The sequence below is a fragment of the Pristis pectinata genome, chromosome 5 (assembly GCF_009764475.1).
Source record: "Pristis pectinata isolate sPriPec2 chromosome 5, sPriPec2.1.pri, whole genome shotgun sequence".
Lineage (NCBI taxonomy): Eukaryota > Metazoa > Chordata > Chondrichthyes > Rhinopristiformes > Pristidae > Pristis > Pristis pectinata.
The window spans coordinates 55,791,044-56,059,739 of record NC_067409.1 but is presented as its reverse complement, the minus strand read 5'-3'; the positions used below and the strand labels follow the sequence as shown (position 1 = coordinate 56,059,739).

General features: G+C 39.5%; 2 protein-coding genes and 1 long non-coding RNA gene across 3 annotated transcripts; 1 reads left to right on the top strand and 2 right to left on the bottom strand.

Moving 5' to 3' along the window:
- Window positions 1–66,699: 66,699 nt before the first annotated feature.
- vps50 (VPS50 EARP/GARPII complex subunit) lies at window positions 66,700–194,600 on the bottom strand. Its single transcript, XM_052015828.1, has 28 exons — window positions 194,454–194,600; window positions 188,134–188,205; window positions 172,577–172,699; window positions 172,019–172,090; window positions 170,633–170,686; window positions 169,739–169,809; window positions 160,949–161,066; window positions 160,823–160,858; window positions 155,251–155,333; window positions 148,932–148,974; window positions 147,853–147,951; window positions 142,699–142,839; window positions 130,263–130,395; window positions 123,933–124,024; window positions 121,872–121,966; window positions 121,668–121,766; window positions 118,850–118,940; window positions 116,782–116,964; window positions 114,201–114,319; window positions 107,090–107,196; window positions 99,864–99,985; window positions 97,147–97,227; window positions 80,239–80,387; window positions 74,478–74,574; window positions 74,134–74,292; window positions 73,777–73,898; window positions 67,679–67,868; window positions 66,700–67,426 (listed from the first exon to the last, which is right to left on the bottom strand). The coding sequence occupies exons 1-28, from the start codon at window positions 194,484–194,486 to the stop codon at window positions 67,307–67,309; spliced, it is 2,904 nt and encodes a 967-aa protein (XP_051871788.1). The 5' UTR covers window positions 194,487–194,600; the 3' UTR covers window positions 66,700–67,306.
- Window positions 194,601–194,752: 152 nt separating this feature from the next.
- LOC127570890 (uncharacterized) lies at window positions 194,753–208,442 on the top strand. The gene is made up of 4 exons (XR_007956418.1): window positions 194,753–194,894; window positions 197,461–197,560; window positions 204,634–204,690; window positions 207,518–208,442. It is a non-coding gene; the product is annotated as an uncharacterized LOC127570890 (long non-coding RNA).
- Window positions 208,443–212,768: 4,326 nt separating this feature from the next.
- On the bottom strand, window positions 212,769–267,120 carry hepacam2 (HEPACAM family member 2). The gene is made up of 10 exons (XM_052016924.1): window positions 267,072–267,120; window positions 264,080–264,430; window positions 259,921–260,205; window positions 240,323–240,619; window positions 230,305–230,447; window positions 228,688–228,725; window positions 222,713–222,841; window positions 217,117–217,221; window positions 213,510–213,606; window positions 212,769–212,867 (listed from the first exon to the last, which is right to left on the bottom strand). Exons 1-10 carry the CDS (start codon window positions 267,118–267,120, stop codon window positions 212,769–212,771), a joined length of 1,593 nt encoding a protein of 530 aa, XP_051872884.1.
- Window positions 267,121–268,696: the final 1,576 nt, after the last annotated feature.

Genomic DNA, 268,696 nt, shown 5'->3' with positions numbered 1-268,696 from the left:
CATCGTAAGAACATTTGTGAAGGTTTTACCTGTTCAATATTTCTACTGAGATTGTGAATATGTTCTTGCAAAATGCTTAACAGTTTTACTAGAAATAATGAACAAAAAAGATCTTTTACACACTTATTTACCATATAAAATGCTCCCATGTTACTGGAAAAGTATTTGATGACAAGACATGCTATGGATCGGACAGTGCACAGGTGAGTAAAAATGTCATTTGACCACTAGTTTTTCCAGAACAAAAATGAGCAGTGAGCAATCTTGCCGAGATAATAACTGTATTCAAAACTTTATGCATGATAGATACTGAATATTTTTTGTCATGAACTTTACAGACCCAGCCAAAGAGTGCTTAGAAAGATGTGTTTTAATTCTCTTCCACGAGGAAAAGAGCTGAGATTTATAATGCATGATGCTTTTCTAAAGGATGAGCATATCCTCTTCTGAAGGGATGAATTGTTATTGTTCAGTGAAGAGACCCAACCTGTGCATAAAACTATTGCCGATGTATAAGTAAAAGCACTCTTGTGGTGGAATCAATGGATATATACCCATTTAAATATTTGACCATCATCAACAAATCTATTTAAAAAATACTGTGGCGAATAGGCACCTGAGGTGAATCCTCCAGTCACTGAGAGGCCCGAGACACTTGAGCCCCCATTTCATTTTCATTAAACTGGCTCTCTTCTGAAGCCTGCAGGTATGAAAAAGCAGGAAATCAGCCTGTTCCTTTAGACACCTAAAATAAAAGATTCCAAAGCAGATCATAACCCACTTGTTTGTGCCTCAGAATCCCAACTAGCCTCCTCTGTATGCCCTAGCATTTAGATTTGCACTTTAGAAGTACACTCTCACCTGAAATAGACAGGCTTTCTGTCTATCAATTAGATGTCTACAGTACCAGCATAAGAACAACCACAAATGACCCTGTTCTGATGAAAGGTCATCAACCCAAAATGATAGCTCTGTTTCTCTCTTCTCGGATGCTAACTGAGCTGTCAAGTATTTCTGGCAATTTTGTTTTTATTCCATAAACAACTTGATACATTTTAAGAACACTGCCAGTTTGTTTGTATCAGGAGACTGTAGCTAAAATGGACTATCACCAACTGCAACACCAACATTAAATTACATTTTCATTATTCAATCTAACACAAATTCCATTTGACTTTACTACAAATAGATGGCAGTGATTTTAACTACTTGTCCCCAGTGGAACTTGAGTGAAGCTGGAGGCAATCTGGGCCATTACAGTGGGCAGAGAACACTCACATTTCTGTCCTGCCTCGACCTAATTGACTGTAATGTTAATTGAGGGCAGCAAAGAAAGTCCCACCACATGTGATGCCCTCCTTAAGTGTATAGAACAGGTTCTGGTTACTGGGACCAGATCTGCTACTTAACCTGAGGCAGTGGTGGCTTCAGGGCAGATAAATCTTTTGTGTGCGTAACTATTAATTGTCAAAAAGCTCTAAAATAATTAATGAGCGTTATCAGGATTCCATTATACGCAGATTGTGTAGTTTCCTGAGGTTTACAGGTGGAAGAAATAACTAATTCTTGTCCAAAATAAGCAAAAACCAATAAAGGCAACCAAATCTGCATCATCGCAATACCTCCATGAGAACGACTGTGTTCTTATACTCCATTCATCACTATCAGTGTCTATTTGTACTAAAGAGGCATTTGAACAGTTTTATATATAAGGATTTAATGTACAGTCAATTGCTTAATCTAATGTTTAGTGTTCTGTTACATTGTGGACTGTAGAAAATATTACAAAAAAAAACTCTCTGTAAATATTTCACCCAGTATGTTTCTTACATTTATTCTTTAACACATCACTTAATCTCCAAAATGGTTTGCTTAAAGTTCACGTTCGAGAAATTATTCAGATGTCAAATGTTGACAACTTTGTTTTAAGTGCATTACTGACCAAACACAAGTTCTGGCTTCTAAAGTAGCTGTTATTTAAAATATATGTGAATACATTACAACATTAAAGCTGACTGAAAAGAATTGTTGTTACTTTGCATTCATTTAAAAAGATGGACAACTTTGTTCGCACAGTGCCAAGCCAACATGGAAGTGGAAGCATCTGCTGTGCCACAGAATGAGGGGAGACACAGGTTTTAACTTTACAGCATGATTGCAATACCTGTCAGGAAAGGTATTCATTCTAATTTGCCCTATTAAATTTGATTCAAAAGCTTTGGTGCCAGGCTACCAGCTTCGCAGCCTGAGAAAAGAAACAGTCTAAAATATTTTCTTCACCACTGAGAGAATTAAACTACGGCTATTTCAAAGCCTACGTCTAACTGTCAACTTACTTTTCTTGTTTAATACCCCTCCTTAATATAAAAGCAGCTGAAAAGTTCAGATCCATACAATGTTATATCGGATAAACCTGAGTCCGGATAACATGCCAACTAGAATGAAGCCATTCCAGGAAGTCAGTCTCACATACATGTTATTGTAATTATCAGATCTCATTCTAATCACTGGAATCATTATTCGCTTGAAAATTCATTTAAGTAATTATGTTTCCAGCACCACACCATCAACAGCTTCTATTTAAATACCATCTTCATCATAACAAGATGCCCTGAAGCATTTTTACATATATACAATCAAAGAAGAAATGGAAGTTGAACACATCTGTAGACAGTGAAATGCTTGGTCAGAGAAGGCTCTGGTAAGTGAAGCAGTGACCGTTAATTGTGGTGGAACTAAAATCAGGGACAGTTAAGGGACAAGAATGGAGCACAGATACCTCCAAGAGTACGAGGTTGTAGGAGACGTCAGGCAACAATTTTAAAATAGAGGAGTTGCATGTTTGTGATCATCAGCAAGCATAGCTGAAGAATGAATGAATTAACACACAGGCATCATTTGTATAGTCAAAGATCCTCTATGATCTTTTACAATGACAGGGGGGGTGCAAGGGATGAATGACCTACTCCTGTTTCTTTTCACGTTCTTCTATTCTCTATTCTTATACCTCCTCACTAAATAACAATATGGAAATCCTTGGACACTACTCTTCAGTGACTGAATTCTGTTTAAACTCTCAGCTTCCAGATTATCTAGTTTAGTATCCATTAGACTGTTATATACTTGTTAATAAATGTAATTAAATGAAGAAATGGGCCTAAATAATGAAAAGGTCAATTAACAACATTTCCCTCAATGTCTGCAAAACAAGAGCTGGTCATTAACTTCAGGAAAGGGGGCAGTGTACATGCACCTGTCTACATCAATGGTGCTGAGATCGAAAGGGTTGAGAGCTTCAAGTTCCTTGTAGCGAACATCACCAATAGCCTGTCCTGGTCCAACCACGTAGATGCCACGGCCAAGAAAGCTCACCAGCACCTCTACTCCCTCATGAGGCTAAAGAAATTTGGCATGTCCCCTTTGACACTCACCAACTTTTATCGATGCACCATAGAAAGCATCCTATCTGGATGCATCACAGCTTTGTATGGCAACTGCTCTGCCCAGAACCGCAAGAAACTGTAGAGAGTTGTGGACACAGCCCAGCACATCACAGAAACCAGCCTCCCCTCCATGGACTCTGTTTATACCTCTCGCTGCCTTGGTGAAGCAGCCAGCATAATCAAAGACCCCACCCACCCAGGTCATTCTCTCTTCTCCTTTCTCCCAGCAGGCAGAAGATACAGGAGCCTGAGGGCACTTACCATCAGGCTCAAGTACAGCTTCTATCCCACTGTGATAAGACTATTGAATGGTTTCCTTATACGATGAAATGGACTCTTGACCTCACAATCTACTTTGTTATGACCTTGCACTTTATTGTCTACTTGCAATGCACTTCCCTGTAGCTGTGACACTTTATTCTGTATTCTGTTATTGTTTTTACCCTGTACTACCTCAATGCACTGTGTAATGAATTGACCTGTACGATCGGTATGTAAGACAAGTTTTTCACTGTACCTCAGTACAAGTGACAATAATAAACCAATACCAATACCAAAAATAATGAAATAAAAACTCAGGATATAATCCATAAAATTGCTTTAAGGAGCAGGACATCCATTCAGGAAACTAACAAGGAAGCATGAATATTCTATAAACTGCTGAGGCAACTTAAGTAGATTTGGCCTCCATCAGGAATTTAAATAATGAATGCTTCCCATAACCTCACCTGGTCCAACGTTGCTGCTGGGGAGAGATTCAGACCTAGGTTGCTCCACACTGACATTCAATGGCCATACCCTGCAACTGCATGCGAATCCCACCTGTATTTCCTTACCTTCTATATCTTTTGCCATCTAATCTATGGTACTGGGAATCCCCATTCTAATCAGATGTGTGCTGCTCCTTGTTTGATTAGGATGGAGATCTGCCTGGCATAGGACAGAAGTGGATTCATCGGGCTCCACCACTACATTCTGCAGGGCCCCAGCAATCAGCATGTCCTGGAATTAAAGCAGTTCTGCATTAATCCAGGATCTACTTATCCAGGAATAGTTGGACACCAGGGGTTCCTCTCAGAATCTTCAGTTACATACTGCACGCTTTAGCCCATGATGCAGGAGCAGAACCACAGGACAAACAGCCTCTTACTAACAAGATGTAAGAGGTATGAATTTAAGTCAAATCAGATACAAGACAAAAAATAAAGTGAAAGAAAACAAAAGAGAAAAGAAGCAGAAAGTTATAGTTAGAAAGATCCTAAAATAAAGTTAATTTTGTTTTGAAACCTCTAATAATAATTCATTAGTTGCAGGAATGAAAATGCTTAGTTTATTCCATTAGTGTTTTTTGAAACGTATCCGGCAGAGATCAGACCTTTCATCTCACTATTTACTATCTGCAGGAATGAGTCTGCACAGCTTCAGTAGATCTTTTACTGGGCCACAGGCTCAGTGTCATTATAGAATCAAATATCTCTTCACCAAGAGTTCTTATGTTGTTGAGTACTTCCACTAAATTCCTGTGGAGAGTTTAATTTGCTTTAACATTGCAAGGACAGCAGTTTCTTGAAGTTCATTGGGATTTCCTACCCTTGCACTTTATTGTGTTTTTTGCACATACTCGTTAAACTCACTGCTATGTTCCAGGAAAATCTGGACTAATGCTGAATATCATAAATGTTGCTCATTTATTGCTCTGAATAGCCAGCAAGTCACAGCACCCTTAATGTGAGGGGTTTACAACAATTCTTGATGGTAGAGAACATTTGGATTATCAGTGGTATGATGTCCAGTTTTTGAGTAATCTCTGAGAGGCTAGTCTCTCGAAAATACTCCAGCAATCAGACCTTGAGTGACAATCAGTTAGTACTATTAACTAATATCCACAATTGTCAACACAAGCTAGAAAATGCCATTTCATTGTAAGCTTAATTAATATTTTGGTGACTGGGTGATTGATTGATGATCCAACATGCTCCCTATAAAATATAGTAAACAATATAGTTTATTGTTAAAGCTAAAATAGTAAACACGTAGCTTTTAATTTTGTTCTTATAAACTTCAGGAACTTTGCAATAATCAATCTTTCTTTCATCTTCAAGTTAGAAGTTGTTACAGTTCTCGACAATCTAAGAGTCTTCCTGATATATTAAACAAAAATATTGGGAAGTACTTTGATATATTAAACAAAAATATTGGGAAGTGCTCAAGTAACAAAAAATTCCAGTTAGTGTTTATCCAAGGTCATTTAGATAAGCTAAAGTCAAGAATACAGAACTGATTACTGGTCTTTCAGGATGTTCTGGGGCTGGATGTTTTGAGATTTTCCATTCATGAGTTAAGCAAAGTGTGTTATTATGTGTTATTATGTAGTTATAATTAAGAACTCCAGTTCCCAGTAGGAAATGCAAGGGGTCACATGGGTGAACAGGAAGTGGCTGTAAAATGTGAGGGAAAGCAAGCTGTCTGTTGTTAGTTAATAAAAAACGTTCAGATGTTAAACCCACGTGAAGTTTGTCTCTTGATGAAGAACAAACATAACATGGTGTCAGAAGTTGGTGTGAGGTCTGAACAGGGAGAATAGATGAATACTGTGTGCAATTGAGAAAGAGACTCAGTGAGTACGAAAGAAAAGCTGTAATAAGATGGAGAAAAATCTGACCGGTGTGGTGAGGGAGCACGTTGTTCCTGAAACTCAGCAGTCACGGGATTTGCCAAGAGAGATTCAGATGAGAGGCCGAGAGTTCCTGTTATGGATGAGCTAAGTCCTCCCATGCCTATGCAATTTACTGGCAATCAAACTGATAATTGGAGATGCTTCAAACAGTGATTCAACATATATTTAGATGCTAGTGGAGCGGAAGGGAACAATGAAAAATTGAACGTGTCTATCTTTCTGCATGTGATTGGTGAAGATGATCTATAACAGCTTTCAAATTGATGAGACAGCTTTTGAGTTGAGCACTTTGATGAAAAAAATTTGAGGAGTATTTTATCCCAAGTAAAAACATCACATTTGAGAGATATATTTTTTTCCCTTGTGACCAGAAACAAGAGGTTAGTTTTGACCAATACTTAACTGAGCTTCATACACTGAGTAAGTCTTGTGAATTTGGAGATTTGAGAAACTCACTAGTTAAAGACAGAATAGTTTATGGAGTTCCAGATAAAGTACTCAGAGAAAGACTGTTGTGTGAAAAAGATTTGACCCTGGAAAAGGTGGTAAATATGTGTAGGTCAGCAGAAACCACACGAGCACAAGCTGAGGAGCTGCACAGGGTAGATAAACAGAGCATGTTGTGAAAACAGAGAAGCAGCACACAAGGCATTTCCAAAAGCACAGCAGAGCAAAGAGGAAGGCTCAAACAGCAAATGCAGCAGACGTGGAGGTAGACACATTCCAAAGATGTGTCCTGCTTATGGGAAGTCCTGCAATAGCCATGGGAAGAAGAATCACTTTGCAAGGTGCTGCAAATCTGGGGCTAACAAGAGAAAGGTACACACAGTTGATGAGGAAATGGAGGAATTCTTTGTGGATTCTGTACACACTGTGGCTGCTGGTAAAACAGAATGGATTGTTCCAGTAACTGTGAATGAAACAGTAATTCCATTCAAGCTTGACACCAGAGCTCAGGTGAATCTGTTTTCCATGGATGATTATAAGACTCTCACAGTAAAGAGTAAAATTTACCCTGTGAAGTTAAAAGTGACAGCCTACACTGGAGAGAAAGTTCCAGTAAAAGGGGGCTGTATGGTGACCTTTAAGCACAAGGGGCAGCACTTAAAATCACAGCTACTGATTGTAGAAAAGAGAGTACAGCCAATATTAGGTCTGGGTGCATGTGAAAAGCTCAACCTAGTGCAAAAAGTTTTCATAGTAGCTTCACATACTAAAGATGACCAAACAACATTCATGGAAGAGTATGCAAATGTCTTTGAGGGGCTCGGATGCTTACCTGGTGTACACAAAATTCACATAGATGAGGCAGTGGCTCCTGTTGTCCATGCATGCAGGAACTTTCCATTTCAACTTAGACATAAACTTAAACAAGAACTAACACGCATGGAACGAATGAATGTCATACAGAAAATTGAAGAACCAACAGATTGGGTGAGTTCACTGGTCACTGTGCAAAAGAAAAATGGAGCAATGCCGATATGTCTAGACCTAAGAGATCTCAATAAAGCCATCAAGGGAGAGCATTTTAAATTGCCAACATGGGAGGAGATCACGTCTCGGTTTTCAGGTGCCAAATGGTTTAGCAAGCTTGACGCATCATCTGGGTTTTGGCAGATGAAGCTTGATGAGGCAAGTTCGAGACTATGTACTTCTAACACACCACAGGGAAGATATCGCTATCTTCGGCTGCCATATGGGATCCTGTCCGCACCAGGAGTCTACCATAAACCGTCCACATGATTTTTGAGGGCGTATCTGGTGTCGAGACCATGATGGATGACATCATCGTCTGGGGGTCCACTAAGGAGGAACATGATACTCGACTGAGACAAGTGCTTGATGTGACAAGGAATGTCAATTTGAAATTAAGTAAAGAGAAATGAGAGTTTGGTGTTAAGACACTGATCTTCATAGGAGACGTCATATCTGAAGAGGGAGTGAAGCCTGACCCAAGAAAGACATCAGCCATTGAAAACATGGAGAGGCCCCAAAACAGAGGAGGTGAGACGTTTCTTAGGGATGGTGACTTATCTGGCTAAGTTCATCCCTCGACTGTCAACAGTGTCAGCACCACTTAGGTCACTCCTTGAGCAACAAAATGAATGGATTTGGTCTCATGAAGACTGTTTCCAGACGTTGAAAAAATTCCTAACTGAAGAGCCCGTGCTGAAGTTTTATGATCCGGAAAGGTGTATCAGGATATCAGCTGATGCGTCCCAGCACGGCCTTGGATCAGTACTACTGCAGCAGCATGATGGCACATGGTAACCTGTGGCCTATGCACCAAGGGCTTTAACAAGTGTAGAAGCCAACTATGCACTGAAAGAGAAAGAGCTTCTCGCCGGTACATATGCATGTGAAAGGTTCCATCAGTACATCGATGGGCAAGCTATTGAAGTGGACACAGACCATAAACCATTGGTCTCAATTATGTCCAAACCACTGAATGACTGTCCCATGAGGATACAGCGCATGTTGATGAGGCTGCAGAAATATGATGTGAAGATGATCTACACACCGGGAAAATATATGTTTGTTGCTGATATGCTGCCTCGAGCAGTCGACAAGACAGAAAAGAGTGACCAACAGGTTAATGCAGATATACAGGCCTATGTTGACATGATTGTCACCTCTCTTCCAGTATCTCTGGATAGAACAGAGCAGATTAGGAAACCAGCAGAGGCAGATGAAACAATGAAAGTACTCAATGATGCAATACAGAAAGGATGGCCAGCAGCAAAGGATGACTGTCCAATGCGTATTTGGGATTATTGGGCATGCAGAGCTGAACTGTCAGTAGTGAAAGATATGGTCTTCAAAGGGAACAGGTTTGTGATTCCAATGTCACTACGCAAGGAGGTGCTCCAGAAGATACACGAAGGGCATCTTGGGGAGGAAAAATGTAAACGTAGAGCACGTGAAGTGATGTAATGGCCAAGAATGAACCAAGACATCAGCCGGACCACTGCTTCATGTGAAATATGCCTTACCTACAGACCAAAGCAGCAAGCAGAACCACTTACACCACAACCTGTACCAGACAGGCCGAATTTCAAAGTTGGAGTGGATTTGTTTGACTGTAATGGGAAGAGCCACATTGTTGTAACAGACTACTTTTCCAATTACCCAGAGGTTGCGACAGTGCAATCAATGTCCAGCAAACCAGTTATCACGTTCCTGAAAGCTGTGTTACTGAGGCATGGAGTTCCATGTGAAGTAGTATCAGACAATGGTCCACAATCTTCAAACTGTGAATTTGAATCCTTTGCCAATGTTTGGGGGTTTCGACATATAACCTCAAGCCCAAATCATCTAAAATCTAATGGCCTAGCAGAGAGTTCAGTTAAGGTGGTGAAGGGCCTCATGAAGAAACTGCAAGATGGATGAGAGGTTTTCCACAGAAGTCTAATGATTTACAGAAGTGTGCCACTGCAGAACAGCCTTTCACCAGCCCAAATGCTGATGGGTCGACGCATACGCACTAATCTTCCAATACATGAAAACCTGTTGACACCTGAAGGAGCACACAAGGTCAAACAGGCTAAAGAGGAAGGGAAAGAAAAACAGAAACAGAATCACGACAAGACAGCGAAAAGCCTACCAGTCCTGAAGTCCAGGGATCAAGTGCGAATCCGAGATCATGATTCTGGCACATGGTCCATGCAAGGAGTTGTGCAAGAGGAAGTAAATCCACATTCATACCAGATCCAGACAGAGCAATGGGATACCTCTGAGAAAGAACTGCATGGATCTACGACCACACGTTCCAGCCCATGGCTGTGATCTGTCCCCTGTCAGTACACCAAAGGGGCCAGCATATGGAGAAAATGAACATGTGGATCAGAGTTCCCAGGAAAACACAAACAGTGATGCAGCAAATGAAAGCAACACACCTGCAAAAACAAGTACCAGACCAAAAAGGACCATTAAACCACCTAAGAGACTGATTGAAAGCTGTTGAGTGGACAAGGGTTCTTGGCAGATTTATAAGGACAAAGTATTGTGTTTGTTTTTCCTTAAAGGGGGAAGATCTGTTATTATGTAGTTATAATAAAGAACTACATTTCCCAGTAGGCAATGCAAGGTGTCACATGAGGGAACAGGAAGTGGGTGTAGAAAGAGAGGAAAAGCAAGTTGTCTGTTGTGGTTAATAAAAAAAATGTTTAGATGTTAAACTCACGTGAAGTTTGTCTCTTGATGAAGAACAAACATAGCACAAAGTGCAAATGCTTCCTAGTCTCCATGTACAGACTGCAAAGCAAGGAGCTGGAAGGCAACTAATTGTAAGACCAACCAGGTGGAAAGGCCATGGTAAAGCTGTCTCAAGCCCTTGATTTCCCCATGCGGCTCTGCAACTGATGCTGATAGTTTAAGACAAGGTAACAAAAGCCTGTTTGTCACATCTCCAATGCTGCTGCTGATGGATGGCCCCAAAAGCATCACAAGTCAGGGAGATCACTGGTCTTTGTGTTACTAATGACTGTCATATTCTAAATGTACTCTCATTGTTTACTCCAAGATTTTTTAAAAAGTCAGTGCATGAAATGAAAGCAAAGTTGGGGAAGAATAGAATGTTGGTCAAATTTTACTGAGAATGGTATCTGACATAACAGTTTACTCTTATTTCACAATCAAACAGAATGTCATTAGATACGTCTAGTTTTCAAGCGCATAATTTAACCCCTTGTACTCAGAATGTCTCCAGGCATTTAATAGCAGTCCATTATCTACAGAGATCCACATCGATTCATCCGGAATATTTTCCTGAAGGATGACATTCTTAGTTGGTATCACCTTGTCTTTATAAGTGGAGAGGGGAGGAAAATAAAGCACTTTGACATTAAGATAATTGCAGTTTGAGATAAATTCATGTGGTAACAGTCATTTTCAAGGTCAGAATTAAAATTCATTGATAACTGATTTGAACCTCCCACAACTTGTGCCAGATATCACTGGGTCAGAATATTTACATAAATCTTCACAAGAAACTTCTTTCATATTCAATTTATCCCAATGGGGCTGTTAAGTTGACAACTGTCAATTAGGTATTACTCGGTTCGGCTCATAGGAATGTCAGGCAACGGGGGGGGGGGTTACTGGGAGGAAGATATGTCCAAAGCCACAGACAAGGTGGCAGAGGCATGCACTGTTTAAATGAAGTCTGGATTTACCCATGCTAAAAGCCTTTTGTGGGCCCACAAATGATCAGAAGATACTCAACTGATTTAGTCCTGAAAATGGCATTTGGTGCTATAAATTCCAATATGCATACTAAAAACAAGTAAATGCTGAGGGAACCAAACAATATGCCCCTTTCAAAAATGTCAACGTTGTCAAGGTTAATCATTTAGTTAATCAACCAACTTCAATTTGAGGAAGTGTTGCCACAATAAGTCCAATTACAGTAAGTTATGATCAACTCAATCACCTTTTAAAAAGAAATATTCCATTGTCCCATAAGTCAAGGGCAACTGAGGCATGAGTGATTTATGACAGGGCATTGCTAAAGGTTCCTTGCCACACTTCATCAACGATGCAGTGACCTGTTTCCACAGTGTTCAGTGAGCCACATCGTGAATTGCAATCCAGATATCACAGTAAATTATTACTTATTATTTGTTTGTCATTAAATACTGTGCCATGAAAATATCATTAAACCATAGTGATTATTAATAATTATCATATTTTATAAGATAAGATACCTTTATTAGTCACATGTACATCGAAACACACAGTGAAATACTTCTTTTTGCATAGAGTGTTCTGGGGACAGCCCGCAAGTGTCGCCACGCTTCTGGCGCCAACATAGCATGCCCACAACTTCCTAATAGTTAGCAATACTGCCAATAATTACCCTTTTATTACAGGTTTATTTAATAATATGTATTGTAATTTGGTTATTGATTAAGCTTTAACATTAATCAACTGGGCTCTATTTTGAAATGAGACTTTATAATGGAAGATAAACAAAGCTTTATATGCAGAGGCAAAGAGAATGTAGCTACTTTAAGTAGAACAGTTTAATTAGGAATGTATTACTTAATACATGCAAATAGTTTTTAATATAATTGCATATTACTTAAAAGTATATTAACAATACTCAGAAAATAATTCAAATGATGACACAGTAAGAAAATGCATTATGTAAAATCTAAATAATTGTAAATCATTGTGAGAATGTGTATTATTACCTCATCTGCTGTGCATTTGTGAAACAGACTACACTGTCATAAGACACACTGAACATTCACCAGCAGCTTGGATATAAGTCCTTTGTGGCATATTGCTTCAGTACAGGGCTCCTTTGAAGTGTTCTCCAGTTGAACTAGAGAACCACATTTCATATGTTAATAATAAAGCACAGAGACATTATTGCAAAATTCTCCATTAGTTCATGAGAACCTGCAGATGTCGCCCTTTTATTTTGTTTATATTATCAAAGAGATCTGTGTAGATTAAGATAGAGTTGACAACCAGCTGCATTGTTGTACAAACACTTAACAGGCGTGTAACCAGATGTTCAGTATGCTATTTTAACAAGAACGATTAAGCTAAATAAATACGTCTGCAAAATGTACCAGAAGAATTTTGTGCAAATGTGTTAAGTATTTGGACCACAATGATATGTAGTTGGCTCACCTTAAGTGTAGGTTCTGTTCCAAAATCTATGCCATTGTGGTATACCAAGGTTTACAGGGTGAGGGAAAGCATGTGTGTGTGAAGGCATGTTCCACAAAACAACACAGAGGTTAGAATTTCCAGGTGAAGTTCCAGTCCTGGGCACTTTTGTGGACACACTGCTCCCCTTTCCCACACGGCACCCCCACCATACCCCAATCACAAGAAATATATAGGTAACTCCATGCTCACTGACTGCCCCAGTTACTACCCCATCTCCAGTAACTCACCATGTCCCTTACATAGAAGAGCATTTTCAGCCACTCAGGTCTTCAACAGCCTCTCTGGAGTCCTCACATGAGACCCTGTCCAACCTTGGTTCAGCTGGTTGTAGGGGTATCAAAGGACAAACCACTTGGCTATTGCATATTATCACAAAGTAAGGAAATTCCCATGTTTCTGCCCAAGTCCACAAGAGCAGCAGTGGTACTTTGGAGCTGTACTGAATCCCCTTCTGTACTTATTGTCAGCGTTCAATGCTTCATCATTCTTTTGGCTTTGGATTCTTCTAACAGCCTTAGCCTTCTGTTGTCCATGGAAGATTCAAGCTATGAAACCAGTGGAAGGGAAGATACCAAGGATGACCTGTATCATGGGTGTTATGCAGAGAGGTGAGAAAATCCCATCCTTAAACAGAGTCAAATGTTATCATCCACTTTATTGATGCATATAGCTCAGCAGAATAGCAAACAAAGAAGCTGGCTGTTAATTTAAATCAGCAGAAAGAGAAATTGTGACAGACATTTTTTACATGTTAGATTTATTTCTATCTATAAAATGCACAAGTCTAATAATTAGATCCTGTTTTTTTTTCACTCTGCATGCATCAGGAATGCCAAGTGAGTCACTTCAGGTGCATTGTTGTTAATAACCACTTTGTGACAACTTGCTATTTGGGTGTAATTTCAATTTGGTTTGCTCAGTGCGACAATTTGTTCAGGTAAAAGCAGAGAGCTGATGGATTTCTTTTGAAGTTCACTGTAATGTTGGATGTATTTGTATGGTCAAACATTTGATGCAATTACTACCTTTGAAAGGCTATTGATCTCCTCTGACCATTGTTGGATCAATGGCCATTTTTCTGCTTACCTTCAAAGGATGTTAATTGATATATCCACAGCTTCTTTACTTCAGAGGTCAGGGTAGATTTGCTCAGCAGTAACAATTCAACATAAAATAGAGTGTGTGTGTGTCTGTGCACATGCGTGTGTTAAGACTCAATTCTATGTTAAGAGACAATAAAAATTTCTTTTTTTGACTTTCAAGAAGCATAGTGAAATTTGTGAATTAATACAAATCCTCTGTTTTGTACTGAGAGCTGTTCATTTATTTGTTTGATGGTAAGTCTATCTTTCGGTGTGTGTTTGATGGAATATATTTCTTCTCCATGTCAAAGGTAAGGTCAAAATCCAGTAAACTTGAGCTTAGTGAGAAGGGATCCTAGAACAACAAAGAATCTGCTGAAGGAACTCAGTGGGTTGAGCAGCATCTGCAGGGGGAAAGGAATTGTCAATGTTTCGGGTCAAAACCCTGCATCAGGACTGAGAGTGGAGAGGGGAGATAGCCGGTATAAAGAGGAGAGGGGGAATGGGGTGACTGGTGGACTGGGGAGGACTGTGGAGGGGTGAAAGATGACAGGCCAGTTGCGCCAGGTAGGCGAGGGGAGAAGGGGTGGTGTTGGATAGAGCGGGTGGATAATAGCTGGAGGCAGACAAAGAAAAAAAATGAGAAAAAGATGGGGGAGGGGAGGGTGAAGATGGGAGACAGCTGCTGGAGGGAGATAAGCAGGAACACAAAGAGCTACCAGAGCTGCAATCTGATAAGTAAAGGAAGTGATAATGGAAACCATTAGGGGAGAGGTGAATATTGTGTGTGTGTGTGTGTGTGTGTGTGTGTGTGTGTGTGTGTGTGTGTGTGTGTGTGTGTGTGTGTGTGTGTGTGTGTGTATGGAGGGGGAGGGGGACAAAGATGGGTGATGGGGGGCTGGGGGTTGGTGGGAAAGGGAATAAAAATGAGAGGACTGGAGGAGGATCAGAAGGAGAGGGAGAAGGGGTAAGAGGGAAAACCAACCAGAGGGGAGGGTTACCTAAAATTGGAAAACTTTATGTTCGTACCATTGGGTTGTAGACTACCCAGGTGGAATATGAGGTGTTGGTCCTTTAGGTTGAGTTGGGCCTCACCGTGGCAGTGGAGAAGGCCAAGGAGGGATAGGTCAGTGTGGGTTGTGAAGGTGAATTGAAATGGCAATATTCTGGGAGCTCAGGATGGCCATTGCGGATAGAGTGCAGGTGTTCTGCAGAACCATCTCCCAATATGCGCTTGTCTCACCAATGTAGAGGAGGTCACATTGGGAGCACCAAAAGGGTAGACGAGGTTGAAGGAGGTGCACGAGAATCTTTGCTTGGAAGGGCTGACTAGGTCCCTGGATGGTGGCAAGGGAGGACAAGTGTTACATAGAGTCATACAGCACAGAAACAGGCCCTTCAACCCAATTGGTCCATGCCGACCAAGATTCCCATATAAGTGTGTCCCATTTGCCCGTGTTTGGCCTATATCCCTCTTAACCTTATCTATCCATGTACCTGTCCGAATGTCCTTTAAACGTTGTTAATGTACCTGCCTCAACCACTTCCCTGATGTGATGAGATCTGTGACAGTGTGGGAGATGGTGACCTGGTGTATGTTGGTGGTGGTAATAGTTCTTACCTCAGCCACCAGTTTTGCTATATTTGACTACAAAACTAGTACAAAAATTCAAGTTTCGCTTACATGTGTGACAAGTGGCATTAAAATAAGATGATTTCTACAGCATCAAAAACAAAACCTAACCTGCGCATTGGCATAAATTGATAAACCATTTTTACAAGACTGATGTGGGGAAGCATTTCCTCGTACAATGTGTTCTGTAGGTGGAGTGGTCTTTCAGGCAGGCTGATGAAGGGATGTATCCCACAAGTGGATAGGGAAGTGAAGAAGGCATTTAGCTTGCTTGCCTTCCTAGCCAGGGTTATTGAGTATAAGAGTTGGGACCTCATTCTGCAGCTGCATAAGACATTGGTTAGGCCACACTTGCAAATATTGTGTACAATTTTGGTCACCACGCCATAGAAAGGATGTGGTAGTGCTTGAAAGAGTGCAGAAGTGATTCACTTGGATGTTGCCTGGAATGGAGGACTTTAGTTGTCAGGAGAGATTGGATAGACTGTAACTGTTTTCCCTGGAGTGCAGGAGGCTGAGAGGTGACCTTATAGAGGTTTGTAAAATCATGAGGGGTAGAGATAAGGGAGATAGTCGCAGTCTTTTTCCCAGGGTAGGGGAGTCTAAAATTAGGGGGCATAGGCTTAAGCTGAGAGGGGAAATATTAAATGGAGATCTGAGATGCAAGTTTTGACACCCAGAGGGTGGTGATTATATGGAACAAGGTGCCAGAGGAGGTGGTAGAGGCAGGTACCATCACTGCATTTAAACAGGTACATGGATAGAAAAGGAATAGAGTGATATTGGCCAAATGCAGGAAAATGGGATTAGTGTAGATAGACATCTCAGTCAGCATGGACAAGTTGGGCCAAAGGGCCTGACTCTATGCTGTATGACTCTATGATTATCTGGAATCATACAAGAAGCAATTAGTGCTTTGTATAATGTTATAAAACCTCTTTCACAAGCTCAGGGCTTCTTAAAATCTTAAACTCAGTCAAATAGTTCTATTATAATATTGGAAATAGGATAACAGCATAACTGGATTGCACAGAGAACAGTGTGTTAATGATCAGAAACCCATTTCAGTGATGTTGGTTGTGAATATGTATTGATCAAAGCTTGTTTGCTCTTCTTTAAAATGGCGCAATGTGGGTCATCTGAGAGAGTAGATGGGCTTACCATCTTTTCAATAGCTGCCGTCTCCAACATCACAGCACTCAGCATTCTGACTCAGAGCCAAGAGTGTTATCACTGAGCCGAGACTAACAAATATAGATACATAATTGTAAGGCAAATATTAAAACCCAGCTCAGAAATGGTGACATGTAAAGAAAAGCTTTCCCCTTGTGATGTTCAGGTTGTATCCGACAACATAATTATCATTGTTCATATACTAACTATCCAGGAAGCAAACATGCTGTCATTTATGTGTGGCAGTTTACAAGGAGAAGAAATACTCTTCAGAGTCTGAGATTAACTTCGGCGTGTTTTGTAACTCCATATAAAATCCCATTGACAGCAGAGAAGTGCCTCAAAACTTGGACATCTGCCTGCTGTCACATCTGCCACAAAGGGGCAGGCAACATCATAAACATGAGAGATCCAAAAGGAGGTCACCAAAGTCACTCACCAAAGGAATCCTGGATGCCATCAATGTCCAACCAGAGATTGTGGCTGCAAGGGCTGGTCAGGTGATGATTGAAGAGAGTATCCAAACATTAGCCCACTGCTGGAAGAATAATTCCATCACGGGAAACTGCTTGCTTGCATTTCTTCAAGTCTTGGCCGGTGTGCTAGAGCTAATAGCTCCGCCCTTGAAGGAAAATAGTTGGAATTCTTCCTGAAAAAATATCAGATCCAAAAATAGTTCCTTAGCGAAAATGTGTTATTAACAATGTTATGTTTCAACCAAAAAAGAAAGTTTGACACAGAGGGTGGGAAACCTCTGGTCAGTGACTCGCCACCTGACTTCACTTAGCTGTGTAATTTAGGCAGTTTTTTTACCACTTCTTCACTATACTTCAACAATGAACTTATTCAGTCCAGTGTTCTCTGCTTCAGCAAGATGTTCGATGATATCACTGATTCAGACTCACAATGGATGGACAATGAGCTGCATGATGGCAGAGAACAGTAGAAGTTTAGCAAATTTTCTGTTCAACACCCAGAAATCTCAGTTCCCTGGTCAGTGCTAAATCACTTGTGAATTTATTTCAGTTTTGGGCACTCTGATGCAGTAACCAGCTAACTACTGCTTCTTCCTGTGCTCCAATTAGTGGGCTGCCTAATGGTAATTATAGGGTGTTAGATAGTAAAACGTGCAAGACAATCCCTGTTGACAATGTGGAGTCCCCTACAGCATAAGAGGTTAAACCGTTATTGACCTTAATTGCCACATGTAATGTGCTGCAATATCAGTAAATGTGGCAGTGATGTGACCTGATTAATAAACAGTGTCCAAACCTGTGAAATGTGTCAGTGATTTGTATTCATTGAATCAGAAAACTTCTTTATCCTAACCAGTCGGTTACTTGGATCTACAGTGGCACATTTTGGGGTGGTGACAGTATATCAAAATTCTTAGCCACTACTTAGAAACAGGTTTTAATGTCGATACGAAAAGAACGTTTAGGGAGGTTGAATTGAGATCAAAGTAATTGTTGCATGTTAGTCTCGGCAAATAAACCATCCTTGCCTAAAGAAACTAGGAAACTAGTACACGCACCTGTCTACATCAATGGTGCTGAGGTCAAGAGGGTTGAGAGCTTCAAGTTCCTAGGAGTGAACATCACCAATGGCCTGTCCTGGTCCAACCACGTAGAGGCCACAGCCAAGAAAGCTCACCAGTGCCTCTACTTCCTCTGGAGGCTAAAGAAATTTGGCATGTCCCCTTTGACACTCACCAACTTTTATCGATGCACCATAGAAAGCATCCTATCTGGATGCATCATGGCTTGGTATGGCAATTTTGCTCTGCCCAGGACCGCAAGAAACTGCAGAGAGTTGTGGACACAGCGCAGCGTGTCACGGAAACCAGCCTCCCCTCCATGGACTCTGTCTTTACCCCTCGCTGCCTTGGTGACGCAGCCAGCATAATCAAAGACCCCACCCACCCGGGTAATTCTCTCTTCTCTCCTCCCCCATCAGGCAGAAGATACAGGAGCCTGAGGGCACATACCACCAGGCTCAAGGACAGTTTCTATCCCACAGTGATAAGATTATTGAACGGTTCCCTTATATGATGAGATAGACTATTGACCTCACAATCTACCTTGTTATGACCTTGCACTTTAATGCCTACTTGCAATGCACTTCTCTGTAGCTGTGACACTTTACTCTGTATTCTGTTATTGTTTTTACCCTGGACTACCTCAGTGTACTGTGTGGTCAATTGATCTATATGAATGGTATGCAAAACAGGTTTTTCACTGTACCTCAGTACAAGTGACAATAATAAACCAATACCAATACCAAAAATCAGAATAAAGTAAATACACAGGATATAATCCATAAAAATACTTAAAGAAGCAGGACATGCACTTCCCTGTAGCTGTGTCACTTTACTCTGTACTCTGTTATTGTTTTACCTGTACCACCTCAATGCACCCTGTACTAACTCAATGTAACTGTGTAATGAATTGATCTGTACGAATGGTATGCAAGACAAATTTTTCACTGTACGTTGGTACAAGTGACAATAATGAACCAATACCAATACCAATACCAAACTAGTAAATAATTGTGTCTCTCTGTTCTGAGCTGCTTCAAGGAATAATTCTTGGAAAAGAGGAAATGTGTTATGGGACATTTTAGAATCTTATTTTCATAGAATCAGAGAATGACAGTACAGGAGGAAGCCATTGATCCTATGCCAGCTTTCTGAAAGATCTATCCAATTAGCTGCTCTTTCTTTTCTCAGGCAGTTCATTGGGGTCAAGGATGATTTGCTACCACTCCAGTTTTGTAGGTTTTGATGTTGCTGGTGAGCTCTATGTGGGATCTATAGTCTCTGCCACAGGAGGAACAGGTGGAGCTTAATGGGACGCATTATATGTTGATTGGGTTATTGCATGCTCCTTCAGCTCCCTGCACTTGGCCTCCACATGCTTCTATTAAAGAGATTCAAAGTGCTCGCTGGCGATTTCCATAGTCTGTGGGGATCTTATATTTTTCTGAGGAAGGTTTTGAGAATGTCATGATGGGGCTCAGGGGAGAGTGCTTGCTTCAGGAGTCTGATATTGGGCATGTGGATGATGTGTTCCACCCATCAGAGCTGGTTGACTATTATCAGACCTTTGATGCTGGAGATGTTGGCCTGGGAGAAGACACTGACTTTGGATCACTTATGCTGCCAACAGATTTGGAGGATTTTGCAGAGGCAACATTGGTGGTTGTTCACTTGCCTGTGTGTCTGAGGCAAACAGGAAATCAAGGGTCTCTGCTACCTTCTAATGTTGTCACTGGATTTGAGGTCGACATTCCCTTCAGCAGGCAGCTGACTGCTATACTGGTGCACTGGAGGTGCTGGTTGATTTCATTATTGCTGTATCTCCTTGCTGAGAGAAGACTCCACATTGACCAGAGTCTCATTGTAAGTCTTGGGTGGAGTCCGTCAATGGATCATGGCCTGGAATCTTCAGGCACAGTCCACAGTCTCCCACCCTCAAGGCAAGTCTTTCATCTTTTTCATAGGGAGTCCCTCATTTTTTAATAGTTTCATTAAAAAAAACGTTCCAGATGCCACATTCAATGGCACGATGTTTTATCAGTCATTGATATCAAAAATTACAATACCATCGTTCATTCACTACAACAGAGAAAATTAGCTATAAAGAAACCTTGTTACTTCAAACAGCAGCTTCTAGTGCTGTGTTAAGAGCTCTTGCCATAGCAGAGCGCAGAGCAATGTTTGTACTTCTCAAGCACATTGCAATTAATGCACGGTTCCTGGGTTTTGAGATTTCAGTGTGCGCAGAAATGATTGCCCTACAGCCCTGCATGAAATTTACCTGACTCCATGCTCCTCTTAAAGTATAGAAGCATTTCTTGGCCTTTAATTCTCAAAAGCTGAGTGAAAAGACAGAAGGAAAAGGCAGTGAATTTGCATTTTATTTCACTTATGGCCAGCATTGATCAGGTTGATGAAACTGAGGTGTGTGGTGTGTTTGTAAATATGTCAAGTAATACAAGAATGTAGTGATGTGTATATTAAGCATCACATGTAATTGGTTTCTTGTAACTAAAGTTACACTGAGAAACTTATTCAAAGCTTCTGTGTCCTGTAGGTATTGCTGTATGTGGAAAGCATGAGAACCCCGACAGTCTCTACTGTTGGAAATACTACAATTGGCAAGTTAAAAAAGAAATGAGAAAAGAAAATCAACATTGTGTCTTTAAGAGCAGTGTTTTTACCTCATGGACAGAGGAAGAAAAGTGTGTCTACAGGGAAAATAGTTTAAAAATGTCAGAAAATGGACCCCGAGGGTTCAGTCTTCCAACTGCAGGTTGAGTGAATACATTTGGCTCAGGGCTTGGGCATCAGATCAAGGAGAGACAGAAAGACCTCCAAATGACTCTGTTTGCTTGCTAGAGAGAAGCATTTGATTTTTAAAGCACAGTAACCATTTCTAGACTATATCAAAGCAAAGGAGACAACGTAAGCTTGCAATTCGTAGAACAAGTGGAAAGTAAAAATGTAAGCACCCAGGAGGCTTAAGCAAAAGCAGGTTTTATGGGCAACCTTGGCGTGTATAACAAGGTGCTTCAAATACAGAAATGACTGGGATATTTTCACAGACAATAATATTCTTGAGCTGGAGGACAATGCTGAAAATACACATGCGTTAAATCCTGCAGTGAAGTACTGGAAGAGAGGAATGTCATTTATGTAATTTACTTCTAAATACATCACACACTCAGAAAGCTGTGGCTATCTCATCTGCAGAGGTGTTTGGAGGTTGAAAGCCATTTGTGATAGAGGAAAACTATAAGTTAGGCACAAACAATCAAAACCCTGGGAGAGAGAATTACGTTGGTCACATTACATAACTAATTAATTGTATTAAGTAATTAATTGCACGAGAAAAAAATAATTACATCCTCTCGCTCAAAGGCCAATCAATATGTTGTAAATTTGAAGACTTGCTAGATTGTGCTCTCAGAGACAGGTTCTGAATGGCCTAAGGGATGTAAAGGTCCATTCTAAACTGTTAAGCACAAAAAGCCTAGTGTTTAATTTGACATGTAGGATTGCAACTTCCATGGAATGGCAGCCAAGAATGGCAGGAAGTTCCATCCTGTGCCCGCCGCAGGTGTTATGGTAACCTACAATCAAGGGACAAAGTTTTTGTCAAAAAGAAAATACAAGCAGTGTTGTGACTTCAAGTCAGTGTTATAGAGGTAACCATTCCCCTTGCATTTATTCATTTACCGAGCCTAAGTGCCACTCTTGTCAGAAAAAAAATTATATGTAATAACAGCTTGTAAAATTAAGCACAAGACAGGAATGTCATCCCAAAGGCAACATCAACACAGATGGAATGAGTTTCTCAGAAGTATTCACAAAAAGGGAAGCTGCAAAACATTACAGCTGCTGCAGGTAACACAAATCTTACTTCATATAGTGTCTGCACTATAAGCAACACTGTAGACAACAGGACTTTCAGGTAACAGTACTGGTTGATGAAGGACATTAGAATTTGTTCCACCTTGGAGATGGACACATGTGACAAACAGTTCAGTTACCTCTTCTTAGGGAGGAACAAAGTCAGTTGTAAGACTTACTCAGGACAAATTTTATGAAATTTTGGCACAGATGTAATGTGTAGTATGTTACAAAGACCAGTGTCTCAAGTCACCCATACTTATGGTGGACTATAGTGAACACTGACGATAATAGCTGGTTACCACATGAATCACTGGATGTTGGCAGTGAAAGCACAATTTTCATGCTACAGATTAAAGAAGAAGCCACTGAGATATTTCAGCAAGATATATTAGGGAAGAAAATCTATGAAGACATTTTGAGAAGATGGAGTATCCTTTCTGAGTGCCCATGTAAAATCTGACAATAATTCCATAATCACAGATTTAAATTAGCAACCAAGCAGCAATGTTTAAAATGGGCACATCAAATATCCTGAAATTTCCAAGGGAAGCCACAGTTTAGGAAGAGGAAAGACATCTCAAACACACTAGGTATAGACTGCCTCATCATTAGAACAGAGAAAGACAAAGTGGGAGCTTGGCATGGAGTCCTTACAAGTAACAGAGTAGGAGGAGGTGTAATTGAAATAGCTGTGGGAGTCTTTGGGCTTATTATGGATATTAGTTGGTAAACTATCCCATGAGATGGAGATAGAGGTGACTCAAAAGGGAAGGCTAGAGTGAGAGCAGAATGGAAACTGGAAGCAAAATAAATGAAAGTTTTGAGTTCTGTATGAACATAGGAACCAGCATTAATAGGATCATCAATGTACCAGAGAAAGAGTTGTGGGAGGGGTGCCCGAGTAGAAATGAAGCAAAGACTGTTACATATATCCCACAAAAAGACAGCCATTGCTTCGGCCCATGTGTTCCAATACCTACACCTTTGACTTGGAAAGAGTGGAGTTGAAGGAGAAATTGTTCAATGCAAGAATGAGTTTGGCGAGGTAGGAGGCTGGTTGAGCTTCTGTTGCTTCTGTTCAAGGAAGAAGTGAAGAGTCCTGAGACCACCCTGGTGTGAGGTGGAGGTAGAGAGGGATTGGACATCCATGGTGGGACCAGGAAAGTGGAAACTCTCCAAGTGGCAGAGAACATCACAGGTGTCATAGATGTAAGTGGGAAGGTTTGGGACAAGGAGAGAAAAAAACAGAAGAAATAAATTTGGTAAGGCAAAAGCAAACTAAAACAATGGTTCTGCCTAGACAAGTCATAGAGCTATACAGCATGGATACAGGCCCTTCAGCCCAACCAGTCCATGCTGACCACGGTGTCCACTCAGCTAGTCCCAATTTCCTGCCTTCGGCCCATATCTCTCTAAGCCCCGCCCCTCCATGTACCTATCCAAGTGCTTCTTAAAATGATACGATTGTGCCTGCCTCAACCACTTCATCTGGCAGGCGCAGGAGATTGCAGATGCTGGAATATTGGTGGATATTAAGGAGGAGACGGAAACAAGCTCTGTGTGGCTGGAACTGTAGTGCAACGATCTCTCAAGGAATTGAAGTTAGTAACTGACTGAGAGACAACGACCTAACGTTTAGTGGTGGGGTCTTGGTCCAGCTGAAAATATGAGGAGGTGACTGAGTGCTGCTATTTGACATCAGTGAGGGAGAATTCAGTTTACTAAGCAACAACACCACCCTTGCTAGCAAGTGACAATGCTGGTGATGTTCCCTTGTGAATGGGGAGCTGCAACTCAGAGTGGGATGGGTTAAAGTCGATTAAGGCAGGGGAAATGTTGAGATAGTCAATGATGCATAAATAATCATGATGAATAGACCTAGAGAGAATAAGATTCCGGAAGGAGGGGTCCAATTGGATTGAAAACTCAGGAGATGGGAGAAAAGGTCTACAGTCTGGGTGGAGACTTCTGGCCAAAAAAATGGGCGTGGAGGCAAAGGAAAAATACTATGTTGGGCTTGGAATTCATTCAGAGAGTGAAACTAAGGCCTCTGCTGAGGGCTACTTGTTCAGAGTCAGAGAAGGGAAGGTCAGGGAGAATGGTGAAAACACAGTGAGTGGCAAGACTGGGGAGATGCACAAGGGAATGTAATTTTATAGAAAGGTATGATATTCCATTTACGTATCCTTTAGCTTTGTATTGTTATAAAGTGCTCTCATGATCCTAGTGCTGTTGGAGTACATTCTCATGAAGCTGAAATAACAGACTTACCTGTGCAGATGTGAGTCCCGCTAGTAATGGCACCTGCAGTCTCTGCCCCACCTAGAAAGGCTGCTAATGTCATTTGTGCCACGTGGACCTGCTCGCACTAAATCTTGCTTGCATCTGGACATTGAGTGATGCTTTTCCTTTAAAATTAGAGTCTCGTTGCAGCATGATTATGATTATGAAATACTTCGGCTCGTTCCACAGCTGTTTTCTCACTTGGTTCAGTTCTGATGAAAGGTCATCAATCTGAAACATTAATTATATTTCCCTCTCTAGAGAAGCTTCCTGACCTGCTGAGTATTTCCATCATATCTGGTTTTTATTTCAGTGCTTCAGCATCTGCAATTCTTTGCTTTTTAGATTGTGTTTCTCATCTCCTACTTGTTTTGTTTGTACAGTACTTACCATGAGCACTTCTGGGGGATGTAGAGAAATATGAGAGAGAGCACAGGGGGAGGTGAACCATTTGCTTTTCATTGTCCCTTCTTGAGGAGCCTTACTGCTGCATGTTGGGGGGGGGGGGGGGGGGCGGAGCGTTAAGGCTCCAGGAGGTGGGTAGGAGTTGCTGAACAAAGATAGCTTGTGTAACTACATTCATCAGAAGCAATTATTACAAGTTTATTTCTGCCCCAATACAACATTATTTCTACCCCAATACTTCATCAGTTGGCCCCCATTGTGCACCTTGACATGGTAAATTGCTGCAATATCCTAAAATGAACCTCTGTGAACTTCATTGATTGAAATGTTAACCATTTAGTGTAATTACTTACCCATTGAATGCCAGTCTGGTTAATGTGTTGTTATGTGCATTACGCTCAGCTGCTGACAGGCTGACTTGCTGACTAGCCACCATCGACTTTCCGCAGCTGTTTAAAGGGTTCATCAATCTGTAGGCCTGCAGAGATCGACCAATCCAAGCAAAGTGTATTTTGTATAGAGATTACAGTTGTTGAAGTAAAGTGCCACTCATCAGGAAATACAGAGAATTTGTATCAAGCCACTGACATTATGGGGTCAGGGAATTATTCATTTGTCTGTCATATTCAGAGCAGTTGGATTTGCACAGCAGAATGTGAGGAAATTTCTGGATTATGTGGGCTCTTCAGGTTGACTAATGGTGTATTATTTTGGTATTATTTTGAACAGTGATTGCTTGCTTTGCTCTGGGGACTACAATTTTGCAGGCTCATTATCTAAATGGCCTCTCTATTAAGGAGCTGTTTATATCCCGGGTGGCCAATGCCTGCCTCTGCCGTTCGACTGAAATATAAGGTTGTGGGCACTGAACAGGGATGCCCCCTGGCAGCCTTTCTCTCCTACTCCTCTCTCTCTGGTTACTCTCCAGGCTTTGCCTCATGACCCTCAGTCTCCAGATCTCTTTGTTTTTTTGTTCTGGCAAGGTTTTCAGTTGGCAAGGTTGTTTAGCAGCCCCAGACAGATGCAGGCAACAGATTTTAAACTTCAGGCATTTTCCATGACTATCCTGGAATTTTGACGGTTCTTGATGTCTCTGTGCTCACTGCTGTGGTTGGACAGTCCACTGCTGCGAGTTGCCAAGGAAGCAGATAGTAGCCCTTTCCCCCAGGATCTATCCCTCTGTGCAATACCATACACTGAATGTGTCCATTACTGTGTACTGCCTCAGGATGACAGCATCGTATATACTTCCCAGAAAAATTTGGCTTTCATGAGGAAATTCTCCTAGTGGTCCACAAACACCTGCACTTTGAAGGAAAGGAAATCTTCCCTGTTCGTAAAAGGATTCAGGTTGTTAGGGGAACCAAAGGTTTTAGATTTATTTCTGAGAAATTTTACAACTATGTACCTTAACCACTCTATTACAAAAGCATACTTTGAGATTATGTATGACCTGGTACTAAAACATCAGAAAAGTGCTTAATGATAATTATGTTTAATTGACAATTGAATATTATGAATCTTAATAGATTGATTTCCCAGCTCACTGTAACCTGCACAGGATCTGGAAGCAATAATATGCTTCTTGCTGTTGTGCATAGCTGAAAGAATTCTAATCTTGGCAAATGAAAGGGAGTGATTCTTTTTCTCACTGTTTAGTAATGGTTAGAGAGAAAAATGTATCACAGACCACATCTCTGCAGAAGGAAATAACATATTCCTTTATCTTTATTTAGCATAAACCAGGATATTGCCTTAGATTTAATTAATGTGAAAGTATTACTCATTTCCTTCTCTAGTTCGGGGAGCCAAAGCAACTTACTGACTTAATTTAAATTGCAAAATAGATCACTCTCTCTCTTAAGGTATCGGTAGATGTTGCAAATCCTCATTTGAGGCCAGTTCATGGTAGAAATTGCCAGGTGCACTGCTGTGACTTTGTAACATACACGATGAACAGAAGGAAAATCTCCCCTATTAATTTGTTTTAGGATTCACAAAGATTTTTTTCCTTCTTTATAAAGCCTGACTTTGACAGTAATATATGAATTGATAATGTTACAGCTGAGTAAATCGAGGGATACCAGTTGTCTGACTGATGACTGCAGATATTCCCAGACCTAGGACGTGTCATTCATGGACAGCTGTCTGTCCTGTGGACTAGTCACGCTTGTTAAGCTTCAGCAGTCACTCAAGCAGCGACAGGCTTTCCTGGGATCTGTAGGGCAAAGGGTTGTGCTGAGCATTTAGTTGAAAATGGTGATATCTTTGTGAACCTGAAAATACTGAAATGGAGCAATTTCTTGTTTGGGACATGAGAAATATCCTTCACAAAAATAACTCACCCAGCAAGCTCACCAAGAAATAAAACCATCTCAAGGCTTCTGTGTAACCAGAAGAATATGGGTCCAGAATATGAAGAGCTTCCACTGTAAAACATCAAAAGAAATTTCTAGGTTGGGTAATCTTTAACTTGTCATTCCCTTACTGTTTCCCCATTAAATACTTTAACAAAAACATATCACATAGAGCATTACCGGGTGATGATCAACCCCTTTAATGAACAGAATGCATGGGCAAACCATAGCTGGGAAAAAAAGACAAGCAACAACTTAAAACTAAAACTAATGTAACACTGATATCCTGCAATAATGCAATAACTCCTTGTCAGCTACCTAGCTGCATGATGCCTGTCATTTGCTGTTACACTTGAACGGACTGTGGCAAGTCATTTTATGTGTCGTTTAAATTTTCAGCCTCAAAGCTTCTCTTTTGAGCATCTTATTAAAGGAATACACGAAGTTGGCTCGGGGCTCTGAATCTACAGGCTTTCAAGTTCCTTTGACACTGCCCTGGACATAGTTGGCCATCCAGGACAGGGAAGCTGGAAGTACCTCATATGTCCAATGAAATCACCGTCCTGCCAATGCCAAGATTTACTTACAACTAGTTCATTGCCACACAAATATTATAGGATCAGATGCTGCTTAGCCCACTCTAAACCTACTACAATCCTTCAACACAGGCACAGAACTTTTATTGAAGGAACTTGTTAAAAAATACCATGAAGTAATCATTAAGATTAGTCAAGTATTTGTGCTCAAATATATCAAGTGAATCATAGGATTCATTTTATCTTCTTCTGTGTGGCCAACTAATAATAGCAGGAGGTGGCAAGAAGAGCTGAAGGATAAATCTGTCAAATATAGGCCAGTCAGAGTTGGGAAAATGTTTACAAATAATAATCTGGAAGAACACGAACAGCTCCTTGGTTGAGTATGGACAATAAAAGGTGAGCCAGTACAAATTCATTATGACCAAATCAAACTCATGTTCTGTTGAAAGGTTAATTTTTCCCTCTTTCCCTCTTGAGCATTTCTATCATTTTCAGTTATAATTTCAGGTGTCCAGCACTTGCAGTCTTTTGCTTTTATATCATGTTTGACTTTCATGATTGAATTTTATGGATGAAGTAACAGAGAAGATCAATGTGGGCAGTCCAGTTAATGTTCTGTACATGGTTCATTATGTGACTAAAATTACCACCACAAGATCTGAAAGGCGCCTCTTTAACATAGGATGCATAGCATCCAGACCAGTGGATTTATCCACTTTAAGTATAGCTAGCCTTTCCAGTACCTCTTTATTAATTTTATTCCTTTTCAGAATCTTAACCTTTGCTGAGTGTTCAGTGGCATCTTCTTCCCAGGTGAACACTGACATAAAGTATTCATTTTGTACCTCTGCCACGCCTTCTGCCTTAATGAATAAATTTCCTGAATGTTCACTTAAATATTTTAACTGAAGACTGGCATGCTTGACAGGCAAAACCTTTAAGGTCTTCTCAGTACTGTGTCAAAATACTAGCTTAATGCCAATGCTCATGTCCTGGGCTGATTCTTAAATCTACTGCCCAACTTAAATGTAAAAATAGTACCACTATAAAGGTGCCTAGATAACATTAGCCACTGACATTTACTGCGAAAACATCTTATAGGCCATCATTAAACAGGCTTTAAATGGGGACATGTACAGTAATTTAAAAGTGACCATTGTTGGAGGAGCACATTAAATGGACATGTGGTATATATTTGAGCATGCATGTGCATCCTTAATAGGCTTGGTGATATAGGAGGCACTGTGCCACAGTTGGCAACCTCCCTAGCCATCCCCTTGGTTTTAAAAAAAAAGTTTATAAACTTCTAGCAAGACCCTATTTTTCCAAACTGGCAAATATTTTGCTTACAACATTCAATTCAAATATGACTGTTATCCGTGATGACTAAATCTATTTAGAGCTTGGAAAGCACTTTAGTATTGCCAATGTTACAACACTGTGCCATGAATGATTAATCTTCAGCTATGATTGCATGACTTAATTTAAACCTTATTTAGTATGCCAAGCTCAGTCTATTGGTACTGCTTCCATTTAATCAAAATCCAAAAATCTAGCTGCTGTTGCTGAGAATTTAAATTTATATCCCCTGTTGTTTTCTGTCCATATTAATAGCTTACAAGCCACCTGTTATTATGAAAAAAATGTCATGTGTGACTGGTGATAGAATAGTTCTATCCTATGTGTGACCTTCTGTTGGTGAATTATTCATGAAACCATCCACACTTCCAATAACTACTGGAAATGAGTTGCCATTGGGATTCATAAAAAAAATCATGTGAATTGATTTTAAAACATTATTAAAGAGGCTGGGTCAAGGTTGAATAGAGATTCCATTGGGTTACAATATAATGGCCAAAAGAAAGGAGCATTTAAAAGGGTGAAATCTGAATGTCTTAAATTACTAAGTCAAGGTGTGGCAAGATTGCCAAGATGCCTGATTCTTTCCAACAGCTGGACCGAAATGGGAAAGTTTACCCAGGATTCCCACTTCTAACATTAATTACATGATCCCTGGACAAGCTTGCAGGCACCAGGTTAAGATTGGCTGTAAACAAATGGCAAGTAAAATACTCTCCAAACATACATGTTATGGTACCAGTCCCTTTCATATTGGAATCCTGATATCATTCAAGAAACACTTTCAAATTCCTGAAGTAAGTCTGAGATGTTGGAAGATGGTGTAATCAAGCTCGCTTTATTTGGACAGCTTACTGATTTTGTTCACGAGGTTCATTTTCCTGCTGGAGCCATGGTTTTCCTCTTTCCAACCATGTTTGCTATTCAAGTCAATGCTGAGTTGTGGTAACTTTAATCTAACACCACTCTGAGTGGATGAAGTAGACAAGGTAATTGGACTGTAATGAAGTGTATTTACTTATTGATTCTGCTCAATATTGGTAAGTACAGACAACTATTTTGTAACTAACACAATAAAGCTGGAAATTTTCCTGTGATTCAAGTGATTTAACTGAACAGATATCTGTAAAAAGCCAAGTAACTTCTTAACCAGAGAAAACACGAGCTCAACTAAAAGAGAGCAAATGATCTTTTGCAGATTTGAGTTATTGAGCTATCTTTTCCTCTGAATTTATTATCAATTGCTAGGGAAGTCAATCTGCTCTCCCAATAGATGTATCATCGGGGGGGTGGGGGGGGGAAGAGGTGGTAGGGGTTGGTGTTGGGGGCAGGGTGAAACCACCCTTCATCAAAATGAAGGCATGTTGAGCCAGGATCTGCATTAGCAAGTCTTCTTGCTGCTGGCATCCTTAGACGTGTTCTTGCACCCATCAGCTGGAAAATGTCGGAAGTGCGAACTGATAACAGCACAATGGGAAATCTGGTGCCTGGGGGATAACTCCTACACATCCTTAACTCATGGAAGTCCTTAACTCCTACATATCTTCAAACAAATTTTTTTGGGTTGTTGGAATAAAGAGTGGCTGAATTTAATGCTAAATCGGGAACAGAAAGGAATAGAGAAAAAGAACGATTAAGTTAAGAAAAAGTGAGAGAGAAAAGAGACGAAAAGGAAGGGAAAATAGTTTCAACATTTGATATTTTAAAATTTCCAACCATGCTTTACTTGTCAAAGGAATGAGATGCCAAAATTTCTGTCGTTCTTTTTCTGGACCAGAGACGTTGGTGGGCGGTCATTAAGATTCTCAATTCACTTTACTCTGTTCATTACCAGACTTAATTTCCTGTGATTTTTTTTGAGTGATTATACATTCAAAAGGAATCATGTGCGGAGTAAGAATTTATCAATCTGTTCTGCCACCTTCAAAGACATGTACACATATGCCCTTCACCTCTTCCTGATCCTGTGCTGGTTTTAGCATTCTGCCCATTGTATCATATTGCCTCATCTCATGGTTGCTACTAAAAAGTATCATTTCACATATCTGGGAGTCTGCTCATTTCACCAGCCCCTCAGAAACACAGAGAATGCTGGAGGCATTCAGCAGACCAAGCAGCGTCATTCAGAAGAAAAAAGTCATTGTTTCTTTCACTAGAAAGGGAGAAGTGAGAAAACAAGCCATTTTAAATAGCAGACCGAGGAATAGAGGTAACATCCAGGTCCAGCAAGTTGCAGGTCCTTCTTGGGTTATGAATGCCCGATTTATGGACACCCTGCACATACGAACAAGCATTTGCAATACCTGTGTAATGGATGCAAGTGGAATTGCCGGCTGCTCCGAGGCTGCAGGCATCTTCTGCCAGGTGGGAACGGGGCAGTTCCGAATGCCTTCTCTCCCCACTACCACGCTCCCTCCCTACCCCCCTAGCCGCAATAACTGGGGCTGGATTGAGTCAAGTGGAGCTGGCAGCACTGAGTGGCCTCACTCACTCAACTGAGTCAGTCTGGCGGCTGCTTTTCCCGCACCTGCTCACTCTCCCGTCACAGCTGTTTCCGTGATCCTCTCCCACAGGCTGTCTTTGTTCAGTTCCGGCTTATGAACAGCTTAGTTTGAAAACAATTCTCAGGGACAAACCCTGTCAAAACCTGAGGACTTCCTGTATCGCTAGACTGAGACATTAACTAAGGGGGTCCTGAAATCTCTGTGTGATATTTTATTGCACATACAGTTGGCTTTTTCTATTGTGCTGCTCATTTATGTTCTGTGATTGTTCCTGCTTATAAATTTACTAGTAATTTTACCTTCAACACAATTACATGCAAAATTTAACTTCTCTAAATAGTGGGAATGGAACAGGAGAGCAATTAAAATGAAAGCAAGCTGGTTATAACAATAGCTCTGACAGGTAATGCTATTGAAGACCTTTTGAAGGTTGTATTTTGCCTTAATCAAATTTGCCCATCTTAAAAAAAAACATTCCTAAGTGGGACAGGAGGAGCAAGAATCCACCCCTGACCCCTGCCAGCTTCCCATCAGCCTTTGTGTTACTAATCAATTTTGCAAGAAAAGCAGCTGATTGTACCAGGGACCAACTGAACTTCTGGTGCATCATACCATGATAAAGGAGTGAAGTGATAAGCTCTGTAATGCAAGTTGAATTTATAAAAAGCAAGGTCCCTAATGAGAGTTGGATCGAAGCCCAAATTGGAACAGTTAGCTTCAGAATGCAGATCAGCAACTGTAATGTCCAAAGAGATCTTCAAATTCATCTGTGTGTCAGTTCTATTTCTCATACTACTAATCCTTCCAGCCCCTCAGCTACCAGAATGTGCACAGAATCTAACTGACAGATTCTGAAAGAGCTAATTTGGAAACTGCCTGATCTTTTGTCTGTTCAACTCTAACTTCTAAATGAGGTTCTACATTGCCAAATATTATCACCATTCATCTTGGCCCATTATGCTGTGGGCATGCTCTGACTGCCAATAATTTATTATTTTATAAAACAGCACTGTTTTGATTCCAAAAGAATGGCAGCATTTTAAACCATTATACCTGGTGTCATTGAATTTGTTCCAGTTATACTTATTTAATACAGGTTCCAGTGTTTGTTTCTTGCAGATTACTGGTGTGTAAACTGGGAGATAGTGTATGTGTGCAGCTGGTAAGTATTGCAACAAATAAACTCAAGGAGTCACAGTGCAAAGCAGCGAAGTGGCACAGTTAGCAGAGCTGCTACTTCACGCTCCAACAACCCAGGTTCAATCCTGACCTCCGGTGCTGTCTGTGTGGAGTTTGCATGTTCTCCCTGTGACTATGTGGGTTTTTTCCCACATCCCGGAGATGAGCTGGTTGCTATAAATTTCATGTAATGCATCTGGATAGGATGGTCTCTATGATGCATCAATAAAAATTAGTGAGGGCCCATGGGGACATGCTGAATTTCCTTAACCTTCTGAGGAAGTAGAGGCACTGGTGTGCTTTCTTGGCCATAGCTGCCACTATAAATTTCTTCCAGTATGCAAGTGAATGGTAAAATCTAGGAGGAGTTGATGGGAATGTGGGAGTATAAAAAGTAGGATCAATGAAGGAATAGTGCTTAATGGATGCTGTCTGTATCAATGGTGCTGAGGTGGAGATGGTTGAGATGTTCAAGTTCCTTGGTGTAAATATCATCAACAATTTGTCCTGGTCCAACCATGTTAACTCTATGGCCAAGAAAGCACACCAGTGCCTCTACTTCCTCAGAAGGCTAAGGAAATTCGGCATGTCCCCATTGACCCTCACCAATTTTTATGGATGCACCATAGAGAGCATCCTATCCAGATGCGTTACAGTTTGGTATGGAACTGCTCTGCCCAAGACCGCAAGAAACTAAAGTTGTGATCACAGCCCAGTCTATCATAAAAACCAGCCTTCCCTCCATTGACTTGGCCTACAAATCCTGATGGCTTGGGAAAACAGCCAACATAAAGACCCCTCCCATCCTGGTTATTCTCTCTTCTGCCCCCCTCCATCAGGTAGAAGACACAAAAGCTTGAAAACACAAACCACCGGGCTCAAGGACAGCTTCTATCCTGCTGTTATAAGGTTCTTGAATAGACCTCTTGTACGATAAAGATGAACTCTTGATCTCTAAATCTACCTCATCATGGCCCTTGAACCTTGTTTCTCTACCTGCACTCCACTTCCTCTGTAATTGTAATACTACATTCTACGTTCTGTTACTGCTTTTCCCTTTGTACTATCTTGATGTACCTATGTTTGGAACAATCTGTCTGGATGGCAAGCAAAACAAAGTTTTTCACTGTATCTCAATACATGTGACAATAATAAACCAAGGTTGGCATAGACTTGGTGGGCCAAATGCCCTGTTTTTGTGCTGTATCTCTCCATGCCACAAAAAAGCTTCAGAGCATGTGCTAACACTATTGTAGGAGACCGACAACAACCATGTGGTCTTACATCACATGTAGAACTATTACATTTCATCACATGCACACATTACACATTTACATATAACCAGGATGGTGGTAACAAAAAAATGAAGGAGACACCATTTTTCACTGCTCCATGTTAGGTGCAACAACCAACTGACCTATGGTTGGACAGACCAGATGACTGGTCACAGCAGTCCTGCTTCATCATTAATACTCTTATCGGTGTCAAATCCTTACAGTATTTTGCCTTACATTGCTTCTATCTGAAAAAAAACATTCTCTATAAACCTAAATATTGATGACAGTTTTGTATAGACAAGGTACAAGATAAGAATTAATTTTCTAAGAAGCAAACAACTACTAATCAGGCCCAAATTATTGGATCAACCTTCCAATCACATGCTTAGTTGAATGCTAAGTTTTCTATCTCTATTTATCTGTTGACCTAAGTTTACTATCAGTCACCACCAACGACTGGTAACTTTGGAGCAGGCAACAATGAGCTCTACTAAATTCTCCCATTTGCCTCTTTGCCTCCATTTCCTCTTTAAGCCGCAGTAATGTTCAGTGTTTCTTTCATTTTTATAAGTATGGGCACTGCTGGCAAGGATTTAATGCCCGTCCCCAACTGCCCTTAGGAAGGTAGTGCTATCCTACTAGTGAAGATACTCCAACAATACTGCTGGGTAAGGAGTTCCAGGATTTAGAAACAAAGACCATGAAGGGCCAGCAATATATTTCCAAATCAACCATTTTGCAACTTGGAAGAGTGCCTGCAGTCGTTGGTGTTCCCAAGCCATCATTATGGTAGAGGTTGTGGGTTTGGCAGATCCTGTCAGAGCAGCCTCGGTGAGTTACTGCAGGGCCAGTTTTATAGAACTGCAGTTAATGCACATTAGTAGTGGAGTGAGTGAATGTTTAAGGTATGGATGGAAAATGTCTTTTCTGTGAAGGAGAATGTGGTGGAGAAACAAAATAAGAAAAAATTACAATAAAGAGGAAACATTTAGAAGTCTGACAGTGCTCAGAATAGAAAGGTCAGCCAGTCCAGTCTCGGTTCTGAGGCAAGTAAGGGTGGAAATTGTGGAGGCTCTGAGCACAGCCTTCCATCCTATAATAGCTATAGGGATGGAGACAGAGGACTAGAGAATGCCAAATTTTACTCTTTTTTCAAAAAGGGGAGAAGCAATAACTCAGCAACTGCAGCCCAGACAGCCAGTGATGGGAAAAATCTCAGAGAAAATAATCAGGGACAAAATTAACTGATGTGCAAAAATATAGATTAATAAATGAAAAACAGCACAATATGTTCAGAGCAAGTTTTATAAGTGATTAGGTTCTTTGGGGAAGTATTGGAAACAAATGGGTGCAGCGTGGCTGATCTGCAATATGGTCTTTCAAAAGGCCTTTACATCACTATATAATGGAAAATTTGAAGCCCATGGAAATAAAGTGGCTGTGGCTCAGTGGATACAAATTGACTAAAGGACATTTGCAAGAAGTATTGCTGAATGATTGCTTTCAGACTGGAGATAAGCTTGAAGAGTTCTTCCCAGAGATAAGCATTTGGACCAATGCTCATTTTAAAATAAATTAATGACTTTCATCACAACTTGAAGATGATATTGAGGTCAAGGATTAAAAATTAAGGCAGGGAAACTGGTTGGGGGGAAAATGATCAAAAGGGGAGATCTGTGATGGTGAACAACAGGAAAGCTTAAAAGTCTAAAAAGCTTAATGGGATGAGCAAAGATGCAAAAGAATGGTAAATTGGTTTATTATTGTCACATGTATCGAGGTGCAGTGAAAAACTTTGCCATCCATAAGGGTCATTTCGTCCCATCAGTAAATTGAGGTAGTACCAGGAAAAACAATAACAGAATGTAAAATAAAGTGTTACAGTTACAAAGAAAGTGCAGTGCAGGCTGACAGTAAGGGACAAGGCCATGACAAGGTAGATGGTGAGGTCAAGACTCCATTTTATCATACAAGGAGACCATTCAATAGTCTTATAACAGCAGGCTAGAAGCTGTCCTTGAGCCTGGTGGTATGTGCTTTCAGGCTTTTGTATCTTCTGCCTAATGGAAGGGGCCCAATGGAAGGGGGGAAGAAGAGAGAAGGTCTGTGGTGGGTGGGTCTTTGATTATGTTGGCTGCTTTGCCAAGGAAGTGAGAATCTAGGGGTGGTGTTAACAGGAGACGTGGGATCATTACCTGATATTGTTGAACTTAGTGTTGATTCCAGAAGGCGGTAAAGTATCTCACTGAGAGATGAAGAGTTTAACTTCACTGGAACAATGCTGGAGTTCAAGGACACAGAGGACAGTGTGGGAGTGAAGCAGAATTAAATTGTCAAACAATCAGCAGCTCAGGTTCACACTTGCTGACTCAATGTTTAGCAAAGCGATTGCTTAATCTGCATTCAGTGTCCCCAGTGTTTCGGAGAATTCATCAGAGGTAATGTGTAATCTGTTGTGGAAAGAACATTAAAATGGCATGAATTTGGCATTCTCTACCCCAGAGAGCTGTGGAGGTACAGTCATCAAGAGTGGGAAACTATAATAAGGAGACTTGCGTCTCTGCAACAATTTTCACCAAGTAGAGAACGGTGTAATAGAAGAAGTAATAGAAGTCTTTTTGAAAGTAAGAAGAGTTTTTATAGAATAAGGAAAGATTAGTTTCTCCATATGGGAAGTCATTAATAAGAAGTTATCAATCTAGCATCATTGTTAAGGGTGACCTGATTAGAAGTTTCTTTCCAAAGAAATTGGCAGATACAGTATAATGTGGTAAAATGTGAGATTCCTTCTTCAGAAGAAAGAACAGAAAAGCAAATTAATATTTAAATGTAGGAAGACCGCAAAATGTAGTGGTACAAAGGGAATCTAAGGGTTTATAGTATATGAAGGCAAAATGATAGCTAGGCAGTGAAAATAATTAGGAAGGCTAATGGAATGCTGGCCTTTATTGCAAGGAGTACAGAATGTAAAAGTAGGGAAATTTTGATGCAATTTTGTTAGGCAATGGTAAGAATGCACTTGGAGTACAGTGTACAGTATTGATCTCCATATTTAAGACAGGATATGCTAGCAATGGAGATAGTGCAGAGAGTGTTCTCCTAGCTGATTCCTGAAATGAAGGGGTGGATAGTTTCAGAACAAGGGATCACCAATTTTATACAGAGGTGAGGAGGAATTTCTTGGGGTTGGGGATCTTTGGAATTTTCTACCCCAGAGAGCTGTGGAGCCACAGTCATTTAGTCTATTCAAGGTGGAGATTGACAGGCATTTGAACAACAAGGGAGTTGAAGAAAATGAGGAAAGTATTGGAGAGTGATGTTGAGCCCAAAATTAGTTTAACCATGATCTTATTGAATGGCTGAGCAGAGTTGAGGGGAAAACTCAGCTACTCCGGCTCCTGTTTCTTATGTTAAACATTTCCTGATACTTACCAATGCGATCAATAATTAATGATTTCTAGAAAAATGGTCAAGATCGTCAAGTTAATCAGCTGATGTGAAATATGTAAGGTTTAAGCCATTTGCGTATTTTGAAATTAATCCCAGCCCATTGTGCATGGTGAGCAAGGGCAGCATACAGTTATAATGGAGAAATTACAGCACTCACAACTCTGAAGTAGCCACTGACTGTCATTAAAACACTTTCACTTTTAAATAAAAATAGTTGGGAGCAGAATGGTCTTACATAGTGACCATGTTATGTAGATCATTCCGCAGGAGGTTCTGCAGCTAGAATAACTTTATCTGTGATATAGACAAAAACAAAATACATTGTATTTGTAAAATGTCTTTTACATTCTCAACATGTCCAAAGGTGCTTTAAAGCCACAATGTAAGGAGTGCAATGTCCCACAAACAGCAAAAAGGAGAAGTGACCAAGTAATCTAGTTTGAGAGTTGAAAGAGAAAATTTGGCCAGAAGAATTAAATCACCTTTCGGTGATTTATGGGTTCTACTAATGAGTGGTTCACACTGTACCTCCCCTATGCAGATCTATTAGATAGAAATGGATGCAGATAAAATTCCTCAGATGTTGTTCTATTTGCATTCAGGTATTCTTCATGATGCCTGCAATTCATCTGAAATACCTATCATGTTCAGAACCTGTGAGGTGTGACCGTGCCCAGCAAACTATATGTTCCCTGTCACCCAGTTTAGTGGTTTATCTTATGTGTGAAGTCTCTAGATTTCATTAAGAATGGCTTCTTAAGCTACATATTTAAGAGAGCAGCCAAAAGTCAAACACATTTGTTTGAGTACAGACCGGTCAGGGTGAGCAAGGAAACAGATTTCCTCTCCTGGTGCACATTATTGTGGTAAAGTTCTAAATATGGGATTCTCAATGCATTATATTAAGGGGAAGTTAATGGGTAAATTTTGCTGACCAGCCTCCCAACCAACAATTACCATCCACAGAGTTCCTAGTCTTTACAAACCTGGTCTGGATGTGAAGGCACAATTCCATAGGCCAGAAATTTGCCTGAATCCAATAGTCTGGATATCAGTAGCACCTCAGCAATACCATATGGAGACCCTACTGCAGAGACAATGGATTGGCCTCAGTCTGGAGCGATGTGTCTAATTCTGGGCATGACTCTTTCAGAATAACAATAAATCCTTAATGAGGACAAGGAGGGGATGGACTTGAATTCTACCAAGGCTATAAAACTTCACAGAAAGGCAATGGATACTTGGGCCATTCTTAGGACAGAGGAGGTTGAGGGGAAATGTGATAATCAAAAACCAGGAAGGATTTTGATAGGTATACAAGAAGTAACTTCTATCAGCAAGGTTTTATACCAGAGCGTATAACTTAAAGGTAGGTGAAAAAAAGAACCAAAGGCAACATGAGGAATAAAAGTTCAAGCACTCAATCGTTATGATCTGGAATGAACTATTTGGTAGGGTGGTGGAAGCTGATTCAATAAAAACATTTCAAAAGGGAGTTGGATAAAGACTTGAAAGGGGAAACATTGCAGGGTTATTAGGTGAGAACAGGGGAGTGGACTCTTTTGAAGAGCCAACACATGCATAGTGGGCTAAATAATCTCCTCTTGTGATGTATCATTCTATGATTCTAGAGTATGCTGAATAGAAGCTCTCATTATGTGAGAAATCAACCATCTCTGATCCTGCCAAAATATCCTTCATACTCTGACCAACAGCAACAATGGCAACAGTTAAGCCTAGAATATCCCAACAAATTAAAATCACTCTCTGCAAATTAAGATAAATATCAGAATGCTAAACACGCCAATTTGACATGAAATAACTTTTTCCTAAGTTAATGAATTATGGATATGTGACAATGAGGAATTTAAGTATCTAGTTTCAGGACTCCGCTCCAAAGCTATTAAAGAGATCTGTTATTCTAATCTGTAAAACATCTTCATGCAACCAGGTTTCAAACTTCAAAAAATGCTTTTAATGTGTGATATTTGAAACTGCGAACACTTATCATATGGATTAACAAAAGCCAAACAGGATAATAACTTAGATTCCAAGAGACCATAAAAGTGCTCAAGAACTTCATTCTTTCCAACTTCCTGAATATTACATTACAGAGGGAATGACGATCCAGTGCCAACTAATGCAGTTCTTTTTTTCATTCTTATATTTGGAATATTGCATGGAAATGAGCTAATATTTCTTTTAAAACAATAATGGCTCACCACTTTTTAAATTAGCTTTAGTTCCTCCTTTTTATTAATGAAGGTGGTGAATTAGATGAAGGAAATACCTGTCAAAAATCATGTGCTTTGGTTTTGAAGTCAAGGACTGGAATTCTAAACTAATAAAACTAATAAAAAATAAGTAAAGAATGCTAAACTAACAAAACCACATACTTAATCCAGCATGTGAAGCTGAGTAGCTGATTATATTTATAACAAAGGACAACATGTGTGTCAGGGCAGTTAACCTGGATCAGTGCCTGCATTCATCTATGTTCATATGTGATGAATGGGCATATGTGAAATAAAGTCTTACATATTTTCTTCAAGTGATTGTACACCATAGTTGGTTTGTTTGGACTGTGGGAACCAAATATGTAATGAGTCCAATTTTAGATATTACTTTAAGTCATTTTGGCTGATCTTCTGAAATATAACTTATTGTAACCTGTTGTAAAGTAGCTTATTTTATTATTTAATTGTGCTGAATTGTTTGGTAACATTTATTTGATTGTACAACTTAACCCTGAGAAGTTAGAACCAATGGTATCACAAAACTTCCAAATTGGCTAAATCGATGTTTCCAATGGAGGCTGCATCAATTCATTCCATTGCCATTTTCTACAATAGAACAATGTAGTAACTTGTTGTAAGGTACTTTATTTTATGTATTTCATGGTGCTGAATAGTTTGGTAACATTTATTTGATTGTACAACTTAACCCTTGTCTTGTCTAACCAATTTCAGGTTGGAGAAGCAGGGTTTAACTACTCAAAAGTAATAAGAAAAATATCTTTCTTCAGTAAAGCATTATAAGGGATTTTTTTTTCATCTTTTACAGAAGAAACAGTACTTTCAGGTTAGCAAGGGCTTTGCTGAGACCATGGAAAAGCTGGTGAGAGAATATGGATTAGATGAGTCTCTAAATATTATCCATCTCAAAAGGTGCCCCATGAAACTCTATTCCTCAGCTGGTTAGAGTTGCTATCGTTACATCATTTTCTGTTTATTGGACCAAGGATTCAGCATCAGCCGTATTACTGATAGGGTGCCCAGCCCTATCCACCAACAGAGCTTTCTTCATTGCAAACTTAGGAAGCACATAACAAACTTCCACAATTCATCAGCTGTCCTTTATCACCCAGCAGTCTGCTTCACCTTGTTACACTGGACTGACATCATGGTTGCTCCCAACATATTGTTAATTCAAGGGGAAGATGTTGTGCCTATGGTCATTTGGAGACTGAAGCCTTGTAATTATATGAAGGCTTACAGTAGGCAATGAAGCATCTATTGTGCAACCTTCAGATATTAGCTTGTTAAGTGATCTTATAAAAAGCTGCTTTTCAAGTGTTAGTATGGAAGGGAATGCAACACTAAAAGGAACAATACCTTCAATAAGTTCCAAGTGATGCCAAAGTTCTGTGTAATCAATCTAGGTTCAGTCTCAATCCTGAGTGCACTTCCACTCACACATTCATGTCCTGGCTAACTTTGCTTTTTAAACAATGGTATGATTTCTCGAGGTGGACAGGAAAACCGAAGTCAAGGAAGTTAGGATGGATGGCGGCACCCAACATAACTCCATCAGATGTCTACCACTGGAGTACTGACAACACATGAAGAGACACAGCAGAAGTTAGAGCGAGCAATTCTGCCTTGCAGATATCAATCCTGTCAGAAAGTTCTAAGCTCATAAAGGTGCAATTGAAGAGATATGCCTTTCCCAACCAAAAAATTCAAAGAGCAATATTATTTTCTATTGTCAAAAGAAATGTCCAGTTTTGAATTTATACACAGAAAGTGAACACAATAGTTGCTATGTGAGTTACAAATTACACGCTGAGGAAATGATTTCCTCTGTGCATTGAAATACTAACCTGTTCTATAAAGATTTGATTACAGCTGGTGCTCAGATGAGAGTCTTTCCCAAGAGATAGATACAAGTAATTGATTAGAGCAGAGCACAAGAGAGCTTCTAGTGGATTTTCTTACTATGCACAAAGGATCTGCATTTCCATATAATTTTAAAAGGTTATTTAGTGATTTTTTTTCTCTCAAGCAGCAGCAAATGGATAGCATGCAATAGACAGAGCTAAGCAATCCCACAGCCAACAGATCAGATCAAAGCTCTGTAGTTCTCCCACATTTAGTCATGAATAGTCATGAAAAACTAAACAGCTAACTGGAGGAGGAAGAGTCAAAAATATACTGTATCCTCAATGAAGTTAGGGCCCAATGTGTGACAGCCAAAGACTTGGTTGGCACTGTAAATAACTCTAAACATCCATTCTCTTCATCACTAATGCATAAGGCTGCAGTGTGTACCATCTACAAAATGCCTTGCAGCTTCTCACCTCAGCAACACCAGCGGTACCTTCCAAACCCAGGATCACTACCATTAAGAATGACCAGACAAAAGTGCATGGGAACACCATCACCTGCAAATTTCCTTCCAATTCCCAGACCATTCTGACTTTGAAATATATTGTTGGTCCTTTATCCTGACTGGGTCTAAAACCAGAAATTCCCTACCCAACAACATTATGGGAGTGCTTTTACCAGAAGGTCTGCAGCATTTCAAGGCAGCAGCTCACCATCTTTTCAAAGCATTTGGGGATGGGTAATAAATGTTGGCCTCACCAGTGAAGCTCAGATCCCTCCCTCAAAACAAAATAATCAAGAAAGAATAAATGAAAACAGCAAGTAGTTCAGAGGAAGAAACACAGGAGACTGTAGATGTTGGAATCTAGAGCAAAAAACAAATTGCTGGTGGAATTGTGGGTCAGGCAGCATCTGTGGGGGGAAATGGACAGCGGACATTTTGGGTTGAGACCCTTCATCTGGACTGAATGTCGACATTTTGGGTTGATATTCTTCATCTGGAGTCTTAAGAAACAACCAACGTAGATTTTTTTTTCCAATTCGTAGTATCTGATAATGCAGCAAAATATAACATATAATTGTGGAAGTAAGAATCAAAATCAGAATCAGCTTTATTATCACTGACTAATATGTCATGAAATCTGTTGGTTTGCAGCAGCAGTAGAATGCAAAGACATAAAAATGACTATAAATTACAAAATAAATAAATAGTGCAAAAAGAAAGAATAATGAAGTAGTGTTCATGGGATTATGGACTGTTCAGAAATCTAATGGTAGAGGGGAAGAAGCTGTTTCTAAATCATTGAGCGTCGGTCTTCGGGCTCCTGTACCTCCTCCCTGATAGTGGAAACGAGAAGAGGGCATGTCCCAGATGGTGAGGGTGCTTAGTGATGGATGCTGCCTTCTTGAGGCACCACCTCTTGAAGATGTCTTTTATGGTGGGGAGGGTTGAGGTTGTGATGGGGCTGTCTGAGTCTACAACCCTCTGCAGCCTCTTACAATCCTGTACATTGGATCCTCCATACCAGGCTGTCATGCAACCAGTCAGAATGTTCTCCACCATCTTTGGTGATGTACTGAATCTCCTCAAACTCCTAACAAAGTAAAGCCACTGGTGTGCCTTCTTTGTGATTGTATCAATGTGTTGAGCCTGGGATAGATCCTCCGAGATTTTGACACCCAGGAACTTGAAGCTGCTCACCCTTTCCACTGCTGCCCCCTCAATGAGGACTGGTGTGTGTTCTCCCGACTTCCCCTTCCTGAGGTCCACAATCAATTCCTTGGTCCTCCTGATGTTGAGTGCGAGGTTGTTGTTACAAAACTACTCAACCAGCCGAACTATCTCACTCCTCTACACCTCCTCATCGCCATCTGAGATTTTACCAACAACCACGGTGTCATCTGTGAATTTATAGATGGCATTCGAGCTGTGCTTAGCCACATGGTCATGAGTGTTAGAGAGAGCAGAGCAGTGGGCTAAGCACATATCCTTGAGATGCACCTGTGTTGACTGTCAGTGAGGAGGAGATGTTACTACCGATCCACACTGACCGTGGTCTCCCGATAAGGAAGTTGAGGATCCAGTTGCAGAGGGAGGTACAGAGGCCCAGGTTTTAAAGCTTCTTGATTAGTACTGAGGGGATGATGGTGTTGAACGCCGAGCTGTAATCAATGAACAGCAGCCTGACGTATGTTTTGCTGTTGTCTAGGTGCTCCAAAGCAGAGTAAAGATCCACTGAGATTGCATCTGCTGTAGACCTGTTATGGTGGTAGGCAAATTGTAGCAAGTCTAGGTCCATCTCAGGCAGGAGTTAATTCTGGCCATAACCAACCTCTCAAAGCACTTCATCACAGTAGATGTGAGTGCTACAGGGCAACAGTCGTTGAGGCAGCTCACCCTGCTCTTCTTGGGCACCTGTATGATTGCTGCCCTTTTGAAGCAAGTGGGAACCTCAGACCACAGCAGTGAGAGGTTGAAGATGTCCTTTAACACTCCAGAAGTTGACATGTGATTATCCTGTAATTGTTGTCTTGACAGCTGTGGTTTGCACCCTATCATAATTAAGAAGCTAATGATATTAAAGTCATAATTTTAATATGGGAGGTGAGATCATTGAAGATCTATCTGGAAAAGTGATCCACTAGAATTACTTGCGCCTGGAAAGTTTGCTTCAGAGGTGCCAAGTACGATTCACGAGTGTAGAATTTTTGTAGATGAAAATACTTAGACACTAAGTATATGTTTGGTTAGGTTTATTATTCTTCATGTACAGCTCTCTCTGTGACTACTTACTTGATTGCATAATTTGACATCTGTAAATAGTTAATCAATGGCATAATTTTATGCAAAAAGCTGATGGTTTATACATATTTAAGGGAAAGTGGCATAGTATATATGGGTTAATGTTCCTTTAAGAACATTAAGTATGACTTTTGACACATTCTTGTGCCTGATTCTGCTTAAATAGGAGTTGGCTACCTTCAATACAGAATGTTTTATTGGTAGCTCTACTCTTATGGTTTATTTTATTAAGCACAGCATTAAAGCGCTTACAGACTCAATACATAATATCAAGAAATGTTTGAGAGCCTTTTACCAAAACTTTAGCCATTGTTCCAGTTCAGTTACAATGCTAATATCTCCTTGGCACTATGGATAATTGCCCAGGTATGTCCTGTTTACAAAAAGGCAAAGGAAATCCAATTTAGTTAGTTACAGTCTAATTAGTACACTCTCAGTCATAATCAAAGTGATGGAGGGTCTATAGAGCTATCGAGTGGCACTTGTCAATAATCTGTTCATCAGTGCACAACCTGGGTGTCACCAGAACCATTTGGTTAATCACAGCCATGATCATGGACCAAAGAGGTGAATTCCATAGGCAAGGTGTGAATAATTGTCTTGGACATCAAAGCAGTATTTGACCATATATGGAAACAAGGTACCCTGGTAAAACTGAAGTCAGTAGGTATCAAGGGGAAAACACACTAATGGCTGGAATCATACTTCGCCAAAGGATGATAGTTGTGGCTATTAGACGTCAATTATCCCAACCTCTGGACATCATAGCAGGAGGTCCTTAGGGCTGTGCCCATGGCCCAACTGTCTTCATCTACTCCACCAATGACCTTCCCGCCTAATGTCCTAAGTGGATAATGATTGCACAATGTTCAGTTCCATTCATAACTCCTCAGCACTTAGACTTACTATATTTTTTAAACATCTATTATTTTTACTGATTCGAATTTGCAGGATTATACAAAATCGGGTGTGTATAGCAGACAATTTATCAATAACAGTATATGATTGAAAGATTTGTATAATCACCTGACAAAGTAAAAAGGTGAGACAAATCCCACCAGTTTTAAATAAGTGAATTCCTCTGGTCGTCATGTTAGGTTTATAATGAATAATGAAAAAACACAAAAAGAAAATTGCCCAGCTTTCTGCAGGTTAAAATTTTGTTTGGCGGTTAATTTATCAAGGAATCTCAGGTACTAACAATTAAAATATATTTTTATTGATCTCCGAGTGTGTGAAATTGATATTTAGCTTTGTTTACCAATAAAACAATTGCATCCTGCCAAGCCTACCCTTAGATGGCATTTATTCCAAGAGGCATGTCGTCACAGCTCCAGTGACCAAGGTTCAATCCTGACCACAGGTGCTATCTGTGCAAAGTTTGCACATTCCCCTATGACAGATGGGTTTCCTCCAAGTGTTTCATATTCCTCCCATATCCCAAAGATGTGTGGTCAGTAAGTTAACTGGTCACTGTAAATTGCAGCTAATTTGAGGGGAGATGATGTGTGGAGAATAGGTTATAGGGCAAATTAGTTGGGGAATGGGATTCCTCAGTAAACCAGCCTACATTCAATGAGCTGAATGGCCTCCTTCTATGTCATAAAAAATATGGAAAGCTTATCAGTATGGCCACCAATATAGTGATCAAGTTAATCATGTAGCTATTAACACGTAGCCTGAGATTCCTGTTGCATTTCACTTTAAGAACACAGAACACTACAGCACAGTACAGGCCCTTTGGCCCACAATGTTGTGCTGACATTTTATCCTGCTCTAATATCTACCTAACCCTTCCCTCCCACATAGCCCCCTATTTTTCTATCATTCATGTGTCTATCTAAGAGTCTCTTAAATGTCCCTAATGTATCTGCCCGCACAACCTCTGCAGGCAGTGTGTTCCACGCACCCACCACTCTCTGTGTAAAAAAACTTGCCCCTGACATCCCCCTTATAACTTCCTCCAATCACCTTAAAATTATGTCCCCTCGTGTTAGCCGTTGTCGTCCTGGGAAAAAGCTTTAATTCCCATCCCACCCCAACTCGAACCCATTTTGTCTGTGGGTTCCCACATTGTTCCAAAGAGGTGCAATGTAAGCTTGAGGAATGGCACCTTTACTTCCATCTTAGTATTGAATTCAACGATTTCAATTAATTCACTTTTTTCTGTTTGCATCAAAACCGATCAGTTCTGCTGTAAATTCATCCATCTGTAACTTTAACTCAGTTTTTCCCCTCTTCATAGACTCTGTGTAATATGCTGGGCATTTCCAACATTCTCCTTTTGGTTTCACGTTCAGTAACAGTTCTGACCTGCATTTCAAAGCTTTAACATGCCCCTTTGTTTTCTCTCTCTTGCACTGTTTTCATTAATCTACCAACCTATTAATTCCATGCACATTTAAATTACTGGGCCACTTTGATGTCTCCCTAACAGAGATATTCCCTTTATCCTATCCATCCCTCCCCATCCTCTCCACTGCAACTTAAATGACTGTTTTCTCCCTTTTTCCCCAGTGCTGACAAATGTTCTTCTACCTGAAGCACTTCACTTTCTTCAGATGCTGATTGACCTGCTGAGTGTTTGTTCTTTTTAATCATGCCTAGCCAATTACAAATATGATACAAGGTGATCTGAATAAATATTCAAACTGACCAATGAAGCTAATAGAGATTTAGATCAACAAAGAAGGAATCCAAAAATAATTACTTAAGTTATATACAACATTACATTTTAAGATCATGTAGATTTTCATTGAAGAGCTATCATGTCCTAAGTTAAACAGCAATGTGGCAAAAAGCTCATCACTCAGCCAGCTTGATATGTGGAACTCCTACAACTTCTTATACATACACATAAACCTTCAACAGACAATCAACACTTGTGGCTCTGAGCCAACATCACAGTCATTATGAATGTTTCATTTCCCAGATGTCTTCCTATAGCTTTGAATCCCCCAATGCATTTGTTCAGATACTTTAGTACTGAATAACTGAAAACAAAAGCAGAGAAGAGTTAAGTGATGTATAATGATAATGGTCATAAAAATATAAACTAAGAAAATCACATTCTGTTCTCTTCTGCAATCTTATTTTATAGTACAGAGTCACAATTTCAATGATTAATTAAGTCTTTCAGTGTCCTGGCTATGTGCTGCTGTTGTATCCTATTGCCTCACAGACAGGATGCACATTTTTAAAAGCTAGTAATTAGGTTTGGTTTGGTCTGGTCTAAAACTGCTCCCTTTCTAATTTTTCAACACGGTTTATTACAGATTAGCTAATGTTCTCAGGAGTATTATGCTTGAAGTACATTCTACAAAAAGATTGTAAACAACTGAGAGAAGACAGGCAAGCTTCCAACCCATAAAAAGTAGACCACAGCACATGCTGTTATTTGTAAATGGGAAAAAAAGTATTAAATAAATCATCTACTGTTATCAGCATCAACTGAAATGAGACTAATTTATCCAGATACACTATAAAATCATTTTCACTCAGATGTCACATTGTTTTGTGTGAGATCATTCTGCTGAAATATTATCTGTTTCTTTCACCATAAATGCTGCCGGCCTTGTGGGATATTTCTAACTGGATTTATTTCAGCAACATTTATTAATAGCCCTAACAGAGCAAAACATCCCAAGGCATTTCTTTGGAGGTGAAAGACAAGAGTCTCACTCTCACTCTGACCATAGGTTTTCTACACTGTCCCAACTGTATTCAATGTAAGCTTAAGGAACAACACTTCATCTTCCATATGGGTATGTTGCAGCCCTCAGGACTCAATACCAACTTTAAAAAATTCAGGTAAGCCATTTGTTTTACTCTTTTCACAGATGTATCTGGAGATTTCACGAGATCTGCACTGCACCTTCTCTGTAGCTGTTACACTTTATTCTGCATTCTGTTATTGTTTTAACTTGTACTAACTTGATGCACTGTGTAATGAATTGATCTGTGTGAATGGTATTCAAGACAAGTTTTTCACTGTAGCTTGGTACATGTGACAATAATAAAACAATTCCAATTTGTTCCTTTCATTTTTCTCCACTAACTGGCGATTTTTAAAGTATTGGTTACCTTGATAACTTTGGTCAATCCCAGTCAAAAGTGTTCTTTTTGATCTCTTCACCCAATTCATTTCCTGCAAAGTAAAAACACACTTCTCTCACTTTTCAGTTCTAATGAAAGGTCATTGAACTGAACTGTTAACTGTTTCTTTCTTCACAGACACTGCCTGACTTCCTGAGTTACTTCAGCATTTTCTATTTCAGATTTCAAACATTTGCAATTCTTTTTGCTCCAATTGCTCAGCATTGAGTACATTGGAATAGTCAATTCTAGAAATAATAAAGGCCTGAATAACAGTTTCAACAGCAAATTAGAGGCAGGGGCCAGTGTGGTGTGGGCCACAGATCATCTCAGCATCAGCTATGTCACCTTGGTTGCAAACAATCTGGTTCACCTTCAGACAGCTGATAGTGATGAAGTCAGTGTCCAAAAATAGTCTGAAGTAAGGACTGAAAATTTGGGCTTCCCAGTATTTAGTTGAAAAAACATTATTGCTCATCCAAAACCAGACAATTTACAGGCAGTAGAAGTCAGTGAATTTGGAATTTTCACCATTTTGAATGTCCGGAATCCAATGTATTTTGTCCCCTAGATATCTCTGGTGTTCCACCAAGAAGAGATGATCTTTTTTATCTTCTACTAGATGAGTTTCATTAATAATACAGCAACAAAAATAAAGTTAATTATAATTACATAAAAACTGACACATAGGCACTTTGGTGAGCAATAGATTTAGAGTCATAGAGTCAGAGTTATACAGCATAGAAGCAGGGCCTTTGACCCACCTTACCTATGTCGACCAAATTGCCCAACTGAGCTAGTCCCATTTGCCTGTATTTGGCCCATATCCCTCTTGAACCAATAGTTAGATGTTGGGGCAGATGACCGATCACATGGGTTTTGAAAGCAGAAACAGAAGTTAGGAAATGCAAGGGGTTTAGGGTTAGGATTCTAGGACTGAGGGAATTACTGGATGAGTGCTCTGCCCCCCAACAGAAGCAGGAGGATGCCTGGTAGACCAAGGTCAGCAGAATAAAGAGTGTGTATTCCCAAAGAAGTCAGATGAACTGCAGAATAGACTGAGCCAGGATTATAAGGGAATAGCTCACAGTGATTGGAATGTTACTTGTGCAAGATTTGTTATAATATACGACATGACCAGAGAGCTCAAGAAATTAAAATTTTTGTTTGGAGGTTGTGATTAGAATTTTGAAGAAATTAAACTTTGAAGATACAAAGGAAAGAATGAAGGTGCCAGTGAAGGTGGACTAATACAGATTAATGTGTAGCAAAGACTTCTGAAATGATAGCTGTTGTTTCATATGTACACAAAGGCATTGTAATACAAAAATCAACTTCTTAAAATAATGAAAATAAGTACTTAAATAACTCCAAGAAAAGATTGCTTAATATTTTAGAAAATAAAATGTGTGATAAATCTAACCTTATGCTTGCAAAGTTTTTTATTTACAAATACTCATTTGTCCTAATCTATCTTGTCTGTGTAACCACTTACACACGCTTATTAAACAAGTACATTTTTAAAGAGCTCAATTAAATGTGCTTTTCCAGTGTAAACACTCTCAGTTATTACTTCTGGGCTACAAATCATCCCTGTATCCCATCTTCAAGTCCATTCCAGGGACATGAGAGAACCAAAACTGAATTCTGTGTTCTAACTGCAGCCAAACAAATGGTTTGCACAAGGGCATGTTTTATAACTTAACTTTATGTTGAAATGTCCTCAATCTATTTATCTTTGCAGTAGCTTATCAAAACTAGCTGTACTTGCAAAGACTCATACATCATAACTCCAAAATGCCTTTTCTGCTCAAAACACTTAAATCCCATACTAAGTGTGGCATAAACAAGATTGGGATTCACCTTATTCTCATACATGACATGCTGTTTATTTGCATTATATGTAGAACCTTGTCAAGAGTCCAAATACACAGCATTAAATGGATCATCTTCATAAGGCTACCTAGTTACTTCAATAAAAATTCAACCAAGTTGACGCAATGTGACTTTGTTTTCCACAGGCCATGCTGCATGCAAGTTTCCAGTGATGGTTACTCTGAATTTGCAACACATTTCTACTTTTGTTAAAAACGCTTATCTTGCTGATAAGCTACTTGTTTAGCATCAGAGCACTAGAGGAGCATTAAAAGTCTTTTAAAACAATTCAGCTCATGAGAAATCATTGATCCTGAAGTAAATTTAAACATCCCATATTTTTAATATGTCTCCTGATCAGGAATTCTTGTAACAATATGTACAAAGAACAAATCAATAAACCTGTCATATGGAGGAAGATGAATCTCCCACGGAATTTTCTAGGCTATGTGCAGCTTCTCTTCTGAGGCAAACATTATTCATGGTAATTCCTTCTGAAGGGTGTACATACATTTGATGTTTGTAAGACTATTGACAATTCTGGGAACAGTATATGAGAATTACGAAAATCAATAAGAGGAGGAATGAGAATTGATTTGTTAAACTTCTCATCAACAGCATTAGAATAGCAAGAACGAGCCAAATGTTTATTTGCTGAGAGGAATTCCTGGCAACATCAAGGAGGATTAGTGGATTCAATGGATTTCAACTTACTTTGTACCCAAGTTAATGCGAGCATGTCCTACTTGCAGGATGTCTTAGTTTGTGAAGTTAGCTCGGGATTTTCTGCCTCAGCTGTATCTTGTCCATAGACAAAAGCTATCCAATGTTACCATTTGCCATTAATGACCTCTTTACATTCAGAAGGAAAAATAGAATGTTATTTTTGTACAGATGAAACAGGTAAAGTATTAAAGCATCTTGTTTAAAAACAATTGAAGTCATCCCTCTCTGAGAAGCTGGCTGGATTGGCAAAATATAACAAAATGCACCAAAGTCAGCATTTGAAATCTTTAATATGGATGACTAGAGTGTTTCTTAGAATGTAATTTTTTAAGAAACTTTTTTTTTTACTTAACTTGTGGTTGAACTTCAAGGAAGGTACATTAGGAGAGTCATTGAGAATCTATGCCCATGGATTGAAATATTGTTGAATGGGTGCAGAAAATAACCAAAAAGGGTATTGGAATGCTGGTTATGAGTACAGATAACACAGAGCTAATCAAAGCACCTCCAATACAGGACTGGGTTTTATACTTCAGGAAGGATATATTAGACTTGGAGGGACTGCAGAGTAAAACTACCTGTGTTCCAAGGATAAAATACAGACAGACTGCACAAGCTAAAGTTTAATTCTCTATAAGATTGAATTGAAACATACAAGATGTTAAGAGGAACTGGTAAGATTGAGAGGAATGTTTGTGTTGGTTGGCAAAGCTTGGACTATAACATAAGATTTAAGAAATAAGATCATGAGTACACCATATTGTAGCTTGAGCCTGCTTCCCCATTTAATAAGATCACGGCTGATCCGGACGTGGCCTCAACACCACTTTGATTTCTGATCCCATAACCCTCAACTTCCCAATAGTCCAAAGTTCTGATCATCTTGACCTTGAACATGCAATAATTCGGTATTCACAATTCTCTGGAGTAGAGATCTAAAAAAACTTACATCCTGAGGAGAAGAAATTCCTCATCTCAGTCTTAAATGGGTGACCACTTATTTTGAAACTATACCCTCTGGTCCTCGATTCTCTCAAAAGTGAAAATAACTGTATTGCACCTACCCTGTCAAGCCACTTGTAAACTTTCCTGTTTCAGTAAAAAGTGTTCTTCTTAACTTCAGAGATTATACACTCTATTTATTGAATGTTTCCTTTAGATATCTCTTCCATCCCAGGAATTAATCCAGTGAAACTACTTTGCAATGCCTCCAAATATATATTTCCTTAAATAAGGAAGCCAAAACTATATGCTGTGCTCAAGGTGTGATCTCCCTAAAGTCCTGTACAGTTGCAGCAAGACTTCCTCCCTCTGACAATAATAGCCAACATTTCCTGGGAAGGCTTTTACATGGAGGATGGCACAAATTCAGAACAAATGGCAATTGATGCTGGGTTAATTTTAGGTATAAAGTTGATGCATTTTTGTCAGCCATGGTTATAAAGAGTTAATATATTTGGTTAGAGATCAGCATTCTCCCATGGAATGGTGAAACAGGTCCAAAGAACTGATTACCCTACTCCTGTCTCTAACTTGCAGCTAGAGATCAGCTAGAGACTGTCAAGGTTTGGATACTTTGGAGTAATTAGTTCTCATGAATAGTGAATTTTATTAAGTTAATAATAAATGACACAGCAATGTCAGTTAACTGAAGAAATGTACATGTGGAAAAAAAGCAAAGTGTTTTGAGTAAACCCCAAGGCCAATTTCAGGATACCGAAACCATAATTAAAAAAATGTAGCTGTTGAGTGTCACATAAAATGAATCTTTAAACTGAAATTACTTATTATAGCAGCACCTATGGGAACAACAGATTGGAAGCAGCTTACAATTAATTATTAATTAAATGCCTGTCCCACATTCTGAATGTGCAAAAGGGCAATTGCAGAAACCTTCATTAGGTGCTTCATGTTGCATTTGGTCTACTGAGCAAATAGCCACACAACATCTATTGTAACAGGTTGGCATCTCTGGCACAATCTTGATTTCCAAGTCTCAACACAATACTATATTGCAAATAGTGACTCACTAATTTCAATTAAATATTAAAAAATATGCATTAATATCACATAGTATATTCCAACATTTGGTCTGTACTAATGCACTTTCAATGTATCATAATTTGCTAAGGGATTTATTTGATGTTGAGTTCCTTTAGTATCTCAACACAGACATTGAACAGAAGCTTCCTGTGATGTTCTCGAAAGTAAATCACATACTTAAACCCAGTTCAGGCAACACTGTGGAAGTTTCCTAGAAAGTGTCTAGGCTTAAGCATGCCTAGCTTCATCAATGAGTTGTTGTCCATTATAAAGGTCAGAACTGGGAATATTTGCATAATGCTCAATTTCATTCACAATTCCTGGGAAAATAAACCATATCAAATCCATATGCAGAAGGCCTGGGCATCATTCACTCTTATGTGGTAGGTTATATTTGTCAGACAAGTGCCATGCAATGACCATCTGCAATAAGAGAATTTAGATATATTTCCTTGTCATTTAAGGACATTACAATGAATCTGGCAGTATCAAATATCTTCAGGGTCACACTCATCAGAAACTTAAATGGCCAAACCATATAACTACCATGGCCACAGGGGCACATCAGAGGCTAGGTATCCTGTGACAAGTGACTCTTCTCCTGACATCCCAAAATATCTCCATCATTTAAAAGCTATAAGGCAGGTGTGTGAATATTCTTCACTTGCTTGGATGACTCTAGTACCAGCAACACTCAAGACTTAATATTATCGGGGCAAATCAGACTACATAATGGGTAGTTTGCACATTCATTCCCTCCGTCACTAGAAAGGGCAACTGCAATATGTGACATCTGCAAGATGCATTGTGACAATTTGCATCTTCAGCAGCAGCTTGGACAAGGATGGGCAGTGCTTAGGAATTCTATGATTCACAGCTCCCCTCCAAGTTTCACACCCTCCTTATTAGGAAATATTCAACACCCCTTCATCAACTCTAAGTCAAAATGCTAGAACTCCTTACCTCAAGGCACTTTGACTGAACCTCCATCGCCCAACCTGCAAGATTTCCTGGTGGCAATTTGTCATCACCTTCCCAAATGAAGAATATTCGGTGAATGTTGCCTTGCTAGAGATGGACAATTCCCACAACTGAATATAACAATAGGCAGGAGGGTAGGTCTTAAGCTTAATCGACACTGCAGGTCTGCAAAAGGTGTGTGGTTTCTGGAAAAGCACAGGGCAGGTGTGTGCAGATGATAGGCAGGGTCGAGCACAATCTTCCCCTTAAGATCCACTTAGCCCATTCATTGCAACTTTCTTACATACCGTACTGCATAAGCAATAATGACATGTCACTTTTGCAGGTTACATGCTTGGCTTAAATGGATTAAGTTCTTTGCACCTTTTCTGCAGGATAGGACAACATTTTGCAGTACTTAAACAGACTTTAGTTGTGTAAATATATTAACAGCATTGTCCCTTTCAAAAGGCAGACCACGTTTCATTTTGGACCAGGCCACACAGAAACAAAAAACTGTTTTCATCACAATGGTTCAATAACCTCAACAAGTTTATTTTTCAGTCTCTGGAGAGCAACCACAACTGTTTAGCATATTAACCAGGCTTCATCTGGAATCCTATTCTCAAAACTCATGAAAATACACTTATTTTTGAAAATAAGCAATTCTAGTATTGTAAATTCTTTTTCAAAAATTCTTGAAAATGACAGCTTGGAGTAGATCATTCCATTGGAGATGAAGTATTAATAAAATCCAAAGCAACAGTCTAAGCCCACTTGGAGCTTTTAGTTATATAACTATGACTGTTTGAGTGCTGGCACAATGGACTCCAGAGCAAAGAGGATGTCCACATTCCATCATTACTGCACAGTGAAGGGATATTAATTATTGAGCAGTCTAAAATAAGCTTTTTATTTAGAGGCCCCTCTCCCAACTGCCCATCAAAGGCAAACATATTCCACAGCATTATGAATATATAAATTATATTTTAATACCTCATCTATACCCTACACATTCAGTTGACACCCCAAAGTGTTGACACAGGCAGACAAGGTGATGAAGGCGACGTGTGGCATACTTGCTTTCATTGGATGGGGCGTCGAGTACAAGAGTAGGGATGTCACATTACAGCTGTGTAAGACTTTGGTGAGACCACACTTGGAGTATTGTGTGCAGTTTTGGTTGCCATACTACTGGAAGGATATGATTATATTAGAGAGCGTGCAGAAGAGATTCACAAGAATATTGCCAGGACTGGAGAGCTCAAGTTATGGGGGGACATTGTATAAGGCTGGGACTATTTTCCTTGGGAGCAAAGGAGGCTGAGGGGTGACCTTATAGAGGTTTATATATCAATGTTATATGTTAATGATCTGGATGAAGGAACTGATGGCATTGTGGCCAAGGTTGCAGAAGATACAAAGGTAGGTGGAGGGACAGGTAGGGAGTCTGTAGAAGGACATGGACAGGTTAGGAGCGAAGTAGCAGAGGATGGAATACAGCATAGGAAGGTGTGGGGTTATGCACTTTGATAGGAATAATAAAGATGTACACCATTTTCTAAATGGGGAGAGAATTCAGAAATCGGAGATGCAAAGGGACTTGGGCAGCCTAGTTCAGGATTCCCTTAAGGTTAACTTGCAGGTTGAGTCGCTAGTAAGGAAGGCAAATGCAATGTTAGAATTCATTTCGAGAGGACAAGAATATAAGGACAAGCTGAGGCTTCATAAGGTGTTGGTCAGACCACTTTTGGAATATTGAGAGCAATTTTGGGCCCCATATCTAACGAAAGATGTGCTGGCCCTGGAGAGGGTCCAGAGGAGGTTCACAAGAATGACCCCAGGAATGAAAGGCTTAACGTATGAGGAGTGTTTGATGGCACTGGGTCTGTACTCAATGGAGTTCAGAAGGATAAGGAAGAAATCTATAGAATACTGAAAGGCCTAGATAGAGTGGACACGGAGAGGACTTTTCCATTAGTAGGAGAGTCTAGGATCCGAGAGCACGGTCTCAAAATAAAGTGATGTCCCTTTAGAACTGAGATGAGGAGGGTTATGGGGAGAAGGCAGGAGAATGGACATGAAAAAAAAATCAGCTAGGACTGAATAGTGGAGCAGACCCGATGGGTTGAATGAACTAACTTTGCTCCTATATCTTATGAGTGGCATAGATGAGGTGGACTTTTCCCCAGGATAGGGGAGTCAAAAACTCGAGGGCATAGGTTTAAGATGAGAGTGGAAAGATTTAAAGGGGACCTATGAGGCAAATTTTTCCTACACACACTGTGGTGGGTATACAGAATGAGGTGCCAGAGGAAGTGGTAGGGGTGGGTACAATTACAACATTTAAAATACATTTGGACAAGTTCATGGATAGGAAAGGTTTAGAGAGATATGGGCCAAATGCAGGCAAATGGGACTAGTTCAGGAAGACACCTTGGTCAGCATGGATGAGTTGGGCCGAAGGGCCTATTCCTGTGCTGTATAACTCTATGACTATCACTACCACCCACATGATGCAGCATACAGTGTGTACAAAATGCTTTGCAGTTACTTGTTAAGGCCTCTTCAACAGTACTTCCCCAACCTGGAACCATTATCACCTAGGCGGTGAAGGGCAGCAAGTACATTACCATAACAGCATGTCCCCTGTTGAGTAAGACACCATATTGATAGGTTGGGAATTCCAGGAGTTTCCAAAGAGCACTGTAAGTGAAACTACATCACAACGACAACAGTGATTCAAGGTGGCTGCCCATCAGCATTTGCTTCATTTGAATGAATATTGGGACATATTTTACATGAGATTACTTGAGTATTAATACAATTTAAACAGATTAATTCCAACAGTCAGCACAATGGATGGAATTTTGAATGTGAGGAAAATGAAAACCCATGCAGAAGCTCGTAGCAACAAATGAAATTCTTGTAGCTGGAAAAATACGAGTAAAAATCACCCTGCTTAAAGGATGTAGTTAACTCGGTCCTTGAAATGATCCATATGCCTAAACAAATGGACACGACAGATTTACTTCATTTGAAAGTCACAGGAAAAACTCTGCAGCAGCTTTGGGATCTCAAGATGATCTGCATTGACTGTTTTGACATGATCAAATGACCAGATCAATGCAAAACAAAAATCATTGAAAATTAGAGAATATTTCCAACACAAATCTTTCACCAATTGTGTCTGTGCTAATCAAAGACAACTACCCAGTCTAATCCCATCCTTCCATTACTTAATTTGTTGCCCTGCAGGTAATAGTTGTTCAAGCATTGAACCAGATATTTATACATGCTACTACAGTTTTTGCTTCTACCACCCTTTTAAGCAGCCAGCACCAGACCCCAAACACTCTTCCAAATATTTTTCCTCATCTCCTCTTTAACTTTTCTACTGAATATCTGAAATCTACAGCCCTGTTTTTTGACTCCTCAGCTAAAAGAAATAGTACCCTCATATCAGATAAGGCAGCCCTAAACAACTGAAACTTTATCTTGGGAAAAACCCTGGAACAAAATTGAAAACAAAGTTACAAGTGTACAGGGCCATCCTCATCACCACTTTCTATATGCATGATTTGTAGAGGAATCCAAGATAAATTCAATCTCCAACCTCTTTTGTTCAACATAAGCATCAAATGGTAGGAGAAAATGAGGTGTCAAGGTCAAATGCACAAGGCTACATTCATAAAAATATATCTACATTGGCCAGAATACCCTACTAAAATGGAGTTTTACAAGAGAGGAGCACATTGAATCTTTTCAGGTTAACTTTTTAATGAAACACATCCAAAACGAAGTTCATTAACCTATTCACTACTTTCTCCTAGGCCCATTCTAATATAAGAGTGCAGAATGCCAAAAGACCACGGACACAATGGAAATTTGATAGGAAGCAAGATGCATAAACTAATTTCAAGCAAGGGAAAGACTAATATTGTGAAAATCTGCAGCTAGTTGGATGCAACCAGTGATACATTGCAATCAAAGCCCGAAAAGTGTACTGAAGAGTAAAAGTAGAAAGAAAAATCATCAGCATACTGATTCCACGTGTGCTGCTTCATTTAATGAAACATGCTCGAGTGCTTTACTGTTTTTCCATTCTTTACATTAATAACTCATGTCATAAAATTTACTTTCTTTTGAACAAAAAATATTTTCAAACATATTACCTACCTTTAGCAGATATAGCATAAATGTTTCTGGAGTGAAGGTGATTTGGAATTCATATCAGCAGGAGCATGAATTCAGTACTGCTGTATCTGAAACATCATCATTCCACTGTCCCCACCAACCCCAGTACTTGTACTTCTTTCCAGGGTACTGGTCACTCTGGATTTAACTCGTACAACTTATACAACTAAGTACAACTAAGGCTGATAGTTGAGAGAATATTGCTGCAATAATAAACAAATCAGGAACAAATTTACAAAGCAAAATATTTGTAGAAAAAAATGTATTTCAAAAGGAATTTCATTGCTTGGTTGGTTACTGTGGAAGTAAACAAAATTAACATTCCAAATTAAAATATTAAATTAATTATTTTCAAGTGAAATCAGTGACGCTTAATATTGGTATGGCATCGTGCTTCTGGCGGTGTGTTATACTTCTGTTTGAAAGCAAATCTGAAGAATCCAACTCCTTAGAGGATGCAGAGCACAATGGTAACAGGGATGAGTGATAACAGTTACTGTATGTGGAAAGATCAGAAAAGATTAATGCTTTCTTTGGATCAGAGAAAGTAAGGGGAGATATTCTAGTTAATTCAGAAAGTTAATAGGTTTTTATATGGGAGTCACTTTTCCCATTGACAGGTTGCTAATCAGAGATGTAGATTTAAAGGAATTGGCAGTAGAACCAGAGTTGGAGGGTTTTGTTTTGACAAGTTATCATGACTTGAAGTTCACTGCCTGAAAGTATGGCATAGACAAATTCAATGGCAGCTCTTTAATAAAATTGGATAAATATTAAATAGGGAAAATTGAAGGGTCATGGAAAATCAACTAATGAGATTACATGGAATATTCTACCAAAAAGCCAACATGAACACGGAGGGGGGAATAGCTTCCTTTTATGTTAAATGATTCAACCAGTTTGATTTCTAACTGTCAATTGTACTTTATTCAATGTTGGTTTCACAATAACACACAGCATTTAATATTATTGACTATTGCATTTAGCCATGCAAAGTACTGATGAAATGAACATTTGTTGTTACTAATTGACCACCTTAAAAAGTACTTCTTAACCAGTTTGCAAATGCAGCTTGCTTTTCTATAGGTAATAGGTTTACATGAGGAATTGAACAAGAACTATCCAAAGGAATTTTCATAAATGCTGACTCAATTTTTCTGTTGATTATTGCTCATGTTCAGACATCATTTTAATTTCTGGTATCAACTATTCCTTTCTTCTTACCACTGCAAAAAACAACGTTCTTGTTTACACTACTGTTAAAAAAAAAGGAATCAAATTAGGCCTTTGTACTCCCTATAGTGGACATATTATAGAGACAGTGCATGATAAACACTTCATTTTGAAGTCTGTTGGTTACATATCTCAGTCATTTATCTGCACTTTAATTAGAATGAAATATAAATGGAGTCATTAATAATACAACATGGATACAGGCCATTTGGCCCAATCAGTCCTTGCTGACCACAGTGCCCACCCAGCTAGTCCCAATTTCCTGCATTCGGCCCGTATCCCTCCAAGGCCCGTCCCCTCCATATACCTATCCAAGTGCTTCTTAAATGATACTATTCTACCTGCCTCAACCACTTCTTCTGGCAGCTTGTTCCGTGTACTCACCACTCTCTGTATGTAAAAGTTGCCCCTCAGGTTCCTTTTAAATCTTTCCCCTCACCCTAAATCGATGCCCCCTAGTTTTGGACTCCCCTACCCTGGGGAAAAGACTGCTACCAGCCACCTTATCTATGCCTCTCACAATTTTTAATACTTCTATAAAGTCACCCCTCATTTTCCTACATTTCAAGGATTAAGCCAAGCCTAGCCAACCTCTCCCTATAACTCAGGCCCTCTAGTCCTGGCAACATCCTCGTAAATCTTTTCTGCACTCTTTCTAGTTTAACCACATCTTTCCTATAACAGGGTGACCAAAACTCTGCACAGTACTCCAAGTGCGACCTCACCAGTGACTTGTACAGCTGCAACATAATGTCCCAACTCCTATGCTCACTGCCCTGACTGATAAACTAACATGACAGGGGGATGGGAATCCATGCAGAAAGACAGAGGGAGGCAATGTAAAGAGCAAAAGTTAGAAAAAAAGTGGAGTAAAGAAAAGTCAAATGCAAAGGACACAAAGGTTACTGGATTCTAAAAGGATAACGAGTGTATGGGCACTTTATCTGAATGCCCGTAGTATTCAAAACAAGGTCAGTGAACTTGTGGCACAAATCGGTACAAAGGGGTATGATTTAGTGGCCATTACAGACACGTGACTGCAGGGTGGAGATGAGTGGGAATTAAATATCCAAGGGTATTAGGTAATACGGAAGGATTGGCAGGAAGGTAGGGGAGGTGGGGTAGCGCTCTTAATTAAGAATGAGATCAGGGCGATAGTGAGAGACCATACAAGATCTGAGGAACAAAATGTTGAGTCCATCTGGGTCGAGATTAGGAACAGTAAAGGGAATAAAAATCACTGGTGGGAGTTGTCTATAGGCCACTGAATAGTAACATTACAGTGGCACAGGCAATAAACCAAGAAATATCTGATGCATGCAAGAATGGAATGGCAGTTGTCATGGGGGACTTTAACTTCCACATAGATTGGGCGAATCAAGTTGGTCAAGGCAGGCTTGAGGGGGACTTCAAAGAATGCATTGTGATGGCTTTCTTGAACAGCATGTTAATGAACCTACAAGGGAAAATCCCCAAACTTACTGATCAAGCCTTGTACATTCGCATCCAAATCATTTATATAAATGACGAAGAACAAGGGTCCCAACACCAACCCATGTGGCACACTAATCACCAGCCTCCATTCTGAGAAACTTTCAACCACCACCCTCTGCTTCTTACCTCCGAGCCAATTTTGAATCCACTTAACTAGCTCTTCCTGGATTCCATGGGACTTAACCTTCCAGACCAGCCTACCATGCAGGACCTTGTCGAAGACCTTGCTGAAGTCCAAATAGACAACATCCACTACCCTACCCTCATCTACCTTTTTGGTTATCTCTTCAAAAAACTCAAAGTTTCGTCAAGCATGACTTTCCATGCACAAAGCTATGCTGACTCCCCCTGATCAGACTCTATCTTAAATCTCTTAAAGTTTCATTTCTCCCTCATTTCTTCAGATCATTTATTTAAAAAGTGAATTACCAAAACCTATAACGCTGCTTACTAAATAAGGTTGATAGGAGTAAGAGAGATGAAGTACATAAAGAGACTATGATGAGCCTTACCAAGCCTTCCAATTTGGTTAAGATCTGTTAACTCAGAAGAGATTGTGGATTAAGTTTTGGGCCCTCCTGCTTTCTGTGGTTTATCCGAGTCACTGTTTCAGCATAATGAAGAGGACAAGAAGTCATACTTCCAGCTTAGAATGAACAGCAAGGGATCGCATGCAAACTTTACCTTAGTGTTTTGATAAAATAGGGAGAGAAGCAAACAATGAGTTGATATTTTTGATTGCTAACACCCACCCACCCCCTGCCCCCCCACAATTTCTATACAGATCTATTTTGCCTTTAAAGTGGCCTTAATTAAAAAGTTGTAAATTATTTAACTGGACCTTTACTTAAATAGATGAAGCTGAAAGCTAATCCAGGAAAGATATGCACACAAAGATGCGAGTTTAATAAATACAACTGAACCTTCATCCTGATTGAGTATTCTTAACAAAATGTTTTAGATTTGCTGTTAATACCAATCATTGTGTCGATCTTCTAGCTGCAACCTGCTAGGATCACAGATTGGAGAGAAATCAATTTATGGAACAAAAACAAAGACCATGGCTGTGTGAAAATTTAAATTCCCAATTCATCATTGATGGAATGGAATCATCTTAATCCTGTAATTATAAGTCATTGCAAATTAGTTTATATCCCATAGATCTGAATTAATCATTTTAAGAAAACACATATACCCCTGTTACTTGACTAAAATCTGACAATTCACCCCAGCTATTCAGATTTTAGACCAATATTTGAATAGCAATTAGAGGTTGGACAGAATTTTTCTTATGCAGTGTGGTTAGTCCTCTCAACTGGTCTTAATTAAGATTGTAAATGGAATTAAATCAATATAGCAAAGGAGTAAACTATTACAACCTAAGTAATCTTAAAGGAGGTTAACTCTCCAGATAGATATCATTTACACAAATGGGAAAGGTTCTTCAAAAATGAACACTTTTTCTACCAGTCAGAGAGAGTATGCCTCATTAAGTTTGCATGGTGGACTCTTGGAATCGAAAATCAACCATCACTGTCAATAAATAGACACCAACAATGGCAGCTCCTCTAGAGTTGATGAAGGATAAATTCTGAGCAGGATGTCCCACAGAGCATGGTAGTTATTAGCCTGTGAGCAGTTTGGAGAAAAAGGCTGCTATTTGGACAGCACAATCTCTCCATTTAAAATATAGCACTGATTCCCAGGTCTGTCTACTTCTGAACTGTGTTCCTATAAATATTGATATGGTGCAGCAGCTATTACTAAAGGCCCTGAAACCCCTACTGAAGCTGAAGCATCCATGCTGGTCTCTCCTGATCAGCATTGGACTTGTCTTCCACAGGGGACAAAGAACTACTTGGGAATAAATCTAATTGCCTAGATGGTACTCTTCATGGATGGGGAATTATTTTGTACAGAAATGAAATAATGAAATAGAATATATGGTATATAAATGAGAAACCTGATGTGAACAGAACAGATGGAAGCCTAAAATTATGGTGTAGGCCTTAACCTTTAGTTCTTTAAGCAATAACATACAAAAATTTCCAGATAACTCAAGTTGCTTCAGGGGAAGGCTTAAATTCAAATTGCAAACTTTTAAAGCAATTGTTCTCATTCATTCCTGCCAATGCACTCAGGCATGGGAACTACAGAATGTGTTTGGTAAAATGCAAAACAGATAATCAAAAAGAAAAATAGAGTGGAATTTTCAGGCTGAAGCCTCCAGTTATGTAAATACTAGTATAGTTGGTGGGTGCAGTGCAATCTTTCTGTGACATGGGCTCTTAACTTAAGATGGCTCATGTCAAGCTGTTAAGTTTCTTGCAGTACTACAGCCACGTCTTGTGTTCAGGAAGCCTGGCTGTTACTGCTTTGGTATTCACTTTCCATACCCACTGCCTCTGTGGCCTCCCTTCCTCACTGTGGGGCATGGCAACACCACTTCTAATGGTGTTCTTTGGTGCTATATCTGAGAAAGCATGTACTCTCTTCCTTGGCCTCTGAACTATCTTGAAACATTGCATAGTCATTGCACTCCAACCTTTGGAAGTGGGCAGATGAAGGCTCTATACACAGCTTCAGTTAGCATTTTAGTGCCAAGGACACACTTTTAAAGATGCAGTTTTAAAATGTGTGCTTCATTAGAAAGCTAGCATTTATTCCCCTTCCTACTTTACCCTTGAGATGGTGATCATGAGCTACCTTCCTGAAGAGCTGCAGTCCTTCTGGTCAAGCTATTCCCAAGTGTTTGTTGGGTAGGAAGGCCTAGTATTATGACCAAATGTTTCCAAGTGGCCATTTTAATACGTCAAGCAAAGTTCTAGCCTCTGTTATCAGCAATTTACCCCACAATTGCAAGCTAAAACCATACTTTCAATTTTTTTTTTGCACAGTGCATCCTAACCCTTCCCCCATAATGTCCCTTCAGGTTTTAAATAGTAGTTATATTAGATAATTCAAAAAAAATTACACGCTACCATTGATAGTAAGATTACGTCCCTTAGCATTCACAAAATGCTCTTGCATCCTAAAATGATTTGCAACATCCAAGGGGATTGATTTACTTTACTGACAGGAAGCAAGCCATTAATGCCCTACCACCTACACAAATAACAGGAGACCCCATTTGGAAAATCATAGCAGAAAATTTCGGCAAAAGCACGGTCAGACCCAAGACTGTCCTATGAACATTTTATCTAATTTGTACTCATGTATACAACTAAGCTGTTTAACAAGATACTTCACTGATATACAGTAATTCCATTGACATCACAACATTGCCTAAGGTGGTTCACACTAAAGTTAACAAATAAAATTGGCCACCAAACCCAAAATATTTCCCCCATAATAACCCTTCAGATTTTAAGTAATAGTTATAATTAGATAATTCAAAAAAATTACATGCTACAGTTGATAATAAGATTACATGCTCTGGCATTCACAAAAGGCTTTTCTTTTGCATCCTAAAATGATTTGCAACATCCAGGGGATGCTGACATCCAGGGCAAAATGACAAAAAAGCTTAATCAACAAGCTATATTTTAAGAAGAATCTTAAAGGGAATTCGGAGTTCAGGACCAAAGGAGTTTAATTCATTCCCACTAATATAACTTCAAAATTATAATACAAAAAACTGCTGGAGGAATTCAGAGACACAAGAGACTGTAGATGCTGGAGTCTGGAGCAACAAATCTGCTGGAGAAACCCAATGGGTCAAGCAGCGTCTGTGAAAGAAAAGGAATTGTTGATGGTTGGGGTTAAGACCTTGCATCAGGACTGAGAGTAGAGAGGGAAGATAGCTTATAATAAAAGAGAAAACGGGGAGGATTGAGACAGGGGCTGGTAGGTAATAGGTGTTTCAACAAAGGGAGAAGGACGATGGACAGAAGGAGCCAGGTGAGGCGAGTGGAAGACAGAGGCAGATGAGTGATGGGTGGTAGCAGACAGGGAAAGGGGAAAAAAAAAGCAGCAATGGAGCCAGATTGGGGAGGGGGGTGCAAGGTGGAGACAGAGGCTGGAGGGTGATAAGCGGTGACACAAAGTACTAGAACCTGATAAGAAGGTGATAATAGGAACCATTCAGGGACGGCAAATGGAAGCAGATGGGGGAAGGGAAATGGTAGGTGGATGGAACCAATTGTGTCTTCAAAATTATAATGGTGGTCATTTACTTTGATTAATTTAACAATGCTTAAAACATTTCTGCCCTGGGGTAACTAATTTTAAATTTGCCATGCTCATGGAACTAGTATGAACATTTAACAGACAGATCTGAATTTTGCAGGGCGGTCCTTCTGTCCAGAAACCCATTGCCCCTGATCACATGCACTTTCCCAAAGCAGATGTGCAGGGTTGATCTCGTTGGCCCTCTGTAACCTCAAGTCAGGCAGTGAGATCTGAATAGAGCCTGGGCCTCGGGCAGTGTAGCACAGAGGCGCCAGTATCTAGATGGGCTTTGGCAGAAGGCTGTGGGCAAAGCTATATCTACTGTCAGATTGCAACAACTTTTAAATGCTGTTCATATTCAGAGAAATTGAAAACTATTAAAATTGAATTAAAAAATTATGCAACATAATTAATTGAAAAAACACAAAAATACTTGTTCATAGCACACATTAAAATTATTAAACCATAGCAAAATAATTGAATGAAAATACCTTCCCCTCCTTATCAGCAGCTCTACAATCCACATCAAATTCTTCACCTCTGTCCCACACTAGTGGGAGTTGGGGTGATAAAAGGCAGATTCTGAGAAGCGATTTCCCAGTATGATGTTGAAGAAAGCCAGCAGTACTGAGCTAAACATTGGGCACCATGTAGAGAGCAGCAATGGAGCACAGTGACAGAGTCAGGCATCCAAATTAAGTAACAAACAAGTCCTAGACTTTCAATCTCAGAACTTAGGTCCAGGATATACATCAGTCAGCATGGATAAATACCAGCAGTTCCCTTCAAAATCAGTAGTCATAATCAACAAGATTCAGCCCTAAATGTTCTGAGTCATAGAGAGATACAGCACGGAAACAGGTCCTTTAGTCCAATGAGTTAGTGTGTGACCATCAACCACCCATTTACACCAATCCTATATTAATCCCATTTTTATTCTCCCCACATACTCAACAACCTCCCCCAGATCCTATCAGTCACTTACACACAAGAGGCAAATTACAATGTCCAATTAAGCTACCAACTATCTCACCTTTGGGATGTGGAAGGAAACTGGAGCACTCAAAAACCCTTGTGGACTCGGAGAATGTGTAAACTCTACACAGGAGGTCATGATTAAACCCGGGCTTCTAGCACTGAGACAGCAGCTCTACCAGCTGTGCCATTGTTGGAATTTCTTGGACAATGGATGAACACACAATAAGTAGTATGCAGTTAAATCATTTGAGTAAATGGCGAGCATAAGCTTTAGCAGAACTTTTACTGATTGCATCATCCTAATCTAAGCACCATATCAGTACATGGTACAAGTGTAAATTGAACAACAACTTATTTGTTGAAGGTAACTATGCAATAGTGTATTCCACAATGGCTTTATTGAAGAGGTCTGCTTTGTTTTACTTGAACCAGATGGATTTGCAGCATTTACTGCAAAATGAAAACTGTTCTTAAAATTAAATGCTGCTTCACAGACACAAGATACCTGCACAGCTATATGCCTGATAAGGCACTGATATAATGAGAGACAAGAATTCTCTAATTTTAGATTGTTTATTCGGTTACCAAACCATGATCAATTCCATTTCAACAAGAAACAAATTATTTTTTTTAAATTTTAGAACCGGAACAAATTGATGAGAATATACAGATTGTATTTTGTTACTTTACTTGCTGTAGCTCTACATGAAGCATAAACATCCTTCAGTTATCCATATTTACCCTTTACATACAGAAAAGTAGTTGCAAAATCAGTTTCAGTAGTTCATACCTTAACACTAATTAATATACAGTTTCATTGTGTTACAATATATAATCATTACATCCCATATTCTAATAGATAAAAATTTAAGGTTCCCCCACCAAATAATAACCATAACATTGAAAATAGCTTTCATATAGGCTCTAAAGACAGCATTACTGGGAATAATGTGTTGACTTACCAAGACCGGAACAAAAGCTGAACAATAACATACATTTGTCACTAGAACAGCATTTTCCAGTTCAGTTTTTTTTTGATCAGAAAACATGTAACATGCATCATAAATGCGTGTAACAGAAGAGAGCCATGATGTATTATTTTGGAGTGGAAATACTTATCCCTTTGCCATCCAGGACAACAACAATGCACAAACATTGATAAAGGCTATCTCTTAAGCCTATCTGGTTCGTCGATGGCTGCTATCAGCTTCTGCCGTGCTTTTTTATTGATGTGGGAGCCCAGACATACATTCACAAGGTTGGTTAACTGCTTCGTTGAATATTCCTGACAAAAGAAAGCACAAGGTGTTTGGAAAAAAAAATTACTCAGCTTTACAAAACAATTTCATGGAAGTCAAACGGAAAATGTGCTAACATGAAAGTTCAGCTGGCTGATATTTGAAATTTTAACAGATATATAAACATTTTGCAGGATGTGCAGTTACAATAAAAGATAATACTTGGCAGTTGTAAAAATATTTTTAGAGATATTCAAAAAGGTTTAAGCCTTTCCTCTGCAAACACCCACAACTCTTACCCTGTGTTCTTTGATCCACCTCTCCATATCATTTTCAGTCAGATAATAGGCTTTAATGTAGGTTTCCACAAACTCCTTATCAGGAATTGGTCTGATGTCAGTTAGTTTCTCTAGCTTCATTAAAAACTGCTGGAAATCCAACTGCATCAAGGCCCGTCCCTCATTACTGCATTTCTTCACATTAGCATAACTGTAGTAAAAAGAGATGGTCAACTCAGTAAACATGACAAATTAAAGATAACCAGTGAAAAGTATGTGAAATGTTAAGAAAAATCCAATTTCTTACAGCAAAGCATTCCAGAATGCAAGTATTTAAAAATCATGTAACAAAGAACTCTTCCAACAACTCTCAGAAAAAACGATATACAATTAAAGTCATATATAGGTCATCATAAAGGTTTAATTTGATGGAAATTTGGTGTTAAATATTAAGGATTGTTGATCATTATTTGTCAAACCTCTTCAGGAACTCATCTAGTGCATTTAACCTTCATCAAGGACTTTTGTCAACCCATATCTAATCCCACTATTTAAAGGAGAGAGAGAGAAAACAGGGATCTATAGACCAGTTGGTCTGACATAAGCAGATGGGTAAATCCAAGAGAGTGGTGACAGAGAACTAGGAAAATAAAAAAATAGCATTGGCCAGAGCCAACATGGATTCATGAAAAGGAAATCAGAATCAGAGCATGGAAACAGGCCCTTCGGCCCAATTCATCCATGCCGACTGTAATGCCCAGTGAGCTAGTCCCATCTGCCTGCGTTTGGCCCATAGCCCTCTAAACCTCTCCTATCCATGTACTTATCTAGGTGGATTTTAAATGTTGCTAATGTGCCTGCTTCAACCACTATTTCTGGCAGCTCATTCCAAATATGCGCCACCCTTTGTGTGAAAAAGTCGCCCCTGATGTCCCTTTTAAATCTCTCACCTCTGATCTTAAATCTATGTCCTCTTGTTTTTAGCACCCCCTCCCTGGGAAAAAGATAGTGTGTTTTCACTGTGTCTCTGCCCTTCATGATCTTAGATATCTCTATCAGATCATCCCTCAATCTTCTATGCTCCAGGGAATAAAATCCTAGTCTATGCAAACTCTACTTGTAACTCAGGCCCCCCAAGTCCAGGCAACATCCTGATAAATCTTTTCTGCACTCTTTATAATTTAATAACATCTTTCCTATAATAGTGTGACCAAAATTGTACACAATACTCCAAGTGCGGCCTCACCAACGTCTTATACAACTGCAACACAACTTCCCAACTCTTATACTCAGTGCCCTTGACTGATGAAGGCCAGCGTGCCAAACGCCTTCTTCACCCTGTCTACCTGTGATGCTGCTTTTAACGAACTATGCACTTGTGCTCCTAGGTCCCTCTGTTCTACACTCCCCAGAGCCCTAACATTCACTGTACAAGTCCTACCCTGGTTTGATCTCCCAAAATGCAAAATCACATTTATCTGGATTGAAAGCTATTTGCTAATCCTCAGACTACATACCCAGCTGATCAAGATTCCCCTGTAATTTTTTTTATAACCATCTACACCGTCTACCACACCACCTATTTTAGTATCATCCACAAACTTACTAACCATGCCTTGTACATTCACATCCAAATCTTTTATATAAGTTACAAACAATAAAAGGTCCCAGCACCAATGCCTGTGATATACCACTAGACACAGGCCTCCAGTCTGAGAAAGAACCCTCGATCATCACCCTCTGCTTCCTACCATTGAGCCAATTATGAATCCAATCTGCCATCTCTCCCTAGATCCCATGTGATTTAAACTTACAGACAAGCCTCCTATGACAGACCTTGTCAAAGGCCTTGCTGAAGTCCATGTAGACAACATCCACTGCCCTACCCTCATCTACCCTCTTGGTTACTTTCTTGAAGAACTCCAAGAGATTTATCAGACACGTCTTTCCATACACAAAACTGTGCTGACTGTCCCGAATCAGACCCTGTCTGCCTACATGTTGATGGATCCCTCAGAATCCCCTCTAGCAATTTACCCACCACCGATGTCAGACTCACTGGCCTGTAGTTTCCTGGTTTGTGTTTGCTACCCTTTTTAAACAAAGGTACCACATTAGCCACTCTCCAGTGGATAGAGATGAAGCAAAAATCTCTGCAAGGGCCTCTGCAATTTCTTCACTAGCTTCCCACTAGGTCCAAGAATGTACTAGATCAGGGTCTGGGGATTTATCCACCTTAATGCACTAAGGCCTCCAGTACCTCCTCCCTGCTAATTCATATGTGGCCCAAAACATCACCACTCATTTCCCTCATTAAAAATCTTACTCATTTCCTTTGGTTCCACACACAGTCAGCCATGCTGATCTTTAAGGAGACCTATTCTCTCCTTAGCCACCCTTTTACTCTTAATATACCTGTAGAATCTCTTGGGTTTTTGCTTCACCTTGCCTGCCAGATCTTTCTTGTATCTTCTTTTTGCCCTCCTAATTTCCCTCTTAGTGCATTCCTACACTTCTTGTAGTTAAGAGATTCTCAAGTTTCCAATTGCTAATGCGCAGTGTATGCCTCCCTCTTTTTCTTAACCAGAGCCTCAATATCTCTCGTCAACCAGGGTTCCCAAAACCTGCCAGTCTTGCACTTCACCCAAACAGGAACATGCAGGTCCTGAGTCTTGACATCACACTTTTAAAGGCCTCCCACTTGGCAGATGCTCCTTTCCCTGCAAACAATCTCACCCAATCAACCTGCCTAATGGCTCCAAAATTTGCTCTGCCCAGTTCAGGACCTTAACCTGCAAACCGATCATATACTTCTCCATAACTACTTTAAACCTAATAGAATTATGGTCACTGGGCCCAAAGTGCTCACCGACAGACACTTCTGCCACTTGCCCTACCTCATTTCCCAGGAGGAGATCCAGCGTTGCACCCTCTCTAGTAGTTCCCTCTATGTATTGATAAAGAAAGCTTCCATGGACACATTTCACAAGTTCCACTCCGTCCAAGCCTTTTATACTTTGTTTGGCCCAGTCAATATTAAGGAAGTTAAAATCTCCCACTAATACTACCCTATTATGTTTACAACTTGCTGCAATCACTCTACATTTTTGCTCCTCCAATTCCTGTTGACTACTGGGGGGCCTATAATACAATCCCATCAGAGTGTCCATCCCCTTCTTGTTTCTAAGTCCTATCTACCCATATGGCCTCACTGGGTGATCTCCCAAGAATATCTTCTCTAAGGACGCTTGTTATGTCTTGTCATCAAGAGGGCAACTCCCCCTCCTTTCTTACCTGTACCTCTGTCACGCCTGTAGCATCTGTATCCTAGAACATTGAGCTACCAGTCCTATCCTTCCCTCAGCCATGTTTCTGTTATGGCTATGATATCCCAGTTCCCAGAGCCAATCCATGCCCTAAGTTCATCCACCTTACCTGTCAAGCCACTTGCATTGAAATAAATGTGGTTTAAACCAATGCTCTTTCCTCTCCCTTTACTGTGCTGCTGTCCATACTAACTACTAAATTTGCTCTCATTGGCTCCAGTATTATCTCCCATTTTCTCACCAGTCACTCCGCTGCTCAGGGCCCCAAGCCCCTTCCACTCTAGTTTAAACATTCCTGAGTAGCACTAGCAAATCTCCCAGCCAGGATATCTGTCCCCCTCCAGTTCAGGTGTAACCCATCTCTCTTGTAGAGGTCACCCCTACCATGTCTGAAAAGACTGAATTTTTAAAAGGTTGTAAATAGCAGAATAATCAAGGACAAATCAGGTGATGAGGAATATATGGAATTTCATAAGGCCTTGGATAAGGTGCCATTCAAAACATTACTATACAAAATTTAAGCACATAGTCTTGGGAGTAATATACTGATATGGAGTGAGGATAAATTGATGGGCAGAAAACAGATTAGAAACAAAACAAGTTATTTTCGGTTTGGGAGGCTGAGATTAGTTGGATTTTGCAGAGATTGGAATCCCAGCTGTTCGCAGTATATATTAATGATTTGGATGAGGACAAGAAATGTAATGTAATCAAATTTGTGATAAAACAAAGTTGGGAGGCGGCATGGGCCATGGAGGAGATTGTAGAGGTGCTTCAGGAGGACAGAAAGAGGTTAAAGTAAATGGCAGATGAAACAAAAGGTTTAAAAAAAAAGAGGTCATCCACTTTGGTAGAAAAATCAGGGGCACAGATTTAAAGTGCTTGGTAGAAAGGTTCGCGTCATAGGGCACAGAAAAAGGCCCTTTAGACTAACGTGTCCATGCCAAACATTAAATACTAATCTCATTCACCAGCCCTTGATCTGTAGCCAACTGTGCTTTGGTTCATCCAAATTTTGTTCGCTCAAATGAGTCTTAAAAGGTATGAGAGCACCCATCTCCACCACCTTCTCAGGCAGTGTGTTGAGAATTGCAAAAAAATTCTTCCTCAGATCCCCTCTAAACCTTTTACGTTTCACCTTAAGCTTAGGCCTTCTGGCCTTGGACGCCTCTACCATGGGAAAAATGTTCCTTACTACCTACCCTCTCTCTCATAATTTTGTATAACTCTATCAGGAACCCCTCAGCCTCCACTGCTCCAAAGAAAACAAACTGATCCTATCCAGTCTCTCCTCATAACTGTAACATCCCACCCCAGACACCATCTGGTGAATTTCCTCTGCACCCTCTCCTGTGCAATCATGTCCTTCCTATAAAGTGGCAACCAGACCCACACACAATATTCCAGCTGTGGCCTAACCAATGTTTTTTTTTAAAGTTGTACTAAGACCTCCCTGCTCTTATTGTCTATGCAAGCCTTCATCATCACCCAATCTACCTTTGTTGCCGCCTTCAGAAATCTTTGGACTTGTGCACCGAGGTCCCTTAGTTCCTTAATACTTGCTAGGGCCCTACCATTCATGGTATATTTCCCACAAGGCATGATCTCACACTTATCAGGATTAAATTCCTTCTGCCATTGTCCTGTCCAATTTACCAACTGATCAATATCACTGTCAGCTAAGACTACCCTATCTACACCAATACCAATTTTTGTGTCATCTGCAAACTCACTAATTGTACCTCCTACATTCACATCTAAGTTGTCGACGTATATAACAAACAGCAAGGATTCCAGCACTGATCCTGTGGTTCAATGCTGGTGATAGGTTTCCAATCACAAAAGCAAACCTCCATCGTCACCATCTGTCTCCTAATACCAAGTCAATCTTGGATCTAATTTGCCAACTTGCTTTGGATCCCATAGACTCCAACTGTCTGGACCTCGTCAAAGGGCTTACTGATCCATGTAAATCACATCATCCACATATTAAGTTATCTCCTGAAAAATCTCACTTAAATTAGACAGGATCTTTCACCAACAAATCCGTGCTCACTGTCCCTGCCTTTCCAAGGGTAGTTTAATCATGTTTCTTTGTAATGAAAGAGTCATGACCTACAGATCAAGTGTTGTAAGGTGGTATTTGACTAGGCAGCCCTTCTTTGACAAGCAGTGAGAAATGGGGCTCAATAATGCCCTACCACCACCCCCTTATGTATCACAAATGTTCTATGATTTAAAACACCATAGAAATTTCAATGGAGTAAATCATATGAAATATATTTCCATTGCTTACCACATTTGCCAGATGTGGCTCAGAAGGAATATTATAAGTTTAACTTGCACATTAGAACTCAAGCACATAATCTCAAACAATAGTTCAGAGCAATGCAGAGACAAATGCTTCACTGCAGCAGGTGCCAATATTAGAATACCAAGTCTCTACCTGCCCTCTTATCACTCAACCAACATTACAAACTGCTGTTGGCTATTTACCTTGCTACTGTTCATGGGACCTACTGTGGTTGAAAGGATTGCAGCATTGCCTCACCCGATGAAGGGTTTTGGACTTGAAATGTTAACTATTTCTCTTTCCACAGATGCTGTCTAGCCTGCTGAGCTTTTCCATCATTTTCTCACCAGAGAAATGGTGGAAATGATGGAAAACAGCTATGGATGCCATCCCTTTGAAGGTTCATTTGACCTCCCAAAACTATCAGGTGCTCAATTCAATTCTTGTAGAAACAGAAGACATTTTGTAATTCAGGAAATAATCAACTAAAATTAACTCACCCTTCCACTATAGTTCTGTTTGCCAGCCGGATACAATGCTCCCAAAGGACATTGGACACTTGGAATGGTATACGCACCCTTTTGGAAACTTCAGACAACTTTTTATGGAAATGTTCAAACTCCTACAGTAACATTTGTTAGAATCAAACACAAGGACATTCTAGTTCAATATATCTGAATATTAACATCTTGCACTTTCATAACACATTTGCTTCTCAGTTCCAAGGGATATAGCAGAGGAAAAAACCCTTTCTGCAAACAAACTCCAATATGCTGTGAAATTATTTTATTAACTTGATAACTATTTGATAGATTGTAATACATTGCATTTGTGACCATTTCCATTCTTGCAATTACCTTGAGAAGAGTATCAATGTACACATTGTGTTGTGACATAATTTCTTTAATATCCCATTTCACACTAGCCATAAGGTGCAACATCTGTTCATAATCGATCGCTTTAGCAGCCACAATCCAGTAAATTGGTTTGCGCAGCTCACTGGCAGTTGAAACAGTCTATTTGTTATCAGATAGGAAGAGAAAACACAGAAAGGATTAAACATCAACCATGAGAAAACAAAGCAAATCGACAACTAGAAGTAATTTTATTTTAGAAGCAGGTATTTAAAAATTAATCATTTAAATTCTTTTCTACATCATAACTATGGGAATGTATTACGTTTGAAAAATTCAGGTCTGACCTGTGAATAAAACTGCTGCAAAAAAGGCTTCTTGGCTGAAGGCATCATGGCATCAAGATGAGGTTGCAAACAATCAAATTGATCAGCCAGAAACACCCTGGAAAATACAGATATTTAAGACCATTTATCCTTTGGCAATTATTGTCAGCACTGTAAAAACATAGTCAATTCTCATCCAAAAGAATTTCAATAAACCAAAGAAGTGGAAAAGTCAGTTCTATCTGAGAATCCTGGAAAAGTATATCTATAAACCACAGCTTTATACTGTGAATTCATCTTTCCATTTGTTGCAAAGGAAACTGACCTTAAACAGAAGTTTGTAATCATTCTTGAAATGATTTTCACTTCACTTCACTTTTTGCATAACTACCACACATTGTCCTACAGATAGCCATTACTACTGTGTATCCAAAGTTTAATTGTTTCCTTAGTGTTTTTGGGGAGAATTTAAAACAAGATTGGCAGAGGGATGGATATCCAACAGCCTTTTTGGAAGGGACATAGTCAAAGATGGAGATTGGTAAGCGAGTTTGGGAAGTCTTGATTAAAAAGCAATAAAGGAGTTTGTCTGTCCTTAATGGAATATGCTTCGCTGCAGACCACTTTGATCACTTTTGTGCTACAATGGACTTTTTTTTTGTTCCAATTGTGTTCTTTCTTGTAAGAATTATGTATAATTTATGTTTATTTTGTGGATGCTGCTTATCTGATGCTATGTGCCTGTGATGCTGCTGCAAGTAAGTTTTTCATTGCACCTGTGCATACATGTACTTGTGCATATGACAATAAACTTGACTTTGAATTTGACAGAATCTATGCATTAACAGAAAGGGCAGAAAACAAGTATAATATTGTATACATGGCATGCTCAGCAAAAGCAAAAGGATGATTCTGTACTTAGTTCTAGGAAACAAAGCTGGGTAGATCGGAGGAGCTTTATTGGGAGAGTGGAAATAAAAAACAGAAAATGCTGGCAACACTGAGAGAAAAAAAAGCAGAGCTCGTGCTTCAATCCTTTCATCAGGCTTTTGCTGAAGTGTCATTGACCTGAAATGTTAACTGTTTGTGTCTCCACAGATGCTGCCTGATCTGCTGAGTATCCTGAGCAATCTGTTTTTAATTTGTATTCTCAGCATCTGGAACTTTTTGCTTTTTTAGTGAGAGCACACTTTGGTGGTAGGTCCCAAGATTTAATTAGATTTAGTATAATTCTAATTTCTTTCTTCGGCTGCCCTTCAGTATCAACAATGATTGACATCCATTCCTCAGAGTAAAGTCTGAGGTGGATAAATTAATCCTGTGGAGGATCATGCAGAGACTGGATAGGTGGTCCTTGGCAAGGTGAGGTGGGCAACTTGTTGTGATATTGTGTGGTTGCTTTGCTGTTCGCTTGGGCTTAGTGAGCTCCCAGTGTGGAAAATACAATGTGGTCAGCAACCCTCCCAGATGAATCTCCTTCATTTTGAAGGGTCATGGGCCAAGGATTCCTGTACGGGTCAGGATGTTACTTTTTTTAAAAAAAAAACAGAGGTTCTTGAAGCATTTCCTATATCTTTTAAGAAGCCTCTTGCTATAAACAGAGGCTACATTTGTTTTGGTGAATTCGATCAGGTATGTGGACAATGTGGCCCCAAGTAGAGGAGATAGCTGAGTGTGATCAGAGCCTGGATGCTCTGGGGATATTGGTCAAGGACAAGGTGCTGACACTGCTTCATTCCATCAAACTAATGGAGACTTTTGCTGATACAGCATTTGTCATACTTCTTCAGTACTTTTAGATGACAGGTGAAGGATCTATTAGTGGGTGAGCATTTGGGGGACAGTGACCATTGCTCCATAACCTTTAAAATTGTCATGGACAGGGACAGGTGCAGAGAGGACAAGAGGATTTTTAATTGGGGAAGGGTGAACTATGAGGCTATAAGGAGAGAACTTGGGAGTGTAAATTTGGGATGTCCTTTTTGAAGGAAATGTACCATGGAGATGTGGTCGATGTTCAGGGATCTTATGCAGGATGTTAAGGATAAATAGTCCCGGTGAGGCAGAGAAGGAATGGCAGGGTGAAGGAACCGTGGGTGACGAGAGAGGTGGAACGACTTGTTAGGGAGAAGAAGGTAGCATACATGAGGTATAAGCAGCAAGGTTCAGACAGGGCCCGTGAGGAATATAGGGTAGCGAGGAAGGAACTTAAGAAAGGGCTGAGGAGAGCTGAAAAGGCGTTGGCTAGTAGGGTTAAGGAAAATCCCAAGGCCTTTTTCAATTACGTGAAGGGTAGGAGGATGGCTAGGGTAAAGGTAGGTCCAATTAAGGACGAAGGTGGGAGAATTGCCTGGAAGCGGCGGAAGTGGGAGAAGTTCTCAATGAGTACTTCTCTTCGGTATTCACCAGGGAGAGGGGTCTTGATGACGCGGAAGGGAGTGCTGGTAGGGGTAATGTTCTCGAGGTTGTAGATATCAAGAGAGAGGATGTGTTGAAGTTGTTAAATAATATTAAGACAGATAAATCTCTGGGGCCTGACGGGATTTTCCCAGGCTGCTTCGAGAGGCTAGGGAGGAGATTGTTGAACCGCTGGTAAGGATCTTTGAGTCCTCGTTGTCCACGGGGATGGTGCCAGAGGATTGGAGGGTTGTGAATGTTGTCCCCTTGTTCAAAAAAAGGTAATAGGGATAGGCCAGGGAATTATAGACCGGTGAGTCTCACGTCTGTGGTGGGTAAGCTGTTAGAAAGGATTCTAAGGGATAGGATTTATGAACACCTAGAGAATCATGGACTGATTAGGGACAGCCAGCATGGCTTTGTGAAGGGAAGATCTTGCCTCACAAGCCTGATAGAGTTCTTTGAGGAGGTGACCAGGAAGATTGATGAGGGCAGTGCGGTGGATGTGGTTTACATGGATTTTAGTAAGGCGTTTGATAAGGTTCCTCATGGTAGGCTTTTTCAGAAGGTCAGAGGCCAAGGGATCCAAGGAAGCTTGGCTGTGTGGATTAGGAATTGGCTTGCATGTAGAAAGCAGAGGGTTGTGGTGGAAGGAGTGCCCTCGGATTGGAAGGCGGTGACTAGTGGTGTCCCGCAGGGATCGGTTCTGGGACCTCTACTTTTTGTGATATTTATAGATGACTTAGATGAGGGGGTGGAGGGCTGGGTTAGTAAGTTTGCAGACGACACTAAGATCGGCGGTGTTGTGGATAGTGTGGAGGGCTGTCAGAGCTTACAGAGAGATATTGATAGGATGCAGAGCTGGGCTGACAAGTGGCAGATGGAGTTCAATCCGGAGAAGTGTGAGGTGGTACACTTTGGAAGGACAAACTCCAGGGCAGAGTACTGGGTGAATGTCAAGGTACTTGGCAGTGTGGAGGAGCAGAGGGATCTGGGGGTTCATATTCACAGTTCATTGAAAGTTGCCTCACAGGTGGAAAGAACAGTTAAGAAGGCCAATGGGATGTTGGCTTTCATAAATCACGGGATTGAGTTTAAGAGCCGCGAGGTGATGATGCAGCTTTACAAAACTCTAGTTAGGCCACACTTAGAGTACTGCGTTCAGTTCTGGTCGCCTCATTATAGGAAGGATGTGGAGGCGTTGGAGAGGGTGCAGAGGAGATTTACCAGGATGCTGCCTGGATTAGAGAGTATTGAATATGAGGAGAGGCTTAAGGTGCTAGGGCTTTATTCACTGGAAGGGAGGAGGATGAGAGGAGACATGATAGACGTATATAAAATATCGAGAGGAATAGATAGAGTAGACAGTTAGCGCCTCCTTCCCAGGGCACCAATGCTCAAGGCGAGAGGGCATGGCTTTAAGGTTACGGGTGGGAGGTTCAGGGGAGATGTCAGGGGGAGGTTTTTCACCCAGAGAGTGGTTGGTGCATGGAATGCACTGCCTGGGGTGGTGGTGGAGGCAGATACATTGGACAGGTTCAAGAGCTTGTTGGATAGGCATATGGAGGAGTGTGGGATGGGGGGATATGCGGGAGGAAGGGGTTAGGTAGTGTAAGGGTGGTTTGATGGATGGCACAACATGGTGGGCCGAAGGGCCTGTTTTGTGCTGTATGGTTCTATGGTTCCATGGTACTTAGATTTCCCATGATGCCAAAACATACACTAAGCATACATCACCAATGCCCAACAGATCATTAAGCTTGGTAGCATGTCAAAAGCTTGGCATAGTTACAAAAAACAAAAATACCTGGACTAAAAATTCTCTATTTAGATCAGTTTACTAGGTTTACACATAATTTAGTTGAAAAAGCTACATGAATATAATTCAGTGTGAGAGCAGGCAGAAGCAGCTAAAGGTGGTACAAGATGAGGTTCAGACCAATTTTTTTTTGTACTAAGAAAAAGGATGCAACTCAAATTCAGATCCCAACTGGGTGCAGAGGTTCATACACGGTAAGATAACATAAAAATGACTTTACTGTGAGCACAATATCATAAAAGGCTGAGAGGAGGATAAAAGTGAAGAGATAAAATTAGAAAAGAAAATTGGAAATGCAAAGAGAAAATAAGGAAAATAAATCTGACAAATTTGACAAATAAATCTGAAGAAAACCCAAAGATGTTGCATGACTACATATAAAAAAAATAAAGAGAAAATCAAGAAATGATAGGAGACTGGCATACATTGGGATTGGAAAACATAGGCTTGGTTCTAAATGAATGCAATTTGGCTGTCTTCACAGGCAGACACCATAATGTAGTAGTAAGAATGGAGATTTTATTTTACTTGCTGAGGCAATAAAATGCAGGAAGTTTCAACAAGAACTGTACCCAACACTAACTAGGCTACTACAAGGCTACCATGTACATTTCTGGTCACCACACTACAAGAAACACACACAACATGCTGGAGGAACTCAGCAGGTCAGGCAGCATCTATGGAGGGAAATAAACAGTCGACGTTTCAGGTCGAGACCCTGATGAAGAAAGATGTGATAAGCACAAGAGAAGCTGCACAGCCTTGAGATGTTCCCAGGGATGGGGAAGTTTGCTTATGAAGAAAAATTAGATAAGCCGGGGCTTTTTTGGAAGTGGACATTGAAGAAACTTTTATTTAGGAGCTAGAAAAGGAAAAATCACAGCAAATAAGTCACTAACTATTGGATATAGATTTGAAGTAATAGGTAAAAGAATTAATGCTTGGAACTCTCCGATTAAAACAGTTGATGAGGCAGAAACTCTCATCATATTTACTTAGTACCTGGATAAGCATTTACAAAACTATGAAGAGCTGGAAAGGGGCATAATTTTAATTGTTCTTTTTATAGCAGTCGATATATGAATGGGTTTCTCCTGTGAATGGAACCTATGTTATTCTATGTCAGTTATAGTAAAATTAGATGTTCACCAATACTTCAAAATTAAACCTGTTAATTCATCTCATTTTGTGCTTAATTACAAAAATCCCATAAGTATTATTTTTCATTACTTCTTAAAAATTGAAGAGTTATGAATAAAGAAGCACCTTCCTAAATAATTACATTTCTGCCACAAGGTATTGCTGCATCAGTTTCAGAAACAACTTTTAACATGAATTTCACAGCTGCTTGAAAAGAAGGAATACTATTTGGGAAATGAATAGGAGAGGAATTAAATTGTGTGAATAAAACATGAAAATTCAATTATCTGTGAGAAATATATGACATTCGATGAAAAATAACTTGGATATAATTTGAATTTCCAGATATTATTCAGCTTTTCACTGAAAATATTCAAATAAGAATGATAACTTTAATCCTTCAGCAAATTATGACAAGTAACTTACAAAGATTCTGTAGCCACCACCCTTTCTGCAAGACCATATAATGTTTCAGTAGAATTTAAAACGACAAGGTGACTGAGGTGTGGGCTTGGAACCTTTTCTTTTCTCTCCTCCGTAGCTATCAAGGAGCCAGAAGTTTCAGATGGTGCCTCCTATAAAAAAAATAAAATGCACAATTGCTGATACAGTTATATTTATATAATGACCCTCACACAAAAATGATGAATCAAAGATCTGAATAAGCAAACAAGTTGGTTACTTCAAACCTGCTCTGCCATTCATCAATCAAGGCTGACCTTCTACCTCAGCAGCATTTACCTGCAACACCTCCAAATTCTTTGATACCCTTTATATCCAGATATCTATCAATCTTTGTTTTAAATGAACTCAGCAAAGGAGCCTCCACTGTCCTCCATGGCCACCAACTCCAAAGCTTACCACCCTCTGACTGAAGATATTTCTCCTTAACCCAGTTCTAAAGTCTGCCCCTTATTTGGAGATCGTAACCCCAGTGTTCAGCCTGTCAAGCCCTGTAAGAATTTTTGCAAGTTTCAATGTGATCTTCTCTCGTTCTTCTAAACTTGAGAATACAATCCTAGCCTACTCATTCTCTCCTCATACAGTATATCTGCCATCTATGGAACCAGTATAGTAAATCTTTGCTGCAGGCCCTCTATAGTAGCTACTTCCTTTCTTGAGTAAGGAGACCTAAACTGTATGCTAAATTCCAGGTGCAGTTTCACCAAGGCCCTATAAACTGCAGGAAGGCTTCCTTACTCCTGTATTCAAATCCTCTAGTAATAAAGTCAAAATGTTACACTGCATATTGGCTTTCAGTGACATCAATATCACCTAATCTCTCACCATTCAAGAAATATTCTGCCTCTGTTTTTGCTTCATGTTTTCCCACATTATATTCCATTTGCCCTGTTCTCACCCACTCACTCAGCTTATATGCATCTCCTTGAAACCTTTTTATACGCTCTTCCCTCCTCACAATTCCACCTAGTTTTGTATCATTAGCAAACTTGGAAATATTATACTTGGTCTTCTCAGCCAAGTGAGAGATTGTGAACAGCAGGGGGCCAAATGCCGATCCCTGCAGTACCCTAATTACAATCTGCCTTCTGTTTGATAACCAGTTTTCAATCCATTTCGGTTTATTTCCCCCCTAATTTTATGTGCTCCAACCTTGTTGACTAACCTGTATAAGACTTTATTAAAAACCTCCTGAAAATCTAAATGCATCCAAACCCACTGGTTCCCCTATTTGTCACATGCTCAACAAATTCCTGCAAGTAAGTCAAACCTACTTTTCTTTCTGTAAATCCGTGGCGACTCTGCTCAATTATTCAAGGTATTTTGTTAATTTATCCTTAATTTTAAATTTCAGCATTTTCCCTTCTAATGACATTTTTTCTGTCCTTAGTTATACAGGCATATACTCATACAGCACAGAAACAGGCCCTTCAGCCCAACTGGTCCATGCTGACCAAGATGCCCCATTGAAGCTGGTCCCATTTGCCAGCGTTTGGCTCATAACCTTCTAAACCTTTCCAATCCACATACCTGTCCAACTGTCTTTTAAAGGTTATTATTGAACCTGCCTCAACCACTTCCTCTGACAGCTCATTCCACATAGATACCACCCTTTCTGTAAAAAAGTTGCCCCTGAAGATCCTCTTAAATCTTTTGCTTCTCACCTTAAATCTATGCCCTCTAGTTCTTGATACACCAACTCTGGGAAAAAGATTGAGTGAATTCACCCTATGTATGCCACTGATGATATTATATACCTCTATAAGATCACCTCTCCTACGCTCCGAATAAAAGTCCCAGCACGTCAAGCCTCTCCCTATAACTCAGTTTCTCAAATCCTGGCAGCATCCTTGTAAATCTTTTCTGCACTCTTTCCAGTTTAATAACATCTTTCAGAGTGACCATAATTAAACACAATACTTCAAGTGCGGCCTGTACGACTGCACCATGACCTCCCAACTTTTATACTCAATGCCCTGACTTGAGGCCAGTTTGTCAAAACCTTTTTTCACCACCCTGTCTACTTGCGACTCCACTTTCAGTGAAACATGTCCATGTACTCCAAATTCCCAGGTTTTTCTTTGCTGCCCTTCTTAAATATAGACAAAACATTTGATACCCTCCAGTCTACTGGCACCTCACACATAGCTAACGATGATGCAAATATCTCCACCAAGGCTCCTGCAATTTTTTCTCAAGCCTCCCACAGTGTTTTTGGATATATCTGGTCAGGCCCTGGAGATTTGTCTACCTTCATACCTTTTAAGGCATCCAACACCTCTTCTACTGTAATGCAGACTATCCCCAAAACCTCCCCATTTACTTTTCCTAGTTCCGAAATCTTCACATCTTCTCCACGGTAAAAACAGAAGAGAAATATCTGTTGAGGACCTTGCCCATCTCCTATGGCTCCACACATTGGTGTCCCCTTTGGTCTTTGAGGGGCCCTATTGTCTCTCTAGTTAGTTTTTTTCCCTAAATACATCATAGGTCTTTGGCCTTTGATAAGTCCTTCTGTTCTTAAATACCAGGATCACATGTGGTATCCTCCAATCCACAGGAACAATTCTAGAATCTACAGAATTTTAGATGATAACCAGAGCACTCACCACCTCTAAAGCAACCTCGTAAAACTCTGGGATGTAGATAATCAGTCCTTCTTTCAAGCTCAAGAATTTCTACAGCACTACTTCTTTCTTACAAAAACTATTGCCTTCAGTTTCATTAGACATTTTCATTAGACCCTTGGTTCTCTAATATTTCCAAGTCCATCTAAGTGCTTAAAGGTCGACAATGATCTCTTTGTGCACTGTAGGAGGGTTGGATTTAGATTCCTGAACCTTGGAAAACAGTTCTGGGAGATGAAATCAATACGAACTAAATGTGGAATACCTCAATATTATAATGAGGAGTTTTTTTTATTATTGTAATATATGAACTAGCTGAGCAAAGGGATGGGAACTTTAAGAGCAGATTCATAAGGGAGAAAAGGAAAGCTAGAAATAGAACATAGAACAATTACAGCACAATCCAGGCCCTTCGACCCACAAAGCTGTGCTATACCCTGTTGAAATGAAGAATAAAAAATAAGTACACAGGAGTAGGCCATCTGGCTCCCAGCTGATTGCATCTTCAACTCCAGTTTCCTGCCTGTTCTTAGAACACTCAATTCTCCTAAATTCCAATAATCTATCACAATCTTGTGTCACATTCAAAGCTCTCTGGGGTACAGTGTTCCAAAGATTCACTACCCTCAAGGAAGGAATTTCTCTTCATCTCCATCTTATCAGATAACCTCTTCATTCGGTCTAGTGATCCTTCTCTAAACTTTTTCTAATTCATAAATGGGGAGGTCTGGTCTGACTAACGTCCGGCATAGTTCTAGCAAGACTACATTTGAACTTTATACCCTTGCAATAACCTGCCTAGTATACCATTGGAAGTGTACTGCAGCCCTTTAAACTGTTAAATGGAAAATAGAGCAAATTAAGAGGTAAATTTCTGAGAAGTAAAAAAAATAAGAACAATTATGAATTTTAACTACCCATTGTTAAATAAATCAATTTAATTGCTTAGAGGACATGGAATTCTTAAAATACATCAGGAGCAGCAACATCAACTGGAGGGGGCTGGGGTAGCAGAGACTTTGTTTCAGGGCATGATGGGGTCATCAATGCTTTTTGGTGGTTGTGAGCATACCACTTTTACTAAACTAAGATGTGACCTGGTAAAAAGTATGCCATGAACAGATTAGTGGGAGGCATGAAAGGAAAAGAGGATTCAGACAAATGATATCACAATAGATAAAGAGTGGGACTTCTAAATCTTGATTTCTCTGGATACCAAGTACCCACAATAGATGGGAGTTGGAAAGTGGCATTAGCCTGGATAGTATTTTCAGCCAGCACACACAATAGGTTGAATGGCCTCCTTCTGTGTTACAGATGTCTGTGACTTTCATTTTTTTGCTTCATATAAAATAAATACCAATAAAATGAACCCTAGCTAGAAGCTGGGAATTATCCTTTGTTTGGTGATGACCATGCCAGGGGTTATTTAACATTTTTAGAAAGCTTAGAGGTCAGAAGCTATTACTTCCCTATTGTGTTCTTTAACTATATTGCAACAATATACGAAAATATTTCTAAATCACTGCATTCCAAAATAAGTAGAACCAGGTGTATGCAATTATTAAGTACAAAGTGCACAACACAACTTGTACTATTTTAAGAATATTCTTGTTTCCTTTGTGGCCATTCTAAAACTGACAATGACTTAATGGGGAATAAACATCACCTGTCTACCACATCTACTTCTAGTTATACAACTTGTCTAAACAAAAAAGGAGGTCTCGACAAGAACAGCACTCTTCTTTGACAGCAATGTTCACTTACTGGTGCAAACCTGTCAAAACAAATTCTGAACAATTTAGGCAGAGTGCATATGGAAGAAGTTAGAGTGAAAAACTTCTCAACTGAAACTGCTACTGAATTCTACACACATGTAGCACCTATATGTTTTAAAGATATTCAACTGTACATTAGTCTATAGCAAAAATAACCAAATTATTTTATCACACTTTTATTAAGCATTTGGAAGTGGAACAAAGAATGGATGGAAGAGGCTTTCCTTCATTGCATAGCACTGTCAAAGTACTGCTGGAATTATTTTCTTGATGTTTTATTAATGGTTTTCAAAATTATTTACAGAAAATTGAGGGAACAAAATCAACATTTGAGCCATTACAGGCTCACAGAATTCCCATAGCTATCTTGACAATGCCTCCTCCCACCCCGTTTCCTGTGGATTCCATTCCATTCTCCCAATTTATTCAGCTTCAACACATCCATTCAAGACAACTGCATCTTCCATGCCAGCAGTTCTGAGAGGACTTCCTTCTTCCTTAGCTGTGACTTCCCCTTCTTCACAGTTGACAGGAGTCTCAACCCAGTCTGTTCTATTTCCTGTACCTCTGCTCTCACCCCTTGCTTCCCAGCTGGATCAAATCAAAGTCCTGGCCCCCCCTTGTCCTCACCTTCCACCTCACCAGCTTTTACATTCAATGGATCATCTTCATGATTTTTGCCACTTTCAAAGTGATACCACCACCAGACACATCGTCCATTCCCCTGCCCTTTCAGCATTCTGAAGGGACTCTTCCTCCTTAACTCCATGCTTCACTCTTCCATTTCCACTCAATTTCCTTCTCATGGCACCTTCCCATGCAATTCCAGTTCTTCTACCTTTCTGTCCCACCATCCAAGGACCCAAATACTCCTGTAAGATTAACCAGCAATTCAATATAGTGTACTCCCTTTAGTGCACAAAATGGGATATATTCTACGTTGGAAAAACCAACTTTAAATGTGGTGACTGCTTTGTGATTCACCCCCATTCAGCGCACAGGGTAACCACGAGACTCCAATTGCCCCATTTAATTCTCCATCCCAATCCAATTTGAATTATGAGGAACATCTCATCTTCCGTTTAAGTATGTTGCAGCCCTCTAAACTCAACACTGAATTTAACAATTTCAGATGGCAAGTCTTCCTGTTTGCTTCAGAAATGGTCAGATCTAATAAAAGGTCTTCAGCTTGTAATGATAAGCATTTTCTCTCACTTCAGAGATGCTACCTGATTTGCTGACTATTTCTAGCATTCACTATTTTATTTCAGATTTTCAACATCTTCAGGTCTTTCCAACCCTACAGTTCTGTATTGTGAAGGGTCATGGTTGTCACATGACACCATTGACCACCTGGTTGAAAGTCACATCACTGTCAATCAAGGTCTGGCTCCACCCATCCATTAGTGCACACACTTAACCACTGGCCTCTGTAAATACCTTTGTACCTGGCCCTGAGCCATTGGCTTGTCTGAATTACCTGGGCTGGACCACCAGCCCTCCAGCACTATAAAGAATGCCACATGTGTGTGGTTCACTCTTTTTTGATTGCTCCAGGAATCGTGAAACAATGCTGAAGAGGCCATTGGTAAGAGTGTGCACTTCCACAAGGGTTAGGAGCGTCCTAAGTAGATTCCCGGTAGCGTAGAGCCGATGCCTGCACTGAGTCGAGGGGTGACAGGCACCGTATTGTTTCTTCCTTGATTTGTTTGTACCCAGTTTGGTGGGGGTGTGTGCGCGCGCACGCATCTCACCCTTGTTGCGATTTCCCCCTCGTTCGCTATCACCCGTGTGTGTGCATGAGTGCGTTTGTTCCCGTTCATCCTGTCCTGCGTTTGTCTTTGCAAATAAATCATTTTAACTCCAAAGACTGTGTCCGGAGTCTTTGCCCTTTGAGACCTTACGAACTTGTCTCACAACAAGTTCCAACGTAGTTTTGTTTTCTTTCCTCTGTGACCTCCTTTCCTCCAGACAGACCCACTATGATAAACAAGCTTTCACTCTCCAGTAGCTGACCCCACTATCATTTAGTATCTCTTGACCACCTGGCTCCATCTGCCAATAATCTGTTCCACATCACCTTTCAGCCTCATTCTTACCCCCTCCCCCCACCTGGCTCCACTATCCTCTACTTCAGCTGGTTCCACCAATCACCTACCAGCCCCCACTCACCCCTCCCTCACACCTCTTTAAACTGGCTCTTTTCTCCTTACACTCTCAGTCCTGATGCAGAGTCTTAACTCCAAACGTCGACTGTCCTTTTGCCTCCACAGATGCTGCTTGACCCATTGAATTCCTCCAGCAGTTTGTTTTTTGTTTCAGATTTCAGCATCTGCAGTTTCTTGTGTCTTAATAGATGTTCCTTTGCTCCCTCCATCCTTTCCTCACCCTCCCTACAACTTTAAACATGCTTATTTTCTAACTTTTCCTAGTTCTGACAAAAGGGCAGGGACCTGAAACAAACTTACTGCCAGACCTGCTGAGTACTTCCAGCATTTTCTTTATATAGATCAACATTTTCTTTTAAAGCAAAACTTGCTTGGCTATTTATTTTAGGGGAAAAAAGCAGAGACAAAAAGAGGAGAATATATGTTTGCATTTGTGAGCATGCCTCTCAAGAGTTTATAATAACTGAAAAACTTGGTTTGCTGAACATTAAAAATGATATTCACATAATTTTGTTATTAATATATCTAAATTTAAACCACACATAGAATTTAACCAAATAATTAATCACTATTACTAACTTCAAGCGTGCAATATAATGTCAGGTCTGATGAAAATCTACAGAGCAAAACCATCCAGTTATGCACCTCAAAAATCAGGAATGCAGTAATCAGGCTCGTAATTATGAAGCAAACAATAACTTGGTTGTACTGAACTCAAATGGACACACAGATGTGCCATTTGCTTGTTAGTTGAATAACAAGTTCCTTGTCTTTCATTTTTCCTGCCATGCCAAATTGGTACCCTATTAAATAAACAACTGCAGATACTCATTTTCTGAGTTCAGTTCCTGAGCTTGCATTTAGCTTGCTGGTTTCCACAACCAGCCATTTATGCAGATAAAGGCAGGAAGATATGATTCTTATTTTAACAAATAGTATTCAATGATCTTAAAAGCAAAACAACAGGTTATGAACAGCCATTTAAAATACTTGGTGCTTGTTTCACATATTAGAAATGCTGAATCTCACCTTTGAGCTTAGACTATTCTGACCTTCATTTAGTACCCAACTTCCCACAGCCCACATCCCCAAGAGCCAAATTTTACAGCTCCAGCAAAGAACACTGTAGGAGGCAAAGTGGCCAGAGATTAATGTCTTCCTCCACTGCTCAAGCATGTTTCATGAATTGACTTCTGGGCTTGACTACTTCACTTCATAGAAACTGAAACACTTGTGACAATAAAAAGGAAAGACCAAGAGATCATTTAGACCCAAGCAGATTCCTTCATGTTAACATTGAACAGAAGAAAATTTGTGTTACAATAAAAAGTTTACACATTTTGAAACTGGAAAGGAATTTTATTTCTTTTTGCCCATGAAATGGTTGACATATAGATGATGAAGCACAAATAGTTAATGCTCTTAAACTTTAAACAGTTTAAATACTAAAAGTATAAAGTAGTTACAAGATAGACAGAGATCTAAAGTGCTCTGGAGTGGAATTCCTAAGCTGTCAGCTCTATGGAATTAGATTCAGGGAAAGCAACCAAGGATAATTAATACAGAAAGCAGAAAACAAAAGTACAAAGGAAATGAAAATGAAGAAGGAAAGCAAAGCCTACATTCAATAATTTTAAAGACTATTCAAATTTATCGTCATCAATCTGCTAGATATAGCAAACATTACACAATGCTGAGCTAGTTCATAATCCAATAAGATAGCCGCAATATACTGGCAGTAGAAAGAACACAATTTTCAAATTGAGGAAAAAAAAGGGTTAGGTAAGGTGTGCTTGTATACAACATACAGCATAGAATCAGGTTGTTCGGGCCATCCTGCCCGCAGTGATATTCATGCTGTACGTGAGGTTTCTCCTACCTTTCTTTATTCAACCTTCGACATAACTTTCTATTTCACTCTGGTTTCTTTCAATTTTTCCTAAAATGTATCTTCTTCCAAAGATACATGACTACTGCACCCATAATGCAAGAAAGTAAACACAATGGGAGAATTACATTTTGGGTGAAAATTACAAATAGGAGAAAAGGCAAAGATTGGAGCCCTGGAGTAGAACAGCAAGAAATCAGCAGGTAGCTCCAAGAACAACTCCATCCTCAATGACAGTAGAGGTCAGCTTGAGTGACAAAGATGAGGGTGAAGCAAACGCAAACACCTTCAGCCAGAAAGCACCACATGAATTTGCGTTCTGTGCCATCTCCCCAGGTCACCACCACTGCTGAAGCCAGTTCTTAGCCAAATCTATTCCCTCCTTGAGATCAAAAAAATAGCCGAGAGTATTAGATAACGTAAAAGCCAGGGGCCATACAACACGTTAACCATACTAGTGAAAACACATGCTCCAGAACTAGCTGTGCTTCCAACTAATTCTATTCAGTTATAGAATTGGCAGATCTCCAAGCCTGCTATTGATAAAAAGACAGATTTCTTATGGATTTTCAGTCTTCTGCCAGGTTTTCTACACATCAGCAGGCGTGTCCTAATGTGATTAGAATCTTATTAAAGCCACACTGAGTCAGTAGCTGAAATCTTCATCTTTGTATAGCTTCAAAACTGCAGCTTTGCTGCTCTGTAATTTGTGTTTTGCTCAGTGCTGTAGCAGCCTACTAATTTGCTCAATTTTTCCCCAAATCTTTTTGAAGTAATTTAATGGCTTCAAATGGACAGCTCATTATGAAATGTTACAAGTTAAAAAATTATTTAGGGTCAAAATAAATTATAGTTCCAACTGATAACCGTATAAAATGAAAATGATTTTGTCTTTAATTGTAGTGTTTGCCGAGCTAGCACAGTTCTGTAAATTCTATTGACTCTATCCCTTTCCCTGGCATCCAGAAACTGTACTACATGCTCCTAACCTTGATGTCATAGTTGAGTCTGGCTAGACCAATATCTAGTGTACAGTTCTGGTCATCACATACAGGAAGAAGAAAGTGGCAAAAGAAAGGTGCAAAGGATTTGTGATGTTGTCATGGATAGAGAAATTTAGTCATGAGGAGAAATTGACTAGGCTGATTTTGTTTTCTCTGGAAGAAAACTGAGGGGAGATTTATTCAAGCTGTATAAAACAAATAAGAAGCCTAGGCAGGACCTGTATCTTATGGATGGGGGATCAATAGCTAGAAGACATAGATTTCGTATCCTTGTTTCAAATTCCTTATGGCCTTGCTCTTTCCAATTTCTTCCAGAGCCCTACAACACTCGGATGCAATTCTAGTCTCTTCATCATCCCTAGTTTTATCTGCTCCACCATTGGTAGAAGGATAAGAAGGGAGTTGACCATCTTATTTTTAACCAATAGAGTGACAGAATCTGAATGGTGACAGAGATGGAAACCTTCTCCCTCATTTACATGGTACCTGGGTGAGCACTTTAATTGCTGAAACCTACAAGATTACTGACTGAGAGTTAGCAAATAGGAATAGCCTAAATGGCTTTTCTTCTTTGGTCATTGTGGTCTGAACTGATCTGCTCCACCACAGGGAAGCATGGCTTCAGCAGCTTAGGGCTTAAACTTTGGAATTCCATCTCTATTTCCCTCAAGGAATTTGCTAAAACTTACCTCTATAACCAACTGTGCCAATCCTCAGTGGGGGACTTTTGTCCAGTTATGTTCCAGTGAAGTGTCTTGAGCTGGTTTGCTATGTCAAAGCTGCTATTTAGATATTAGTCATTGTTCTTGTGAAATGCCAGAACAGAACAATTTTTCTCTTTACTCAAAAACCAGTGATACTAATAAGCTTTGGATGTGGAGCTCTGCAGCTTTTGGAGTGTACAAACTGCCATCTAGTGGTAGATATTTGCAGCTGCAAATGAGAGGGTACAACAGATGAAACGTGCTAAAGAACTGTGTAATAAACATAGCCAATTTAATATTCCACAGATAACTGTTTCAATTAAATATTATATATTACCTTTTTTGGAACACTTAGGTTTTTTTTTGCTTTCAGAACACAAAATTGATATTCTACAAAGAGACTGAGGACCACAGCACCAGTGGTGAGGACTGCGAAGGTATGGTCAAGGGAGGCGACGGACTGTTTACAGCACTGCTTTGAATCGGTGGACTGGACCATATTCAGGGATTCATCTTCGGAACTGAATTAATATGCCACAGCCGTCAACAACTTCAAGACCTGCATGGATGAGTGTGCTGTTGAGAACATACCGAGTTTTCCCAAACCAGAAGCCAAACCAAACTGGATGGATGAACCAGGAGATTCGTAGTCTGCTGAGGGCTAGATCTGTGGCGTTCAAGACCGGCGATCCAGAACCCTACAAGAAGTTCAGGTACAACCTACGGAAGGCCATCATGAGAACAAAAAGGCAATTCCATGTGGTTAGAGACGCAATCGGATGCACGACAGCTGTGGCAGGGTTTGCATGTGTTACTTCCTATAAGGCGGAACCTAACAGCATAAATGGCAGTGATGCATCACTCTGTGATGAGCTCAACACCTTTCATGCACTCTTTGAAAAGGAGAATAACACTACACCCATGCTAATCCCCACAGCATCCAACAACCCTGTGATCTCTGTGTCAGAACATCCTTCAAAAAGGTGAACCCTCGCAAGGCATCAGGCCCCAACGGTGTACCGCGCCAGATACTGAAAACCTGTGCCAACCAACTGGCTGGAGTGTTCAAGGACATCTTCAACCTCTCACTGCTGTGGTCTGAGGGTCCCACCTGCTTCAAAAGGGCAGCATTCATACCGGTGCCCAAGAAGAGCAGGGTGAGTTGCCTCAATGACTATCACCTTGTAGCACTCACATCCACTGTGATGAAGTGCTTTGAGAAGTTGGTTATGACTAGAATTAACTCCTGCCTGAGCAAGGACCTGGACCCACTGCAATTTGCCTCATGTCACAACAGGTCAACAGTGGGTACAATCTCACTGACTCTCCACTCTGCTTTGGAGCATCTAGACAACAGCAAAATATGTGTCAGGCTGCTGTTTACTGCTTACAGCTTGGCATTCAACACCATCATCCCCTCAGTATTAATTAACAACTTCAAAACCTGGGCCTCTGTACCTCCCTCTGCAACTGGATCCTCGACTTCCTTATCAAGAGACCACAGTCAGTGCAGATTGGTAGTAACATCTCCTCCTCACTGACAATCAACACAGGTGCACCTCAAGGATGCGTGCTTAGCCCACTGCTCCACTCTCTCTACACTCATGACTGTGTTGCTAGGCACAGCTTGAATGTTATATAAATTCACCGATGACACCACTGTTGTTGGTAGATTCTCAGTTGGGGACGAGGTGGTGTACAGGAGTGAGATAGATCGGTTGGTTGAGTGGTGTCGCAACAACAACCTCTCACCCAACATCAGCAAGACCAAGGAATTGACTGTGGACTTCAGGAAGGGGAAGTTGGGAGAACACACGCTTTTCATCATTGAGCAGTCAGTGGTGGAAATCGTGAGCAGCTTCAAGTTCCTGGGTGTAAATGTCTCGGAGGATCTATCCTGGGCCCAACACATCGACGTAATCACGAAGGAGAAATGTCAGCTGCTCTACTTGGTTAGGAGTTTGTGAAGATTTGGTATGGCACTGGAAATGTACACTGGAGAGCATTCTGACTGGTTGCATTACAGATTAATATGGAGGCTCCAATGCACAGGATCGCAAGAGGCTGTAGTGGGTTGCACACTCAGCCAGCTCCATCGTGGGCAGAACCCTTCCCCACCATTGAGGACATCTTTAAGGCAGCAGCATGCATCACTAAGGACCCACACCATCCAGGACATGCCCTCTTCTCGTTACTACCATTGGCAAGGAGGTACAGGAGCCTGAAGATCCACACTTAATGATTTTGGAACAGCTTCTTCCCCTCCGCCATCAGATTTCTGAATGGTCCATGAATCCATGAACACTATTTCGTTATTCCTCTTTTTTTGCACTATTTATTTATTCTTATAGTAATTTTATGTCTTCTCACTGTACTGCTACTGCAAAACAACAAAATTCATGACATCCAAGTCAGTGATAATAAATCTGATTCTGAGACAGTAGTAACTGCATTCTAGATGGGCAAATACATTGTAATCAAGATTAGGAAGGTTCTGATAGCTGTCACATTTTAGATTTCAAAGCAAGGTCATCCTTAAAATAAATGATCACATGCTTAACCTTAAATATGTGCAAGAGAAAAATAAATCATCATCTTCTAAAGAGACCATGCTAGAGTTCACCCAAAAGTTGACTATTCCCACAGCTGCTTAAAATGAGACATTTTACTTTTCTAAAACCACTAAAAATCTGCAGGAATTACTGTGGGTGGTGCTGTCGTAATCAAACACTGAAAAATATGATTTTGCTATCAAGGGTCAACACAAAAGCAGTACAATTAAGCAGGTTAAATTAATGTTTAAGTAGCCCCATAGCAAATGTAAATAGTCTGCATAAATAGGTTGTGAAAGTCCACATGTGAATTAATGCTCTATAAAATCTGTTTATAGAAAGCAGCAAGGTCTTGGTATGGTATTTTTTTGATAAATATCCTGGCTGCTAAATAGTGATTTATTAATACTCCAATCATGTGGAATTTAAATGCCGAGGTAATTCAAATTTCTTAGCATCAAATTTCTACTTTATTGTGCTAGTCACATAATTTAGAGAACACTTGAACAAACTGAAGATGGATAAATTATTAGGGAAGGATAATCCTGGAGAATTTGGCAGTGCTGACCTGTTATCTATGTTTCAGAGGTTTCAATATTACAAACTTCCCAATTCTCAACCCCATTTGTTACAGAGCGCAAATGATACACCTGTTGTGACAAAGGCTTTGGCAATTAAATCAATGGAATGATTTTTCTGACCTAAATTAGATTACATATCTTAAGTAAAAACTTCATGACTCAGCAAGATTACGATAATGTGCTGCCAGTAATATTTTTCCAGTTAAGAAATTTAAATGCATGTTGAAAAGGTTCACATGGGGACTCTTGCAACATAAAATCTGAAATTCAGGTTGAAATTGGGACTTGAGGGCAATTTAAAAGGGCATTATTTATAAACAGTGTGAGATAAATGGAACAGGAGATGAACAAGTGACCCAAATACAAATGGCTTATGAAATAATTAGGTAGACAAAAATAATAGGAATTTGACTGAGGGAAATGCTCTGGAATGCTTGGGACCACAAGACCAAATTAGAACATTAACAATTTATATTTTTATCCACTGTCAAGCTACACTTATAATATCTTATCTACTATAATAAACTATATTGTTGGATATTCTTTGAGAATTAGGCAGGAGATTCTGGTCCATCAAGTCAATGCTCTTCAAACAAAAATAGCAACAATCGATGATCACAGGTTTTGAAAATTACATTCAAGCTGTTAGAGGTCCCACTTTTTGGGAAACTACGCAGTTCCTATCCTGTTTGTTGTTAGGACATTTAAGAATTATTGATCCAGTGTCAAGATATCAGAAGGATAATTTTTGTTTAATTTTGTTTATATGCTTTGATTTAATACTGAAGCATCGGCTTGGAACGTGTGGAGGTAAATCTTCTGGGGTTACGTGGCCCAACAGTCACCAATAAACGACAGCAAGTAGCAGTTAGCGACGCAGTGCAAGGTCAATGGGGGATGGGGAAAGACAACTGGTAATAGAGGCTGAGGGAATCTGCTGGTAGTTGGAGAGAGGGGATAGGAGATTAGGTGGTGTTTGCTAAGCAAAAGGTGCTGGCCACAGATAGGAGACTATTGGGAGATCAGATCAAAGCTGAAGGTATTTAAGGTAGGCGAACATTTAAAGTGTGTGGATATGGAGGGGCAGATGGGAGAGCGAGTTCACACACACTGGACAGGGTGCCTGGCCTGAATGAAACATTCCTACTTCATCTGTCTCACAAGATGTCAGGATTCCCCTGCATTAAAAACTGGATGGTTAAATGACAGGCAGCTGGCTATAATACTTAAATGAACGATTCACCTACACAAGCAGACTGGTTGCCTGTCAATATTCCTGCCACAGTTAAAATTGGAAATGGTATATTTGGCTGTGTTTCAGATACTTAACACTTTAACCTTCATCATGATCCCAACTAACCAGTTTTGAGGAATCCATGTTCAGTCCTTCATCCTTCATCAGAGGCTGATTAATTTGCTATTAATTTCTAACATTTGTTTCAATTCTGGACCTTATTATACTGACTCCTCACTGACATAAACCAGCCAGCCAGAATGTGAAAATTGCCTTGTGAACAACCTGCTCCAGTACTGTTGTCTTCTACTTCAATTTCCTCTTTTAAATGGCCACAAGACAAAAGTAGATCCACAATCAATTCAACCCCAATTTATAATTCTATTAGATCAAAATTGCTCTGAACCTTCATTTACTTGCCTTTGCTCCAAATCAATGATACCCTTAAGTAACAAAACCCTAATCTCAGTCTTGAGACTTTCATTGAATGAACATCTATGGTTTTTGGAGAAATGGGACTTCCTCATTACCACTAGTCTTTTTGTGGAAAAAAAACACTTTTTTTTCTACCTATATTTTTAAGCTGATACCCGTGCAAAGAAATAAGTAGATAAGAAGATGTAGAAACTACTTAAGGGATAAGTAGTTTCTACATCTTCACCTCATTTAAAGATTTGGTGCGTGTTAAAATTTGTTGATGCAGTTGGTTGGTCAGCCAACTTGATTACTGCTGGATGCTAGAAATCTTTTTGAATGAAGTCCAAATAGCTGCAAAGGATGAATTTATGCCAGAGATTTCTGGGGACAGTTTGTTGACGTCAATTTAACCAGAGATTATAAAATCTCAGTCATGCATATCTAATCATTTGAGTAATTTTATTTCTACTCAGTAAAATACAGATAATTATAACTCAACTCTTGTTTTTGAACCAGGAAACCCACAATCAATTAGCTACAATATGACTTTTCTGTCAACTGGGAGTGTACCTTCAGTTTAAACAAAACTGATAAGTCACCATTTAACCAAAACTTGAACAGCTGAAACAGTTAATACTCACAGTGTTACTTGTCTCACAGCACGAATCAAGAGAAAAGTAAGTTTCTAATGCTGTTTCTCTTCATGTTTATGTTGCACTAAAAATAGATGTAATGGATTTGTGTGTGCAGAGAATCAGATGACATTGTGCTAATTAACAATCAAGCAAGCAGTATGACTCTGCAGGAGGTTGGAATGGAAATAATCATTTCTTTTTAGTAACTGAAGGGTTTTCAATAATGGAATGCATATTGCTGGTCTGGTTAAATCAATTTAAGCAAATTTCAATAAACATTTTTTAACGTTTAAACTTGCATGACAGGAACAATGGAAATTCATACCACTGCTTATATAGTTTTGGCATATTAGTGTAAAATTACTGTTATTAAAGTTGGTGCCTTACAAATAAATTATCTTATTGAAGAATAAGTTAAATTAATTATTTTCCCCCTCAATCTTTTGCACTGAATCCTATTTCAAGGTCTTTGTTCTATTCTCATGAATACATAAGAAACAGCAGCAGTAATAAGCCTGTTGGCCCCTTAAGCCTGCTCCACCATTCAAGAAGATCAAGCTGATCCAATCTTGACCTCGTGTACATTTTCTGCACACAGTATTTTCCCATTTTCACTCTCCATATATCAGTCTTTCTTGAATTCATTCATGACTGTCCTCACATCATTCTTGACCAGAGAATTGTAGAATATCATGACACTATGAAAAGAAATTCCTCCTCCATTCTTTTGAAAATAGGCAACTCCTTATTTTGAAACTATGCCTCCCAGTTCAGGATACCCCTAACAAGGGGAAGTATCCTCACAATATCCAGCTGCTAATCCCCCTCAGAAATTTACATTTCAATAGATCACCTTTCACTCTTCCAAACTCCACTGAGTATAGCCCAACTTGCTCAACCTTTCTTCATACATCAACTCCTTCATCCCAGAGTCAACCTAATGAACCTTGTCTGCACTGCCTCCAAAGCCAGTGCATCCTTCCTTAAATATGGAGATCAAAACAGTATGCAGTACTTTAGCTTGGTGTCAACATGCCCTGGTAAAGTTCCATCAAAACTTCCATATTTTCATACTTCCTACCCCTTGCAATTAAGGCCAAATTTCTACTGTTTTTCTAATCACCTGCTTGCCAACCCTTTGTGTTTCATGTACTGTGAATCCAGATCCCTTTGCCATTGGTACTGAAAGCCCACAAATTTCTCTAAATTTGAGGGTACAAGTCTCTAACAAATTTTGAAATCATTTGTTAACTAAAGCAATAATTCAGAAATCCACTTCCTCACCAGATCAATAAGGCTTTCTTGAATTCTACTCAGTGTGGTTCGCAGTCTGCTGCTGATTAGTCCTAGTCCCGTAGATTCATACTGAAAACAAATAATAGAGCCTGCAGGTCAGGTATTTCATCAGTGGAGGAATTTACTTATGTCTTAATATTGTCTAATCTAAACAATAATAATAAATACAATCTAATCTTTGTTCAAAAAAATAGAAAGAATTGTCAGATTCCATCTTGTACTAATTCAAAAGTGTAAATCTAAACAAAATGCCAATGTAGTACATTGTTTATGTTCTTCAAAATACAGGTTGAAGCACTCTGGGTCCAACATTCTGTGGTCTGACAACTCCCATGGTCCAGCCAGTTTTGAATCTGGCACCATAAGTTTGCAGAGCAGCCACCGGTATTAGCAAAATTTTTCTGTATTAACAAAATTTGAGATCTAGAATAAAAATTCACTCCTACAGTATTTGTGTGAAATAAATACATAAATGAACACAAGATGTATACAGAGAATTGAACTAGTTTACCAAGGACAGCATTTAGCAGGCTGCAGGTTCACATATGGCGATCACTGAAGGAATTTGCCTTGGAAACTGGCAATGCAATTTTTGTGCATTTTATGAAACAATAAAAACTATTTTCTGTGACATGGCATTTTCTGTGGTTCAGCACCAGTCACGTCCCAAGGGTACCAGACTAGAGTGTTTCAACCTGTATTTACTTTAACACCAGAAACTCGCATATAAATTTAAAATGTTTTCTGTATTATTTGAACAAACCAAAATATGATCAGGTATATTACCTCTGTCAGTATCCAACTCTATTCTGCCTCTCCACGGCCCCAGAGTTATTCTGAATATTGTCATCAGAATCAAATCATATAACAAAATGGAACTCGAAACATCTAAACTCAATGCACCTAGTGGAATTAAATTGTCCCTCTCAAAACTTTTGGTTATTCAAAAATAACCTGTACCAAATGTTTAATTATAAGAACTGGATTTTGCTCTAATTGCTCTCACAAAACTAATTCAGGTCAAACCCAGGTCAGTGGAGCTGCAAGGCAGAAGCTCCACCAGCTGTGCCACTGTGAGATGAGATCACAAGCTTGGGAGGTTCAGTCTAAAGAAACATTGGTGAACAAGATTTTGCTGATTGCATGCACAACAATCCTGGCGGAGCAGGGTGATGAATGGGGTGACAGTCTCACAGTTGCATAGTCCAGAATTGTGTGGACTTCCTTGAGTGTTGTTCAAGTATGTGCATCCAGGTAAATGGAGAATATGCCATCACAATTCTGAGCTCATGTGGGAGATACAGATGTGATAAAAATGATTCCTTGATGCCATGACATTATGGGGTTCACGATCAATATTGAGTACTGCCAGGACTACTCCCTCCCAATATCCTTGTGCTGCCATGTCTGGTAGATATATTCTGCTGGGGGGGGTGGGGGGGGCAGGGATGGGATGTACATAGGGGATGCTGATATAAGTGTATGTGTCTTGGTGCTGGCTAAAAAGTATAATTCTGTGTTTCTGACCATCAAGCAGTTACACAAATAGATTGTGGCACTTTTCCCAATTTCAGCACATCCCCAAATGTCCCTGTACAAGACCTTGCAGAGATAATAGGTCTGGATATGCCTTTCTTATATTCAAATCTGGTGTCCAGGTGAGTGCTTACTACTCCATCTGGATTTTGGTATAATTGAATGACTTCACTGTCCATTGTAGAGGGGAGCCGAATTTATCACAATGCTGCGGCCCTAGAGTCATATACCAGCTAGAAGAGGAATGAAGGAAATTTGTGAACCAGAAGGGTTTTTACAACCGTAAGATAATTTCATGGTCATTAAGCCTGACAATTAAGTGAATTTAAATTTTCCATCTGTCATACTGGGATTTGAACTAATTTCTCTAAATCATTGGTCTAGATTACGAATTCAGTAACATAATCACTCTGCTACTGTCCTTTATCTTTTATATATTTTGATTTATCTAATTACTTCTCACTTAGTCTAAGCATTTCACTACTGCAATTTAACTATTTGTTAATGCCCAAAACACTGAAAATTATATAGTGAGCTATATACCATGCACAAGTAGATGCATTGTTGCTCACCCACAACCTCTATCATTTGTGAGAAGGTTTTTTTATACCTGAAGTATCAGCAGCTCCATGTGACCTGGCTGTCTAACCTATGAATATTTGTTCACTGTTTACAGTGCAATAAGTAGTGGATTCTGTGGGTAAACAAAGCAGTCTTATTGACTGACCAGACATTGAGGGGAGGGGGGAGGGGGTGTCAAGGGAAAGCAGTTCACCAAGTTGCTGCAACTGAAAATTAAAAAGATTGCAGATAGTGGAAGTCTGAAATAAAAAACAGAATATCCTAGAAACACTCAGATTAGGCAGAATCAGAAGGTTTCAGGTTCTGATCAAAGGTGTTCGTCCTGAAACCTTAACTCTTTTTCTCTTTCCAGGATGTTGCCTTGTTGAGTGTCTTCAGCATTTTCTGTTTTTGCTTCAAGTTTCTGTAACTTTGGCTTTAGTCTTAAAGATCAGATGGAGAGCTTACTGGAATTGAAATCAGTGATAGTTTATAAGTGTTTGAAAGATACAAATCTAAAATGTTCAAAGCATATGATTCTGTATTGTGATCTGCAATAAGTTTTTAATATCAATAGCAATATTTTATTACAGCATTTGTGAACTTACCATGTCTTCCCGCCCAAAGAAAGTATACACTGCATACAGGTAATAATCGAATAGTTGTGACATACAGTGGATAACATCAAAAGCAATTGGCTTCAATATGCTCATCATCTGCATGTATTTTCCTAGAAATGAAAGTGATACAGTGATTCAGACTAGATCCAGCTTGCTTCCCCCTAACTGTCTCACTCCAATTGACAAAGTAATGGTTACACAGTAGCAACGAGATTATGGAGAATTAAGATTTACTAGAATTGTTTCAGGGATGAAGGAGAACAGTTCATAGAGTCATACAGCACGGAAACAGGCCCTTCATGGACAGAAATCAGAAGGGATTGTTCTTCTTAGATCAAAGGCTGGATTGACATATGACATGGATATTTAAAATAAGGCAAAGTTTAGATAGTGCAAATGAAGAGAAACAATTTCTAGCTGTGGAAGGCTCAACAAACCAGATGACACTGAGTTAAGGTGACCTGAGAAAAGATCCAGAAGCGACCTAAGTATACACATTCTGTGCAGCAACTGACATGGATTTGGAATCCACTGCTTGATAATGTGGCACAAACATATCAAAAGGAAACGGATAAACACTTTTTTTTAAAAAAACTTGCAAGGGTCTGGGGGACAGAGTGGGAAAGATAACTGCGAACTGGATTGCTTTTAAAAAGAGGCAAAGAAGATTTGATATCTCCGACACTGTACTAGTCCATGATGCCAATAGTGGAAACATACCAGGGGCACACACTAGATTTACCAATATTATGCCTTTTGTCAACCAATGAAATTCCAAATTCTGGCTTATTTTGAGTCAGTTCGTATCAGTTGACCTCATGGCATGCAAGTTGCAAGGCTTCTGGTTCAAACCCCAAGTCAGAATAGATACTTCTGATCAACAATAATGCATCTGCTCTGGTAGTTCAGGAAGGCATTAAATTAACCCACAGTACGAGCTGAAGAGTAGCAAGCTCAAATAGTGCCTGGTTAAAATTTTTTGTTCAATGCATACCAAAATACAAACCACCTAGTTATTCTTGGCAACAACACAAAATGTTGGGTAGAATAATTGCTACAAATGCCAACAGGATAGCCACATTTCCAAACTGATCACAATGTTCCACACCAGTTATGTATGACCAAGGCTGAAAAGGACTAATAGTTTTGGATTATACGGGAAACAGAACCTGCAGAAATATAGGGCAAGACCAAACACCAGATCAGCCATGATCTCTTTGAAAGTTGGAGCAGCTTGAATGCCTGAACAGCCAAATCTTGTCCTATTTCTTAGTCTTAAGAAACGATTCAGCACAGAAGTCAACACTTAGAACCATAGAACAATACAGCACAGTACAGGCCCTTCGGCCCACTATGTTGTGCTGACCTTTAAACCACACCTAAGACTATCTAACCCCTTCCTCCCACATATTCCACTATTTTAAATTCCTCCATATGCTTATCTAACAAGCTCTTGAACTTGACCAATGTATCTGCCTCCACCACTACCCCAGGCAGAGCATTCCATGCACCAACCATTCTCTGGGTGGAAAACCTCCCTCTGATATCTCCCTTGAACTTCCCACCCATTACTTTAAAGCCATGCCCTCTTGTATTGAGTATTGGTGCCCTGGGAAAGAGGCGCTGGCTGTCTATCGATTCCTCTTAATATTTTGTATACCTCTATCATGTCTCCCCTCATTCTCCTTCTCTCCAAAGAGTAAAGCCCTAGCTCCCTTAGTCTCTCCTCATAATCCATACCCTCCAATCCAGGCAGCATCCTGGTAAATTTCTTCTGCACCCTTTCCAACACTTCCACATCCGTCCTATAATGAGGCGACCAGAACTGGACACAGTACTCCAAGTGTGGTCTAACCAGCATTTTGTAGAGCTGCATCATTACCTCGCGGCTCTTAAATTTGATCCCACAACTTATGAATGCTAACATCCCATAAGCTTTCTTAACTACCCTATCCACCTGTGAGGCAACTTTCAGTGATCTGTGGATATGAACCCCCAGATCCCTCTGCTCCTCCACACCACCCAGAATCCTGCCATTAACCTGTACTCCGCCTTGGAGTTTTATCCTTCCAAAGTGTACCACCTCACACTTCTCCGGATCGAACTCCATCTGCCACTTGTCAGCCCAGCTCTGTATCCTATCAATATCCCTCTGCAAGCTTCAACAGTCCTCCACACTATCCACAACACCACCGACCTTTGTGTCGTCTGCAAACTTGCTAACCCACCCTTCTACCCCCTCACCCAAGTCATTAATAAATATCACGAAAAGTAGAGGTCCCAGAACCGATCCGTGTGGGACACCACTAGTCACAGTCCTCCAATCTGAATGCACTCCCTCCACCACACCCTCTGCTTTCTACAGGCAAGCCAATTCTGACCTTCTGAAGAAGCCTATCATGTGGAACCTTGTCAAATGCCTTACTAAAATCCATGTAGATCTTCCCTTCACAAAGCCATGCTGGCTGTCCCTGATCAGGCCATGACTCTCTAAATGCTCGTAGATCCTATCTCTTAGAATCCTTTCCAACAGCTTGCCCACCACAGATGTTAGGCTCACTGGTCTGTAATTCCCTGGACTATCCCAACTACCTTTTTTGAATAAGGGGACAACATTTGCCACCCTCCAATCCTCCAGTACCATTCCCGTGGACAACAAGGACTCAAAGATCCTAGCCAACGGTTCAGCAATCTCCTCCCTTGCCTCGCGGAGCGGCCTGGGGAATATTCCATTAGGCCCCGGGGACTTATCTACCCTAATATTTTCTAACAGTTCCAACACATCCTCTCTCTTGATAGCTACATACTCCAGAACATTAACCTTACTAACACTGTCCTTAGCGTCATCAAGACCCCTCTCTTTGGTGAATACTGTAGGGAAGTATTCATTGAGAACCTCACCCACTTCCACAGCTTCCAGAAACATCTTCCCAACTTTGTCTTTAATCAGTCCTACCTTCACTCTCGTCATCCTTCTGCTCTTCACTTACGTGAGAAAAGCCTTGGGATTCTCCTTAACCCTACTCGTCAAAGCCTTTTCATGTCCCCTTCTTGCTCTCCTCAACCCCTTCTTAAGTTCCATCCTTGCTATCCTATATTCCTCATGAGCCCTATCTGATCCTTGCTGCTTACACCTTATGCATGCTGCCACCTTCTTCCTAACTAGTTGTTCCACCTCTCGTCACCCATGGTTCCTTCACCCTGCCATTCTTTCTCTGCCTCACCGGGACAAATTTATCCCTAACATCCTGCAAGAGATCCCTGAACAACGAACACATCTCCACAGTATATTTCCCTTCAAAAATGTCATCCCAATTTACACTCTTGCAGTTGTCAACTTTATATCTAGACAAGCAGAAATACATTCTACAAGTGAAGTTGGTGTTATGGTAATTAGACAATAATTAATAGTAATCATGAAGAATTGTTAATTAAATTTCCAATTACATGAAATAATAGAAAACAGAATAGTTCAGAGAAAACAGTTCCATAACTTTTGATTTAAATAAAGCATAGAATTGAATGATCTATGCTACCTCTCTCTGCAAGGGTCAAGTGAAATGAGTCTTTGGCAACAACAGACCACTTCATTTTGATGTGATCAATGCAGTTTGGCACTGTATTGAATCTCAAAACCAATGAATCCAACTGTGTCCAACTTCATGAAATTCAACTTTTGATACAAGAACAAGTTGAGCCAATAATGATGTTATGCATTTAAAAATATTTTGGAGAGGCCCTTTTTGGGAGTGTCTGCATTTGAGTCCTAAACAGCTTGAGTGACTGTGTTTGAGGACAAGTGCTGAGGCATTGGCTCACAAGGCTTCGGCAAGGAGGCAGAGCAGACGTACACAAGGACCGTAAGGTCTCTTTAACTTTATTTTTCACACTTAGCACAGTTGAGATGGCAGTTATGGGAGCAGTATGCTCCTCCTGCAGGATGTGGGAGATCAGGGAGACTTCTAGTGTCCCTGATAACTATATCTGTGGGAAGTGTGCCCAGATACGGCTCCTGATCGACCATCTTAAGGAACTGGAGCTGGATGCAGTCCAGATCATCCGGGATGCTGAGAACATCACTTTTAAAAGTTTTAGTGAGGTGGTCACACCCAAGGTATAGGCAGATAAAGATAAACTCTTGACCTCTCAATTTACCTCATCATGGCCCTTGCACATTATTGTCTACCTGCACTGCACTTTCTCTGCAATTCTATATTGTTATTGCTCTCCCCTTGTACTACCTTGATGTACTAATGTTTTGAAATGATCTGTATGGGTGACATGCAAAAACAAAGATTTTCACTGTATCTCGGTACATGTGACAATAATAAACCAATTACCAATCACAAGTAGTATTGGAGTACACTGAAGAGGGAAATCAGGAGGGCATCAAGAGGGTATGAGATTCATCTGGTTGGAAGAGTTAAGGAAAATCTCAAGAGATTCAATAGGTATATTAGGAGGAGTAAAGGGGTAGCTAAGGAGTGAATAGGTCCCCTTAAAAGATCAGCATGCCCGTGTGTAGAGCCACAGAATTTTTAATTAATATTTCTCATTAGTTTTTACTGTGGAGAAAATGATAGATGCTAAAATGAGGGAATGTGATGATATGTTGGACCACATACGAATTACCAGGGAGGTTGTATTGGCAGCCTTAAAGCACATCAAGGTAGATAAATCCTAAGGGCCTGAGTGCATCCTCACACCTTGTGGGAAGCTACAGAAGAAATCGCAGAGGCCCTTGCAGAGATAGTTGCTCCATCTTTAGCCATTGGCGAAGTTCCAGAAGATTGGAGAGTGGCTAATGTTGTACCATTATTTAAGAAGGAAGGCAGCAAAGACAAGCCAGTGAACAATTGGCTGGTGGATCTGACATGAGTGGTGGGTAAGTTACTCGAGAGTTTTCTGAGGGATCAGACAAGGTCTAATTAGGGATAGTTAGCATGGCTTTGTGGATTGGAAATAATGCCTGATAAAACTCTTAACAGTTTTTCGAAAAAGGTAACCAAGAGGATAGATGAAGATAGAGCAGTGGATGTTGTCTAAGTGGATTTCAGCAAAGCCTCTGACAAGGTCCCACATGGAATATCTAGTCTGGAAGGTTAGATTACATGGAATCCAGGGAAAGATAGCTAAGTGGATTCACAATTGGCTCAATGGTAGGAAGCAGAGAGTGACATTTGAAGGTTGCTTCTCAGACTGGAGGCCTGTGACTGGTGGTGTGCCACAGGGGTCGGTGCTGGGACTTTTATTGTTTGTTAGTTATATAAACGATTTGGATGTACAAGGCATGCTAATAAGTGGTATCAGACAGGGGTTGCCAAAAAATACAGAGGGATCTCGATCAGCCAGGTAAGTGGGCCGAGGATTGGCAAATGGCTTTCATTTCAGATAAGTGCAAAGTACTGCATTTTGGGAAGTCAAACCAGAGAAGGACTTATACAATGATTGGTCGGGCCCTGGGGAGTGTTGTGGAACAGAGGGGCCTAGGAGTACAAGTACATAGTTCACTGAAAGTGGCACCACAAGTAGAAAGGGTGGTGAAGAAGGCATTTGGCATACTGGCCTTCATCAGTCCGGGCATTGAATATAGGAGTTGGGACGTTATATTGTAGTTGTACAAGATGTTCGTAAGACCACACTTGGAGTTTTGTGTACAGTTTTGGTCATCCTGGTCATCCAGGAAAGACATCACTAAAATGGAAAGAGTGCAGAGAAGGTTTATGAGGATGCTGCCAGGACTCGAGGGCCTGAGTTACAGGGAGAGGTTGGGCAGGCTAGGACTTTATTTCTTGGAGTTTAGGAGATTGAGGGGTGATCTTGTAGGTGTATAAAATCATGAGGAGCATGTATAGAGTGAACACACAATCCTTTTCCCCAGAAAAGGGGAACTAAAAACTAGAAGGCATAGGATTAAGGTGAGAGGTAAAAGATTTAAAAGGGACCTGTGGGGTAACTTCTTTTTGCAGGGGGTGTTGCGTATATAGAATGAGCTGCCAGAGAAAGTATTTGAGGCAAGTACAATAACAATATTCAAAAGACATTTGGATAAGTATATGGATATATAATTAAAAACCATAACGGGAAAGTCAGTTTACACAAAAGATTGTGAATATTTTTGAAACACCATTCGGTCAGGAAGGATGTTACAAAAAATGCAAGTTCTTCCTTCCTTTTAATAGTATTAATTTCATACTTAAACATACTCAGTTTTGTGTGATGTTGCAATCTGAGCAATTAACTATGATTATTTTTCTGGAAAAATAAAATACAGTTAAGGAAGGAAATTCAATAACACCTTAGATTAATTGTCTTTCCAGTGAGAGTTTGGACTTAAGTGCCTACTGAATTTAATAATTTCCATCATGATACACCAGAAATTATGAATTTAGGTTTTCTTGCCAAAGATAGTGAGCTATTTTCCTCCATGATTATAATTTAGAACCTGTATGCAATCAGTAGCAGTCCAATGAGTGGTAAGCACTGGGTAAAGCATCATACTTGCATTATTTGTTTTGTTCAATTGCAGAGTTTCATGAAAAAATGTTTGGAAACCATTTTGTGTACTAGGTAAAGAAATTAAGAGTTTTGTACTAAATAGTGCAGTGCAAATCACTAAACTGTAGCTGTACATAGAAGAGAATGTTTGCACATTGACAGAATTCAATTACATACCAGAACAAGGGCAATAGAAGCATTCATCTGCTCATTATTAATCTAACTAAAAAGATGTTATTCCTTTTAATAAGCATGAAAGCACATTTCCCTGTAATAATTTAACCCATGACAATAATAGTAACTGAATGGAATTTCATTTTCTGGATGTAATGTTGATGGGGCACCTCTGGATTACTGGAGCTCATGGTATCATTAACAATTTCATTTGCTGAACATTCCACAAAACATTCAACTACATGTACAGGCAAAACAAAGCAACACACTTGGGAATTGTGCAATATGTATAAACAGGTGAAATTAAGAAGCAAAAAACATCTAAACCCTTTTGGAAACTGAATTAGTTCTTCTTATAATACACTAAATGCAAAACTAGAGCTCCTTACATGGGTAACCTGAACAATTTTGTGGACAGAGCAATGGATGAGCATGTTGATTTTAAATTCATTATGTTGGAGGGGTAGAGGCGCGCGAAGTCAGCCATTTTCATTGCCAATACAAGGTAATCAATTAAATTTCAATAAAGTTTTCATACTCACCAACAAGTCTTATTACATTCAAGGTAGTGTTTGTTAAAATGAGTGTATTGCCCTTGTTCAGATAGCAGTCCGACTTCTTTCTACTTTTCAAAGTTTCTTTGGAAACACTAAAAAGAGAAACTGAAATTAGTACAAGTCAAATGAGAAGTTCAATGCAAAAATCTGACTTTGTGCCTGGTTCATAATAATCTGATAGACAAGGTGGCATCAACAACTTGACAATCCATATCAAAATTTATTCTGCCACTTGAAGTATCTGAGATGAGGTAATACAAAGTGGTATAATGAGCTCAAACTTTTTTGGTCACTCAAATAATGTCAACAGTGGCCTTTAGGAAGATGTGTATACTCCTGACTTATAAATATTGACCAAAAGTTGATCAAAATCTTAGTGTACAATGAGATACCACTGGATTTATTTCTTTTTAAAAGCAGAACTTTAAAAAAAAGGCTGTGATTTAAAGTAATTGCAAGAAAAAGTCTCTTCTGTTCATAGACATCATTAGCCAATGGACGTGACATAACTGTTTCCTCCCGTCTAATTTCTAAATTTTGTACAGTGATAACTTTTCATTGTACTGATAAACACATAGCTCATTGCCATCAAAACAAATTTTGAGGATACAGAGATATTTGGATTAAGATGTATGGAGTTGTAAACAAAAAATAAATTGGCAATGAAAGGGACAATCACAATGGGAAGTATTTTCATCAATCGTCACAGGTGTGATTCTTTTGTATTATTAAAAAGGTGGGATTTGGGAGCAAACCTGTGTACCTTGCAAACAAAATCTGGACATGTTTGATTAATCAGTATTGACGACAGCTGACACCAGGATGAGATGCATCCCTATTTGGAGTTGGAGCTAATTACATGGGAGTTGATGATATTGATAGTTTAGAATTTAAAGCTGTACAAGATCATTAAAGTACAAAAGCTACAGCAGTGCATGGTATTTTGTTGTTTGTTGCAGGATTTATCATATAATCATACAATCTTTTTCTAATTTCTTGTAATATATTATTTATAGTATTTTACTTTTTATTAGTTGCAGTTATATTGAGTTTCATAGAGCTTAAAAGACAAAATCCAAGTTCTCTGCTTTGAGAAGCTTGGCTAGCTTTACCCCACTTGGACAGGTTCAGGACCAAACACAGATAATAAGCATCGGGAGGACTAGCTAGAATAATGGAGACACAAGAGACAGCTGATGTAGTCTCGAGCGAAAAGCAAACCATTGGAGGAACTCAGCCAGTCGAGCAGCATCTGTGGAGGCAAAGCAATAGTTGACATTTTGTGTCGACACCCTGCATAAAGACCCAAAACGTTGACTATCCCTTTACCTCCCAGATGCCACTCAAGCTGCTGAGTTCCTCCAGCAGTTTGCTTTTTGCTCCTGGCTACTATAATAACCAGCTGGAAAAGCGATTTATTATTCATGTCACATTTTGAGATATGTCTAAAATTTCTGATATTATTGGTTATGTAGTCTGTATAAATTAAATTTGAAACACCATTTTTCAATTCATGATAAAAATGTAGACCAAAGCCTAAATGACTGAAATTTAATAGCAGTCTCCCTGACCTGTAGTTTAGTCAATGTGCAGACGTTGTTAGTTGCCAAATTATTGACCATTTTATGAATGATTCAACTTCACTTGAAAATCAAATTAAATCATCCCAATCAGAAGATTGTTTTAATTCTTGGTATATGTTAAATTTAGATATTTGTGTTATATATTGATCGTATGAAAGTCAAGAGACTTCATTGGAGGATACATTTAATATTTATACATTTTTTAAGACATTAGCAAGTCAAGGAAGCAGCTGACTTCAGTACATATTTGTGCATGGTTGATCAAACAGCTTTTTATTCAGAAGCATTTTGCTTTAGGATACACGTCACAAATGCACATTTTGGTTTCTAGAATTGTTCATTAACTGGAAAAGAATTCGATGAGAGGTTGGGGGCACTGTAGGGGAAGGGTGAAGAGCTCCTGTAATGGTCAGGAAACTATAAGTTTGGAGAACATTGAGCTCCTGATGCACTTAGCGATGGTTTCTCATTTGAATCTTTTGTGCCCCCTGGACAGCAGCTCATCAGGTTGAGATGCTCCCTGGTTATCCAGCTGGGAGACTGGTACAAGAAAGACATTTGGGGATCAAAGGAGAGAGATTGCGGGGAGGATGCGGGGAGGGGGAGCTTTAGAAGTTGTCAGTGGGCTATGGAGGAGGGGCAAACCAACAGATTTAGTAGGGTGGGAAAGGGGGCAGAGTATCAGGTTCCCCTTGCCCACAACAATGCTGGAGAAGTATTTGCCTGTTAGGTCTAAATGGCTGACACCTTTTTGCATGTCCATAAGGATCCCTCTTTTCTAGATCATTCTCTTTTCTACCCCCTCCCATCGGGCAGAAGATATAAAAGCTTAGGAACATGTACCACCAGGCTCAAGGATAGCTTCTATCCCACTGACTCTTGAACAGATCTCTTATATGATAAAGGTGAACTCTTGATCTCTTAATCCATCTTGTCATGGAGCTTGCACTTTATCTATCTACGAGATTTACGAGAATGATTCCAGGAATGAAAGGGCTTAAGTACGATGAGCGTTTGTCGGCTCTTGGACTGTACTCGCTGGAGTACAGAAGGATGAGAGGGGACCTCGTAGCGACATTTAAAATGTTGACAGGTAAGGATAGAGTAGATGTGGCTAGGCTGTTTCCCTTGGTGGGCGTGTCCAGGACCAGAGGGCACAATCTTAGAATTAGAGGGTACAGTTTCAAGACAGAGATGAGGAGAAGTTTCTTTACCCAGAGGGTGGTGAAATTGTGGAACTCCTTGCCACGCACAGCAGTGGAGGCCAGATCAGTGGGGGTGTTCAAGGAGGAGATAGACAGATATCTAAATAGTCAGGGTATCAAGGGATATGGGGATAAGGCTGGCAAATGGGATTAGAATAGTTTTTTTTTTTCTCTCTCTTTTTTTCCCACCCCATTTCTTTTTCCCTTTTCCTTGGAGCAGACTCGATGGGCCGAATGGCCTGCTTCTGCTCCCTTATCTTGTGATCTTGTGATCTACCTACTGCATTCTCTGTAACCGTAACGCTATTTTCCGCATTGATTTTTTTCTCTTTAGTACTACCTCGATGTTCTTGTGTATGGAATGATGTGTCTGAATGGCATGCAAACAAAAGCCTTTCACTGTATCTTGGTACATGTGACAATAATAAACCAATTGCCAAATAGCCTCTCAGCCTCCACTCCCAAACCTGTTCACAATTTTATACATATTGACAGTATTCTTCTAAACTCCAAGAATACAGATTGAATGTACAAATCACTCCTGATGCAGAGTTTTGGCCCGAAATGTCAACAATTCCTTTCCTTCCAGATGCTGCATGACCAACTGAGCTCCTCTGGCAGATTGTTTGTTGCTCCAGATTCTAGCATCTGCAGTTTCTCACGTCTCCATACAGATTGAATGTACTCAATTCATCCTCAGATGAGGAATTAGAGTGATCCCTTCCACCCTCTCCAACAGAACATCCTTCCTTAAGCAAAAGGAACAAAATTGTACTTTGTACACCAGGTGTGGGGGGTTTCAACAAAGCCCGAAATAATTGTGGTACCTTTATGTAAGAAAGGTTAACATACCACTTACTTTACTAATTGCTTGTTGTACTGCAAGTTCATTTTGTGCTTTAGGTACAAGAATATCTAAATCACTCTGAATACCAAATTATTTGTCCTTCATCTTTACATCGATTTTCTATTCATCCTACCAAAGTGGATATTTTTATAGTTCTACACATGGCACTTCATTGGCTTTATTTATGCTCAAACATTTACTCAGCCATTTACTTTCTCCATAAATTAAAACATGCCAACCAGAAATTGACTCATTAATTCCTGATTTATTTTGTTCTTTAACAAACACTGAATATGTGCTATCACTCTCATGAGACCTAATCTAACAACTCTTGCACAGCACACTGTCACATGCCTATTAAAACTCTAACTGTACTAAATCCATAGATTTTCCCTTATATACCACATTAGTTACAACCTCAAAATAATCAAACAAATTTGTCGCACTCCAGTTCTCCTTCATACAACAATGTTTGCTCCTCCTAAAGATTTTCCAAGTACCCTGTCATCACATTCATGTCAATATAGTGGTTAAGTTACTGGACTAGAATTCAGATGCCTGGACTATTGACCTGAAGATGAGTTCAAATCCCACCATGACAACTGGGAAATTTAAATTCAAGTAATTAACTTTGGAAAAAAAATTTGGTGTTAGTTTTGGATCGCTGTTAAAAACCTACCTATTCATCAATACCATTCATAAAAGAAAATCCATCACCCTTCCTCAATATGGACAAATATGTGTCTCCAGATCCAACAAAGTTGTTGAGTCTTAAAGGCTTCTTCATTTGAAGGACAATTATGGATGGATAATAAATGCCGGCATTTCCACTGAAGTCTATATCCAATGTGTTTAAAAGAAAAATCAGCTGGGTTGAGATGATGGCTGGCTGACAGCTCATATCAGCATGTGCCAGACTTGCTCCAGTGTGGAAGGATGAAATGCATTGGAGGGGGAGTTTTCAAAAACTTCTTAAACCTTCTTCCCATTGTTTAAATGTCTGTGTAAACAGTGAAAAAAGCCTATAACATCACAACCTGTCAGAAAGCCATCAGATCGTCCATGTGTGGGGCTTTAGTTACTGCCTCCTGCGAACAAGCCACTGTTCATGGCCTGCATCATCTCACAAGCTGCACAATTGCAAAGGTAGTTGCGAGCATGGAGAATAAAAGGGAAGCAAGGACAGGATCAGCAAGATCCTGCCCAATAGTTCCTCATATTTTCACTGCACCCAGCTAAGTGGCCCAGAGTTACTGTTTTCTCTACACCTCCATAGATGAACAGCAGAGTCACATTTGCTCTTTTCCACCTGAAGGAACTGTTCCTGGAAGATCCAAACCAATGCTACCATAACATTCCCACCACCACTTCTAAAACCCTAGCAGCAGAACAATTAGGTCCATGGGATTTCTTTGCTGTTAGTCCTATTGCTGCAGTTTTTTTTTCTTTGTTCATTTTTTTTAAGCTTCAGGTGGCTGTTGGCTCCCTATTTTGCACCATCCACAATAAAGACTGATGAATAAACATTTTGTCTCAGCCATTTCCTTATTCACCAGTATAATTTCTCCTATTCCTGCCTCAGATTTATTTTTGCTACTTTCTTCCTTGTATGTTCTCGTACAAGTTCACACAACCTTCTTGCCGGTTCCTCATACTTTTTTTGCCAGTTTTACTTTTAAATTATATTTCTTCCCTCATATTAATGTACAGATTTCAAAAATCTTCCCAATAATCAGTTTTACTGCAAGGTCTTTTAATCTTATACTCTCTTCAACTCTTTTAATAATGGTTCGACTGCTTTTCCACAGAGTTTTTATTGAAAAGAATCCATGTTGTTACATATTATTCCTTACAGTTTTTGCTATTGCTTACTCATCAATTTCCATTTTAATTTAATTTCACAATCTATATTAGCCAAGTCACTCTTCATAATTAGCTGGGTTTAAAGTTAACACCAAGTTTCAGACTTAATTACATCATTCTCAAACTCAATACAAAACTCTATATTATCATATGCTCCCTTATGATTTCTTACAATAGAAATACTGATGACACAATTCTAGATTCAAAATCACCTCTTAGCTAGTTCCATGACTAAGACTAGGTGTAGTTGTGGTAGTTTGATATCAGGTTTCATATTTTTAAGAACTTAACTCCTTCCCCATCTGCCCTAGGATTAAAACCAATCACTCCCCTTCCATCCAGACCAACCTTCTGGGCATGACACAGAAATTTTGTGGTCCATGTACTGGATCACATTGTTGAAAATCTACAATAGCTGTTTCACCCCAAAGCAGCTGCTGTTTTCACAATAGATTAAGGAATAGCCACAGAATCTGAACAACCCAGAAGGAAGACACTTGGCCCATTGAGTTTTGCTGATTCTTTGTACAGCAATCTAATCAGGCTAATTCACCTGATCTATCCATGACACTGCAAGTTTATTGCCTTCCTTTTGAAATCATTGGGCATTTCCATTTCTACCACCCTGGACTGGATAGACAGGGTTTGTTTTCCCTCAAGGAGAGTAGACTGAGGGACCTGATAGAGGCTGTGGGGCATAAATAGGGTGGATAGTGGGAACCTTTTTCCCCTCAACAGTGACATCTAAAACCAGAGGGCATACATTTAAGGTGCAAAAGGGTTAGAGATTTGAATAGAATTGCTTTCACCCAGCAGGTGACTGGAATCTGGAACATATTGCCCTGAAGGTAGTAGAGACAGGTACTCTTCCAACATTTAACAAGCATCTGGATAAGCACTTGAATCGCCAAGCTATAGAAGGCTAAGGACCAAGTGCTAGTGAATGGGATTAGGACAGGTGGGTACTTGATGGTCGACAGGGAAAAGGTGGACCAAAGGGCCAATGTTTCTGTGATATATGGCCCTATATAAATTCCTACAATTCAATCTTTGTGGCTGAAATCCTTCATCACTGGAACCGCATGGGTCAATCTCTGCAACAATAAGCATTATTGTGAATTTGATTAATCGTGGTCAGACTGTAACTTCATTTTATGCACTTTCATGCTACAAAGATGACATTGTTTCTATAATTCAAGCTAATATATTGTTTCCTCAGTAATATGGTCTTAGAGTGTGGTATTGATCCTCCATAATGTGGCGGGCACTGCATATGATCTTGTGTATATGATACTATAGAGAATAAAATACAGTTTCATGCCATATTATCTTTCACAGCTTGCAGATCTTGATTAACAGTGGTTTAGTCTTCTCATCAAAATTAATGTATTAGTTTTTGGACAAAAAAAGTGAATGGATACACCTTGAATTGTACTGTGCACTCAATAAAAAGTAAATACAATAAAGAAAACAGCAAGTGAATCAAAATTAATATTTGTATTAATTTTACAAAAAAAAGTTCAAGGCCTGAAATAAAAACAAATACACCACCCTTAAACACTCTCTTATCTACATATTTTTGTAAAACTATCAATTACCTTTTCAGAGGAACATCTCCAGTTTGCTCATCCACATAGTCCCTTTTAAGCTCTTCTGGAACATCACTATCACTGTCGTCATCTTGGTAAACACTCTTCTCCAACTCATCAGATTCATACTGTGGAGAGAAACAATCCCCACTCCAATTACCTGGAACAAGTAATCCAATTAACCAAACATCACTAAAAATATCTAACTTCAGATTTTCTTGTTAAATGCATACTGTGCTTTTAAGAATGTCAGTTATGTAACAAAAGGCAACTGAACTGGTCTACTTTTACAGAATGATTATTGAGTATAGTAACTTAATAAATCATTATTTGATCTGATGGGAACCAGACTGATCAATGAAGTGAAAACCTCTATGTTGCAAATATAGCTTTCCTTATGATCTTTGACCAACCTAAAATTTAGAGAGGCCAAGGGTGAGCAAAATTGGAGACGAAATTAATTCTCTCTCCAAGATCCCTGAAGCGACCAAGAGCAGGGAACTTGGAACAACTTTTATCTTCAACACCCAAGGTATCCTGGGGTATGATACGCAGCTAAGATATTAGGAAGGCTAACAAAATGTTATTTATTGCAAGGGGAACTGAATACAAAAGTGAGGAAGCTAACATTTCAGTTAATAAGGTATGGTCAAATATAACAATTATTCAGTTATATTTTACCATACCTGCAGTATTGTATGCAGTATTACTTTTATTTGAAGAATGATGTTAATACATTGGTTGCAGTTCAGAGAAAGTTTATGGACTAATATGTGGAATAATCAGATGTCTATGCCAAAAGATTGGACAGGCAAGGTTAAGGTTTGTATCTGCTAGAGTTTAGAAGAGCAGGAGCAATACAGTGGCACAGCTCGTAGAGCTGCCGCTCCACAGCGCCAGAGTCCTGGGTTCAATCCCAACCTCCGGATTTGTCTGTGTGGAGTTTGCACATTCTCCCTGTGTCTACATGGGTTTCCCTGGAGTGCTCCATTTTATTCCCACGTCCCCAAGAAGTGCAGATTGGTAGATCGATTGGCTACTGTTAATTACCCCCAGTGTGTAAGTGAGTGCCTACTCTGGGGGGAGCTGGAGAGAATGTAGGGAGAATAAAAATGGGATTAATGTAGGATTACAGTAAAATGGGTGGTTGATGATCAGTGCAGTCTTGATGGGCCGAAGGGCCTGTTGTGCTGTCTCTCTCCACGTCCTTATCCAACAATGAGAGTGGACGATTGAAACATACAAGGTTTTGAGATGTCTTGACAGAGTGGCTGTGGAGAGAACATTTCCTCTTGTAGAACAATCTAGAACTAGGGGTCACCATTTAAATATAAAAGGTCATCAATTTAGGACAAAGTTGAGGTAAAGTTTTTTTTTCCTTAAAGGGTCATGAGTCTTTGGGACTCTTCCTTAAAGAGAGAATCTTTAAATATTTTTAAGATGGAGGCAAGTGGATAGATACTTGATAAGGAGGTGATACATCACTGCAGATAGACAGGAATGTGGAGTTGAGCTTACAAACAGATCAATCATTTTACTTATTTAATGGCAAAGGCAGCGGGTGGGTCCAGTGGCCTGTTCCTGCTCCGAATTTGCATATCGCATCATGGACAGCTGTGTTCGAACTAATGCCACCTGAGTTCAACAACCATACTGGTCAACTTTGGTTCAGTAGCTGATTTGGTACATTTGTTAAATGAGTGAAAACATTGGTTAGATGGAACATAATGTGGAAAAATATCAAGTCAACCACTCTGATGGAAAAATTGGAAAGTGGAAAGTTTTTTCAACACAGAGGTTGAATAGCATCAGTGCACAGGGTACACTGGTTGACGTACAAAAGTATTTGAATGTTAATATGCTGATACAACAAGGAATTGGGAAAGCAAGTGGTATGTTCATTTTTATTACAAGAAAATTTGATTGCAAGTGTAAGATTGTCTTATTATAGTCACATATAGCTCTTGTAAGACTGGAGCTGGAATATTGTGTACAGATCCAAGGAGGGATATATTTGCAATAGTAAGTACAATGAAGCTTCACCTGATCGATTCCTGGGGAGGAAGGAACTTGTCTTATGAAGAGACACTAGTCAGAGTGGGCCTATATTCACTCCAGTTAGAAGAATTGTCTACCCAAGGGGAATGTGGAGGTACGGTTAATGAGTATATATAAGACATTAGGTTAATGGATCATGTACTTATTTTAAGGGAATCATTGGATAAGGGGGCTGGTACAGGAAACTAAGGCTGAGCTAAAAGATCAGCCATGTTCTTATGAACAGCAGAGCAGGCAGAGGGACCAAATGACATAGTTCTGCTTTTACTTCTATTGTTCACCATACAAAACTACATTCCCAGAAGGGATTAGTGTAATTAGGCATCATTAGCTTAATTAGTTCAGCACAACATCGTGGGCTGAGGGGTCTGCTCCTGTGCTGTACTGTTCTATTCCCTTTTCAAAAACATGAGATAATATTAACATCAAAGTTTTATTCCTGTCATTTAAGAGAGCTTTCTTGCCAGTAGCAAAAGCCGTTCTGCAAATCTCTTCTTTTAATGTAATGTAATGCAAATAGAGCTCGTCATACCCCATTAGCAGCAAGAACATCTTCTGTTTCATCATCTTTGCTGTCAGTCTGCTGTTCAAATGGATTTCCACCATTTTGGTATTGGTCAAATAGAGACCCTGCTGCCGCTGCAGATGACGACATAGAATACTGCTTGCTAGGCGACACTGAAGGAGAACGCGACTGCCGCATAAATTTAAACTCCTAAAAGCAATAAATTTTCAATAAAGGCATTTGAATAAATCAGGATTCAGAAATAATGTTAGCTGAACTTCTGTACTTCAGCAAACAAGTCAGGATGCATTTCCATTGAACACAATGACGCAGAGTAATGTTTTTTGTTAGCCACAACATGCACTGCTTGTTTAAGAGTATTATTCTCATTGCCAGGCAGTCCTGGGTGTTAATCAGCAATTTTCTTCTCTGTCAAGGTCTAAGCTGTTAGAAGTTTTTTAATAAAAAAAAGAATGGCAAGAGCCTTACAGCAAGGCCACAGTGAAGAAATTGTTTCAAAACAGATATTACTGTAAATACTGAACAGGTCAGGCAACCTCCATGGAAAGAGTAGTAGTTGGTATGAACTCAGCTTCTCTTTGTACTAATGTTATTTGATCTGCTGAGTACTTCCATATTTTACGTTATTTCAAATTTCCAGAATCAGCAATTGTTTGGCATTTTGGTGAAAAAGTAGATGTTGCATAATTGGAATCATTAACAGTAAACAACTTGCAATTCTTTAGGAAGGTAATTAATATTTTTAAGACTAAATAAAGCTTTAAGCAAATGTGAATAGAATAGAATGGATAATGAATTACTTTTAGATTAAAGTCAGAGAATTGTGACAATGAAGATGTGTGGCATTTTTTCAATTTTAGGAAGGCTGACTGTGACAGAATGAAGAGGCTTAAAAATAGCAACCATAATAGACTATTAAAGGGGCAAAGATTAGAGAAGTAATTTTTTAATGCATGATTAAGCATTTGCTGTATAAAGAGTACAATGAGAACAAGAGGAAACCTAACTGAGAAAGAATAGAAGTGTTCCTCAATACAAAAATTCATACAAAAACAAGACAAACAGTACTCAAAAATGGTCAAGAAGAAAAGGACTGCAAAGAAACCTAAAGCACAACAGCATCCAAATGCTCATGACACTGATTGAATATTTCAGATGTATAATGGAAGTAGTAATGTCAGTAAATAACATTTCTGACTATACCCTTTACAGAAAATGCTACTGATTCTGTCCTGAAAGCAAGGATTGATTTTCTGGCAAAGGCAGAGAAAAGCTTAGGGACAACAATTTTTTTTAATAAAGGAAGTGAAGAAAATCTTAAAGATAATAAAAGAGGATTAGGCTTTCAGACCGGATAGACTCTAGACAAAGGATCTTTAGGGAATGATTAGAAATGAAAGTTATAGCAAAAGACTGGACAGAAATCATATACTTATGTTCATTGCTATTTAAGACACATAATTGATCCTTGTCAGGCTTTATGGTGATGGTGACCGTCCTGCTACCTCTCCTGGTGCATGATAATACATTAGGGTCATTAAGCATCAAGTTATTACTGCTAATTGATCAAAAAAGTGACAGGGGGTTAGAAATTTTATTTGTACTACTTTGAGCACCACACATTCTCTGATTTTCCCCCACTACTCCTACGATCAATGAGTAGACCTTGTGAGTATTGTTCTGGATCATTCCTCAATCCAGCAGGCACCTTCCGTCTTTTGAGACTGACAGTACCAACCAAGAGTAATGTCAAAATTAAACGTAAACACTTAGTTATTAGTGCATATTCTGGGTAGGGTACACAAGCAATTAATCCGGAACAATAATTACACAAAAGAAAATCTGAAGTGGGATTCCTTAGCTGCTAACTCACTATCAAACCACATAAACCATCCCACTTATTAAACCATCAGAGAGTTCTACTTATTTATAAGCCCCTCCTTTGACACAGGTATCAAGGATGAGTGACAAAGCATTTTTAGAACAAACAAATGTTGAAATCACACACAAACTTCCGCATCTTTGAGGGTTACGGTAGACTTGACAGACTCCATTCCTGAAAGTGAATACTTACGTGCAATTGCAAAATACTGAAGTTAGACTTAACAGGACACAATTCCCAAGTTTCATTTTCTAAAAACATACGCAGTTCTTCAAGGCGTATTCTGCAGAGATAGTTGAAACCCATGAAAAATATTACTAATAGGATGGTGAATGCACATTTCAAAAATTTCCTTCTCTTTTAAACTACTGCAATTAATAAAATCCAAAACAAAGTAATTTATTATGCCACTTGGTGATATTAGAGCTAGATACAGAGCTGGATGTGTAGTTTTTCCAGTGTGGCTTCGACCTCTTCCACAAGATTGTGAAGAGTCACTTCACCAAATCAAAAAGCATTAGCAGAGAAGAGAAAATGTAATGAATGTAACATGCTTTTTCCTGTACAGGTCCAAACAGAAACAGCGGCTTGACATTTCCTTCATATTTATGCTCAGGTATGATAGCTGGGAACTGGCAAATGATCAGGCTTCTTAAATAAATAGCTTTGCATTTTTCTTAAAGGAAGAAGTTATGGTATCATTAAAAAAAGGAATTAAAATTAAATTAGAACTGAAAAGCTTTCTCAATTGTGGATTCCCCTGCCTGCTATTTCCTACAAATTGTCATTAACATTCATGATTGTAAACGGCATTCAAAGCATCCCCAAAAGATAGAGACAATAAAATCAGGAGCAACAAAAACTAAATTGAGAAAAACATTAAGATATTTCACAGGAGCAGGAACAAACAAAAGTTGAGCCACATAGGAAGATACTTGGGTAAATAATCAAAAGGAATTGATTTTAAGGAACATCTCAAAGGAAGTGAAGTTATGCAGCAAAATGTGACCAAGAGGAAATTCCAGAGCTTTTAGAGCAGAAATAGCTAACAGCACGTCTCTGGATCATTAAGTCTAGACCTCTGAATAAATATTTCCAGTAATAAAACCACATTATCACACCCAGCTTTAAAGAAACTGTCTAAAACCCCATGGGGAAAAAAAAGCCAGTAGATGGTCATCAATTTTGAAAAATATAATCCAAAATGTTTATCTGGACTTGACTGGTTAATTGTGTTTCACAAGCTGCAAGTTTTTATATTGGTAAAGATCACCAATTAATATTGGCAGTCTTCAATAAATATGAAGGTGGCTGATTTAATAATGAATGGGTTTGCCATGTTGCCATGGACTGTGCTGGCAGCAGTACAAGCAGCAGCTGTTCAGGTGGCCATGCAGTCTACCTTGGAAAGAGATTTTGGGAGGACAGCAAATTGGCTCCAAGCTGTTGTTAAGATTCCATTTCTGGGCGATGGACATCAAGATAAATACGTTGGCCTTGGATGCATTGCTGTAAAAAATTTCCAGAACACTTGGGCTGAAAAGTTCTAATATGAGGGCAGATTGCCTAGGCCAGGCTCAAACTCCTTCACATGTAGAGGCCCAAGGGATGTAGTGGATAAGGCTTTACAATTAAAAGGGATTGATGAAAATAAGTTCCCCTGGTAAGGCAATCCAGGACACGACTTCAAATTATAGGTAGGATGTTCAGGAATTAGGTCATAAATTGCTTCTTGACATAAGGAAAATCTGAAGCATCTTCACAAGCAGCTATTGAAGCTGGGTCTGTTAAGAATTTCTTAAGTGATACTGTTAAATGCTTAAACAATGGAATTTAGACATAAGAATTGTAGTTGGAAAGAGTTTTGATATTGATCACCTACGACCTAACTGAATAGGCTTGAGGTGTTGAATAGTCTGCACCTTCTTCTCTATTACATTTAAGTCAAGAATCAGAGAAAACAAATATGGATGTGAAGACTGGGACTGTTAATAGGAAGCAGCTGGTGCTAACCTTTCACTGAAAAAGAACAGAGCTGATCTAAAACCAAGCAAAGGAGAACTCCTACTCTCTACCAGAAAGATGATTGATTGTAGTTCAGAGAATGATCCAGCAAATGACTTCAAGAAGCTGTCAGTGATAATCTGCCGTGTCCTTTTCTTCCTCCCCATACAAACCACATTGTAAAATGATGGTCTTTGAGTTCTAAACTTGACTCAAGTATAAAGCATAGCAAACATTTACAAAGGAAGCAAAATCATTCATCATCAAAAATGAAATCCAATGCAAGCATCTTCTTAGTAAACAGATGTGAACTACGAGACAAATGACAGTTAAAAAAAAGCACATTGGACTCTACAAAACAGGTTGTTCTGGCAGTACCATAGCTAGCATTGAAACAGAAAATGTAAATATACAGATCTCTGATAATCAATTGCACATGGCTTACATCTGTGTACACCCGTCAGACACAACATGTATATTCACCTTAAGAGCCCTGTGGAAATTTGATTGGAATGCCATTCAAATACAGAAGGAGTAAAAGGATTGCTACCCATTTTTCTTTCACATGAAGCTAACTTTTCAAGGGTTTTTTTGGTTGCTTGACCCACGAATACCACATCTATTAACTGCAAGCTTTTTAAAATGTTGGATTTTATGATGCATATGAAGCCATTCTTTAAATGTAGTTTAGTCTTACACACGTCAACGCTTTGTTTTTAAAAGGGTAAACACTTAAGTCGATGCTGCGTTAGCAGTTGTAAATAAAAAGTATTTATTTTGTAGATTTCTTCTCTATTCCCCATTTTAATACAGCAACAGCACAGCAAAGCACTGAAGATATATTTAAAAAATTCAGTTTAACAAATCTGAGCAAAAAATTACCGTTAATATGAATAAAGGTATAACAAGACTGTAAAACACATTTCTTTATTCTAGTAAACCATTTGACAGTTGAACAAACATTAAAATGTAATTAGATCCCAATAAAAATAAATATTTGTTTTACCTGTGATAACTTTTAAAATAATTCACACTTTGTTTCCGAATAGACTCTTGCAACACTTCTGATTTACTGCCACAAAATTCTTCACCAACTTGCATCAACCTAGTTTGCAAACAAATAGTGAAGTTCTAAATTCATTTAATAAATGCAAATGCATTGAATTAAATTAAACATAGTGCTATTTTTAAACAAGTACTGTTTCAATACCTGCTAATAATGTCCAGTACAAATATAAAATCATCATACTTGAAGTTGGATAAATCTGTTCCAAGCAAGTATGTCTTTGCTTTCAACTGAACATCCTATAAAACAAGAATTTAGCAGTCAGTCTGCAATAATATGAACTTATTTTAAACTTGAGGTTCATAATTTCAAAATTTAAAATCACAAGGGTGAATCTGGATTACTTTTCACTAGTCTCAAAAAGACTTACGGGTTTAAAATAAGCTGGTGTCACAACAAGACCAGTTAAGCATGGGAGTTTCTTGATTCATCTAAGAAAAAATGCACTGAACTGAATCCATGACCACATCTGGATCCAAGCAAGAAATTCTATTTTCGGATAATTTATCATTTTTATTACATGGTAAATTATCCTAAAATAGAGTCTCTTATGTGGACATCAATATTGTGTGTCACAAAATACAAGTTCTAGCAATTATTAAAAATGCTAGCCTTCAGTGAAGAAGAAGAATGTCAGCAAACTTTCTACGAGAAGACACTTGGCAAGGCTGAGTAATGAGCCACCTGCACAAATTAATTTTATATCAGTCCCTCAGACCTAAGATGGTTTGCCAGCACTTTATTTCTGTGGTTAAGAGATGGCTCATGAGGTCAAAGCGAGATCCATAGACTGCCATAGGTGAAACTGGAGGTGCTTGATAGGGCAGATGGGTGGGCTTTCTGCATTTTTGCTGGATTCCTTCACAAAAGGATTTGAAGTTTTCACTGCCATCCCAAGGTGCTGCTTCTCCATTTTTATTCCTACAAAATCAGTCATGTGTTATACTTTTTCCAAGGTGGTGTTGAGAATATCCTCAAATCATTTTCCAAGTGGTCCTGAAAATGTCTTGCCTCAGAGCTTGAAGTAGAGTGCCTTTCCCTGAAGTCTATTGTTGCGCATGCAGACGATGTGACCTGCCCATCAGTTCTGGCTGTGCACTTAGAGCTTCTATCCTTGGGAGAGCACACCGATGTTGGTTTGCTTATCACTGGAGCTCACTTTAGCTCTTTACCATAAATTGAGTGCACAGTGGGAAAAAAAAGATGCAATTATGTAATAAGAGAATTTACGTCAAAGTAATAAAGCGTTATGCAAAATTCTATTATATAACTGTTATTTCTACATGCTGATGTCAATTGGCTAACTTAACTAACTCGTGTAAGCTAATGTTGTTACCATATTCATGAATAGTAGCCGCCATATCATTAGCAGGGAAACCACTGGAAAAAATTCTTTAGGGATAGGAATTATGGTCCTATCCCTGAGAATTTGGGGAGATGCAGGGACTGATTAGGGGGAGTCAGCATAGTCTTGTGCAAGTGAAATCTGCCTCACAAATCAGTTCAAATTTTTTGAGATTATTAAGAAAATTAATGAAGGGAACAGTACATGTAGTATACATGGACTTTAGCAAGGCTTTTGACAAGGTCCCACAGAAAGATAGGGTACATGGGATCCAAGGTGTTTTGGCACATTGGATCCAAAATTGTCTTGGTAATAGGAGGCAGGGAGTAGTGGTGGAGAGTTGTTTTTCTGACTATTGTAATAAACATAATTCTTTATATCAAAATGTAGAGGGAATGTAGAAAGAAAGAACAATAATGCCTTTTAGGGCTTCATGTTAGTTTTAATAAAATGAATTGTACTTTAAGCCTTCATGGCAGAGCTATTGCGCTATACCTCAAGCCTCTTTGATACATTTTTCATACTTCGAGTCTGTCAATCCCTGCCAATAGTGATTTCCCCCCCAAGCATCAAAGATTTTGCAATTCAAAATATAAAGTCATTGGTATTTAACAATTTTATGTGGTCCTCTATAATCCTGCATTGAAGTTCTGTATGAAAGTCAACTTATAGCAAAAATTAATTAAGCATGAAGTCACATGCACTTTAAACAAATGAGGTAAAGCAATTGGCACTCCACTAAAAACAGCAGGAACTTTGAAGCCCAAATGTGACATACTTTTTAATATTTCCTAGTAAGCAAAAATATAAAGCATTTAACAGATTCCAATAATAAAAATTGTTACAATTGAAGCACAGACCTGCCAAATGCGCGAAAGACCATGTTCTAATTTCTTTTTAACATAGCTTCGATTAAAGTTAGGATCATCAGTTGTAAGCTCACCATGGCCATCTGAAACAAAAAAAACTTGTGACAGGTTTTTTTTAAAAAATGTTATATTGGTTGCATAGAGCTCAATTTCCCCAGCCATTTCGAGCACATTGTGCAACTGTCAATAGCATATTCAACGAATGATTTTCTCAATGCAATGCTATGATTTAGGATTTCTTAAAGATTTAGGAACAGCTTCTTCCCCTCCACCATTAGATTTCTGAACAGTTCATGAACCCATGAACACTACCTCGTTATTCCTTTTTTATTGCATTATTTATTTTTGTAACTTATAGTAATTTTTATATCTTTGCACTGACCTACTGCCACAAGACAACAAATTTCACGTCATACAAGTCAATGATAAAAAGTCTTCTATGTTTGCAACTCCAGGTAATCTACTACATATGCCTCACCAGTTGTAGAAATATCCATTATATTTTAATCACATCAAAATTACCATTTAGCTAAGTAGGAAGTAAAAAATGAAAAAAGAGATGGCATAAGTTTAATGAATTATAATTCACAGCAGTGATTAAGTCATCCAATTAAGAAAATGCTTACAAGATATTGAAGTTACATTGGTACTAGAGATTGCAGGTTAATTGGGTTTGCTGTTTTTTCCAGCAGAATTTGATAGACTGTAAAGAAAGGAGACGAACAACTGTATGGGCTTGAAAAGTTTCAATTGGTTGTGTTGATAACTCAATTCTCCTTAATAAACTGAGGTTACAGTGGGGAGGAAAAAAAATCGTCAACGACAATGGATCAGAGCAAAATGGTCAGTTTCTACACTTCCAGCACTGGTGTACCACTTTCATGAGGGATATAGCAGACAAAGAGGAAGACAGCATGGCAGAGTAGGCGATGTATTGCAGTAGTCTGTCGAAAGCTGGTACAAACCACTGGGATCCATGGTGACCACATCTGCAATGTGTTTGTAACTTGAACTTCAGGATTGATGAGCTTGAATCTGAGATTTGGACACTGCAATGTATCAGGGAATGGGAAAGTCACCCAAATACATGCTCCAGGAGACAGTAACATTCCTTAGATTAGCCCTGTAGGATAGCTCAGTGGTACAGCGAGTAGAGCCGCTGCCACACAGTGCCAGAGACAGAGAGTCAATCCTGACCACGGGTGCTGTCTGTGTAGAGTTCGCACATTCTCCCCTACACTCGACCCACTCTGTCTCCTCCTTTTCTCTCCCCACCCCATCTGCCCTGCATCCCTCCTTTATCTGGTTTCACTCATAGAACATAACAGCACAGTACAGTACAGGCCCTTTGGCCCACAATGTTGTTCCGACATTTTATCCCGCTCTAAAGATCTATCTAACCCTTCCCTCCCACATAGCCCTCCATTTCTCTATAATTCATGTGTCCATCTAAGAGTCTCTTAAATGTCCCTAATGTTTCTGCCTCCACCACAGCTGCCGGCAGTGCGTTCCACACACCCAACACTCTGTAAAAAAAAACTCCTAGCATCTCCCTTATATCTTCCTCCAATCACCTTAAAATTATGCCCCCTCATGTTAGCCATTGTCGCCCTGGGAAAAAGTGACTGTCCACTCAATCTATGCATCTATCATCTTGAACACCTCTATCAAGTTCACCTCTCATCCTCCTGCCCTCCAAAGAGAAAAGCCCTAGCTCACTCAACCTATCCTCATAAGACATGCTCTCCAATCCAGGCAGCATGCTGGTTAATCTCCTCTGCACCCTCTCTAAAGCTTCCACATCCTTCCTATAATGAGGTGACCAGAACTGATACTCCAAGTGTGACCTTAGCAGAGTTCTACAGAGCTGCAACATTACCTCGCGGCTCTTGAACTCAATCCCCTGACTAATGAAGGCCAACACACCATACGCCTTCTTAACAACCCTATCGACCTGAGCAGCAACCTTGAGGGATCTATGGACGTGGACCCCAAGATCCCTCTGTTCCTCCACACTTCTAGGAGTCCTGCCATTAACCTTGTATTCTGTCTTCAAATTCAATCTCCTGAAGTGTAGCACTTCATACTTTTCCAGGTTGAACTCCATCTGCCACTTCTCAGCTCAGCCCTGCATTCTATCAACATCCTGTTGTAATCTACAGCAACCTTCTACACTATCCACAACACCACCAACCTTTGTATCATCAGCAAACTTACTAACCCACCCTTTAACATCCTCATCCAAGTCATTCATAAAAATCACAAAGAGCAGGGGTCCCAGAACAGATCCCTGCAGAACACCACTGGTCACCGACCTCCAGGCAGAAGACGCTACATCTACCACAACCCTCTTTCTACGAACAAGCCAATTCTGAATCCACACAGCCAAGTTTTGCTGGATTCCATATCTCCTGACTTTCTGAATGAGCCTTCCATAAGGAACCTTATCAAACACCTTACTAAGTTCCATGTACACCACATCCACTGCTCTACCTTCATCAATGTGCTTTGTCACATCCTCAAAGAATTCAATCAAGATCGTGAGGCACGACCTGCCCCTCACAAAGCCACGCTGGCTGTCCTTAATCAGCCTATGCTTCTCTAAATGCCCATAAGTCCTGTCTCTAAGAATCTTCTCCAGTAATTTGCCTACCACTGAAGTAAGACTCACTGGTCTGTAATTCCCAGGGTTATCCCTACTCCCTTTCTTAAACAAAGGAACAATATTTGCCACCCTCCAATCATCTGGCACTACTCTTGTGGCCAGTGTGAGAATGCAAAGATCATCGACAAAGGTGCAGCAATCTCCTCCCTCGCTTCCCGTAATAACCTTGGATATTATTAATGGATAACCTTGGATAATATTAACTTATCTATCTTAATGTTTTTCAAAAGTTCCAGCACATCCTCTTTCCTCACATCGACATGCCCTAGCGTATCAGGCTGTCGTACGTCATCCTCACAAACGTCAAGGTCTCTCTCTCTGGTGAATACTGAAGCAAAGTATTCAGAAAGGACCTCCCCTACCTCTTCCGACTCCAGGCATGTTTCCTTTTTTATCCCTGATCGGTCCTACCCTCACTCCAGTCATCCTCCTATTCCTCACATACGTGTGGAATGCATTGGGGTTTTGCTTGATTCTACTCGCCAAGGCCTTCTCATGCCCCCTTATAGCTCTCCTAAGTCCATTCTCAAGCCCCCTCCTGGATACCTTGCAACTCTCCAGAGCCCTGTCTGATCCATGCTTTCTAAACCTCAGGTAAGATTCTTTCTTCCTCTTGACAAGATATTCTACATCTCGTCAACCACAGTTCCTTCACTCTACCATCCTTACCCTGCCTCAAACGAGACAAACCTATCCAGAACCCCATGCAAATACTCTCTAAACAACCTCCATATTTCCTGTGCGGTGCACTTCCTCAAGAACATCTGTTCCCAATTTATGCTCTCAAGTTCCTGCCTAATAGCATCATAATTCCCCCTCCTCCAGTTAAATACTTTCCCATATTGTCTGCTCCTATCCTTCTCCAAGGCTACGGTAAAGGTCAAGGAGTTATGGTCACTATCTCCAAATCTCATTGCCTAGTACCAGGTCCACAATGGCCTCTCCTCCAGTCGGCCTGTCCACATACTGTGTCAGGAATCCCTCCTGGACACACCTAATAAACTCTGCCCCATCTATCCCCTTTACTCTAAGGAGGTGCCAATCAATATCAGGGAAGTTGAAATCACCCATGACAACAACCCTGTTGTTTTTGCACCTCTCCAAAATCTGCCTCCCAATCTGCTCCTCAGCATCTCTGCTGATATTGGGGGGGGGGGGGGGGGGGGGGTCTGTAGAATACTCCCAATAGAGTGATCGCTCCCTTCCTGTTTCTGACTTCCACCCACACTGACTCAGTAAACGATCCCTCCAGGACATCCTTCCTTTCTACAGCTGAGACACTGTCCCTGATCAGCAAAGCCACTCCCCCACCTCTTTTACTTCCGTCCCCATCCCTTCTGAAACATCTAAACACCAGACTATCCAAAAGCCATTCCTGCCCTTGCGACAGCCAAGTCTCTAGTGGAGTCTCATCACCTTCCCTTTTTTAAAAAAAAAATCAGATGCCATAATCTACAGCCCTTTGTCGTCTGCACCAATCACCTCAGCTGCTATCACTACCCCCCCTCCCCCCAAACTGGCTCCATCTGCCAGCAACCCATTCTCATCTGGATGCACCTGTCAACTGCCAGCTCCAGCTTCATGCCTCCCCCTCAACTTTTTATACTGGTTATCTCCCCTTTATACTGTGTCCTGATGCAGAGTCTCGACCCGAAACGTCGACTATCCCTTTCCCTCCACAGATGTTGCCTGATCCACTGACTTCCTCCAGCAGTTTGTTTTTGGCACCAGAATCCAGCATCTGCAGTCTCTCGAGTCTCCATTATCCTGCTACCTGCTGGTCTCTGGCAAATGAAAGAGCATTAGCGACCATTATGGGTGGCCAACTGTAACATGTTGTATTTCCAGCTCCAGCCTAGGAAGAGTCAAATATCTGAAATTTCATTAACAGGCACTGGCAATATATTCACTGTCCCATTTTGAATTTGGAACTCTTGTAGCTTCAAGTGGCATATTTCAGCAAGGACATCCTTGTGGAACCACAGATATCTCACTCACTGATCCATACTGAGATTTTGGCTGGAAAATTATACCCTCAATATCCTGGGCAGAAATGGCCACTGGCTGAGAACCTTCCTCCTCCTCCTCTTGACTTCCAACAGCCTGTGGCATTCTATGTGCCTACTGCATATTCTTCCAGTTATCCCATAATACAAGAACAATCCTTTCTACCATGTAGGAAACAACGTTTTGTGCAAAAGCCTTAAGTAAACACTACTCTCTGCATACTTCTGCATCTTGAACTAACTCACAGAATCACATAAAATCTGTCAAATTGGAGCAACAATTAGAAGAAATTAAATATAATACCAAGTGGCATTGCACTCCATTTGATGACAGGACATGCCCATTCTTCATGCTCCTGTTCAGTAGATATGTACTATCCACCTCACTCATGCTTTCAGACTTTAAGTGCCACTTTGAACTCTAGTGACTCCCAAAACAGTGGTGGTACTACTAAATCCAAATCACTCCTACAGTTTCCATGACGTTGATTGAGGGATAAATATTGTGCAGAACATGGGGAGTTCTCCAGCTTTTCCTCAAATGATACATTGTGCTCTTTTATGTCTATTTGGACAAGTAACCATTTACTACTGGTAAACAATATTTACGATGCCTCCAACAGCATTCCATTCCCTTTGATTACACTCAAGAGTCACTTCAGATTCTGTGCTCAAGTAGCACTAAAACCTACAATCTTCTCAGAGGTATGTAAGTGCTCCACAACTTAATTAATTATAAACTATGATAAATAGCTTTCCAAAGTAGTAAATAGTTAATGGAAACTAAAATCCCTGTGCTTTCTTTTACACTCTTTTGTCTATTATGCAGATACATATGTATGTTATAAAAATTAGGAATTTTGAGTATGAAAGCATTTGACGACTTCCGGAAAAATTCTGTTATGGCTGAAAGTCAGTGAGCATTCCATTACTTGTCATTAAGTTTATTTTGGAAACAGACCTGAATGCTGTTTGAATGCAATATCTTGTGTCATCTATAATCTTTTACCTCATTGTCATGTGGGTTCAACTAAACCACAAAATTATGCAAAGAAAAAATAAAGTGCCTTTGGTTTCCACATATTTACTAAAGCAGCAAGATGCCTAAAGTAATTTCCCATGACATTTACTAATAGACTGAAAGGAACTGATGATTAACACAGACTTAGGAGTTTCTGTTCTCCCAGCGAACTTGCAGCTTTTGTTAGCCTCTGATTATTGGCTACCTGTCTCCCCATTCATTTAAATGCCACAGAATTGTATAGAGTTGGTCATTAAAAAGAGAAAAGCAATAGGGTATAAATATCTCTTTAAATTGCTTTATTTCACTATATAAGCAAAAGCGTCCTTGGCCATTTTTTGTAACTATATAAATTTTAGTATTGGTATCATTATTTGAAAATTGGGCAACCTCCATTCAATCCATTGAAAGAAAGATTTAACACATTATTTTATGATGCACGATTATACTGCATTATTCACCATTCAAAACTGACATACAGGGTGACTAAAGAAATATGTTAATTGGTTTATTATTGTCACATGTACTGAGATACAGTGACAAGTTTTTGTTTGCATGCAATCCAGATAGATCATTCCATACACAAGGGCAATAACCAGCACTTCTGAATTTGTCACGTCATTCCCTACCAGAAGCTGGAGCAGACTCTTCATTGTCATGTGCCTCATGCCATGACATGGTCCGATAGTAACTCAGCATGACTTCCCACAGGGCTTTACAAAGATCAGAGAGACAGGGAATGTAGCTGTCTGGAGTAATATGCTGTTGAAAAAAAATAGCATTGTGTGACTTCTTACAGGACAAACTAATCTGGAAATTAATTCATGTCTTTATATTTGGTTGCTCCTTAGTTAGAAAACATTCTATAAATCCTTTAAAATTTATATTCATCCTTTTGTACAACAAAATAAGCTACTTACTGAATAATAACCTCTCACTTCAAGACCTGATAAAAAATTTAAGATTTTGTAAATAATAAACACAAAATTTTCTATACATAGAAAATGTAACCATGTACAGAAATACTATGAAATTCCTATTGGATTAAAAAAAATGAAATGAAACTCGAACATTGCCATTGGGAGCCAGCAATGTCAGATCCTCTATTTCATCAGATAAACAAGTTTTGAAGCCTGGATGATGAATAATAGCCATAACTGCATGGATGTTAAAGATAATTGTTGGACGTACTCAATTTGTATTTGATACAAAGACATAACATGCTTCAAATGCACTACAAAATATAATATGGTTAGAGTTTCCACTTTAGTGAATTACTGACAATTAGGACACCAAATGCATTAGTTTAAGTACGTTATTTCCCAAAGCCTCTCCTCTACCTCATTTGCAAACTACTGTAGGGAAAATACTTCATAAATAAGTACAATTGGACAGCATTTTAAATTTAGTTTTAATGAAAACTTTTTTTTTAAAGATTCTGTTGTGAAGTATAACTTGAGGTTTAATGTAACTGAAAATTGGTTTTAATAATTAAATAATATTTGTTATTGGTATCAATCCATCACCCAGCTAATAAACATGCAAAACTATTTTCCTTTCCTCATTTCACTCAATGACTTTTCCAAAAGGGAAGAGAGGAAAACCTTTAACTTCAAACCATACCTATTTTTTTTTCTTTCTCCTGTGAGGTGCTTTTTGGCAGGTTTAGTACATTGAAGGTGCTACATAAGTGAGTTCTTGATAGGTTTGAGCACACTAACCTCATACTGTGTGTGGTCCAAGAATTCACATCTGTGTGATTCCTCAGCCAAAAAAAAAGCTACTGGTGGTCATGCTGAGCACTGAATCATTCTTCAAATTGCCACTGCAACATTCTCGAACAGAGCTAGATAAAGTTTACTGCAATGGATACCAACAGTGAGAAATTGCTAATTGTACTTTACTGTATATGGCTTATGGTAACATAGAACCATAGAACAATAAGGTGGTTAATTTACAAAAGCAATAATCAAGAGGTGGGGATGAATGATAGACAGATAAGCACAAAGGGGGTAAAGTCAGGCTTTTTTTTTAATCTTAATCTTAAAAAGCCTGACTTCACCTTGTCTTCAGTATAGCTGTTGAAGCCACAGTACTGATAGAAGTGACATTTCCCAGTGGAGACAAAGTATCCTGTTCATAATGAGGAGATCCTTGATTATAAAGTATAGGACTGCCACCACACCAAATAAAACAGATTCAGAACAAATCTGTTGTTCAAGAGTGCTGGGGCCTCTGTTGCTTATGATATATATGAATGATTTGGATGAAAACTTAGATGGGTGGGTTAGTAAGTTTGCAGATGACACAAAGATTGGTGGAGTTGTGGGGAGTGGAGAGGGCTAATAAAAGGATGCCGCAGGAAATAGATCAGTTACAGATATGAGCGGAGAAATGGCAGGTGGAATTTAACCCGAGCAAGTGTGAGCTGTTGCAATTTGGGAGGTCAACTGCAAGGGGAAAAATATGCAGTTAACGGCAGGACCCTTAACAGCACTAATTTACAGAGGGATCTTGGGATCCAAGTCCATAGCTCACTGAAAGTGGTCACACAAGTCAACAGAGTGGTCAAGGCAGCTTATAGCATGCTTGCCTTCTTTGGTCAGGGCATTGAGGACAAGAATAAGCAAGTCACATTGCAGCTATATAAAATTTTGGTTAGGCCACACTTGGAGTATTGTGTGCAATTCTGGTCACCCCATTACAGGAAAGATGTGGAGGCTTTGGAAAGTGTGCAGAAGTTTACCAGGATGCTGCCTGGATTGGAGGATATGAGCTATAAGGGAGAGGTTGGACGAACTTGGGTTGTTTTCCCTGGAGCATCGGAAGCTGAGGGGAGACCTGATAGAAGTTTATAAAATTGCGAGAGGCATACATAGGGTAGACAGTCAAAATCTTTCTCCCAGTGTAGAAGTGTCAAATAGTGGAGGACATGCATTTAAGGTGAGAAGAAGAAAGTTTAAAGGAGATGTGCAGGGCAAGTATTCTTGCACAGAGAATGGTAGGTGCCTGGAACAGGCTGCCAGAGGCAGTGGTGGAAGCAGATATTATAGTGGTGTTTAAGAGGCTGTTAGACACATGAATATGCATGGAATAGAAGGATATGGAACATGTACAGGCAACAGATTTAATTTAATTTGGCATTGTGTCTGGTGCCGACATCATGAGCTGAAGGGCCTATTTTGTGTTGTACTGTTCTATGTTCTACTTTAAGAGGATCTGTGAACTACCAGTAGCAGAGTTGCATTCCACCACAATAACTCCTTTTCCTAACAATACCAGCGAACCAGGGGTCTAATTTTAGTTCAACAGGAGTATGGAAAGGCTTGCAGGAACCACAGCAGATATACTTAAAAATGAGGCGAGAACCTGGCAAACTACAACACAAGATTAGGTGCTTTGTAGACAGCGGGAGCAGCATACCATACTGAACAAACACATGGCCAATGGGCAAGACTGAAGTTTTATCCCATTGAGTCATAAATGATGTTGGGCAATTAAACAACTAATGGGAGGAGGAAACTCAGCAAATAACATCTTCCATACGTGCCTGGAAACAGCCATCCTCAACAAAACAAGAGTCTAACCACCTACCATTGGCATTCCACAGCATTACCCTCAAAGAGGTCATCACCGCTCAGAAACTCAACTGGAACAGCCACAAAATACAATAGCTATAAATACAAGATCAGAGGCTAGATATCCTGCAGTGAATGATGCACTTCCTGACATCTTAAAGCACAACTACCATGAATACATTAGTGTGATGGAATACTCATCACTTGTCTGGAAGAATGCAGTTCCAACTGTACTTCAGAAGGTAAATCTTTAAAAAAAAATTATCTTTGGAAGTTTTTGAAATCTGCCTTATGTATAATGTATAGTTGAATGTTAAGAGGGTCGTCAAAGGCCCACAGACACATACAAATAGCAGAAATACATAATTCAATATCTTGCATGATCAGTTTTGACCAGCAGGACCTGCTTTAAAATATTTTTAAAACTAGTATGTGATTGTTGAAACTGAAGATACTGAATTTTGTACAAAATTGTGATCAGCAGCTTTGGTTATCTGATTTGAAGAGAATGAAACCAAAAGATCTACCAAAAGCAAACAAACTTCTTCATTGTCTTTAATAATGCAGTAAATTAAATAACTTGCTAAAGTGAAAATAGTTCTCAAATCCAACATGTGCTAGATATCTTGGAAACTCAAACTTTGATGGAGTGCTAGCTTGAAAATTTTCATTTCAACTCAAAAGCTTTTACTTACTAAATTATGGATCCTCCAAGTTTCTTTATTATCTCCTTCCTTTTCAACAGCATCAGTTGTGCTCTATGTTACAGTTACTATTTCTGGAAGATATTTCTTTTAAAAACATGACCACATATTTGCTGACTAATCCAAGTTCCAGTACCAATTCTAGGCTTCTCTAAATCACTTGTTACTACCTAGTTCAGATTTCTACAACACTTAACCAACCAAAGTTGGAGCTACGGTATCTTACAGCTAACAGCAGCAGTTACAGAAAATGTGAGTTACCTTCATTGGCACCCCAGTAACATTTCAGCAGCTATAACTTTATTTCACTGATGCCAAATTTCACACAAATATGAATCTTTCAGTGTGCCTGTTCAATCTCTTGGGTACTTATTTTCCAGAATTTTTGTTTGTTATGACACTCAGTAGTTCTGGAGATATATTTATGAAGAGTTGGCTTGATTGTTCTATTTGCAATAGATAAAAATGTCTAAACCATGCACTACAAGTTTCATTTCTAAAGTCTACATGACAATGGCAGTGCCAGCATTTATTGCCTATCCCTAATCGTGCTTGAGGTGTGATAGTGGTGGTTAGCTGACCTCTTGAACTGTGTAGCCCTTCTGGCAAATGACTCTCACAATGTTGTCAGTAAGAATTCCAGCATTAAGATCCTGCCACAATGAAGGAACAGCTATCTAGTTCCAAGTCAGGATGACATGCAACTTGAAGGGAAACCTACACACTCATATCCATCTGCTACCCTCATCCTCCTTGGTGGAAGGGATTGCAGGTTTGTGCGGTGCATTCACTGTAACCTCAAGTAATGACAGTGCAACTGTACATAGTGCTCACTGCAAGCACGAAGCTCTTGTGATGGAGCAAGTGAATGTTTAGATAATGTGGCAATCAATAGGGTTGCTTTGAGCTAGATGAACACAACAAAAAGACTAGGTATCTAGACCTTCATACCTACTCCATAACCCTAAAAGATCGTGGCTAATCTATTACCTCTGTGTCACTTTCCTCCACTAACCTCTAATGTATAAAAATCTATCAATCCCTATCTTGACTATACACAGTGATGGATTAGAGAATTCTAAAGATTCATGATCCAATGGATTCCCTTCCATCTGTCCTAAATAATCAGCACCTTATTTTTAGGCTGCGACTGCTGATTCTCAGTATCCAAGTCGAGTGAACAACAACTCCACATCTACCCTGTCAATTTGTACATTTCAATAAGATCACTTTTCGTTCTTTGAAACTGTAAAGAAGTTAGGCCCAGTCGTCTTAATCTCTATTTGTATGACAAACTAGCCTCTCAGGAATCAATCCGATGAATATTCTCTGTACATCCTCCATCTCAAGTACATTCTTCCTTAGATAGGGAGACCAGAACTGTACACATTATTCCACCATGGGTCCCACCAAGACTCTATGTAATTGGAGCAAGACATCTGCACTCTTGTACTCAATTTCTCTCGCAATAAATCAAACATAGCATCTGCCTTCCTAATTGCTTGCTAAATCTGCATATTAACTTGCAGTGATTCAAGCACAAGGACACTCTGGTCCTCCTGAATACAAAGGTCTTTCAGTCTTTGGTGTTGAGTTTCTGCAATGCTCTTGCAGCCAGACTCATACTGGCAAGTGGAGAAAATCACAAGATGAGTCACTAGCTGGACACCCAGTCACTAATCTGCTCCTTAGCCACATTATTTATGTAGCTGGTCTAGTTATTTTCCTGTCAATAGTGACCCAAGGATGTTGTTGGTGAGGACTTGGCAATGGTAATGCTCTTGACAGTCATGGTACAGTAAAAACTCCAATAATCCAGAACCTCTGACTTTGGTGGTGCCAGACTGGCATTCTTCTGGGACTATTGGATGTTTTTCTTTATTACCACTCCAAAACAGTTTTAAATCACTTTTTTTTTTGAAACGTTGCACAGTGAATCAGGTAACTTTAAAGGGAGCATGGGAAACAGGGCTCCAGTTAAAATTAAAATCAAAAGCATGTCCAAAAATTTGCAACTTCACAACATGGGCCTATCTACTCCACCTCAAAAGCAAGAATCATTGGGGTTTTATTTTCCTTCTTCCTAACTCAAAACAGTTTTTCATCCATCATTTCCATCAGTGTCTTCTGGCCATGACTTAACTCTTCATTGCCTTCATCTTTACATGAGCAATGTCACAGGATATCAAGTTCACACTATTTATTCCGAAAAATCCATAAGGTTTGTTTGAACTTAAACTCTTAGAAGCATACATATTTTTTAAATTGCATCCAGAACCTTTCAGGATGCCTGTACAGCCAAAGTAGAAAAGCTTTGATACATAGTGGTTTGACATATTTTAAATTGTCTATATACAGATTAGAAGAAAGCACAGCAGAATTATGCCCTTGCTGGCCTCAAAACCAATGTGGTGTTGTGTCAAAAAAAGGAACATTTTACATCAAAAGATTTACCAGATGTTAGGTGTTGCATTATCAGACTCTACAAAGTAGAGCACACATTCTGACTGTCCGCCAATTTAATCCAACTCCTTGCCAATAATAACCATAACCTACAGTAATTATCTTGGAAATGAACAAAGAATGAACAGAACAGCACAACTGAAAACTCTTGGTATTTCTAGTACTGCAATCAAATGCAACTTTCATTTGGGGAAAAGAATAATCTTTCTGAAATAGAAAGGTCTGCAATTTAAAGATTCCTCTGGTGATACATATAACTTCACGGCTTCATTAGAAATATTTCTTTCAACAAATCCCAAAATGAAGACATGAACTCAATAAACTCAGAGGTTATTTTGGAAAAGGACTGTTATTTCAAATTAGCCGAGAAATGAAAAGCTGGCATTCTTGCTTCTCAGCTAATTGTTATTCTAATCCAATAAGCTACAGACTGACAAAACTTGTTTGCATTGATAATTTTGCATGTAAAAATACACAACAAGGCATTGTTAGGTGTTTTAAATAGATTTACACACAGTGAAAAATAAGTGACAGAAGTATTAAACGTATTTCATCTAACAAGGATCTAGTGAACACAGCATGTAGGGTGAAATCTTTTGCAATAACATATTCCCTCAATTTTGTGGTACAACATAGAACTTAAAATAATGTTTCATACACAGGATAGAAGCTGAAGTGGAGCAGGAAATGAATCAAACTGAAAAATTTTACTTCAATGAAATCAGGTGGTGATGACTCCCAAATACTGATTAAAATATTATTGTGCAACAGAGATGTCCTTGAGGAATCAAGGACAGAAACCATTTGGCTAGAGTTAAGAAGCAAAAAGAAAGCTTGATTAGGAAGCATTCTATAGACCACCAATAATGAGTGATGGTAATGGATATAATGGAAGAGGAAAAGTTGATCAGGTGAAGGTGAAGGTATTTGCTTCAAATCAGCTGGTCTGGATGGCATATACCATTGGTTGCTGAATGAAATGGAGATGCATATTAGAAAAAGATTTGCCATGATTTTTCAGTCCTTCTTTAATAAAGGGAAGGTGCCAGAGGATCATAAAATGGCAAATGTGCCACCTTTGTTCAAAAGGGATACAAATAAGAAAATAAAGGAAATGTCTGTGATAGGCTGCAAACAAAAGTGTTACCTTGACAACTTTGGTCTCCACCCCATCACAGATATTCCCTCTGTTCTCCCACCATCACCACCCCAATCTCTGCAAGTTCACACACTTCTCTCTTACAAGTTGTGATTAAGGATCCTTGACCCACTGATGCCGCTTGATCTCCTGGATGCTTACAATATTTTGTGTTTTTGTTTTGGATACAAGTACATGCCTGACCACTAGCTCAGTGGTTGGGAAGCTTTCAGAAATATTCATCAGGACAAAAATATGGGCACACAAAGAAGTTTCATGTAATAAAGGCTTTCATGGTTTTGATTAATTTAACTGAATTTTTTTTGAAAAGGTTACAGAGAAGAGTGATGAAGGGAATGTAGATGTCATCCACATGGATTTTCAAAAGGTTATTTGACATATTCCCCATTATAAGCTGGTTAGCAAAATTCATGAGGGGTTTCAGCTACAGGGTGAGGCTGGGGAAGCCAAGTTGTTCTAGAACCATAAAAAAAACTGCAGCACAGAAAACAGGCCATTCGGCCCTTCTAGTCTGTGCCAAAACATTATTCGGCTAGTCCCATTTACCTGCCCCCAGCCCATACCTCTCCAGACCTCTCTCGTCCATGTACCTATCCAATTTACACTTAAAAGTTAAGAGCGAGCCCGCATTTACCACATCAGATGGCAGCCCATTCCATACTCCCACCACTCTTTGAGTGAAGAAGTCCCCTCTAATGTTCCCCCTAAACCTTTCCCCATGTCATGTCCTCTCGTACTCATCTCTCCTAATCTAGGTGGAAAGAGCCTACTTGCATTAACCCTGTCTATGCCCCTCATCATTTTATAAACCTCTATCATATCTCCCCTCATTCTTCTCCGCTCCAAGGAATAAAGTCCTAACATGCTCAATCTTTCCTTATAACTCAACTCCTGAAGACCCAGCAACATTCTTGTAAATCTCCTCTGCACTCTTTCAATCTTACTGACATCCTTCCTGTAGTTCGGCGACCAGAACTGCATACAATATTCTAAATTTGGTCTCACCAATGACTTATACAACCTCACCAAAACATTCCAACTCCTATACTCAATACTTTGATTTATAAATGCCAGGATGCCAAAAGCCTTTTTTTTTTACAACCCTGTCAACTTGTGATTCTACTTTCAAGGAATTATGTATCTGAACTCCCAGATCCCTTTGTTCCTCTGCACTCCTCAGTGCCCTACCATTTACTGTGTATGTCCTCCCTTGATTTGTCCTTCCAAAATGCAACACCTCACACTTGTCTGCATTAAATTCCATCTGCCATTTTCTGGACCATTTTTCCATTTGGTCCAGATCCCTCTGCAAGCTTTGAAAGCCTTCCTCACTGTCCACTACACCTCCAATCTTAGTGTCATCCGCAAACTTACTAATCCAATTTACCACATTATCGTCTAGATCATTGATATATACAACAAACAACAATAGCCCCAACACAGATCCCTGAGGCACACTACTAGTCACAGGCCTCCAATCTGAGAAACAACCATCCACGACCACTCTGTCTTCTCCCACTCAGCCAATTTCGAATCCAGTTTACAACCTTTCCATGGATACCCATTGACTGAACCTTCTGAACTAATCTCCCATGTGGGACCTTGTCAAAGGCCTTACTAAAGTCCACATAGACAACATCCACAGCCTTACCTTCATCTACTTTCTTAGTGACCTCCTCAAAAAACTCCACAAGATTCGTTAAACACGATCTACCACGCACAAAGCCATGCTGACTATCCTTAATCAACCCTTGGCTGTCCAAATACTTATATGTCCTATCTCTCACAACACCTCCCAATAATTTACCCACTACTGATGTCAGTCTCACTGGCCTGTAATTACCCAGTTTATTCTTTGAGCCTTTCTTAAACAATGGAACAACATGAGCTATCCTCCAGTCCTCTGGCACCGCACCCGTGGCTAAGGACATTTTAAATATATCTGCCAGGGGCCCTGCAATTTCTACATGAGTCTCTCTCAAGGTCCGAAAAAAATATCTTGTCAGGCCCTGGGGATTTATCTACCTTTATTCGCTGTAAAGCATCAAGTACCTCCTCCTTTTTAATCTCTTGAAGTAAAAAGCCTGCAAGAATATTGGCATGATGCAAGTTCAAGACAGGTTTAAAGACAGTAAACAAAGACAATCCGTCCCCATTACGGGATGCTTCAAAAACCAGGAAATATAGTCTCAAAGTGATGTGCAAATGGCACAGGGGAAATTTTAAAAAATGTGGTTATTAACTGGAAGTCACTATTTAGAAATAAAGCATTGAATAAGGGAATTTGATAAGAACACAAGAGTAAATAGTTGGAAGGCTGTGGGAAAATGTCTTCATTGATTTGCTCTATGGTGAGCCAGCATGGATTTGATGAATCAGATGGCCTTTTGTGTCATAATGATTCTAAATAAATTTATCATTTTATCTCAACATAATGTTTGACCACTGCACAAGTCAAGTTAGCATCATATTTTTTAAACAAACATTGAGCTTGAGCATTCATTTCCATACCATGTAATGTACTACTCATGTATCATGCAGAAATAGCAGGAGTATGTCACTAAATACAATTTGTCTAGATCACACTTTTTTCGATACTTACAGATTAGAAATTTTTTAAAAAGTTACTATGCCTTCTTTTCCAACTCTATATAAAATTGAAATTACGGAAAAAATTCTAGGTTTTAATCCTTATCAGAAGGGCTTGATAGCAATAATTTATGATCTAATTATGAAAATATGTCCAGAGACACTTGATAAAATTAAGAATGAATGGGAAAGAGAACTCCAGATACTTTTACCCACAGAGACATGGAAGAAAATTCTTCAGTTAGTTAATACATCTTCACTGTGTGCCAGACATTCTTTGATCCAGTTTAAGGTGGTTCACAGGACCCATATGTCTAAGGATAAGTTAGCCCATTTTTATCACCATATAAATCCTATATGTGATAGATGTAAGTTGAAGGTGGCTTCCCTGACACATATGTTTTAGTCCTGTCCTCTTTTGGAAAAATATTGGAAAGACATTTTTAACATTATTTCAACTGTATTGAATATTGATTTACAACCTCACCCAATCATTGCAATTTTTGGGCTACCAATGATGGAATCTGGCCATTTATCTGCTGCTGCTTGTCATATGATTGCCTTTGTTACATCAATGGCCAAGCGATCCATTTTGTTTAAATGGAAGGATCCAATACCTCCCACTACTTTTCAATGGTTTTCTCAAACTATATCATGTTTAAACTTAGAAAAAATTAGGACTGGCACTGTTGATTCTTCGCTTAAGTTTGAGGAAGTTTGGAGACCATTCATTCAATATTTTCATATGATATAGATCCCTTTTTAATAATCTTTGAATTTAGAGCAGATTTGACGACATAATAATTCTCCTTGTTCATCGAGAAATATCAGTCCAGTTTTTTTTCTTTTGAAATTTTTTTTTTAGTTTGTTTCAATTTATTACTTATAACTTTTTTTTGATTTGGGTTTTTTTTTTATATATACGATAAATCTTTTTCTTTCCCTTTTTGATTTTTTTTTGTAATACATTAGCTTACTAAGAGACTGTGGGGCCTAGAATATATTTTTTATTCTTTATGATTATATATGTCATGATTGTCCTCCCGATCTCTTCGTATCACATGTATAATCACTGATGTTATATGTATTAATCTGTATTAATTTGAAAGTTAATAAAAAGATTGAAAAAGAAAAGGAGTACGTCACTAAATCTTTCATGCCTGCTCTGCCATTCAATGGCTGATTTTTACCTCAGCACCACTTTCCTGCACAACCCCATATCCCTTGATTACCTTAATATCAAAAAAAGCCCATTCAAGTCTGTCTTGAATAATGTCAATGACTGAGCTTCCACAGCCATCTTAACTAATGATTTCTAAAGATTCATTAATCTTTAGACAAAAGAAAAAATTTTCTCATCTCAGTCATGAATGGCCAACCCTTTATATTGAGCCCAGAGTGTGAATGACCCCGACCAAGGGAAACATCATCCCCTCAGATATCCTGCCAAGCCCTGTAAAAATCTTGCAAGTTTCAATGCAGATCACACACCATTCTTCTGAACCTTAGTAAATGAAGATCAAGTTTGATTGAACTCTTCTCCTAGGTCAATGTCCTCCACCCCATTCCATGAGTCAATCTGTTGTACTCCTGTGCTACCAGCACATCATTCCTTATGTAGCAAAGTCAATAAGCAATATCTGTGGTCAGCAATAATTGCCATTGATAGGAGATGTAGCTCTAATTTGAAAAGGTTGCAGAACAAAAGATAAAAAATAAATATGTTGGAATTTTATAATGCTTTTAATGCTCATAACATCAATTTGCTCCATTATCATACAAGATCTTGAAGCAAATGAGGACATAAGTAGACACATTATGTGTCAAGAAAAGTCTTAAGGGAAAAAGAAAAGAGGCAACAGACTTGAGGCAGCAAGATCCACAGCTTATCACCCAGGCAGCTGAAACTGTAATCAGCAGAAAGTAAAATTGTGCATAATCAAGAGACCAGAATTGGAGGCAGCTGGATTTCTCCAATGGAAAACTTTACAAACAGGGAAAAGCAAGGTTATGGAAAGATTTAAAAACAAGGATGACTATTTTCAAAATTGATGCCTACCAGACCAGGAATTGATGGGTAAATGGGCCCTGGGGAAAAGCGATTGAATACTGCTTCATAATAGAACATTAAGAAAATACAAATCAGTAAGTCACCAATAAAAACTGATGATGCTGAAAACACTCAGCATGTCAAGAAGAGAGTAAAAAGGAGAAAAAGAAATACCATTTCAGATCTTGCAACATTAATTCTGTTTCTTTCTTTGCTTAACCTAACAAGGGCTTTCAACATTTTCTGTTTTTATTTTAGATTTCCAGCATATGCAGTTTTTATTTCGATTTTCGATAAATTACCATTCTTGACTGATTTTGTAAAATTGCTGAAAAGAATATACACAGTTTATTGTGTTGGTACAAAAAAACTTAAAAGTTTTCAGTCTAATTGGGCCAAAATGTTTCACAAGAGAGAACAGTAAAATAAGTACGGTATATGAACAGAATTCACCATGAACACAAGTTTTTTTCTCATCTGCGAGCAAAGTCTCATTGCATGAAATGATAAGGAAATACATACCGTACAAAGGTCTTTATATTGGAGTTTCTGAAACTTGGTGTCAGAATTCCCCGCACACAACTCCACATACCCAAGGACAACCTGGAACACTGTGTTGTGAATTGCTTGAGTGAAGTGCATGTGTAATTGATCCATTGCAGTCTGTAAAATAGTTTTAAAAAGTCACTTTGAAAGGCATATTATAACAGTAACACTCTGATAATGAATTAACTTTTGAGGAAGGTTTGTAACTGAGAAAACCTTATCCTTGAAATCATTTTGGAAGCATGCAGATGATAGGGAATTGTCTTGAATTCTAAATAAGGTATTAATTAACTTTTTCTTAAATAAACCAGCAGACTAATATGGGGAAACATAGAAAATGGGAGTATCCATTTGGCCTTTTAAGCCTGTTCCACCATTCAATGTCACCATGGCAGATCATCCAAATTCAGTACCATTGCTGCTTTCTCCCCAAATTCCTTCATCTCTTTAGCCAGTAATACCATATCTATCTCCTTCTTGAATATATTCTCTGCCTCTGCAGCAGAGAACGCCACAAGTTCATCACTCCTTGTGCGAAGCAATTTCTCCACTTTTCAGTCCTAAACGCCTTACTCTACATCTTTAGATTGTGATCCCTACTTCCAGACTTGCTCTCCAAAGGGAACATCTTTTATTCAGTCTGCCTAATCTTGCCAGAATATTACAAGTTTTAATGAGGTCCTTTCTCATTCTTTTGAACTCTCACAAATAAAAGTCCAATAGTCCCAATCTCTCTTCATAGGTCTGAAATCAGTCTGGTGAACCTTCCCTGTACCTAATTTGCATGAACAACATTCCTCAGATAAAAAGACCAAAGCTGCCCACAGCATGTTTGGTTTGCAGCAAATTAGCTGCAAATAATAGACAAACAACCAGCACTGTGGATCACTTGTGATCAAAAATAACTTCCCATAAGGCTTTAGATAACTTTGCCTTTTATACTAGGATCTCCTGAAAAACTGCCTTGTGACTGCATTCCAAATTTAAAAATGAAAACATCATAAGGGACTATCTGTTCCAAGACTGAAAAAAATGCATTTAAGGAGTTCAAAATTTAGAGGACACAAGTTTAAAGTAATAGGCAAAAAGGTTTAGAAAAAGGTAGAGGAAAAATTCCATCATTCAAAGGAGAGTCTGGAATTCTACCAAAAAAAGTGGAGGCAGAAAACTTTACCACCTTCAAGGAGATACTCGGTTGACCACCTGATAAACCACGAATTACAAGACTACAAGGCAAGAGATAGAAAGCAGTATTAATCTCAATTGCTCTTTTACAGCTGGCATTGAAAGGATGAGCTGAGTGGTCTCCTTCACTGCCACAAATTTGAATGATTCTAAGCAAATGGAAAACTGTATATGATCAAGTTTATGATGCAGTGAACTCATTTGCTGTTCTATCAATAAGAACTTAACTGAATTTCCAAATAAATACAGTGGATACATGAGCAGGCATCTGATGGAATACCCTCCACTCGTCTGAATGAGTACAGCAGCAATAACTCTCAGGCTAAAGCAATACGTAGGAATTGTCTGGCAACCCCAAACATTCCTTTCCTCTATTGCTGGAACGTAGTGCCTGCAATGTGTACCATCCACAAAATGTTATGCAGCTGCTCACATAAGCTGCTCTGACAGCACTTTCCAAACCCAATCTTGTTCAGCACAAAAAGGGTAGCTGGCAAGAGCAAGAGCAACAGCACCACCTGCAGATCCAAGTCACATAGCATCCTCTATTGGAAATCTATCAGCATTCCTTATCTCTGGGTCCAAATCTTGAAAGACCCTCTCCAACAGTACTGTGCCCTTCTCACATTTGAGAAGCATCTGGGCAAGCACTTGAACCAGCGAGGCATAGTAAGCTATTGACCAAGAGCTAGTAAATGGGATTATTAGAGATGCGTAACTTAGACACAAAGGGCCAAAAGGCCTGTATGATGCTTTGACTTTGCAGCATTTCAAGGCAGCAGCTCAGCACTAGCTGCACAAGGACAACAAGGGATAGGCAATAAATGCTACCCTTAAAAGCAATGTCCAGATCGCAAAAAAAAACATTAAAAAATTCCAGTTTGAGGAGTGAAGCTTCATCTGCACATAAACAAAATATGGCAGGCTTTCCATATGATGGCAATCTTAGTCTGTCCCTCATTCTTGTTTCCTTTCAACTCCTCGAAACCTTGTGTCCCTCTCTACTAGCGAGTCTTCAAAACGTTCTTAAAACAAAAAATAGAAGGAGGTCACTCACCCTCGTAAGCCAGTCCTACCATTCAATACGATCATGACTGATCTGCCCGAGTCTTACCTCCTCTTCTGTGTTAGTTCCCCATTTCCTCCATTCCCTGATCATTCAAAAAATTGTCTACTTCCTCTTTAAATACCCCCAAGAGCTAGCTTCCACCACCCTCCAGCATGGAGAATTCCAGAAATTTACCACCCTAAAAGGTAAAGTTTCTAGTCACCTCAGTTTTAAGTAATCAGCCCTTAATCTTGTAACCAGATCTGATTGTACGAGATTCTCCCTTGAGTGGAAACATCTCAACCTTTCATCAATAAGATCACTCCTCATTCTCCTAAACTCCAAATAATATATAGTAAATCTCTAATAATCCACGAGCCGATCATTTACAAACTTTGATGGTTCAGCATCTGGTTAATCAGGTGCTGATTTTCACAGTCCCATGACACACTGGGAACCTTAGCATAACATCTGCAACAGGTAATTTACTAGAGGGGATTCTAACGGATAAGATTTGCATGTATTTAGAAAGATAGGGGTTGATTAGGGATAGTCAGCATGGCTTTGTGCCTGGGAGATCATGCCTCATGAATTTGATTGAGTTTTTTTAAAAAAAAGTAACCAAGAAGGTCAATGAGGGCAGGGCAGTAGACATAGTCAACATCGATTTCAGTAAGGCCTTTGATAAGGTTCTACCTGATAGGCTGCTCTGGAAAGTAAGATTGCATGGGATCCAGGGAGAGCTGGCTAATTGGATACACAATTGGCTTGATGGTAGGGAGCAGAGGGTGATGGAGGAAAGTTGCTTTTCAGACCCGAGGTCTGTGACTAGTGGCGCTCCCCAGGGGTTGGTGCTGGGCCCATTGCCATTTGTCATCTATATCAATGACTTGGATAAGAATGTACAAGGCATGGTTAGTAAGTTTGCAGATCAGAATCAGATTTATTATAACTGACTTGTGTGACTCGAAATTTGTTGTTCTGCGGTAGCACTAAAATGACACCAAAGTAGGTGGTATCGTTGACAGTGAAGATGGTTATCAGGATTTATGAGGAGGATTTTTAATAGCTGGGTAAGTAGGCCAAGGAACAGCAAGTGAAGTTTAATTCAAATAAGTGCAAAGTGTTGCATTTTGGGAAGACAAATGAGGGCAGGACTTTCACAATGAACGGTAGGGCCTTGGGGAGTGTTGTAGAACAGAGAGACCTTAGAGTACAAGTACATGACTCCCTGCAAGTGGCATCACAGGTAGACAGGGTGGTGAAGGCAACTTTTGGCACACTGGCCTTCATCAGTCAGGGCACTGAGGTGGGACTTTATGTCAAGACATGGGGGAGGCCGCATTTGGAATATCATGTTCAGTTTCAGTCACTCTGCCAAAGGAAAGATGCTGTTAAGCTGAAAAGAGTGCAAAGGAGATTACAAGGATGTTGCTGAGTCTCGAGGGACTGAGTCATGGATGGAGGTTGAGCACGTTGGGACTTTTTTCATTAGAGTTTAAGAGAATGAGGGGTGATCTTATAGAGGTGCATAAAATCATGAGAGGCAAAGATAGGGTGAATGCACACAGTCTTTTTGCCCCAAGGTTGGGGAAATCAAGAAATAGAGGACAAAGTTTTAGGGTGAGAGTAGAGAGATTTAATAGGAACCTGAAGGGCAACTTTTTCCATTCAGAGGGTGCTCCGTATATGGAATGAGCTGCCAGAGAAAGTGATTGAAGCAGGTACATTAACAACATTTAAAGAGGTACTTGGACAAGTACATGGATGGAAAAGGTTTAGAGGGATGTGGGCCAAACACGGGCAAATGGGACTAGCTTAAATGGGAATCTTGGTCAGCATGGACCAGTTGGGCCAAAGAACTTGTTTCCGTGCTGTATGAATCTATGACCCCGATTCCCATGCTCCCTTCAGGCTCAGTAGGGTCCAAGTTCCCATGTTCCCTTTAAACTCACTGGGTATATTGTACCGCTGTATAGCATCTAAACAAAAATGGTGAATTAAAAGTCCGTTGGACTATTAATTAGGATATCATCCAATAGCCCAGAAAATCTGCTCACACCGTTAATGGAGTTTTATGGCATATCTAACTTCTTTAGCCCCTTATGTTAGGATAACTCTCTTAAACCAGGAATTAGCTGAGTGAACCTCTTATTAGATATTAACAGAATCAATAGATATAGATATCAGACTGGTGCAGGAAAATGACAGAGGCAAGAGATCAGCCACCATCTTATTGAATGGCCCATTCCTGCTTCTATTTCTTACATTCTTATGATCAAAGAAATTCAGTAGTTTAACAGAAACTTCACTTAAAAAAAATTGTAAACATTTTGGGAGTAAGGTGCATAAATAGTCAATGTTGAAATCGAAATACTGTCTTGGCACAAATCTGAAGAAAATTGGGGACACTTTTCTGAAACGGACACGCAGCAAAACAGTTGCTCTTGCCACCACACAGTATTTCAGTGTGCTCAACTTTATCATTTCACTCAACCTCAGCATCGTATTGAAGCACAGCATTGATTTTTAAATTTTAACAAGGAACATTTTAAAATTTATCTAGTTTTTAAACAAGTACATTACTTGTAGCAGAGCAAATTTTACAAAGCATCAAGACTTTCCATGTATTGAGAAACACATGCAAAATGCTGGAAGAACTCAGCAGGTCAGGCAACATCTATGGAGGGAAATAAACAGTTCACATTTCCCTCCATAGATGCTGCCTGACCTGCCAAGTTCCTCCAGCATTTCATGAGTGTTGCTCCAGATTTCCAGCATCTGCAATCTCTCATGTTTCAATGCACTGAATTCTATGGTGCAAGGCAATAAAAATTGAGCAAATGATACAGCACATTTGGTGAAGTATTAATACTGCAGCATTAAATTCTATTTACCTGTGTTTTTCCCAGTAGTCTGTATGCAAGTTGGACCTTGGTATAATGACCAACTTCAAAGTGCTTGCAGGTTTTTGACAGTGCTACATCTAATTGTTCCTAAATTAGAAATATCAAAATACAATAATATGATGAAAAACAGAGAGTATGCACATAATTGGGTCACTATCTTCAGCTAAGTAGTTCAAAAATATTGGTAGAAATTACATTTCAGTTTTCAATTGTCTTAAAAAAAATAATTATCTAAATTTTCACATAAAAATAAAAATCTTTACATTTATTAGCTCTTTGTCAAGAGGTATTTCTGCTGATATCCAAAACAAGTTAGTGAATAACAGCATCAAATGTTTAAGATCACAGCTTAACTGCAAATTAATCATAATTTTCAAGACCTATCTGCAACTGTTTTGAAAATATGAAACTAATGTACACAAAGGCAACCTTAAGGTAATAAGGAGTCCACATGTAGGACCCATCATATTTGAACAAGTGATCCAACACAAGAGAAAAGCAATCAGATTATAAAGATAATAAAATCTCTCTTGCTGGACAGTGTTTTAGATTTTGGTGAATAAATCTAGTGCAAGGTGTTACACGTGACACTACGTCTGTCCCTTTGCACAAGGTGATTTTAAATGGTTAAAACAAAAATTATAAATTCTAGGAAGACCGTAACATTCTCTTAGCCTGATCAAGAGATGTAAAACAGTCTCAGTCAATCATTTTGAAGAAACTTCCTCCTGAACTTTTATTGGTATTTTATCAAGAACCAAACAAACTACTGACAATTCTGAGTGATACAAGAAGAAGCAGTTTCATATTGGTAGTGGAAAAGGGAAAGGAAGCACTTGAACTGTTCTCTGACTACACTGTAGTATAATTGCAAGAAAGTGAATGTCTCAACAAATTTTGTAAATAAGCAAAAAGTTAAAAAGTTGCTGTAACTTGGGAGCCTAGTTTACTTACACAATTTAAACAATTAGTTTGTCAACAAGAATTTAATGGGTTCTAAGCTTTATGTTTGCATTTCTACTTTTTATAATAAGTTCCAACAAAAACAGATTACTTAATATCATTACCTCAATTTGTTCCAATGTATCCTGTAATTTTGAATTCAGCTCACTTAAAGAAAAGAAACAACAGTTAGTTTATCATGTACTAATTAATCTATGCCATTGGTGAGACTAAAAATGCTAATCACTTTCAACCCATAAAATTGAAATTCATAAAAAGGCTATGCCAAGTTTTAGAACTAATTTGATTAGAAAATTTATTCATGCAATAAAAAGTTTCATATATCCTTGGATGAAATGGAAAGGTTATGTACTTTGAATGGTTTCTTAAATGAAATATTACCTTCTTCTGGTGCTGAGTCTAATAGTCAATGCTTGTGCTTTAAGGCACTGAAAGATTAATTTGTTTCCAATTTGTTTCAGATAAACGTACACAAACATCTTAAATATTTAATGCATTCTTGGTGAAATAGTTTAGCAATTTAAATGACAAATTTCTTGTACATATTTTTGAATGACTTTTATGAAAGGAAATTACCTCAAGATGGGTAAAGGATAGAGGACATTGCATCCTTTAGATGAAAAAGACACTTAACAAATAAAAGAAACATTCCTAAAGGAAAAAAAGCTTTATCACAAATGAAGCAACCAATAGCTCATTTACTAAATGTACACTAAAAGTAAGCAGCACAGACAGATGCATCAATCCATATGCAAAACTAATTTGATACCAGTACTGCCTTTCTGGAACTGAACTCAATACTCTTAACCTCAGACAAAAATGTGTGAAGCAGCAGGAAATATCCTCATTAGCACTACTTAAAGGAATCATCAGGGACTTTCAGGATTAGCTGTTGGTTTTTTTCTGACTGTTGCTACAAATCTCTTTCCACAGTTGTTGCAAGTTGCAAAAATCCACAAGGAGTGGTATGACAGAAGCTGAAGACACTTTACTGACATCAAGGTTTCCGTACTAGCAGTTATTCCCCTTGAAGTAAAGAGTGGCTGGGAGAATAAGCTGAAACCATGCAAAGCAACCTGCTGGAAGATGGAAGAGGAGGAAGAACAAACAGATCTTAACAGTAAGCAATAGCCTATGTTCAAGGAGTAGTTTTCCCTCACAAACCTCTGCAAAGAACAACTGCCAAGAAATTGGATTTCAGCCATGCTTGGCATGCTAAATGGATATTGCGTTTAATCCTAACACCCAACCTGCAAAACTGCTAGTATAAAAATTGGTGAAATTTACCTTTTAAAAACTTAGTATGTTTTCCCCTCCTTGTTAAAAACACTCCCCATGTGTTTCCTAATTGTGGCAATAAGCAGAGTTTACAGCTGCTATGAGGACTAATCGAAGGCTAGCCAGTACCTTCGAAATACACTCTCCATGGCAGCCATAACAGCACCAGGCTACTATGGAGGGAGCAGGAGATGGTAAATGGATGTTTCTGCAGCTTGTCTAGCCACAGACTTTGTCCCCCATCTCACAATCCTGTCCAGCGCCCACACATCCACTCTTACATCTTTACTGGCCCCAACCCTCTGCCAAACACAGAATTCTAATACAGTGAAGATCAGAAGCACTAATCTCTACAGTTAAAAGTTGCTGCAAGCTTACAGACACACAGAAATGGTCCAGTGCTGAAAAAGATCAGTCATCATTCACACAGGCACAACAAGAGGGTAGAATGTCAATGTCCCAGCTTGAAAACAAGTACCAATTTCAGTCATTATTGGTATCATGCACTTTGACACAGGGGAAATGACATCCACACTAAAGTGAATCATACCTGGAAGCAGCCAATTTCCCAATTGGAGGGACTTTAGGAATGAGCACAATCATGTTTAAAAAAGATGCACAAAGTAACTTTATGCACATTTGATGTACAAAATGTCCTCCTCTTTCAACTCACTACAACTGCACAAGTCTTTACACCTTGCATTCAGTTCAATTTCTATCCAAATAAAGTTGAGCTGTTGCAAGTTAATTGTTCACTATGATTTCCCCCACACACCCCCAATCCATGCTGTTCCTCAAACACTCATTTACACTAATCCTTCATTAATCCCATTTTTTATCTCCCCACATTCCCATCAGCTCCCCCGATTTTACTGCACACCAACTGACAATGGCCAATTTACCTAATATTTTCTGGTGTTTTCCAATTTAGCCCCCATAATAATTACATGCAAGTGAGATTTTTAGATTTACAGGGTTGGCATTCAGGATATCAGAGCAAAACCAAAACTAGCTGCAACCACCTGTGTTTCAGTGAATTCAATTTACAGGTAATAAATGAATTGGTCACTTGTATTTATAAGAGAACTATATCATCTAACAAAAAAAAAAGTTCAGGGGAAATTTTTTTAAAAAAACAAAGTGGCCATGGTAACAGAATACATTTTAATGAGGCCTAGAGCATCAAATGTGGAGGTTACAGCTGAGCTGATCAGTTGCTCTCGTAATTTTGTGGGAAACCAACAAAATGTAATATTAGTTAACAACCAAGAGGACTTTCCCCCCACCAGAGCAGACAAAGGCATTGGGTTGGGAGGAGGGAGAGGGATACGAAAAGAGAGTGATGGAAAGAAGTGAGTAGAAATGATCCAATGAATAGCAATAGCAAGGCCATGTGAAAGTTCAAGACATTAAACTTAAAGTAGGTTGGGGAGTTTAGATAAGTCTGGAACTTTGGAAACAGATGAATCACAGAATTAACCATTGCAAGCATGTCAAGGCTGAAACAACAGTGAAAATTTTTATGAATGTATTATGGAGAACCAGAATGTTAAAAGAGAGGAGGGAAGGCTAGAACACAGGGAGGTACTCAACTGGAGAACACGTAAGAGAACTAAGTGGACAAAAGGTACAATACTACACGTTTCAGCTTATATGCTGTCACAAAGGATATCAACAGTAAGAAACTGAATTTCCATTACAAATTACATGATGTTTGTTATGAAATTAATCAATGTACACAGATTTATTGCTGCTGGAACTGCAAATAAACCAGATGTTTGCCTAAGTATTATGCAGCAGTGATATGCACACCAAACGACTAATAATTGCGCTCCAAATTTTTAGAGAGAAACATTTAATATAGGTTACCATGTCATGAAAAGGATGCCAGATTCAACCCAATGAATTATAAGTAATAATTCAAGTATCGATGCCTATTCAAACTGTCATCTGCTATAAATTTTGTGGGCATTATAAGCTTTGCACATTGGTTGGAACTCCCAAAATGTTAAGTGTTAAAACAAAAAACTCATACTTCACTCTCAACTTGTTGTAAGACCAGCAATGGAAAGCATTTAACTGTATACAATAAAAGATGAACTCTTATTCTCCTAACATACTTCGTCATGGCCCTTGCACTTTATTTATCTGCACTTTCTCTGTAACAGTAACACTGCATTGTGAATTCTGTTTTCCTTTTTACTACCTCGATGTACTTATGTATGGAATGAGCTGTCTGGATGGCGTGCAAGCAAAAGCTTTTCACTTTACTTTGGTGCATAACAATAATAAACCAATCCCTCTCTTTTTGGTGCACATTTAAGATCATGGTACAGGAATGGACATAAGAGTGAAGGGACCAAAACAAGTTTTCAAATAAATAATGCAAAAACAGGATACTCTCCAAATACTCAACTATGTTCACGAAAGTCAAGAATAAATCAAACATTTTGCTCATTTAAGGAGACAACTGATGCAGCCTCTCAGCATAATCAAACTAGTTTGATTGCTTATGCCATGTATTCAGTGATCAGAAGTTGGTGCCACCTTAACAAGCTTACTTCAACATTTTGCAATATGAAGTGTAATTGAAAAAGACAAACTGAGCATAACAGCACTTCAGCCTCAGCCCAATTTTCATTGCCCTTTCATTAGTCTTCCCTTTATCACATTACCAGGAAGCCTGCTCTTTACTGATCCCAAAACATTCACCTTTATTCAAATTATTTCAATAATTCCATAAACAAATTAATGCAGATGCAGGTGATAATCCTCAGCTTTCAGAGAGAAAAGTAAAGTTAATGTTAGATGAAAGGCTGCCACCCTGAGACACAAACTCAGTTTCCTCTTTCACCAATGGTGCCTAACTGGCAGAGAAGTTCCAGCATGTTTTGCTTAATTCTGTACTGACATACAGCAAGACCCACATAATATGAAAAGTGGGCTGACAAACAGCAGGTGGCATTTAGAAAATGCAAGTGGAAGGCCCAACTAAGTTCTATCTTCAACAAGATCATCAAGTCTCTTCTTTCATTATCAATGTCCCAAAATTGAACACTGACCAGAAGGTGAATGAAATCAACCAGATGAACACCAATGATACAAAATAAAGTCAGAGAATGCAATGAGTTGCACACCTAATCGCTCAATAATGGAAGGGGGTCATCTATAAAAGTGCTATCAAGGGCAGGCACAGCAGTGTAGTGGTTAGTGTAACACTATTACAGCGCCAGTGACCTGGGTTCAATTCCTGCCGCTGTCTGTAAGGAGTCTGTATATTCTCCCCGCGTCTGTGTGAGTTTCCTCCGGGTGCTCCGGTTTCCTCCCACATTTCAAAGACGTACGGGTTAGGAAGTTGTGGGCATGCTATGTTGGCGCCAGAAGCGTGACAACACTTGTGGGCTGCCCCCAGAACACTCTACGCAAAAGATGCATTTCACTGTGTGTTTCGATTTATGTGTGACTAATAAAGATATCTTAAGTGGTGTTGACTCAAAATCTGCTCACTCTGTGGAGTAGCTCTGGTTTTGCCAGAACTAATCTGCTCCTAACAAGCAAGGGATAGAGATGGCTGTAGGTCAGTGTCCTTAACATCAATGTGTTACTTTACCAAGTGCGCTGTCAAGAAGCCCATCATTTAATACCTGTCAGGCCACAACTCAAGCATTGCATACAATTCTATTTATCACTTTTGAGGAGGAAACTGAAGGTTAAGTGCATGCAGAAGAGAGATTCCATCTGAAGGATTGATTGGCTGGAGAAACTGGTTGTTCTCCTTGGAGCATGTGCAAACTCCACACCGACAGCGATAGAGATCAGGATCACACCAAGGTCACAAACTGTGAATCATACATACTACCTGTTGCTCCAGTGTGCCACCCACCAATGACAGAAGGGAATATTCAGATACTACAGTCAAAAGTATTTCCTGCACCCTCTGTGTTCCAGCACCACTTCCATAGTCCTTATGGAATTTAGGTTCAGCATTTAACAAAAGTACATCAATATATTTGACACAAAAAGTTCTGCAGATGCTGGAATCTGGAGCAATACACCAAGAGTGCTTGAGGAACTCAGCAGGTCAGGCAGCATCTATGGTGGGAAATAAACAGTCGAAGTTTCAGGCCGAGACCCTTCATCAGGACCGGAAAGGAAGAGGGCAGAAGCCAGAAGAAGAAGGTGGGGGGAGGGGGAGGAGCACATGCAGGCAGGTGATAGGCAAATTCAAGTGAGAGGGGGATGGTAAGTAGGTGGGTGGGTGGGGGGAGAAGATGCAAGAAGCTGAGAGGTGATAGGTAGAAGAGGCAAAGGGCTGAAGGAGGAGGAATCCAGTCGGAGAGGGCAGTGGACCATGGAATAAAGGATGAAGGAGGGGAGGAGAGGAGATGGGCATGTCATCAAGGCAGGGGAAGGGAGCCACAGAAATAAGACAAAGAGTTGGGGGGGGGGGAAGAGGGGGAAATGGGGGAAGAAAAAGAAGGGGTGGGGTTAGTGGGGTTACTGGAAGTTAGAGAAATCGATGTTGAGGCCATCAGGTTGGAGACCCTCAAGGCAGAATATGAGGTGTTGTTCCTCCAACCTACGTCTGACCTCAACGTGGCAGTAGAGGAAGCCATGGATAAACATGTCAGTATGGGAGTGGGATGTTGAATTGAAGTGGGTAGCCACCAGGAGGTCCTGGTTGTTGCTGCAGATGGAGCAAAAGTGCTTGACGAAGCGGTCACTCAATCTACATCAGGTCTCACCGATGTACAGGAGGCCACATTGGGATGCAATAAATGACCTCCCTCGGACTCACAGGTGTAGCGCTGCCTCACCTGGAAGGATTGTCTGGGACCCTGAATGGTGGTGAGGGAGGAGGTATACAGACGGGTGTAGCACTTGGTGCGGTTGCAGGCATAAGTGCCAGAGGGGTTATCAGTGGGGAGGGACGAGTGGACAAGGGAGTCGCGGAGAGAGCAGCCCCTGTGGAAAGTGGAGAGAGAGGGTGAGGGTGAGATGCACCTGGTAAATAATCAATATATTTGAGCCGTTTATAAAGTTTGAAACACACCATGGTAGGTAGGTGGTGTCTTCAAAAAAAAAATGTTATGACCAATAGATTTTTTGCATTTGACATTTCATGTGTTTGTAGATCAGTGTTACCTTATGCAACTGTAGTGTTTAAATGTACTAGCTGCTTTCTGACATTCCAAACAGAGCTGTATTGCACCAGGATAATCTTCTTCCTTAAGAATAAAAATCAGAGATAAAATTATTGGAAATTCAATTTAGGAAGTCTTCATTTTTGCCACATTGAAGCAGGATGTGGCTTCATGCCTCACTCCAGAGTAGAGTAAATGAAGGCAAACCAGTGGATGTGACATATTTGGATTTTCAGTCATTTCTGACAAGATCCTGAACAGGATGTTGGTGAACAGGTTTAGAGCTCATGGAACTGGGGCTAGTATATGGTGTAGAGTTAACAAACAAACAAAGAATAGGAATAAACAGGTCCTCTTCAGGTTGGCTGGTTGTGACTAATAGGGTACCATAGGAATTAGTACTTAACCCTCGACTACTCATAATCTGGATCAATGATTTGGTTGAGGGGATCAAGTGTAGCATTTCCAGTTGACTGACAAGATGAATCTGAATGGGAATGTGAGTAGTGGCGAGGATACAAGATTAAAGAGCACATAGACAAGTTGAGTAAGTGGGCAACAACATGGCAGATGATGTACAAAGAGATTATCCATCAGTGGAAAAAACAATAATACTGAGTATGTTATAAAGAGAGAGATTGGGAAATGTGGATGCTCACTGAAAGTTAATGTGCAGATGTCACAGGCAGGTAGGAAGGTAGCTAATACATTGGTCTTTATTGGAAGATAATTTGAGTACAAGAATAAAGATGTCTTACCACTATTATATTTGGCACCGGTGAACCACAGCTGAAGTATTATGTAAAATATAGATTTAGCTAATGCCATTGAGTGTTGTGAAGATTCACCCAAATGGTTTCTGGGGCAGCAGTTATGTCATATGAGGAAAAATTATGCAGCCATTCCTCTATTCTTCAGAGCTTAAAAGAATGAGAGATGACCTCGTTGCAACATACATTTTTTTTTAAAAAAAGAGCTCAACTGGGTGGATACAAGGAGAAAGTTTCCCCGGCTGAAGAGTCTAGAATGAGGGATCAGTGTCTCAAAATAAAGACTAGGTCATTTAGGATAAAAATGAGGAGAAACTTCTTCACTCAGTGGGTAGCAATCTTTGGAATTTTCTGCCATGAAGTACAATGAAAGACAGTCATTAATTGATGTAGATCAACCAATTTCTGGATATTGGAGAAATCAGAGGATATGGGGAGAAGGCATGAAAATGATGTTGATGCAGACGGTCAGCATGATCTTACTGAATGGTAACGCAGACTCATGAGGCTATCCCTGTGTTCTAAATGGAGCCAAAGCAATCCACTGTGAGCCAACTAAATAAATGGAAAAGACTTAAAGGGGCAAATTGCATATTCCTGCTCCTGTGTAATTAACATCATTAGGAGGACAATTATTCTATTATCCAAGTGCTTTTTATGGAATCTTGGTTGCAAATTGACCACTTCATTTTCACTTGTAACAAATGTAACTAAATTTCTAAAGCAGTTTATTAGTTATTGAACTTTGGGAGCCATGTGAAAGCACTATTTGAATACTTGTTTGGTCTCTCAATACAACATTCAATACCAACCTCTATAGAATAGCAGAATATAAAAACAACTTTTCAAATATGTACAAACCCATAGATATAAATGAAGGCAATTTTAGTCCAGCTTTCTAAAAAGACTACTATGGTAAAAAAAATTACTATGGTTACTTTGAAAGACTTCAAGACTTGTGAAAAGCAAAAAGTTGCAGATTCTGGAAATCTGGAATAAAAACAGAAAATGCTGGAGACGCTCAGCTGATCAGGCACCATTTGTGGAGAAAAGAGACAGTTAACATTTCAGATTGATGACCTTTCCTCAGGTTGCTCATCAACCGGAAACATTAGCTCTGTTTTTCTCTCCAGAGGTGCTGCCTCACCTGCTCCTCATCAAGACTTTTCAAATCCATTCTGTGCGTGAATGACTGTCATGAAAATCAATTTCCTCAAGCCAGTTCCAAATTTGCCTTTTACATTCTTGAACACATATCCCTTGATCTTCTATCAACTTTACTTTGAATTATGTTTTAGTGCAATTTCTGTACTGCTAACCATCTTTCAAACTGCAGTAAGCTAACATATCAGTGGTTTCATTTTAAGGCTAAAAAAAAAACCCAAGTCCAGCCTTTTCTGAAAAGCACTCCATGCCTCTGGTAATTAGAGACATTCGAAAGCAGTCCAAACTGAATTACAAAGAAATAATACATTTTCTTACAAATACCATTACGTTCAATTAAACAAAAATAAACAGGCCACATACCTCTAAAAATAAGGTTGGCATCCCAATATATCAGCCATTGTTGGCATAAAGCTGAGGGGACGGATACCGAAAAGCTTTGTACATACATATTTCACCACTGGACTCAGTGATGAGTCCAGCAATAGCCCAGAAGATCAGATGTTCATCTCTGACTCTACACTTCAAATGCGTAGGCACAAGAGTTAGAAACAAGTTGACTTGCAAGGAGCATGTCACTGGTAGTTCTCTGCAGGACTGCTGGCCACAGGCAAGTACATTTCAGCCCGATCCTATGGCATTTCTTTGAACTGCCTTCCAGGTTGCTCCAATATGTCAGTTACCAGAATAGAATACAGTACTCAAAATGTGCCCTGACCAGAACACTGTAGAGTTCAAGCAACAGCTGCTTGCATTCAACTGATCCAATTAAACAATTCTACACTGTACTGCTTAGTTGATATCTTCTGCTTCCATTGACTGCACATATTGAAAATTGAGGCCTTTACAAACCAAATTACAGGTTTCATTACGCCAGGGTGTCCACAAAAACACAGACATCTATTTTCTGTAAGACTGCTTTAAATAGATATTATTTCAATATGCAAACTTCAGGAGCATGACACCTAGTACTATATTTGAACTTATCCAAAGCAGTGAGCTTTTGTTCAAACTGCTTACTTTAAAGGGCGATTAACATGCTTTCAAAACACTGTTTGAAATCTGCATCAATTAAAAAAATCAGGAAGAAAGAAATCTGAAGAACAAAAAACTACAAATGCTGGAAATCTGAAGTAAAAGCAGAATATGTTGGGAACACTCATATCAGGCAGGATCCATAGAAAGAGAAACAGTTAACATTTGATGTGAAATGTTAACCCATTTCTCACAAACTTGTCTGAACAGATGGGACTGTATCAAGGGCATTACATTCTTCGAACATTGCAATATTCTGGTCTCAGGAAAGTACAATATATACAGGCTAGAAGGGTTGCACTTCATTGGGGTCAGGAGCATATCCCTGGTGGCAAGTTAGAAAAAGAACGAAGTGGAAGGCAGAAAAATCAGTGAGAGTGTTTGGAAGATGGACAAAAAGTTAAAAAATTAAGAGTGGCTGCACTCAATGCTATTTATCTAAATGCAAGGAGTTCAGTAACCAGCAAATGAGCTGAAGGCACCGAAAGGTGCATGGAAGTGAGATTAGCAAAATAATTGCAAATGCTGTAAATCTCAAGAACTATAAAATGCAGAGGCCTTGGCCAAAATCTTCCAAGCTTTATAGATTCAGGGATGATGCTCCATGACTGGGACATTACAAAAAATACACCCTTGTTCAAGGAAGGATCTTGGGATAAACCTAGTATCTACAGATCAGTTAAAGTGTGGGGAAAATTCTAGAAACAATAATCAGGAACAGAAATAGCAGTCACTTGGACAAGTGTATATTGATTGAATTTTTTTTTTACAAAGGTAAATCATGCCTAACTAACTTGCTAGGTGTTTTTTGTTTTACAGAGAGGGCCAATGATGGCATGGCAGTTGGTGTGGCAAATATATGTACCTCCAAAGGGTAATTTTCCAAAAGATGCTATGTAATAGGCATCATCAAAACTGAAGGTCATAGAATAAAAGGGGCTGAAGCTTGGTTGTACTGCGTACAATTTCCAAATTTGCAGATGACACAAACTTAAGTACATTGTGCACTGTGGAGAGGATTTAAAGGAGAAGTGGTGAGGCTGATGAAATGGGAGGATATTTAAGTGTTATATTTTGGTAGGACGAATGAGGCACAATATAAATTAGAGGACACAATTCTAAAAGGGGTACAAGAATGGACAGACTAGAAGGCTTATTTCCATATTTTCTTGGAAGTGCAATAGCTTGTGAACAGGTGTTTAAAAGAGCATATAGAATCCTGGGCTTTATAAATATAGGTACAGAGCATAAGTGCAAGGAAGTCATGATGAACCTATAATGAACAATAGTTCTACCACTACTAGAATATTATGTCCAGTTCTGGGTGCCACAAATTAGGAAGCAAATAAAGACTTTAGAGAGCATGAAAAACAGACTTACTAAAATTATTCCTAGGACAAGACACTGGAGTCATGTGGATAGACTGGAGAAGCTGTTGTTCTCCTTGGAACAGAAAAGGTTGCGAGGAGGTCTGATATAAGTATTTAAAATCATGAGGGGTATAGTTAGAGTTGAGGGAGAAAAAAACATTCTTGTTCTGGAATAAACTGTCAGTGGCAATGATGAAGCAGATTCAAATGTAGGGTTTATAAAGAGGTTGGAAAGCATCTGAAAGGAAAGAATTGGGAAGGCAATGAGGAGATGCAGGGGAGTGCAATGAGCTAGACTGCTCTTACATAGAACCAGTATACACTCAATGGTTATTTGATTCTGCAGACAAGAGTTTGACCATAGCTTGAATCAGCACATTAAAAGAAGACAGACATCTTTGCACTGGAGGCAATACAATAGAGATTTGCAAGGATAATGCCAGGATTAAAATTCTGGCTGTGAAGAAAGCTGAGATTGCTTTCTTTGAAACAAGGAAGGCTTAGGGGAGGATTAATTGGGATAAATTAAACCATGAATGGCCTAGATAGAGTAAACAAAACAGTCTGGGAATATTATATATAGCACAAGTGTTCATTACATGAGACACAAATATATTTCCCTCATCTTGCCTTGATCAACTCTCCTGCATCCAGATCCACAAAAGCATCCATTAAATTATTACTCTCTGCCTCCCACCACTATATCAATTTTAGATCAATTTTCCACCCTCCCTTTATTTTCTTGACCATGTTGCCACATAGAACAGGCCAAATACCTTGCTGAAATCCACACAGGCTACATCTAGGGCACTGCCCCCATTATTTCCTCCTCAAAAAAAGTCAATCAAGTTGTTCAGATATCACCTTCTCTTAAAATTTTTTGAAAGAAAGATGATACTGGAGAACAGCAAAACATAAGTTCTAACCTCAGTCGTGAGCGTCGGCAGATCACCGCTAACAAAAATTCTGGCATTATCACCCAAGTTATCAAATATAGATTTCAGAGGAAACTTTTTTTTAAACCTGGATTTGTGGCTGTAAGGAGTAAGTTTAGGTGGGAGTGGGAGTGCCATGTGAGAAGATTATAAGCACAAAAGGAAGAAGAGAACACAGAGTTATGTTGACAGAGTTAGGAAGAAGGATAGTAGGTTTAAGTGGAGTATTAAATCTGAAAAGAGTGGATTAACTTTCCATAACATTATGTTACCGAAGCTTTTGAATATTAATTGCTTACCTCCAACATCTCACTTAAGCGTACATCAGTTCTTTGCTATAAAAATACAAAATAAAAAGATTCAAAAATATTTCATTGAACATGAAAGTATCAAAACACTTGATTTAAATACATAAAAGTGTATACCAGTGTTTTAATTGTGCGCAAAGACTTCAGTAGTCCAATCAGCAGCTGTCTTTTTCTTTGATTAGCAAGTAGCCCCAGGCTAGCTTGTGTGAATCCTTCCTTTGCAATATTTAACTGCCTGTCAAGATAAAAGTCAAATCCATATCAAACTAGACAGTCATGTAAATGAATTTAAAAGATCTTGAAAATTTCTTAGAAGGTTCCTCATCCCAATTCAAGAGCAAATCAAATTTACAGAAAAACTCTCATAATCCCTATTCTGGAGTTCTAAAGCCTCATGGCTCGGCATCTGACTCACCTGGTTTTGCTTCCCACGCTACCTTCAAACATACTGGGATCCTTGTTCCCACTCTCTTGAAACATAACAGAATCCCATTCCCATATTCCCCATAAACTTACCAGGGCTCCATTACCCTTGATCCTTTTAAACTCACTGGGTGTTTGGTTCTTGCATTCCCCTTAAACTCACCTGGTTCACTGGACAATTTATTCTGTTACTATATTACATCTTTAAAAAAAAGGTGAATTAAAAGTGTGTAGTTGTATTAATAGAAGTAATATCCAATAGCATAGAAAACCTGCCAGTCCAAGGGTGCTTCCTTAACAAAGTTATACTGTATATCATGTCTTTAACACATCAAAACATCCTAAAATACTTTAGTAAGGTACAAGGAAAATAAAGCAGAGATTAGGTGACCAAAGCTTAATCAAAATAATGGATTTTAAGTCAGTCAAAGATTGAGGTGGTTGAAAGGAGTCCATGAAATGTTAAGCATAGAATGAGGGACCTGTCTGTAGACCAGGTGTGTTCATAACAGGGAAAATGTAACGATTAATGCACAGCATGTTCTCACAAGGGAAGCCACAACAACAACAAAAAATCAAAGATTAGAGGGAGCTTAAAGCAATGGCAGAATCCATAAAACCAAAACAGAAGCTTTAATTAAACAATAACTGGCATATATTTAATTTAAATGCATGCCAGGTTCTCGAAGTTGTGTGTCCTTAGAACTTGCTTTCTCTGCTGCTTTTACATTAGCAACAAAGGGATATATTTAACTGCCTTTCCACCTGGTTGCGAATAGTTGAAAACCCAGTGCTGATCCTGGCAGTGCCCCAATAGTAACACTTCAATAGTCAACCCTGATATATCCTTTAACCATTCAAATAGGTTTGCCTAACGTGCCCTTATTTTCTGCAACATCTTTTAGGTAATGCCTTACTAAATACCTTTTGAACATCCAGATTTACAACAATTCCTAGATTCCCTTTACCTACTCTCCCAGTTAAACATTAGATCTAATCAAACATATTTTCCTTTCTTAAAACTACTTTGACTCTGCCTAATTGTATTATGATTTTCAGATTCCCCTGTTATGTACTTAATGACAAATTGTAGCATTTTGCTGAAAACAGATCATACCAACTGGTCAAAGGTTCCCTATTTTTTGAATAATAGTTTAGAACCAGGCATCCAATCCCAAGCCCAAGAGGATGCAAGTACGTGTTTATAGCTTGGGTTAAGTGTACTTTGACCTGAGCTGAAGGTCTTTTTTTTTTAAAATTTCCAAGTACATGCAACCCAAGCCAAACACGTACTCAGATCCTTTGGCTCAGATCAGATCATGCCAAGCCAGTAGTTGCCAGATTTTAATAAATGAATGTACCAGTGAGATCTCCAGGTGCTTCATTGCTTTAAAGCAAAGTCTGCAATTTAAGTGTTGGCATTTATTCACATCGATCTGTTTTATGATAAAAACTGTTCAAGTACTCAAAAGGTCAGGCAGCATCTCAAGAATATCGATCAACATGTGTTCATCTTATGCTGTCTAAGCCAGTGTAAGAAGGGTTTGGAGCCAAGTATACTCAGTCTCAGAGTTATGAAGCAGAATCTCAGGAGACTGAATTGAATTGGTTTATTATTGTCACTTGTACCAAGGTACAGTGAAAAACTTGTCTTGCATATCATTCATACAGATCAATTCATTACACAGTGCATTGAGGTAGTACAAGGTAACACAATACAGTGTCACAGCTACAGAGAAAGTGCAGTGTAGGTAGGCAATAGGGTGCAAGACCGTAACGAGGTAGATTGTGAGGTCAAGAGTCCATCTTGTTGTACTAGGGAAGCGTTCAATAGTCTTTTCCAGATAGCGAGGGCCGTGACTTGGAGCAAGAAGCGGGACACTCGGTCTCTAGTGCCTAGCTAAAGTAGTGACAATGGATCCAGGGTCAGTAGTGTGTTCTTCCTACCAAATGTGGGAGATCTGAAGTCTCCCTGATGGCTACATCAGTGGGAGGTGCATCCAGCTGCAGCTCCTTACAGACCACGTTAGGAACTGGAGCTACAGCTGGATGACCTTTGGCTCATACGGGAGAATGAGGAGGTGATAGATAAAAGCTACAGGAAGGTAGCCACACCCAAGATGCAGGAGGCAGGAAGCCGGGTGACTATCAGATGAGGGGAAGGTATAGGAGATTTATTGGAAAGTATATGGAAAGCATGCTTAAGTTGCTTGGTATTTGCTTACATTGATTGATACAAAATGGCTAGATAACTTTGGTTCTGTTTTTCAAAATGGCTCTATACAAGATGGCTACAAAGCTAATTGAGAATGTTCTTCTGGGTAACTAATGTTCTATTGAATCCGAATATGGTAATGTTCTGTCGATAACTAAGGGCTGACTACATATGGTGATGGGGTGATGTCGTTCGATACGGTGAGATCTGATGTCTTGTCCGCTAGGCATCTAATTTTACTTTGTGTGGCCATTTGCTTCTGTTTTTTAATTTCTGCTATTTGGGCTTGGATGCTTGGAATCACGTACTCTTGTACTATAAAGGTGGACTGCACACTGTATCCAGGGGGCAGTCAGTGGGCAATCTAGCGCGATCAGTGATTGACTCTCTGACTGTCACAGCTTTTGTTTTCAAATAAAAGTTTAAATTCTTGAGGAATCCCCCGCACCTCCTGGCCTTTCTTGAATCTCCGTAATCCACAACAAAGGGAATAGACAAATAGTGCAGAGCACCCCTGTGGTCATTCCCCTCAATAATAGGCTTACTGCTTTGGGGTGGGGGTGGGGGGGGGGGCGGTGGAATAACCTACCAGTGGAAAGCTGCAATGGTCAGGTCGCTGGCACTGAGTCTGGTTCTGTGGCTCAAAAGGGAAAGGGTGGGGGGGCGCGAGAGGGGGAGGGGGAGGGGGATACTAGAGTTAGGGGAGCAGAGAGGAGATTCTGTGCACATGAAGACACTCCCACATGGTATGTTGTCTCCCAAGTGCCAGGGTCAGGGACGTCTCAGATTGGGTCCACAGCATTCCAAGGGAGAGGGTGAGCAGCCAGAAGTTGTGGTACACATTGGTACCGATGATGCAGGTAGGAAAAAGGATGAGGTCCTGAAAAGTGAATATTGAGAACTAGGTAGGAAGCTGAAAAGCAGGAACTCAAGGGTAGTAATCTCTGGGTTGCTAGGTTCTAGGTTGATTTGACAGATGAATGTGTGGCTGAGGAATTGGTGCAGGGGGCAGGGTTTCAGATTTGTGGATCATTGGGATCTCTTCTGGAGAATGTATGACTTGTACAAAAGAGACAGATTACACCTGAACTGAAGAGGGATAAATATCCTAGTGGGCAGGTTTGCTAGAGCTGTTAGGAGGGTTTAAACTAGTTTGGCAGGGAGTTGGGAATCCGAGTGATAAATCAGAGGATGGAACAGTTGGTGTACAGGTTGATGCAATGTGTAGAGATACTGTGAGGAAGGCTGGCATTTGATTGGGCAAAATTGCAGTCAGTTGGACAAGTTGAAGTGTGTCTATTTTAATGCAAGAAGTATCAGGAACAAGGGTGATGAACTTAGAGCATAGGTCAGTACATGGAACTACAATGTTGTGGCCATTACAGAGACTTGCCTGTTACAAGGGCAGGAATGGCTGCTGGATGTTCCGGGGTTTAGATGTTTCAAAAGGGACACAGTGGGAGGTAAAAGAGATGGGGGAGTGGCATTGCTAATCAGGGATAGCGTCACAGGTGCAGAGAGGGAAGACATCCTGGATGGATTGTCTACTGAGTCAGTGTGGGTGGAGGTCAGAAACAGAAAGGGAGTATTCTATAGAACCCCCCCCCCCCCACCTCCCATAGCAACAGAGACATTGAGGAACCGATCAGGAGGCAGATTTTAGAAAGGTGCAGAAATAACAGGGTTGTTGTCATGGGTCACTTGTGACTTCAACTTCCCTCATATCGATTGGCATCTCCTTAGTGCAAAAGGTTTGGATGGGGTGGAATTTGTTAGGTGCATCCAGGAAGGACTCCTGCCACAATATATAGACAGGCCAACTAGAGAGGCCATTCTGGAGCTGGTACTAGGCAATAAACCTGGTCAGGCGTCAGATTTCTTGGTGGGTGAGTATTTCAGAGACAGTGCTAAAACTCCGACCTTTGCCTTGGAGGGATAGGAGCAGACAATATGGGAAAGTAATTGGGGGAGGGGGAATTATGATGCTATTAGGCAGGAACTTGGGAGTGTAAATTGGGAGCAGATGTACTTGGAAATGCACAATGGAATGTGGAGGTTGTTTAGCGATCACTTGCATGTGGTTTTGGATAGGTTTGTCCCATTGATGCAGGAAAAGAATGGTAGGGTGAAGGAACCATGGTTGACAAGAGTTGTGGAATATGTAGTGAAGAGGAAGAAAGAAGCTTGCTTAAGGTTCAGGAAGCAAGGATCAGATAGGGCTCTACAGAGTTACGAGGCAGCCAGGAAGGAGCTTAACAATGGATTTAGGAGAGCTAGAAGGGAACATGAGAAGGCCTTAGAGAGTAAGATTAAGGGAAACCCCAAGACGTTCTACTTGCATGTGGAGAACAGGAGGATGACTAGAGTGAAGTTAGGACCGATTAGATTTACAGGTGAGAGAGAACTTGAGGAAAGCATAAAACAGACTAATAAGCTAGAAAATGTCAATGTTAAGAAGGAGTAAGTGCTGGAACTTTTGAAAAACATTTGGATAGGCAAGTCAGGATATATCCCAGGATACTATGGGAAGCGAGGGAAGAGATTTCTGAGCCCTTGGCGATGATCTTTGCATCCTCACAGGCCACAGGAGTAGTACCAGATGATTAGAGGGTGGCAAATGTTATTCCTTTGTTCAAGAAAGGGAGTAGGGATAACCCTGGGAATTATAGACCAGTGAGTCTTACTTCAGTGGTAGGTAAATTATTGGAAAAGATTCTTAGGGACAAGATTTATGAGCATTTGGAGAAGCATAGCCTGATTAGTCAGCATGCCCTTGTGAGGGGCAAGTCATGCCTCACGAGTCTGATTGAATTGAGGATGTGACAAAACACATTGATGGGGGTAGAGCAGTGGATGTGCTGTAAATGGACTTCAGTAAGGCATTTGATAAGGTTCCCCATGACAGGCTTATTCAGAAGGTCGGGAGGCATGGGATCCAGGGAAACTTGACTGTGTGGATTCAGAATTGGCTCCCCCATAGAAGGCAGAGGGTGGTTGTAGATGGAGCATTCAGTGGCATGCAAAAGTTTGGTCACCCCGGTCAAAATTTCTGTTACTGTGAATAGCTAAGCAAGTAAAAGATGACCCGATTTCCAAGAGGCATAAAGATAAAGATGACATTTCTTTAATATTTTAAGATTTGTTTTTTTATTTCAATCTTTTACAGTTTCAAAATAACAAAAAAGGAAAATGGCCTGAAGCAAAAGTTTGGGCACCCTGCATTGTCAGTACTTAGTAACACCCACTTTGGCAAATAGCACAGCTTGTAAATGCTTTCTGTAGTCAGCTAAGAGTCTTTCAATTCTTGTTAGGGGGATTTTCGCCCATTCTTCCTTGAAAAGCCTTCTAGTTCTCAGAGATTCTTGGGCCATCTTGCACGCACTGCTCTTTTGAGGTCTATCCACAGATTTTTGATGATGTTTAGGTTGGGGGACTGTGAGGGCCATGGCAAAACCTTCAGCTTGTGCCTCTTGAGCTAGTCCATTGTGGATTTTGAGGTGTGTTTAGGATCATTATCCTGTTGTAGAAGCCATCCTCTTTTCATCTTCAGCTTTTTTTTTTAAACAGACGGTGTGATGTTTGCTTCCAGAATTTGCTGGTATTTAATTGAATTCATTCTTCCCTCTACCAGTGAAGTGTTCCCCGTGTCACTGGCTGCAACCCAAGCCCAAAGCATGATCAATACACCCCCATGCTTAACAGTTGGAGAAGTGTTGTTTTCATGAAATTCTGCACCCTTTTTTCTCCAAACATACCTTTGCTCATTGCAGCCAAAAGTTCCATTTTAACTTCATCAGTCCACAGGACTTGTTTCCAAAATGCATCAGGCTTGCTTAGATGTTCCTTTGCAAACTTCTGATGCTGAATTTTGTGGTGAGGACGCAGGAAAATTTGGAGAAAAAAAAAGTGCAGAATTTCATAAAAACAACACCTCTCCAACTGTTAAGCACGGGGGTGGATCGATCATGCTTTGGGCTTGTGTTGCAGCCAGTGGCACAGGGAACATTTCACTGGTAGACAGAAAAATGAATTCAATTAAATAGATCGTCTGTAAAAACAAAAAGCTGAAGATGACAAGAGGATGGCTTCTACAACAGGATAACAATCCTCACCACACCTCAAAATCCACATGGACTACCTCAAGAGGCAAAAGCTGAAGGTTTTGCCATGGACCTCACAACCCCCTGACCTAAACATCATTGAAAATCTGTGGATAGACCTCAAAAGAGCAGTGCATGCAAGATGGCCCAAGAATCTCTCAGAACTAGAAGCCTTTTGCAAGGAAGGATGGGCGAAAATCCCCCAACCAAGAATTGAAAGCTGGCTACAGAAGTGTTTACAAGCTGTGATACTTGCCAAAGGGGGTGTTACGAAGTACTGACCATGCAGGGTGCCCAAACTGTTGCTTCGGGCCCTTTTCCTTTTCTGTTATTTTGAAACTGTAAAAGATGGAAATAAAAAATCTTGCTTAAAATATTAAACAAATGTGTCATCTTTAACTTTATGCCTGTTGGAAATCAGGTCATCTTTTACTCGCTTAGCTATTCACAGTAACAGAAATTTTGACCGGGGTGCCCAAACTTTTGCATGCCACTGTATTCTGCCTGGAGGTCAGTGACCAGTTGCGTTCTGCAGGAGTCTGTTCTGGGACCCCTGCTCTTTGTGATTTTTACAAGTGACTTGGATAAGGAAATGGAAGGTGGGCTAGTAAGTTTGCAGATGACACGAAGGTTGTGGTGTTGTGGATAGTGTAGAAGGTTGTCGAGGGTTACAACAGGACATTGATAGGATGCAAAGCTGGGGTGAGAAATGGCAGATGGAGTTCAACCCGGAAAAGTGTGAAATGATTCACCTTGGAAGATCGAATTTGAAGGCAGAATGCAGGGTTAATGGTAAGATTCTTAGCAGTGTGGAGGAACAGAGGGATCTTGGGGTCCAAGCCCATAGATCCCTCAAAGTTGCTGCGCAAGTTGATAGGGTTGTTAAGGCAGCGTATGGCACATTGGCCATTGTCTGGATTTAAGATGAAGTCTGTCCCCAAGAGAATCACTCTTTTTCCCTATTACTGTGATCAATGTCCCTTAAAACAAACCCTCCTTCTCCCAGTTAAACCCAATTATTTTGGGTTTCCTTGCTAAAATTTCCCAAGTTGAAACGACTGCATTTTGAAGGTATTTTGCCTGCAAGAAGCTTTGGGATCTTAGTTACCAAGCAGTAATGTATACAGTCTTTCATGCCCAGTATGTATCAATGATGCTGGGGTGGAGATGGTTGAGAGCTTAAACTTTGTAGGTGTAAACACCACCAAAGCATAACCTGGTCCAACCAAGTAGATGCTATGGCCAAGAACACACACCAGCACCTCTACTTTCTCAGAAGGCCGAGGAAAATTGGCATGTCCCCCATTGACCCTCACCGATCTTTATAGATGCACCATAGAAAGCATCCTATCCAGATGCATCACAGCTTGGTATGGCAACTGCTCTGCCCAAGACCACAAGAAATTGCAGAGAGTTGTGGACACCACTCAATCCATCACGAAAACTAGGTTCCCCATCCATGGACTGTCTATACCTCACTGACTCAGAAAAGCAGCCAACATAATCAAAGACCCCTCCCACCCCAGACATTCTCTCTTCTCCCTCCTTCCATCAGGCAGAAGATACAAAATCCTGAAAACACGCACCACCTGGCTCAAAGACAGCTTCTACCCTGCTGTTATAAGACTCTTCAATAGACCTCTTGTACATTGAACGTGACCTCACACCCACCTCATCATGACCCTTGCACCATATCTTCTACTTGCACTGCACTTTCTCTGTAATTCTAACACCATATTCTGCACTTTGTTATTGTTTTTCCCTTGTACTACCTCAATGCACTTGTATTTTGAAACAACCTGTATGGATGGCATGCAAAACTAAGTTTTTCCAGTGTATCTCAGTACATGTGACAATAATAAGCCAATACCACTTCATTCTTATATTTCATAAATTTATTTATAAAGATTCATCACAATGATACTGATATTATTGAAATTAATTTCATTTATCTTCAAGAACAAAAGATTTTTACTTATTTAACTTATGTATTGGAACATTATGTATAAAAGTTATCCTTTGAAAATCCAATTTAAGATAAGCCAACTCACAGTAATCTCTTAGAACAACTAGTTTGGTAATCTATCATAATAAAGTTATCTAAAATGCTCAAGAATTATTGCAGAAATACTAGCAAACATGATGCTTTTGAAAACTGTCATCTCTTACCTTCTGGCATTTGTACATATCACAGCTGCCAATTGAAGATTAGTTTGTAGTGACGTAACTCTTTCAAGCTCCTACAAGAATAATTTTAATAAATAACATTTCTTTTGAATATTTAGTTATTTTTAAAGTAGTAACCTTGTCTTTCCCCTGGCAACTATGTTACCATTATTTTTTTTAAATCCAGGTTATATTCAATCTTGAGGTTCATTCAGCGTGTTGCAAACTCAGTCTTAGGAAGTAAGATTAAGATGAGCCTTTACTCTGGATTTCACAAGAATAAGAGGCGACCTCATTGAAAAAGATATTCTGAGTGGATGATACAATAGATGAGAGCAGAGGAAAAGCAAGAGAATTTCTTCTTCAACTGGTTTGCAAATATTTGTAATTTTCTACTATGAAGAGCTGTGGATGCTACATCATTAAGTACATTCAAGGCCGAGGCAGATTGATTTATCAATGACGAGAAAATCAAGGGATATGGTACAGGAAGGATAATAAAATTCAGGTCAACAATCAGCTTAGCCATGGCAAAGCAAACTCAAGGGGCTGTACCCACTACTCCAGTGCCTATTTATGTTCTAAGAACATCATCATCTTTTGAGAAAATAAGTAATTTTCTTATTTCAGTGCAGTTAAGTGAGCACAAACTATATGCCATGCTCCACAAAAATATATATTGTATTATAAGTTATTCAGCACAAATCTAAAGTGACTTGCTGAAATTTTACAAGATCATCCAAAAAGCAATGAAAAAGGTTGATTTTTTAAACTCCTAATATATAATTACTATAATCACATTATTGATTTCATTTTCATCCTAGTTCAGTTTTTGCCCGAAGGTAGTTTTAGATTGATTGAAAGTGATTATTCACCCATCATTTCATTATCTTTTACCTTCACATATGCAGCTTGCTTCTCAAGGATTAAATCTGCTACCTTCTTTGACACCTGTAAAGAAATGCATGTTATTATAATGCACATTGTAACATGAATTAGTGTGATTCTTTACCTAAATATTACAATTGAAACTTCAAGAACTTAGTTATGAAAAATTTACTAATCCACGTTGCATGCATTATGTTTCAGTTTCCAAATAAGCTGTGCAATTAACATGAATTATAAACTAGGAAACTAAGAGGCAAAAAATTAACAGTCTGCAGCATTCCAAACTCATCTGCTACATTTTTTGATTGGAGTTACTTATGTTAATAGGATAAACAGTAAATAAACTAAACACAACATTGGTCAATGAACTTAACAAATGTTTACTTTTAAGTAGAGAAAAGTAAAGTTTCAGGCTCTCTATCACTTGTAGCCATCTGCCAAGCAAGGCATTGACTCCAAAATAAGCTAGGTGTACACTAGAGAATGCATGCAAGCCATGTGGTCTGAATATATTTCAATCACACATTCAGATAGATAATCTGATAATAAACCTGAAGATTTCAACGATACAATATACTGTAGAACACATCCCTATAATTTTAAGGAAATAAAATATTCCAAGAATGTTCTGTGCCTTCCATAAGTTAAGGTAAAATTTTATGTTACAATTTTTAAGATTATTTCTAACGCATGGGAGTTATATGATCGCATTGTAAAAACTGTAGAGCTTCTCCACAACAACACAAAGCAAATGACTGTAGCAAAGTAGTCAAGTTACTGACTTGTATCCTGATAAGACTTTTATTAAATAAATCTGGAAGAATAATGGCATCCACAAAACTTTCAGGAATTGTAAAAACCCACCTGGTTCTTTAAAAGCTTTCAGGAATGGAAAACTGCCACCCATACCCACTTGCTTATTTGTGACTAGACATAATTACCCTTGAAATACCCAAAAAAAGCCATTCATCAGTTAGGGTTAGGCAATAAATCTTGCAGTGATGCCATCATCCCAACGATGATTCAGAAGTAGTAACTTCTCAAAGCAGAAGCTTATCACTGAGCAATACAGTTTCAATATGTTGGCTTCCAAAGCTTCAGCATTAAATTCCTATAAACAAGTAATAAAAACTACACTGACTTGCTCATCATATTTGCTACAGGAATTTTACCTAATCCAAAGCGAGGAGAAAGGACTAAAGATGCACTAAAGCTCTACCTCCAATTTATGAAACAAAAGCTGTTATCATATAACTGCCAAACTTTATTTTTGTGGAATATATTGCTTTGTTAGAGGTTACATAGGATGTAGAGCAAGTTGACATTTATAACCCATGGCTTGACCACACACCTTGGTTTTCTTCAACTAATTACTATGTAAAATAATATACTCACAACAGCTTGCTGCTGTTTCAGTTTATCTCTGTACTCTTCTAGATCTTGAAGATTGAGAGCAGATGGGAGTTTCTATGGACAGACAATCAACCACCAGCAAAAGCAAACATTAGAAAGTGTTCATTGCATTAGTGGAGCAACACATGAAGATCAATACATGGTGCAGAATATCCTGTTGCTGTAGATTAGTGCAAAATGATTTTATTCTCCACAAAGTTACTTTTGAGGGAATTTGATATATCATTGACTTTATCCTTTATCCTGTTTGTAATATAGAACTAGACTCTTGGAAGTAGTTGCCAATATTTGAAATATAAGCAAACAGAAGCATATTACAGCTTATCTGATCTTCTCCCTCATGCAGTTTCTTCAACCTATGTAACAAAGATACTGTTAAATCTTCTATTTTGCATTAATTGTGAGCAGCTAATCAAAGTAGCCCTTAAATAAATTAGTCATTTTTTGAGGAGAAATGTTTACCATGCTTGAGCAAGTAAAACACTCGTTACTTTCAAAAGTCTATTTAATGAAGTTAAAAAATAAATACGCTATAGTTACCTCCAGTTCATGCTCCACAACATCAAATGAATCATTGCTGAAATAGATTTCCTCAATACTGTTAATAATTTCTTGCTCTGCTTGAGGGTCACTGGGATTTTCTCTCAACTCCCTCAGTTCTTCCTTCAGTAAAATGAGAAATTAAATAAGTAAAATTACATGGTTCAGGGAGATAATTGCAATACCAATAAATTGTCTGAATTATCCCTTTGTCCCAAAAGGATTAAAACTATATATTCTACTGCTGGCACTAGTTATGGCAGATGATGCTAGCAAAGTCAGTTAGTTATATTCTTCACATGCTTACCAAATTCTACACTTGATGACTTTAGTTAGAACAAATTTTTCATTTCATTAGTTAAGGATATTTTCACAGTAATTAGCTCAGCTGAGTAGCTCTACACCACCCTCAGCTGCTTTTGCAGAATATAAACCACAGGAGCCTCTCTGAGCTACACTGAGCATCTCTTGGATCCAACTCAGATGGAGAAAAAACAACATCTGTTTAATTCCTTGTAACGAAGGCAGCTGCAAATGCTGTAGGCTACTTATTGACTTCTGAGACTTTGGGAGCATTTCTGGGACCATGTAGAAGCCAGGCCAGAACAAATATCCTTGCAGGGGTGTCTGCTAGTGCCTTTGAGGAGGGTTTAACCTAACAGGGAGATGGGAAGCAGAGGAAAGACCAGAAGGAGAGAGACAAAGCCACAAGTTAATAATGCAGTAAGCAAAACAAAGCATGCAGAAAGCCAAGCACCAGACAGCATCAGAGTACACAAAAATGTTAAGGTAGTCAAATTAAAAGCACTGGATTCATAACAAGGTGGATGAACTAAAAGTACAAATAGTCATAAATGGGTACAATCTAACTGCCTTTACAGAAACATTGCTGCACTGTGGCTGAAGCTAGAAAACAAATATTTCAAGCCATTTGACATTTAGGAAGGACAGATAGAAAAGTAATGCTATAAAATAGGAATAACATCAGTAAATAGACCAGAGCTTGGCTTGGCAGATTGTGGTACAGTTAGTAGAGCTGCTCCTTCACAGTTCCTACTCAGTACTAGCCGCTGGTATTATCCGTATGGGCTTTGCACATTCTCTGATACCACACAGATTTCCCCAGGGTGCTCTGGTTTCCTCACACATCACAGGCACATGCAGGTTGGTACGTCAACTGGCCACGTTTAGATGAGAAGTAGAAGCTGGGGAGTTGCTAGAATTGGGAGAATAAAATAAGATCACTGTAGGATTGGTGTAAATGGGTGCTTAATGATCAGTGCAGACTCAGTGGCTTGCTTGCATGCCTTTTAACTGTGACCATGAAAATCTGTTCAGGTGGAGCTAAGCAGCAACAGAGGGAGCAGAAAACGGTGGAAATGTTTATAGACCTCCATAAAGAAGTTGCATCATATAGCAATGTAAAAATGAGGAAATTCAAGGCGAACAGGACTAATAAACTAATCGGGGAAACTTTAATCTATATGCAAATCAGATAAATCAAATTACTACCAACAATATGGACGGTAATGAATGAATGCAAGATGGATTTCTAGATCAGTATGTGGTGAAACAGCCTATTTTAAAATCTGGTACTATACAATAATGAAAAGGTTAATTAATAATCTTATTATGAAGATACCCAAGGAAAGAGTGACCATAACATGATTTTACATCATTCAAAAGTGGATACAGTTAAACCTGAAACCAGGGTTTTCAACCTAAACATGGAAACTATGAAGGAATGAGGGGTTAGCTGGTTGTGATATCGGGAAGCCGCATTTAAGAGATGACAGTGTATAGGTAATGGATAGCATTTAAAGAAATAATACATGATTTACAACAAATATACATTCCTTTAAGACACAAAAACAACAGAAATAAAGACAGTATTAAATCTAAGGCAAAGATTATGTAAAGTTGCCAGAAAAAACTGTAGAGTCAGAGTCACACAGCATAGAAACAGGCCCTTCAGCCCAACTCATCCATGCCGACTGTGTTGCTCATTTGCCCGCATTTGGCCCATAGCCCTCTAATCTTCTTCTATCCACATACTTATCTAGATGGCTTTTAAGTGTTGCCAATGTGCCCGCCTCAACCACTATTTCTGGCAGTTCAATCCAAATACGCACCACCCTTTGCATGAAAAACCGGCCTCGATGTCCCTTTTAAATTGCTTCTGATCTTAAACCCATGTCCTCCTGTTTTAATGCACCTCCTCCCTAGGGGAAAAAAAGACAGTGCTTTCATCCTGTCTATGCCCCACATGATCTTGTATACTTCTGTCAGGTCACCCCTCAATCTCCTACATTCCAGGGAATAAAGTCCAAATCGACACAACCTCTCCTTGTAACTCAAGTCACCCAGGCAACATCCTGATAAATCTTTTCTGCACTCTTTCTAGTTTAATAACATCTTTCCTTTGACAGGGTTACCAAAACTGTACACAATACTCCAAGTGCAACCTCACCAATGTCTTCTATAACGGCAACATAACTTCCTAACTCCTATACTCAGTACCCTCATTGATGAAGGCGAGCACACCAAGCGCCTTCTTCACTACCCTATCTACCCGTCACGTTGCTTTCAGCAAACTACGCACAGGTCCCTCTGTTCCATAACACTCCCCAGGGCCCTACGATTCCTCCCCTTACATTTACATGGATTGAAAGCCATTTGCCAATCCTCAGCCCACATACCCAGCTGATCAAGATCCCCCTGTAATTTGTCATAACCTTCTACACCACCTACAACACCGCCTATTTTAGTGTCATATGCAAACTTACTAAACATGCCTTATATAAACAATTTGGATGTGAATATACAAGTTACAAACAACAAAGGTCCCAGCACTGACCTCTGTGGTACACCACTAGACACAGGCCTCCAGTCTGAGAAACAACCCTCAACCATCACACTCTGCTTCCTACCACTGAGTCAATCATGAATCCAATCTACCATCTCACCCTGGATCCCATGCAATCTAACCTTCCAGACTAGCCTGTCATGAGGGACCTTGTCAAAGAGCTTGCTAAAGTCCATATGGACAACATCCACTGCCCTACCCTCATCTACCCTCTTAGTTATCTCCTTCAAGAACTCCAAGAGATTTGTCAGACACTACTTCCCACACACAAAGCCATGCTGACTGGTCCAAATCAGACCCGGTCTCTCCAAATATTGGTAGATCCTGTCCCTCAGAATCCCCTCCAGCAACTTACCCATCCCAGATATCAGACGGACTAGTCTACAGTTTCCTGGCTTGTGCTTGCTACCCTTTTTAAACAATGGTACCACATTAGCCACTCTCCAGTCCTCCAAAAGCTCACCTGTGGCCAGAAATGAAGCAAAAATCTCTGCAAGGGCTTCTACAATTTTTCCTTAAGCTTCCCACCAGGTCTGAGAATGTCAGGCCCTGGGGATTTATTCACCTTAATGCACTTTAAGGCCTGCAATACCTCCTCCCTGCTAATCCTTATGTGGTCCAAGACAACACCATTCATTTCCATTGTTTGCTCCACAGTAAAAACTGAGAGAAATATTCATTAAAAATCTCACCCATTTCCTTTGGTTCCATGCTGATCTTTAAGGGGGCCTATTCTCTCCTTAGCCACCCTTTTACTCTTAATATACCTAAAGAATCTCTTGGCATTTTGGCTCACCTGCCTGCTAGATCCTTCTCATATGCTCTTTTTACCCTCCTAACTTATGTCTTAAGTGTGCTCCTACACTTCTTGTAATCATCAAGAGATTCACTAGTTTCCAATTGCTTATGCGCTGCGTATGCCTCCCTCTCTTTCTTAACCAGAGCCTCAATATCTCTCGTCATTCAGGGTCCCCGAAACCTGCCAGCCTTGCCCTTCACCCTAACAGGAACATGCAGGCCCTGAATTCTTGACATCACATCCATGTAATAAATCACATCACAGTAAGCCTTTGGATTAGGCTCATATCAGAATTCAGCAAAGGATGACAAACACATTAATAAAAAAAAGTATAAGAGTAAACTAGCACGACACATCAAAACCAGATGATAAGAGATGCTATAGGTATAGATATAGGAAAAAAAACTAGTAAGGTCCAATGTGGGTCCCGAACAGACTGAAATGGAAGAATTTATTAAGGCAGTTGTTTTGCCTTCATAGAAGATAACACAAAGAAACCCGAAAATACTGGAGAACCAAGATCCTGATGCAAATGAGGAAATAAGAAAAAAAAACACGATAATACTACTGGACAAGTTAATTAACCTAAAAACTAATAAATCACAAAGACCTGATTCTTTATATTCCTAAAGCTGAATGAGGCTCTTGTGGAGATAGTGGATCTCTAGTTACCATCTTCTAAAATTTTATAGACTCTGGAATAATTTCTGCAGATTGGACAGTGTCAAATATGACCCCACTATTTAAGAAAGGTAGGAGAAAGAAAACAGGGAATTACAGACTTGTTTGCCTGACATCAATAATGGAAGAAATATTGCAATAGATGTGATAGCAACACTTGGAAAATAATTTGATTGAGCAAAATCAACATGGTTTTACAAAAGGGAAATCAGATTTGAAATCAATCTATTAGAGTTCTCACAACATGGGAAGAAGCCATTTGGCCTATCAAGTCTATGTCAATTCTCCAAGCAATTCCATTCCTTCACTTATTCCCATGCATCCCTGTACAGAAGTCACCAAAAGCCTATGGGATTATTCAGTAAACAATTTGGAAGGCAAATGGTACATTAGCCTTTTATTATAAGAAATTTGAGCACAAGATTAAAGATACATTACTACAATTATTTTGGGCCTTGGAGAGACTACACATGGTGTAATGTCTACAATTTTGGTTCTTTTAAGTGTGCAGCAAAGATTCACCAGACTGATTTCTGGAAAGGCAAATCTGTCATACAAGTAAATCTCTATCTCAATCTCGAGTAAGCTAGGCCTTTTTGTTCTGAGTTTATAAGAATGAAATGAAATCTCATCAAAACTTTAAAAAAATGCTTAAAGGCCTTCAAAATGCATAAAAGGTAGATTGTAGAGAGGATGTTATCTTTTCCTGAGGAGTCAAAACCAGGGTTATGATCTCAAAATGAAAGAGGATACTTGACTCAGAGGTTGGCGAATCTTTGGAATTCTCCACCACAGGTTGCTGTGAAAGTCCAGTCATCAATTGCATTCACAACAGAGATAGAAAGATTTCCAAATAATGAAGAAATCAAGGGATATGGCAGAAAAATTAAGTCAAGGTAGATGATCATTTTGTTGAGTGGCAGAGCAGGCTTGAGGGCCTAAATGGCCTAGGCATTATGCATAGTTCCTGAGAAGACTATTCAATGAGAACATAAGACAATGCTTTAGATAAATCTGTTATAGGTAGACAGGCAAGACGATTAAGTAGGTTTTATCCCTTGTTGGCATTCTCACCAGATGGCACAAGCTTAGACTAGAAGCTAGGTGCTTCATGATTTGGTAATGAAGTCAATAACAATAATGAGTTTTGGTCCCCCAGGGAAACTACATACTTTGCCTTTGCTACTTTCAGTGCTTCTTAATCTGAATACGGAGTCAGAGGAACATGACTGGGTAATAAATGAATACCTTACAGCATCAGCAGAGGATCAAAATGAAATAGGAAGTAAAAATACAACATTCCACTCTACTTTTTCCTCCAAAAAGAAGTCTTAAGTACTCATGCATACATGAAACAAACTGATCTGACAATCAAATGCAATCTGTGATATCTGGATTCTTGCTAGCAACATACAGTTAGATATTAACGAATGTAATTGCTGTCTTTTTCCCAGGGTTAGGGAGTCTAAAATAAGAGGGTGTGGGTTTAAGGTGAGGGGGGAAGATTTAAAGTGGATTTAAGGAGCAAGGATCCCCCCTCCCCCCCTCCAAACACACACAGAGTGGCGGGAATATGGAACAAACTGCCTGAGGTGGTGGTAGAGGCAGGTACAGTTACAATGTTTAAAGTACATTTGGATAGTGATGTAGATAGGAAAGATTGAAAGGGATATGGGCTAAATGTAGGCAAATAAGATTAGCGTGGACAGGCACCTTGGTTGCTGAAGGGCTGTTTCCAGGCTTTATAATTCTATGAATCTATGCTGTCAAGTCAGTGGCAATATGGAGTTTGGATGAGAATTTAGAATAGAATAAACAGCAGCATCAAAATGCTCCAATCTATATGCCTTACTGAGTCCTTGAGTGAATTACTGCATCAATGGATGTTAAGCAATCAACAGTTGGATGTATTTAGGTTCAAGGTAAAATAATATTTTGAATGGAAGATTATCTGTTATGTTTAAATTTATTCCCTGACAATTGGTTGCTTCAGACCAATAAAGTTCATGAATAACACAGATAGCAGAACCTGGCAATCAAGTTATGATCAAGGAGGTACAAAAATGTTGAAGGAATCAAGTTAAGTGTTTGCACAAATGTTTTTGCCATAAAGTATTTCAAAATAATTGACAATCTTTTAAAAGTATACTAGTTAATAGTGATATAATTAATATTGATATTAACTGTATCACTATTAATATTTTGGGAATTACTGAACTGGAGTAGTCATATACACAATGTGGATACAAGAGCAAGACAGAGGCTAAGAACTCTGCAGTGAGTAACTCACCTTCCAACTCCCCAAAGCCTGTCCACTATGCATAAAGCTCAAGTCAGGAGTGTGATGAAATACTCTACTTGCCTGGATGAGTGCAGCATTCAAAAAGCTCGACACCATACAGGATAGCAGCCCACTTTACTAGGCACCCCATCCATTCATTCATTCCACCACCAACACACAGCAGCAGTAGTTTGTACCATCTACAGGATGCATTGCAGCAACCCACCAAGTTTCCTTAGCATCTTCCAAACCCACGACCTTTACCAAGTAGAAGGACAAGGACAGCAAAAACTTGGGAACACCACCACCTGGAAGTTGCCCTCCAAGCCACACACCATCTGCACTTGGAAATATATTGCCATTCCTTCTCATTGCTGGGTCAAAATCCTGGAATTTCCCCTCCCTGACAACATTTTGGATATACCCACACCTCAAGGGCTGCAGCAGTTCAAGGCAGCAGCTCACCACCACCTTCTCAAGGGCAACTAAATGCTAACTCAGCCTGCAAAGCCCACATCTGTTGAATGAATAAAAAATATAAATAGCAGCCAATAAGAATTTGTTGAAAAGCAAAAGAAAAACTGCAGATATTGGAAATCTGAAATGAAAACAAAATGCTAGAAACACTGAAGCAGCATCTGTGGAAAGAAAACAAGATCAATGTTTTAGGTCAAAGATCCATTGTCAGAACTGGGAGCACGTTTGAAATTGTTGAAAGAGGAAGAGGTTGCGAGAAGGTGATAAGGAAGAAACCAAGAATATCCAAGTGACATTAATGCCGTTTAAGAGGGTGTTGAATGCTGGGTAATCAGCTGATCTGTCAGAAGGGGTGTAAATGGAGGGAGGCGAATGACAGTAGTAGAGAAAATAAACAATGCTGGAACACAGTCAAATTTGTTGAACTTCGAGTCTACCAACCATTATTCAGCTTTCTGGGTCTGAATATCTGACTCTAGAAGAGTGAAAAGTGACTTGATTAAAACATTAAAAATAACTCTGGAGTGTGAAGCAACACACAAAATCCTGGAGGAACTCAGTGGGTCAGGCGGCAGCTATGGATGGAAATGGACAGTTGACATTTTGGGGCGAGACCCTTCATCAGGACTGGAAAGAAAGAGAGCAGATAGTTGGGGTGAAGGGGTGGCACAAGAGCTGGCGAGTGATAGGTGGATCCAGGCAAGCGGGGGGGGGGGGGGGGGGGGGTGATGGGTGATAGGCAGGTGAGGGAGGGGGAGGAGGAGAGTGGGAATGATATAAGAAGCTGGCAGGTGACAGGTGGAAGTGACACAAGGCCTGAAGAAGGTGGAATCTGATAGGAGAGGACAGTGGACCATGGAATAAAGGAAAGGAGGTGAGGAAGGGAACCAGAGGGAGGAATGTGTGGGTGATGGGCAGATCGAGAGGGCAGAGGAAGGGAAAGATATGGGGCTGGTGGGATAAGGAAAAAAAAAATGGTGAGTGTTTCCTCTTGAGGGGTCAAGAACTCAAATACCCTTAGCAAGTCCCCTCACAACTTCTGTTCCAAGACCAAACCCAGTTTCTCCAGCCTCTCCTCCTGGAATCTTTCCAGTATTTCTCTTCTGCCACTCTCCAAGGCCTTCACATACCTCCTTAAGAGTCACGCTCAGAACTATACACGAGACTCCATTTGTGCCAAACTAATATTTTATTAAGGCTCATCATGACTTTCTTGCTCTTCTCTCTATGCCTCAACTCATAAATCCCAAGATCATGCACATTTTCTTTAACCTGCTATTTTCAGATCAAAAAAGAAGTCCGGGTCTCATAGGAAACCCAGGGAATCAAACATTCTTATTCAAACATCAACAAAAATTCATAGACACTGAAGAGAATGGTTTCCAGCTCTGGTAAGAATACTAGTTATGAGTGTGCATTTAGCAAAATCTAGTTTCTGTTTAAACACTGAACACAGTATATACAGTAAATATTACATATTGCATTACTAAACCTCAATATAGTCTCAAAGCACTCCTATGCCAATTCAGTCCACCAGTTTGTTTAGCATGATATTTAAAATCAACACATCAGAACCCATAATTCAGGGTACAAGTTGGCTACAAATACCTTGAAGTTCCAGATAAAGTAAGTTCTGATCACTGGTACTACACTGCCATCTAGAGATGAAATAATATTATGATACAAAACCAGCACAGAATAATTTCCCAGTACTGTTACAGTAAACTATCGTGAATTAGATAACGACAACACAAAAATACCAAGATATCATGCCCCTTTATACCTCAAGATTTCTGCCTCTACCAACCCTGCAGACTATGATGAATTCCACACCTCTATCACTTCAAATGTAAAGATCTGTCTTCATCATTCCTCTAACCCCTCTACCAATGAATTTAAACCCAAAGCCTCTGGCATTTGACCCCTCAGCTAAATAAGAATCCATCAAGGTGCCTCAATTATATGCAGTCAGGCATCATTCAAGTCTTTCCTCAGCATCCTCCAAGCCAAAGAAGACAATCCCAGCTTGTATAATCTTTCCACACAATATTTTCTTTTCCCAGCAACATTCCTGTAAACTTACTCTGCACCTGTTCAAGCCCCATCACATCTTTTTTTGTGATGTGGTGACCAGAATTGCCTGTAGTACTCAAGCTGTGGTTGAACATACATTGCATAAATTCTACTGTAGACTCAGCTGATACAGGAAAGCAACCTCTTTGCCTTTTTTAAATTATCTGTCCTTCTACCTTAAGAGTAGGTATTACAAGGTCCCTCTACTCATCCAAAATGCAACTCATGGGGTGTTAAAGGTTAACTGCCATGTGTTTGGATTTTCAAAAGACAGTCAATATTGTGCCACATAAAAGGTTGCTATACAACATAAGTGCCTGTGACATGAGGAGCAATCTATTTCCATGGATAAAGGATTGAGTTATAAACAGGATTAGTGGGTTGTTTTCTGGTTAATAAATTATAACTAATGCCATAGTGTGGGGGGCTTCATTTAATTAATATAGATTGCAAATACCTGAACAGAGAGTGAATTGTTTGCAAATTTCCCGAAAATACAAAGATGAATGGGGAAAGCATGTTGCGAATAGGATGCCAAGTACATAAAACAGTATATAAATAGGTCACATGAACAGGCAAAACTGATAGATGGAAATGAGGGGTTATTCATTTTGGGAAAAATAGGAATATTGCTCAAATGGGAAGAGAAACCATTGAACAGTGCAGTAGAGAAGGATCTGGGTATCCTTGTACACAAAACACAAAGTTAACATGCAAATACAAGTAATTAACAAGGCAAAGGGAATGCTGGCCTTTATTGCTAAGGGAAATGTGCAGAAAAATATGGAAAACTTGATACAACTGTGCATTGGTGAGACCACGTACAGAGTACAACACAGTTTTGGTCTGTTTACCTCAAAAGGAATAAATTTACTTTGGAAGCAGTTCAGACATGATGCACTAGGTTCATTCCTGGGACAAGAGGTTTGTCTTAATAGGAATGATTGAGCAGACTGGGTCTGTATTCATTGGAGTTACCAGGGTTGACGGGTTTTCTGCAAGAGGAGGAGAGACTGAATAGATCAGACCTTTATTTGCCAGAGTTTAAAAGAATGAAAGATTACATTGAAACTTACAAAGCTCTGTCAAAGCTTAATAGGCTGGACACAGGAAGATGTTTCCCCTGGCTGAGCAGTCTCAAACCAGGAGTTACAGTCTCAAAGAGGTAGGCCATTTAGGACCAAGGAGAGAAATTTCTTCACGCAGAGGGTACTCAATCTTTAGAATTCTCTACCGCAAGAGGCTCAGTCATTGATTCTGTTCAGAAGACATGAATAATTTCCTGATATTAAGGGAATCAAGGAATATGGGATGGGGCAAGAAAACAGTGTTGAGGAATATTAGTTATGTCAATAAATGGCAGACCACACATAAAGAGCCAAGTGGGCAAGTCCGATTTTTTTTCCTGTTTTAAAATTAGAAATAAAAGATAAAAAAAAGAAACCCAGGCAACCTCCATTTTCCAAATGTAACAATAATTGTGATAGAGAAAGCAATGCCGATGTTGTGCCCACTGTGGATCAGTGGATAACACTCTTACCTCTGATTCAGTAGTTGGTGGGTTCAAGTCTCAATCCAGAGCCTTAAGCACAAAAATGAATAGCTTATGACATAAGTTTGGAAGAAGTGCTGTGCTGACAGAGGAGCTAAAATGTTGGTGAGAGATTAAACAGAGATCCCATCTGCCCTCAGATAGTCATGGAAGATCCCACGCAATATTTTGGAGAGCTGAATTAAACTAATAGTTAATTGCTCCAACTGACCTGGTCAAAATGTATCCATCAACCACCAAGTGATTATCTGGATATCTCACTTTGGCACCTGTCAGAATTTTTGCTCAATGCAGCACAGAACCAATGGTCCAAAAGACAGGAGCATCAAATAGAATTTAACTGTGACATTCCAATCGGGTAATACCAGATGCAGAGTAAAGTTCTATTCCTTTCTGATACCTCCATTAACATCCCCACCCACAAATGTGTCAGTGTAGCATCTTTTTACCTTGCTGACTACCTATTCCATAGGCTATTTAACTGGATTATTAAGTTTAATGCCTAATAATAAAGGTAATGGAGCATTTTGAGCTCTTACCACAAGTGGAATCTTCTAAGGCAGACAATTTGATCCCATTAGCTTGGGATACTTCCAATTCTAAACCTAATGCACAGTATAGCACCCAAACAAGAAAAACAAATTAATGTTTTTAAATGCAGCTTTCTGCACAATATGAAGGCACAGCAAGCAGAAATTTTCAGAAATTGGGTCGAGATGGGATGAGATGGATGGAATAAAAAGCTAGGCAATGGAAAGCATTAAAAGAACTAAATGTCAAAGTGGCTTGGTAAAGTTTTTTTAAAAAATGCACAAAAGCTAGTTCTATAGCAGTGGCAGAATACATAGCCCCAGCATACAAGTTCTGCATTGCTGGAAACAATCCCAAAATAAATCAACCAGGCCAAGTAGGATTAGCCACTAAACAGGAAATGAAAGAGTCTCAAATTAAAAACATGAAATTATAAAAAATATTCAGTGTAGGCTTGTCAGCTGTCCTATAGGGTGAAAGATTAAAAATCCACTCAAATTCTATAGCACATTTATACATTACCTATTTCGCACACTGAATCAAAACAAGAACTGCACTGCCTCTTCCAAAGTGAAAGTTAACAGAAAATGAGAAAATAAATGGTTACAAAAGTCAATGCATAAAACACAAGGACACAAGATTCTGCATAGGTAGAATTCTTGTTGAACTTGATTTGAAGCGTGTAGAAAATACAGATAAAAATAAATGAGTAAAGGGTAATAAAAATGAACAGTAATTGTTCCCAATTACGTTAGAAGAAAACCAACAGTGAAGAGTAAGGGGGCTCTTTAAGGTCAAATGCACATAATACTACAAATGAAAATTCAGAAATTGTGAAACCGTAAAGCAACACAAGGAACGACTATTTGGCCTGTCAATCTGCATTGGATCTATTGACGAACAATCTAGTTAACTAACCCCAAGCTCTGTATATCCATGTGAGTTTTTTTTATTCTTTGGGAATTAACCATTCCCTGTGAAAAAGTACAATTGAATGTTTCTCCACCATCCTATTTGATGAGAAATTCCAAATCCTTACCACCTCCATGACTTTTTGTTCACATCATAAATCAAAAGGGCCTTCAAGCCAATGAAAACCATTTCACTTAATTTATTCTCTCTAAACCAAGGAGAACAATGATTTATTGAAAAAGAGAACAGTACAACAATTTTCTGCAAAGCTTAATTTCAGTGCATTAGAATACTTAGGAATCTTTCTTTACCTACCTGTCGAATAGATTCAATAGTACAACGTGCTTTAACACTGAACAAATTACAGTAGGAGAATATGAATAAATGATGTGCATAGTTATCTTATCGACACCAACTAACATAATTATTTATTCTAGCAAATCCAGTGAAAGTGACTTCAAGAGCAAGCAACATCTTGAGGGAGGAGAGTATTAGTTCATAGCACTACATTTAGTTAATAGGAGAAATAAATACAAGTGATTATGTTTGTCAATACGCAAAAGACTCCTCTTAGGATTAAGAGTTGAAGGGATATCCTACCAGATTCCTGAAGTAACACTCTGCATTAAAGAAATTCTGAGAAGTGGGCAGAGATTTAATGAATATGGGTAAACAAATGTGTGGCAAGTTGAATCAGATCCATTTACAAAGTCAATTTCATGCTGTTGCAAATTATTTCTCTCAAACTGCTTTCATGATACCTGATCAAACTGTTATTTTTCTCAATACTCATGCTGCAAGTGGAGTCAATCCATTTATGCTGGCTCCAGACATGAGCTGGCTTTACAGCTCCAATCTCCTTCCATAAAAAATAGCTGTGGAGGCCATGAATGATCCAAAAAGTTAGTGCCTGTGCAACTATTGTTATTTTCTTTATCCATTGAACACATCAACAGTAACTATTGAAGTACACTGTTAGAATATAAATACAGTATGATGTATTTGAAATTGACAAAAAACACAAGAAAATAGGAGTAGGCACCAGGCCTCTCAGGACTGCCCCATCATTCAACATGATCATGGCTGATCTATCCCAGGCCTCATCTCATCCCTCAGTTCCCCAATCTTACAAATATTTATCTACTTCCATGTGAAATACTTCCCATAAACTAGCTTCCATTACTCTTTGGGCTAAAGAATTCTAGACTCACAACCCTGAGAAAAATTTCTTTCACCTTATCCTGTAGCCATTTCCCCTCATTTGAAATTCTTCCACTTGTAAAAACATCTCAACATTCACCCTGTTGTGCCCCCATAGAATCTTTGATGTTTCAATAAGATATTCTAAACTCACTGAGAAGAATTCATTCTTCTAAACTCCAAAGAATCCAGACCCAACCTATTTAACCTCTCTTGATAAGACAATCCTGCCAAATCTCATTTGGACTGCCTCCAATGCGATATCCTTTCCTTAATCCTTCTGTTGTTCATCATTTGTGGTCTCTTTCCATTTAGAGAATCTGCCTTTCGATTCCTCTTTCCAAAGTGCAAGGTCTCACACTTTCCCTATATTAAACACCATTTGCCAAGCTTTTGCCCATTCACTCAATCTATCCCCATCCTGTTGCTGAGTCACAGTATCCTCAACATCACTTGCCCTTCCAACTTTTTTTTCATGTCATTGGCAAACTTGAATACTTTATATTCTGCCCCCCTTCTTCAGGTCATTAATACAAATAGCAAATAATTGAAGGTAATTCAAATAGGAAACCATACATTTCACATGTCAAGATGTAAAGCTACAATTAAACAAGTGTTCTTATTAAGATGCAAAATTAAATCACATAAGAATCAAAACAAAGAAGAATTGCCAAATGTATAATTTGCTACTTAACACTATATTCTCATTCTGGGATTGTAAAAGCACCAGAAATAGTGAAACAGTTAAATATCCAAGGAACAAAAATAAACAAATTATAAATGATACAAAAAAATCCAGCAAATAAACTTCCTTTGAAGTGTTCCATAAGGGAAAGGGACTTCCGAAGGACACTAATTACTAGCCTTATACATTCTAATAATTACTGATACACATTAAGGTTTAATAAGGACAGAAATAAATTGATATATAGGTAGTTCTGCTATAACTCAATAGTTCTGTTCCAAAGGCACCTTGCATTATAAAAAATCTCATTATGAAAACAATTGGGTCAATGGGAAAAAGGGGGTTAGGAACTAGAGCATTTCAAACTTGCAATAACAAAGTTATTTTTCCTGCAGGATTTTCAAAATTAAAGGTATTTTTAATAGCTATATTTATTTTGTTACTGCAAGCTAAAAATACTAAAGACTGTATGTTAAATTGTTTAATAAAGTATCCTTGCACAAGTATCAATAGAAGCAGTTGCTTGTTAATTTCCAATGGCCTCCTGTAGTGAAACTAGCCGCCTGTGTTGTTAAGAGACCATGGTCTCTTGATTATTGCGAGGAGGTTACAGTTACACAGATTCCCCCTGACCCCGCCAAGACAGGTTTTTTTCTGTTTGTCAATTTCCAAAGTAACATTTAAATGGTTCTCTAGTTCCCGATTGAAATCGCGTTATAACCAATTCAGCCCACGCAATACAAACAGTGTCTTCAAATTCATCAATTGCATAATATACAATTTGCATTATGGAAACACACATTATAGCAAAACTACCTGTATGTGACAATTCATATCCTGGTAAAATATCAAAGAGCAGAAACAAAAATAAGGACCCAAAAACAATTCTTTAATGGAACATAATTGATAATAATGTTTTTAACCAACTGGTGTTTGGCAAGAGGATTTGGAATGCTAATCAGAAACAATGTATACATAATCTAATGTAAAAGCACTTTGAAATTCATACTTTTTTTTTCCTTTTTAATATATGTAGATTTGAAAAAGCTGCTTTCAAATATAAAGCAAATCATGATTACACAGAACGAGGATGTCCTTTTCTCTTGCATATTCTACAACTCAGCCTTCAGTTCATATCAAAAAATCTTTAGGGACAGAATTAACTGCATGGTTCTTCAAAAAAGCTGACAGAAACATGATGAGCTGAATAACCTACTTTTGCACACAATGAACAACTTCTCAATACATGTTGTGTATTCCACATTTCATTTTTGAAGTTGACAGCTTTCTTTCTAATTTACCAATCAATTTATTTTAACCATTTATGAAGCCTTAAATCAAATTCTCATGAGTTCTTTTAGCTAAGCAAAATAACTTCAACTTACAGGGGAAAAAAAAGGAAAAGGATCTTTAAAAGGCTTCATCAATGCAAATGTCATTACACTTGAAACAGTTAAATATTGTCTACATGTCAACAACATGACAACTTTGCCACATTACCTTGCTGGGGATTCGAAAATTTTCAACAGGGGATTTAATCTCTGGCACACTTTCTTGGGGGCTTCTCAGGCCCTGAAAGAAACAAGACAAATGGAAGAAATGATGATAAAGAATAACACATATTCTTCAACATGCTATGCTACACTTTGCATTCCAAGGTAACTTTCAATGCTGCTGAATATCAAAGTGCATCAGATTCAAAACTAGTTCTATTAGATTAATAGACTAAAAGCAAATTTGTTTAGCTGATTTCTATCATGCTTTCCTCTACAAGATACTTCTCAAATTCCTGCTTTTCTTTACTTGATTTCTCTCAACTCCATTTCCCTACCCAGCTATAAACCAACAGCCACCTTAACTTGAAGTGGTAGCTTGAGTTCAAGACTTCATTCTCAGTTTCTCAGTCTTCACGGCCATTACACCAGCAAACCCACATTTTATACCAGTACCAGATTTGTCATTTTCCTTCAACCTATGATTCCCCTCCACCATGGATTACAGGGTTCTGACCATTTCAGTGCCATTTCCTGCATTTTGGTCTCAACTCTCCCCACTCTCTCACAACCAAATTAGGTTCACACAACGAACACTCTGCCAGAGGAACTCAGTGGTCGAGCAGCATCTGTGGGAGGAAAGTAACTGTTGACATTTTGGGTTGAAACCCTGCACCAGACTCATCACCAATCCTGATGCAGGGTTTCAACCCGAAATGTCGACAATTCCTTTCCTCCCACAGATGCTGCTCCACCCGCTGAGTACCTCCAGCAGATTGGTTGTTGCTCCTGACTTAACTTAAAGTCAACGCCTCACACACATCCAAGTTAAATTCCATCTGCCATTCTTTAATCCTATTTTTTTTAATTCTTTCCACATTCTCATCAACTACTCCCTCAATCTACCACTCATCTATACACTAGGGGCAATTTACACTAGACAATTAATCTACTAAACCGAACATGCTGGGATATGGGAGAAAACCAGAGCACCCAGAGAAAGCCCATGTCATCACAAGGAGAAAATACAAATTCAGCACAGACAGCATCTGAGATCAGGATTGAACCCGGGCCCTCGGTGTTGCGAGGCTCTACTAACTGCATCACGGTTCTGTCCGTAATTACATTATTTTAAACTATACAAATATTTAAAATTCATCAAACTTCACAAATTACCTGCATCACAGCATTGCAATTAAGTTAAGAAACATAATGGAAATACCATCCTTCAAAAGTATTTGCACACTTAATTCTTATGTGACGATTAGTCATAAGGGAAATCATTGATCTTGTTCAACTGTCTCATTACTGTATTGCTCCAACTAGAATCATCATCCCCAAAACCAAGTCCCATGATGTTTAAAACATTTAAAACAGTAAACAAACATCTTCCAGTGAATTAGGTTGCACTGTGTGTTAGTCTCAAATTACACCACAACCTGGGACACATTTCATGATACTGAATGCACAAGAAGCAAAAGAGAAAAAATAACATTACTATCAAAGATGCATGCAACACTAAAGTGTAATAAAAATAACAGAATTTCAGACGAAGAATGTTATGGAACAATTTAGTTTCCAACTGGGTAAGAGATTACAAGGGCTCTCATGGATAAAATTATTATTAAAAGAAAAGTATAGAATCGTAGAATGGTCACAGAATAGTAGCCCTATCATGGTCCATGGCAGATCTTGCAGCAGAGCAACCACCAGTCATTTCTCTTCAACCTTGCACATTCTTATCCCATCATACATTTATCAGATTCCCTCTTGAATGCCACAATCAAGCCAGAGACCACTACACTGTGACACACACACGGCATAAAAAAATTCTCAATTCTCTTCATTTTTATTTTATATCTGCGATTTCTAATATTTAAACCCTCCATCAAAAGAAACAGCCTGCCACTATCTAACCTATCCAGCTCCCTCGTAATTTCATATATTTCCAGCAAATTTTCCCTCAATTTCTTTTCTCCAAAGATGACAATCAATCCTTCCAATTTACCTTTGTAAACACTGACCCCCAACCAGGGAACCATTCTCGTAAATCTTTTCCAGACCCTCTCCAGTACCCCAACATCCTTCCTATAATGTGGCAACCAGAAACAGAACAGTACAGCACAGGAACAGGCCCAACAGCCCACAATATCAATGTAGACCAATCCAAACTAATCCCATCTGCCTGCACATGGTCTATACCCCTCCATTCCCTGCCTGTTCATGTGCTTCTTAAATGTTGCTATTGTATCTGCTTCCACCACTTCCCCCGGCAGTGCACTCCAGGCACCTACCACTCTGTGTAAAAAAAACTTGCCTCGTAAATCTCTCTTAAAACTTTCCCCCTCTCACATGTATAACGAGGTACAGCGAAAAACTGTTTTGCATGCCATCCATATGGATCATTTCAGTACAACAGTGCAATGAGGTAGTACAAGAGAAAACAATAACAGAATGCAGAATAAAATGTTGCAATTACAGAGAAAATGCTAGTGCAGGTAGACAATAAGGTGCAAGGCCATAACGAGGCAGATTGCGAGGTCACGAGTCCATTTTATCATCCTAGGGAACCATTCAATAGTCTTACAACAGCAAGATAGAAGCTGTCTTTGAGCCTGATGGAACGTGCTTTCAGGCTTCTGTATCTTCTGCCTGATGGGAGAGAGAAGAGAGAATGTCTGGAGTGGGTGAGGTCTTTGATTACATTGGCTGCTTTACTGAGGCAGAGAGAAGTGTATACATGAGGAAGAGTCCATGGAGGGGAGGCTGGTTTCCATGATGTGTTGAACTGTGTCCACGACTCTCTGCAGTTTCTTGCGGTCACGGGCAGAGCAGTTGCCATAACAAGCCGTGATGCATCTGGATAGGATACTTTCTATGGTGCATCGATTAAAACTGGTGAGGGTCCAAGGGACATGCCAAATTTCTTTAACCCCCTGAGGAAGTAGAGGCACTAGTGAACTTTCTTGGCAGTGGCATCTACGTTGTTGGACCAGGACAGGCTATTGGTGATGTTCACTCCTAGGAACTTGAAGCTCTCAACCCTCTCAACCTCAGCACTGTTGATGTAAACAGGAGCATGTGCACCTCCCCCCCTTCCTGAAATCAATGACCAGCTCTTTCATTTTGCTGACATTGAGGGAAAGGTTGCTGTCATGACAAGACGACACTAGGCTCGTTATCTCCTTCCTGTACTCTGACTCATCGTTATTTGAGATTCAGCCCACTATGGCAGTCTTATCTATAAACTTGTAGATGGAGTTAGAACAGAATCTGGCCATTCAGTCATGAGTGTATAAGGAGTAGAGTAGGGGGCTAAGCATGCAGCTTTGTGGGGCACCAATGTTGAGGATAATTGTGGCAGAGGTGTTGCTGCCTATCCTTACTGATTGCAGTATGCCTTATTAACCACTTTCTCAAACTGCCTTGCTATTTCCAATGATTTGTGAGCATGTACTCCCAGATCACTCTGCCTCTGCATCCCTTTTAGGACCGTATCCTTTATTATATACTGCCTCCCCTCATTCTTCCCACTAAGATGCATCACCTCTTCTCATTCCGCCAACATGGTTACAACCTGCTGCAATCTATCAGTATCTTCCTCACAATTCACAAAGCTATTAAGATTCATGTCATGTGCAAATTTTGAAATTGTGGTTGCACCCCAAGGTTAAGGCTATTAACATAGTAAAGCTATGGTCCCACCACAGATCTCTGGGGAAACAAAGGACTGCAGATGCTGGAATCTAGACGAAAAACACTATAATGCTGGAGGAACTCAGCAGGCCAGGCAGCATCTGTGGAGAAAAGCAGGTGGTCAACATTTTGGGTCAGGACCCTTCTTCAGGACTGAAGGTAGGAAAAGGGGAAGCCCAATATATAGGAGGGAAAAGCAGAGCAGTAATAGGTGGACAAAAGAGGGGAGGTGGGATGGGCACAAGGTGGTGATAGGTAGACGCAGGTGAGAGATAGTGATAGGCAGGTGCGGGAGAAGAAGGGAGAGCAGATCCACCGGGGGATGGGTCAAAGGTAAGGAGAAGAAAAAAAAGGGGCTGGAAAAAAAGAGATTGGCTAGGAAAGAGACTGGCAACGTGGAGATGCAGATCACAGTTATGGACAGAGCACAGGCATTCTGCGTATGGACAGAGCGCGGGCATGAGTATGCCTCAGGCTGAGAAACAATTTGCCTGTTACTTAGCTAAATCTGCATTCATGCTATCAGTGTTTCTTTTGTGCCATGCATTTCAGTTTTGCTGATAAGCCTTTTATATGACAGCTTATCAAAAACCTTCAAGTCTAGGTGCATCACAAAAAGTTTATCTGCAATAAAAAATTCTATCAAATTGGTTAAACACAATTTGCCCTTAAGTCCATAATGGCTTGCCTTAATTAATCTGTTTTCATCCTGGTGATTAAAAGCCATCCCACCACTAACATTAAACTGACTGGTCTGTAGTTGCCCTCCGCATTTGCATGCAAGTTCCCATTTTTGTCCTTAGTGGGCAACTCTTCTCCATATACTTCTATTTTACTACTGTATACGTTGTTTCTCTGAAAAGGCAGAAGATGCTGGAAATACTCAGCAGAGGAGACAGAAAAAGAGTTGATGTTTTGAACAGTTAACCTTTTATCAAGAATGTGGAAACTGAGAAAGCAAGTGTGCTGAAAATCTGAAAACCCTTTCCTCTCTCCACAGATGACTGCCTAACCAAGAGAGGATTTCAAGCATGCCTTATTTTACCTGTTACCTGGTTCTGATAAAAGGTCATCGGGACCTGAAATATTAATTGTCTCCGTAGATGCACATGAGCATGTGCATTAACAGGAGTGAGCCACTCAGCCCCTCAAGCATACTTGACCATTTAGTAAGAATGACAGCTGACCTGATTGTAAACTTGACTTCCCGACCCTGCCCACATGATAACCTTTCACCCCTTGCTTATTAAGCATTCATCTGGCTTAAATAACACTGCTTTCAATGTCCTTTGAGGAACAAAAGTTCCCAGAGTTCTTCGAGAAAATATTTGTCTCATCTGCTTTTAATAGGCAAACATTTAATTTTAAACCGTGAACCTTAGTTCTAGATTCTCCCACAACAGGAAATATCCTCACCTCATCCACCCGATCCCTTAGGATCATGTGTTTCAATCAAGTCACCATTCACTTTGTAAAAATCTCATGGGATTTTTTTCAGGATAATTGATTCAAATAGTGTCAATAAAACATTATAATTTGACAGCACAAATATTTAAAAACATCTTCCCAACTCCAAAATTTTGATCAAGACACACAATAACAAAACCATGTCTTAATAAAAATGTACTGTTCACTATTTCTAAATTATCAAAGTGTATTCTATAATATTCCAAGGTGTAGTACAGTCATTTTCTTCTCTTTTTGATGCTGTTGAACTAAGCATCATTTCTGAATGATGACAAGAAAATTCCTGATGCAGGGTTTCAACCCAAAACATCAGCAATTCCTTTCCTCCCACAGATGCTGCTATTGTTCCTCCAACAGATCATTTGTTATGAAAAGAAAACACATCTGTACCATCATACTTTAAGATCTTAAGAAAAAGGAACAGGGGTAGACTCTTAAGTCCTACAAGTCTGCTCCATCATTCAATAAGATCAAAGCAGATAAATATTGCTTAAAAACCTACTTTCTCACCCAACCTCAATTCCTTAATGGATTAAAAAATTGATTTAAGCTTTGAATACATTCAAGGATTCAGTCCTTGACAGCTTTTTTTTAGGTAAAGAATTCCAAAGACAACCCATTGTAAGAATAAATTCTCTTTTATCTCAGTCTTAAATAGGCATTCCTTTATCTGAGACTACATCCTTTGGTCCTTGATGCTCCCAAAAGGAGAAACATCCTCCCAGCATTTACACTGTGAACCCCTCCCAAAGAATCTTATATATCTACAAGAACACTTCTCATTCATTTAAAATCCAACGAGCACAGACCCAACCTGTTCAGCTTTTCCTCTTAAAACAATTCTTCCCATACCCAAAGTTCATCCCAGTGAACGTTCTCTGAAGTTACAAGAATCAGAGAATGAATCTATGCCCAGCTCAGACACACCTGGCGTGTGAATAGCAGCCCCAGACTCGGCCCCTCCTCTTTGTTACCCTTGGTGAGGGGCTCGGCCCCGGTATCAGCCTCTTCCTCCCCACCCCTTTGATGTTGGGCTCGACCCCTCCCACTCTACTGTTGTGGGCTGAGTCCCTTTAAAGCCGCGGCGAGCTCCTGCCGAGACCTCAGGCCCAGAAAATAGTTTGGTTTAAAGCACACTCACAACCCAGAACAACGGGCCATTACCTGACGGTACATAAGAGACTTTATTTTCTGCATTCTCCTGCCTCTTGGGATTCACTCCGGGCCACGACAGCTCTGTCCTGCGCTTAAAGGCAGCAGCCCTCACACCACCTCACCCCGGCAACCTCCATCTTCGGATCATGTGACTGCGGCTGCACATTGCATGATGGAACCTGTAGTCCGGAGCACCGGCGAACTGAACTACAACTCCCAGAGCTCATTGCGATAGCTCAGCCCTCGGCTAGTGCTGAAACCTCGAGTGTCTTCATTGGGAGCATACGGAAGCGGAAGAAGCTCATCAACCCTCTGCCACGCCAAGCTGCTCCTGCCTTACAGATGATACACTACTTTGGTCCTCACCAGCCACCCCAGAACCCACAGAACTGGGGTGGAAGGAAGTTATCTCAGGGGACTGTCTAGAGAAAAAAAAGTGGACTGAAAATTGTAATCTTCATTTGCTTTAGAGTTGAAAATAATTGAAACACTATTGTGTTGCTTGGTTGAGTTTGTATTAGAGATTATTCCTCATGTTTACTAAGCATGTCCTCAATCACAGATCATATTCTACCTACTATTGCCAATTTCTGGCTAAATTTGAATTCCATGAAGTCCTTGGCTTCACAAATGACTCTGTCACTTGTTCTTTTCATGTCTCTCACTGCCTCTTTGCAGAATTCCTAACATTTTGGAACTGTATCAATGGTACAGGCTCAACCTGACCCAAGGTGGAATATGTGGCCTAATGGAAAGACTGAATGGGGAAGTGGTTTTAAACGAGTAAGAAAAACATATTTGAAACTTGTGACTTAAATATAAACAAAGCAGGAGAAGAGAGCATGGGAAAGAATAAAGTAGAGGACATTGACAGAAAGAAGCCAAATAGAGTTACTGCCTTCTTGAGGCACCACCTCTTGAAGATGTCCTCAACGGCAGGGAGGGTTGTGCTTGTGATGGAGTTGGCTGAGTCTACAACCTTCTACATCATCTTTCGATCCTGTACATTGGAGTCTCCATACCAGGCGGTGATGCAACCGGTCAAAATGCTCTTCACTGAACATCTGTAGAAATTTGCAAGAGGCTTTGGTGACATACCAAATCTCCTCAAACTTCTAATGAAGTAAAGCAACTGGCGTGCCTTCTTTATGATTGCATCGATATGTTGGACCCAAGATAGATTTCTCTGAGATTGTTGACGCCCAAGAACTTGAAGTTGCTTAATGTTCCACCGCTGACCCCTCAATGAGGACTGGTGCGTGTTCGCCCAACTTCCCCTTCCTGAAGTCCACAATCGATTCTGTCATCTTGCTAATATTGAGTGCAAGGTTGTTGTGACACCACTCAACCAGCCGATCTATCTCACTCCTGTACGCCTTCTCATCGCCATCTGAGATTCTGCCAACAACAGTTCTGTCATCGGCAAATTTATAGATGGTGTTTGAGCTATGCTTAGCCACACAGTCATGAGTGTAGAGAGAGTAGAGCAGTGAGCTAAGCACACATTCTTGAGATGCTGTTCTATGTTCTATAATGGAGGGATATGGGATTTCTGCAGGTAAAAGGGATTAGCTATGTCGGCACAACGTTGTGGGCCAAAGGACCTGTTCTGTGCTGTACTGTTCTATGCACCTGTGTTGATTGTCAGCGAAGAGGAGATATTACTACCAATCTGCACTGACTGTGGTCTTCTGTTATGGAAGTCGAGGATCCAGTTGCAGAGGGAGGTACAGAGGCCCAGGTTTTGAAGCTTGTTGATTATTACTGAGGGGATGATGATGTTGAACACTGAGCTGTAATTGACAAACAGTAGCCTGACATATGTTTTGCTGTTGTCTAGGTGCTCCAAAGCCGAGTGGAGAGCCAGTGAGATTGCGTCTGCTTTAGACCTGTTGTGGCAGTAGGCAAATTGGAGCGGGTCCAGGTCCTTGCTCAGGAAGGACTTAATTTTAGCCATGACCAACCTCCCAAAGCTTTTTATCACAGTAGGTGTGAGTGCTACCGGGCAATAGTCATTGAGGTAGCTCATCCTGTTCTTCTTGGGCACCGGTATGATTGATGCCCTTTTGAAGCAGATGGGAACCTCCAACTGCAGCACTGAGAGGTTGAAGATGTCCTTGAACACTCCAGCCAGTTGGTCAGCACAGACTTTCAGTACCCTGCCAGGTACACCATCGGGGCATGAAGCCTTACAAGGGTTCACCTTCTAGAAGGATGTTCTGGCGTCGGCCTCTGAGACAGAGATGACAGGGTCGCCAGACGCTGTCGGTATTTGCACAGTATTCATAGTAAAGCAAGGGAACTAGAGTCAATCATCTGTTGGGAGAAACCAGATATATTTGGGACTATTGATACCTCACTAGAAAAATTAAATATTACAGGCTATAATATATTTAGAAAAGAATAGAGAAGAGAAAAAGAGGAGGTGGAGTTTTAAAAGAATCCAGGGATGAATTAAAAGAGGCATTGCTGCATTTAGTTAATGACCTGTCAGTAAAATGTGTAGAGAATGAACATGATGTCTGCCTTTAAGAAGGGGGATAGAAAATGTCCAGGCCATTTTAAACAGTCAGCCAATCATATGTGAAAAAGAAAAATGGAATCTTGCTGAAGAAAAGAATCGAACAACATCTGGAGTTGACAAATGTTTAGCATGATTTTAAATGGGAAAATCTTGCTTGCTCAATGTTACTGAATTTTTGAAAAGTTAACAGACAGTAAATAATTGCTGTACAGAAGATGTAGTATATCTATACTTTCAAGAGGCCTTGGATGAGGTTCACCATAATAGACTAATGAATAAGATCAGATAATGAGAAGGAAGTGGGCAATTAGCAGAATGGATTACGAGCTAGTTTCGAAGAGTGGCAGTAAAGGCTAACAACAATAGAAGAAGGCGTGTAGTGGTGTACAATAACGATCTGTGCTGGGACGACTGGTGTTCACAATTCACATTACTAATTTAGAATCTGGTCCAGATGAACCTGAAATATTGACTGTCCATTTCCCTCCATAGATGCTGCCTGACCAGCTGAGTTCAGGAGACCAACCAGTGAAGAAGACAACCCTGAGTCAGGGACTTGGAGAAGAACTCACCACTATTGAACCCTGGCCAGGTACATCAAGGGTGGGTAATATCTGAATACAATCAGTGGGTTTTGGAAGTTGTGAAAGTAAACTAAAGAGCTGTGTGACTAAAAGAGTTGTGAAACTAAAGCGTTAATGAGTCTTGTTTGGAACTATGTAGTGTTTGAACTAATTGCGATTAATAAAGAAGTATAGTTGTTAGGCAAAGACATTTTCTGGTCTGTTTTATCATGTGTTGTATTGAATTGGCAAAAGTATTATCAGCATTGCATCAAGTCTTTTTCATACATTGTGTAAACATAAAGTCAGATAAGTTTTTATGCAGGTTCCTCAAAGGACAATAGAAGAAGGGCTCTGAACTGTGGCCTTTTCCCATCGAACTTTTGCAGCAGCTACATCAATCTTCAGTGCATCCCTCAGCACATAGACCTGGAGCTTGGAATGTGTCAATCTGCAATATTCAGTCATGGACATCTACTTCCATTGGACAGGACAAAGGTCATCATTCACTGAGTTGATAATCTTCTAGCAACAACTCATGCCTGCCTTAGTGTTTGCCCCCAGGGAACACCTGCTGAGAGCACAGTCCTGTGTTATGCAGTTACGCAGCTGTTCAGGATGAACCGTGAAAACAACCGCCTCTCTTTCCAGACCTTCTTGGCAAATGTGCAATCTAGAAGAGATAGATGATTGTGTCATCACCTGTGTAGCCACCTTATGAGCAGTTGAGGACTCTGGTTGTGCAAAGAAGGATCTAACAGGGTGGGCTTTTTCATCTCTAGCCAAGCAAGGTCTCAGCGTTTGTATTAAAAATCTGGTGATGAGACGTTCGGGCTGATACATTTGATAGTTTGTTGGAGAACCATCAATAGGATCCACCAGCTTCTTTCCCTGCAGGGCCTTGAAGACATTCTGTGTAGACCTTGGATAGCAAAAGGATATTGAGAGTTTAATCCGGGAAAAAAAGGAAGCATATGGCAGTCATAAGCAACTGGAATTGAGAGAGTCTCTTGAGGAATATAGAGTGTGTAGTTCAGAACTTGAAAGAGATTATTAGGGCCAAAGGGGGTCTTGAGATAGCCTTGGCAAGAAATATTCAGGAGAATCCCAAGACATTCTACTACATTAGGAGCAAAAGGGTAGCCAAGCAGAGAGTTGGTCCCTTTAAGGACCAAAAAGGGGAATCTCTGTGCAGAGCCAGAGACTGTGAGTGGGGTCCTAAATGAATAGTTCTCATCTGTATTCACCAAGGAAAAGGGCGTGAAAGAGAGTCCGTTCAGGGAGGGGTATATGGATAATCTGAAGCATGTCAGTACTAAGGAGGAGGTGTTAGATGGAGATGCAAGAGACTGCAGATGCTGGAATATGGAGCAACAAACAATCTGCTGGAAGAACTCAGAGGGTGAAGCAAGCAGCAGTAGAACCTGATGCAGGGTTTTGACCCAAAGTATCGACAGTTCCTTTCCTCCCACAGATGCTGCTTGACCCACTGAGTTCTTCCAGCAGATGTGTTAGATATCATGGAATGCATAAGGGTTGACAAATCATCTGGGTCAGATGAGATCTATCTCAGAATGCTAGAGATTGCTGGATTCCTGATGGAGATTTTTGCATCGGTATTAGCCACAGATGAGATGCCAGAAGACTGAAGGATAGCTAATGTTATTCCTTTATTTAAGAAGGGAAGCAGGGATAAGGCAGGCAACTACAGGCCAGTGGTAATGAGATTATTAAAGAAAATTCTAAGATAGGATTTATGTACATTTAGAAAGGTAGAGGCTGCTCAGAGATAATCAGCATGGCTTCGTGCAGAGGAAGTCCTGTCTCATTAATTTGATTGAGTATTTTGAAGAGGTAACTAAGAAGATTGATGATGGCAGGGCGGTAGACATTGTCAATATAGACTTTAGCAAGGCAGTGAACAAAGTCTGGCATGATAGGCTGGTCCAGAAGGTTAGGGTGCAGGGGATCCAAGGCATGCTGGCTAATTGGATCCAAAATTGGCTTGGTTATGGGAGGCAGACAGTAACGGTGGAAAGATATTTTCTGAATGGAAGTCTATGAAATGTACCACAGGGAATCTGCTGGGACTTTTGTTGTTTGTGATATATATATTAATGACTTGAAAGTGACTAGGAGGTATGATTAGTTAGTCTGTGGATGAAACAAAAATTGGTTGGGATAGCAAGGAAGGTTGTCGAAGGCTACAGCAGGATATAGATGAGATGGTAAGCTGGGCAAAGCAATGGCAGATGAAATTTATTCATGACAGCCTTTAAAGGAATTTAATTATTGAAGATATGAAAGTCACAAATATGCAATTCTGGTCACATTTACCATTGCATGATCGTTATCAATGCACCATTGCATTAAACAATCATTCAAGCCATGAGTCAGCATCCTTTGAAAAGAGTCAAGTGCAAAGACCAGTCACAGGAGGAACTGGATCTCAATTTGTAGCAGGTGGATTTATATCCCAATAACCTCAGAAGATTGTGTAGAGGCAGAGTAAAATTGGTGAAATAAATAGAAAGTGAACAACCTAAGCATGAGAATAAACCTGTAACCTAACTGCCAAAATGACATTAGGTCATGGTTGTCTTTTTTTTCACAACTAGGTGGTGCTGAGAGGTTGCAAAAGCTGTGAAAAGCTTGTACAAGTTGACACCAGATACCATCAGCCACACAGAGGCTTATAAAATGCCTGCTAGTGTTCATTAGAGGGGTTGCAGAGCATTTGATGGCTAGCACTTATCTAATGTTCACACCCTTTTTTTGTGGTGATCTGCTGTTGGGAGTAAAGACAAAAGTGCTTTTGATTTAAAGCACTTAAATGGTATACTCATTCTTTCATGGTCATTGTTGCTTTAGCCGAGAAGAGAACCTTTCAGCACATTGGGTGACTTTCTGGCAGCAAAGTATAAGGCCTTTATTCTTAAAAATTCATGGCTATCGATTGTTATTTTTAGAGAACAGATTTGAAAAAAAACATTATTATGGTATTTTAACTTTAACCCATTTTGTATGACATTCCAGACAGAGGACTTGTGTGTGAGTTTGAGGAGGCCTTGAATTCCCTGAATCTTAATCTTACTATAGGATAATAGAAAATGCATTCCAGTTATTAGAGGAACAGCCATAAGTACAAGGTAGCCTTAATACCACATATGACGCAGGAGTAATTGGAGACCAAGTGTCACATTAAGTGAAAAGACAATATAGAGGTGCACTGGATCAGGAGCTGAACACATGACAGCTAGAGCAAATGTATGTTTGCTTGAAGAAAAAGCTATTGTGAAAAGATTTTAGAAGGAAAAAAGGCAAGAAGACCTTTTGTACAAACCATTCTCGTTGCAGAATGTAAAAGAACATGAATGAATAGAAATGAGTGATCAAGCAAGAAAATCAGAGATGAGTACGACCGGGACAGATGAAGTTCGTAAAAGCCAGTAATTTAGAGTTACTTTACTCATCAATCTGGCATCTTTCTGGAATTTCAACAAAGGTGAATTTTGAATTCAGCGCTATTTGTCTTCATTTAAAACAACTATTGTTGAAGAAAAAGAACTTTCATTTCTCCTGCATCTTTCACATCTTCAGGATGTTCAAAGATGCTTTTAAGTCAGTGATGACATTCAAAGAATGGTCATTGTTGTAATGTGGGAAACACAGCAACTAATCTGTGTAAGCTTGCAGAAGCAATAATGTGACATTGACAATGTTGATCTATTTTGGTGATGTTAAATAAGTGGTAAATATTGATTGGACAACAAGGCAATTGTTTCAAAAGCTTCACTTTGGAATTTTGGATGGCATATTTATGCTCAAACCTTTACCCATTGTGTCTCTCTATACTTTTTATTTGCTTTGTTCGATTCAGTGAAAGATCTTTTGCTTTACTGTATTATGACAAAAACGTTTCCACACAAAATATCTTTCTTCAGACATCAATGATCCTTGATTTTCACGTCATTATTCATTTTTGGTTTTATTTTCATCAATACCAAACTCCCTACTCATTCTGTCAAAGGCCAAGAGATGTCTGCACATATTACAGATATGCCTTCTGATCTTCCTTTAGCCTCTAGATCGAATGTGACACAGAGTCAGATGCAATAGTCTCAAAATTATTCACAGGCTACCAACCTACATGACATTAAGGAATTTAAAAATTAGAGGAGGTTATGATGTATTAAGAGTAGTTCTTAATAAAAACTCAAAATGCTTCCAGAAAAGATGCATACACTGTAAACTAGATTTACTTAGAATAAAGGGAGTGATCCACCACCCTCATCCAAACAGTGAAACATGTTTATAAGCCTTATTTTAACAAATGGGGAACTTTCAGAGTCGGAGTCTGAATTAATTTCTCATCAGAGATCATTTCCTTACTTTGTTACATTTTGTAGTGCTTCCTTCATACCAAGATGAGAATTTGAATAATCATTTAAATGTCTCTTAGCAACATGAATAGTAGATAGAATTACAACTATATCAAAGATATACTTATCTTCATTATTTTACATTCAAATCAATCTCTTATATCACCAGGATACCTAGTAGGCTTTCAAAATTCAACAGCTACACTGGGCACATTGAGGATGAAATAAAACAAACATTGCAGCAAAGGGGGAAAAGCAACACCTGCACTTTTACCCCCATCTTTTTTGTCCAGGACCGCAAATGCACTTTCAATTTATTTGGCTCTATTCACTGCCCACAATGTGTTCTCATCTACAACATGTAGCCCCTGCAGATCAGGCAGCAGCAGTAGAGAGGAAAGCAGAGTTGATATTTCATTAGAATTGAGAAATGCTTAGCATTTTTTCTCATTTGACTTTACTCACTTCCTCAAACTGAAGTTTGCTGTTTGGGAGTCAATATAAATTCAAGCTATACCTGCCTTGTGTGTGATATATAGATAATTCTTTATTCCATTCCTACTTCTCCCCATCACCTGCATATTGATAGCAACTGTACATGATGCGACCCCAAAGTGTTCTTTCTCCCCGCTTCTTTCAGTATTTTAAAGGGCTCTTTCACTATGCTTCTTGCAGCATCTTCTCCCTTCCCCTGGCTTCTTCATGAAACTGCGGGAAATACAACACCTGCACTTTTACCACATCCCAACAACTATAGCATGATCGATGGAAAGGGACTCCACATATTCATGGTTCCACGAAGAAGGCCTTCTTGCATCTCCATATTATTTTCTGGTTGGGCTTCTACCTTCACTCCTCTGATGCTAAAACCTTTTTTCTATGCATTTGTTAGCTCTAGAATGATAATTAAAAAGCATCTTTTTCAACCTCTATCATTCTACCTGACATAAACTCGCATTCAAAATCTATGCAATGCTTGTTTTAACTTGCATAAGTTCTATTGAACCCTATTGTTTATTGGCCTGCATTGTCCCTTGGGGTGTGGGGGAAGCAGGGTAGTACAAGCAATCTGTAAATTTAAAAGGGCAAAGGTGGAACCACATGGAGTAAGATGGGAGCCTTGAATTCCAGGATGTTGAATTTAAGACTCATAAACTTTAACTCTTTATTAAAATGTCAGAAAATAAATGAATACCAGAACATGTGCAGATTTTTCAATTTAGAATCAACAGGTAAGGTATAAACAGAATTTGTCTGTAAACTTGTATGGTACAAAATCATTCTTGGCAAATCCATTTTATGTGTAATAGGTTGGCAGTGGTGGTGTGATAGCAATGGTGTAACATTAAACATAACTTTTAATTCACCAAATACCACAACCAGTGGGTACACATCAGTAACTTTAATCAAGTCAAAGTAGTTTTGATGAACTGCTTCTACTTATTTCCACCTTTTCTTCCAAACAGCATGGAAGGAAGAGAAGGAATTATCACTCCTATCATTCCAAATCATGACAAATTCATAATCTGTGCAAGCTTAATTCTATTTTCCTACCTCCCTTGGACTAACATTTACATCAAAAATAAAATATAAATAAAATATATAGCTTGGCTCCCAAGAATCTTCTACAATAATTACTGCAAGCACTGAAAAATGGAGGTGAGGGAGGTTATTCAACCCACTCTTACTCACTCTTCCAGTCCCCTGGACAACACTGTGTATGGTTTTACCTCCATTACTGAGGAGCAGTGAAATGATTGTGTGAAGAAATACTTCACAACATTAGTGACAAGTTCACCTTTCAACCATTTGGAAATATTATTCTACTTGCTTCACCCTTTTCCTTGAAATAAAGGTTTTCTTCATTTATTTTTTGGTGTGTTAGACACCAAAATAAATAATACCACTATAAGTTTCTTACATTCAAGGTGAATGCACAGTTCTTCAAGTTTTATCTCCTTGTTCAACCCTGTGATGATCAGGAGGCACATCTAGATTTTTTATCTTGCTCTGCGCTGCTTTGATGGATTGAATAGTTCTCTTTCTTCCTGATAACTAAAATGGAACGTAGTACTTGGCCACAGCATTGGACACTCTCAACACCAACATGTTCTGGTCTTTGTAAATGCTGTTCTCTGTTGGGAGCACCAGACTGCAGTCATGGCATCTTGATGTAACAACATAGTCTATACTTTGTATTCACTTTGATTACTGTTTCTGTCATTTGACATGTTAAGTATCCAAACCACTAACATTTAAAATATCTTTTATTAATTCTGCACTGTTCATTGAATGTTATATGTTGACTTGTTTTTCTTTAAAGTTGTGTAGGCATGTATTAATTTCATCTACTTTTGATTTGCCAATCGACAGATCTTATCTAGCTCCCACTAGTTTTGGGTTGATTCCTTTGAATCTGTTACTCGGTTTGCTTCTAGATATCCCTTTTGGTTTCATTTGCAAACTTGAACAATTTAAATTGAAGTTCCATAACCAAATTAAGAACAAGAAACAGCATTGCTCCCTGAATAAATCCCAAGGGAAATATTATCAATAACTTAACCAGTCCCAATACTGAATTATGAATTCAAACCCTACCCTCATAAAATATTCCTTGCTTCCTTTCTTTCAGAAAGATGCTCATTTAATTTCAATCTGCTGTGGGCCAGTTTAACTAGTTTGTTATTTACTGTAGAATAAAAATTCTGTTTGCTTCACAGTAACAAATTGATAACAAGCCACCATGAGGAGTATTCATCTCTATCACCTATTTTCAGGTAAGGATAATATTAAGACTACAAGAGTATTATTAAAACTATGTGTAGTGTATAATTATACCTTCAATGTGCAAGTTATATGCATAACTACCAAAGTCAATACGCATGTTTGTTTAGTCTTACCCACAAAGTGTTTCAGCTTCCCAAACAGGTACTTTTATTTTCCACTTATACAAAAGTAACTGTATCTAATCTCTAAGACTATTTACAATTTACAAGTATAATATTAATGATGAGCAGATCAAGACCAGTATATATAAATTTGCTGATATTATAATTCGATGTGTGAAACTAAGGTTCTGAGGAGGATGTAGTAACAGATGGAATGTAATTTTGAGAAAATCTTAGGTAATTCATAGTGGCAAAAAGAATAGAAAAATAAACATTTTTTTTCTTCAATGATACTGATGTTCGGACAGATTTGTGCATCCTTGGACGTGAAACATAGAAAGATAATATGCAGGTACAGCAAGCAATTAGGAAGGCAAATGGTACGTTGGCCTTCATTGTGATGGGTTTAGATGACAATGATAAAGAAGTCCTGATGAAACTGAATAGCGTTTTGGTGAGATCACATCTAGATTGTTGTTTCAATAGCTATAAGAAAGAATATATTTAGATATAGTGTTGAATATATTTAATGAACTATTTCCTGAAATCAATAAATGTCCTATGAGCAGAGATTGAGTAGGATATGCCTATATTCTTGAGAGTTGAGAGAATGAGGTGCAATTTTATTGAAATATATGGAGTCATAGAGCAATACAGCATGGATACAGGCCCTTCAGCCTAACCAGTCCATGCCAACCACAGTGTCGACCTAGCTAGTTCCAATTTCCTGCATTCAGCCCATATCCCTCCAGGACCCTTCCCTCCATGTACCTATCCAAGTGCTTCTTAAATGATATTATTGTATCTGCCTCAACCACTTCTTCTAGTAGCTCGTTCCGTATACTCACCACCCTTTGCGTGATAAAGTTGCCCCTTGGGTCCGTTTTAAACCTTTCCCCTCTCACTCTAAATCTATTGCCCTTAGTTTTGGACTCCCCTACCTTGGGGAAAAGACTGTTACCATCCACCTTATGTTTGCCTCTCATAATTTTAAACACTTCTTTAAGGTCGCCCCTCATTCTCCTACATCCAAGGAATAAAGACCTAGACTGGCCAACCTTTCCCTGTAACTCAGGCCCTCTGGTCCTGGCAACATCCTCATATATTTTTACTGCACTCTTTCCAGCTTAACTACGTCTTTCCTATAACAGGGTGACCAAAACTGTACACAGTACTCCAAGTGTGGCCTCACCAATGACTTATACAACTGCAACATAATGTCCCAACTCCCATACTCAATGCCTTGACTGATGAAGGCCAGCGTGCTAAACGCCTTTTTCACCACCCTGTCTACCTGTGACGCCACTTTCAACGAACCATGCACTTGTACTCCTAGGCCCCTCTGTTCCATTACGCTTCCTAGGGCCCTACCATTCATAGTGTAATGACTTTCCAAAATGCATCACCTCACACTTATCTGTATTGAAATCCATTTGTCACTTCTTGGCCCAGTTCCCTAACTGATCAAGATCTCGCTGTAATCAACGATAACCTTCTTCACTATCAACAACGCATACTAATTTCGTGTAATCTGCAAATTTACTGATCATGACTTGTGCGTTCACATCCAAACCATTTATATAAATAATGAATAACAAGCATCCCAACACCGACTCCTGTGGCACACCACTAGTTACCGGTCTTCATTCCAAGAAACAACCTTCAACCACCACCCTCTGCTTCCTACCTCCAAACCAATTTTGAATCCACCTAACTAGCTCCCTCTGGATTCCATGGGACCTAACCTTCCAGACCAGACTACTGTGGGGGTCCTTGTTGAAGGCCTTGCTAATACACAAGTAGACAACATCCACTGCCCCACCCTCATCTACCCTTTTGGTTACCTCTTCGAAGAATTCTAAACGGTTTGTCAAACACAACTTCCCATATACAAAGCCATGCTGATTCCTCCTAATCAGACTCTGTCTGTCCAAATGCTGGCAGATACTGTCCCTCAGAATTCCCTCCAGTAACTTCCCCACCACTGATGTCAGGCTGACCGGCCTGTAGTTCCCTGGCTTGTCTGTGCCACCCTTAAACAACGGAACAACATTAGTCACCTTCCAGTCTTTGGGAACTTCACCAGTGATTAACGATGAAGCAAATTCTGAAAGAACTTGAAAGGCTGGATACTAAGCAGACATTTCCTTTGGCAGATAGTTTAAAACTAAGTTTAACAGTCTCGGGGTAAAGAGGAGGAATGAGTTGAGGTAAAATTTATTTATTCAGAGGGTGGTGAATCTTTGGAATTTTGTACCCCAAAAGGTGTTGATGTTCAGTCATTGACTACTTTTCAGGCTGTGATCAACAGATCATAGGAATCAAGGGGTATAAGAATCGGGAGTCATGGCAAGGTTGAGGTCATGATCGGCCATAACTTTACAGAATGTGAACCAGATTCAAGAGGCTGTCCAACCTCCTCCTGCTCCCATTTTTTTACGTTCATTGTTTCTTAAATACTATAAAATCGAATGACAGGTTTTCATTGAATTTTTTTTTGCTTGATGGATGCACCTCAGTGAAACTTCTTGCAGTAGAGAGACCAAAAGCACCCCTGTACATTTTTCTACAGGCTCCTAAAACATCTGAAAGACAGACCTGTGCACTACTGTGGCTCTGAAAGGGTTTTAAATAATTCTTGGTAATTCTTCTTGAGCTGGTATTACAAATAATTATATGGATTCTTTTTAAATTTATAATTTTTGATCTCTTATAGATACATCTGAAATTCTAATAAGAATTGATAAGGAAGTTGGAACCTCATCATAATAGAACATACAGAAAAAATGGAATTTCCAGAAAGCAGAACAAATTTTTAAAATATCTTTTTAAATTCTGTACATTTTATGTTTTGATGTTCTAAAAACCTCTTTTAGATCATGTGCACATCTTTACACACTCTCCTCAGTCAGATAAATGTGCATGCCACCCCAAACAATACAGAAATCATGTAAATTGACTATTACGTTTACAAATCTTTAATTCTCTGGAAGGAAATGTATTATGCCAATTCAGAAATAGTGATTGGCACTTGTTGTGTTTGTCTGAACAATGGACTGGAACACTTTTTTGGCTTTTTGGGATCATAATTCGTATTGAGCACTCCCATATTAACTCTCTCTAATATTGTTGCTGTACTAACAATTTTATGGTCTCTCTAAGTTAGGTTATCAATTAAAATCAAAAAATATTAAATAATATTTAGTTTTGTACTGTGATATTGTGACAACTAGAAACACAACAAAATAATTGAGTTCATGATTCACATCACTAATCATGGCTGGATTCAGTCTCAGATGTGTCCTTTTACATTTCTCTATAAATAAATGTGTACAGAATTTTAATATACATCTGAAATTCTCATGGAAAATGTAAACCAATCCCTTCATAAAATGACAGTTTAAGGTTAAGAATCAATACATTTTATAGATAACACTTAAAAATGAAAGGTATTTTCTGATAATCTCATGCAGCCACTGAAAACATATTCTCAATAGTATATTACATTTTCTGCTGAAACCTTAAAAGTTAAATTGTTATAAACTTTGCAGATGAATAAATGTTTTGCAAACCGCTTCAGTGATTTTTCTTTTTTGAGAAGAAATAATTCCTTTTGATTCACCAAAATGCTGGACAGTAAAAGGTTCTGCTTCTTGTTGTCTGACCTTGATTGTCCTTATAGTTTGTTGTCAAAACACACAGTTGCAGCCTTCAGGCAGGTAGGAAAATACAGCATCCAACTGGTAAAATACAGAAAAGACAAGTTTATTGTACTTTGAAATATGTGTATTCACAACAATTTTCCTGTTTTATTTTCAGCATAAGCAGAACACAGTTAACTTGTGCCTATGAATAATCAGCAAGTTTAAATGGCATGATATGGTCATCATCAAATCCTGAACAATCAGATAACAATATATTACTATCATTTTTTGAGTCCCAACCTAGAAATTAAATCACACCACAGATTTTAAACACTAACTTTGAATTGAAACTATAGAAAATGGCATTACACTTTATATTCAAGTTTTAACAGTACAGTTCAATGCAAACACATTCATTGTTCTTTATCAAACTTCCTCTATGTTGCATTCACAAATTAAAAAAAAACTGCCCACACATCCTTGATGAGAACAGTTGTATTACTGTTATCTAAAGATATCCTCCACTGTAGTTGATCATTTTAAAGTACTGGAAGGTTTTTTAAGACAACTTCTGTGTACATTGGTTGGTGTAGACAGCTACAAAATTTGACATCTTCTCAATTGCTATTATGATTTTAGGTTTAAGAGGAGAAATAATGCACAAAATAGCTCAGAGAAGTTGGAGAAGGGCAGGAAGGCAGAAGAAGATCTTAGCCCATTCTAGTTATCAGGACCAGGCCACCTTGCCTGCTTTTGGTTAGGCAGCCCTATGTCTGGTCACTCCATTCACCAGAATGAACTTGACCAGGTCTGTGTCAACTGTTACTACACAAACATTAGCCAGGACAAGTTCACAGATGTCATTGTTTGCAGCTCTTCACTTGACCAATTTCTACATCTTAGAGTCTTTCCAGATTTCAGAACATGACATTGATAACATCAATTGATAAGTGATCCATTCCTGCATTATGCAAGTCCTCTTCCTTGCCAAGACAAAGCAATTTGTCTCCTTCCTAATGATGGTAACTGAACAGGAAAACAATGTTCTGGGCTTTGCCAAGAGACCAAGCCATATCAGATTCCTCCAATCACAAGTTCTTGTGGGCTCTAAATTAAAATCCCTGATGAGACATGAATAGGAATGGTTATCACATATGCAAATTAAAACACGTCCCAATTTCTTACCAATGTCATGATGTTTTAAGCCAGGACAGTTGTCAATTCCCTATCTCTTTCTTATAAAAAGGGAGCAACTCTTAAAGCCCAATGGTGGGAGGACACAAGTAGAGATGCAGTATTTCAGAAAGATCAAGGGCCATAATCCTAACAGGTACCAGAGCTTTATGGCAATATATTTTGGTGCCATCACCAAGCACACACATAAACATCACTGGCCCTTCCTACCTACCTTCAATCCCAGTCCTTGAACCCTCCAGATGAATGCCCACAATAGTAGTGGCAATACAAGAGGCCTTAATTCTTATACCCTCTAAAGTGTAGACTCTCAAGAACCACTATGTCCAATACAGAGAACTGTGTGGAAATGGGACACAATCTGAATATCTGTTCAAGATTCTTGCCTAAGTCATCAGGTAGGCATTGCAGATGCTTTTCCCACTTCACGTCTGACTTGGGTACAGTTTCAATCTCTCTGAGGTTCCATTTAAATCAACTCAGCAGGCCAGGCAACAACCGTGGAGAAAAGCAGGCAGTCAACGTTTCAGGTCTTGACCCGTAACATTGACTGCCTGTTTTTTTCCATGGTTATTGCCTGGCCTGCTGAGTTCCTCCAGCATCATAGTGGTTTTCACCCAGATTCCAGCATCTGCAGTCCTTTGTTTCTCCATTTAAATCAATGTGAGTTGACCTCAGTCTCAGTAGAACATCTAATTGTATAAATGGGTTGCTTCCAGATCACATGCAAGTATTTTCTCAAATTGTTACTGTTAAATTTTTTTTTAGATTTTATTTACAGCGAGGTAACAGGACCTTCCAGCCCAACAAGTCCGCGCCGCCCATTTTAAACCCAAATTAACCTACCCATACGTCTTTGCAATGTGGGAGGAAACCAGAGCACCCGGAGGAAACCCACGCAGACATGGGAGAACGTACAAACTCCTTACAGACAGCAACGGGAATCGAACCCCGATCGCTGGCGCTGTAATAGCATCACGCTAACCGCTACACTACCGTGCTGCCTTTAACTTAGAACTAATTTCTACTTATAGAGTCAGAGTGTCATGGAGATATACCACACAGTCCATACCATCTATACTAATCCCATTTTCCAGCTCTTGGCTCATGACTTTCTATGGCTTGGCAAGATAATTTCTAAATGTTATGAGAGTCTCTGACTCCACCACCCATTCAAGGCAGTGCATTCCAGATTCCAGTCACTCTCTGGATGAAAAGAAATTTTTCTTCAGATCCTCTCCAAACCTCCCAACCTTACTTTAAATCCTTATCCTCTGGTTTTTGATATTTCTGCTACGGGAAAATGTCACTTTCTATCAACCTACCTATGTCCTCATAATTTTGTATATGTCTATTAGGCTCCTCCATTCCAAGGAAAACAAACCTACACTATTCAGTCTCTCCTCATAACTGAAACACTCCATCCCAGGCAACATCCTGGTGAATCTCTTCTGCACCCTCTCCAGTGCAATCACATCCTTCCTGATGATTGGCAACCAGAACTGCACACAGTACTCCAGTAACAGCCTGATAAATGTTTTATAGTTTTGTACCATGACCTCCTTACTCTTATATTCTATGCTTTAGCTGGTAAGCATCTTGTATGCCTTCTTCATTTCCTTAAATATTTTTGCTGCTTCCTTCAGTGATCCTTGGACTTGTACACCATCCCTCTATTCCCCAAAGCTTCCTGGGACCCAACCATTCATTGCATATATCCTAACATTATTAGTCATCCCAAAATGCATCAACTCAACTTAGCAGGATTAAATTCTATCTGCCATTAACCATCTTACCAACCCAAACTACCATCCTCACTATCAGCAACACCACCAACTTTCATGTCATCTGTGAACTTACTAGTCGTACCTTCTCCATTCACATTCAATTCATTAGTATATATAAAACAAACAGTAAGGGTTCCAGTGCTGATCCCTGTGGTACGCCACTGGTCACAGGCTTCCCAGTCATAAAAACAACCTAATTTCTCAACTTACCCTGGATACCATGGCTCTAATATTTTGGACCAGTCTCACCTGCCAAAGGCTTTACTGAAGTCCATGTCAACTATGTCAACTGTACCGCTCTCATCACTTCACCTCGAATCTTCGAAAAAATTCAATTAAATTGGTCAGACAGAATCTACCCCTAACAAAGCCAGCTGACCATCTTTGATATGTTTCCAAGTATAGATTAATGCTGTCCCTCAGAATTTCTTTAATAACTTACCAGTGATGTTTTACTCATTGGCCTGTAATTAACTGGCTCATCCTTGCTCCTCTTCTAGAATAAAGGTGCCACATTTGCTCTGCTCCAGTAACCTGGCACCTCAGCTGTGGCCAGTGAAGATTTAAAATTCTCCATCAGGGTCCCAACAATCTTCTCCTTTGCTTCTCATAGCAGCGTGGGATACATCTGATGAGGCCCTGGGGACTTAACCATTTTTAAACCTGCTAATACATGTAATACCTCCTCCTTCTTAATGTGACCTGTTGTAAAATTGAACCTCCCTCTCCCCGAATTTTCCAACTACAACACCCTTCCCCTTAGTGAAAACAAATGAGAAATACTCATTTACAACCTTACCCATGTCCTCTGGCTCCATGTACAAATTGCCCCTTTGGTCCCTAATGAGCCCCACTCTTTCCTTGCTTGCCCTCTTGCTCTTGATATACTTATAAAATGCTTTGGGATTTTCCTTAATCACCTGCCAGTGGTATTTGGTGGCCCCTCATTGCCCTCCTAATTTCTTTCCTATGTAGCTTGCTATAATTTCTATGCTGCTATCGGCCCTCCCTCATTTTTAATTCTCTATAACTTATATATCTTTCTTTCCTTTATCCAACACTCGATATCTCTTTACATGCAGGATTCCTTGGATTTGTTGCCCTAATCCTTCAGCCCTGAACTTTCACTGTTTCACTTTTGAATGGCACTTGTCAGTTGTAGAGTTACCTGCAAGAAGCTGCTCCCAATCTAATTCCATCCAGTTTTGTGTCTGAGAAGATTGAGATTTGATCTCGACAGTCTGATTGAGGTAGCTCTAATCTCTGCCATATGCTTAAGAATAGGGAACTGCATTACTAATTCAAAATGAAAGCCACTGTACCTGTTGTGATCAGTCCAACATCAGGATGTTTTTGGTGTCTGGCAAATGACTTCATAAACTGTGCGGATGTCTGGTACTCGAATAATATCATACACGGTACTTAATTTATCCGGTGGGACCTGAAATATATTAAATGAACAAAATGCATATATTTTTCAATTAATTTAAAATTAGCTCACATTCATTAAAGAAAAATGTCACATCCCATAAAATAATACTTTATTTAGAATAACTACTGAACTTTAACAAATGACTTCATCCACATTGTATTGCTTTTATATTAACTTTCCTCATCCACTTTAATGCACCTAGGTCCAACGTAGTTCTGTGCAAGATAGATATTTAAAAACAATACTTATTTTTAAATAAAACCATGTTAAGAATTTCAAATTCAATGTGTTCCTGTTAGCTGATAAATATCACTTGTTAAACAGAGTAATACTGAAATTACTTTAAACCCATGTTAAAAGTAACAACATCCACTGTAACTTATTGTTTTAGCTCTGCCAAATTCACTAAATGTGTCATTAAAGTAATTCAATGCATTTTAATAAGAATGGAAAAAGAGCAAATTTTAATCAAATGTGTTTCTCTTTACTAGAAATGCATTGAGCTGAGGGATTTTATCAATGCTGAATGCAATTCAGTACAGGCCCTCTCCAAGTTACGGAAAGGTTCCATTCTGTGAGCTGTTCGTAACCCGAACTGTTCACAACTCAGAAATGTAGCCACAAACCAAGTTCCCAGGCGGCAGAACTTGCCTGCAGTCCGACAGCAGATCCATTCTGCCAGTATCGCCAATGCTCATTCATATGTACCGGCTGTACATACGTCTGGTGTTCGTAAACTGGGGAGAACCTGTACCAACATTAAATTTTTCCAAGTAATGGTTAGATTAAACCTCCCACTGCTATATCACAACAGTAGGTTTTCTCACCAAATGCAAAAGCACTTTCTCCATCAGTACAGTGATATTTCTGACTAAAGTCTGGCCAATTTCTAATCAGAATCAGATTTATTATCACTGACTAGAATGACATGAAATTTGTTGTTTTGCAACAGCAGTACAGTGCAAAGACATAAGATTACTATAAATTGCGAAAATAAATAAATAGTGCAAAAAAAAAAAGGAATAATGATGTTGTTCATGGACCATTCGGAAATCTGATGGCCAAGGGGAAAAAGCTGTTTCTGAATTGTTGGGTGTGGGTTTTCAGGCTCCTGTACCTTCTCCCCGATGGTAGTTACGAGAAGAGGGCATGTCCCGGATGGTGAGAGTCCTTAGTGATGGATGCTGCCTTCTTGAAGCACCACCTCTTGAAGATGTCCTTGTTGGTGGAGAAGGTTGTGTCTGTGATGGAGCTGGCTGAGCTCCATGACAGGAGACAGGAGTCCCAAACAAAAATTTAGCTGCAGTAGGTTTAGACATTTAGTCTTTATTTACATGCAGCATTTCAATTTGATTTTACATTATAACTTATTGCTAAATACTAAACTCTAGAGGACTTTGGGAAGGAGAGGAGTAGATGCGGTTTGAAAGAAAATAATTTCACTGTAGAACATTTTGAAAAGGTGAAATACTCAAAACTGAAGCAGTGCAGTGTCAATCATGGTAAATATAGTATGAAAGGTTAATAGTTTCCATTATAAAAGTGGATATTCAATGTCACTGGAATATTTAAATGAACTGTACTCAGATGTAAGATTTTTTATCTTATGTATCGTGCCATAGGTTGAATTAAAACTAAGTGCAGTCTTTAGGTGATGCAGGACTAAAAGGCCACATGATGACTGGAGTAGATGTATAGATATCATTAACTCCCCACTTTAAAGTCATTCATTCCATCCTGATTTTTCTATCTCTACATACATTTCCACGTCCACATTTAGAATGGAAATTACATATATGCATGCTGCTCTTAGAATCTTTTTGAAAGAAAAATGTTGACAGAAAATCTCTATGGATATAATTTGTTTAATAAATCCTCTATATTGTAGGTCACCTGTTGTAAAATAGGACTTTGAGGAAGTAGAAATTCAACTTTAGAGCATTTTTTTTTGTGCTGGTGCCTAAGATGAAGTTCATCCTTGCTGTTTCTTACTTGGAAAATATATAGAAGGTGTTCGTATGATCTTCAATATTAACAAGTAGGTTGAAAGTAAACAAACCATTTGCCAGAGAAATTATGAAGGTGGTGCAATGTGCCTGTCCCCATTATCCTGCATTGCTGCATTGGAATCTTCTTCTTCTTCATAGGTAGACATACAAGATTGAGGATGACTTGCTTCCACTCCATTTCTATGCAGCAGAAGATACTTATGCATGAATTCTTTCAACATAGGGTAGCTGTTGCACACCAGCTACCATCTGATCTTGACAGAGCAAGATCTTAATCCAATGGACAGTATGTCCAAGATAAATAGAGACCAGGCTCTAAAAGTGTATCGCATCACTCAACAGTCCAAGTGGACCAAGCAACCTCAGCGGACTTGCATTGGTGAATTGTAAGATCTGCCCACGTACATAAAGGCTGAATGCTTTCAGCTCACAGCCGCACAGCCTAGAGGGACGTTGAAGGTAGTGATCAGCAAACCTCTCCGCCAATCCAGCCACCCTCCAGATGGAAAGAAAACTAAATATGGCTGTTACTCCAGTACCATTTCCTTTGCATTATACCCTTATTAGCAATGGATCATGAATCACTGGAATTCTCTATTCCAGACAGCTGTGGAGGCAGAAATATTAAATATAGTCAAAGTAAATATTGACAGAGGAGTATGGGGAGAGAGCAGGAAAGTGGAATCGGGGTCAACATTGCATCAGTCATGATCTTGGAATTGGAATTGGTTTATTATTGTCACATATCCCAAGGAACAGATGCAGATCAATTCATTACACAGTGCATTGAGGCAGTACAAGGTAGAATAATAACAGAATGCAGAATAAAGTGTAAGAGCTACAGAGAAAGTGCAGTGCAGGTAGACAATAAGGTGCAAGGTCATAACAAGGTAAATTGTCAGGTCAAGAGTCCATCTTATACTAGGAAACCATTTAATAGTCTTGTAACAGCGGGATAGAAGCCGCCCTTGAGCGTGGTGGTATGTGTTTTCAGGCTTTTGTATCTTCTGCCCAACTGGAGAGGGGAGAAGAGAGAATGTCCAGGGTGGGTGGGGTCTTTGATTATGCTGGCTGCTTTACTGAGGCAGCAACAACTGTAGACAGAGTCCATAGAGGGGAGGCTGGTTTCCATGATATGCTGAGCTGTGTCCACAACTCTCTGCATTTTCTTGTGGTCATGGGCAGAGCAGTTGTCAATACCAAGCCCCGATGCATCCAGATAGGATTCTTTCTATGGTGTGAAGTAGGCTGAGGGTCATAGAATCGTACAACACAGAAACAGACCCGAGATATCTATCTACACTAATCCCATTTTCCTGTATTGGCCTGTATCCCTCTATTCTATATCCATGTACTTCTCTAAGTGCTTTTTAAATGTTGAGTTTGCACCTGTCTCTACCACCTCCTTCTGCAAATGGTTCCATATACCCACCACCTTCTCTGTGAAAAACCTACGCCTCGGATCTCCTTTAAATATTTCCCCTCTCAAACTGTCCTTCAGTTTTAGACTCCCCTAGCCTTGGAAATAGACTGTGCCTGTCTATCCTATCTATGCCCCTCACGATTTTGTAAATCTCTATAAGGTCACCCCTCAGTCTCCTGCTCTCCAGTAAGGATAATCCCAGCCGATCCAATCTCTCCTTGTAGCTAAAGCCCTCTATTCCAGGCAACATCCTGGTGAATCTCTTTTGCGCTACCACATCCTTTCTGTAGTGTGGCGACCACAACTGCACATAATATTCCAAGTGTGGCCTAATCAAGGTCTTGTACAGTTGCAGCATGATTTCCCACCTCTTATACCCTACACTATGTGGACAAGCAAACTAAATGCCTTCTTCACTTCCCTTTCCACCTGTATTGCCACTTTCAGGGAGCTATGAACTTGCACCCCAAGGTTTCTCTGTACAGCTAAGGTTCCTGCCATTTACTGTATACGTCCTTCCAGTATTAGATGACTCAGAATGCATTACCTCACATTTGTCTGGATTAAATTCCATCTGCCACTGCTCTGCCCAACTTTCCCTCTGTATCGTATCCCTCTGCATCATTAGGCAACCATCCTCGCTATCCACAACACATATAAAGGTCCCAGCACTGATCCTTGTGGTACACCACTAGTTATAGCACCGATCTCTGTGGTACATCACTGGTAACAGACTTCCAGTCAGAACAATAACCTATCCACCACTACCCTCTGCCTCCTATCACCCAACCAATTTTGGAATTTTGGATCCAGTTTGCCAAAATACCTTGGATCCAAAGGGGGCCTTGGATCCTTGAGGAGCCAATTGGTTGCAACTGTGAAAAGGAGTGAAGGTTCTGTATCTTTAGGTTCTTCCATCACTGGGATGTATCTGAAGTCAGACAACATTATGCAGACAGCTCTTAAAGTAATACTTATATTCATATTAATTACAGTACAAATTTCCTCCAGCTCCCCTTGTCTCTGCTTTAATGTTAGTAGGAGTTGCTTCTATTTCTTATGTTTCTCTGAGGGCAGGAATCAATGAAAGTTTACAAAATCAATTATAGTTGTTTCACTGCATAATTTTATCACTCTATCAAAGCTTGTATTAAATGTTTTCTGGATTTATAGTTCCCATATCACAAGATGATGATTGTTGTAATTTTTCAGGGCAGTAATATTGAATATTAATGCAATAGAAGTACGGTTAAAAATATGTTCAGTATTACATGCTCTGAGCCACTCATTAATAGATAATAAATGGCCATCAAATGTGGCCCAGCAGTAATGCTCTGCCATGTTTAAATGATGATGATGAACCATCCTATTCCATTGCCCCCATCTTTTGCATCAAATGTGACAAATTGACATAAACAGTGGCTTGAGGAGTTTAATAAGAATGCAGGCTGTTGTCACTCTACCCTACAAAAATTTCTATTTTGTTCTCCCAACTATACTTACTTAGAAAATGATACATCTCTCACATTTTCTAGTGTAATTAAAGTTCTTGCCACAAATGCTGTCTGACCAGTTTTTTTCTCTTTTTATTTCACATTGAGGACTTCTTTCTGTTTCCTGGAGCTGAAGGTGTGATGTTACTTTGTCTGCATGCTGATATTAAGTGCTTCAAAATCTGGAAGTCCTGTCCACAATTTCTGAACTCTGTAGAAAGTATAATTTTAAATGGAGATATATATTTTCTAAAAAGGATCACTCAATTTCTTTGTTTTAAAGAGAAGAATAATGGTACAGGAAGACTACAGTGTGCAGACAATTAGGTGGTGAACAAAGGTAATTTTTTTTTTGCAGATATTCTCTCAATCAAGCTTGCAACCTAAAGCCCAGGAAGTAAGACATTAAGTATTTTTTTACTAGTACATGTATGAAAATAGATTTTCCTGGAGAGCAACACAACTACAATCATTTCTGGGCTGAATTCACCACCCCAGAAATTCAGCCAGCACTCAGATATGTTTCCACATAAGACATAAGCCCAGTGACAGCTGAGTCTGTATACACTGCCTTATAGTGCTGGTGGCTTTTGTCCACTGACCTATCACCACCAATAATCAGTATAGGGCCTGATCCATTGCCATAATCACCCCATTATATTCCTAATTCCTGCCATTCCTCAAGCTCCTGTCCAATAAGCTGACCCCAATTGCTGGTCCTTTCTCCCCCAAGACTCTGCTATCACAGATTGTGCCTCACTCCCAGACTTCCCAATTGCTTTCCTTCTTTGAAAGCACATGGGGTAAAACTTTATAAAATTTTGGTGAGGCTACAGCTGGAGTACTGTATGCAGTTCTGGTCATCATGTTATAGGAAGGACATGAATGCACTGAAGATGGTGCAGAAGAGGGAGCAGGATGTTGCCTGGGATGGAACATTTCAGTTATGGGGAAGACTGAATGAGCTAGGTTTTCTTTGGAGTGGAGGAGGCTGAATTGAGTACACAAAATTATGTAAGGCATAAATATGGTGGGTAGTGAGAAACTTTTCCCCATAACAGAGATGTCTAAAACTATACAACATAGGTTTAATGAGAGGAGTAAGGTTTGGAAGGCGTCTGACAATTTTTTTTTCACCCAGAGGGTTGTTGCAAACAATAATCCACTGCCTGAGTGTGTGGTGGAGACAGGTGCTCCGACAACATTTAAGAAGCACTTGACTTATCAACACACTAGGCTATGGACCAGATGCTGGTATAGATGGGTGTTTGATGTTTGGCATTGATTGGTGGGCTGAAGGGTCTGTTTCTGTGTGACTTATGACAGAAAAAGCCTAGCCAGTAGCATCCAATGTCTTGAAACTCAGATATTCTGTTGTTTTAAGTGATGGCTGGTAGTGGAGGGTTGTTTTTCAGATTGGAGGCCTGCGACCAGTAGTGTGTGGCAGAGATTAGTGCTGGGTCCTCTGCTGTTTTTCATACATATTAATGATTTGGATGAAAACATAAGTGGCATTATTAGTAAGTTTCCAGATGACACCAAAATTGGTGGTGTAGTGGACAGTGAAGAATTTTGTCTCAGGTTACAACAGGATTTAGATCAGCTGGGAAAGTGGGCAAAGGAATAGACTTGGAATTTAACACAGACCAGTGCAAAGTGATGCATTTTGGGAAGTTAAACCAGAGCAAGACATTCACAGCGAATGGCAGGGTCCTCCTGGGGAGTGTTGTAGAACAGAGAGACCTAGGGCACAAGTACATAGTTCCCTGAAAATGGTGACGCAGGTAGACAGGGTGGTGAAGAAGGCATATGGCACACTTGCCTTCATTGGTTGGGGCACTGAGTACAAAAGCTGGGACATCATGTTACATCTATACAAGACATTGGTGAGACTGCACTTGGAGTATTGTGTGCAGTTCTAGTCACTGTACTACAGGAACAATGTGATTAAGTTAAAGAGGGTGCAGAAAATACTCACAATGATATTGCTGGGACTGGAGGGCTTGAGTTATAAGGCAAGAGTGGATAGGCTGGGACTGGTTTCCCTGGAGCAAAAGAGTCTTTGGGGTGACCTTATAGTGGTTTATAAAATCATGTGGGGCATAGATAAGGAGGATGATCACAGTCTTTCTCCCAGGTTATGGGAGTCTAAAACAAGAGGGCATAGATTTGAAGTAAGAGGGGAAAGATATAAAGGGTACCTGGGGGCAGGTTTTTCACACTGAGGTTGGTGGGTATATGAAATAAGATGCCACTGGAAGTGGTAGAGGCAGGTACAATTACAACATTTAAAAGACATTTGGACAGGTTCATGGAAAGGAAAGGTCTTGAGGGATATGGGCCAAACACAGGCAAATGGGACTAGCTCAGGTCGCACTTTGGTCAGCCTGGACAAGTTAGGCTGAAGGGCTTGTTTCCATGCTGTATAACTGTGACTACATAACTCTATGAGTAGCATGTGCTACAGACAAATATTAGAAAAAGCCAATTGATGCAACAAATATGACTGAGCACTGTGCCACACCTAAGATGCAGTTCAATGTGTTTTGCATTATCCTCTGTCTTTGTCTTTCCTGACTTTACTTTATCTCCCCCTTCATCACCCTGGATAAGCTGTAAATGTAGACTCACACCCAGCTGCTTTTCTTTTCCATCACCCTCAGAAATACCTTCAAAAACTTCTGCCCGCTTCCCTGTGTCAGCTTAATTTCAGTTGCCAACTCCTGCCCCTGAGGTTGTGAGTTTAAGGCTCAGAAATTTTGGCACAGATTCTGGGCTGGCATTTCAGCACAGCACTTCAGGACTGCTGCATCATCAGAGCTGATGTCATTCAACTGAGATGTTAAATTATGGCTCCATTTGTGCTCTTTGGTGGATGCAAAATATCGCTTGGCACTGCTTTGACGAAGAGCAGGGAAGTTACTCCCACTGTCCTCGCCACAATTTATACCTTAACCAACATCACAATAACAGATTAGGTGGTCATTGTTTCATTACTGTTTGCAGAAGTTTGCTTTGCATGAATTGACTACCTTGGTTCCTCTAAGATTCCGAGACTTCATTTCAAAATACTTTGTTACCTGTGGGATACCCTGTGGTTGTGAATGCCACTATATAAATACAATTCGTCCTTTATTAGTAAGGCAGAAATTTACATTTCACTTATTTTAAGTATATTAAACATATAAACCATAATACTTTCAGAAACATTTTTCAAAATACATCCTGATACCTCCTATATGATTACATTTTACAAATATGTCTATCCTTTATACAAGTTACTTAACTGCTCCAACTGCTAACATACTACTTCAGCACAATATTCCCTGAGTGAGTTGGTGAATGGCAAGTGATCTGTGAGGATTCCAGGTGTGAATGTTGATCGTCTTTTGCAGTCACAGCCTTTGCACTTACATTGGGATTATTCAGCAAATTGAAAACAGATTGATGGAGGGCTGCAAGAAGGAAATTCTAACAATGTAAACAAACACTAAGTTTGCGAAACCAGTCTTGCTCAGCACCCACCTGTGGAAACTCCGCTGGCTCTGGCACAGCAACAAATTCATATATTCCATAATCATCCATAGAAGGCTCTTGTTCTACTGGAAACAAACAGGAAGTGTTTGAAATGGGAGAAGTAACTCAAAATTTGCATGCACAGAGCACACGAGCAACAGGTGGGAAGGTGATGTGGTATTGGGCAATGTAGTTTTGACCAACATCTGACCTATTTAAGATAAAAAAAATAACAGGAGGAAAGAATAAAACTGAAGTATCCTTTAGGATAGATAAGGATAATTTATAGTGCTGCCATTAAGACAACAGTGAACTTCTGTTGTCATGCTTTATGTTCTACAGTACTTATCATGCTTATCCACCAGAAACAACCTGCTGGAAATGGTGATGAGCTGCACTTAATTGAATATTCCTACTACCAACTTTAGAAATCAGAAATAAATCTTAAGCAAGAGAACAGGTACCACCGCTATATCTATAAAAACAATACAGTCTGAAGCTCTTACAAAACACTTGATGGTCAGCATGGACATGATGGGTGGAAGGGTCTGTTTTCGCGCTGTGTGACTCTATGACTGTGACAAGCAATAAAGAAGTGTGCAGCAAAAGAAATATTTTATCTGAAGCCTGGAAAAAAACAAATCAAATGTAAAGGCCAGAGATGTCTTGCATAATAAAAGATGGCTTATTAGAGAAGCCTTAAAATAGAGTTTACTGAACATACAATCTGTTGGATTATTCCAGTCACAGACAGACTTGGAGATGAAAAATAAAGATGACCGTGAAGAGAATAAAGAGATGTAGATGTAGAACAAACTGGAATGGAGAACAAAGTTCCTTACAAATTTACGTAAGTGTAATTTACAGACAGTATAGGGTGGAGCTTACTGTGCTGTTTTGGGTGTCAAGTATTAGCCTTAACTTGTTTTACCGGTTTGCCCTTCATTTGCCCTGTGATCAGAAAGTGAAAGAATCCAAAGGGGAGTTCTACTCCAACCTTGAGCCATCCATGACTTTGAGTTCCATTGGAAGACAAACTGATTCCCCTAGGTGATCTCCATGCCAGAAAGTGAAATGATAAAAACCTATGGCACAGAGGGAGATGGGAAAAGCAACTCCAATCCAGTCCATCTCTGACAAAATTTTTCAGACACCATATTGTCATAACCAATTTTTTATCAGAGTGACAAATACAAAGCCTCAATGCAACACCTCAATCCAGGCACTGGCACTTGTTGAACTACTTTATTGTCCGAGCAAGGGGCTACAAGGATGTCAGTGTAACTCACAACTGCTGCACTGACAACAACCTAATCCAGTCTATCATCACCATCACTCTGGTTCCTAAAATGGCGATAGCAACAAAAATTCTGCTGCAGAAAATTCACAACTGAAGAAATCAAAGACCCATACAGAAAGCTCCATTCTGTCATCACCTCAAAGACAACCTGAGGACTTTCAGCCAGCTGGAGCTGCAGAATATCCTCAGAGTCTGTCCTGCCCTGAAGTCCACCATGATTAGCACCTGTGAAAAGTGGGTTTCTGCAAGAAAACATCACGATTCATTTGATGAGAACAATCAGGACGTTCAGGAAATAATTAACTATAAAAGCAAGGCATTCTTGGCAGGAAGCACCAGCATAACTCAAGGGAAAAAAATACAGATCTACAGGCATCTGAAGGACAAGGTCCAACAAAAGGCTCATGAACTAAAGGACAGATTGGGTGGAAAGAATGCAGGAGATTCAGCAACCAAAAGCCATAACATGTGCTGCCAAGACCTTCTACAGCCTTAACATCCAAGGCCCAATTCCACTGATAGCCAAGAATAGAGGAGGTCTTATCAAAGACAAAGAGGTGGTCAGCAACTGCTGGAAGACGTGCCTTGAAGAGCTATTCAAACAAGAATCAGTCTTTCACATATCCTTGACTTCATCCCACAATGCACCATCCACCACAACCTCAATCAAACCCAACTCGCCAAGAGGTTGAAAAGACCATCCAGCAGCTGAAAAACATCATAGCCTCTAGACCAGATGAAATCCTTGCTAAGGTACCAAAGTATGATGGAGAATTGCTTCTAGCACAAATTCATGAACTCATTTGTATGCTAGGGGATCTCAGAGACAATAATTGTAACCATGCTCAAGAAAAGAGACAAGGCCGATTGCATTAGCTATAGTGAGATCTCCTTGCAGTTTGTCATGGGAAAAGTCACGGCAATGGTCCTCCTTCAACCCTCGTCCCAGTGGTCAAACAGCTACTCTCAGAGTTACAGTGTGCATTTTGCCCATCAAGAGCAACAGTGAAACAAAGTTCCCTTACAAATTTACTTCAGTGTAATTTACAAACAGTATTGGGTGGAGCTGCCTATGCTGCTTTGGGTGTCAAGCACTACCATTAACTTGTTTTAGTGGTTAGCCCTTCATTTGCCCTGTGATCAGAATGTGGAAGAATCCAAAGGGGAGTTCTGCTCCAACCTTGAGCCATCCATGACTTTGAGTTCCATTGATGCAGCCACACAAAGATAGCTGTTGAGATAAGTTGGGTACATTTTTCTCCGTTTCCTTGGAGTTTTGTAAAGTGGTCCATGTCTGATCTGTGGAAAAACTGGTAAATGACTTTGGTGACTGCTGCAGTGCAGGAACAAAGTACAAGTGTTACCTAAGCCATATTCAGCAACATTGAGAGCAGTGATAACCTAATAACCCTACTTTGATGATGCATCCCTTTGCCAGCATTGAGGCTCTGCTCATGATCAACCAGCTCCCATGTGCAGGCCACATTGTCCACAAGCCCAACATCAGGTTCCCAAACTAAGCATTCTACTCTGAGTTCTGTCATAGCAAGAGATTACTGGGACAGACAAAATGTTTCAAATACATCCTCAAAACTTCACAGAGAAGGACAGAAGCCTAAAGCCCCACACCACCAGCTACCTTCCTACAACCATCAGGTTCTTGAACCGACCTGTACCACCCTAACCCTACCTCAGCAATGGAACACTATAGACCACCTCTTGCACTACCATAAGCTTGTCTCTGATTGTTTTTTTTCCACAAATGAATTGTTTTGTACTGTCTTTTTTGTTTTCTTCAGAGTCTTGTACAATTTATATAACTTATGTTCTGTGTGTTGTCTTAACCTACGTGTTTGTGATAAGGCTGCAAGCAAGTTTTTCATTGCACTTGTACATCACCATATTTGTGCACATAACAATAAACTTGTCTTGACCTGAGTTGACTGAGCCATAGGAATCCCTGGCCCCAAATTGCTGAAAGTGGTGAAGAAGTACCCAAGAAAGCACCAAGCACTTGGAGCAGCAGAAGGAGACTGCAGTAACCTTATCAACTCAGCCACCCACCTTATCAAGCTCCACCTGTCCCACCTATGGGAGAATCTACGGATCCAGAATACAATTTATCAGTCATCCCAGAGCTGTATTGGAAGAAAGTCATTCCTGATCCCAAAGAACTGCCCAAGAAGAAGAAGTAGAAGACTTATTCGTGAAATAGTGGGTTCAATAGAATGTTAAAAGAACCTTGTTTAATGTTTTATTAAAGATAGTAATTCCTGAGAGGTTTTCAGTCAAAGCAAATAATTCTTTATAGATATGAAAGGACTTACTACTCATTACTCTTGTTAAGAACTTTGTATCAGTAAGCTTTCTCAGGAAGAATATCCCAGGATAGAGTTTATGCTTTGAGTGGAATTGGCAATCCTCATGCAAAATGCATTAAAATTGCACATTCTCTGAACTGAATATTTTGCTCACATTTCTGCTGAAATGAATTTACATACTGCTGAAAGTAAATTCTTTCATGAACAAGTACAATCAGAAAACATCATAGGACATTTTTTGCATTAAAAATAATTCTTGATATATTTAAGAGATGCAATTTTATAAATGGAGTTGCCAATGGGTTTAAACTAATAATTTTTAATCAGTCATATCTACCAAGTCTGATAACCTTATTTTAAAATAGAAATGACTTTAAAAGATTGTACTGTAGTACATTCCTGTGAAATTAAATATGTTTCAATATTTAAGATCCTCCAAGAATGTTTGGTGCTCTGGCACCTAAAATTATCCTAACTTTTAGAGCTCTTTCAAAAGCTGGTAGATGAACCAAAGTAGCGGAAACACTCAATGGCAACTAATTTTGGAGGTGTGGACTATCATATTTGGGTGGAAAACCTGCTGTCGTTCGGGATCTGATCCAGTGTGTTGCCCTCTCCAGGTGATCTGTAGTGTGTAGCTGGGTAACTAACAGGCAGCTCTTATCCAATCAGATTGAAGAATCTTCATTGTGCCACTTTGTCCAAACTAAGAAATGTAAGTTAAAATATATTATTAATTGTAAGAGTATGTACAGAAAATAAAATCGAGATTAAAAAAAGGGATTGAGAGATGGGAAAGAGACAGGTAATAAAAAAAATCAAAAAATTCAATAATGAATTAATTCTTAAGGATTTCACATCCGTATAAGTAAATATTCAGAGTCATGGAGGTTGTTTGACAGTAATTAGGACAACACAATGTTAAAAATTCACTTACTGCTGAATGCACAATCTTTAACATTTTCATGCTTGTTTCATTGATAATTAGTGGGAAAATACAACAATTTCACACCCTTTTCATTGACTTCAGTTCTGGGGGTATGAAAGGTTCTGGCAGAGTGAAGCTCATGCAGGGGCAGGGTGAGCCAGAGAGCAATTACCAGATTCCTGTGATTAACTGCACAAGTATAGACTCCAAAAGATATAGCAAGGTTCACTCCATGTTAGCAGTGAGCTCTGTTCATTTTGCTTATTATTATTATTGCAAATGCTAGGCTATTGTGTTGTTACATTTTCACTGGATCATATGGATTGGCTCGGAGATCTGAAACCAGGGGTCCAGCCTCAGAAAATGCAGTAAGACAGACATATGGAGAAATGTCTTGACTGAGAGGGTACTGACCCCATGGAATTCTCTAATGCAAAAGGCTGTGCAGGTCAACACTGAATATATTTAAGACAAAGTTAGATAGTTTTCTCAACACAAAAAGCATTATGGGGTACGGGGAGTGGATGGAATTATGGAATTGAGATGGAGGACCAGACATAAATGGTAGAGCAGACTCAAAGGGCTGAATGGCCTACTCCTGCTCCTGTGTTTCTAAGTTAATACTAGTAATGAATGTGCATCGACTTGAATGCAATTTGCCTTGTAAGTAGGCTGTAAGATTGCCAACATCTTTAATTACAATTATCAAGCCTCTTACTATACTGCGAATTGAACTTACTTTGGTTTTTATAATCCACTGCATTTGCCTAATTGATAGCACCATGTCCAGCATGTGTTTAGAATGCATACAAGATTTACAATGCTATTCCCGTAAAGTCAATTAAAAAGAAAAAAAATCTAAATTATGGTTCAATTCAACTGGAGTTTGAATGATGTTTCCACTGCAGCTATTAACAAGACCAGACAGTTCAAAATTGATTTTCCTTAACAATGAAGTTTGTGGTACTGAAAGGAACCACTTGATCAATGTGTCATTGCTGGTTATGTACTAAACTAAATCTTATTGTCAGTTATATCTTCATATTCTTGTAGATCCAAATAAATATCTAAAAATAAGTCTCTGCTCCAATTATTTCTTCAATTAAGGATTCCATGCACTAATTGTTTTTTTTGCATAAAATTTCTTTCCTAATCGTTCTCTTCTGAAGAATGTTAATCATTGTCTTCCCAGTCAAACAAAAACAGTTTTATTTTAATATAAAAGCAGAGAATACTGGAGGTACCTAGCAGGATAGGCAGCATCTGTGGAGAAAGAAATAGATAACCTATTAAGTGTATTAGTTTAATGTTCTTTCACCAGAACTGGGAAGGTGAGAAAATAAGCGTATTTTAAATTGCAGATGAGGAGGAAGAATGGAAAGAACAAAGGTAATGTTTGTATTAGGTGGAAACCAAGGGCATCCAAATGATGTATATGCTTTTGGTGCCATCAGAGAGATGGAAGCACAGGTTTGTTATACACGGCTGATTAGCCTGGAGAAGATGTAAAAAGAGGGAGGTGAGTGAGGATGGAAGAGAAAGAAGCATTAACCAATAATTCTGGAACTGTGAGAGTCAGAATACAATAGATGCTGGAAATCTGAAATGAAAGAGATTGTTGAGACTGTGTTAATGTTACCAGTTACATCAGAACTGGCCTATTCTGACAGAAATGGGAAAGACCAATTATCTAAAATTGTTGAATTCAATATTTAGTGTTTATTTCTGAGTATATCTTCAAATGTGCATCTTCAGGAAGAGAATTAACTGGATGTTTGTGTTTCAAAATGGCAACACTGACGGGTTATTGTCATGATTTGCTTTGGACATTTCCTGTGGATTTTCACCGATGCACTCACCAACATGGCATATAGCAAGCACTGCACATTGCAAAAACCTCTTTGATGTTCAGACAGCGCAAGCAATGCATGTTAACTATCTGAACTTTGTTCTTTATCTCTTAACTTTAGCAAAATCCTTCAAAATTGTTATTTTTTTTGAAAATCTGCTCTTGTCATTCACTGATTCACTAAAAGTAGTTCTAATAGATCACAAGACAAGGGAGCAGAAGCAGGCCATTTGGCCCATCGAGTCTGCTCCAAGGAAAAGGGAAAAAGAAATGGGGTGGGAAAAAAAAATTATTCTAATCCCATTTCCAGCCTTATCCCCATATCCCTTGATACCCTGACTATTTAGATATCTGTCTATCTCCTCCTTGAACACCCCCACTGATCTGGCCTCCACTGCTGTGCGTGGCAAGGAGTTCCACAATTTCACCACCCTCTGGGTAAAGAAATTTCTCCTCATCTCTGTCTTGAAACTGTACCCTCTAATTCTAAGATTGTGCCCTCTGGTCCTGGACTCGCCCACCAAGGGAAACAGCCTAGCCACATCTACTCTATCCTTTCCTGTCAACATTTTAAATGTCACTACGAGGTCCCCTCTCATCCTTCTGTACTCCAGTGAGTACAGTCCAAGAGCCGACAAACGCTCATCATACGTAAGCCCTTTCATTCCCGGAATCATTCTCGTAAATCTCCTCTGAACCCTCTCCAACGTCAGCACATCCTTCCTAAGATGTGGGGCCCAAAACTGCGCACAAGATTCTCCTTTCTGTCACAATCTTATCCTTTATTGTATATTTCACTGTTTAGTGTTAGTGAATCTGTGTCTAGACTAAAGGATTGCAGTGCCCATCAGTATGGTAAAGTAATCAGGTGCATGTTTGATATTAGATAATCTACACTTGGAATTTTATGTACAAAATACAATATTTTTAGTTGTTTTCACTTGCATAATTATATCCAAATTTTAAATGTCACTTTATTCTGAGTATTACCTGACACTTGGTGTGCTCGTATGTAATCTGTTGGCGACCTACAACATATTGAAAACAAGTTTAATTCAGTCAGTTAGATTAGGAAAGAAATTCATTTACCAAGAGCTTCATTAACAGCCATTAGCTTTTACAGAGTAGTCCCCTCATGAGCAATTACAATTTGTATACCAACTTCCAATTTATTCTGATTCTGACTTGCTTTAAAAAGTCTTAGTTAAAAAAAATATAGATAATAAATAGAAGCTATTTTAAGCTACTCTTAGCATTGTTCTTTAACCCTCATTACTTGCTGTGTTTTAGAGTAGTGGTGGATTGTGACAGATGTATGTCATCAGTTTATGGAAGCTTAATAAGCAATTGTAGATGATGTTTCCAAGGTGCACCATATGGATGAGGCAGAAAAGAAGACCAAGGTGAAAGTGTGAGCAGAGAACTAGGAGCCATTGTGAAAGAAACTCTGGCTGTGATCAGATAGGTAATACTGGAAACTTAACATGGATCATCTTCAGAGCAGAACAGCAGAGAGGCATGATCACCCATACTAAAAATTGGAGAATTGTTGAGGACCATCACAATATCATTCAAGACTTTGCTTAGAGATGTTTTAGGGCTGTGGGAGAGATAGAAACTGGATTGGTGGAATTCAAACAGATAGTTTCAAGAAAGAAGGACATGGAACTGGGAGATGACATTGCATTCACTAACTTTAATGAGCAAAGGAAATTGGAGATTAAGGACTATTAGTAAAGGTAAAATGTTTCTGTGGGGCAGTGGGTCAGTATAGGCATCAGACTATGTGTAGCACAAAAACATAAGAAATGGGAGCAGGAGTAAACATCTGGCCCTTTGCACTTTCTCCACCTGTCATCAAGATCATGGCTGATCTTCCAGCTCAGCTCCATTTTCCAGCACTTTCTCCATATCCCTTGATTCCATTAATGTCCAAAAATCTATTGACCTCTATTTTGAATCAACACAATGATAGAGCCCCCACAGCTCTCTGACTGAAGAAATTTCTCCGTATCTCAGTCTGCATATTTTAAGAGTGATTCTAGCTGGCCAACCAGGAGAGAGATTCTCCTTGCATCTTCCTTATTGAACCTTGTAAGAAATCTGTAAATTTCAATGAAATCACTTATTCTTCTAATCTTTCGAGATTACAGGACTAGTTTACTCAACCACTCCTTTTATGTCAAACCCACCATCCCAGGAACCAGTCTGGTGAATCTTTGTTACACTTCCCCTATAGCAGGCATATCCTTTCTTCAGACAGGGAACCAAACTGTACCCAATTTTCCAGGTGTGATCTCACCAGAGCCCTATATAATTGCAGTGGGACATTCTTGTATTTAAATCCTCTCAAAATAAAGGCCAATACACCATTTGCCTTCCTAATTGATTACTGCACCTACATGGTGGCTTTGAGTGAATTGTGCACGAACAACCCCTAGATCCTTTTGAACAACAATGTTATCCGGTCTTTCACAATGTAAAAAGGATGTTGCTTTTCTGTTTTGTCCACCAAAGTGGATGACTTCACAGTTTTTCACAGTATATCCCATCTGCTATTCCTCACCCACTCATTCAGTTTATCCATCTCCCCTGAAACCTCGTTACATCCTCCTCACTATTCACAGTTCCACCTAGTTTTGTGTAATCAACAAATCTAGAAATATGACAATTGGTCTCTTCAGCCAACTCATTGATGTAGATTGTGACTAGCTGGGGCCCAAGCCCTGTGGTTCCCAGGTAGTCATAGCCTGCCAAAGTGAGTAGGATTCATTTATTCCCACTCTTTGTTTGTTGTCTGATAATCAATTTTCAATATATGTCTGTATATTAACCCAATTCCTTGTGCCCTAACCTTGCTGACTAATTTCTTGTGTGGGACCTTATTGAAACCCTCCTGAAAATCTAAGTACAGCCACAAAGAACTCCAACATATTAATCAAACTTGACTTCCCGTTCATAAATCCATGCTGACTCTACTCAATCCTGTTATTCTTTTCTAGGGTGTTCCCAGGAAGGTGAATGAGTTGTCAGGAATTTAATGAGGGATGTGGTTGAAGAAGATGGACAGAATGTGATGAGCTTGGACAGGGCAGAAAACAAAAGAAAAACAACGTCCAGGTTTGTCACAATGGACAACGGGCTCACTTTTGACTGGAGTTAGAGCTAAGGCAGCAGAAGGGGAGAAGGAAAGTGAATATTTGGAAAGCAATAGAAGAAAGGAAATGGCTTACAGTGGTGAAGAGATAAGATAGAGAATAGAGCAAAGCTGAATAAGTATAAAAGAAATTAAAAGAGGCCCAAAATCACAAGCAGTGTGCTTATAGAAGTATTTTAGAATAGTTGGCATGTTATATCTTGGGGAAGGACTAGATGGAATGAAATATTTTCAGTGAAGCTCCCAATCTAGCAATAAATTATTTATCAATTACCCAACTGATTTGAACTTCATTGATATACAGTTTTAAGATATTCTCCACGAGAAGAATAAAATGTAAAACCTTAGGAAAATCCAAGGTATAAAAATGCAAGTTAAGATATTTTAAGAATAGATTATTCTACCTGTGGTACAGCTCCTTCTTGATGACTACAAGAGAAAGAGACAAACGAAGGCATATTTATCAAAACATGCTACAAGTATAAATACATTCAAAACCACACACAATCAGAAACAACAAATACCAAGTAAGTGCTGGAATTGCAGTGAAGGAAGCTGAAGATAATAGAGCTTCACTTTGCCGCTACTAGAATTTGCATCAATGGCAGTGGTTCCAGCACCTGCATATCTTCATCATAGGCAGGTTCTCAGGATCGGGGTAGTGTTGCTTCCACTGAGGAGCGGAAGGGGGGCTGTGCATGATTTCTGTTAATGTGGGATAACTGTTGCACACCAACAACCACAGGGTTTTGACAGAGGGAAGCATTAGTCCAATGGCAAGGAAATCCAACTTATTTGGAAACTAGGCTCTGCTGCATAGACTTACCACACAATCATATTCTAAGTATACACAATTACACAGTGATAACCCATTCACCTTTCACAAAGACATAGAAGCTGGTTAGACTTCTTTTGGAGTATTGTGTGCGGTTCTGGTTGCCCCACTACAAGAAGGATGTGGTTGCACTGGAGATAATGCAGAGTAGATTCACCAGAGCATTGCCTGGATTGGAGGATTAGTAATGGGGAGAGATTGGATAGGCTGGGTTCCTGGAGTGAAGGAGGCTGAGGGATGACCTGATAGGGATATATTAAATTATAAGGGGGATAGATAGAGTAGATAGTCAGAATCTTTTTTCTCATGGTTGGGATATCAAAAAGTTGAAAGGGAGGAGTTTTAAAGAGGATTTGAGCAGAAAGTCTTTTATATGGAAGGTGATTGATACCTGGAACTCATTGCCAGAGAAGATGGTGAAATCAGATACAATCACCATGTTTAAGCGACATTTAGACAGGCACTTAAATTGGCAAGGCATAAAAGGATTCAGACCTAATGAGGGCAAATGGGATTAGTGTAGATGGACAAAAGGTTGGCATTGAAGTGGTGGGTTGAAGGATCTGTTTCTGTGATGTACAACTTCTTGGCTCTATGACTCTATTTTGCTTTATTTCATTTTGTATTTAAGTGTTTAGTTAATTAACAGTAGTTTATTTTCATTACAAATAAACTAAATTTTTATCATTTTTAATTGCTTAAACTGTTTTTAAATGTCACTGAATATTAAGATTCAGCTGCTTGATGTCTGGTTGTTGTGGGCAAGAACAGCCATAACATTAGCATGGGGAATGAGAACAGGCATTAGTTTGGATGCAGTGCAACCTGGTCCATTGTATTTGTGATCTCCTCTGGTCGGATAAGCAAACTCTATTTTCACTTGCATCATTCCACTTACTTCACCTCTGGTTTCATATTAAATTCCATCAATAAATTTCTGCATTATTTTTATCTCCCTACTAATTTCAAAATTCTTCTCAAACCTCCCTTTAGTCGAATCCCCAAATTAATTTCTCCTTGTTGTTCAATAATAGTCTCAACAAAGTGATTTGTAACATTTTACTTTATTAAATATGCTCTAAAAATGAATGTTATTGGTATGACAACAATGTAGTAAATGATTAATTTTTAATTGTTTTAATATTTTTAAGTAGAAGAACTTCCTTGCTGAACTTCAGTTAATGTTACTGAATGAAAGGTAAAAGTAATGTCATGAGCAATACAGAAATTATTTTCATTGCTCTTAGGTCTCAAGTAAGTGAAAATTAAGAACAAAACCCACAAAAAAAATTGAGTTTTATTTGGTGCCAACGTACCTTTTCGAGGAAAGTATCTTCTCAGAAGAAAGTAAAGAAGTATACAGACAATCAGGGTCAATGACAATCCAACAATTATAACCAATGAGTGTAGGGAACTTCCTTTTTGTTTCTGCCTTTCTTGACCTATTAATCACACAATCAGAAGAGTTAGCGTAATGTATTATTGCCACAGCAGCACACAAGTTTTAATGGAGATGACGAATTACATTGCTGCATTAACTTGGAAGACTGGGATTGGGCAGAGCCACAGTTTTTTGGCCAATTTGGACTTAAGTTTTTAGCAATTGTTGGTTTAGGTTGTGGCAGGTGCTAGGTGTGATTTCAGAATGCCTGAACGTTGTTTAACTTTGGTGAAAAAGTAAATTTAAATATAAAGCTGTGTTCCCAAATTCACATTCAAGCCTATTGTTTATATTAAAATAGCTCATGGAGAGAAAATGCTGACATTTCCATTTTAACACGGAATAGGATGATGCATCCTTCTATATGATTAATGATCTTCCTATAAAAGAATAATTCCAAAAATTCATGTTCTCCAATCTTAACAACAGATCATCAACATATAATGTCAAACATTACAGAACAGGAACAGGCCCTTCAGCCCATGATGTCTGCACTGCCCATGATGCCAATCTAAACTAGTCCTATCTGCCTGCATGAGGTCAATAATCCCTCTATTCCATGCCTGTTCATGTGTCTGTCTAAATGCTTCTTAAACATTGCTTTTGTATCTGCTTCTACCATTTCCCTGGCAGTGCAGTCAAGGCATCTACCACTCTCTATGTAAAAAAAACTTGCCTCACAAATCTCCTTTAAACTATCCCCCTCTCATCTTAAACCTATGTCCTCTAGTATTTGACATTTCTATTCTGGAAAAAAGACTCCGACCATCTATCCTATCTATGCCTCTCATAACTTTATATACTTCTAGCAGGTCACCCCTCAGCCTCCAATACTCCAGAGGAAACAATCCAAGTTTGTCCAACCTCTCCTTATAGCTAATATACTCCAATCCAGGCAACATCCTGGCGAACATTTTCTGCACCCTCTCCAAAGCCTCCACATCCTTTTTGTAATGTGGCAACCTGATAGGAAAGAAATTCCAACAATACCCCATTTTGCTTTGAAGGTGAATTCCTTTGATGTATTAGTCCACAAATTCCAACTTCTTGGTAAACTTCCACACAAGGGTTTACATTTACACAACAATATGCATTTGGAAACTTAGCAGGGAAAGCTGTCAATTTTAACACAGCTGCTCCAGGCTTTATGCCCTTCTTCACTGGTTCTATCATACTTTGTAATTCATTCGTTAACAACACAGAGGGAGTTGAAGTTGTGATATCTCTACTCCAGCTGTATGTACAGTGTGACAAAACCAAAAATAACTGGATGTAACGATTAGTGCACCATTCCGATTCTATTTAGCAATTGTCACTGGCTGAAACCTGTATTCCTTTTGTGCCTATCAGTCAGTGGGCTGCCTCAGGATTCACTACAGATGTCAACATGGTAAAGGTCCTGAAAAAGAGTTTGGTTAATCACAAATCTATGAAAATATTTGGCTTTTGAAGTTTACAAAAATAACAGTATTACTGAAAATTATGATGCTGAAATTCCAAAATTCACCATGAGTTCTGACTCTGAAAGTTTAGATGTCATGTTTTGTTTCATCTAAATTGACAATGATGTAGATTCACATTGCCTACACCAATAAACTATACAAAGCAAATCTGTGTTGTGTGTAAGATATATTTTTATAAATATCTTACAAATATAGTGGTAAATGTTTGGAGATGGTTGTCATGATCTGTGATTAAACCATTTAGATTCAATACTGTCTTCACTTTATCTTCCTCTGGTTTCATTAAATAGAACTACATCATATATTAGGAGAGAAAATATTACCTGGTGTTTAGTAAACTGAAATGAGATCTGTATTTAGCAGATCTACATTCTTACCATGGCCAAATCGTGTGACACCCAATGGAAAACTCTTGGTTAGCAACAATTAGATAAATTTTATTTTCATTTTCCAAACGGTCACAATGACTATTTTGTACAGAACTCTTTGGCTCGGTTTTAAGCTGTGTTGGTGCAATATTATTGAGTAAAGCAGATATCACCATGGTGATCCTGTCTGCACTGATTACGGTAAAACATTACTAACATTGAGCAGCTGCTGTCTTTATTTACATTCTTACAATACACCTGTCCTGCAATGTGAAGACTTGATAAAAGCATAATATAAAAGTGTAAAAAGACCTGCACATTCATTGCTGGTAGTCAATTTATACAGTACAGCCTTGCAGAGTACCAGATACTGTATATACTGTGAACCCAATGAGTCTGCAATATTGTTTCTTCTAATTGATTACTTTATACAACTTTGACAACCTTGATCAAATTGAAATAATAATTAGTCAAATTAATGGAAACTTCTGAAAAAATCAAAATAGCCATGTTTCATCATCATATGCAATAGGTGCACAGTTTGATATGTTGGCCATTTCCCAATATTCTCTTTATTCATCAATGTTAAAAGAAACATATCCAATGATTGAGTGGGTTTGCAAACAGAATGATTGAGTCATAAAGATAATGATTATCTCATGTCCCTAAATCCTTGTCTAAATCAGACTGATGGTAGGAGCAATTCTGGAAGAAAAAGAGAAAATCTCTCATCTGTGCAGTATTCACTAGCCACTGTTTTTGAGTGGGGATAACATCAGGTACAGCTGTGATGCAGTTCATAACATCTTGGCAATACATCATCTGCTATCATAACACTAGCTATGTAAAGCACAGTACATGCCACTCCATTTGCATTGTATTGTGCTCATACCACCAGTATTCAATACTGCTCCAGCCAGATTTTCTGGGCAATGTGTTTTCAATTTATATGCTGCTGCCGTTTCCATATGTCTTACTATATTGTTCATTTTGAACTATTTATTGAGTTTCTTTCTAAGACTCCACCTCAATTGCTATTTGTATCCTATATCCCACTGAACTGCTTGAAATAATTCTTCTAATTTCATCCTCTATTGTTTTAGTGACAGTTTTCTATCTGATTGGCCAGCTGGCAGAAACAGTCTGTCAAAGTTCACCCACTAAAATCCTTCACAATTTTCTTTTTTGGGTCTTCCCTTAAAGTTGTCTCCCTCAATGAGAAAACTTCAAAATATTTGCCACAATTTCAATTATTCCTGTGAACTTCAAAAAAAGATCATACTCAGTCTGTCTGTGCCTTGCATTTACTTCCCAGAGAATCCTACCAATGTATTTGCCTTTAGTAACCATGTGGCTCCCAACATCCCCAAGGCCTTGTCATCCTGTGAGCCAGAATCTAATATTAGTGTATGTATTTCTATGCATCCAATTATAGGAAAAATAATGGTTATGGACAAAATACTGTTAACAAGTGTTGGTGGTTAGTCAGGCCTCAGGCATCTGAACTCAAGGCCCTGCCCCCAGGTTGCCCTGACAACTTGATGGCTTATGGTTTCAAAGGTTTTTATAACCCTTTCTAAATGTTTCTGATCAGCGATGCTTAGAAACTATTGAAATGTATTTAAATAATTGACAAGTTAAGTATTGAAGTCTCTAACTATTCTTGAATTACCTTAATATCATTCACATTCTCTTCCAGGATGTTGACCCTTTTTAAATGAATGGGGCCATTTTAGAGATGGTTGCATAATGCTGAGGACCACCCATCTCAGTACATTACAGACCCGTTACAGGATTCCAGAGGCACAGCAAGAAGTCAGGTGGGCTGGCATCTGACCTCCAGTGTGTTCCATACTTCTGTGCTGCACTGCTCAGATGTAAACATAAGGCACATGTTTGACCTGCACCTTACAGCTTCTACAGAACCACTGGTTAGCCATCAATGCTTGTTAACAAATTGAGTCCATAACCATTATTCTTCCTCTAACTGGCTGCATAGAAATACATACACTAGTCTAATATTGATTAATTAAATACTAAACATTCATAAATTCAAAATCACTTCCTTCCTTTTCAATCCAAGACACCAAATATGAAACTTAGCATCCACTTGTTTCCTCCTTAGTTTTGTACCTCCCATCCACCTTCAAAGACATATGCAGCCCAAAGCTTCCTCTTACTGCATTCTGCTAAGCATTTTGAATGAGGTATATTTAAGTTCAAGATCAGTTTTTCCTAAAATTGAAAATTTCACGTTCCTCCACCTTGAACTGAACTTCCACCAATTTTCCCATTCATCAAAATTTTCCATGTTAACCTGCACTTTCCCACACCCTTCCTCAAAGCTTGCAGTACTTTGCAGTTTGGAATCATGACTTTAGTTCAATGTAAATCCTCTTTTACCTAAATCAAACTCAACTATATATAAATGAAAGATAAGAAGTCCCAGCATAGGTCCCTGGGAGCCACCACAACCTTGTTCCTCCTTAGCCTTAAGAAATGCCTTCTGGCAATCCCCTTATATAGCATTCACTTTCAGAGGACCTCTCTAAAACAAATGATTTACTGAAGCTTAACTTGCCTTTTAGAAATGTTTCCAGTCCCTGCACCATCTATAACAGACCGTTCAATAATTTTGACAAATATTACAGATTAGTTTAACTTTAGCCCAAACGTCTATAATTTCCTTGTTTATCCTTTCCCCCTTTTTTAATCATCCATGTGATATTGACCACTCTTGATATGTCCGCCACTACTCTTGTTTCTAAAGAATTTTGGGAAATTGTGGTTATTACCATTGCTGTTACCTCCTCAACATTCTTCACTCTTCTAGTATGATTCTTCTGAAACTACTGAGTTTTCTATTTTGGTTATATTCATTTTTTTTAATCAAGATATCCTATTAAAATTTCCCAAGCTGCAACTCTTTCATACTACTTTAGCTCTCCCTGAAGCCCTCCTTTTATCATATTCGACAAATAAAGAAAATATTCTCCATAAGGATCTCCATAACTTCCCCACTCTCAATACAAAATGGTCTTTTCATTCATAAGGGATCACCTCATTCCTTATTCATACTTCCAAGTGCTAATAGAAATCTCTTCTGTTTTCTAAAGTAAGAACTACCAGTCGTTTCTACTTTTTTCTTGGCCTTTCTTGTGGCTTCTTGCTTCCTCAGATTATTTTTCATTTTCAGAATTTTTACCCTATAATTTTGCATTTTTTAACATAACTTTTGTCCTTATCTCTCTATTTATCCAACAAGTCCCCCACAACTTGGAGGAATGTATTTAACGTGTACATTTTACAATTTGTACTTAATAATTTCTACTGCATTTTATCTAACTAAACAAAAAAAACTATGCAGTTTTTAATCCCATCTGACATTCATAGTTGTTTATTATGAACTGTTCATTCAACCTGATAATTTGCATAATGAAGCTGATAAAGCTGTGGACCACATTTCCCAAATGTTCTTTGACTTCCAGTTTGTCTACATCATCTGGTTTATTTCCCAGAATGCTTGAAGTTAATGTAAAAAAAAATTCTAGGAGGGCACACAAGCCCACCAATAATGATAAACATACCAGTAAATATGAGAAAACAAGACAAGAGGTTAAACGAAGGGAAGCAAGGAAGGAGTTATAGAGTTATACAGCATGGAGAAAGGTCCCTCAGCCCAACTCGTCCATGCCGATCAAGTTGCCTACCTAAGCTAGTCCCATATACCTATGTTTAGCCTACATCCCCCTAAACTTTCCTATCCATGTACCTATCCAAATGTCTGTTAAACATTGTAATTGTACTCACTTCTAATACTTCCTCTGACCGCTCGTTCCACATACCCACCACCATCTGTGTAAAAAAGTTGCCCCTTAGGTCCCCTTTAAATTTCTCCACTCTCACCCTAAATCTATACCCTCTAGTTTTAGACTCCCCTACCTTGGGGAAAAAGACTGTGACCATTCACCTTATCTATGCCCCTCATGAATTATATACCTCTATAAGGTCACATCCTACACTCCAGGGAGAAAGCCCCAGTTTATCCAGTCTCTCCTTATAACTCATTTCTAGAATGCAATAGAAAAAATAGAGGAGCAGGCTATACTCCAGCCTGCTCCACCATTTAACATGGGCATGGCTATTAGGCCATCTCATACACTTTCCCTCCTTACCCCCATATCATTTCATTCCTTTAGTATCAGAAATCCCACTGATCCCAATCACTAAGCAGGTGAGTCTCTGCAGTCCTCTGGGATAGAGAATTGTGAAAGATATAGGAAAAAAAGAGGTCAAAGTATTACTGATGTGGAAAAATTTGCTCGGCTTAGATTTTTAATATTAGAAAACACAGTAAAGCTTGGTTATTCAGCGCTACACTAATAGGCACACCACAGTCACTGGTATTTTAGAAGGACCGGCTAGGCTGAAGGAGGAACAGCGGTCAGAGAGTGCCTAGGCTGACATCAGGTCACCCAGCGTATTTTTTTAACCTGCATCTGGCATGTGCTGAGTGTAAAGCAAAAATCTTCAGAATATTTTAAATGGATTTTACTAATACAGGAAAAAGGAAATTGATAAATGGGAACTTCTGTCCTATAACATCAACTGCCTTGAATGATTTTGTCTATTTAAGATAAAATATTTAGTCCAAATATTTAAGATAATTGTAAAATGCTCCTTTAAGCAGAAGGCAGAGGATTTAATGAAACATTTAAACATTTTAGAGCACTATTAGAAGTCAGAAGATGAAATGTCATAATAATTTCATCATTTAAATGAGTTATTTTCAGCCCATTATAATTGAATTTGTTTATTTGTGCAAATTTAGATTTCTTTTGAGTTAGAGAGTTTGTAGACAAAAGTTTTGGCTTGCTACACTGTTTAAATCTCATGCAAAAAAGTATGAGTATTTTGTGGTAAGGCTAAATCACGAATATCTTATGTTCATGTTAATTCAACTGACTTCCCTAACTCCAGCAGGAAAGTTTGTAAAACGGCACAATTTCAGAAGGAGGACTGATATACTGACACAAGTTTTGGGATTAAATGAAATCTTGGTGTTGCTGCCACTTTCACAATGTAATGACGGCAAATGCTTATAATTACACCATTCATCACTTCCACAATGAACAATTCTCAACTGAAAAGAATCACATATTGAAAGTACAATTAACCCAATAAGCAATTTAATTCCCTTTGTTTGCAACCTGCCTGCTGTCACAGAATTCATCCACTTTTCATTTACTTGAAAGTCATGTTATGTTTATGCCAATTTAACTCCGTATTGAAAAGAACCATAATCACATTATCTATAAGAAGTTGCTGTTAATGAGTTCCAGTCAACAAGCATGTACATACCGGTCGCAGAGAGTATGAGTGTGAATTGAGTTTCATCCCGTTTGCCGGTGATATTGTTGTAGACACAGCACATGTAATCTGCTTTCTCTGGTACCTTCTCAGACATGATATTTAATACTGGCCCATGATGGATGGGTGTTGTCTTATTGTTAGCTTTTTGGAACCACGAATAGACATTTGGTGGGTTAGAATTTGCCGAACATTTAAACCAGACTGGTTCTCCTTTGCCAACAGCAAATACTCCTTCACTAATTTTGAATCGAGGTTCAGACTTCACCATCAAGTCATAGGGGCCATCTGAAAAAAAATATGAATAATAATAAATAATGAATAATAAATAATTAAAATAATAAATCTGATGTGCTAAATGCCTTCAGATGTTTGAATTGTGATAAAACTCGATGGGTAAATTGTAATTTCTAGGTTGGCAGTTTGGTGGAGCAGATTGCCTGGTGTCACAGAATTCATTCACTTTTCATTAGCTTGACAACATTACAATGAAGATCAGATGGGTTTTACAACAGCTAGAGCAACATGTGATTTGCCAGATTATTACCCATGTGAGGAAGGGGAAAAAGCTCCCACAGAAATGTAAGTGAGAGCAGTTTTTTTGTATTTCAGTTTCAGCATTTAATGTCTTTACTTTCTGATTCTCACTTCATCCTAGATTAGTTATTTATTATAGTGGTATTTATTACAAGAGTTATTAGTTATTTATTATAAGAGGCCATTCAGTCAGCTCCCAGAAGAACAAATTGCATCATTTCTCTGCAGCCCTGAAATTTATTCTCTTCACATTACCCATCAATTTCTCTTTGATTCTTTTTGTCACTTATCTATACCAAGGGATGATTTATGTAATCAATGGATTACCTACCAACATATCCAGGAGATATGAGGGGATGGACACCCACAATGTCACAGGGAGAATGTGCAAGCTCCACACAGGCAGCAGCTGAGGTCAGGATTGAACCCATGTTCCTGGAGCTGTGAGTCAGCAGCACCCACTGCTGTGCCACCGTGTTGTCCTCTGTGTAACCATGCCACCCTATATGTTTATTAATGATGGCTAGGGTTGCATAACTCTTGACCTCAAGCTGTTCTGGTTCCTGTAACTGGCTGCTGCTGGCAGCAATGGGCAACCTGGGCTCACAATCTAATGTACTCTATGTCTATCTGAATCATTGGCGAAGTTTGGAAAGGTGGTAGGGCTATGCATCCAAGTCCAGAGCAGATCCAGCCTCTAAAGTGATCCTCCACATGAGGTGATGGCAAGATCATTGGCATTCCTACCACTTACTTTGTTTTAGGAGAGCAGAAAATATTTCCACTTATCACATTTAGACGTTTCATACATTTGAAGATATCTGGAAGCTCAGCTTATCTCAAAAGACTCTTCATTTTTAGTTTTAAATAGATTGTTTCAATTTTGGAAGGGGTGCTGATGGTAAGGAACAGAAGACTCATATTTTTGAAAGTTGATGTCACCACAGCAATTATACGCCTTTTCTAATCCTTTTGCTGCAATAGTTGTATATACGATCTTCGTGTATCAGATAATAATGAACAATTTACTGCACAAGAATCATGCAATTGGCAATGGCTTGAGAGTTTGTTTTTAGCCATTGTTAGCACTCTTGGTTCTAAGTTCATGACGTTAATGTGTCAGAGTTCCAATTCAGTGTACAATCAAAGCTGACATTTCAGTAGGGTAGTGAGGGATTAATAACACTGATAAACGTGCTGTCCACTAAAGAAGACATTAAGCCCCAAGGACCTAACTGCCTTTCAATTGCATGTAAACAATATCAAAATATTATTCAAAGAAGAGCAGGGAAGTTGTTCTAAATATAAATTGTTCCTTGACCAATATAATCAAAACAAAGTGTTTGGAAATTCTGAAGTTTTCATGCACTACGCAATAGCTTTATGGTTGGATATTGATCACTGCCAATTTTGTATCCTTACAGCACGAAACAGTAAACAACTATTTGTATGAAAGGCTTACACCTGGAGGAGCTGAGGATTGAACAAAAACATTAATCAGAGTGCAATGCACGATTGACATTGCAATGTGATACTCTGACACAAATAAATGATTCAAAACTGCTGTAGGTCTCAAACATAGGAACATTTTACCAGAAGGTGAAGGCCAGTCAGAAGCATTTTAAAGGGCCAACCCCTACCTTAGCCACTAACAGAGAATCTGCCTCTTAAGTGTCCTCACATATACTCCCAATGTCTTCCATATGAAGGTGACCTCTTCTTTTCTTTGGGGAGTTGAGGCTGGAACACAATTATTCTCCCAAGAGCCAACCTCAGGCACATAGTAAAGAACAATCTGCTGGAGGAACTCAGTGCGTCAGGGTTTCTACCCGAAATGAAGAAATAGATATTTCAGCCTTTTTCCCATTCCCTCTCAAATGTTCCTTTATCAGTGACTTAAGCATTTTGTTTTCAAAATTTATGAATTCAATTTTCAGCACCAATTCCTGCAAATTATGCATCTTAAGTACACTAGAAGTATGCATTTATATTCTTCATTGTCATAGCAAACAGAGCAATTCTACTCTTTGTTGTCACAATGTGATTTTGGTAGATTGAGGATATGAAGTTACCCTACTTTGTAATAACTGTACAATATCAGACAGTGTAATATTGAACACTATTATAGATCAAATATAGCTGGTTTTAGCTAATGGTTCTGTGGGAGAACTGTTCAGTCAGTTGAATGCACATAAGTACCAAACATACATGCGTGCACTGCGAGTCAAGAACTTGGTGATTGATAAATGGTGCCACATTTTTCAGACCTGATGCAGGATCTGAGACCCCACTGATTTCAATGTAAGTTCTAGAGCTGCAGAATGGGAGGCAAAGGCAAGGGTAACTTATATTTGTTCCTTGTTTTGCTATGGTTTAATCGTCTTAATTATTTTGATGTGTTTATATGTCTTTTTAACTAACTTTATTCTTTCACTGTTTTTAATTCTCTTTAATACTTGATGTGTCTTTAAATTATTTTCCTCAATTTCAATATGTCTCTGAATATCAAAGGCTTTAAAAATTATGAAAGTCTCTAATAGTTTGACAAGAGATTAACTTCTGCTGACAGCTTTACATAATGTCAAAGGCGTCAGGCTGGTTTGGGGGCAGAGCCTCTGAATGATGCTGCCCGATGCCAAGTCACTGTCCAGAGCTTGCTGCCTGACTTGAGGGTGCCAGAGAGATTGCTATTCACAAATAAGTGAGGGTGTCTGGGAGCCACAGATAGTGATTCCAGGTGGCAGATCAAATCCAGAAAGATCCGATCCATTATATACACAAGCATTTAACGTAGACAGATGTAATTCTTATTAAGACTTAGCTGACTTCTACTCCTGGTGGTAGGTAACTGCTGCTTCTTTACTTGAGCTCACCATTTCCAAACTGCTTTTTTCCTTTTAGAGGCTATTCCTTTCAATGTCAAAATCACTATCAGAAAAAAAATCACTGTCTGTTGTGACTTTAAATAACTTATTTAATGATGGAATTTAATGATGGATGATTAACTTAAATGATGGAGTTTGCACCATTAAAGTAATACCAACAACAGCAGAACACTTCACAAAGAACTACAGAAGGTATTAATGAAACACATAATAACATAACCCTTATCATCAAGAAAGCTAAAGGTAAACATTTCCTGTAAAATGAGCATCATAGCAGAGTTTAATATTCCAGGGTGAACAAAAGCCATTGATCTGTTTAAGAAATAAATTGTCTCACCATTCATTCATCATTGGCCAGACTGTGTGTTTAACAACGTTTATGAATTATCGACAGAAGAGTCCAATCAAAGAAGTAAAATGTAGAATGTGTTAATAATTGCCTTTTGTAAATGAATCTTTGAATTACATTGTAGCCATTTTGCTGTGTTTATGGTGAGGTCCTTTCTTTCAGCATATGGCAGCTGCCGATTTAAACTAATGATTCCTTCATTTTTTGCTGAACACAAAGTTAGAAAATACTTCATGAAATTTATTCTGATACGTGAATAAAGGAAGGTTTCTTTCACCTTGCACACAGAGGAAATTGTTCATGACACATCCATCACAATTATAGTTCCTAATGTCTGTTGTTGTTATTGAGAAGCAGTAAGGACAAGTAAGGAGAAACACAAGGAAGTAATCTGGATCGCAAACACTTTGGGTGCAATTTTTCAAGTGGAGGAAACCTTGTTTTCTTGCTGCAAATATTGGGAAGTCACAGAGTTGTTGAAAATAGATTTCCAAATATGAGTGTAGATAATCAATATCATTATGTCATTGATGGAAGCATTGAACATCAATATAATTAAAAAGGGGTGGGATTTACATTTAAGAAGGAAAAGAAAATGGAGAAAAATGGAGTAGGGAGTCAAGAAGCAAAAAGGGTGGAAGAAAGCACATTTAGAATATTAATATCAATAATCTGAATGGCCTGATCCATGTGGAACCTCCTAAATAATTCCACGATTTTCTAATATGCATAAGTGGTAAACAAGGCTATTTGTATAGAAAGAATATTGCCATTTTAAGAGGAAAATTATGTAATGCAGGTTAGTTACACTCCAAATTAATAAAAATATTTAAAAAAGAACAACATCATTTCCTGGTCTTGAAAACCCAAGTCTCTTCCAAAAGATTGGCACTGTAATTTACAAATGGCTGCCAAAGCATAGGAACATTTGCAAACAATAATTCTTAAATTGGTTTCAGGATTTGCGTACAGATAATGAGGTCACACTCCCACAGGGACTGCGTGCAGTTACCTTAAAAAAAACACCATTACAACTCAAACTCCACCTTGAAAACTAAATTTTACAACATTGCCTTAGACTGTAAGCTGTGGAAAATAATAGTGATGATTAGTTGCTGTAAAATTAAAATATTCACACTTGATTAATTATTTTGTCAATTTATGACACCAATATAATTCAGTCATTCGAATTATCGAAATTTTTTGTGGAGGAGTTCCCAGTATCGTCAGGAGGTGGTGGTGGAGGAAGTGGGGTTGGAATTTTAGCTTTCAGGAGCCAGAGCAGGAGATACAAATTCAAGTAAACTCAATCCCCTTTGCCTAATGCTGAAACAGGACACAACTCTTCAGTTAAGGACACTTTGGTGTGAGTGACTCAGACTTTTCATAGGCTTCAAATACACAATCGAATTATCATGCACCATCAAAATATTCATTGCACATATTTAGCTAATATGCATGTTCAGCAGTCCCCATGTGTATAAGCCTCATTCACATGAAAGACCTGAACTGAATTAATGGAAATACAAACACATAAAAGCGAAGATCTAGTAAATTGCTTTTAAATGAACCTTCCTGCTACAGTGCACAAAAATATTGTGCCACGTGAGAGAACTTCTGGTTTGCTCCATTCATTGTGATTGTAACTGTCAGTTCAGCTGCTGTGGGCAAACCTGAGTTCTTCTAGGTTAACAGAGCACTGGGATTCCACACACTCAGGGGATCATTTCATGTGTTGAACACAGAACATAGAACACTACAGCACAGACTGGGCCTTTCGGCCCACAATGTTGTGCCGATATTTTATCCTGCTCGAAGATCTATCTAACCCTTCCCTCTCACATGGCCCCCTATTTTTCTATCATTCATGTGTCTATCTAAGAGTCTCTTAAATACCCCTAATGTATCTGCCCCCACAACCTCTGCTGGCAGTACGTTCCACACACCCACCACTCTCTGTGTAAAAAAACTTACACCTGACATCCCCCTTATACCTTCCTCCAATCACCTTAAAATTATGACCCCTCGTGTTAGCCATTGTTGCCCTGGGAAAAAGTCTCTGACTGTCCACTTGATCTATGCCTCTTATCATCTTGTAAACCTCTATCAAGTCACCTCTCATCCTCCTTCGCTCCAAAGAGAAAAGCCCTAGCTCGCTCAACCTATCCTCATAAGACATGCTCTCCAATTCAGGCAACATCCTGGCATATCTCCTCTGTACCCTCTCTAAAGCTTCCACATCCTTTCTATAATGAGGCAACCAGAACTGAACACAATATTCCAAGTGTGGTCTGACCAGAGTTGTATAGAGCTGCAACATCACCTCATGGCTCTTGAACTCAATACCCTGACTAATGAAGGCCAACACTCTATATGCCTTCTTAACAACCCTATCGACCTGGGTGGCAACCTTGAGGGATCTATGGGCATGGACGCCAAGATCCCTCTGTTCCTCCACACTGCTAAGAGTCCTGCCATTAACCTGGCATTCTGCCTTCAATTCGATCTCCTGAAGTGTATCACTTCACACTTATCCGGGTTGAACTCCATCTGCCACTTCTCAGCTCAGCTCTGCATTCTATCAATATCCTGTTGTAATCTATAGCAACCTTCTACACTATCCACAACACCACCAACCTTTGTATCATCAGCAAACTTACTAACCCACCCTTCCACATCCTCATCCAAATCATTTATAAAAATCACAAAGATCAGGGGTCCCAGAACAGATCCCTGCGGATCACCACTGGTCACTGACCTCCAGGCAGAATACGCTCCATCTACCACCACAGAAGGTGATGTCTTCTATGGGCGAGCCAATTCTGAATCCACACAGCCAAGTTTCCCTGGATCCCATGCCTCCTGACTTACTGAATAAGCCTTCCATGAGGAACCTTATCAAACACCTAACTAAAATCCATGTACACCACATCCACTGCTCTACCTTTATCAATGTGCTTTGTCACATCCTCAAAGAATTCAATCAGGATCGTGAGGCATGACCTGCCCCTCACAAAGCCACGCTGACTGTCCCTAAACAGCCTATGCTTCTCTAAGTGCCCACAAATCCTGTCTCTAAGAATCTTCTCCAGTAATTTTTTCACCACTGAAGTAAGACTCACTGGTCTGTAATTCCCAGGGTTATCCCTACTTCCTTTCTTAAACAAAGGAACAACATTTGCCACCCTCCAATCATCCGGCACTACTCCTGTGGCCAGTGAGGATGCAAAGATCATTGCCAAGGGCGCAGCAATCTCTTCCCTAGCTTCCTGTAACAACCTTGGATATATCCTGTCCATCCCTGGTGACTTATCTATCCTAGTGTTTTTCAATAGTTCCAGCACATCCTCTTTCCTCACATCAACATGCCCTAGCATATCAGTCTGCCATACGCCATCCTCACAAACGTCAAGGTCTCTCTCTCTGGTGAATACTGAAGCAAAGTATTCTTTAAGGACCTCCCCTACCTCTTTCGACTCCAGGCACATGTCTCCTCTTTTATCCCTGATCGATCCTACCCTCACTCTAGTTATCATCTTTTTCTTCACATATGTGTAGAACGCCTTGGGGTTTTCCTTGATCCTACTTGCCAAGGACTTGTCATGCCCCCTTCTAGCTCTCCTAAGTCCATTCTTAAGCTCCGTCCTGGCTGCCTTGTAACTCTCCAGAGCCCTGTCTGATCCATGCTTTCTAAACCTTAGGTAAGCTTCTTTCTTCCTCTTGACAAGATATTCTACATCTCGTGTCAACCACGACTCCTTCACTCTACCATCCTTACCCTGCCTCAATGGGACAAACTTATCCAGAGCCCCGTGCAAGTATTCCTTAAACAACCTCCACATTTCCAGTGTGTACTTCCCCAAGAACATCTGTTCCCAATTTATGCTCCCAAGTTCCTGCCTAATAGCATCACCCCCAGTTAAATACTTTCCCATATCATCTGCTCCTATCCCTCTCTAAGGCTATGGTACTTTACCATAGACTCAAGTATTTTAAACTCATAATGAAGTGCTTATTTCATCTTTTGCATTTTAACTGTTTCTACCATCTTGCCATTATACAGCTTCTCTAATGCAGGTAGACTCCAAGGTGCTTCAAGGGAATGTACAACCCAAAGCCACTTACTGCAGCAGTGTGTTGCAAGAGTTTGAGCACAGAAAGTTTGAATGAATCTTAGCTCGGAAATATTATCTCTGCAAAACTAATAAGTGCCAATAGTCAAGTTAGAGCTTAGATGTGTTTCGATAAAACATATTTGAACTTATATGAATGTCATCTGAAAGTCACAGCTCAAAGTGCTGAACTTTGAACAATTCAGGCCTGCAGAAAAAGGATTCATAGCTTTAAGTCAAAATTCAACCATTACGAAAAAGGCTGAAGTTCGGAGACCTTTTATCTTTAGGAACCCCCTGACTGATGTGTCTGTTTAAATACAGAACAGCTTGCCGAGGTATATGCTGAGACGACCTCAAGGAAGTGCAGGAAATTTAAAAATCACACACTTATTTTTGTCAGCCAGCTCTGACAAGTAGACTTTACCCAGATAATCATTGTTAATCAGATGTAAATATCAATGGCTACTAAACATGCCTTATCTTAGTCAAATGGTTAATGCACTGGGAAACCATAAGGTTGATAGCATTTGGGCTTCCTTTGTGAATCAGATTTATCTACCTGAGTCATTCACACTCAAAACAACAGTGCACAGTTCAGTTTGGATCCTTGGTCTCGGCACAATTAGTTATTCCCAGAGTGAATGACTGAGGATCCTGGCCCCCAGATAAAGAGAGGATGATTAGCCACGGCCATTTTGTTTTCAGTGTTGAAACCAAGAATTTCAGTGTTCGTTGAGGTCACAATTGAATTGACTACGATGTCTTTTTCTTGTGTACCCTGTCAACATTTTTTTAATTCAAAATAAACTTTATTCATAATAAAAGACAAACTATATACAATTACAAAACAGTGCAAGCCTTTACATTCTTGTACAGATCATTCATTAGTGTTACCTTTTTTATAGAAAGCAGCACCGATGCCACACGTGTGGCTCCCTGGAAACTGCCCGGTCCCGTATTTACAATATTTAGGGGCTTTCTCGCCTGTCCCCGCCCCTCCCTGTCCAGTGGCAGAAGAACCCTAAACTGTAGTCCTTCCCCACCGAGACTTTGCGTTGGCTGCGCCGAGCTTCAGTGCGTCCCTCAGCACGTACTCCTGCAGCCTGGAATGTGCCAGCCGGCAGCATTCCCTTATGGACATCTCGCAGTGCTGGAAGACCAACAAGTTTCAGACAGACCAAAGAGTGTCTTTCACCGAGTTGATGACCTTCCAGCAGCAGTTGATGTCCGTCTCTGTGTGTGTCCTTGGAAACAGCCCGTAGATCAGAGAATCATCCCCAGCTGCTGCTGGGGATGAACCGTGACAAGGACCCTTGCATCTTTCGCCACACCCTCCTTGCAAACCTACAGCCTGCAAAGAGGTGGGCAACCGTCTCCTCCCCAGCGCAGTTCTCCCAGGGGCAGCGCATGCTGGGAGTGAGGTTCCGACCATACAGGAAGGATCTGACTGGGAGGGCCCCTCTCACTGCCAGCCAAGCGAGGTCTTGGTGCTTGTTGGTGAGTTCTGGCGATGAGACATTCTGCCAGATGGTCTGGACAGTCTGCTCAGAGAACCACCTCATGGTATCCATTGAGTCCTTCTCCTGTAGTGCCTGCAGGATGTTCCGTGCTGACGACTGCCTGATGGACTTGTGGTCAAAGGTGTTGGTCTGGAAGAACTTTTCCACGAAGGACAGGTAGCACGGCAGCATCCAGCTGACTGGGACGCCGTGTGGCCACGGGGCCAGGCCTATCCTTCGCAACAGCAGGGACAGGTAGAACCTCGGTATGTAGTGACACTTGGTGCCCACATACTTGGGTTCCACGCATAGCCTGATGCAGCCACAGATGAAGGTGGTCATCAGGAGGAGGGCGACACTGGGGACACCTTTACCTCCAACATTAATTGTCAAGGTTCATATTAAAATAAACAAGGTACTGTAAAAGGCTGATCAGCGTATAGGGAACAGCATCAATAACTCTTTTAGAAGAAGGTGGAAGAAAATTCAGAAATAAGAGAAAGCGATTCATATCTTACAATACTACATCCATTATGTATTACTTATCTCAGTCCTTTGGACTAAGCTACAATAGACCTTACGTACCACCTGTTCTTCAGATCCTGAGACCAATGACAAACAAAAGCCAGAGTACACATCGATAACATTTTACTGCTGGTGGCATTATTTTGATTACTTTGTCACTATATTGCAAGCTTCTGTCGCCAAGCAGCTGGCAAGTACAAATAACAGATGATCCTTCATCACAGTTCAACAGAATACAATCTGAGGGTTGGTTATAAACCCTTCAGATTCAAATTAATTGAGAACATAGGAGTGTAGTGGTTAGCGTAATGCTATTACAGCGCCAGCGACCCGGGTTCAATTCCCGCCACTGTCTGTAGGGAGTTTGTATGTTTGCCCGTGTGTCTGCATGGGTTTCCTCCGGGTGCCCCGGTTTCCTCCCACATTCCAAAAAGACGTATGAGTTAGGAGCTGCGGGCATGCTATGTTGGTGCTGGAAGAGTGGCGACACTTGCGGGCTGCCCCCTGGCACATTCTCAGTAACACAAAAAGACGCATTTCACTGTGTGTTTCGATGTACATGTGACTAATAAATATCTTAAAATGCATGACCAGGCATTCTCTGCCATCCATCTGGCAGCTCCCAGAAACCAAAAATTCTCAAATATTTACCCAATTCTCTCTGAAATCTTTGCACCTAATTTTCTCCTTTGTCTTGTTGGACAGTCAGTTCCTCATGCTTGCCACCATAGTATTAGATAGGAGTTATATAATAACCCATCCACAAGCCTCCTTTGTACTTGGAAGTACTGGGCTGCGTCGTGCTGCTTGTAGCCTGCTGCCCAAATCCATGGTGTCTATCTACCGTTTGTCACATTCTCACCTCAACAGAGAGGCACAGTTATGACTAACAACTACCTTTTATTAAGGGCTTGTGTGGGCCAGTGCAGTCTGGAAAGTTGTACCAATTCTTATCTGGCTAATGACTTAGCTTTTTCAGATATGGATGGCCAAATGACCATCTGCATCCAAGAAATTACCAATGAAGCACAACGAGGCCTCAGGCATACTGCCGAGATCTTGAGCTAGACCACCCTGATGGTCTCTGATGGTTTGCCTCTGTCAGAGACCTTTGAACTATTCTTTTTTAAATGATTCTTATAGTCAGAAATATTGATAAACTATGCAAATGGACATAAATAATTTTAAGAAGTAAAAACTGTTAAACAAAAGTATCTTAAAATACAAACAATTCATTTAAAATATTTAACTAAATTAAAGAAAGGAACTTGCATATTTATCCGCACATCTTTTTTCCATAGAATCAGTGATCCTTTTGCAAAGGAAAAGAGAGCATTTGTACACCAATCCTTCCGGAAGGTAAACTAAGTGACCACGTATGTAGTACTTTATATCTGGCTCCTCTCCTCCCCATGTTACTGCTCCTATTCTGGGCTTAACAGTGGTTCAGCAATGGAGCTGGAGGTGGGAAGTGCTGAGATGTGCTGAGACCGAAATAGCTGATAGCTGACTCTCAGTAGGCGTGATTCATCCCTGTGGGTCAATCCCAGATGTGCAGGCCTGGAACATGTTAAATTTTGCATGCGGTTCTGACCACATCCTGCTTGTGGTCAATCACCTAGCTGGCTCTGGGTCCTGGGTTCTGAGCTGTGAAATGCAGAGGTCTGAGATGTATTGAGAGATCCAGAAGGTCAAATCCATGACTTCAGTCTGCCATTATTATCCACACGATGGTATCTTCATACCCAATTTTTTTCTTATCACAAGCACATTCACTCCTCTGATGTACTAGTCTGCATCTCTTACCATCATCCCTCCCCACACCACAATCTTACATTTCAGATACTGAGATGTACCCACATCGGCAGTGATGATGAACCCATGGCATCACCTGATTTCACAATTGTGGCCAACTGCTCAGATGCATACAAGTTCATTTTCAGAATGGAGGTGGGAACAACACATTGAGAGATACAGGTAAAAGTGGCTGCAAGGTAAGGGATGGCACCAGTGGCATCTCAGCAGACATACAGGTTTGCAGAGTGTACAAATGAATACACCAAAAAGTAGGCACAATGAAATGTGTGATGTATTGGAAGTGCACCAGAAAGGCCAGCATTCATTGTCAACAACCAGAAGGAAGTTTAATAGCCTCTTGTTCCAGGGATGTGGGCAGCTGAGATTTGAATCTTTCTGGCATAGTGATGGTAGCCAAATCCAGTAGCATGTTGTGGTTTCAACCATGACGTGGCATCTGATGGCTGATGTCCAGCTTCCACAGCAGGTACATTCCAAGCTGTAGCAGCAAGATCTGAGTGTAAGCTCAGACTGCAGGCACACTACTGTGTAGATAACACTGCAAAGGGGCTTGCAGTGTCTCGCAGAAGTCAGGCAATCCGTCTTCCAACAAACTGTTGGAACTAAAAACCAAAATACTGGAAATTTTCAGCAGGTCAAGCAACTATGAAGAGAGCAACGCAACTAACGTTTCACATGGATGCCCTTTCAGAATTGGTGAGGCTCTCTCCCACCAGGGGAAGGGCAATAGCTCCATGCAGAAGAAAGTTGCTCTAATGCAGACATTGTTCTTCCCACCCCTACTGCTCCACAATTAGCAGATAACCTGATAGAGGTTTATAAAATTATGAGAGGCATAGATAGACAGGCGGTATCTTCTTCCTAGGGTCAAAACGTCTAATACTCGAGAGCATGCATTTAAGGTGAGAGGGGAAAAGTTCAAAGGAGATGTGGAGGGCAAGATTTTTTACACAGAGAGGGGTGGGTGCCTGGAATGTGCTGCCAAGTAATGGAGGTAGATACAATACAGGTGTTTAAGAGGCTCTTGGATAGGCACATGAATATGCAGAGAATGGAGGGATATGGACCATGTGCAGACAGAAGGGATTAGGTGTCATTAGCTTAATTAGTTCGGCACAACATTGTGGGACAAAGGACCTGTTCCTGTGCTGTACAGTTCTATGTGTTATGTTCTAAATATCCTTCACACTGCCCGCCAGGTAGCTAGATGCTGCAGGTCCAGCTCATGTTGAGATGATGCAGATCCCTTCTGGGTCACTGGGGCAAATCCACTCAAAGTTATCATCCAAGGCCATCTGCAGCCTTCTCCACCTGAAGTCAACAGCTTTTCAACAACCATACTACGGTCACAGGCCGCACCATGTGGGAGAACAAGAGACTGCAAATGCTGGAATCTGGAGCAAAAAAATGAACTGCTGGAGGAACCCAGTGGGTCAGGCAGCATCTGTGGAGTGAAATAGACAGTTGACATTTCAGGTCGAGACCCTTCATCTAGACTGAAAGAATAGAGGGAATAGCAATTTGACTCCATCTGTCAATCAACTCCTCCTCTCCCAGATCCACCTATCACTTACCAGCTCTTGCCCCACCACCCCCCCACATAGAACAGTACAGCACTGGACAGGCCATTCGGCCCATGATGTTGTGCTGATCTTGATGCCAATTTATACTAAATGTCCTCCTCCTGTGTATCATCCATATCCCTCCATTCCCTTCATATTCATGTGTCTATCTAAAAGCCTCTTAAACACCACCAAGTTACCTGCTTCTGCTACTACCCCGGTAATCCATTCCAGGCACCTGCCCCTCTCTGTGTAAAGACTAGCTCCTCACGGTGCCTTTAAACTTCCCCACCTCAACCTTAAAAGCATGTCCTCTGGTGTTTGACATTTCTACCCTGGGGAAAGATTCTGACTGTTCACTGTATCTATGCCTCTCATAATTTTAAAAACCTCTATCAGGTCTCCCCTCAGCCTCTGACGCTCTAGGGAGAATAACCCAAGTTTGTCCAACCTTTCCTTATAGCTCATTCCCTCTAATCCAGGCAGCATCTTGGTATACTTCTTCTGCACCTTTTCCACAGTCTCCACATCCTCCCCGTAATGGGGCAATCAGATCTACACTCAATACTCCAAGTGTGGTCGGACTAGAGTTTTATATAGCTGCAGCATGACTTCCTTACTCTTAAACTCAACACCCCTACCAATGAAGGCAAGCATTCCATATGCCTCCTTTACCACTCCTTTCATTTGACCTGCCAAAGTGCAACACCTCACACTTGCCTGGATTAAACTCCATCTGCCACTTCTCTGCCAATATCTATAACTAATCTATATCCCGCTGTATCCTTTGATAGTCCTGGACACTGTCCACAACTCCACCAATCTTGGTGCCATCCACAAACTTGCAAATACACCCATCTACATTTTCATCCAAATCATTCATGTGTATCACAAACAACAGAGATCCCAGCATTGATCCTTGTGGAACACCACTGGTCACGTCCCTCTAGCCAGAATAACAGCCTTCCACCCCTACTCTCTGTCTTTTATGGGCAAGCCAGTTCTGAAGCCACTTGCGATTCACCCTGGATCCTATGCATCTTTATCTTCCGAATCAACCTCCCATGAGGGACCTTGTCAAATGCCTTACTCGAGTCCATGTAGATAATGTCCACTGCCCTACCCTGATCAATCACCTTTATCACCTCCTCAAAAAAACTCAATCAAGTTTGTAAGACATGACCTGCCCCGTACAAAGCCATGCTGACTGTCCCTAAGCAGGCCATGCCTTTCCAAATGTGCATAAATCCTATCCTTCAGTATCCTCTCCAATAGCTTCCCTACCACTGATGTGAGGCTCACTGGCCTATAATTACCTGGATTATCCCTTTTTCTCTTCTTCAACAGAGGCACAACATTTGCCACTCTCCAGTGCTCTGGGACCTCACCTGTTGCCAGTGAGGACACAAAGATCCTTTTCAAAGCCCCAGCAATCTCCTAAATTGCTTCTTTCAATATTCTGGGATATATGCCATCAGGCTCTGGAGACTTATCCACCTTAATGTTTTTCAGAAGACCCAGCACTACTTCCTCCTTAATCTCAAAATGTCCCAGCACATCAGCATGCCCCACTCACTTTTCACTATCCTCCAAATCCTTCTCCTTGGTAAGTACCAACACAAAGTCCTCATTTAGTACCTCCACCACTTGCTCTGACTCCAAGCATGAATTCCCTCCTTTATTCTTGAGTGGACCTACCCTCTCCTTGGTTATCCTCTTTTTCTTAATACAAGTATAAAATACCTTGAGATTCTCCTTTATCCTGCTCACCAAAGACATTTCATGGCTCCTTCTGGCCTTCCTAATCACCTGCTTGAGCACTTTCCTGCTACCTTTGTATTCCACAAGGGCCCAGTCTGAACCATGTCAGATGCAGATAGCTCCATCACCAAACTTAGGTTTAGATTGATGGCTCAAATGTAGCTGACACAGAATATTGTTGGAGAATGAAAGCTGCAGCCAATATACCACACACTGGTCTACATCATGTGCAGCTAAAGGCTGCACATGAGTGCACATTCAGATTTGTCTGGTAGAGGGTAGAGTTAACATGGAGACCTCACAAGCAATATTTGTATAATTAGTGGCACACTTTAATCCTACAAAAGGATGCTTGCTGGCCTCCAGCAAGGTAGAATGAAATATAGTTTGTTCTCTTTGGATAGACAGCCTCAGTGACTTCCTTCTACAGTAGAAGCAAACAGCCAAATGTTGCTCTCTCAACATCCTGGCCAGTTTTGGTTTCCAGCTGAGAACCCTTCTCTTCTTCCTTCTTCTCCCTCTTCTAGAAGCTTATTCTGCTTATTCTCCCAGTCATGTTGTGTCCCAAAAGGCCTGTTAAGGAACCACAACTGGGAATACTGTGATAACTAAAAGAAATCAACTGGCAACTAACCTATAGTTAACTGATGATCCCTTGAAACAGCACTGGTTGCGGGGAGAGACTCCTTCCTGCTGCTTAATGCAAGCTAGTCTTAGAAGAGAAAACATTGATGCATGCTGATTGGTGAAATGAACTCTGCATTGTGCCATCAGGTACATCTATCAAAATGGTGCCTGACTCGTGTGCTTGCCGTAGATGGCATTTTGGAACTTTGATGGCACGTGGCACCTATAAAAGAAGTATGACTGAGCCCAATTATGTTCTAGTTTGTTTTTCTATGACAGAACAGCTGCAAAAAACAACTTCTTCTAAATATTTGATGATGGACATTTTACTGGGATTAAAGAAACCATGGAGATATACACCCTTAATTTTTAATATTCATGACGTCAATAGAAAGAAGTGCCATTATGTTATTGTCCTCATTATACATTATATATACATTATATATTTTCCTTCTTTAAATCAGGAACCTAAGAGTTAATTAAGTGTGTTTGCTGGAGGCAAGTATGTCACTTTATTAGTTTCAATCAGAGGTGTGTATTTACCAACCTATATTTCCCAACTGTTACATTTATCACTCATCTTTGTATATTACTGTTGTAATCTAGTGCCACAGTGTTATTCAAAATACATTTTGAGAGAGTACTGAAACAAAATGGTAGTGTTCCTGTTGTGAACACTGCTCAGCGAAACATAAGCTACTTCGTACAATTGGCTGTCATAGATGTTTTATCATTTTTACCCAGGTTCTCTCCATATTTTGCCCATTACTCTGATAGTTTTAATCCAGATAAGAAGGCAGGATAATTAACCACATGCTACTAAACAACATGCCATATGCATATATGCATGTGTTTGTACTGTAGGCATTCTCCTTCTTTCCCCATAAAAAACAATTTAGTTGATACCAACGTGCATTTATGGTACTATATTGACATTAATAATTTAAGGGAAGCATAACTGGAGGACACAGAGATAAAAATTCCACTGGTCTAAATTGTCAGCTACCAGGGTCTCGACTAACTGTTCTGCTCTCTTCTAAAATTTGTGCCTTTACAATATTTATAGCCTATTCAGTAGCTCAGTGACCTTTCTTACTGTGGTTTGGCGGCACCTTTTTCCCTGATAAAGAGGCAAATTACTTGTTTAGAACTCTGTATGGAGCTCCTTTTTGGCTGTAAATTAGTCCCATTCCTCTCCAAGTACTATTTACATGGCTTTCAAAGACTTGAATTTTCTTTAATCTCATCTACCAGTCTTTTTTCATACTTTCTGTCTGCTGATTTTCTGATTACAAATTTAATTCTAATTTACCCTAACTCATTTTTTTTCATCCCACTGAAATTACCCCTCTCTATTTAAATACTTTCACTGTAGGTTTCTCCATTGCCTATCTAAACCTTATTATATTATGATCAGTGTTTCCCGAATGTTCTTTCGTTGACACTTGTTGCACTTGGCTCATCTCATTTCCTTAAAAAGTTCCCACATTGTTCTTTTTTCATTTAACTAGAATCATACTGATTAAGAGATTTTTCCTGAACCCTCTTCAGAAAATTTTCCCTGCCTTTGTCTTTAGATTATTATTATGCTAGTCTGCTGCAGGGTATTTGTTTCTCCCATTTTCTGTGCTGTATAGTTCTTGCTGAATGATTTCCTCTTCGTGCCACGGCAGCGTTCCAGCAAGGTATTTAAGTTACCTTGACTCTGAATGGAAGACTGGAGGGAATCACAAGGGCAGCAACTATTTTGACTCCCACTCCATTTTAAATTAGTCAGCTGTTTTTCCTAGGTCAAAGAGAAGCACTGGAATCCAAGAAGAGCTCAAGGGCAAAATGATAACAGTTCAGATATTCTCGTATGAGTGATACAACAGAGGGCAGAAATGCATTGTGCCAAGGAGAAACAATCACAGAGAGAGAATTTGCAAATTAAGAGAGCCTAATCTGCTAGCATATGGAATGTTAAAGCATTAGAACAGCATCCTGGCTGATTTCAAAAGTAGTCTGGTCTTAAATCTGACATCACATAAGAAAAGACAGACTGCACCCTTATTATTAAAAGTGAAATTGCCAGCCATTCTCAACATGTGTACCGGCAAGTATGGGACTCTCATGTGAAGGCTGCTGACCTTAATAGCATTGACAAAACTGGCGGCCTGGCATTGCCACCTGACAACTGCTCCCATTTCAAGGTCAAGTTCTATTCTGTCCAGCCCATGTACTCCAAGACAATGGCCTTACAATATGGCATGTGAATACTCTTGACCAGCAAGTTCATCCTGGGGTTACTGCTACAACAGCTTAATTTAAGGGTGATGTATGTGCTGGATGGCACTGACCAATCCAGGATATTATTTTCCCAACCATCACATGGAAATATATTACTACTGTGTTTCAAGGTATTGGCCTATAAATGTGTTGGTACTGCAGTATGAAATTAATCAGAAAGCCGATCGCTAAACTGCATCAGTACATAAGAACATGAGAATCAGCAGCAGTGGTAGACCATCTGGCTCTTCAGGCCTGCTCCACTATTCATCAAGATCATGGCTGATTTCTACTTCAATGCCATTTCCCTGCACTGTCCCTACACCCCTTGATCACCTTAATATCCAGAAATCCATCTCTGTTTCTCATGACTGATCCTCCACAGCCCTCTGGGGATGACAATGCCAAAGATTCTCCTGATGTATGACTTCAACCCGTAACAACAACATTTCCTTTCCCTCTACAAATGCTGCTCGACTCGCTGAGTTCCTCCAGCAGGTCATTTGTAGGTCCAGATTCCAGCAGCTGCAGTCTCGCGTGTCTCTAAAGAATCTCCACTCTGCACATAAACAAATTTCTCCTCATCTCAGTCCCACACTGTCTACCCCTTATGTTTAGACTGTGACACTTGGCCGTAGATGCCTCAGAGACATGGTCAACATCCAGCCTGCCTAGCCCGGGAAGAATTTTTAAGTTTAAAAGCGATCTCATCTCATTCTTCTAAACTCTAGAAAATAGTCTACTCAATTTCTCCTCATGTGGGAAACGCTGGAAACAGTCTAATGAATTTTCGCTGCACTTCCTTTATGGGAGTATATCCTTTCTTATGTAAGGAAGCCAAAAGTCTACACAATATCCAGGTGTGTTCTCACTGAGTTCCTCCAGCAATTTATTGCTTATCCCTAATTGGCCTTGAGAAGGTAGTGGTGAGCTGGTATCTTGAACAGTGTTTCTGGTAAAGATACTCCCACAGTAATGTGTTCCAGGATTTAGACCCAGTGAAGATGAAGGAATGGTGATATATTTCCAAGTCATGAAGGTGTGTGACCTGGAGGGGAACTTACAGATAGTGGTGTTCTCATGCGAACTCTGGACAATCGAGTTTCAATGTGTGACAAGTGCCTGTGTTTCAACCTGTGAAGGGTATCATATTTCCTGTTGTGTTTCAGATCTTGACAAAGTACTACATTTTCCCTCATGATGTTGTCACATGTTAAAACTATCATAGTATTGTGTTCCTCCTTGCCATTGGAGATGTTATTTCCATTTATGTCAGAGCATCATGCTTGTACTGCAGACAAAATATCAGGTCCTGCTAATGGCTAAGAATCAGGTTCCCATTAGTGGCAAGGTATCATGCCAAGGTTTTGTGTTCCTACTCATGTCAGGTTATTCTGCTCCTATTTAGGACAAAATATCACATTTCTGCTGTTGCCAGGGTAAGCTCATCCAAGCCTAGATAGAATATGCTGTCACTTGTTATGAAATAGAATAATTTTATTTCTCTGCCATCTTGGACTCCCAATGCTTTACACATTGTAATAGCCATTTTAAGTATCTATTGTATTAGTCCAATTTAAACCATACAACAAACCTAACACATTGAATAGTTCATGAATATCAATACTTGAGGCATGACTTACAGTAAATATTGGGTGCAATCGGTTCACTTTCATTCATACTAATCGGGTTCTTTGCCACACAGGTGTAATTACTCAGGTCATCTTTTAAAACAGGAGAAATGAACAGCATTTTGTTGTCTGCAGAAAAGATGTGACGAGTACTTGCTGGTAATGGTTTTCCATCTTTCAGCCACTGATAAATGACCTTTGTACCTTTACTGACAGTACATGTGAGCGTTGCATTGTCTACATACTCCACTGCTCCCCAAGCTGGATCACTGTGCACCACTGGTTTAGAGACCGGAACTACAAAACACAAAGACAGTTCATCAAGTTCACATTTGGTAACAAGAACAATAAGCAATTGCAACTGCAGACTATTGTCTGTTCATATATTTTTAATACATTCTCAGAACAAATTATTGTGGATTTGTGTTCTATCAGCAGATAAGTTTCAAAATAGCAGCCCATACTAGGTAAAAAGTACTGTCAGTGAAATTACTCAGTGTTTTAGCTTATTCTATTTCAAGTCATCCTTGGGCTGAAACATTCAATCTAATAGTCAGAGCCGGGACATAGTGCATTGTTGACGTATCAAGGCTTTTCCAGTTTGCATTCATCCTTTTCTAGTGATGATTATACACCCTGCAACTCAATTGCCAAAGTTTTCAACATGTACACCAGTTAGGCAGTGCATTGATCTCTGAAGAACTCTGTGGAAGGTGGATTACGATTGGCTGCTTGTATTTATTACTGCTGGTACATTCACAATATTAACCATGGGTTACGAAAAGGAAAGGCTTAGAAAAATAAACTTCTGTCATCATATTAGTAGTTCACCAGTTTTCAAGGAACAAAAAAGGAATCCCAACAAGAAACAAGAATCTCTTAGTTTCTTAAAATGAAATGCATTTAGAAATACGTCTACATAGCCCAACATAAATGTGCAATATTGGATAAGAAGATAAAGAAGTAAGTTAAGAAAAATCTCGCCCTTGCTTTTGCCCATCCATAAATAACATCTTATGGCCATAGATGAAAATCACGATGATGCTGGAGGAACTCAGCAGGCCAGGCAGCATTCGTGGAGAAAAGCAGGTGGTCAACGTTTCGGGTCAGGACGGAAGATAGGAAAAGGGGAAGCCCAATATATAGGAAGGGAAAGCAAAGCAGTGACAGGTGGACAAAAGAGGGGAGGCAGGGTGGGCACAAGGTGGTGATAGGTAGAGGCAGGTAACAGATAGTGATAGGCAGGTGCAGGGGAGGAGGGGAGTGCAGATCCACCAGGGGATGGGTCAGAAGTAAGGAGGAAAAAAGGGTAGAAAAAAGAGAGATAGGCTCTAGGAAAGGGTTTGGCGGGGGGGGGGGAGGTGATGGGGAGGGTGTTGAGGGGATTACTTAAAGTGGGAGAATTCAATGTTCATGCCGTTAGGCTGCAAGGTTCCAAGACAGAAAATGAGGTGCTATTCCTCCAGTTTGCGCTTGGACTTCTCCTTGCAGCGGAGGAGACCGAGGACTGACGTATCTGTGATGGAGTGGGAGGGGGAGTTGAAGTGACTGGCAATGGGGAGATGCAGATCGTGGTCATGGACAGAGCGTAGGTGTTCTGGAAACGGTCACCTAGTTTGCTTTTGGTCTCACCATTGTAGAGGAGGCCACACTGAGCACCGAATGCAGTAGATGATATTAAGGGAGGTGCAGGTAAATCTCTGTCTCACCTGAAAGGACTGTTTGGGTCCCTGGATGGAGGTGATGGAGGTGATATAGGGGCAGGTGTTACACCTATGGCAGGGATAGTGGAAAGTCCCCGGGGTGGGAGCGGCATAACATCCAGCACCAAAGTGTTTCTCATCTAGATATTCCAGCATCTGCAGTCCTTTGTTTCTCTACATTTTAAGGCCATGTCTGCCAACTCCTGTTCCATTTTTAAGCAGAGTCTCATCTCGTTCTTTTTGAAGCAGTTAATCAGTAATCTATTAACCATATTTTTTTCTGGACACAATCCCAGTCACATAAAACCTGAATCTCTATTTCTGTCAAACCGGTTTCTTGAGACATCAGAATTCATCAGTGCCAGCCCATACTTTGAAATCTACCTCGTTAACATTAGCTTCAATTAAACTGTGTACAAAGTTAAAACTGTATTCCAAGCCTGAGATAGTACAACCACCTGCACATTGCCACAATCCAGAATTAGAACACAGTACAGTACAGGAACAGGTCCTTCAGCCCACCACGTTTGTGTCAAGCATGATGCCAATCTAACTAATTCAATCTGCCTGCACATAGTCAGCCTCTCACTATTCCCTGCCTGTTCAAGTATCTGTCTAAATGCCTCTTAAACGTCACAACCATATCTGTTTCTATCACCCCCTCTGATTCCAGGCAACTACCAGTTTCTATGTAAAAATTTGCCCTGCAAATATCCTTTAAAATTTCCCCCTCTCACCTCAGACTTATGCCCTCTAATATTTGACATTTCCACCCTGGGAAAACACCTCTGTCTTTCCTATCCCAAAGCCTCCACATCCTTCCTGTATTGCAGCAACCAGAACTGCACACATTACTCCAAATGTAGCCTCACCAAAGTTTTATACAGCTGCAATACAGCTTCCCAACTTTTATACTCAATGTACCAAGCAATGAAGGCAAATATGCCATATGCCTTCTTATCACCCTATCCACTTATGTTGCCACTTTCAGGAAACTATGGACTTGCACCTCAAGCTCCCTCTGTACATCAACGCTCCAATAGGTCCTGCCATTTACTGTATACTTTCCTCTTGCATCACCTTACACATCTCCAAACTAAACTCCATCTGCCCTTTCTTCACCTATATTTCCAATTGATCTATATCCTGCTGTATCCTTTGACAAACTTCCTTACTTTCCACAACTCTACCAATTTTCATGTTATTGGCAAATTTACTAATCAGACTACATACATTTTCATCCAAATCGTTAATATATATATAAAACAAGTAACTATATATAACAAATTTTATATAAAACACAATTTTTTATACATAAAAATCACTTTCACTGATAGTGGAGTCACAGGCAAATGGGATTAGGTTGGATGGGGCATCTTGGTCAGCATGGACCAGTTGGGCCAAAGGGCCTGTTTCCGTGCTGTATAACTCTATGACTCTATAGCTCCATAAAAGAGTGATACAGCATGTGATATATATGATATATCATACACATATATATACATCATACAGCAGTGATCCACCGGTCACAAACCTCCAGTCAGAAAAACACACCTCTACCTATGTCACCAATAACCAAATCAATTTTGGATCCAATTTATCAACTGACCACGGATAACAGGTAAAGTATCTTCTGGACCATCTAGATAGACTCATTTTCAGGCGACAAATTCTCCACTGTGGGTAAAGTCTCATTTAAAGTTGTGAGATGCAGCGCACATACTTAAATAATAATGCCATTTAAATGAGGCATAGAGCTCCCTGTAGTTTTGTTTGTCTTTCCAAATTAACTCTTGCAAAATGATTGTGGATCCAATACATAAATTGCAGCCCTGGAACAACAAGCAACATGGCACATAAGACTTGTTTAATTAGCCCAAAAAGATGCAACATGAGAGAGAAATTGGCACTTTTTATGGAGCTGCACTGGTATGGATTGTTCATTACCATATTTGAGGTTTATGTTGGAATAATTCTGCTGAGGCTTCTCTAATTTATTCATTGTAACTGAGGAAGTAATGTTTGTCATATGCAGCAAATCAATAAGAAACTTCAATGACGCTTGCAGGAAGTAAAAGATTGAACAAAAAAACTCCTAAACATTCTAAAAGCATATGTACATTTTGTAAACAACGTTCTATGGAATTCCCTCTCAGAGCCAGTTACTGACTATGAAATGTGCATTGCAAAAAAAACATCCACCTGTGCTAATTTGAATTTGAATCTTATTCTGAAGAAAGTTACCCTGGAACTAAATCTCACCAGTGAAATCAGGTTGGTTAACAGAAAATTAATTCATAAGCTAGAACTCCTTCTGGAGTAGAGTTAATTCCAGGGCAAAATCATACTTTTATACACTGACCTAGGACATGGCACTGCAAAGACAATGGTATTAAATTGCTGCTAAATAGATGAAATATGGTGATCTTCACAAATACTAGATGAAGACAACCTGAAAGGGTACTCACCATTGACATGGACAGTCAGTTGTCGACTGGCTGATACCATCTTCACTCCAGAGGCAGTCACTTTTATGGTATATTCACCATCATCACATAATTCCACTGGGTTAATTAACAGTGTGGCACTGGGAGGAGATAAGAAAAACCTGTGGCCGTGCTCCATGTCAGGAGTCAAGGTGTTGTTTATAGCTGTCACCAGAAGCATGGAACCTAAAGACTGGCTTTGGAAAGTCCAGGTAATCTGAATGTTCTGATCTTTCGTTCCAGTGGTGTAGTTTACAGGGAGTAGGAGAGGTTGCCCAACAGTCCCCAGGATCAATTCAGTTGGCACTGTAATTGTAACAGCTCCACAAGTGCCTAAAGAGAACATTAAAAGACTGAAAATGCATATAAATCCTCAATATACTAGCCAGAAAGAATTCATGTTTGAGAAATAAAAATAGATGGAAAGATATGTTTTCAAACTACTTGGTTTAAGCTTACAATTAATGTTTTTGAGATAATAGCTAAGCTCAAAACTTACATAGCATTAATACAATGAGAAATCCAAATGATCTTACTATCTGCAAGAGTAAAGTTAAAATGCTCTAAAGTGTTACTAAATCCTTGGAATGTAATTGATTTTCTGGGCCCAGGTCAGTTTGCCACTAGGCCTCGTTGATATGTCTTGTCCTTTTCTTCATTAGAAATGGCATTAGGGTATTAGTTAAATCAGAGTTATGGCAAGTGCCTTGACTGCCTCTGCAGAACACAAAATAAAATGAACTTCAGTTCAGATTTTAATGAAGATTTTTAATATATTGTAGATGTAGTTGATATTGTGCTGAAAATACAGCTCCTTGCTCAGGTAGATGGAAGTATTGATTATTTTCTTGAAAATTAAGTACTGCCATTGATCAGTTTTGAAATAACAACAGCCGGCAAATGAAATGAGTAACACCATTACTTTATCTGTTGTGAATTAATTTAAAGATATACTAACATTTTCAGTATGGAAGTCAGGCAGTGCTCTGGAAAATGGATCTGTTTCTATGTAATGTTGTGCATACACAATGGAAGAATCTGTTCCATTTTTTTCTGTTTTTTCCTCCCATCTTCACCCCACTCCCACATCACTGGACACTTGCACTACCCAAGCTTTCTGACAAGCAATGGAGCAAAGTATTAAAGGCATCAGCGAGTCTCAAAGCTCACTCAAGTGACCAGTTAATGTGTGTAATCCTGCACAATGAATGCCAGCAGGCTACGTATGCATTGAGCCCTGATCTCATCCATTCTCCACACTAGTTGAGCAGGAAATGCTGTTGAGTGATCAGGAACAGGCCTCCTGGCTGATTTTTTTCCTTTTAAGAACACTGCAGCCTCTTCAGTCTTACTTCATGGAGCAATCCCTCCATACCCAGGATCACCTTACGCACCTTTTCTGAACTGCCTCCTGTAATATCTTTCTTAAATAACACTCCCAAACTGTTCACAGTCCTCTAGATGTGATTTCATTTGTGCCTTGTACACCTGCAATAAGATTTCCCTACTTTTATGCTATACTCCTTTGAAATAAGTACAGCATTACATTAGCCTTCCTGATTAAATGAAGCAACTTGTAAGCAAAGAACCCAAAATCCATTTGTGCTACAGCTTTCTGCAATCTTTCACATTTTCCCACATCATACTCCATTTGCCAACTTTTTGCCCACTCACTAATCCTGTCAATGGCTGTCTGTAAACTGAATCCTCCGTAGAGCTTGCATTCCCCCACCAATCCCTCCCCCAACTCTTGCACCATCCACAAATTTCGCAGCAGTACTTCCACTTCCTTTCCCCGAGTCACTAATATATACTGTAAACAGCAGCGGTCTGAGCAGTGATACCTGCAGCAGCTCACAAGTTACAAGCTGCCAACCTGAAAATGACCTCCTATTGTCTACTCTACTTCTTGCTAGTCAGCCAATGTTCTTTCCATGCTAATATATCACCTCGAAAACCATGAGCTCTTATCTTTATGTAGCACTTTTCAAACACCTATTGAAATCCAAATATATTACATCTATTGGCTCCCTTCCATCCACTCTAACTGACATTTTCATAAAAAACTCTAATAAACTTGTTGGACATGATTTCTATTTCATGAATCATAATCTGTTTGATCAGATTATAACTTTTGAAATGTTCACTACTATCTCCTTAATATTTGATTCTATTTTTTTCCCAACAATTGGCATTGTGAACTGCTAATGAGTTATCCACTTTTATTTCCTCCCACCCTTTTTGAATAATGGTATTATATTGTAGTTTCCCAGTCTTTCTATACCTTCCCAAAAAGGGTTTTCTGGAAGGTTACAACTGATGCATCCATTATCTTGGCAGCCACTCTTTTTAAGGATCCCATGATGCAACAAATCCAGGACTTTATCCCCATTAGTTTGCTTAATACTAATTATCTAGTGATGGAGATGGCATTTAATTTCTCCCCCTTTTGTATCATTAGTGGGATGTTTGTAGTATTTTTTACCATAAAGACTGATTTAAAATATCTGTCTAACACCTCTACCGTCTCCTTGCTCTTCATAAGCATTTCCCACCTTCATTATCCAAGGTGCTAATGTTCGCCTTGACCTCTCTCTTCCTTTTTCATATTCTTAAAGAAGTTTTTGTTGTCACTTTTTATATTTCTTGTTATTTTGCCATCATGGTTTATTTAACATAACTAAAATCCATCATCTATTCAAACAGTTTTTTTTTCCATAACTCTCTTGGATCTTCATATCTTTCTGAAGTGTGGCGACCAGAATTGTGTACAACACGCTAGTTGAGACTTACATCTGACCAATATTTTGAGCAAATTAAATATAACCTCCCAGTTTTTATATTTGGAACTCTATCAATCCCAGGATTGCCTGTGCTTCACTAACCACACTCTCAACATAGCCTACTACATTTAAGGATTTATGCACATGTGTACCCGGGTCCCTGTGTTCTTGCACACACATCAGACATGTACCATCTAATCTCTGTCGTTTCTCCTTATACTTTGTGTCAAAGTGCGTCATTTCACATTTCCCTGTATTAAATTTCATTTGTCCCTTGTTTGCACATTAGGTCAGCCTTTTTCTTTTAGTGATCTATCATTATCCTCCTCACTGCTAACACTTTGTGTTAACTGAAAGTATGGACGTTTTACCATAAGATCAGAAAAGTTAATTTGGAAATTGAAGATAGGTGTTCTGATGAAGGGGTTATTTGGAAGACAGAGAGTAAGGACGGGCAATAGTGCAAGGCAATGAAGAGAGTAATGATAACCAGAATGTACCAGGAAAGGGGCAAAGTGTACAGCATAATAGGGCACCAACATAAAGAGTCAGAGTAAGAAGTAATGATAAGTTGAAATTAAAGGCTCTTTATGTGAATGCAGATAGCATTCATAACAAGATATCTGAGTTGATGGTACAAATAGAAATAAATCGGTATGATCTGATAGCCATTACAGTGATGTGGTTGCAAGATGACTAAAGCTGGGAACTGAATATTCAGGGGGCTTTTATATTTCAGAAGGATAGGCAGCAAGGTTAAGAAGATGGGATAACTATCAATTAAGAATGGATTGGATCATTGCACTGCTGAGAATGAAATTGGCTCAGGAGCTCAAGATAAAGAATCCGCATGTGTTGGGATAAGATAAATATCTGTGGCAGTATATTCCAGTGAGAAAGAAAGGCTCTAAGAAAAGGATGCACCATCCATGGTGAACCAAAGAAGTTGAGGATGGTATCAAATTGAAAGTAAAGGCATACAACATTACAAAGATTAGTGGCAGACCAGAGGATTGGAAAGTGTTTAGAAACCAGCAATGGATGACTAAAAATATTATAAAGAAGATGAAGGCAGAGTATGAGAGTAAATTAGCAAATGACATAAAAAAGCATACAGTAATAGTTTCTACAAGGTTGAGGAAAGCAAGAGAGTAGCTCAAGTAATTATTGCATCCTTGGAGGATGAGACTGGGGAACTAGTGACGGGAAGTAGAGCACAGCAGGTATTCTAAATAATTATTTTAGATCAGTCTTCACAGCAGAAAACACTAAAAACATTCCGATTATGGTAGATAATCAGGAGAAGGAGTAACTTCAAATAACCTCTATCACTAGAGAAAAAAGTATGAAACAAACTAATGGGTCTAATTGCCATCAAATCTTCCAGACCTGTTGGCCTATATTCTAGAATCTTAGGTTGCAGAAATGGTGGATGCCTTGGTTGTAATCTATTAAAATTCCCTAGAGGATCATAAAATCACGGATGTAATGCCACTGTTCAAAGCAGGAGAGAGACTGAAAGCAGATGATTAGAAGGCATTTAATCTAACACCTGTTATGGGGAAAATGTTGGAATCCATTATTAGGGAGGTGATAGTAGGATATTTAGAAAAATCATGAGGCAATCAAGCAGGGAAAGCACAGTTTTACGAAAGGGAAATCATGTTTGGCAAATTTGCTGGAGTTCTTTGATGATATAACAAGCAGGATGGATAAAGGTAGGTTTTGTATATTTGGATTTCCAGAAGGCATTCAATAAGGTGTCACATAAAAAATTACTGCACAAAAGCAGTTAGGGTTGGTATAATATATTATG

Excerpts from the sequence above, each read along its gene's own strand:
- hepacam2 (XM_052016924.1), bottom strand. The coding sequence starts at position 267,120 with ATGACGCACTTTGACACAAAGTATAAGGAGAAACGACAGAGATTAGAT. Across the intron at positions 260,206-264,079 it reads ACTGACTGTCCATGTCAATG|TTCCGGTCTCTAAACCAGTG; the intron begins GTGAGTACCCTT and ends TGTGTTTTGTAG. Across the intron at positions 240,620-259,920 it reads GATTGCACCCAATATTTACT|ATGGCCCCTATGACTTGATG; the intron begins GTAAGTCATGCC and ends ATTTTTTTTCAG.
- vps50 (XM_052015828.1), bottom strand. The coding sequence starts at position 194,486 with ATGCAGAAAATAAAGTCTCTTATGTACCGTCAG. Across the intron at positions 172,700-188,133 it reads ATTTTCGAATCCCCAGCAAG|GAAGAACTGAGGGAGTTGAG; the intron begins GTAATGTGGCAA and ends ATTTTACTGAAG. Across the intron at positions 74,293-74,477 it reads TGCAGCAGTTTTATTCACAG|ACTGTTTCAACTGCCAGTGA; the intron begins GTCAGACCTGAA and ends GATAACAAATAG.